At 47.9% G+C, this 248617-nt stretch overlaps 4 protein-coding genes and 4 long non-coding RNA genes across 24 annotated transcripts in view; 2 read left to right on the plus strand and 6 right to left on the minus strand.

Moving 5' to 3' along the window:
• Positions 1–37658: 37658 nt before the first annotated feature.
• Positions 37659–193284, plus strand: RNF216 (ring finger protein 216). Of its 11 annotated transcripts, XR_010412037.1 has the most exons (19): positions 37660–37819; positions 55163–55294; positions 61174–61307; positions 68265–69122; positions 70288–70364; positions 78994–79096; positions 80704–80868; positions 87682–87796; positions 91501–91640; positions 95777–95827; positions 96979–97116; positions 98893–99041; positions 99754–99832; positions 159161–159258; positions 165950–166172; positions 179603–179672; positions 180314–184311; positions 185155–185241; positions 188739–193284. XR_010412037.1 is itself a non-coding variant. In XM_045875869.3 (17 exons), exons 2-17 carry the CDS (start codon positions 55228–55230, stop codon positions 180631–180633), a joined length of 2787 nt encoding a protein of 928 aa, XP_045731825.1. In that variant the 5' UTR covers positions 37660–37819; positions 55163–55227; the 3' UTR covers positions 180634–193284. The 11 variants fall into 11 exon arrangements, 8 of the variants coding, with proteins under 8 accessions (XP_064449406.1, XP_064449405.1, XP_045731825.1 ...); XR_010412038.1 differs by lacking the exons at positions 180314–184311; positions 185155–185241; positions 188739–193284 and adding an exon at positions 178708–178953; XM_045875869.3 differs by having other exon boundaries at positions 180314–193284.
• Positions 47967–48466, minus strand: LOC123844894 (large ribosomal subunit protein eL32-like). Its single transcript, XM_045875875.3, has one exon. It carries the CDS (start codon positions 48411–48413, stop codon positions 48015–48017), a length of 399 nt encoding a protein of 132 aa, XP_045731831.1. The 5' UTR covers positions 48414–48466; the 3' UTR covers positions 47967–48014.
• On the minus strand, positions 109956–120720 carry LOC135364598 (uncharacterized). Of its 2 annotated transcripts, none has more exons than XR_010412043.1 (3): positions 120609–120720; positions 116678–116776; positions 109956–110126 (listed from the first exon to the last, which is right to left on the minus strand). It is a non-coding gene; the product is annotated as an uncharacterized LOC135364598 (long non-coding RNA). The 2 variants fall into 2 exon arrangements; XR_010412044.1 differs by lacking the exon at positions 109956–110126 and adding an exon at positions 115541–115688.
• LOC135364597 (uncharacterized) lies at positions 166064–179596 on the minus strand. 3 transcript variants are annotated; one of them, XR_010412042.1, is made up of 4 exons: positions 179331–179596; positions 171556–171608; positions 170790–171215; positions 166064–166198 (listed from the first exon to the last, which is right to left on the minus strand). It is a non-coding gene; the product is annotated as an uncharacterized LOC135364597 (long non-coding RNA). The 3 variants fall into 3 exon arrangements; XR_010412041.1 differs by having other exon boundaries at positions 171334–171608; XR_010412040.1 differs by having other exon boundaries at positions 170790–171608.
• FSCN1 (fascin actin-bundling protein 1) lies at positions 192382–202225 on the minus strand. Of its 2 annotated transcripts, none has more exons than XM_045875876.3 (5): positions 201264–202225; positions 194731–194887; positions 194512–194633; positions 194140–194307; positions 192382–193751 (listed from the first exon to the last, which is right to left on the minus strand). In XM_045875876.3, the coding sequence occupies exons 1-5, from the start codon at positions 202093–202095 to the stop codon at positions 193549–193551; spliced, it is 1482 nt and encodes a 493-aa protein (XP_045731832.1). In that variant the 5' UTR covers positions 202096–202225; the 3' UTR covers positions 192382–193548. The 2 variants fall into 2 exon arrangements, with proteins under 2 accessions (XP_045731832.1, XP_064449409.1); XM_064593339.1 differs by having other exon boundaries at positions 193458–193782.
• A 9028-nt stretch (positions 202226–211253) lies between these two features.
• Positions 211254–221617, minus strand: LOC123843091 (uncharacterized). Of its 3 annotated transcripts, XR_008506162.2 has the most exons (5): positions 221485–221617; positions 217655–217759; positions 215078–215193; positions 212217–212435; positions 211254–211956 (listed from the first exon to the last, which is right to left on the minus strand). It is a non-coding gene; the product is annotated as an uncharacterized LOC123843091 (long non-coding RNA). The 3 variants fall into 3 exon arrangements; XR_008506161.2 differs by having other exon boundaries at positions 211254–212435; XR_006790512.3 differs by lacking the exon at positions 217655–217759 and having other exon boundaries at positions 211254–212435; positions 221485–221611.
• Positions 221618–228173: 6556 nt separating this feature from the next.
• LOC123844896 (uncharacterized) lies at positions 228174–232180 on the minus strand. The gene is made up of 3 exons (XR_006790861.3): positions 231270–232180; positions 230614–230888; positions 228174–229562 (listed from the first exon to the last, which is right to left on the minus strand). It is a non-coding gene; the product is annotated as an uncharacterized LOC123844896 (long non-coding RNA).
• A 13500-nt stretch (positions 232181–245680) lies between these two features.
• The window catches only part of ACTB (actin beta), a 3449-nt gene continuing 512 nt past the window's right edge, over positions 245681–248617 (plus strand). Inside the window, exons 1-6 of the mRNA XM_045875878.3 lie at positions 245681–245838; positions 246561–246689; positions 246830–247069; positions 247517–247955; positions 248042–248223; positions 248336–248617. The exon at positions 248336–248617 is cut by the window's right edge and continues 512 nt beyond it. Coding sequence (XP_045731834.1) covers positions 246567–246689; positions 246830–247069; positions 247517–247955; positions 248042–248223; positions 248336–248479 — 1128 coding nt within the window. The 5' untranslated portion in view covers positions 245681–245838; positions 246561–246566 and the 3' untranslated portion in view covers positions 248480–248617. The remainder of the gene's footprint in view (positions 245839–246560; positions 246690–246829; positions 247070–247516; positions 247956–248041; positions 248224–248335) is intronic.

A 248617-nucleotide genomic window follows, 5' to 3' on the forward strand; every position in this document is an offset into this window, starting at 1 on the left:
TATACACCCCTAACCCGTCACACAGGCTGCCGCACTTCCAGCGAGCCCGCTGGCCTCCAGCCTGCTCCTGCCGCCAGCCTCCGATGAAGGCTCATCGGAAGCCTCCTCCCTCGTCCCCACTGTAAAACTTTCCCCTTCCCCTGCCTGCCTTTGAGTTTCTGGCAAAACGCAAAGAACAGTGACTGACTCCTTTGGTACAGCAAGCTCTGAATAAATAGCCTTTGCCTGCTCTCATTTGGTTATTTTCAGAGCTATAATTAATTGTCAGTATTTTTCTGTAGATTCTGTTTATCCTGGCCAGCTAGTCTTTTTGTGTGGTATTCCCGTCATCGTTTGCCATTAAACATTTATTATCCAAAATTCATCAAGTGAAGGTAGAGGAATTTAAAGCTTAAGATGTTTTTTATATGCCTGTAGCATTTATACTGCTAAGGTTATTAAAGCTTAATGCTTTGGGATATCCTGTTATAAAATAGTGCCAATAAATTGTACAGGTTTTACAAGGTTGCTGGAATTGTCTATAGAGTTTGAATAACCAAGTATGGTATCGGTCTAAAAGAGATATTCTTTAGGATATACATGTATTGTGTGTGAGAGAGAGGTCAGGGGCAATGAACTTTATCATGTGACTTTTTTAAAAAATCTACTAAAAGGATATAAATTTAAATTTTAACTTAATATATTTGAATAGTAAGCTTCTTATCAATGAATTCATTTTGCATTATTGGGTACAGCCTTTTACTGCTAGATTCAGTTCATGCTCTTTTTTGAAAAAAAAAAAAAAAAAAGTAATCCTATTGTTTTGTAACGTGAGGTTGCTTCTCCTTTTGTATCTATTTCCTGTGTCAGGTTTGGGCATCGGGGATTTGAGTCCTTTGCAGATTCTGCAAAGCTTTATAGCTTTTGTTCTAGAGAAAGTTACCAACAGTAGAAATTATCCTGTTAAAAAACATTTAGAAAGATTCATTTGTGAACCTTCTGAGTGTAGAAACTTTTACAGGATAATTCTCTTGGGATTTCATGTCTTTTACTTTGTTCTTCCTGTTAAACTGATTTTGGTAATCTATATTTTTTCCAAATTGTTCTTTAATTCAGTATTTAAATTTTTTATGAAGTTTTTTTTTTTTATTAAGGCTATTACTTTAAATGTCCAGATCTATTTTTAGAGAGTTTTCCCAGAATTAGTATCTCTTTTGTATTGATTAGCACAACCAGAGATTTATCACTTATTTTTTCCCCCAAAGACTAGGCTTTAGATTTGTTTATGAATTCAATTTTCTTCTTCTCTGGTGAGAGAGAGAATAAGTCTTACGGTTATCTTCTAATACTTTAAATGTCCAGATCTATTTTTAGAGAGTTTTCCCAGAATTGGTATCTCTTTTGTATTGATTAGCCCAACCAGAGATTTATCACTTGTTTATTGCCCCCCCCAAAGACAAGGCTTTAGATTTGTTTATGAATTCAGTTTTTTTTCTTTTCTTCTCTGATGAGAGAGAAAAAGGAAAGTCTTACGGTTATCTTCTAATATTAAGATTACAAGGAAACTACTTTAAAATAAATGGGAGCAGGGGCACCTGGGTGGCTCAATCAGTTCAGCATCTGACTCTTGATTTTGGTTCCAGTCATGATCTCAGAGTCGTGAGATTGAGCCCCACCTGGGACTCTGCACTGAGCACGGAGTCTGCTTGAGATTCTCTCTCTCCCTCTGCCCCACCCTCCCCACCTCAAATAAATAAATAAATAAATAAATAAATAAATAAAATCTTTAACAAAATAAATGGGAGCACTCCATTCAGGAGCATTCCGATGCTAATTACAAAAGAACGAAAAATGGACAGAGCTACATTATTTAGGATGTGGCTAAAACTCCTGTAAATAAAGATGCCAAAACAAGAGTGCCTTAAAAAAATCATAGATGATTTTTTTTTTCCCTCATACGCCCCTCTGGGCAGTTCCAAGGGAGTTAGAAAACTGAGCTCCTTCTAGATTACTCCTCTACCCTCCCAAGATGGCCAACCCCACCTCTGTCCCTCACTCAGCAGTTAGAAGGAAAAGGAAGTGCATAGAATGAGCTTTCTTTTAGGGCACAATCCAAAAGAGGAGGCACAAGTCACTTCTGCACACACCCCATTGGGCAGGTCTCAGTCATATGACCCCTCCTATCTACGGAGAAGACTGGGAAATGAAGTCTTTATTCTGGGAGGGGAATGTTCCCAGCTAAAAATTGAGGGTTTATTACTTTAGGAGCGGAGAACAGATATTGGGAGATAATGAGCAGTCTCTGCCCTAGGAGATAAGAGAGCTTGCAGGATGTCATGGAGAATGCCAGCCAAACGAGTGAGGCAGATGGTGATATTAACCATGAGGCTCCCCCCACCTCATCGAGTTAGACTGTAGATAGTGTTGAATTTTATTTATTTTCTCCATTTCACCAGAGGACAAAATTTAATCTTCTAGGGATGGGATTGGAAATGATAAGCAGTAATAACTAGCCAGATATGCTGGATAGAGCTGGAGACAAGGGGATCTAACTGCTCTGATTATAGATTTTCATGTTTTTCAATTTATTTGAAAAATGTATGGTGTAACAAACCAAACAATACAAATAGAGAAAGCTAACACCCCTGCCCCCGTATTCCCAAATAACAAATGTAAATAGCCTAGTACCTATTCTTCCATATAATTCTGCCTCTGTGTAATCATATAAAATCATACAAAGACCATTCACATTTAATATGGTCATTAATATATTTGGGTTTAAATCTCTCATCTTGCTATTTGGTTTCTGTTTGTCCTATTTGCTTTTTATTCTCCTTTCCATATTTCCTTGCCGTTTTTAGATTGAAAAAAATATATATATTTTTTTTAATGATTCCTGCCTTAGACCATCAGGCTGTTAAAACAGAATACCGTAGACAGGGCAGCTTATAAACAGCAATCATTTCTCACAGTTCTGGAGGCTGGGAAGTCCAAGATCAAGGTGGCAGCAGATTCAGTGTCTAGGGAGGACCTGTTCCCAGGTTTATAGACTCAGGACTTCTCACGGTGTCCTCACGTAGTGGGAAGGGGGAGGGAGCTCTCTGGGGTCTCTTTTATAAAAGACAAATTCCACTGATGAGGGCCCCACCCTCAGGACCTCCCCAAGGCCTCGCCTCCTAATATAATCACATTTGGGGTTAGATTTCAACATAGGAATTTGGGTAATGGGGATGTGGGGGTGGGGGGGACACATATTCAGCCTATAGTATAGAGGCCACTTTCAGGCAACAGGCTTGAGCAACGGAAACCGAGTAAGGCACAAGGGCCCACAGGGGCCACCGGGCTGAATGCAAACAGGCCCATCTCAGGACTCTGAGATCACGACCTGAGCCAAAACCAAGAGTTGGACACTTAACCGACTGCACCACCCAGACGCCCCACAGGCATCATTATCTTAACTATGTCACTAGAACATACTAAACAAATGTGCTGGCCTCAATCCTGGCTCTGCTGTCTGTGGGTGTGTACTTAACCTCTGAGCCAGGTAGAGGCCACTTTCAGGCAACAGGCTCGAGGAACGGAAACACGAGTAAGGCACAAGGGCCCACAGGGGCCACCGGGCTGAATGCAAACAGGCCCATCAGGCGACCCACCTTGAAAGAGCCATAGGCCCACCAATGGGCTACTTACGAGCGGGCACAGGTACCACAAAAGGGAAATTCTGTGTGTGCCCACACCTCCTCACTCCCCTCTTAACTCTAGCCCCCCGTCACGACGTCCTGGCAGACAGCCTCCCCTCTGCTCTCCTGCCCACATTTCCCTTGCAGGGTGTTCAGTAAACTCTTAACTCTTTTGTTCTGCCTCAGGTGAACCCTTCCACCACCCGCACTGCCAGCCCCCACCTGATCATCGCCCCACATATAACAGTTACACTTTATCTCTTCTGTTGGCTCATCAGCTGTAACTCTTTATGTTTTTAGGGGTTGCTTTCGATTCACAGTATGTTTTTTAACTTCTCATGATCTACCTTCCAGTGATATTATAGGACATTCTATCTAGCACTCTCTGGCAATCTGTCCTGAGACCTCTAACCACTTTGGTCTCCCTGGGCTCCTCAACTCAGGGAGTCTACGGGCTTCACCCGGGTTACCCTCTTTGTCCCAAGGATGGGGTAATCATAGGGCTCCCTCATTGATTCCCCACCCTCAGGAAAGACTTCACTGCATCAAATCTCTTTCCAAATATGGAAACTCACCCCCAATGAGAAGGTAGCCCCATGCTTTTGCAAGACAACCGATAACAATCTAACAAACAGCCAATGACAGCACGGTAACACAAAGTAACACAAAGACAATGCTATAAAAAAATCCCAGATTTCAGGAGTTCGTAATTTCTTACCCCTGACTTTAAAAATTCCACCCAGGTGCCCAAATAGATTCTGCCATCCTTCTTTAAAGTCTGCACTATCTTCCATCAAAACTAATGCTTCCTTCAGCATCTCCAAGGTGGATCAATTCTCCCCCAAGGCTATTGTGGTCGCACTTTTCCAAGATCCCAACAAGTCAACTGTATATCTGTAAATACCACAGCAGATTAAGGAGCTCAGAAGTTGCCACCCTATTCTAACAACAAATTAAAAACTGAGCAAACTAAAAAATCAACAGCTCTACTTAGATCCATCAGAGACATGAGGTCACAGGGCAAGCCACTGGCTCCCAAACTAAAGATACAGACAAGCAGGCAGATTCTGAGAATCACAACTTACCAGAGCAGAAACCTCCACATGAACCAGTCCGGGTTAAGAAAACCTGAACTATAGTGGATGAATTGCTGGAGGCTCAGTGTGGACAAGTCCAAGAGTCCAAACCTTGGGAGGGGGGGCACACCTTCGTGACTTTTACCTCAGGAGTTTCACCTGGTGCTCACAGTGAGGAGGGGAGGAAAATGGCCTCACGCTTCCTGCAGGGGGAAGGGAAAGGTAACCATTTTGAAATACACCAGAGCTTTCTGTTCTTCTTAACAAGCCTGCCCTCAGGAGAAACTAGTTGACCAGAGCCTAGCCTACTGGGGTTTTATCAGAGCCTAATTGACTCGAGGAAGGGAAGTACTCAGCTCTGGCCCACTCCAGCTATACTATCCCACCCGGTGGGGGAGGCGGACTAAGCAGCATCTCTGAGGCTCATAGTCCAGATGCACAGGCTGGCTAAAAAACTGAGACCTAATCATTGGACTATAAATGCACCCCCTCCCCAACACCTTCCCACCACATTACTAATGGCCCGTTACAGCAGAGTTTTTGTTTTTTTTTTTTAAGATTTTATTTATTTATTTGAGAGAGAGAGAATGAGAGAGAGAGAACACCTGAGAGGAGATAGGGTTAGAGGACGAAGCAGACTCCCTGCTGAGCAGGAAGCCCGATGCGGGACTCGATCCAGGGACTCCAGGATCATGACCTGAGCCGAAGGCAGTCGCTTAACCAACTGAGCCACCCAGGCACCCTACAGCAGAGTTTTTACCCAGTGCATCACATCTAGCAATCAAGACAAAATTACAAGGCATACTAAAAGGCAAAAAACAGTTTGAAGAGACTGAACAATCATCAGACCACGAATCAGGTATGGCAGAAACGTTGGCTTAGCAGACCAAAAAATTTAAAAAACTGATTAATATGGTAGGGGCTTCAATGGAAAGAGCAAACAATATGTAAGTACAGATGAATAATGTAGGCAGGGTGATGGAAATTCTCAGAAAGAATAAAAAGGAAATACTAGAAACCAAAATCACCACAACTGAAATAAAAAATGTCTTTGATGGGCTTATCAGTAGACTGGACACATCTGAGGACAGAATCCCTGAGCTTGAGGACATCTCAGTAGAAACCTGAAAAAATTTAAAAAGCAAAAAAAAAAAAAAGAATGAAAAACCAGAACAGAATATCCAAGAACTATGTATAGAAAAATGATATATATGTCACAGAAATACCAGTAGGAGAAGAGAGAAAGGAAGAGAAGGAATATTTGAAACAAAAATGAGAATTTCCCAAAATTTATGTTACACACCAAACCTCAGATCCAGAAAGCTCAGAAAACACCAAACAGGATAAATGCCCAAACACACAAAAACAAACAAATAAAAAACAAAAAACTGTCTCTGGCCATATCATATTCAAACTTCAGAAAATAAAGATAAAAAAATCCTGAAAGAATCCAGAGGAAAAAATCAGCTTACCTGTAGAGGAACAAAGATAAGAATTAGTGTGACTTCTCCTCAGAAACCATGCAAGCAAGAAGGATAGAGTAAAATATTTGAAGTGTTTAAAGAAAAACAACCCACCAACTTAGAATCGTGTGACCTGCAAAATTATGCTTCAAAGGTGAAAGAGAAATACTTTCTCAGACAAACAAAACTGATGAATTTGTTGTGAACAGACCCGCCCTGCATGCATATGTCACTGACAATCGCAAATTAACAATGAGGGGCGCCTGGGTGGCTCAGTCGTTAAGCGTCTGCCTTCAGCTCAGGTCATGATCCCAGGGGCCTGGGATCGAGCCCCACATTGGGCTCCCTGCTCCACCGGAACCCTGCTTCTCCCTCTCCCACTCCCCCCGCTTGTGTTCCCTCTCTCGCTGTGTCTCTCTCTGTCAAATAAATAAATATAATTAAAAAAAAAAAAAACGAGATACACAATAATCTCACATCTCTGAGAATGGTCAGAATCCAACACCGAGAACACCAAATGCTGGTAGGATGTGGAACAATAGAAGTCTCGTTCATTGCTGGTGGGAATGCAAAATGGTGCAGCCTCTTTGGAAGGCAGGCAATTTCTTATAAAACTGAAGATAGTCCTACCATATGATCCAGCAATCACGCTTCTTTGCCATCTACCCAATGGAGTTGAAAACTTACGTCCATACAAAAACCTGATTTTTATGGCAGCTTTTATTCATAATTGCCAAAACCTGGAAGCAATCAAGATGTTCTTCTGTAGGCGAATGCATATAGAAGCTGTGGTCCATCCAAACAATGGAAAATTATTCAATGCTAAAAGAGAAATGAGCTATCAGGTCATGAAAAGATATGGAAGGACCTTAAATGCATACTACCAAGTGAAAGAAGCCAATCTGGAAAGGCTGCATATGGTATGATTCCAACTCTATGACATTCTGGAGAAGGTGAAACTATGGAGACAGTAAAAGATCAGCACTCGCTAGGGGTTAGGAGGGAAGGAGGGATGAATAGGTGGAGCACAGGGGGTTTTTAAAGCAGTGAAACAATTCTCTATGATACAACAGTGGTAGATAAATGTCATCATACATTCAATCGAACCCGTAGAACGTATAAGGCCAAGCGTGAACCCTAATGTAAGAAATAGACTTTGGGTGACACTGATGTGTCACTGTGACTTCTTCGACTGTCACGTGTGTAGCACTGTGATAGAGAATGGCGGTAGTCGGGGGGACGACTACTTATAGACTACTACTATATGCATGCGTGGGAACGGGTCATAAATAGGAACTCCCTATGCTTTCCATTCAAGATGCTGTGGGGCGCCTGGGTGGCTCAGTTGGTTAAGCGACTGCCTTCGGCTCAGGTCATGATCCTGGAGTCCCTGGATCGAGTCCCTGGATCGAGTCCCTGGATCGAGTCCCACATCGAGTCCCGCACCGGGCTCCCTGCTCGTCAGGGAGCCTGCTTCTGCCTCTGACCCTCCCCCCTCTCATGTGCTCTCTCTGTCTCAAATAAATAAAATCTTTTAAAAAAAAAAAAAAAGATGCTGTGAACCTAAAACCACTCTTAAAAAATTTTATCAATTAAAAAAAGAGTTGCGGGACGCCTGAGTGGCTTGGTCGGTGAAGTGCCTGCCTTCGGCTCAGGTCACGATCCCAGGGTCCTAGGATCAAGCCCCGTGTCCAGCTCTCTGCTCAGTGGGGAGCCTGCTTCTCCCTCTCCTGCTCCCCCTACTTGTGCTCTCTCTCCCTCTGTGTGTCAAATAAATAAATAAAATCTTTTAAAAAATAATTTTTAAAAAAAGGTTGACTTTGAGAAAAAAAATAACCACAGCACAAGCCCCTCGCCCACACAATCAAGAAAATGCCAGCAAAGTTACTGTCATCCCAGCAGCTTAAAATCTGAGAGCAGGGGCACCTGGGTGGTGCAGTCGGTTGAGTGTCGGACTCTTGATTTCTGCTCAGGTCATGATCTCAGAGTCATGAGATCAGTGGGGAGTCTGCTTGAGATTCTCTCCCTCTCCCTCTGCCCCTCCCCCCTCTAAAATAAATAAACAAATCTTTAAAAAATGAAATAAAAATCAAATCTGACATCCATATCCCCTTTCCTAGGTCAGACAGCGTCCCAAGAGCCTGCCCTGCCATGTCACGCACCAGCACTCCTGATTCACATGAACTGATTCCTTACTGAGCACCAGCTGCTGGACCAACTGTCTCCATGCAGGATTTGTTGGATTCTCACTACAACTCTGTGAGCCAGGTATGGTTAGAATCTCTGATTTACAAATGAGGATCCCGAGGTTTAGAGGGAATGAAATGACTTACATTGCAAACTCACATACTTAGAAGCCTTAAAAATTCAGCCTTTCTGAAAAAAAAAAATAATAATAATAATTCAGCCTTTCTGAATCCAAAGCCAGCACGCTGAAGGATGGTGCTCTATTGTTTACACCTGGATTTTCAGCCTTGACCCAGAGCAGAAGGGGAGGAGAGTAGATAGAGTAGGAGTGAAACAGAAAACTTTCTTGGTTTCTTCTTCATCTAGATACCAATTATCTAGGATTTCTAACCTATAAACTTAAAACTCGTTTGAGGGAAATACCCCTTCGAAAGGTTCATCGTGACCTTATGTGGGAAGCAGCAGGGCTTGGGGGCAACATCCACACATGTCTTTATCAATAATGCTCCTTGAAAAATTAACAAATGTGTATGTAACAGCACCTACTTTCTCCTGCTTAATGTACTTTCCCATATAAGCTAGGCCTTTCCGTCTCTGTTCCGCTTTAACTCATTCTCTGCACCTGAATGACATTGAGTTGCATATGGATTTTATCAAGGAGCACCTGCCTGGTAAAGGCAGGGTGCCTTCAGTTAAATCTGGTGAGTCTCCATCAGAAAGGATAAAGGGGAGATAGCTACCAAAACAGGGATATTTTGCAAAATAATAAGACACTAGTTTATTTTGCACAACTCTACGCAAATAAATTAGAAAACCCGGAACTCTAGGCAAAGAAGAGGAAACCTACAAGAAACTTATAGTTTTTTAGAAAAATGCCATTAATCGAAATTGACCCCATTGGAGACAGAAAGCCTGAATAGATCAATTACCAAAGAAGAAACAGAGGAAAATAATTGAAAAGCACCAGCTCCCCATCATTTATTAATAGAGAAATTATACCAAACCTTTAATTAAAAAATTTTTTCTTTAAGTGGGCTCTAGGCCCAACGTGCGGCTCAAACTCACAACCCCAAGATCAAGAGTCACACTCCACTGACTGAGCCAACCAGGCGCCCCTATACCAAACCTTTAAAGATCACATGATTCCAGTTGTTCTCAACCTTTTCCAGAACATAGAAAAAGTAGGAAAATTTCCAAAATATTTCTATGAAGCAAATATGCCATTTATGCCAAATGTTAACAAAGATTACACACAGAAAGAAACTTTCAGACCAACTTTATTTATGAAATATGCAAAAATCTTAAATAAAATACTAGCAAACAGAATCCTATTTTAAAAATAAGACATTGGGAGCACCTGGCTGGCTCAGTCAGCAGAGCATGTGACTCTTGATCTCCAGGTTGTGAGTTTGAGCCCCACGTTGGGGATAGATTATTTAAAAATAAGATCTTTTTTTTTTTTTAAGATTTTATTTATTTATTTGACAGAGAAAGACACAGCGAGAGAGGGAATGCAAACGGGGAGTGGGAGAGGGAGAAGCAGACTCCCCGCCGAGCAGGGAGCCCGATGCGGGACTCGATCCCGGGACTCCAGGATCATGACCTGAGCCGAAGGCAGTCGCTTAACCAACTGAGCCACCCAGGCGCCCAAAAAATAAGATCTTTAAAGCTTTTATTTATTTATTTGAGAGAGAGACAGAGATAGCGACAGAGAGCAAGAGTGGGGAGCAGAAGAGGGAGAAGCAGGCTCCCCACTAAGCAGGGAGCCCGATGCAGGGCTCGACCCCAGGACCCTGGGTTCATGACCTGAGCCAAAGGCAGATGCTTAACCAACTGAGCCACCCAGGTGCCCCAAAAATAAAAGCTTTAAAAACTAAAATAAAAGCAAGACATTGTATCAAGCAGAGTTTCCAACAGGATTGTAAGGATGGTTCAATGTGGGAAGAGTTGTTAGTATATTATAATAATAGGACCAAGGGGAAAATTTGTATGAAGTAGCATTAGAAGTAGCAGAAGGCATTTTTAAAAAGTTAATACCCGTTCATGATAAAAATGCTATATAAAATAGGAATTAATGAATACTTCCTTAACATGATAAAAATAAAATACTGGAAACTTTCCCACTAAGGTAAGGCCACTTTCCCACTCCTTAACACCATGTTGGAGTTATTCACTGTAATGGAACAAGAAAAAGCAAATTAGAGCAAAGAAAGAGATAAAACTACAATTTCAGATCGTGTGACCATATGGAAAAAAACTACAATATAAGAGCATTTGCGGGGGTGCCCAGGTGGCTTAGTCAGTTAAGTGTCTGCTCAGGTCATGATCCAGGGTCCTGGGATGGAGCTCCATGTTGGGCTTCCTGCTCAGCGGGGAGTCTGATTCTCCCTCTCCTCCCCACTCGTGCTCTCTCTCACTGTCTCTCTCTCTCAAATAAATAAATAAAATCTTTTTTTAAAAAAAGAGCATTTTGGGGTGCCTGGTTGGCTCAGTTGGCTAAGCGACTGCCTTCGGCTCAGGTCATGATCCTGGAGTTCGGATCGAGTCCCGCATTGGGCTCCCTGCTCGGCGGGGACTCTGCTTCTCCCTCTGACCCTTCTCATGTGCTCTCTCTCATTCTCTCTCTCTCAAATAAATAAATAAAATCTTTAAAAAAAATAAATAAATAAAAATAAAAAGGATTTTGTAAAAGAAGCAAGTCTTAAAACCAGCATGCAAAAATCTATATGCAAAAAACATAAGTCATTGAAAAGATATATTGGAAGAAAAAGGTATAATGGAAGAGATGACCCTATTGGTGATAAAAAAAATAAAATAAAATACCTAAGCACAATCTTACAAAGAAATATCTAAAATTCATATAAGAAGCTATAAAAACACTTTTGGAAGGCCAAAGGGGAGCTTGAACAAATGAAAAGTCATGTCACATTCCTGGATAGATCATCACGAAGATGTCAGTCCTCCCTAGGTTAATCTATAAATTTAACAAGATCTCAAAAAAAAGGGGCGCTTGGGTGGCTCAGTAGTTAAGCGTCTGCCTTCGGCTCAGGTCACGATCCCGGGGTCCTGGGATCGAGCCCCGCATCGAGCCCTGCATCGGGCTCCCTGCTCAGCAGGAAGCCTGCTTCTCCCTTTCCCACTCCCCCTGCTTGTATTCCCTCTCTTTCTATGTCTCTCTCTGTCAAATAAATGAATAAAATCTTAAAAAAAAAAAAACCATTAGTTTTCTTCCCCTGGAATTAAAAGCAAGTAGATTATAATTTGGGCAAGAAGAAATAAGAACAGCCTGATAGTGCTTGAAATACAGCCACATTCCAAGATATTAAAAAATATATACAGCCTCTGTCATTAAAATGAGACGCTGGCCTAGTCATAGACAGAAGGGCATGGAAACAGAAGGGAAAATCCAGAAGCAGAACCACTACAGATGCAAAACAAAGTACAAGAGGCAACATTTCCAATCAGTAAGGGGGCTGGGGGGGCTTTTCAACGTGTGATGCTGGAACAGCTGGCTGGCCTAATGGAATTAGATATAATTAGATCCATTCCTCACACCATACACTCAATAGATTTCAAATGAATCAGAGATTTCAACGTCAAACAAAAATAAAACCATATGAGTATTAGAAGAAAACATGAGGAAATTTCTCTGTATCTGGGAATGAAGAAAGCTTCCCTATAAATATGACTCAAAATCCAGACACAATAACGGGAAAGATTAGTAAATTTGACCAAATGAAAATAGAAAATAGGGGTGCCTGGGTGGCTCAGTTGGTTGAGCATCTGCCTTCAGCTCAGGTCATGATCTCAGGGTCCTGGGGTTGAGCCCCCTGTCAGGCTCCCTGCTCAGCAGGGAGTCTGCTTCTCTCTCTGCCTCACCCCTCACCCCTGCTCATGCTCACTTACATGCTTTCTCTCAAAATAAATAAAATCTTTAAAAAAAAAAGAAAATACAAAACATTTACAAAGCTTAAAATACCATGGCCAGAGTAGAAAGGCAAATGATGTACCAGGGAAAATATTTGTGATGTAGGTCATAGACAAAGGGTTGCTCTGCCTAATACGGAAGGAGATCCTAAAAATTAGAGAAAAAAAAGACAAAAACCCTACCTAAACATGGGCACTAGATATGAACAGTTCACAGAAAAAAAAGCAAGTTCCCTTCGACATATGAAAAATCGCTCAACCTCATTCGTTATAAGGGAGATGTGAGGGGAGGCCATCTCTCACCTGTTGGATTGGCACAAATCCATGTCTGCCAACACATTCAAAAAATATTTATTAATCACCTTTGGAAGATATTAGGAGACCAAGTCATTATTTTTAGAATGGGTATATATAGGAGGAGAAATTACCTTGTCATTCCTACATAAATAGTATTCTTTGGTAATCAGATAACTGATAAGGGGTAATCTGTAAATTCAGAACCGATCAGACCATACTACTTATCGTTTTGCAATCCCTAATGAACCCTTAGGCAATGATCACCAACCACTGCTGACATCTTTTTTTAAAAAAAAATGAGAAAGCCAGACGTTCTGTTCATCTATATGGTCATAAGCAACATCAGCTGTGAGTAGTTCTGAAAACAAACCAACCAACCCCCCCAAAAAAAAACCCAAAAAACCTGGCCAAGCCTGTGAATCTAACTACCCACATTACAGGAAAAACAAGGAGCAGCAGAAAAATATGTCGGATGGACCCACGGTGAGACAATCCACAAAATCCAGGCTGTGGGAAATTCCACAGTTTCTTTAACACTTACATTCACTTCTCCATTCCTCTCCTCCTCCGAATTTTTATTATTGCGCTTTTCCTTTCACAGTTTTGTAAACTGAGGCTCAGAGAGCTTCGGCACCGAACACTTGGAGATGTTGGAGAAACAAAAGAATGACTTGGCCCAATCGTACAAGATCAGAAGTGGCAAAGCTAGAATGCGACCCAACCACCTTGTTCTAAAATGCTCCCGCCTGACACACACAGACACACAACCTGACTTATTTCTTGATTCCCCCCCAAAACGGAAGCCACGGAGGCCCCGAGTGCCTGACAGCTACGAGCATTTGACACTGAGCCCACCGTTTACAGGTTGGGCAGTCTCCAGCCTCCTCTGCTGCAGAGCTGCTCCTCATCTTGCCACAGACACCTGCAGGGTGCTTTGCGCCCTCATGGGGGCCCTGAGCTTCGGTAGCCCCATTGTGCACCTGAGTTAAATGGCAGCCCAGAGAGTTTAGTGTTTGGTGAATTAGTGACCAGATGGGGACTAGAACTGTGCTCCCTAACTCCTACTCCAACACTATACCCTCCCCACGGACACCTTTCCCCATGGTCTGGAAGGTTCTGACACCTTCTGGAGCACTCGAGCCTTCTGGGTCCCGCCGCCAGCTAGCATGATACCAGCAGGCCCCTGTGAAATGGCAGTCACCAACTCATACCCCGGCCCTCGCTTTCTGAAGACACCAGCAACCAGGCCATCCATGTTTCCAGCTGTCACCAGGGGACCACCCAGATCAACCAGCAGGTGGGAAATTTCATTGCCTGCAAAACCTCCCACAGAGCTGATTTTCCTTTCTCTCTCTTGGCACCTGAGGCCCCAAGCTTATTTTGTCCCCTGTGACAAAGCAAGCCCTGAGAAAGAGGGTGAAGATGGCCTTGATTACCTCAGCAACAGAACATGCTGTGCATGTGAATCATATAATCCCATCCCCATGGCAACAGAGAATCACAGAATCACGATACTTTGGGGCCCAGTGACAATAACACCCACTTTAGTCCAAACCATTAGATGAAAACAGAAACACAAACAACTCCCCCCCCCCAAAAAAATCATGTCATTTACTGTTCAGATAGCCTTCATATCCTTGTCCTTATTCTTTGTTTGGATTGTTTTTAATGAAGTGTTGATTCAGAGAGGATAAGCCTCTGAGTGTCCATTTTGGCGGCTGATTTGGGGGCTGATTTCAAACCCGAAGCTTTGTCCCGCAGTCTGAGGAACAAAGGAGCGTGGTTTGATTGATGGAGACAGACCAAGTATGCAAGAGAAGAATGAGATATGCTGATACCAAAGACCACAGAGCCGAGGCAAGAATTTCTCATTCATTTGTCTCTTGATGCATCTTCCTATGGGAGATGGGATCATCCCGCCTCCAAGGTTGGCATGCAAGGAATGACCTTCCCTTTTATCAGCTGGAGGCGCAGATGGTAATGGGAAAATACATCTCTGCCGTCAGAACACCTTGGACTCCTGGCCTCACAGCAACTCCCCGGGTCAGGGGATGATTCAGTATGAAATGTAAACGTGGGATCTAGGGAGGTATGACACCTCTTCCAGGTATCTGCTCTGCCTCATCCATGTGTCTGGGCCTCATTCAGCACTCTGGAGCAGGGCAATGTCTCCCAGCCCTCCAGAGGAGCCCACTGTCAGCTGAGATTCACAGAGCAGGGAGCATGGGAGGTTGCCAGTCGAAGGATGAATGCGTCCCCTCCAGGCACACAGGCAGGCGAGTGCCAGGAGGGAGGGACAGGGTCTTATTTGCCGCCGCACCCCCAGTGGTTAGCCCGATTCCTGGCATATATTAGGCGTTGGAAAAATTTTTTTCATGTGGCAGGAGCGTGGGGACAGGTTGGTTTCCAGTCTTCCTGCTCCTAAAGAACTGAACAAAACCAACGAGGATGATGGGGCGGGGGAGGACCCACCAACTCTGCCGCACTAGATCCCCACAAACTTCCGTATTTACATAAAGGAGGACAAACTGCCTAACACCAGAGGGACAGGACTCTGCTTTCAGTCTGGCACACGAGCAGCTTGGAAGGTGCCACCCCATCCTAACAAGTAAAAAGCTGAACAAACTGAAAACAACTTTCCTTAGACCCATGAGGTCGTAGGGTAAGCCACCGCCCCCCAGATCAGACAGACACACAGGCGAATAGAGAAAGAATCAAGCTCACCACAGCAGAAACCCACAAGCAGGGATGTTGGAATTTAAAAGGACAATGATTCATATGCTTAAGGTTTCTAATGGATGAGGTAGACAGCTTGTATTACTCAAGGCAGTGCAGTATTGCTGAATAAAAGACAAGTTATTTTACATTTTTATCTCCTACTGTTAAGGAAGAGGCTGAGCATTTGATAGGCCTCACCAGATTTGGGAGACAACGCACGTCACCCATGAGAATAGTGCTATAATTTGTTTTGTTTTTTAAAGATTTTATTTATTCATTTGAGAGAGAGAATGAGAGACAGAGAGCACGAGAGGGAAGAGGGTCAGAGGGAGAAGCAGACCCCCCGCTGAGCAGGGAGCCCGACGTGGGACTCGATCCCAGGACTCCGGGATCATGACCTGAGCCGAAGGCAGTCGCTTAACCAACTGAGCCACCCAGGCGCCCCTATAATTTGTTTTTTAGGTGACTCAGAAGGCCGACACTTACGAACGCTGCCTGAGTAAGAGAGAGAGCTCCGTCGCAGGTCCAGGCTGGGGTCCAAAGGCCCTACTGCTTGAGCCTTTGACCTATACGACAGGTCCTAGCCCGTGGTGCTCTGTGTACCCATGGTGGGCGCCATGATGCTAGAGATAGCGATGGTATGTGGAGTCTCTGGCAAGCCCCGATGGAAAAGCCGCAAATCAGATACCTAGGGTTCTAGAACAAAGCTCTGCTGCCCTCAGCACATTCATAATTCGAAGGCAGCTCTTTCCATGCTACCAGCTCCGAGCAGAGACTAAGCCCTTGACCATGGGGCATCAAGTGAGTAGAAGACCAGAGCTGCCGATCATGAGTTGTGCATGACCAGACCCACCAAGTAATAAAATTGAGTGGGCACAGCCACTGTCCATTCTGGGATGGAAATGGTATTTTCTAGATTAGGCCTGAGCAGGTTCACAGCGCAAAAATAAGGAAGCCAGACTGACTCCCATGTCCCTACCTTTGTTGCAACAATGCCTGTCGCCCAACTCACATCTATGGCCTATTTGGGGGATCACCTACAACCAGATGATGGAGGGTGAAACGCTAAGCCTGGTTCACTGTTGGTGCCATCTGGAAAAAGGACCACCGCCCCATTGCTGTGTTGTTCAGGGGTGACCCTGGGATCAGGCGGTGACGGGAACTCCTCCAAGTGAGCGGCATTTCGAGCAGTGCATTTGCTGGTAATGGGGTGTGCAAGGAGCAGTAACCTGAGGTTAGCACTTACACGGACCCCTGGGAAATAGCAAGTGGCTTGTCTGGTCAAACAGGAGCCTGAGGGAAGTGAGCTAATTTTATGTTATATGACTATTCCCTTAATTTAAAAAAAAAAAAAAAAAAAAAAAAAGGATGGGTCTGCAAACCAAGAAGGGACTGGGGACCCACTTGGGGGTTTGTGCTTTCTGTCCCAACGGTTTTAGGCTCTGCTGGATTCTAGGTCCTGGGAGCTGGGGAATGGCGATGTTTATAACAGGGTACATAGTGGGGATCCACTTAACCAAAAGATATGTCTGCCACCTGGTCATTTGGGGCTCCGTATGCCAACAGACCACCAGGCAAAGAAAGATCTTCTCCTCTGGCAGGGACACTAGACCCTGATGATCCTAAGAGACACAGTTGCTGATGTGTGTTGGGAGCAGGAAAGAGCGTGTGCGGAACTCCACGGATGCACGGGATCGCCTCTTTGGGTTTCTGCACCTAGTGATAATCAGGAAGCAGTAATAACAAAGGCCCAACAAGGGCGTGGTAACCAGGGGCTCAGACCTCTCAGGAAGGAGCGAAGGAGGGAAGGAGAATTACCCTACCTAGCAATCAACGTCCACCAACAGCCGTGCTGGCTAGAGATGAGGGATGGGGTGGAAGAAGAGCTAGGCCACAAATGTTGGAACACCAATTGCAGTCATAGAGATTGTAGCCTAGCCCAATAATCCCGTGTTAAGCCCCTTTTTTGTTGTTGTTGTTGAGATCATGACCAGCTAGCTACCACTTGGAAGAATGAGTGACAGGATCGAGTGTGAACTGAAGGAGGAGCTGTCTGTACTTCACCGGGGACACATCGGCATCCACTTTTACACTCCAAAGCCTGCGAACCGTAAACAACCTGCAACTCTGCCTCCCAGCCAGGCCGTTCTTCTGGATGCTGGAGGGAGCACGGCCGGACTAGGCACGGCGAAAGCAGAGGTGCTGGAGAGAAAATGCCCCTGGAAGCAGCCAGTGTGCAAAGACAGGCGGTAAGCTGGTGAATAAAAGTCCCAGTCTCTTCATCCTTTGGGTGAGCTAACTTTGAGATGCATTCTGCCTCGTCTCCCGGAAGTCCCTGATGAGATGAAGCTCCAGCTAGCTTGATAACACAGCCTTTAGCTTCCTCTCCTGCCCCACCTCCCCACTCCCCAGTAGGTATTACTGAAGATCACATCCCAGGGGCACCTGGGTGGCTCAGTCGGTTAAGTGTCCGACTCTTGATTTGGGCTGGGGTTGTGATCTCTGGGTCGTAGAATTGAGCCCCGAGTCAGGCTCTGTGCTGGGCGTGGAGCCTGCTTAAGATTTTCTCTGTCCCTCTCCTCTGCCCCTCCCCCATCCAAAAAAAAAGGCACCTTCTCAAAGCAGAAGGGTAGGGAGTGATAGTGGGCCCTTCTAGAAATCTGTGGGGGAGGGAGTCTACGCAGGGTATCCCAATACAGCCTTTCCATTGATGTGAATAGGTCTCCTGAGCGCCATGGGAAAGTAAGGTCAGACGACAGGCAGGCGGGAACAGAGAGGAGCACTGGAAAGGCTGGTGTGGGAAGTGCGACAGAGTGGTGATGGAGGACAAATGAGGACTCGCGGAGTGCCCCTGAGCACACAGCGCAGTGAGAGACCATGAGTCGCAGTTGACCTCCACCCACACTGTTGGGACAGCTCTCTCTGCAGCCACGGGAGAGGTTCCAGGCTTTTCTTAGAGGCTGGATGTGTTCAGTTCGTAGCTGTGCAAAGTCAGGCCGTGCAGCCTCATGATTCCAGAAAACTCCTGGAGTGCAGTGCTCATGGAGACTGAGCCAGCACTCCAGGTTTGAGGAGCAGCTGTGGATGGGGGGGAGGGGGGCAGGAGGTGAAGACAGAGGAGGAAGTTCACAGGGGCAACCAGGGCTTATCCCAGCATATTAGGAACATGGCCTGAAACAGCAGGAATCGTTTAAGACTCCAGAAGAATAGAAGATTCCAAAATACCCACTATCTTGGCCGTGGGCTGCTGGATCCAGCTCACGCCAGCTTGCAGGGGATGGCTTTTACTCTTTTTTTTCTAAGATTTTATTTATTTGTCAGAATGAGAGAGAGAGAAAGAGCACAAGCAGGGGGAGCGGCAGGCAGAGGGAGAAGCTGACTCCCCACTGAGCAAGGAGCTTGACATGGGACTCGATCCCAGGACCCTGGGATCATGACCTGAGCAGAAGGCAGATGCTTAACTGACTGAGCTACCCAGGCATCCCATGGTGTTTACATTTTTAAGAATTTTGCAAGTCAGTCGGCAACAAGTTGGTGGTTGAGATCATCCATGGAGGAAGGATTTACCCATGGAAATCATCAAACAATGCAAGTCATGCCTTTGTTTTTTCCCCTCTGGAGAGCAGGTTGTAAAACATTTCCCAGCAAACCACTGTGCTCTGGTGCAAAGTTGGCCCTGGGGAAAAGAGGAAGTGTGAACGTGTCAGGAAAAGGTCCACAGCTGATCCTAGCTGGAGAAAGTACCTCGTGTCATGTGCCTATCACAGCTGGGGAGAGCCCAGAACACATGGAGGGTGACGACCAGGGGGGGCACACATTTATGCCTGCCGCACACTAGCTCCCATGGTCTAGCCAGCCCTGCCGGAAGAGTTTGAGAGTAAGCATCGAGAAGCAATTAAACACAATGGGGTGTGCCTCCTCTAAGGGAAACCCTAGAGATCCCTGAGAAAAAGGGCATGCATGCATGCTCACAGAACAACTTTTGCTTGCAAAAAAAAAAAAAAAAGTTGCAGCCTTGGGCATTACCAAGCTTGGCCCATCCCTACAACACGAGTCTGCCAGAAAATTTAAGAAATCAGTCCTCTGCTATAGTGTTGATACTGACCCTGAATCTTCTTGGGTCGGATGACTTAATTCTAACTCCATCATTGGCATTGGGACCACAGACTCCCCTTACCCCCACCAATCTTGTTGATTTCATGAGCAATATCCAAGAAGAATCCTCCAACTCTGACCTTGGGGGTGAACACATTTCTCCCTTAATCCTGGGCTGGCATCCCAGCCAACTCATCCTTGGACCACCAAGACAGGCAAGGGATGGTGCTGTCACAGGGAGAGGCATTCAGTCATTCTTCCAGGAATCTGGTTCCAGAGTTCAAGCTCCCCTCCCTGACAACGTTTTTTAACATTCTTTTTTTTTTTAAAGATTTTATTTATTTATTTGAGAGAGAGAGAGAATGAGAGACAGAGAGCATGAGAGGGAGGAGGGTCAGAGGGAGAAGCAGACTCCCTGCCGAGCAGGGAGCCTGATGCGGGACTCGATCCTGGGACTCCAGGATCATGACCTGAGCCGAAGGCAGTCGCTTAACCAACTGAGCCACCCAGGCGCCCCCTGACAACGTTTTTTAAAATGACCGCTGAACAGTGTCACTTCTGTGGCATTCTGCTGGTCTCCAGGCCAGCCCAGATCCAGGGGCAAAATCACACCGCAAATTGCATGGACACGCGATTCATGGGGCGGGGAGGGGGTGGTCGTTATTCTAACAACCTACTACAGTCCTTGGTTTCCATTTCCATAGCTGAGACCACTCTGAGAGAAATTCCCCTGGTTCTAGGACCTTCGATTTGGCTCAGGACCTGGTGTTGTCCTCAACTCCCGCTCTGGCTGAGCAGTCAGCCGGCTGGACCCAGAACTGAATGATGGCCTTTTCCCCAGGTAACTGAAAAAAAAAAAAAACAAAGTTAACTGGAAATAAGTCCTTTTTGCAGTTAAAATTTTACCTTCAGAAAATGTGGTACAGCACGATTTCTCAAACATACTTGCTTCCTAAGCCCTTCACACAAATTTTGAGACCGCAAAGCCCTATCGTGTTTACTGTATTAGGAATTGAAACTGAGAGTTCTTTAAATGTTGACTTATTAATTCACTTAGGAATAACAATGATGAACTCATTACAAAGTAACAAAAAATAATAATGAACTCATTATAGAGTAACATAAATTTTTATTGCTACAGAAGATAACTGTATTTTCCAAAACAACCCCGCTCCCCTAAAAAAGTATTAGTGAGAAGAATGGCATTGTTTTTGCATTTTCTCAAATCTCTTTAATGTCAGATTTCGTAGGAAGAAGCTGTATTCTCATATCTGCTTCTGCATGCAGTCTGTTGCAATATGTTGTTTTAGTTGAAGTGTGTGAAGAAATTATGGCCTTATATATATGTGTGTGTCTGTGTGTGATTGGAGAGGAAAGGAGTATTTTAACAGCTGTGTCAATTGTGTATATTCTTTGGGATCTTACTAAAACTTGACAAGTGGTAGTTTCTTTCTTTTTTTTTTTTTTTTAAGATTTTATTTATTTATTTGCCAGAGAGAGATAGCGAGAGAGGGAACACAAGCAAGGGGAGTGGAAGAGGGAGAAGCAGAGAAGGAACACAAGCAAGGGGAGTGGAAGCAGAGAGCCGGCGTGAGGCTCGATCCCAGGACCCTGGGATCATGACCCGAGCCAAAGGCAGACGCTTAACGACTGAGCCACCCAGGCACACCGACAAGTGGTAGTTTTTGTTTTGTTTTGTTTTGTTATTTATTCATTTGAGACACAGAGATACAGAGAGAGAGAGAGAGAGAGAAAGCATGAGCAGGGAGAGAGGCAGAGGGAGAGGGAGAAGCAGGCTCCCCGCTGAGCCAGGAGCCCGATGTGGGGCTCGATCCCAGGACCCTGAGATCATGACCCGAGCTGAAGGCAGACGTTCAACCATCTGAGCCACCTAGGCGCCCCGACAAGTGGTAGTTTCTTAAAGGTTAATTGCAGATCAGCTGGCTGGCTCAGTCGGTAGAGCATATGACTCTTGTTCTTGGGATCATGAGTTCAAGCCCCATGTTGGGAGTAGAGGTTACTTAAAAAAAAAAAAAAAAAGAAAGGCTAACTGCAACAAGTAATCTAAAACCATATCCACATGCATAAATCTTTTGGTTTATCTCACATTTTGCAATAGATCTTTTACATATGCATGATTTTGTCATATCAGGCTTTGCTCATTTAGAAAATATTTGTTCACTGAGTTATGCAGCTTTTCCAAATGTTGACACATTTCATAAAATATAAGAGAATCACATTCGCTAATATCGCCACCCTCTCATCAAAACATTTTTTAAGTATTGGGAAACTGTCAAGCTCACAGTGGCAGATATAAATGTCCTAAAATTCTAATTTTCTCGTGAAAGCTCAAGCTTTATCGCTGGCAATAAATACATGGTTATTTTCTTTCGTTCATTTTCGAGAAAATGTCTGCCAAGTACTTGAGTCTGAAGAATCATAGTTTGTCAGCCAGTCGTTCTTAAAAGATGGTGTCCCATTAAAAAAAAAAAGGTGACCAGTGCGGCTCGTGACCCAAATGATTGTGCCAAGGCTTTTCCTCAAGACAACCACTGTGTTCTGTGCAAACTTCCCAACTCCCCATTCATGGTATGAAAAAGGCATATGGGGGCGCCTGGGTGGCTCAGATGGTTAAGCGTCTGCCTTCAACTCAGGTCATGATCCCAGGGTCCTGGGATCGAGCCCCACATTGGGCTCCCTGCTCGGTGGGAAGCCTGCTTCTCCCTCTCCCTCTGCCTCTCTCCCTGCTCATGCTTTCCCTCTCTCTCTCTGTATCTCTGTGTCTCAAATGAATAAATAAAATCTTAAAAAAAAAAAAAAAAGACATACGTACTCAAGGGTCCAGATTTAATGAAATCTATACTTTTACTGCTTTTAATAAAGTACATTCTTAAGTGAGACTGGATTTTTTTTTTCCCTTGCAAGCGTGTGGCTGTGAATAATACAGCAACTCTGGCATCGTTTGGTGCCATTGTCTTCATTCGTGCTAAGACGCCCACAGTCTTACCCATCATTGCTTTTGCACCATTAGCAAAAGTGGACAATGATGCCAGGTGTTATGATGAAAGAAGTTTTGACCTCAGAGGCTCCCTGAAGGGGGTCTTGGGAAACCCCGGGGCTCTCCAGACCGCACTTTGGAGAACCAGTCTCCAACAGGGAGAAAGACTTACGCCTGCATAGGAAGGAACCTCACGATTGTAATGTTGAGGGAAAGAGGCCAGGCACAAAAGGGTATGTACGAGGGCGCCTGGGTGGCTCAGTCGTTAAGCGTCTGCCTTCGGCTCAGGTCATGATCCCAGGGTCCTGGGATCGAGTCCCGCATCGGGCTCCCTGCTTGGCAGGAAGCCTGCTTCTCGCTCTCCCTCCCCGCCTGCTTGTGTTCCTTCTCTCACCATCTCTCTCTGTCAAATAAATAAATAAAATCTTTAAAAAAAAAAAAAGAGTATGTACGATATGATTCTGTACATATGTAGGAAATAAAGCTTCCAAAACCCTAGAGAACTTGGTCCATGGCTTTAGACGTCAGGATGACCACTACCCTTTGCAGTGGTAGGTACTGCTGGAAGAGAGCATGACGGGGCTTCTGGAGCGCTGGTCAAGCCCTTTTTCTTGTTTTGGATGCCATGTATAGAAGTGTGTTCACTCTGTGAAAATTCATCAAGCTCATGATGTGTGCACTTTCCTATATGTATATCATCCTCGAATTAAGAGGTGTTTCTAACATGGTTTCCAGCAGTCCCAAGCGTAAAAAGCTCCCCCCAGCCGAAAACCACCACCACCAACAACAACAACAAAAAACCCTGAAAGATGTCCCTAAATGAAAACAAAACAAAACTGTCTCCGGCAGTAATCATGGCCAAATATGTGCAAAATAATGTGTTCATGCAGATATCTTTCACTCCTTAGGTAGCACTTCCTACGTGCCAAATGGGCAGGAGAGAAATGCCCTCTGGAGAGGAAGGACTCTTCTGGACCCTATCTGGAATGTTCACATAATGTTAGGCAGGGACATCTTCTTAACATTAGCATTAGAGCTTTAGTAAGAAAAAATTCAGGACGTTGAAGTATGTCAGCTGCTTTTGTGCACCTTTTCTGAAGGTCCTTCAAGAAAGAGACAAGCTGAAGCTAAAAATGACTCACGCGAGAGCAGACAGGGTGCAGTTCTGGGAAAAGAGGGTTTCTTGCTGGGGGCCTGCTTTCCAAAAAGGGCCAGAGTGCCAAACCAAGGAGAGGAGCAGAGTTGAAGCACCAAATGTACCCCAAGTTCAGGGTAAAGTGTATGGACACAGGAAGGCAAAAGTGAGCCTGGGGGAAGGTTGACTGCCAGGCTCTTCAAAAGCACCTCCTGTTGTGCACCCTCTACCACAGGGGAGCAGCTCACTTGCGGTGAGGGATAGCTGAGGTTCGTGGGGGCAAGCATCTCAACGCAGAAAGCCCCAGCTGAAACTCGTGGCCTTGCCCTCCAGAATGGATGCTTTGATGTACCCCGTCTGTCGAGTTTCCCAGATCAGCACATCCATCCTCTCCCTGGTCGCATGAAGCCCTCAGAGTCTCTCCAAGGAAATGGCCAGTGAGTGACCCCAGCCCCAGGAAGCCCTGAATACCTGACTGACACCTCTGGATGACTGTCCTCTTCGGATCTCAGCCCACTAATGACTCAAGATCTTGTCAGCTCTTTGATTATTTTAGGAAGCTGTTTTATTTACGTGACATCCACATTGTTTATGTTGTCGACAATGGAAGGTTTGCCTCAATGACTTCACTGTTACTAAGTGGACACAGCCGTCCTCCAAGTGGATTTTTTAAAACGGAGTCTGCACGCTTCCACTGGCTCCCAACCCTTCCATGGTGCTCCGTCTGCCCCCCCAGAAGATTCGGATTCCTCAGCCTGGCACCCAAAGTCTTCGGAGATTTGGTTCCAGCCTTTCTCTTCCCTTGCCTCCCACCTCCCGCCTCCTTGTCCGCTCCCTGCTTTACTTTGCCAGCCCCTAGATCCTCTTCTCCCTGTGTTCTTTCTCACCATCAGGACTTTGCTTCTGAGCATCCTTCACATTCTTTCACCCTTCCCTCCCCCAGCCCGAACTCTTCCCCCAATAAATGGCTGCTCATCCTTCCAGAATCTCCCTTGCCCTCTGTAGATGGAGCCTTCCTCTTTACCCCATCCCCCAGGAATGACTGATCATCCCTTTCTCTGTGTCTCTACAGTTCCCTGCTACATTACATATTGATGCAATCTTTTTTTAGTATATGCATCACGATCTTTATTAACAAAGCTTTTCCCATGGGAGTACTTCTCATCGTTTCTTTACTTGATTAGTACTGCTAGTTGCCTATATTGCTGTGCTGGGTCTACCATCACAAGTACACAGACTGGGCAACTTAGACAACAGAAACGTATTTTCTCACAGTTTGGGAAGCTGGGAAGGCCAAGATCAAGGTGTTGGCAGATTTGGTTTCTTCCGAGGCCTCTGTCCTTGGCATGAGATGGCCACCTTCCCTTTGCATCTTCTCTTCACATGGTCTCCCCTCTCTATGTGTCTGTGTCCTGATCTCTTCGGTCATAGTGGATTATAGCCCACTCTAATGACCTCATTTTCACTTAACTACCTCTCTAAAGACCCTATCTCCAAATACAGTCACCTTCTGAAGTCCTAGAAATTAGGACATCAACATATGAATATTTGGGGGACACAACTCAGCCCATAACATCACCCTACTAAGAATTTGACACTAAGCTTATTATCAGAGATGATGTACTTTCTTCTTACCTTTTGAAGTCTAACACAGAACGTCTGTCACCTGTATTAAATTCAAGCCAGAGCATGAAGGAAATCATTTCAGCACTTCTCAGGGGCCTCGCTGGCTCTCAAGGTGAATAGGGCAATGGTGATAACTCTGCAGAGTTTCTCATGGGCAGGTAGAGCACTGGGAAACACAGATGTACAATTGTTCTCTGGAATAGGCAGTTTGGTGTCCTGGGGGGGCAAGCCCCTCACATGGGCATCTTCCTGTCAAGGTACTTTGAGTGCCAGCAAGAAGGCTTTTGTCTTTCAAAGTTCTGTACCCACTTTCTCTTCTGCATACCAATGGCCAATGAGCAAGAAGAGTCCCAGGATCACTGTCAGGATGCCAATCTCCATGGCCTTTCTTTGATGAGATGGTCCCTCCATCTGGTGGTATGTTGTAAAGATTGCTTCTTTGGTTCTCAGTCCTTTTCTTCCCCCTGGTCTTGAGTCCCATGATAGTCACGGGTTTGGATTTCCAGTGGGTGGTCTCTGATGGCTGGATACCAGGGCAATACTGCGGCTAACGTCCCCTGGTGACATCAGCTTATTAGGGGCTTGAGTGTGGCCTGGCATTCTTTCAAGGTGGTGACTGAAAGATAGCTGGCATCGTCTGCCCTGGAGGGGGATACGGGACCAGACCTCACGTACTGGGATCACTTTGATGGATCCGGGGACATGCTCTGCAGCTTTTTTGCTTTTTGGAGCTCAACCAGCAAGTCCTGATCAGATCTTACTTGGGAATCTCTTTGAGACTTTGAGGGTTTACCACTTCTCTATGGATGCTATTTTTGTCAAATTTATTCAACAAATATTTATTGAGTGGCTACAATGCCCTGGGCACTGAGTACTAGAGAAGAGTGGGGAGCAGAGAAGAAAGAAAGAAAGAAAAAAAAGAACCCAGCCCCCCCAGCCCAGCACCTGTCCTCATTCAGTGTGCTACAGCAGAGGAGAGAGCATTAATCAAACAATAACTAATCACTAATCCGTACATAATAGCAAATGGTAAATGAGTTATAAAGGAATGTTTCAAAGGGAAAACGGATCTGTCAGGGAAAATAGCATTTGATCAAATAACTGAATGATGAACAGGCAAGGTGTAGACACTAAATACACCTTTGTAGAGTCTGAATCTTCCTCTAGAAGCTTCCTTCGAAAACGTGGATGTGCAAAGAGATAGAAAAAGAAGCAAGAGCCATGGGGCGTGGGGTGGGGGTTGCAGTAGATAACCTCTGGAAATTAGCAAGCCTTCTGAGTTTTTTTTTTTTTTAAAGATTTTATTTATTTATTCATGAGAGACAGAGAGAGAGAGAGAGAGGCAGAGGGAGAAGCAGGCTCCCAAGGAGCAGGAAGCCCGATGCGGGACTTGATCCCAGGACCCTGAGATCATGACCTGAGCCGAAGGCAGACGCTTAACCATCTGAGCCACCCAGGCGCCCAAGCCTTCTGGGTTTCAGATCAGAATCAGACATTAACAGTCTGAGTGACCTTGGGCATGTCACTGGCCCTCTGTTTCCCCCCATGTATAATACTTTGAGATTAGACTGGCTCCCCGTTTTCCAAAGCAGATTACATATACCACTGGTGCCGGGCAAAATCATTTTAACTGATACATGTTTGCATGTTAATAGATATTTATTTTAATATATATAATATTCATATTTAATATGAATACAAGCAATATAAGTATAACATAAAACCCCTGATTTCAAAAAACATTACTGCTCAGGAGAAGGGTAAAGTAAATAGTGCTAGGACTTCCACTTCCTAAGTTGGTGAGTCATATTTCCACAGCAAACAACTGAAAAATGCCCCTAAAAAGCATATATATATACATGTATACATGTATATATATATGAAATAGCATAAATACATATATACATATATATACATGTATATATATATGAAACAGCAGTTTTCAGACATTGGGCAGCGTGCAGCACAGGACTGGGTACCCAAGAGTAGGATAACAAATGAGCTGAGCCCTATAACCACCCCAGCCTCTGCCTGGAAGCAATTTCCGGACCTGAGAGGCATGAGGAGGAGACATCTAATCAGAATCCAAGAGCCTTATTGAGTGCAGGAGATAGAGATCAGAACTCAGACTCAGGCAGCTAGAAATCATAAGGCATGATTTTAGAAAGGGCATGATTTTAGAAAGGGCAGAATCGTGGAGTTCATATTATATGTGGAAGTAAAAGCACAAAAGATGGAGGGAGAGATGGTAGTATATTCTTGTAAGGGTCTCAGATTAAACATAAAATGGTATAACGTTTGAAGAGGGGTAGTGATAAGGTCATCATGCATGTTATGAGCCTTAGTGAAATCATTAAAATAGTAATATAAGGTAGAATAGCTAATAAGCCAACAGTAGGGAGAAAATGGAAATCTCAAAATTGTTCAATTAAATCCAAAAGAAGGCAGGAAAAAAGAATCAGAGGGTCAAACAGAGAACAAACACAAGACAATCTAGATAGATTTAGACCCAATCACGCCAAGAATTATATTAAATTAAAGCGGTCTGAGCACTTCAATTAAGTGACAGAGATTGTGAGATTGGATAAAAGTGCAAGACCTAACTATATGCTGTCAGTAAACCTATAGTTCTAGTTGGAGGTTTCAAGACTTGACTCTCACTAACTTCAAGAACAAGGGGATGGAAAATCAGTAAGGATGTAGATTTTAACATTGATCTAGTTGACATGCACAGAAGACTCCACTGAAGAGCAGGAGGATACACATTCTTTCCACATGTACATGGAAATTGCACCAAAATTTCCCCAGCCATGTGACGAGTCTTAATGAATTTTTAAAAGTTGGACAGCATACAGAGTATGTTCTCTAGCCACAAAAAAGAATAAATTAGAAATCAATGAGAGGGGCGCCTGGGTGGCTCAGTTGGTTAAGCATCTGACTCTCGATCTCAGCTCAGGCCTTGATCTCAGGGTCCTGAGTTCAAGCCCCGTGTTGGGCTCCACGCTAGGCAGAAAGCCTGCTTAAAAAAAAAAAAAAAATCAATTAGAGAAAGATATCTAGAAAACTCCCCAACTAATAGAAAAATTTTAGGGACGCCTGGGTGGCTCAGTCGTTAAGCGTCTGCCTTCGGCTCAGGTCATGATCCCGGAGTCCTGGGATCGAGCCCCGCATCGGGCTCCCTGCTCGGCGGGAAGCCTGCTTCTCCCTCTCCCACTCCCCCGCTTGTGTTCCCTCTCTCACTGTGTCTCTCTGTCAAATAAATAAAAAATCTTTAAAAAAAAAGAAAAAAAAATTTTAAACACAATCCTAAATAACCCATGAGTCAACAAAGAAATCACAAGGGAAATAAGAAAATGTTTAAATTGAATGGAAATTTAAAACAATATATATCAAAACTAAAAATTCCTTTTTTTTTAAGTAGGCTCCAAGCCCAGTGTGGAGCCCAAATGGGGGTTCAAACTCACAACCCCGAGTTCAAAACCTGAGCTGAGATCAAGTCTGACGCTTAACCACTGAGCCACCCAAGAGCCCCAAAACTAAAAACTTCTGCTCTTTTTTTTTTTAAGATGTTATTTACTTATCTGAGAGAGAGAGAGAGAGGGCATGAGTCGGGGGAGGGGGCTAGGCAGAGGGACAAACAGACTCCCCGTTGAGCAGGGTGCCCAATGCGACGTGGGGCTCGATTCCAGGACCCCGAGATCATGACCTGAGCTGAAGGCAGATGCTTAAACAAACTGAGCCACCCAGACGCCCCTAAAAACTTCTGCTCCTCATAAGACACTATTAAAAAAACAAAAAGGTGGTTCTGCCCCACCCCCGCCAGCGCCTCCTCCTGTTACCCTCCAGGTACCCAGAATCCAGGCACCCCCACACACTCTGTTGCTATGGTGGTCCCTGGGAGCCAGGACAAGAAAGTCAAGTTGAGCAATAACACGCAGAATGGGGGGGATGCCGAGAGCCACTAATGTTACCTATCAGGCTCACCATGTCAGCAGGAACAAGAGAGGCCAGGTGGTGGGGGCCAGAGGTGGTTTTCATGTTTACACAGTTTGGCCAACAGGAGCTTTCCTTTTATTGTCTGGATGCCTGAAGAATTGTTTCTTTTCCTGTGTGTTCTACAAGTTTTGCCTTTCTCATTTAGGCCCTTTATCCATCTGCAGTTGATTCTTGTGTGTATGTGAGGGAGGGATCTGTTTTCTTTCTTTTTTTTCCATATGGATAATCAGTTGTCTCAAGAGCATATATTGATGAGGGCATCCTTTTCCTGCAATGCCATCTGTCCTGTGTTAGGTTTCCACTTATGCGTGGATTTGTTTCTGGGCTCTCTTGACTATTCCACTGGTCCATTCCTCTATTATTGCCACACTGTCTTACTGTGTATTTATAAATCTTGAAATCCAGTGGAGTAAGTCCTCTTACCTTATTCTTCATCAGAAGTGTCTTGACCGGGGCACCTGGGTGGCTCAGTCGTTAAGCGTCTGCCTTCGGCTCAGGTCATGGTCCCAGGGTTCTGGGATCAAGTCGCACATCGGGTTCCCTGCTCGGTGGGAAGCCTGCTTCTCCCTCTCCCACTCCCCCTGCTTGTGTTCCCTCTCTCGCTGTGTCTCTCTCTGTCAAAATAAATAAATAAAATATTTTTTAAAAATTAAAATTAGGGGCGCCTGGGTGGCTCAGTCGTTAAGCATCTGCCTTCGGCTCAGGTCATGATCCCAGGGTCCTGGGATCGAGCCCCGCATCGGGCTCCCTGCTCAGTGGGAAGCCTGCTTCTCCCTCTCTCACTCTCCCTGCTTGTGTTCCCTTTCTCGCTGTGCCTCTCTCTGTCAAATAAATAAATAAATTCTTAAAAAAAAAAAAAAAAGAAGTGTCTTTACCTTCTTTTTTTGCTCTTTGCATTATTGTATAAATTTTGTAATCGGTTTAACCAACTCCTCCAAAATCCTGTAGGGATTTAGTTTGGGATTACACTGTATTTAAAGGTGAATTTTGGGGAAAATTGATCTTTAGAATATTGGGTAATCCTTTTCTTGAACATAGTATGTTCCATTTATTATACCACTAATGATGCTTATAAATACTGTTTATCAGAGTTTTTGGTGCTTGCTTTATGATCTAACATATAATTAGTTTTCATAAATATATATTTGAAAAGAACATCTCTGTGTGCAATATTCTATATATGTTCATTAGGTCAAGCTTGTTAATTGTGTTGCCAAAAAAAGAAAATGAAAAAGCAAGAGAGTGAGAGAAAATATACACAATACTAAGGACTCATATCCAAAATATAAAAAGAACTCTTACAACTCAATTATAAGAAGACAAACAACTCAATTTAAATAATGGGCCAATGGGCATCTGGCTGGCTCAGTCAGTGGAGCATGCAACTCTTGATCTTGTGGTTGTGGGTTCAAGCCTCAGTTGAGTATAGAGATTACTTTAAAATCTTTTTAGGGGGCACCTGGGTGGCTCAGTCAGTTGAGCATCTGACTCTTGATTTTGGCTCAGGGCATGAGATCAAGCCCCATGTGGAGTCTGCTTCAGATCCTCTTTCTCTCTCTCAAATAAATAAATAAATCTTTAAAAAAATACAATCTTTAAAAAAAAAAATACCCCCCCATGCAAAAGCCCAAAAACTTCACAAAAGAAGGTGTAAAATGGCCAGTAAGCACAAGAAAAGATGCACCACACAATTAGCCATGAGGGAAATGCAAATAAAAACCACACCAATACACCATCATATATCCATTACAATGGCTGGAATTAAAGACTGCTGATGAGAATAAGGAGCACCTGGGACTCTCATTCCTTGCCAGTGGAAAAGTAAGATGGTACAACCACTTTGGAAAACAGTTGGACACTTAATACACTACTCAGCAATTCCACACCCAGAGAAATGAAAACACATATCCACCCAAAATCATGTACATTAGTGTTCTTAACAGCTTTATTCAAAATAGCCCCAAACTGGAAACAACTCAATGCCCATCCATGGGCGAGTGAATAAACAAGGCATGCTATATCCATGCAATGGAATTCCATCATCAACAAAAGGAATAAACTACTGACACACATAAACAACATAGAGGAACCTAAAAAGCACATGCTGACATAGCCTTGTCTGATGAAAACTACAAAACATTCCTGAAAGACATAACCAAATGAAAACACATCCCATGTTCATGAACTGGAAGCACTAATGTCCTGAAGATGTCAATATTACCCAAAGAAATTTACAGATTCAATGCAATCTCTATCAAAATCCCAGTAACATTTTTTAAAGAAACAGAAAAACCCATCCTAAAATTCATATGGAATCCCAATTGGACCCTAGATTGCCCAAGCAATTTTGAGAAAGAAAAACAAAGCCCAGAGGAGTCACACTTCCTAATTTCTTTTTTTTTTTTAGTATTTATTTAATTTGAGGGAGAGTGAATGAGAAGAGACAGAGGGAGAAAAAAACTGAAGCAGACTCCACACTGAGCACAGAGACCGATGTGGGGCTTGGCCCCACAACCGCAAGACCATGACCTGAGCTGAAACCAAGAGTCATCTGGTTTCAGATGAGCCATCCAGGCGCCCCCACACTTCCTGATTTCAAAATATACTACAAAACTACAGTACTCAAAACCGTGTGGTCCTGGCGTAAAGACAGACATATAGACCAATGGGATAAAGAGTCCAGAAATAAATTCTCAAATATATGGTCAAATGATTTTTTACAAGGATGTCAAAACCATTTGATGGGGGAAAGGATTCTCTTCAACAAATGGTGCTGGGAAAAATGCATATCTACATGCAAATAAAAAAAATGAATCACCTAATTCCATATATGAAAATGAACTAAAAATGGATCAACCTAAATGTAAGATCTAAAATTATAAAATCAGGAGAAGACATAGAGCAAAAGCTTCATGGTATTGGATTTAGCAGTGATCTCTTGGCTATGACACCAAAGATACAGGCAACAAAAGAAAAAATAGACAAATAGGACTTCATGAAAATTTAAAAATTGTGTGCATCAAAGACAATGCCAACAGGGTAAAAAAAAAGGCAACCCACCGAATGGGAGAAAATATTTGGAAATCATATATCTGAAAAAGGATTAATATTCAGAATATGTAGAGAACTTCTGAAATTCAACAACCAAGAAACAAACAACTCCACACAAAAATGGCCAAAAGATTGAATGGACATTTCTCCAAAGAAAATGTACAAATGGTCAATATGCACATGAAAGAATGCTAAAGATCATTAACCATTAGGGAAATGTAAATCAAAACTACAAAAAGATATCACCTCACACTCATTAAGATGGCTACTATCAAAAACCAGAAAATAATGAGTATGGGCAAGAGTGTGGAGAAATTGGGACCCTTGTACACAGTCTGTGGGATTGTCAAGTGGTGGAAAACAATGTGATGTTTCCTCAAAAATTAAAAATAGAATTACCGCATGATCCAGCAATTCCACTCTGGGTATATGCTCAGAAGAATTGCAAGCAGGGTCTTAAAGAGATCATTGGACACCCATGTCCACAGCAGCATTATTCACAATAGCTAAAACATGAGAACAACCCGAGTGTCCATTGACAGATGAATGAATAAACAAAATGTGGGAATGCACACCAAGGAATATTATTCAGCCTTAAAAGGGAAGGACATTCTGACATGTGCTACAACATGGATGAACCTTAAGAATGTTATGCTGAGGGGGGCGCCTGGGTGGCTCAGTTGGTTAAGCGACTGCCTTCGGCTCAGGTCATGATCCCAGGGTCCTGGGATCGAGCCCCACATTGGGCTCCCTGCTCAGCGGAGAGTCTGCTTCTCCCTCTCCCTCTCCCACTCCCCCTGCTTGTGTTCCTCTCTCGCTGTCTCTCTCTCTGTCAAATAAATAAATAAAATCTTAAAAAAAAAAGATTTAATATTTTGTTATGTGTGTTTCACCACAATAAGAATAATTGAGAAAATAGGGCGCCTGGGTGGCTCAGTTGGTTAAGCGACTGCCTTCGGCTCAGGTCATGATCCTGGAGTCCCTGGATAGAGTCCCACATCGGGCTCCCTGCTCGTCAGGGAGCCTGCTTCTCCCTCTGACCCTCCCCCCTCTCGTGTGCTCTCTCTCTCTCTCTCTCATTCTCTCTGGCTCAAATAAATAAATAAAATCTTTAAAAAAAAAAAAAAAGAAGAATTGAGAAAATAAACATATGTTGAGCAAAAGAAACCAGACTTGAAGGTACATGCTTCATGATCTCATTTATCTGAAACTACAGAAGAAGCAATTCTAATCTAAAGTGACAGAAAGCAGATAAGTGGTTGCCTAGCACCAGAGTTGGAGGTGGTGCCTCGACCACCACAGGTCGAGGAAGGAGCCCCAGAGAATGTTTTGGGGTGATGGGAATGATCTCTATCTTGATGGTGGTGGTGGTTATATGCGTGGGCATATAAATCTGTCAAAACCCAGAAACGTACACTTAAACTGGGTGCATTATATTGCATATAAATCATCCTGCAATAACACAGATTTAAAAAAAAAAAAAAAAAGCAATGCGCTAGAATAGCAGGAAATTACTGCTTCTGAAAGCAGATAGAGTTCAGGAATAATTTCCTCCATGGCCAGACTAGCACAGCCTCATCGAGATAAAACTGACAGCAATACTTAGAGCTCTTGGGAACAAAGTGATGGTGATACACAAATTGTGGAAACAGCGGTCCTCTATGATTATAAATGACCTTAAAGGTGGCTGGCACATTCAACTAATTGTAACCAGAAAATGAAATAAAGGAAGCGGTCTTTCGATAACTCACAGAGGTGTGTGAGTTATACCCCAGCTTTCTGGAATGCTCCGAGCGGTCCTAGGTGTCACACCTTCCGCCGTGACTGCATGGAAGTATAGCCAGGACACACGATACGAATTTCCCTAGATGGAATTCACATGCTTCTTCCCAGGAAACAGCAAAGCGTCGCTTCTTGACAATAGTTTTGTCTGCAGGCAGATATCTTCTGCCCTTTCTGATTGTTGGTGCTGCTTAACATTAAGAGAAGAAAAGAAGTGACCCCATTTTTCCTTAAACTAAAAAACATGGGGCAAAAATCCCTTTACTTCCAACTGATCACAAACTATTCCATCCTTCTCTCTCTCTTTTTTAAATTGAATTAAATTTTTTTACTTTCTTTTTTTTTTAAGTACGCTCTACACCCAACATGGGCTCGAACTCAGGACCCCAAGATTGAGTCACATGCCTTACTGACTAAGCCAGTCAGGTACCCCTAATTTTTTTTAAGTTTTTATTTTAATTCCAATTAAGTTTTTTTACGATTATATTTATTTATTTGCCAGAGAGAGAGAGAGAATGCACAAGCAGGGGGAGCAACAGGTAGAGGCAGAGGGAGAAGCAGGCTCCCTGCTAAGCATCTCAGGACCCTGGGATCGTGACCTGAGCCGAAGGCAGATGTTTCACCGACTGAGCCACCCAGGTGTCCCTAATTCCAGTTCGTTAACATACAGTGTTCTATTAGTTTCAGATTCCCATCCTTGTCTTGAGGAAGCAGATTTTCAGTTCTATGCTTCACTCCTTGATTTTAATTTTTACTTGTAGTTTATTGGTTGGTTTACTCTAATTTTAACTTTTTAAGAATCAACAACTTTGTTGTATTTCAGGGACTCTCTTTTTATGGTCACTTTCTGCTTATTGAAAGTGAGACTTGTTTTCTATTTACAGAGTGAAATAAGGCTTCCTTATTAAAATAAATATATTTTGACGAGAAATGAATCTGTCTAAAGAACAAAATATTACTTATGGGTAATAGGTGGCTTAGGCAAATATTGCAATATTGCTGTACTGCTTATATGTTTGAGGTTTGTTAAAGCCTGTTCCCTTTCCTGCTCTGCTGTTTTGTGGTTCATTGAGAAGGCTGGTGTGCGCTCGTCTGTGGCATCTTGATAAGATGGAGCAGCACCAGGGACACCTGGGTGGCTCAGTCGGTTAAGTGTCTGCCTTTGGCTCAGGTCATGATCCCAGGGTCCTGGGATCGAGCCCCTCATCGGGCTCCCTGCTCCGCGGGAAGCCTGCTTCTCCTTCCCCCACTCCCCCTGCTTGTGTTCCCTCTCTCGCTGTGTCTCTCTCAAATAAATAAATAAAATCTAAAAAAAAAAAAAAAAAAAAAAAAAGATGGAGCGGGGCCAGCAAATCAACAACAACGACGACAATTAACTGAATCTTCAGAAGCATGTATCATCAGTCCATACCACCCTCTTCCCTGTGCCACTTGTCTTTCCTTCTCAGTCATTGAAGATTTTAGGACCCTATTCTGTGCCCCGCCCCCATTTCTGACATCATTCTTGATGGTTTAATATCCTTTTATTTATTTTTTATTCTTTAAAGATTTTATTTATTTATTTGACAGAGAGAGACACAGTGAGAGAGGGAACACAAGCAGGGGGAGCGGGAGAGGAAGAAGCAGGCTCCTCGCCGAGCAGGGAGCCCAATGCGGGGCTCCATCCCAGGACCCTGGGATCATGACCTGAGCCGAAGGCAGGAGCTTAACGACTGAGCCACCCAGGCGCCCCGGTTTGATATCCTTTTAAATAATCTATGCACACCCAGGCCTTAGTTTCTTGATCCCTCCCCTTGGAGGATCTACACCTCCTCTCCACCTCAGTCACGCTCATAGTCACACCGTGGGCTTCATCATTACCAATAAGTGCATCATCTCCAAAATCTGTGTCAAGCATACCCCTCTTTGACCCCCTCCTATCTCTCCAGCTCCTTTCTTCCCCCTGCATCTAAGCAGGTTGCTGGAGAAAGACCCACATCCTTGCTGCCTGGCCTCACTTTAAATTTCTGATCACAGAACTTCACTACTGCATCGGGCTGGTCATTTTGCTCTCTGCTCTCTCCTTCACAAAACTCCCAGATCTTCCTGACCTCACTCTCAGCTAACATCCCTCCTTCTCATTTCCCTGAGGTTCAGTCCCATCGTATTGCATCTCTGAGCAGCATTTGGCAACGCCGATCATTTCCTTCTTGTCGAAATACTTTCTCTCTTTGGCCTCTGAGATACCATACTCTCCTGGTTTTCCTCCTCAGCATCCTTCTCTAGATTCCAAATGTTGAAGTGACCCTGAGTTCTGTCCTCAGCTTTCCTCTCTCCTCTATCTACACTCATTCCCTAGGTGTGAGTGTAGCCAGTCCCGTGGCTTTATACATTATCTCTATCTCCGTGACTCCCACTTTAAATCCCTAGCCTGAGTTATTCTGTCTTTCTGAAGCTGCAGACTCCTATATCCAACTGCCTATTGACGTCTCTACTTGAAGGTCTAGTTGGCAATTTCACGTGTCCAAAACATGTTCACTTTTCCCTACTCAGACCAAACTCTGTCGCTCCCAATATCCCCCCATATTTGTGACTGAAACCACCATTCACCCAGTTGCACATGCCAAAAACCTTGCAGTTACCCTTGACTTCTTTCCCTCTCATCTCACATCCAATCCATCTGCAAATCTCTCTGTTCTATGTAAAAAAAAAAAAAAAAAATCCCTAATCTGATCATTTCTCCCCACTTCCTTCCTGACCATACTAGTTAAAGTCAGCATGGGGTATTATTTAGACTCCTGCAATCTCTTCCTAACTGCTTCTACTCTGAGCTCTCTAGGACCAGAGTCCTCTTTGGAAAAATCAACCCACGCCCCCCACTCCAATTCTCTAGTAGTTTTCCATCACAAAATAAAATCCAGATTCCTTATTAAGACCTCCTTTGATTTGCCATTCCCCACCACTCTCTGTTTCACTCACTGCACTGCAGGCACGCAGGTACTCTAACACACCAGGCATATCCCCTCTGCTTGAAGTGTTCTTCCTCCGGGTGGTCGCCATAGCTCACCTCCTTAAGTCACTCCATCTTCTGCTCAAATGTCTTCTCTTCAGAAGACTCCCTGACCACACTGGCATCCCCATCACTCTCTATCCCTTCTTTGCTTTATTTTTCCTGTGGGTTTTTTTTTCCCCCCCTGAACACTTCCTGCCTCAGCCAGTATTTTAGTTCGTTTGTTGGTGAGTTCGCTAGTTGGTTGTATACTTACCCACTAAAACACAGCTTTGGGAGAACAGGGACCCTCCGTACCGTTGCACCCCCAATTCCTAGAACAGTCCCTGGCACACAGGAAACTCTCCAAAAATACGCGTTGAATGAATGACTTGCCAAAGGCAAGGGGTGCAAATAAGCGCATGTCCAGTAGATTTCCATGGGCACCTGCTCCTCCCCAACATCCCCCCCCCTTTTCATCTCTAGGGAGACGGCAACACTTCCCGGGGTTGGAGGAAGGGCACCTCAGTTTCCTTCGTCCTCCCACCTCGTGGGGGAGTCAAGACTCAGTGGGCGGTGAGCGGACAGAGGTCCCTCTCTATGGTCTTACTCCCCAGGCCCCTCCTCCCTAGCACCCGGCGTGCCTCTATGGTTCTTCCTGTCATTAGTCGGGAGGGGGCGCTGTGCGCAGGCGCGGGGTGAAGCCGCGGCGGGGCCGGAAGGAGTGCGGCGGCGGCCTCGGCGGCGGCGACGACGCTGTCGGCGGCCGCTCCTGGTGACTAAAAGCTGTGGCGACAGAGGCCGCCGAGCCCGCCTGGCGAGCCGGCGAGCTGAGTGGCGAGTAAGTGTCGGCAGCGGGGTGCACCCGACTCCTCGACAGGCCGCGTGAGGCGAGTGGCGTCTCAGCCCGGCGCCTCCATTAAGCCCCGGGGTGGGGGCGGGGGCGGGGGCCACGGCCGTGAGGGGCGGCGGGGCCGCAGAGTCGGGGGCGCGGGCCCGGCCCGGCGGCCGCCCGAACGCGAGCGGGCCCGGGGCCGCGCGGGGCGCCGCGGAACGCCGGGCGGCGGGAGTAGCGGGGCCGGCGGCGAGGCGGGAGCCACAAAGGCGCGGGCGGCCGGCGGACCCTCCCCCGCGCCCGCCACTTCGGGAAGTTTCGCGGGCCCGTCCTTCGGCCTGCTGCGCGAGGGCGAAAGCGCCGAAAGACCGAGTTTCCCCGGCGGCTCCTCGCGGGAGGCGGCGTCGGTGGAGCCGAGCGCGGCCTGGAGCGCGCGGGCGGCGATGCGCTGTGACTCTGAACTCCGGCGCCCCCGGGGGAGGCGCGCCGGGCCTCAGTCCGCAAGCCCTCCCAACTCGGTTCGGGAGAGCGGGCTCCTCGAGAAAGCCGGCGGCTCCCACCCAGCCCTCGTGAGGACGTCCAAGTGCGTCAAAACCCTCTGCAGCGCGGGCAACGCGAACCCGACAGATGTGCCCGGAGCGCCGCGCCGTGAACAAGACTGGCGTTCCCGCGTGGGATGTGGCTGGAGACTGCGTGGAATGATTGTCCCAGAACTCTGGGCCACTTCAGTCCTGTGCGAGACCCCCGCCCCCCCCCCCAGGGTGCCCGCGGGGTCCCACGTAAACCAGCCGGGGGCCTTGCCGAATACGTTGCGATACGGGCCTGGGTACGGCTGGCCCTCGGCCCTTTGCTAATGCAGAAAGAAGATTGATTTGCCCTGCTGGGAGCTGGGACAGGACAGGGAAGATTTTAGGACCGACTTCGATTTTAGCACGCTTCCCTGAAGAAAGACTGCCAAGAAACAGCCTCGCTTTGTTGTGTTTGTCGTATAGGTAATTTTTTGGAGCTGGGGGTAGGGCGTGGTGTGAATCTGAGCAAATAGCTGGAGAACCTGGGGCCGGATTTGAGATCTCCCCCGTAAACCTAAATAGAGGCTAGCGGGCAGCAAGTAAGAAAGAAGCCTTCCAGCCCCTGTGGAGGAAGCCGGTGAAGGAAGTTGAAAGATGAGTCAAGGAGACAAAGTTTATGAAATAGGGCAGGAATAGTGCGCCAGTGTTTGCTAACTCTGACGGCTTCTGTTTAATCAGTGTTCGTTATATTCTAGGCTGTGTTAGGGCCTTTTCAGACCTTATAGCTAATTCTCATAGCTGGCAGTGTTATTTTATCTTCATTGTCAGTAAGACAAAACAGGATGCTCGTAAGTATGTACTGGACACTGTTCTAAGCATTTTTTTATATATTAACTCCTTTAATCTTCAGCGGTGGGGGTTCTGTTGTTATCCTTATTTTAAAAAGGAAGAAAAAAGGTACTGAAAAGTAACTTACGTAGTCACAAAGCTTGTAAGGGTCAGAGCTGGGACTTGAACTCAGTTTGGTTCCATAATTTATGCTCCTAATTATTTTGCTATTCCTGCGAATGATATTTATTCAGAAAGTTCTGGAGTATTTACTTGGTGCCAGGCAGTGTGCGATGTCCTGTGGCTGTGGGAATGAATGAGATGCAGGTGTTACACCCTTAGAACTTGTTTTAGCAGAGGAGATAGCTATTTAACATAGCTTCCTAAGTAACTGTAGATTATTATTGTGCCAAGTACTCTGAAGGATTGAGATACGTTGTGTGAATGAACAGTGGGGATGGTCAGGAAAGGTTTTTCTGAGGTGATATTTAAGATGAGAAACTCAAGGATGAATGGAGTTAATTTGGTCAGAGGCAGTGAAAAATAATCAGCCAGCTAGAGGGAAAAGGAAGAAGCACGGCATGTTCAAGGGACTGAGCCATGGTCCCTGCAGAACTGTGAATGGGGAAGAGGTGTAAGGTGAGGCAGCATTTCACAGGCCATGGGATTTTGGTTCTACCATGATGACATTTTATGATTAAAAAACCAGCATACCTCCATGCAATATGAAAATATGTCAGAGAGTAGACCTGTAGGCACAATGGGGATAGAAGGGGCAGTGTATGATGAGTTCACAGAGGATTCACCTATAAAAAGATCGTTGAAAACACTGATTTTTTTTTTTCCCCTTTCTGGATGAGGATGTGCTTGCTTATTCCAGTTTCTGAACCAATTTTCTCTTGACATTTGAGGAAAATCTTAAGGTTAAATATGTTAAACTCTTTAGCCTATGCAGTGAAGATTTTGAGTTTAATTTTTGGTTTAAAACCTTTCCTATTGTAGGGCACCTCAGTGGCTCAGTCGTTAAGCGTCTGCCTTTGGCTCAGGTCATGATCCTAGGGTCCTGGGATCGAGGCCCACATCGGGCTCCCTGCTCAGCGGGAAGCCTGCTTCTCCCTCTCCCACTTCCCCTGCTTGTGTTCCCTCTCGCTGTCTCTCTCCATCAAATAAATAAATAATTCTTAAAAAAAAAAACCTTACTGTAGAAAGACACTGATAAGAAGATTTTTAGAGCTCTTTTAAACTCTGCTAAAACTCCAGACTAATTGTCCACATAATTCTATCTGTAATTATGGGTGCTATTTTATCTTAGTTCTTTCATTTTGTCTACATATTAAAATATACACGCATTGCATTTTCTTATTCTGAACTCATCACTTGCCTTGTTCTTTCTTAATAATATCGCCATCCTCTAGCCACTGAACATCTAGGTGTCCTCAACATCTAGGTCAGTTTTGACTCCTCCTTCTTGCCTCATGGCTCTTTACATACAAAAATCCCATTGAATCTTACTCTAGTTGGTATCTTATATCTTTTTCCTCTCCCTGCTTACTGTTATCTCTAGTTCATACTTCACTGCCTCTTGTTTCCTGGGTTTCCTGCTACCAGATGTTTTTTACAGTCTTACGCAGTTAGGTTGATTTTCCTAAAGTACAAGCCTCTGTATTCTTCTTACTGGTTAGAAAATAAAATGTGAGCTGTACTTCAGTTACCCATAGATGCATAGAGCAAGCCACCGCCAAACTTAGTAACTTAATATGACAATTTTATTTGTCGACAATTTTATTTGTCGACAATTTTGTGAGTCAGGAGATTGGGAAGGACTAATCTGGGCTATTCTTTCTGATCCACATGTCGCTAGCAGAGATAGTAGCGCTGGAGGTTCCCCTTCCAAAATGCTTTTTCACTCCCATGCCTTGTCAGGGACTGCTGGGAGGGTGGGCTCAGCTACATTTTCTTTCTCCAGGTAGTGTCAGGGCTTTCCATGTGATCTCTCCATCAGGACTCACACTTCTTACTGGTGATTCTGGGTTCCAGGAGCCCTAGGTGGAAGCTGCTCAAAGTTCTTAAAGGCAAAGCTTGGAGCTTGCTAGCACAGCATTCAGTTTAGCTTAAATACAGCTATTTGAGCTAAGCTTCCCTGACTACCTGCCCTCTCCCAACTGGAATAGTGTCTTTATTGTGCTAATTCTTCATATTTTTTAGTATACTTAATTGTGTGCAGAGTTTCTCTCACTGATTGTACTCCCCAAGTTTTTTGAGGCAAGATCCATGTTGGATTTTCTTTGTATGTATTCCTCATGATGCATAACACAACCTTTTTTTTTTTTTTTAAGATTTTATTTGAAAGGGAGAAAGCGAACACAAGCGGGGGGGTGGAGTGGGGGGGGGGGAGGGGAGGAGCAGAGGGACCAGCCGACTCTCCTCTGAGTGCAGAGCCTGATGCAGGGCTTGATCCCAGGACCCCCGGATCATGACCTGAGCCAAACTCAGACGCTCAACGAACTGAGCCACCCACGTACCCCACAACTGTTTTATACCATGTGGCAAGACCACAATAAATATTTGCTTACTCTTTAATATATTTTAATTTTAATATTAAATAGTAATGTAGGGGCGCCTGGGTAACTCAGTCAGTTAAGCGTCTGACTCAATTTCAACTCAGGTCTTGATCTCAGGGTCCTGAGTTTAAGCTCCATGTCGAGCTCCACCCTGGGCATGAAGCCTACTTAAAAAATAATAATAATAATAATAATAATATAAATCCAGTTCAGTATAGAAAAGTCAGAAAATACAACAAAGCAAAAAATATAACTACTTTAAACTTATTACTTAGAAATAACCATTATTAACTTTTTGTTGTGTCGATTTAATATTGATTAAACCTTACTATAGGCTTACAACGAATGGATATCCAAATAATGGTTAAGATGAGGAGCTAGGATTTGAATGAAGAACAATAATCACTTATAGTCACTCAGAAAACCATGCTGGGAAGCGTTGTTGTGGAGTGGTATGATGTGGGCATGTCAGCTTCCAGCCTGTGCCTGGCTCTGCTTTGCCCACCTTTCACTGGAAAAAGAGATTAACTCTTTAAGTTGGAAACATCTTTTATTACTCCAAGACCAGTGTTGCTGAAGTGACAGACACATTTATGGAGATTACTCTGGAAAGCAGGAATACCACAAAACCCCAGGACCATGCAGTATTCTGTTAGGAGCATGTGGAAGGAAAAATGGAGATGTAACACGAATAGAAGGATGAGAAGAAATTTATTTACAACTGAAGAAAATCCTGATAAACTGATTGTTGTCGCTTAAGCCATGGTACCGACTCTGGTTATATGGCTCTGATGAACAGCTCCAGTCTCTGATGGATGAAGATGTTTTTGGAGCCATTCATTCAGCAACTGTGCATGACACCGGACGGAAATACAGCTGTGAATAAGAAACTGTCAGGGGCGTATGGAGAACACAATTCAAATGTGAACTTTCTCATGTGTTGATATATCCATCCAAGGAAGGGAAGGGGATTTAAAAAAGTAATGAGGACAGTTGTAGGAGGTGGAAGAGAGTATAGAATTGTCACCACATTTTTCTTGAAGTTTTTGCAGTGTAGTAGTACTACATACGATTCTCCATGGGGTAAGGAAGCAATAAAATGTATGCTAATTTTTGTTTCTAATTTGGAAGCATTATCTGATATACTGACTATAGAGTATAGTCACAAATGTACATATGATAATTTTTACAATAAAAAGAAGAGGCAAGAACAGTTGTTAGGTAGTATTTCCCATTTCTGGATTCCACGTTTGTTTAGCTATTTTCTTCAGCTGTCTGATGAAGAAGCTACTTCCAGAGGAAAAATGAAGTTTCTTATAGAAGGAAGTAAAGGTTTAACTGTGAATAGTTCTAATAAAACTAGCGAAAAGTAACCTGGAAGAGGAAAATAAAGCCCTCCCCCCACGTTTGGCTGTATTGTCAACTTACTAATAAACACTGTACATCTGTGTACTTTTGATAACAAGCTCCTGTTTTGGTGGCATTTACCATTTACAAAGTGGCTTCTCATATTCCAACACAGCCTTACAAGGTAAGAATAGCAATTTCCATTTCATAGGGAATAACAGTAGTCATAATGTGACACTTGGTGTGTGCTACGCACTATGGTAAATACTTTATATTTAATTCAATTAATTTTAAAACAACTATTCTCATTTTACAAATAAACTAGGTCCGAGAGATTAAGCAATTTACGCAGTCACTGATTCACTAAATGGTGAAACCTGGGTTCATGCTTAGGTAGTTTGATCGGAAGTCCAGATGAGAGGACTAAAGATCAGGAACTTGAATGACCTTTACAGAGAAGCTGGTCAGGAGTAGAAATTCCCTCATCAGGCTCCTTTTCTCACTGAAGCTTGGGGCCATTGTATGTACCACTCACTCATGAGGAATCTTGCTTTTATTTTTTTTATTTTAAAGATTTTATTTATTTGACAGAGAGGCACAGCAAGAGAGGGCACACAAGCAGGGGGAGTGGGAGAGGGAGAAGCAGGCTTCCCGCCGAGCAGGGAGCCCAACGCGGGGCTCGATCCCAGGACCCTGGGACCACGACCTGAGCTGAAGGCAGACGCCTAATGACTGAGCCACCCAGGCGCCCCAGGAATCTTGCTTTTAAAGCACTACTAGTAATCTGTTTTAACTACAGCTTGACATTCTAATAAATTGGGTAGATGTAAAATGAAACACATTTCCCTTTGATTTCCAGTATAAAATTGAAAGAACCTTATTGTGGTAAAAGAAGAAACAAGAAACGTGGCTAGTGGAATTACGTTCAAAATACTTTTTTTTTTTTTAAGATTTTATTTATTTGACAGAGAGAGACACAGCGAGAGAGGGAACACAAGCAGGGGGAGTGGGGGAGGGAGAAGCAGGCTTCCCGCGGAGCAGGGAGCCCGATGCGGGGCTCGATCCTAGGACCCTGGGATCACGACCTGAGCCGAAGGCAGACCCTTAACAACTGAGCCACCCAGGTGCCCCCAAAATACTTTTTAAAAATTGTATTTGAAAGAAAAGTAAAGTTTTTAATACAGTTCAAATTTGACATTAGAGCTCTTTCTACCATGCTATTTATAAATGATGTCATTATTGTTATTTTAAGTGAGATTTGTAATTTTTAAAAAGAGATACCTTTGTCCAGTTGTAGATACCAGAACGTTTTACTGTAAAACTTAGTCTTAATACACAACTTAGTATTCTCTCAGTTTGAAAAATGCTGGTGTTATTTGACTTAAAACTCTTTGTAGACATGATTATATGAGAAGCCAGACTTTGGGGTCTGCTTTCTCTAAAGCATGTAGTTTCTCTCAGGAAGGCAAAGAAAATTGAGATTTTCTTAGAACCAAAAAGGTCGGTTCTTAATTATTTTCATCAAAATAAGTAAAGCAAGAAAATGGTTCAAAAGTCAAAGTACTACTGTTTCACAGAGGCAACCACTTTTTTTCTCTTATAATGGCTTTTGTTCCCCTAACTTTCCCATTTTGAAATAGAGTACACACAAAGAAGGTTGACCCCAAACTAAGTTTAGGCCTGTGCCTAAACTTCATCTAAATGAAGTCATTCAAGGTATATTCTCTTACATTTGGATTCCTTCATTCAACCATTATGTATGGCTTAATAAATTATTATAAGATGCTTGTATCCACCACCCAGTTTAAGAAGTAGACCATCTCGGGGTGCCTGGGTGGCTCAGTTGTTAAGCGTCTGCCTTCGGCTCAGGTCATGATCCCAGGGTCCTGGGATCGAGCCTCACATTGGGCTCCCTGCTCGGCTGGGAGTCTGCTTCTCCCTCTCCCATTCCACCTGCTTGTGTTCCCTCTCTTGCTGTCTCTCTCTCTCTCTGTCAAATAAATAAAATCTTTAAAAAAAAAAAAAAAAAAGAAGTAGACCATCTCCAAGCCCCATCCATGTATCCTATCCTGATCATAACTCATTCCTCCCCCTAAAATTAAGTATTGGTCTGACTTTTATAATCATTTTCTCATATTTCTTTATTGTTTTATCACCCAAGTACATTCCTAGATACTATAATCTCATTTTAAAATTTTGATGTTTTTTTAAAATCTAAGTTTCTTCCATTCCTTTTCTTTTTTCCTTATAATTTATCTGTTGTTGAACCTGAACTATTTGATGTGTAGTTTCCCAGAGCCTAGCTAAGTGTCAGACTTTTAAAAAATTATTCCCATATAGAGACTTTATAAACATTTTTTTCTGATCCTCATTAAATACTAAGGAATAAGATTTTACTGGATGGGACTGAATTTTGGAGTCCCACTGTAACATCTTTAGATCTTTTCACACCCTTGCAAAAGCACTCCCATTGAGAATACATGGTCTGGGTTTCATGCTTATGGTACAATTCAAAAATTTCATTTTTCCTCTAGCGTCTATTCTAAAAATGTGACTGGGTCCAGATCCTTATCCAAACTCTGGTTCCATCTCTTCACAAGACTACAGATAGTGTTCTTTCCTTGGAAGGCACTTATTTCTTGTCTCTACAATGTTAGCAGTGATATTCGAGGTCTAGATCCAGTAATTCATTGAGGATTGCAAAATGATGTTTTAATTGGATTTTTAAAATTAAAATTTAAAATTAATACTGGAATATTTTTATAAAGAAACCGCTTTCTTGTCTACTGTTTGGTTATCCTGTGACATATAGTTCATATAGAAAAGGCAAGAAAGGGGCGCCTGGGTGGCTCAGTCGTTAAGCGTCTAAGTTCGGCTCAGGTCATGATCCCAGGGTCCTGGGATCGAGTCCCGCATCGGGCTCCCTGCTTGGCAGGAAGCCTGCTTCTCCCTCTCCCACTCCCCCTGCTTGTGTTCCTGCTCTTGCTATCTCTCTGTTAAATAAATAAATAAAATCTTTAAAAAAAAAAAAGTAAAGGCAAGAAAGTACCTGATTCTTTGCCTTTATTTTATTATTTATTTATTTATTTATTTATTGAGAGGGAGAGAGAGAGACAATCTTAAGCAGTCTCTACACCCAGCGTGGAGCCTAACGTGGGGCTTGATCTCACGACCCTGAGATCCTGACCTGAGCCGAAATTGAGTCAGACGCTTAACTGACTGAGCCACCCGGGCACCCCTACTTTACCAGTTTTAAAGATAATGTATTGGTTGATACCATCCTTTGAAAATGACCTTTTTAAAAATAATTGTAAGCATTTTCATTTATATGTTTTCTTAAGAGATTCATGCCATATTATTATCTTTCTTGAAACTCAAAATGTCCCATGTTTGGCCAGTGTGAGCCTCTGGGATTTTTTTTTTTTTCCTGAGTTATTCTGACAGAACCCAGTCTTTGGTAAATAGTTTTTTGATTGCGTTGTTGATATCTGATATGACAGGGTGTTGTAGGCTCATTTTGTAAGATTCCTGCTCCAGAATTGGAATTAGTAATTTCTCAAAAAAAGCCCTGGTTTCTTTTGGTGGGAAATAGTATTTAAAGACCATAATCTAGGCAATGCATATGTTCATTGCTACAAGTAATTTGTTTTCAGGCCTTTTTTTTTTTTTTTTTTGGGGTACAGAACGAAAATATTTTATGAGTTCACACTAATAATTGTAATTCAAATTTAGGGCTATTGGGGTTTTTCTTCTGTATTATAAATAAGTTCCTTTTTTTTTTTTTTTTTACACTGAAATTCTTGATTCTCGAGGGCACAGGATTAATAGCATTAGAATAGTCCATAACTGCTAATCTTTTTAACTTGTTACAAAAGTGTCGGGGGGCGCCTGGGTGGCTCAGTTGGTTAAGCAACTGCCTTCGGCTCAGGTCATGATCCCGGAGTCCCGGGATCGAGTCCCACATCAGGCTCCCTGCTCAGCAGGGAGTCTGCTTCTCCCTCTGACCCTCCTCCCTCTCATGCTCTCTGTCTCATTTTCTCTCTCGCAAATAAATAAAATCTTAAAAAAAAAAAAAATGAAAAAAGTGTTGGAATGAAAGTCTCAGAATGTCACAACCATTACGATTACATGACTTTAAAATTTTGCATATGCTTCCCCTTCCCATAATTTTTTATAATTGTACTATATTGCTTAATTTTAGTTCTCATTTAATCTTTGTGCTACAAGTAATTACATATTTAATGTTTACTGCCAGTCTTTGTGTTGGTGTCTTTAGTCATTTTGGTTGCCTGAAGTTTATTTTTCTGTCAAATTCCTCAGGAAGGTCCTGTAGAAACAATCAATAATCCATAAGTTCTTGTATATTGATGAATTTGTGCTCCTTTTCTTTGAAATTATTTTTGCTGGATACAAAATCTCTGGCTCATATTTTTTAAAGTACCCTATACCATTTTCTAATGGCAAAAAGCATCACTATCAAAGTCTGCTAATCTAATTTTCTTTCTTTTCAGTGTCTCAAGCCCAGGTCCTAAAAGGACTTCTTTAAAGTATGTGTGTCTTGGTAGTTGTCATTTTGGGTGGTTTTTGTTTTGTTTTTTGTTTTGTTGTTGTTGTTGTTTAGGTATTTACTACATTCTTTTGAAATGCAGTCTTAACATTTTTATTTTAGGAAAAATTTTTTTCCTTTACAATTTTTAGTATTCTCTACCCTTTCGATTTAGTCAAGAGGTGCTGTTTGTTATGTTGGACAGTCTTTGTCTTGAATATTTGTTCCTTAATCTCTTCAGTTTTCTATTTAAAATTCTCCTCCTTTTACCTTTCAGTTCTCCTAAGCAGTATGTGTTACATTTATTCACATTTGTGTTCCTTCTAATTTAGCCTTCACTCCTGAAACTTTTTTTTTGGTAGTTTTATGGTTTTATTAACACAAATATGATGTGCACAACAAGCTGTCTATTAATTTTCTTCGCTGGGCAGCCTGGCGTTGGGATTGGTGACTCTGATTGCCAGCTGGGCTGCTCTTTCCACAATAGCTTTGCGGTTCTTGGAGGAGACATTGTGAGCAATCTCTGCACAGTAAGATTTGTTGTACAGCAGCACTTCAAGTTCCTTGACGTTGTGGACTAGGAACTTCTGGAAGCCACTGGGCAACATGTGCTTTGTTTTCTTGTTGCTCCTGTAACCAATGTTGGGCATCAAGATCTGGCCCTTGAATCTTCTGCGCACCCTATTGTCAGTGCCTCTGGGTTTCTGCCAGTTGCGCTTAATTTTGACATAGTCTGACTGGTGCCGGATGAACTTCTTGGTCCTCTTTTTAGTGATCTTGGGCTTCACCAGAGGTCTGAGGGCAGCCATGATGCCCAGTAACAGATGGCTGCCACCTCCACAGGCAGCACCGAGGAAGAGAGGGGAAGCTTCTGAAACTTATTTTAATTTTTACTTCTTTCCTGAGATCTGTCATTCTGTTTCTGAGTTTTCTAGTTCTGATTTATATTGTTGTATTATGTCTTGTATTATTTTCTTAGTGTCCTTTAGGTTGTTAAATCTTTCTGGCATGTTTTCATTGTTTGTAGGGATGTTGTTTTGCTGCTGCTTGTTTTTCTTATAACTTTATAAGAGTTTGACATCATTTCTTTTCTTTACTCATTTTTATTTTTCAGCAGAAACTCCGCAAGCCAGAATCTTTGCTCATTTTTAATGACACTGGTTTTCTTGGACTTTTAGAAGGAGGGTAGTTTAGGATAGCTTTTCAAACCTCATAGAACTCCCTTTTTGTGCAGTGTTCAAAATATGACAGCTTGCTTTTTGAGATTTCTGGCTTCGTCCTCTATTGTTATGTAGGCCTGCCTTTTCTTTGTCTTTATTGTCTCTGTCTTCCTCAATTTCATTTTTCCCAGCTTTTCATCTCATGGGGCCCTGTCCTGCAAGGGAGCCCTGCTAGATCAGGTTTGAAACTTTATGGGTCCTAGACTACTTCACTCTCAGATCTTAACTTGAATTCCTTGCACTCCCCCGCTATTGAACTGAGCAAACCCCTTCCTGGTGTTCTTGCAGCTTTCTCAGATTGGCCTGTGTGCTTTTCAGTGAATACCTGTTGGTTGTTTGGGGGTTGTCCTCTTCTCAGGTCTGAATGATTCCCTGTGATTTCTGAGGCAGAAATGGTACTTCAGAGATCTCATGGCTCTTGATGATTTGTCCTTGGGTTCGTATTTGGAAGTTTATAGTGATTCTTAGTTTTTTTTCTAATTTGGAATTTTTTTGTTTTTATTTTTTTTATTTTTTTTTTAAGATTTTGTTTATTTATTTGACAGAGACAACAGCGAGAGAGGGAACACAAGCAGGGGGAGTGGGAGGTGGGAGAGGGAGAAGCAGGTTTCCCACTGAGCAGGGAGCCCAATGCAGGGCTTGATCCCAGGACCCCGGGATCATGACCTGAGCCGAAGGCAGACGCTTAATGACTGAGCCACCCAGGTGCCCCAGGAATTTTTTTGTTTTTAGATGAGAATTTGGGTAGGTTCAAAAACTATGGTGCTGCTGTCTTCCCAGAATTCCCTTGTGGTTTCAGTTTACGTTCCTCTGATGTCTCATAATGTTGGGTACTTTTTCATTTGTTAACTGGCCTTTTGGGTTTCCTCAGGGTACTCAACATTGGGAATTCAAATCTTTTAGCCCATTTTTCCTTGAAGTTGTCTGGTTGGTTCTTGTGTTTTTCAGTTACCATTAAGTGTTCTTTATATTTGTTGGATAGGAGCCCTTTGTTATATGTATTGCAGATTTCTTCTCCCAGTGGCTTGCCTTTTCACTCTTAATTTCTTCTGTGAATAGAAGTTTTTATTTTTGATGTACAATATTTCAATCTTTTCTATTATGGATAGTACTTTTTATATCCTGTTTAATCTATCTTTCCCAACTCCAAGTTTGTGAAGGTATTTTTTTATGGTATCTTCTAGAAACTTTTTTACCTTTCCATTTAAATCAAGAGTTCACCTAAAGTCATTTTTGTCTAAGGCATGAGGAAGAGACCTAGTTCCTCATTCTTCCTGCCCCCCCATACAGCTTTCTAGTACAGCATTATAGAGTAAAAACATGTTTTCCACTGCTTTGCAATGTCACTTTTGTCATAAATCAGACATCCACATGAATGAATATTTCTGGACTCTGTTCCTTTGGTCTGTTTTTCTCTTCTTTTGCCAATACCACATGGTCTTAATTAACTGTAGCTTTGTATTAATAAGACTTACTGATAGTGTAAATCTTCCACCTTTTTTTTTTTCTTTATGAATGCCTTGTTTATTCTTGGCTCTTTACGTTTTCCTGTAGATTTTAGAGTCATCTAGTATATATCCACTTTTTAAAATCCTATTAAGGCTATATTAAATCTGTAGATCAATTTGGGAGGAATTGACATCTTTACAAAATTGAGCTTTCCAGCCCATGAATGTGGTATGTCTCTCCATTCCTTAGTGTTCTTTGGTTTCTCTCAGTGATTTACAGTTTTCTATATAGAGATCTGGCATGTCTTTCATTGCATTTATTCCTTGGTATACGATAGTTTTTGATGCTACTCTAAGGAGTATCCTTTCAAAATACCATTTTCTGATTGTTTCTTATTAGTATAGTGTTCATTTTTGTATATTGGCCATGTATCCAGAGACTTTGTTATTCATTCCACTTATTATAGTGGTATTTCTGTGTACAGTCACGTATACAAATATAACTTTGTCCTGTTACCTTCCAGTATTTTTATCATTTTTTGTTTTTTAAGTAGGCTCCACACCCAGCACAGGGCTTGAACTCAAGACCCCAAGATCAAGAGCTGAGCTGAGATCAAGAGTCAGACACTTAACCGACTGAGACACCCAGGGGCCCCTGTTGTTTTATCTTTTGATAATCCATCTGGAATTGATGTTTAGGTGTGGTATAAGGCATGAATCAAGGCTCATTTTCTTCCCATAGAGATGCCCACTTGGCGCAGCGGTGTTTATTGGAAGACCATTCTTCCCACCGCGTTGCAGTAGCACCTTTGTTTTTATATGGATGACCAAATGTATGTGGATCTGTTTCTGAGCCCTCTGTTCTGTTTCTCTGTCTTTGCATCAATATACAGTCTTACCATCTGCAAATAATGCCAGTTTAATTTCTTCAGCTTGATATTTTATTTCTCTTTATTGCCCCACTCTACTTGATACAACCTCCAGTACAGTGTAGACAAGAAATGGTGAAAACTCTCCATTTCAGGGAGGAAGCTTTTCATTGTTTCACTGTTAGATGTGAGGTTTGCTGTAGTATTTTTGAAATGTCTTTAACTTGATGAAGGAAGTCTTTTCTAATACCTAATAGGCTGAGAGATTCTAATCATGAATAGGTGTTAAATTTTAATGCTTTTTTTGTCCCCCAGTCTACTGCAATGATCATATAGTTTTTTCTTTATTCCAGTTATGTAACTTACTTTGCTTTGGTTATGATTTTTGCCTCTGTGTTCATGATAGATATTGGTCTTTCTTGTGCTGTTCTTAGGAGCTTTTAGTATCAAAATTATACAGGCCTCATAAAATGATTCAGAATAATGTTTGTTCTTTTGCTTTTCTTAGTTTTTGTAATATTAGTTACATTTCTTCCTCAGATACTTAGAAGACTTTACTGGGAAAGGTTTCAGAGCTTTTACAGTATTCTTTGTGGGAAGGTTATTAATTACTGATTCGGTTTCCTTATTTGGTACAGCTCTGTTGAGATTTAAAATTTTCTTTGTTCAGGGGTGCCTGGCTGGCTCAGTCCACAAAGCATGTGACTCTTGATCTCAGGGGGGTGAGTTTGATCTCGGGGGGGTGAGTTTGAGCCCCACAGTGGGTGTAGAGATTACTTAAGTAAATAATTTATAAATAAATAAATGAATGAATAAATATTCTTTGTTCAGCTGTGGTAAGTGGTATCAAGGAGTTTGCCCATTCACAATTTCATATTAATTGGTATAAAATTATTATACTGTTCTTTTTATATTGTAGAATCTGTAGTGGTATCTTCTTTTACATTCCTGATAATGGTTATTTGTGTTTTCTCCTATTTTTCCTTGATGAATTATGATAGAGATTTATCAGTCTTCTTAATCTTTTTAGAGAACTTTTTGTTTGGACTTTTCTCTATATGTTTGTATCTGTTTTGTTAATTTCTGCTGTTATGATTGCCTTCTATTTTTCTGGTTTGATTTACTGTGCTTTTTCTAGCTTCTTGAGATCGAGGCTTTGATCATTGATTTCTTGGTCCTTTTTCTTCTCTAAAATAGCATTTGGATGTATAAATTGCCCTCTAAACACTGCCTTAACTCCAGCCTACGAATTTTGATGTCTTTTGTTTTCATTACCGTTTGGATCATCCAGTCAAAATACAGGAGTTTCTAATTTTCATTGTAATTTCTTCTTTAACCCATGAGTTGTTTAGTTTGCTTAATTTCCAATATTTAGAAATTTCCTAGTTATCTTTCTTTTACTGGCTGTTCTATATGATTTCAAGCCCATGAAATTTGTTGAGACTAACCTTGTGACTCAGGATATAACCCGTTTTATAAATAAATGTTCTCTATATACTTGAAAAGAATGTTCTGCAGTTGTTAGGTAGAGTGGTCTATAAATGTCAATGAGGTCAAGTAGTTTGATAGTGCTGTTCAAGTCGTCTGTCCAGCTATAAAAATATGTGTTACTTGGGTGCCTGGGTGGCTCAGTTGGTTGAGCGACTGCCTTCAGCTCAGGTCATGATCCTGGAGTCCCGGGATCGAGTCCCGCATCGGGCTCCCTGCTCAGCAGGGAGTCTACTTCTCCTTCTGACCCTCCCCCCTCTCATGCTCTCTCTCTATCTCATGCTCTCTCTCAAATAAATAAATAAAATCTTTAAAAAAAAAAATTAAAAAAAAAATTTGTGTTACTTCCTTAAGGTCTGTCAGTTTCAGGTATATGTGTTTTGAAGCTGTAGTATTAGATTCGTACACATTTAGTATTATATCTTCTGTGAGTTGACCCTCTTAACTGGATGAAATCTCCCTACTCGTCTCTAATACTACTTACGTCAATTTTGTCTGATCCTAGTCTATTCATAGAGTTTTTCATGGGTTTTGTTGTACCCCTTCTGCCCTCACCCAAAAAGGAAAAGATTAAATGGTTGAAAAGAGAGCTTCAACATAGAATTGGAGTTTATTTAAAAAATCAGATGGACGTTTTATGACTGAAAAATAAAGTATCTTATGAGTTATTGATGTTCAGTATATTGCTTTCCATCCTTTTACTTTAAAGCTTTCTTTTATACATAAAAGTGTTTATGTAATACAATTTCCAATATGATTATAAGTTGTATGGGATAATGACTTGATGTATGTAAATTGCAAACTGATTACCTCAGGAAGTTTAGTTTAGTTAACATCCATCATCTCATATGGATAACCCCCCAGAAAAAGAGAAAAACTTTTTTTTTTTTCCTTGCAATGAGATCTTTCAGGATTTACTCTCTTAGCAACTTCCAAATACACCTTACAGCAGTGTTAACTACAGTCCTCATGTTGAACCTTATGGCCCCATTACTTAAATATTTTGTAACTGGAAGTTTGTACCTTTTGACCTCCTTTATCCAGTTCTCCTATCTTTGGTAACCACATGTGATTTCACTTTCTACGAGTTTGGGTCTTTGGGAGGTTTGGGGGGTTTTTTTGGATTCCACATGTGAGATCATATCATATTTGTCTTTCTGTCTCATTTCACTTAGTGTATAATGCTTTCAGAGTTCATCCATGTTGTTGCAAATGGCAGGATTTCCCTCTTTTTTTTTTTTTTTTTTTACAGATTAGTAGTATTCTGTTTTCTAGCATTTCTTTTTTTTTTTTTCTTTTTTTAATTTATTTATGAGAGAGAGCGGGGGGAGGAGCAGAGGGAGAGGGACAAGCAAATTCCATGCTCAGTGCAAAGCCCAATGCAGGGCTCAGTCTTAGGACCCTGAGATCATGACCTGAGCTTAAACCAAGAGTCAGACACTTAACTGACTGAACCACCCAGGTGCCCCTCTGTTTTCTTTACCCATTCACTGAATGAACACTTAGGCCGTGTCCACATCTTGGCTATTGTGAATAATGCTGCAGTGAATATGGGGGTGCAGATAGCTCTTTAACATTAGTGATTTCTTTTCCTTCAGATATATACCCAGAAATGGAATTGCTGGATCATATGGTAGTTTTATTTTGAATTTGTTTTGTTTGGTTTCTTTGTTTTTTGTTTTAATATTTTATTTCTTAGCGTGTGTGAGAGAGAGAGAGAGCACAAGTGGGGGAAGGGGTAGAGGCAGAGAGAGAAGCAGACTCCTCAGTGAGCAGGGATCCCGAATCAGGACTCAATCCCAGGACCCTGGGATCATGACCTGAGCCAAAGCAGATGCTTAACCAACTGAGCCACCCAGGTGCCCTATTTTTAATTTTTTGATGCACCCCCATACTAGTTTCGATAAAGGGAATTTACATTCCCTCCAGTAGTGTATGAGGGCTGCCTTTTCTCCATGTCCTTGCCCGCATTTGTTATCTCTCTGTCTTTTTGGTGATAGTCATTCTAACAAGTGGGAGGCCATAGCTCTTGGTTTTGATTTGCATTTCCCTGGTGATTAGTGATATTGAGCACCTTTTCATGTACCTGTAGTCCATATGAATATCTTATTGGAAAAATGTCTATCTAGATCCCTTGCCCATTTTAAAATTGGATCATTTGCTTTTTGGCTATTGAGTTGTAGGAGTTCTTTGTATATTTTGAATTTTAACCCCTTACCAGATATTATGAGTTGCAAGTATTTTCTCCCTTTCCATAGGTTGCTGTAATTGAGTTTTTAAGTGTGTCTTATTTTTATTTATATGTTCCATCTGTTCTTTGATCCTTTATTCCTCTTTTATATGTTCTTTTGCAATAATTGGTTATTTTTTTTTAATTATTCTTCTCCCCACCATCAGCTTTTTAGTTACGCATTCTTTTCTTTTTCCCTTCAGTGGTGTTTTTCACCATAAGCTCAGAATGCCACTTTCACCAAATATATGGGAAGAATTTTGACAATCCCTCATTTTTAATGTTCTTTTTTTTCTTTTTCAGACCCTTTTGAACAGTCACCATGTTTAGATATTAGCAAGCACGTATGTGTATGTGTGCATTTGAAAATGGCAGAGGGAAACAATAATGAAGAAGTCATTCACTTGAACAACTTTCACTGCCACAGGGGACAAGGTAAGTGCTTGTTCTCACTTTCTCCCTTTTATCATTGCTTTTTGTCTTTATGGTACAGTCATAGTTTCTTTGAAATTAACCTATTTTGCACCATGTGGAACCCAGAGACATTTCATTTTTAGACCTCAGAACATCTGGTGTAATGGACTCATCAGACTAGAATTTTGTGTCAAATGGTGACACATAATGGCATGAATGAAGTTGAAGAATCTTTCATCACAGGTGGATTATTAAGCTATTAATGAGCAAACCAAAGTAAGCTGTGAATGTGCAGTCATTGGATCTTAAGAGGTGGGAGTGTGGGAACTGTGGCAGTTCCGTTTTTGAAGGAATGGGGTCTTCAAAGGAGTGCTCCTCCAGGCCTATATGATCTGAAAGTGCTGCTCTCGCATTTTTGCCCCCTCATATTATGCTTAATTTATTTTTTGCCAAAAGATTCTGGTTGCCCTACAGGGAATTTTAGAGCATGTATTCTTTCATTGTACAGTGTTTAAAATTTGGGGAAGTTCATTGATTCAAAAAGGGAAGGGAGCCTGCATTTCTGTAACATTCCTAAATGCATATGAAATTTCCTGTCAAATCCTAATTCACATTTATTAGGCTGAAAGGAGAAAATTCATGCTGCTGAGTAGGAAAAGTATTTTTTGCAAGTATAAATTCCATGGAAGGGGGCACCTGGGTGGCTCAGTCGATTAAGTGTCTGCTCAGGTCATGATCTTAGGGTCCGGGGATCAGGCCCCAGGTCAGGCTCCCTGCTAGGTGAGGAGTCTGCTTCTTTCTCTCCCTCTGTCCCTCCCCCTCCCCACCGTGTGTGTGCATGTGTGTGTGTGTGCACGCGCACACACTCACTCTCAAATAATTTTTTTAAAGAAAATAAATTTCCATGGAAGAAATTGTACCATATTTTTTCCCCATTAATAATATTTTGTGCTTATGAAGATGATTTTTTTCCCAGCAGAGGGTAAATTATATACATTTGACTTTCAGAGAGCATTTAAAGTTGAGCAGATTTTATTAAGCAAATAAATTGAGAAAAATAAAATGTGCAAATTATGAGTGCAAAAGTACTAACTTTTAAAGGATTTTATTAATAGTTTAGTCTAACTTGGTAGTAAGAGAACCATAATTTATTATGATTCAGAAAGTTTTAAATCTTAGCTGTAATTTGTATATGGGATCATTCCAAATTTTTTGAACACGTATATCAAATTAATGTTGTTGTTTTGTAACTGGGTTTTAAATATACTTGAACAGAGTGTCAGAACAGCTAATTCCTTTGGGGAAATTATTCACTTTGGAGGTATATTTTTCTGTTAGAAAAGTTTTGTGTGTTTTGCACCCAGCATGAAGATTTTTTTCAGGCATGCAGAGTTTTGTCTTTATGAGCTATATTAATTTTATTGTGTCAACCCCTATAGGTTTATTTTTAAATTCATCTTTATTGAGGTATAATTTACTTAAATAAATGCACACATTTTAAGCATATAGTTTAGTAAGCTTTGAAAAATGAAAATACCCATATAACCACCCCCTTTACTCATGATGTGGAACATTTCTGTCATCCCAGAAAGGTTCCTTTATGCCCTCTCTGCGATCAGTCCTCACTCTACTCCTGGCCTAAGGAAACCACTGATCTGGTTTTTGTCACTATACAGTTTCATATAAATGGAAGCATACAGTGTATACTCTTTATGCCTGAATTTTTCTGCCCAACATAATGTTTTGAGATTCATCCATGGTTGCATGTATCAATTAAATCCTTTTTAATTGCTGAGTAATATTTAATTGCAAGAATTCCATGCCCAGTAAAAATAGGCTTAAAAATGAAGGTAGGGGCGCCTGGGTGGCTCAGTTGGTTAAGCAACTGCCTTCGGCTCAGGTCATAATCCCAGGGTCCTGGGATCGAGCCCCACATCGGGCTCCCTGCTCTGCGGGGAGCCTGCTTCTCCCTCTCGCACTACCCCTGCTTGTGTTCCCTCTCTCGCTGTGTCTCTCTCTGTCAAATAAATAAAATCTTAAAAAAAAAAAAAAAGGTAAAATAGGGGCGCCTGGGTGGCTCAGTCGTTAAGCGTCTGCCTTCAGCTCAGGTCATGATCCCAGAGTCCTGGGATCAAGCCCCGCATCCGGCTCCCTGCTCAGAGGGAAGCCTGCTTCTCCCTCTCCCACTACCCCTGCTTGTGTTCCCTCTCTCGCTGTGTCTCTGTCAAATAAATAAATAAAACCTTAAAAAAAAAAAAAAAAGGTAAAATAAAGAAAGGTTAAAAGTACAGGAATGAAAAAAGATAGGTTATGCAAATAGCACAAAAAGAGCTGGTATGTCTATGTATTATCAGATAAAATAGATACTTGAGCCAGAAGTATTAATAAATAAAGATAAAGAGTTTATAATGATAAAGGGTCAGTGCACTGGAAAGATAAAACAGTTCTAACCTCTGTACACTCAGTAACATGTTGTCAAAATACACAAAGCAAAAATTGACAGAACTAAAAGGAGAAATGGATAAATCCACAATTATAATGGGGATTTTAACATGTTTCTTTAACTGACAGAGAGCAAGCATTCACAAACATTTGTATGATATAAAACACGATCAACAAATTTGACATAATAGACATAAGTGGAATATTGCACCCAACGTATTTAACAAAATTGGCCATATTTTGAGCCACAAAACAAGTTCCAGGTTTCAGAGGATTGAAATCATATAGGTTATATTCTCTAATCATATTGGAATTAAGTTGTAAATCAATTACAGAAATAGAAAATCCTTATATGTGTGGAACATAGGAATACATTTCAGAATGACTTACGGTTCAAAAAAGAAATCACAGTGGAAATCAAAATATTTTGAATTGCATGATAATCAAAATACAGTCTATTGAAGCTTATGAGATGCATCTAATATGTTTGAAGAAAACTAAGTAATCTAAATGAGGACTTAGCAAATTTTTAAAAGTCAGATAGTCACTGTTTTTGCCTTGGAAGTCTTGTGCTCTCTGTTGGCAGTTACTCAGCTATACCATTATAATGTGAAGGCAGCTATAGTTGGCATATAAATGAGCATGGCTATGTTCCAGTAAGGACATGAAGTCGCAGGTACCATCCCACCCCACCCTGCTGGCGGGAGTGTGTATTAGCACAATTGGGAAAATTGTTTGGCGTTGTCCGCTAAAATTGAACATACGCTTTCCCTATGGTTTAGCACTTCCACTCCTAGAATGTACCCAACTGAAATGAGTATACCAATAGACATTTATAAGAATGTTCGAGACAGAATTAGGGGCACCTAGGTGGCTCAATCAGTTAAGTATGCAACTCTTGATTTTGGCTCAGGTCATGATCTCAAGGTTGTGGGATCAAGTCCGAGTGAGCCTGCTTAACATTCTTTCTCTCCCTCTCCCTCCCTCTCTCTCTCTTAAAAAAAAAGAGTGTTCAAGACAGTGTTATCCAAAATAGCCAAGACTGGAACCAACCCAAATGTCCACTGACAGAAAAATAAATAACTTGCAATATAGTCATATAGTGGATTACGTACAGCAGAGAGCTACAGCACATGCCACAGCATGAATACATGGACCTAGTATTGGCAAGAAAGCCAGAAACGAATGTATACTCAAAAAACAAGCAGAACTAGTCTGTGGAGTTAGGAGACTATTAATGTGCTGGAAATGTATTTACTGACCTTGGTGATGGTCACTCAGGTATGGGCCTTTTGATTAATTCATGGAGTTACACATTTGGTTCATAGACTTTGTTTTACTTTAATTTTTTAAAGGCTAATGTGTTTATACATGGCGTGTTAGGGAATATCTTGTCAACCATTGGGCTTCCGCTGTGAGGCGATAGGTTTCAAGCCAGCTTTTTCATTGGGTCTTCCAAGGTTGTCAGTAAGTGTTCTTTTCTTGGGCCAGTTCTTCCAGAGAGGAATGTACAGTTTCCTGCCTATGGAATCTGAGACTGTCTGCCAGCATTCTGGGAGCTAAGAAGTAGAAGGCAGCCAGAGTCTTGTTCATCATGCTCTTTCACTGGTACCCCTTTCCTCTCTTGACCCTGTGCCTGGTGTCTAGTGCCTCTGCCTCAGTGTCTCTTCATGATGGACCTCCACAGGGTGGGTTTTTTTGGAATGGCTGACTGAGCTTAGCACATTCTCTCCAAAACCTGTGGTAAAATTAGACAAAATTGTCCTGGAGCTCCACTCTGCTTGCTAGGTGGGGTGCTGCCCAAATCATGAATTGCTTAATAAAGCCAATTAGATCTTCCAAAAAGAATTAGAATGGTCAAAAACAACCATTTAACCTGGAAATGACCAAAGGAATATAATGATTGGGAACATTCAGGAAAATCTGGAATTCTGTCACATGAATTAGGCTACCTCTGGTTGGCTGTCCACCCCGCAGGCTGTGGGTTTGAGCCTTCTCCCCTCAAACCATCACTGTTAACCTTTTTTTAATGTTGAGGAAATGATGCTTGATGAAGTTAGGTAATAGCATCATGTGGCTGGCATATCGTGGAGTGGAGACTTGAACCCAGGCAGTCTGACCTTAGATTCAACAAACTGCTGTCACTGGCTCAACACAGCTCTGTTACAGGAATGAAGTGAGATAATTGACTTTAGATTGCTTTTCAAATTGTTGGATGCTGGGCCCCTGGGTGGCTCAGTCGTTAAGCATCTGCCTTCGGCTCAGGTCATGATCCCAGGGTCCTGGGATCGAGTCCCACATTGGGCTCCCTGCTCCGTGGGAAGCCTGCTTCTCCGTCTCCCACTTCCCCTGCTTGTGTTCCCTCTCTCGCTGTGTCTCTCTCTGTCAAATAAATAAATAAAATCTTTAAAAAAAAAAATTGTTGGATGCCATAAAAATAAATGAGGCATTAGTCTTGAAAAAGATACTAGAGCTTTAATGGAGATATTTCAACATTTGTGATTGATGATACCTCTTTTCTCATTGTGGGGTTTTTTCCCCCTAACCTTTTCTCTAGGACTCTTAATGCATTTTCTCTTCATTGCCTGTTTTAACCTTTAACATTCCCATGAGCCAGGCAGAAAAATTTAACAGTTTGTGTTATCCAGTAATTCATATTAGACATGCTCTATTTTCAAACAAATAGAAGGAGTTAGAACCTTTGAACATAATTTCTGTATCCAGATAGTTAGCTTAATTCTAGTTGTACTTAAAAGGATGGGGCACCTGGGTGGCTCAATCAGTTAAGCGTCTGACTCTTGATTTCAGCTCAGGTCATGATCTCAGGGTCCTGAGGTCAAGCCCTATGTTGGGCTCCACGCTCAGTGGGGAATCCGCTTCTCTCCTCCCTCTCCCTCTGCTCTTCCCACTGCTCTAGTGCTTGCTCATGCGTGCACTCTCTCTCTCTCAAATCTTTAAAAAATAAAATAAAATTTAAAAATAAAAGGAAATTAGGAAGGTTCTGTTGTTTACAGTCATAGATGCTAAATGGGTGTTTGAAACACTGAACTATGTGTAAATTATATTTAAAGTTTATAAGGTGAGCAAATTGGTATTTTAAATATTAAATGAAAATTATACTAGTTTTGAGTGAAAGTTTTTTCAGATTAATCAGGAGTAATAGAGATGAAGTGGGAGACCATGATTTCACTTTTTAAAAATTGGCAGTCAAGATTTCACCAACAGATTTCTCAGACCTAGTATAAGAAAAAGTTGATAATGTTGTCAGATTTTCTCTGTTGATTCCCAAAATGTATTATTGGCAAGGCTCACCACAGAAACCTGGCTCTTAATACTTGGGTGCAGGTGCTGCTTGAGATAAGCTAACACACCAGTAGCTTTTCATGCCAAAATTGAATTAAGAGACTGAATGTGAGCATGCTCATCTCCTGGTAACCATGTTCCCTGCCTCCTTTTAGACTGGATCAATCTCAGAGATGGACCCATCACCATATCTGACTCCTCTGATGAGGAAGGGGTTCCTATGCTGGTCACCCCGGCTCCTCAGGAACACGACGAAGAGGACCTGGATGATGATGTCATCCTGACAGAAGTGAGTTTCCTTAAACTTACCATGATGACACATTATTGCAAGTTATTGATCTGATTCTTTGGCCCTGCGGCAGTGGTGGCTGGGGCCTTGTAGGACAGCTGAGAGCGCCATTTCTGTTGCCCTGTAGCACTGTGTGTGTGCTGTGGTCCTGCATCTCAGAACAGCCCCTTTTCTACCCTGACTGATGCCCCTGTAGCTTTAGAAGCCGTATGTTTGGTCTCTTTCTCAACTTCTGCACAATTGCTGTGACTATTCGTGCACTAGTCTGCACTGTTGCAATTACTACAACCTTATTGTGTATCTTAATATCCGGTAGTGCTCATCTCCCCTGTTTACGTTTTTCAGAATCATCCTGGATTTTTTTTTGCTTATATTTTTATATAAATTTTGAGCTCAGCTTTTCTAATTCCAGTAGGTAGATCAATGAATTCAAAACAAATCTTATTGTTAAACTTAACCATTTTTTTTATAATATTGACCCTTTCTATCTTTTGTTCCATTTGGTCTAGCCTTCCTTTATACCCCTCAGCTAGAGCATTTTGAATTTTTCTTACTATAAATGTTAAACATTTTTGTTAAGTTTCTTCCCGTTATTTTATCTTCTCTGTCACTTTTGTAAATGGCATCTTTTCTTCCACTATACCTTTTAACCACTTTTTCTTTTTAATTTAGGAGTCTGTTGGTTTTCAAAATAATTTTATATTAATTTCACCTTATCTTTATCATCTGTAGTTGTTTTTCAGTTGACCCTATGAACCTCTCAAGAGATGGCATCTGATCTACCTGCAAATAATGATACTTGCAGTTTCTTCCTTTCTAGTTTTTATATGTCTTTATCCTGTCTAATTATATTAAATAATGCCTTCTCAAAAATTTTAATAGTAGGGGGTGCCTGGGTGGCTCAGGTGGTTAAGCGTCTGCCTTCGGCTCAGGTCATGATCCCAGGGTCCTGGGATCGAGCCCCGCATCGGGCTCCCTGCTCGGCGGGGAGCCTGCTTCTCCCTCTGCCTCTCCTCTCTTTCTCTCTGTCTCTTATGAACAAATAAATAAAATCTTTAAAAAAAAAATTTTTTAATAGTAGGAATAGGAATGAGAAATACCCACTGGCATAAATGGGAATACAGAATACTTTTAATGTTTCTTCGCTAAGTGAGATGGTGGCTTTTTGCTTGAGATACCCTTTTTTTTTTTTTTAAGATTTTATTTATTTATTAGAGGGCACCAGCGGGGGAGGAGCAGTGGGAGAGGGAGAACCAGACTCCTGCCTGAGCAGGGAACCTGATGTGAGACTCAGTCCTGGGATTCTGTGATCATGACCTGAGCCAAAGACAGACGCTTAACTAACTGAGCCACCCAGGCGCTCCTGCGATACCATTTTTTAAAGTATGTTAAGGAAGTAGCCATCTACTTTAAGTTTTTATTAGTGCATATAGAATTCTATCAAATTCCATTTCAGCATCTGTGGAGATTGTCGTATAATTTTTCTTCTCTCTGTTAATCTCTGGATCGACTCTGTGTGGTAATGGTATTATAATGTAATGGTAATATGCCCTTGGATTCCATTTGCTAAGATACTATTTAGGGTTTTCTCCATAGGTCTCATGAGTGAGATTGGCATATAGTGTATGTGTGTGCCTGTGCTGTCTTTGACAGGGTTTTTATAAACATGATTGATTCTGATTTCATAAAAAGAATTTAGAAGTTTTCTTTCTTCTTTGCTTTAATATTACTATTTTAAATAACATTTGAGTTATGTTCCTTATAGATTTGGTAAAATCTGGCATTTGGGCTGTTGCTTTTCTTGGAGGCCAGTTCTTTGAAACTGTCTCAGCTTCCTCTATGGTAATTAACATGTCTAGATTTTCTGTCACTTTTTTTTTTTTTTTTAAGTAGGCTTTGCACGCAGCATGGAGCCCAACGCAGGGCTCAAACTCAATGACCATGAGATCAGTACCTGAGCCGAAATCAGGAGTCAGACACTTAACTGACTGAGATACCCAGGCGTCCTCTTCTGTCACTTTTTTTTTTTTTTTTAAGATTTATTTATTTTCGTGTAGGGGGGCAGAGGGAGAGAGAGAATCTCAAGCAGACTCTGCACTGAGCATGGAGTCCAATGCAGGGCTCGATCTCACGACCCTAAGATTACAACCTGAACTGAAACCAAGAGTTGGGTGTTTAAGTGACCAAGCCACATCAGGTGCCCCTTCTCTCACTTTAATATCAGTTTGTATTTTTGTTTTGTTTTTGTTTTTTTAAGGATTTTATTTATTTGACAGAGACACAGCGAGAGAGGGAACACAAACGGAGAGAGGGAGAAGCAGGCTTCCTGCTGAGCGGGGAGCCCGATGCGGGGCTCGATCCCAGGACATTGGGATCGTGACCTGAGCCGAGAACTGAGTTCTCAACAACTGAGCCACCCAGGCACCCCTTAATATCAGTTTTGTTCACTGATATTTTCCTACAAAATAATCTCTTTAAGGTTTTTTTTAGTGTATTTAATAAAATTAAATAACCTATTGTCCTCTCTCTGTCCTCTGAGTCTGTGGTTCCTCCATTTTCCTTTTCTATTTTGCGTACTTGTGTTTTATCCCCTTTCCCTGATTTGATGAACTAACATTACCTTCCTTCCTCCCCTCTTCTCCCTCCTTCACCAAAGAAACCGCTTTGAGATTCGTGTTCTAGTGCTACCATTTGTTTTCTTACTAATCAGTTTCTGCTTTTGTCTTGAATGCTTTCCTTCTAGTTTAGCATATTTAACACGCTTCTTTGGCATTTATTTTATGGTCCTTTTACTGACTTGAGTTAGTCATTCTTCATTCTTTTATATTTATTATTTTACTTATTGCCATGTAATGTATCACCTCAAAACTTAATGGCTTAAAACAACTGTAGTCATTTGTTTCTGTGGATCAGGAATTTGAGAAGGGCTCAGCTGGATTGTTCTGGCTTGGGACGTCTTGTGTGGCTGTTGTCAGATGGTGCTGGAGCTGAGGCAGCAGGGGACTGGAGCAGCTGGAAGCCAACAGGCATTGCTTTTATCGGGGCTTCTACATAGGATCTCTCTCCCTTTTTAGAACAACTTTTTTGAGATATAATTCACATACCGTACAGTTTATCCATCTAAAATATACAGTTTGGGGCTCAGTCAGTTAAATATCCAACTCTTGATCTCAGCTCAGGTCTTGATCTCAGGGTCGTGAGTTCAAGCCCACGCTGGGCTGCACATAGGGCGTGGAGCCTACTTAAAAAAAGAAAAGTATATAGATCAGTAGTTTTTCATGTATTTACAGAGTTTTGCAGCCATCAACACAATTTTAGGACGTTTTCATTATCCCAAGAGGAAACCCTATGCCCATTAACAGTGATTGCTAAACGCCCCCACGCCGACACCACCATCCTCTGCACCCCTCCCTAGGCAACCACTAATTTACTTTCTGTCTGTATACATGTTCCTTTCTTATGGACATTTCATATGAAGGGATCATACAATATGTGATTTTATTTGTGACCAGCTTCTTCAACATAATGTCTTCAAGATTCATCTGTGATGTAGCATAAGTAAGTACTTCCTTTTTATTGCCAAATAATATTCCATTGTATGGATGTACCACATGTTGTTTATCCATTCATCAATTGATGGACATGGGATGCTTCCACTTTTTGCTGTTAGGACTAATGCTGCTATGAACATTCATATAGCAGTTTTTGTGTGGACATATGTGTTTTTTTTTCTTGGTTATTGTCTTAGTCCATTCTGGCTACTATAACAAAATACCACTGGGTAGCTTATAAACAACAGAAATTTATTGCTCACAGTTCTGGAGGCTGGGAAGTCCAAGATCAAGACTCCAGCATGGTTGTGTTCTAATGAAGACCCTCTTTCTGGTTCAAAGCTAGCACCTCTCACTGTGTCCTCACATGGTAGAAGAGGCTAGGGATCTCTCTGGAGCCTCTTCTACAAAGGCACTAATCCCATCCATGAGGGTTCATGAGGGTCGGGAAGGCTGACCCGAACATTCAGACCATAGCAGTTATACCCCTAGGAGTGGAATTGCTGGATCATATAGTAACTCTATTTTATTCTACCAGACTGTTTTCCATAGCAGGTGCACTGTCATGCATTCCCACCAGCAGTGAATGAGGGTTCCAGTTTCTCCATATTCTCTCAAACAATTGTTAGTTATATTTTTTTATTAATGCCATCCTTATAGATGTGAAGTGGTATCTCATGGTTTTGAATTGCATTTCCCTATGGCTAATGTTATTTAGCCTCTTTTGATGTGCTTATTGGACATTTGCATATCTTCTTTGGAGAAATGCCTATGCAGATCATGTGCCCATTTTTTTTTTTTTTTAAGATTTTATTTATTTATTTGAGAGAGAGAGAATGAGAGACAGAGAGCATGAGAGGGAGGAGGGTCAGAGGGAGAAGCAGACTCCCCGCCGAGCAGGGAGCCCGATGCGGGACTCGATCCCGGGACTCCAGGATCATGACCTGAGCCGAAGGCAGTCGCTTAACCAACTGAGCCACCCAGGTGCCCCTCATGTGCCCATTTTTAAATAGGATTGTCTTTGTATTATTGAATCTTTGTATATTCGAAGTGACCCTTATCAGATACCTGATTTGCGTATATTTTCTCTCATTCTTTGAATTGTCTTTTCAGTATTTGATGGTGTCCTTTGAAGCATAAAAGGTTGTTTTGTTTTGTTTTGTTTTTTGAAGCATAAAAGTTTTAAACTTTGATGAAATTCAGTTTATTCTTTTGTCAGTTGTTTTTGATGTCAGGTCTAATACATATGATCTGTTTTAAGGGCTTGTTCAGGCTTCCTCACATCACAGAGGCGCCTCAGCATTAATATAAATTAGTACTTTAAACTCTTCCTGGATAAAGACTTTAGAACACTTTAACTCTATTTACCTACCAAATTAAATACTGTTCTTTAAATATATTTTAATTCTGTATACATTTTTTTAAACCCTACACAATCTTTTTTGTTTTATATGATCAGCATCCACTTCACTTCGTCCAAATACTTACCTTTTTGTTGCTCTTCATTCCTTTCTGTGTCTTGCAGATTGTTTTTCTTCTACCTAAAGAACACTCCTTAGGACTTCCTTTACAGTAAATCTGATCTTTTCACTCAGCATAAAATTCTTTGTGGTAGTTATTTTCTTTTAACACTAGGAATGTATTATTCCAGTGTTTTCTGGCTTTTTTGTGTTGAAAAGTCAGTCTTATTTTTGCTTTTGAAGGCAGTATGTGCTTTTAAGAACTTATATTTGATTTCTGAAGTCTTCCTGTGCTATATTTAGATTTCTGTCATTTGGGGTTTTTTAATTCATCCTGCTTAGATCTTCAAAACAAATCAAGCCACTGTCCTTCCTGAATATTTGTATTTTGACTTCAAATATTGCTTCTTATCTCTCTCTTTCAGAACTCCACTTACATAGTTGGTAAAACCTTTTCACTGTAGTCTTTATTTCTACTGTTTTCTTACCTAATTTTCAAGCATTTTGTATCTATTCCTTATTTAGGCTGCTTCCTTTTTTCTTTTTTTTTTTTTAAGATTTTATTTATTTGAGAGAGAGTACACGTGTTAGGGGGAGGGACAGAGGAAGAGGGAGAAGCAGACTCCCCACTGAGCAGGGAGCCTGATGCGGGGCTCCATCCCAGGACCCCGGGATCATGACCTGAGCTGAAAGCTGACACTTAACCGACTGGGCCACCCAGGTGTGTGTGTGCGTGTGTGTGCGTGCGTGTGTGCATGCGCACAGGGGGTGTTTGTACACATGGACTTATGTTTATATAGCCTTCTCTTCTTAGGACCTGGCAGAGATTGCTGGTTCCACAGAAGCCCATTTCAAAGTTTCTGTCCATCCTATGTCACTGACAGCCTGCTCCCCCCCACCTCCGCACACACAGGTGTGTGTTCCCTTATAGTCTAAGCTCCTCAGAAATTCCTGTCAGATGGAGTGGAGGTTCCCCTTGTTCCAAACAGGGTATTGGTCTTGTCCTCCCAGGGCACACCACCGTCTTTGGAAAACTTTCTGCCTTTCTGAAGCTTTCTCTTCCTTATCTGAAGTCTGTAGTTGTACTTCTGTCACTGCATTTATCAGCTCCTCCTCTTATGTGTTGTGATTTGGTATTGCACATGTCTGCTGGTTTCATCAAAGATTTTCAGTTCTGTGCCTCATTCTTCTCCCTGGATCGGGGTGATTTCAGAGGAGAGAAAGGTCAGAGGCATCTGTATTCCGTTACCTTACAGTTGGACGTCCATTTCAATTAAACTACTCTCTTGGGCATAAACTGTAGAATGTCTCTGATTTTTTTCTTTTTATGTTATAAGCAGTGTGGCAGTGAGCATCTGGTATATATGTGCCCTTTAGATACATAAGGGTTTGTAGAATAGATATAAAAAGGTTGTACTGATAGATCCTAAGGATATACATTTTTAATTTAGTCAGTAATGCCAAATTGTTTTCCTAAATTCGCCAGCATGTGAGACTTTTCCCACATCCTTATCAGTGTTTGATATTATCTAACTAAAAACTCTGCCAGTCTTATGGGGGGGGGTGGAGGGTCTTTTTTTAATTTGCATTTTGCTAACTACTAATGAAGCTTAAATTCTTTCCATATTTTTTAACAATCCTCATTCCTCTGCTGTTTTGTCATTCTTTCATTATTTCCTCTACTATGCAGTTATTTTTTAGTGGTCTCAGGTGAGATTATAATTCAAACTATAACTCAGGTTCCAGTCTTTGAATGGCTACTCTGATTCTTACAGTTGTGATCAAATTTCATTATTAAGAGAAATGTTGAGAATAGGTTTTGTTGGGTAGGGTGTTTTGGTTTTTGTTTCTTTCCTGTCCTGTCTCCGAAGCTCAACATAAGTACACAAGGAGACATAGACCTAGGAAAGAAATTGAATTATTATTAAAATTTCATTTTTTCTTAGACAAATAAACCTCAGACATCACGACCCAATCTCATCAAACCAGCTGCCCAGTGGCAAGATCTCAAAAGATTGGGAGAAGAAAGGCCTAAAAAGTCTAGAACAGCCTTTGAATCAGATAAGAACGGCTATTTTTCAGTGTGTAACAGCTCATTGTTTGATTCTGGGGCACAGGATGATTCTGAGGATGACTACGGTGAATTTCTGGATCTTGGGCCTCCTGGAGTTTCTGAATTCATTAAGCCAAGTGGCCAAACAGAAAGAGAACCCAAACCTGGACCAAGTCATAACCAAGCAGCAAATGACATTGTCAACCCGAGATCAGAGCAGAAAATCGTTATCTTGGAAGAAGGTAGCCTTCTTTTACCAGAAGGTGATCCTCTGGACTCTCAGAACCAGTCATCTGAAGATTCAGAGACAGAGCTTTTATCAAACCTTGAAGAATCTACTGCTATCCTAGATGATCAAGCCATCGAAGAAGACTGCTGGTTAGACCATCCTTATTTCCAGTCCCTAAACCAACAGCCCCGTGAGATAACAAACCAGGTTGTTCCTCAGAAGCGGCAGCCTGAAGCAGAACTGGGCCCGTTGTTGTATCAGCATGAACCCCCAGGGCTGGCTTTTCCAAGGCCAGCTTTTCCAAGACCAGAACCCCAGCAGGATGGGATTCCAGGCCCTTCTTCTCCTCAGCCTGCCCATCCTCTAGGAGAGCTTGAAGACCAACAACTAGCAATAGATGATGAAGAGCCAGGGCCAGCCTTTCCACTACAAGGATCTCAGGAGCCCAATTTGGAAAACCTTTGGGGGCAAGAAGCTACTGAGGTAGATCAAGAACTCGTTGCACTTTTAGTGAAAGAAACAGTAAGTTTTATTTTATTTAAGTGAATAATTACAGTAAATGTAGTGAGTTTTCTTTTACTGCAAAATCACAACGGGGGGAGGGGGGCACTTCATTGTCCTAAGGGATCTATAGGTGGATACCAGAAGAAAGACTCTGAAGATAGGAAAATTAAATCAGTATTCCTCATCTACCCTTAACCCCACAGCAAGCCCTCTGGGATTCTAGCTGCAGATCATGGGTACCCTGGTGCTATCATATGAGCAATCCCCCTGGTTTTAAAAAGGTTTTGAGTTAATTCCAATTCAGACCCATAAGGCAGGTTTATAGATTATCTAGAGCTGCACTGTCCAGTGTGGTAGTTTCATGTACCTGTTTAAATGTAAGTGTCTTACAATTAAATAAAATTGATAATTCAATTTCCAGTGGTACTGGTCACATTTAAAGTGCCTGACAGTCACATGGGGCTGAAGAGCTACCATACTGGAAAGCACAGAATAGAATATTTCCATCATTGTATGAAGTTCTTTTGGATATCCCTGATACAGAGTGTGATGCAGGGCTGTGGGTTCTGGCTCAGCTGCTCATTGCCTTTGAGCAGGCTTTTAACCCTTCTTCCCCCGGGTGTTTTCATCTGGCACACTAGCTCATGTGCATCTTAAGAGGTAGTGCTTTACTCCTTTTCGGACTCCTTTTGCCTGGGCAGAGATGTTCAGCGTTAATTGAAAGAGTGAAGAACGGGGAGACGAGCCATGAGAGACTATGGACTCCGAGAAACAAACTGAGGGTTTTAGAGGGGAGGGGGGAGGGGGGCTGGGTTAGCCGGGTGATGGGTATTAAGGAGGGCACGTATTGCATGGAGCACTGGGTTTTATACGAAAACAATGAATCATGGAACACTACCTCAAAAACTAATGATGTACTGTATGGTGATTAACATAACATAATAAAATAAAAGTTAAAAAAAAAAAAAAAAACACGAAGAACAGATATGGAAAGTGGCAGAGGACCAGATAATCTCTAGGGTCCTTTCTAGAGTCCACAGTCTATGCAGACACATACGTCTGCGCACAGACCTGCCTTACAGCCCCTTTCTCGTCTTGAGTCATTTTACTTTTTGCCATCTGGTTTTTATTGCAATTTGAAACCATTCTTGTGGATAAAAATAATGTTTTTATTCCTTTTCAGGAGGCAAGATTTCCAGATGTTGCAAATGGGTATATTGAGGAGATAATTCATTTGAAGAATTACTATGATTTGAATGTGTAAGTACACCACATGCCTTTTGTTTTTCTTATTGTAGTGAAATACACATAATATAAAAATCTACCGTTTTTACCATTTTTAAGTATACAGATCAGTGGCATTAATTATCTCCACATTTTTGCACAACCATCACCACCATCTCCAGAACATTTTCATCTTCCCGAAATGGAACTGTCCCCATTAAACATTAACTCCTCATCTCCTGCCCCTCCACCCCCAGCCCCTGGGACCTACACTTCTACTTTCTGTCTCTCTGAATTTGACTACTCCAGGGACTTCATAATAGTAGAATAACACAGTATTTGTCCTTTTGTGACTGGCTTATTTCACTTAGCATTATGTTTTCTTTAATGATCCTCTTAGAAGAGTTCTAATTTTAGTCATGGACAGACTTTTCTGGGTTTTACTTAATCCTGCATGGTTATGGAATTAAGGTGTTTTGTTAATTCTGAGCATTGATACTGCGTGTTTTGGTCAGGTTGTTTAAAGACATTTTCTTCCCTATATTTGTAACAAAGTGTTCTGCAACCACTCTGCCTGTTTGGAGAAGTGTATGGAAGTGTTTCTTTAGTGTTTATCATAAAAATGATAACTATAATTTTTAAAAAATAAAAGTGTCCCAAAGAAAACAAAGTAAGTCCTTTTCTTTTTACACTCTTTTCCCTCCTAGTCTGCAGAGGTAAAACCGTTGTAAGTTTGTGAGGAACGTAGAATACTGAAACTAATAAAATTTTCAGTTAATTAATACAGATTGCATCCATCAGACAGAAGTAGTAGTATACCTAAACCTCTGTCCTCAAAAGATTATGCCCAGCACTTATAGTACTCAGCCCAGAGTGCAAGTGAGAGCTGTTCCCTGCCACGGCCAAGTGGGAAGAGCCCCATTTCTCAGGTCAGGAGCCAGAGGAGATGCTCTATTCTAATTCGTACAAAGACACTGTTGGTGCCAGTGGCCACCCTGTCTGTCGCCCTCTATCCAGGGACAGCCACTGTGACCCGGTTCTTTTTTAAGATTTATTTTTTTGAGAGTGAGAGATAGTGAGAGAGAGCACAAGCGGGGAGGAGAGGGAGAAGCAGACCCCGCTGAGCAGGGAGTCCAACACGGGGCTCAATCCCAGGACCCCGGGATCATGACCTGAGCTGAAGGCAGACGCTTAAACGACTGAGCCCCCCAGGTGAACCAGAAATGAGTCAAAGTTTCATAATGTGTTTATCTCTTTAGCTTCTTAATCTAGAATAATCCCCCACTTAATTTTTTTTTAAATTTTTCCTCCTAGTATTTTTTAACATAGGTTGAAAGACTGTACAATGAACACCCATATATCCACCACCTGGATTATTATCTGGCATTCTGCTGTAAGACTTTTGTCCTTTTACTTCTTTTTTCTCTTTTTCTAAGTTACTGTGGACTTACAGTTTTTATATAAGTGGTATTTTAAAATGAGTTACAACCTTTTTTGTTTTTGGTACTGAATTATCCTACGTTTGACCAGTAGGAACCTCTTAAGATGCATCTGTATCATTTTGACAGGGCCCAGTTAGTCTGAGCATGTCCTTGCTTTGTAAAATACAGAGTTGCCTGGGCTTACCTTGAATGTTTCTGCCCTAACCCTGGAATGTGGTCATTTCTCCAAGAAACCCAGGTTTTTGCCACTAGCATGTCATCACTTGTCAGCCCTTACAGGAGAGAGACGAAGGAAATACGGGTTTTTTTTAATTACATGTTCATGATTTCCCATTTAAGTTTAACATTAAGGTTTTTTCCCCTCAGTCTTTCTAAATTTTACATTTTTGTGTTCTTCCACTAAAAATGTAGTTTCTAGTAACATTAGTACATTTTTTTATCCTATAATATACATAAAATAAATTGTAGTACCAGTGTTACTATTGAGGACTACTACTGAGTGAAGTAAAAAATGTTTTATAGTTATTTTGTGCTTAATGCATATCTAACTAAGGCAGTACAGTTAGAATATAGACTATCCTAGGCAGTAGATCAAATCACGTTCCTCAGTTCTAGAAATTTGGTAGCCAGTATCTCCTCAAATAATCTTTTCTCTTCCTTTTGCTGTCAGTGCTTCTCCCCCGTCCTCTGTGGCTCTTGACCCCATCTCTTTGTCTCTGTGATACACTCTGGGTGATTGCTTCAATGCAGTCCTCCAGCTCACTAATTTTCTTTTTAGTGGGGTGTAATCTGCCATTAAACTCATCCACAGAGGTGCCTGGGTGGCTCAGTTGTTACGCGTCTGCCTTTGGCTCAGGTCTTGATCCCAGGGTGGGATCAAGCCCCGCATCGGGCTCCCTGCTCAGCAGAAAGCCTGCTTCTCCCTCTCCCACTTCCCCTGCTTGTGTTCCTGTTCTCGTTCGCTCGCTCTCTGTCAAATAAATAAAATCTTAAAAAAAAAAAAAAAAAGCTCATCCACAGTATTTTTAGTTCCATGTCCTATATTCTTCTCATTCTGGCATCCTTATTTTATAATACTCCGGATCATTTTTCTAGTGTCATTTTTTGACTGTATTTTTAATCCATTTAGTTCTCTAAACACAATAAACATAGCTTCTTTGTGTTCTGAGTGTGATCATTCTGACACGTGAAGTCCTTGTGAATCTCATTCTGTTGTTTCTGCTGGCTCTCTTGGTGTCCTGTTTTCCTTGTGCGTTTTGTAAATTTTGACTGTGAGCTCATTTCTTGGGGTTTTGATAGAAATGGTTCCTTCTGGGAGGATTCACTTTTGTCTTTCATCATGTGCCCAGGGGCAGTGTCAGTCTAACACTACTTTATACTTTAGATTGTTGTCTGCAAGGCTTTGGGTCATCAAGATGGTAAGAATTTAGTCCTGGATGAGGACTGGGTATAATCTTCACCAATTCTCACAGGGCGTTTTGTTTTCCTCTCCATCCACTCGTCAGTATTAAAGCATGTTTCTCCTTGTGGTCTGTAAGATTTGTCTGTGTGCCCTATGAAGTAAGAGCTCAAGAAGATGATGATTATCATCATCATTTTCTTTTTGAATATATAAATGACTTGATGAGTGCGCTCAGGAAAATGTCGCTTCTGTTTAGCTTACTTCTCTGGGGTTTCACTTTCACTTAGGTTTGGACTCCTAGGAACTCCTAACTTTAATTTGATTACTTTACAAGTTCTGTTTTAATATCAGCATTTTTTAAGCCTTTTTTCTTGTGGACTGCATACAGAAAAATGCACAAAATAAAGATAGCCAGCATAGTAATTTATCACAAATCAAACATTCATGTAACTACCACCTAGAAATCTTCAAAAAATAGAACATTGCCACCATCTTTAAACACTAAGATTTTGTGAAGATTTCATGTTGTCTCTGTTCTTTTGTGACTGGCTTCTTTCACTCAGCATTATGTTTCTGGGGTTTACCCATGCTTTGTAGTTCATTCATATTCATTGCTATGTGGTATCCCATTTGTATCAAAATACTATAATTTTTCCCTCTACTTTTTTTTTTTTTAATATTTTATTTATTTAGTTGACAGCACAAGCAGGGGGAGCAGCAGGCAGAGGGAGAGGGAGAAGGTATTTACTTGAGAGGGAGCAAGAGCAAAAGAGAACATAGAGGGAGAGGGAGAAGCAAACTCCCTGCAGAGCAGAGAGCCCAACGCAGGGCTCGATTCCAGGACCCTGGGATCATGACCTGAGCCAAAGGCAGACGCTTAACTGACTGAGCCACCCAGGCACCCCTGGCTACTGATATTTTCAAGCAGAAATTTTTTATTTCTGAATTTTTGGTCTTGTTTCTCATCTTTGGGAGGATTGGTCTGCCATTACTAAAAATAAAAGTGCTGCTTTATTGTAAGCTTTCAAAATTTTTGAATATTTAAATTACTTGGTAATTACATTATTTTTAACTAATAAACTTTGTCTTTAGAGCATTTTTAGATTCATAGCAAAATTGAATGGAAATAACTAGTACATTTTTACAATAAAAAGTATCTCCTAGACTTCCCCTCAACTAAAAAACAACTGATTTTATTTTTATGTAACCTTTTAGTTCTTGGAATGCAACACAATTTTTTCAGAGAGTAAATGCATTTCTGGGTATTTTGTTTATGAAATAATGCTAAGCAAAAAATATTTTCCATTTTTTTCCTCAGTTTTATTGAGTTTTCCTCTTCATTAAATACTTTGTTCATAGGGGCGCCTGGGTGGCTCAGTCGTTAAGCGTCTGCCTTGGGCTCAGGTCATGATCCCAGGGTCCTGGGATCGAGTCCCGCATCGGGCTCCCTGCTCAACAGGAAGCCTGGTTCTCCCTCTCTCACTCCCCCTGCTTGTGTTCCTGCTCTCGATATCTCTGTCTCTGTCAAATAAATAAATAAAATCTTTAAAAAAAAAAAAAAAAACAACTTTGTTCATAGTTTTCACCCATGTTCTAATGAACATTATTCTCCATATGGCACTTTCCCTTTTCTTTCTCTATACCTGCTACATGCTAAAACCCTAAAAGTTAAAATTCAGGGTTGGACATTATAAACAAATTCATGGTCATTGAAACTATTTCCAAATAGATTTCCAGTGGAGTTGTACCAGTTTATGTTGGTGTTGGAGATGTACATGAATTGCTTTAGTAATTTCTCAGTGATGATGCATAGTGGTGGTGTTAACTAGGCATAAAGTAGCTTACTATTTTAGTTTATTTCTTTGATAATGGGCTGCATGGCAGTTTTCATGCATTTGTTTGACTAATTGTATTTCTCTCCTTTGTGAATTGTTTGCATCTTTTCTCACTGAATTCTTTTGTTGTTGTTCGTGTTTTCCTGATTAGGAAACACAATACTTGTGTGTTCAGTTTGGAAAATATAAATGATTAAGTATAGACTTAGCCCATGTAGCTAAGAATACTGTAGAATATTCTAAAGAATATAGAATAGTGATTTGAATAGGAAATGCCAAATTTAAGTATTTTTTAATAATTTATGGTAAATACTAAAGTAACCCTTTAGAAATTTAGTATACTTTGTTTCCCTCTCATTCTACAAATGAATGTATTATTTTTCAAGTATTTGCAAGATTAATTTCTGTGAAATACCAGTAAAATGGGATCAAATTGACAGATTCTGTGACAATTTGTTCTCTTACCTCCTGAGTCTCATACGTATCCTTTTTTCTAGGGACTTACTGATTCTGTGCTTTTCACATCACTCGTGCAAATATTCGTTCTTAAACATATAAAAATTCTTGTGAAATCCAAAGAAAGGGGACTGTGCAGTAATTGTATTAAATCTTTTCAAACCTGTAGTCTTCTGAGTTTCCTAACATGACTTTTGTTCCTGGGCTCTTGGGACTAAGGTGTTAATTCCCACAACTAAGCTAAATATTGTTAATGTAGACCCAAAGGGAGACACAAAACAAAGTTGAGCAGGCTGGCATTGTGTGTGGCTGACTCTCGGTTACTTTATGTGCAATCTTTAAATCACCTTTAGACATAACCAGCTGGTCATTTTAGCAAGAGGGATTTATTCACCAGAGAACCTCCTGTGATGGTAATCTCTTTGAGCTGATTACCAAGTCTTTTCACTCACATGTGATGAATCTTAAATTGGATCGAGACAGCAACAACTATCTAAGGAATAAAAGCTTGGAATACTAGCTTGGCTCATTTAGGAGGAGTGCTTTCTTGAGACCCTTCAGCTTGTCAGGTCAGATCAGATGTGAAATAACATACATAGGTGGGCAGATTTGAGTTCTCACAAGCCTCCCACCCCAGGCTGTAAATATTGATGTCTTGGGTTATAGTTCATTTCCACAGAGAAACTTTGTATTTAATTACCTGTGCCACTGAATGTCATTTAACCTCCAGGAAAGTTCTGTTGGCAAGGGTGAAGATATTAAAATAGAAATGACTTTGACAGTTCAAAATGAGAGCCTTTGGGGGTGCCTGGGTGGCTCAGTTGGTTAAGCGACTGCCTTCGGCTCAGGTCATGATCCTGGAGTCCCGGGATCGAGTCCCGCATCGGGCTCCCTGCTTGGTGGGGAGTCTGCTTCTCCCTCTGACCCTCCTCCCTCTCATGCTCTCTGTCTCTCATTCTCTCTCTCTCAAATAAATAAAATCTTAAAAAAAAAAAGAGAGAGCCTTTGGGCGGGGGCGGGGGGGGACGCCTTTTGTTGTCAGTCAGTAGAGGGCTTCCGATTCTTGATATCAGGACTGGGGCCGGGATCATGAGTTTGAGCCACGCGTCAGGTGTACAGATTACTTTAAAAAAAAAAAAAAAAAAGATTGCATCATAAACAGGTTTGACTTAAGATTGAAACATAAATATGTAACAGAATGAGACCCTCTGATTTCTGCCATGTGGAATTCCTTCTCTTGCAATGTTTCGGCATGTGATCTTCTTAATACTGGAAATATAAAATGAATTGGTCAGAGAAGAACCCCTAAAATATGGTTGGTCTTTTGTTTTCTTTTCTAGAAATTACACCTACTATTCAACCTCTGTGTCATATACTGTAATTCTGTATAATGTTCTTTAGAAAATAAAAGAAAATTTTAAAGGATGAGATTTTTAAAAATAGGAGTTGTAATACTTCTTCCAGTACCGTAGCAGATCATCTTCCACGCACCCCACGTGGATACCACTGGCTTCGCTCATGGGTAGCCATTTTTGTCAAAGAAGATTCTTCACTGAGTGACCTTTTTATCTTTCCCCAAGTTCCTGATACCTGGCTGTTTATTGGGTTGTGGTAGCCACACTTATCAGAACATTACAAATAGGCATATTTGAGATTGAGGGGCTTCTCCACATCTGGGTTGTAGTTTGTCTGGATGTGCATGTGAACAGAGTTGTTTAGACTTTGAGGCCTTTCCCCAATGATACTAGATTCTTGGTGGTGGCTAACTCTCAGGTCAGCCTACAAAGAGCTGTATAACCTGCAGAAGGGGTTGCAGATGAAACATGCCCTCCCAGACTCTGTTCCCAGACACACTCCCCCGTGGGTGAGAAGAGGAGCTGGGGGGAAGTGCTTTTTCTCTCCTCTTCCTGCTGGACCTGTCCTACTATTAAAGGCTCCACTGTTGGCACTGGACAGGAGAGACCTGGGAAGAAGAGATTCAAGAATCATGGGGTAGAGTCATCTGAAGAACCTGCAGGAGCAAGGAAAGGGAGAAAGATGGAGAAGGGAATCCCCATGGCCCTGTGAGCCGAGAAGCTTTCCTGCTACTGAAGTGGCTAGTGCTACACGCCCCCCAGGCTGTTCTTATCTGTGGAATCATCCCAAGAGCCCAGCATGTTGCTGTATTTGGTTGTTACAGGGTGAAGAACCTTGCTGGTTAACATTTGTTAAATCTGGACAGTGATACATCAGCATGTGTTATCTTACTCTATATCCTTACCTTTAAATGTATTTCATAATGGTGATAAAAGGACAAGGCTATAGGTTTGGCATGAAGAGAGTCTGTTCTTAGGCAGACATGGTCTGTTCCTTCAGCCTTGCAGCTGGGCAAGCTGAACGTCACTGAAATTCTTCATGGGGACTTGTATTACTAGAGGGTTACAAAAAGTATTAATGAATTAACAGAAGGTCTTTTAATTCCATCCATTTACTTTAGCAAACTGTTTTATGGCTTTTTATTTTTATTTAAATTCAATTAACATATAATGTATTACTGTTTTAGAGGTAGAGGTCAGTGATTCATCAGTCTTAATATAATACCCAGTGCTCATTATATCGCGTGCCCTCCTTAATGTTATCACCCAGTTACCCCAACCCCCACCCCTTTCCGCTCCAGCAACCCTCAGTTTGTTTCCTATTATCAAGAGTTGCTTATGGTTTGTCTCCCTCTCTTTTCATCTTTTTTTCCCCTCTCTTCCCCTATGATCCTCTGTTTTGTTTCTTAAATTCTACATATCAGTGAGATTATATAATTGTCTTTCTCTGATTGACTTACTTCGCTGAGCATAAAATCCTCTAGTTCCATCCACATTGTTGCAAATGGCAAGATTTCTTTCTTTTTTTTTTTTTTTTTTGATGGCTGAGTAGTGTTCCGTGTGTGTGTGTGTGTATCACGTCTTCTTTATCCATTCATCTGTCGATGGACATCTGGGCTCTTTTCATAGTTTGGCTTTGTGGACATTGCTGCTACAAACACTGGGGTGTAGGTGCCCCTTCGGATCACTACATTTGTATCTTTGGAGTAAATATGCAGTAGTGCAATTGCTAGGTTGTAGGGTAGCTCTATTTTCAACTTTTTAAAGAACCTCCATACTGTTTTCCAAGTGGAGCAAACTTCTTAATTGCGAATGTGAATACGTTTCCCCACCCCTTGTTTGTTACAGTTTTCTGACAAACTGTAGATACTCTTCATCTAAATTCTCCAGTTCCATACTGTTCAGTCAGTAAGAATTTGAGTGACTTCATGACATTGATACCTGACAGAAGTGTGCATTTATTAGTATGTTTATTGCTTTTTAAAACTAGAAGCAAAAATAGAAATTAAGTATATCTGTCTTTTATTTGTCTATTTCATTTTTCTGATCTGCAAACAATTTAATAGGCCAGTCATAGTGTATGATGAGGCACATTATTTTTCAAACATTGTATTTAAAAAATGGCAGGTGTGGGATTTGGAAACACTATGAAAATAACATCATTTACTTTTGCAGACTTTGTAATTTTCTTCTGGAAAATCCAGACTATCCAAAGAGAGAAGACAGAATCATTATCAACCCCAGTAGCAGCCTGCTTGCCAGCCAGGATGAGACAAAGGCAAGTGTTGTGCTCTTTGTTTTGCAGTCTACCTAGAAATGCTCTGCTTTTTTCATCTTTGTGGTAAGAAAGTGCTTTGTTGGGACACATTTTTTAAAGACTAGCCAGGAAAATAGGATTTCAGAATATACTTATCCCTTCAGTGGATTTTCCCAACCTGAGTCACTTTGGATTCTGTATTTAACTTTTGTTGTAACTCCATCATCCCTTTCCCACAAAAAGTTAAACCTTCCATATCTTTAGTCTTACAAAGCAAGTTTTTTAAAATGAAACAAGAGGGCGCCTGGGTGGCTCAGTCGTTAAGCGTCTGCCTTCGGCTCAGGTCATGATCCCAGAGTCCTGGGATCGAGCCCCACATCGGGCTCCCTGCTCCGCGGGGGGCCTGCTTCTCCCTCTCCCACTCCCCCTGCTTCTGTTCCTGCTCTCGTTATCTCTCTCTCTGTCAAATAAATAAATAAAATCTTTAAAAAAAATAAATAAATAAAAAATAAATTAAATAAATAAATAAAAAGAAACAAGAATTAGCCAGGATTCTTTGTATCATTTTGTGGGTTTTTTTTGTTTTTGTTTTTCAATATTTTATTATGATAATTTTCAAACATACAGTAAAGCCAAAAGAATTTTACACTGATCACCTATATATCTACCAGCAGTACTATTAAAAGTTAACATTTTATTATATCCACTTTGTCACATATCCATCCCTCTGTCCATCAGTGCATCTCTCTTATATTTCATTTCATTATGATGCATTTCAAAGTAAATCACAAAAACATCAGCACACTGCCCTATACATACATACTTTAGCGTGCATTTCGGCACCTAGAGTTCAATATCTGTTTATAGTTTTTCTTTTGATGTAAGATTTATATACAATGCATATACCTGTATAACCAAATCCTATATTAAAATAAAAAGTTTGATTTTTTTTTTTTTTAAGATTTTATTTATTTGAGGGAGGAAGAGAGAGAGCAAGCACAACTGAGTGGAGAGGCAAGAGGGAGAAGCAGACTCCCCACTGAGCAGTGGACCCCCCCCCCCCCCCCAAGCCCCTGCCGACGCAGAGCTCAATCTCAGAACTCGGGAACCATGACCTGGCCAAAGGCAGATGCTTAACCAACTGAGCCACCCAAGTGCCCCTGATTTTTTTTAAATCTTAATCATCACTTTATTTGTAATCCTACCTAGCATTTAGTTTCTCAAGTGGTGAAGGAAAGTCTAGATCAGAACTACTTCATGGCTGCTCGATCCTTCTACTCCCCACACATTCTTTTGACTATCTCTCTTACGTATTCTGTAGCCAGAGAAATGCTGGTTTTTTCTAAACATTTTGTGGAGAGAAATTGGCTGAAAGATGGGTTTCAAATCCGTAGCTATACTTTTTACTAGTTCTGACTGGCACAACTAGTCTCCAGACTCCAGCTTATTTAACATTTCTGAACCACCAGTTTTTTTCATCTCTGTACAGGACTGGTAACCTCTGTAATCATGTATACAAATGAGATGATTCTATTTTGTAATAAGCAGTCCTTGAAGTGATACCACTTCGTGGGAAATGCACTATCTGGCCTCCTAATGTGCCTCTCTCTCTCTCTCTCTCGTTTCAGTTGCCTAAAATAGACTTTTTTGACTACTCTAAATTGGTTCCTCTTGACCAGCGTTGTTTCATCCAAGCTGCTGACCTCCTGATGGCTGACTTCAAAATGCTCAGCAGTCAGGATATCAAGTGGGCCCTGCATGAACTCAAAGGACACTATGCAATCACCCGAAAGGTGCTCTACTTGGTCTTCCTGGTGGGGTCACACCTCTTGACTACTTCTTCCCATGACTACAGAATGAAGAGTTCAGCTTGCGGAAATTGGGATGGTTTATGATGGCAAAGAGCTAAGGAATTTGTCAGGGTGAAGATAAATAGACAAACGTATTTGCTGATCAGGAGGAACCGAATGAAAAGAAATAATAGATTAGAAGCAGGGAAGTTCTGAGGGCGCCTGCCTGGCTCAGTCAGTAGAGCATGTGACTCTTGAACTCAGAGTTGTGAGTTCAAGCTCCACCTTGGGCATGGAGCCTACTTAAAAAAAAAAAAAAAAAAGTTTCAAAACAGCAGGGAGGTTCTGGTTTGCCCATGGAGGGTAATGAATGTTATTGTAGAGGGCAAAATGACTGGGTGTGAAAGGTGTGTTCTAGCGCCCTTCCTTGCTTTCCTGTCCAGCTGGGGGCAGGTCTCCTGGTGAATGTAGCCTCACCCTGAGTCTAGGCCCCTTCCCCCTTATATGGCCAAGAAGATCGAGGCAGCTGTCAACAAACTCCTCTAATTGTAGGTTAATCTTAGGTAAAATTACTGAGGGGAACACAGAGTTAGTGCTTTCTGTTTCTGAATCTCATTTCTCATGCCAAATAGGGAATGCTGTATTGTCATTGAAAAATGAGGAGCTTCCCCCTCCCCCAAAAAACCAGGGACCGCAACTTAAGGCCCTTCTAGCATCGATGTTCTCCAGGGGTTCCTGACACCTGAGCTCCCGGGGGGCCCAGATGTAAAGGGAAAGGGCAGTAGCACAAGGCAGCTCCTGTAGCCTGGGGGCAGGTTGGTCCCGTTAGCAGCGTCCCTGCCACTGTCCTGGGACCAGTAAAAGGAATTGGCTAGCTGATGCTTCTCCCTGGTCATCCCACAGCCCACTCGTCATTTGGGTGAGAGGTGGTAGGATTTTGTGGCTCACCTCTTACTTATATCTTCTTTACCCCTTCCCTTGTCTTTCTGGTCTGTCCTATTTTTTTATGGTGTCTGCTTGTTTTGGTGAGTAGTTGGAAAATTTACAGCGTTTTGAAATGGGGTTGGGCTGGACTGTTTGAATGAAAGTGCGGTGTTTAAGGGGATGTACTATTTGGCAGAAGCTAAAACCTATTGCATTCAAGTTGGAACTTCTCCCTGCTATATGCAAATGGTGCCCAGGGGTTCTGCCCTCTGGACAGTAATGCTCTTGTGGACTGGGTGTGGGAAACACATCCGGAGATGTGTTCTAATTATGGCCATAGCACATCTTCCCTGTGACACTCCCCATACGTGATGATAGCTTAAGTCTCCTGCTATATATATGTGTGTGTTCACTGGAGACAGTCACATTTCCCTGGATTTTTCTCCCTTTGTATATAAACATCAAACACACATAAAATTAGAGATTGTCCTGTAATGAGCCCCTGCTTACCCATCACTCAGCTTCAGTAACTGTCAGCTCCTTCCTAGTTGTGTTTCATCCCATGTGACCCACTTCCCCCCTCCCTGACTGTTTTGAAGCAAACTCCAAGAATTGTTTCATTTTCTTTAAATCCATGACTATTTCACTGTTTACCTTTAAAAGATAGATTCTTTTTTGAAAAACATAATCAAAATACCATTATCACACCTTAAAAAGTAACATTATTAGATATCCACTCATTTTGTTCAAATTTCTCTGGATATGTCAAAAACCTTTGGTCATATTGAGTTCCAAGTAAAATTCTTTCTTGCAGTTGGTTGATGGGTTACTTAAATCTGTTAATCTCTTAAGTTCTTTCTCCTCCTTCCCACTTTACTTTTTCTTGCTGCTCATTTGTTGAAAAAAATGGGTTTATCTTACAGGTTTTGACAGTCTAGATTTTGCTGATTGTACCCTGCGGCATCATTAACCAGTTCTTTGGTACGCTGTATTTCCTATAAATTCATAGTTAGATCTAGAATCTTGATCAAACTCAGGTTTAATTTCTGTCCCCCCTTGAATTTTGATTCCATTTCTGCCAAATGGGTCTCTGACTTTGAGCCATGTCTTGAACATGGAGAGCTTCAGTTCTCTCGGTGAATAGTGGATGTTTTATGTGGCTAATAGGAGAATTAAGTGGGAAACAGTGTAGAGTAAGCCCGTCACAGTGCTTCATGTGTATCAGGTTTCAGTAATAAGTTCCCTCCCTCTGCACTTCCTTCTCTGTGCGAAGGAACAGTTGCCAAGCCTCTGTATGTAGGAATTTCCCAGTGGCCCTCCTTACAATGTGATCTTAAGAGTCAGTCCTTAGAGTAACGTTACAAGAGCCTTCTCTGATGCAGCCTCCTTAGGTTCACAGTGCTGAATTCACATGGGAGGGGCCTGTGACTCCAGGGCCTGCTCTGGTTTGTTCCCAGCCTGTGGTATGGAGGCCCAGGGTGCAGGAAGACTCTGTCCCCAGTGTGTGTGTGTGGTTGAAGATATTTTAGCTCAACTCTTTATGGACGTATCCTGTGGGTAGGTTTCTTGGAGACCACAGTGCAGCTGCAGTAATGTTTCTTCTGGTTGTTAGCTCTGTAGGGACAAAAGTGCTCTCAAAACTGGATAACTTCTAAACTGGAGGGAACAGATCATCCTTAAAACTCATGGCAGGAGTTACTTGTTAAAATGAATGTTGATTTTTTTTTTTTTAAGATTTTATTTATTTATTTGACAGAGAGAGACACAGCGAGAGAGAGAACACACGGGGGAGGGGGTGGGAGAGGAAGAAGCAGGCCCCCCGCAGAGCGAGGAGCCCGATGCGGGGCCCGATCCCAGGACCCTGGGATCATGACCTGAGCCGAAGGCAGAGGCCCAACGACTGATTTTTATCAAAGTAATTTATGACCATAGCTTTAAAAATCAATTAGTGCTAGAATGCTTATTTGTAATTTTTTAAACCACAGGCTGAAGCCCCCTTCTTCACCCTCTTCCTCTGTTTTCCAGACACAACTCGATTCTTATTTGTTCTTTTTCTTTTCCTAGTACTTACGTCCACATTTATGAACACGTTTATGCTTGATTAGTTTTAGAAATCATCCATACACACTCACCTTTTCGATATACAGTTTTGGTTAAATCTGTTTTTAAAGTTTTTATTATTATGACTGTGGAAAAATGTTCAATGCTGGGGTAAGTAAGGTACTATGATAATGTCTCCTTTCTTGAATTTTCTATTTTTCTTGGAGTTAAAATTGGTTGCCTCCGTCTTTTCATTTGCTTTTTTGTTTTTGTTGCTTTGTTTTTTGATGCTGTGGCTGTCTTTTCATGGCTGACAACTCTAAAACGCTGTTTTAATCACAGTTTGCCTGTTGTCAAACCTGACCATCAATCCTCAGTTCATTTTTTTCCCTTCCTCCTCCATGCCTGTGTATAACTGTCCTCTTGGGAGTTCCCTTTGCCTTTGGACAAAGCTTGATCCTCTGTGTTCTAGATCCTGACAACTTTCTCTGTCTTGGTTTACACACTCACACTTGGCTCATAGTTCCCCTGGGTTGAAAATTATTGCTCCGCCAAGTTTTTCCTCAATAATCCTGCCACAGATAAAACCGTCTCTTTCATTCAGATAGCATGTTGAGTGCCTGCTACGGGCTATGCACAGAGAGAGTCACAGTAAACAGTGGAAGGCTCCTTCCCTTGTGGAGCTTAATACTAGTGGACAGTGTCCTCTATTTTAATCACCCCTTAACTTCTGTTCTCTGACATGTGCTCATTTTGAGGGTCTCCACTCCCCAGCCTCCTCAGATTTCTCCCCTGTGTACTTTAATGATCACCTCTGTCTCCTTACAGGTGACAAGGTCTGCATTTTTGGACCTGATCTCCACCAGCGTCCACAGAGGAGTCTGTGGCCATTCCTCAGCTTTTATTTCATCAGATACCCACTGTAGTATTTCTAGGTCATCCCTTAAAAGTTAAGATATCCTAAGAATCTTAGAGCAGACTGTATCCTTGGTTCTCAGAACCAGTACCTTGAGTGGGGATTTGATTTGTGAATGTGAGCAAGCTGGAGAGAGAAATGCCAGATAAGTGTAAAAGGAAAAATTGTTTACAATATCTGTTGTTCCTGTGTTCCTCCTGGTAGGTTTTTTTGAGTACTTTGTGATAATTATCGGCTAGACCCTGAAGACAGTGGCATCTGTAGAACACAAATTAGCTTCCTTACAAAGAGCTTTCAGTCTATCTGAGAAGATTAAAGGGAAAAAAAGATTAAAACGATGTGATGAGTATTGGAAAAGAACGAATAAAAGTACATGAGAGCACCAGGAAAGAAACGAGGGTGTTATTTGAACAGGATCTTAAGGGAAAGATGTTTTCACTGGAGAAATCTTACGTGCAGAGGCAAAAAAAAAACAACAAGTAACCATGGTGCCTTTGGGTATGTAGGTGTGAATTATAACTAGCAGTTCTTGAAAGGGAAGAACTCTGATTTATAATTGTATTTGGTCTATTTAACTAGATCTTTAGTTAATAAGAAAAGGGATGGTTGTCATAACTACTGAAGTAAGATTTTGCAGGCTCCTTTAGTTTGTCGGCAACATTTGTTTTAAGGTACACTTTTCTTGACAAGGGCCAGTATGGATTTTTTTCCTTCTAACTAGAAATAGTATTTAAATGGGACCAAGGTAATGACCTCATTTCACCTCCAGACAGGAGGGTGGTGTGGTTGAAGACCCAGTGGGCTACCAGTTAACAAGCTCTGAGTTCACATTGCCATTCATTAGTTGCTGATAAATGACATCTACCCTTTAATCACCTCATTTATAAAATTCAGGTTATCATAACTTGTCCTGCCTTTTTTCCTGGGTTTTTGCAAATAGCCCTAATTCAAGGATGAAGTGTTTACCTTCTAGGTAGAACTTGGTAGAAATTAGTGGTCTTGCTGTGGAGTACATACATGTGACTTTAAGATTGGTACCTAAGGTTTGTGGGGAACACCTCGGATAGTCAGAACTCCAGAAAGAAGAAACAAAGCAAGGGAGGATGTTGATCAGGGAGATGGAGAGGTAGTAAGATGACTGCTGTTGGCCAGCTCTTGGTGGGTTTCCCTTAACCGCTCTGTGAGGACAAGGTGATGTCCTTCTCTGTAAGCCTCGCTTCCCTCTGCTATGAAAGAACCCCTTCCTCAGAGAGTTGCTGTGAGAATCCCATGACTGGAGGGGTCACCAGACCCACACAGAGTGCTTCACTCACAGAGGTGTATAAGCACATGGTGATTCCCTTCCTGCTCCCAAACCTGAGAGCTTTGGAAAGGAGGGGATAGAAGGTAGGTAAAGATGGAAAGATGATCTGTCCCTCTTCTGTAGCTAAAATAGTTGTTTTCTCTTTCTTTCATTTTACCAGAGGGACACACAGCTGTTTTCCTAAGATAAATATTCAGAATGTGACTTAACTAGCAACATTCCTGTAACACATAGATATCCCTGTAACCTTTTATTACTCACCAAGAGTATGAAATGCAAACCATGCAGGTTGCCAAGGATACACCCTGGGTTTTGGTCACCTTCTCTGTCTTCCAGAAGCCCATTGTCCAGTGGAGGGGATGACATGAAACAGAATCAAATAAGTGTATCATTACTGTTATCAGCATTTCAAAAGAAAAATGTAAGGTACTTGGAAAGAGTGTAGCGGGTGGACCGAGAGGCTCCAGGAAGGCCTCCCTGAGCAAGAGACATTTAACCACAAACCTGAGTGTTCTTTAAGGAGGAGTTCAGTAAGGGGGGTTTGGGGGTGTTCTTTCCTGGGACGAGGAATACTGTAGAAGAGCCAATTTGGAGGATCGTGAATTCAGCCTGGGAAGCATTGAGTTGCCAGCCTGTTGAGTGAGGCTTGTGAGACATCCAAGTACAAAGAATTCATTTGGGTGCTTAAATGGCCAAAAGAGGTGGGATCGTGAGGGTCATCAGCACATGCAGGGTGACCTCCCCAGCTTGGATGAGGTAGGCACAGGGAGAGCTGAGGCTGCCTGGAGGCCTCCCAGCACGTAAAGACCAAGTGGAGGGAGGGTGGCGAGGAGGAGTGGGCAGAGGAGGTGGGTCGCCAGAAGCGGGGAGCAGTCCGTGTTAGCAGTACTGTCGAGAGACTAGGTGAGATGAGGACCAAAACATAGGGGCGGGAGTTTGCCTCCTGTTACCAAGTAGGTAAGCTACTGGAAAGATGGGCTTCGGTGCCCGATTGGAGGGAGTTGGGAAATGCACGCAAGGTGAGATGAGCAAACGTGGACAGATGGCCCCTTTGATGGTTCAGGCTGGGGTGTGGTGGCTGGTACCTGAAAGGGGAAGGAGGCCAGGGGAGGAGGGATTTTTTTTTTTTTTTTTTTAAGATGGCAAAGACTTGAGCACATTGAAATGTCAATTGGAAAGATTTTTTAAAAGCTGAGGGTACAGAAGAAAAGGGATTATCACTGGCATACAACTTTTGCCCTCCAGTGTGCTGTACAAAGAGGGGACGCAGGTGAAGCTGCAAGGAATATGGGAGTGTTGGTGGAAAGTGGTCCCAGAGGTATGCCATTTAGGGTGTGACTGTAGAGTCTGAGTCGCCAGCCATCTGTTAGGTGACCCACCCTGTACGTAGCCAAGGACAGCTTTGCACACTTGCTGTTTTCTTATGTTGCCCTTTGTCAGTAAGCATTCGGTTCTGCCCTTTCAGCAGTTTATGAAAGTCAGAAAATGAAAATAATTCTGCAGCCTGTTTCTGTTAAGCTATGCAGGGGAGCTGGCTGAAACCGTGAGTCAGAATGAGATTTGGGGTTGCCTGCGTTTCCTGTATTCTTGTGTCCCATTTACAGCAGTAACTTTTCTGTTTCTCAATTTTTAGGCCTTTTCTGATGCCATTAAAAAATGGCAGGAGCTCTCTCCAGAAACCAGCGGAAAAAGAAAAAAGAGAAAAGAAATGAATCAGTATTCTTACATAGACTTCAAGTTTGAACAAGGTAATGGCCAACTTTGAGTTTGCTGACTGTGTGAAGTGGCTGTGCAGAGCCCTCTCCTTCCCATGCAGCTTGTAAAGGCCGCTGTGGCATGGCCACCCTGCCAGGCCAGCCTAAGGACTGGCTGCGTGGCCTGCTCTGGGGACACATTTGTATGTTTAGGAAGTGGCTGTGGTTGTCACCCTCCTCCTTTCTGCCTAGGGTACACCGTGACCGGAACATTGTGTGCAGTGGCAAAGAACTCACGTGGGGAAGTGTTTGGGGACACTCTCAGGCGGGGGTGGGGGTGGGGGGCTGGTCTTGAAGGTTAGACAAGAATTAACTTTATCTCTAGTAAAATTACCTAAGCCAGAGATTGATTGCTTACTGCAGAAGGATCGTTTGTGCACCTGAGAGAGTGGCTTCTGCACAGGAAAGACCAGCAGTTCCTAAACAGCCACTTATGTGCTGAACGTTCTGTTATTGATGACACAACTGCCGAGAGCCCTTCCAGAGACGTTAGTTTGGGTCTAACCCCCACCCCCAGGGTAAATGTGTTGAATTTTACATCACATTTGATCTGGGTTGCTTGTGTTTGAGAAAAGAGCCCCCTGTAACTTTTCCTATAGATTGTCATGAACAGGAATATTTTCCTTTTGTTTTCTCTTATTTGTCTTTCTCTTAAATCTGTACTTAGTTATGTAACTTTATTTCAGGTCTGACTAAATGGAAAATCTAGGAGCTAACCACAGAGTTGGAAGTTTTTGGGGGTTCTCAGCTCCTCAGGATCTAAAAGGAAACCCCTAGGCTCTGATTCCTGAGGTCCCCGAGCTAGTCTGTGGTGCAGTGCTCTCCCGTCATGACATTCTCACAAGTCTGCCAAAGAATGAGAAAGTGGGGGCAGTGTGTAGGTGGTTCTTTATTCAGCTAAATTTATCCAGTCTAGACTCGACATCCCAAATACATAGTCGATCCATATTTGTTTCTGTCAGTGGTAGAGAAAAGAAAGTACCACTTTGCAAGATGGTCCACTCCCTTGTTGGTCAGCTCTATCTTTTAGAAACGTCTTTTATATCAGGTCAAAATGCACCTTCCTGAAATTTCTTGCCATGGGTGTAGTTCTTGTATCTGAAAAGACTTGGAATCTGTCTGTTGCTTCTTTGTCTTTCTGACTGCCCTTCTCTGTGTGTCTCCTCTAGCTTGTAAGAATCTGTTTGAAAGTCTGGGTGGACAGAATACTCCAGATGAGTCTGCTGTGTAGAGACAACACACAGCGTTAATATTTACGGCTAACATATACACTTAACCTTCCTTGACAGCAATTTACAAGTATAGTCTGAGAGTCCTCCATCTATCTGCTCCAGGAATCTTAATTTTTCACCTTTTCTGCCATTTTTCCATCCTAGCACCGCTATTTGGATTATACGTTGCTTGGCTCAAAGAGGGAGTCAGGATTCTCCCTCCACTGTCCTTTTTATGGTTTTATGAGCTGACCAGTAGACAGTCTTCTCATGAAGAGCCTGGGTAGAATCTGGATGTAAACTGAACATCAAAAAATACAACATACTATCTCGCAAAGCTGACCAAGACAAAAGAAGACATAAATTACCAGTATCAGGAGTTTTCACCCTTCATAGGGGATCTCACCATAGACCCTACAAACTGCTAATGCAGAATACCGTGAACAACTTTACACACATAAATCTGACAACTTAAATGAAATGGACCAATTCCTCAAAAAAAACCGACAAAATACCAAGACTTACCCATGTTTAAATAGATAATTTAGATAGCCCTGTAGCTCTCAAGGAAATTGAATTCATAATTTTAAGTCTCCCAGAAAAGAAATCTCCAGCCTCCTTTGGTTTCACTGACAAATTCTTCTAAAAATGTTTAGAAAAATTAACACTAATTCTACATAGTAGCTTCTAGAAAATAAGAGGAGGAAGCACTTTCCAGCTCATTTTATGAAGTCAGTATTAACCCAGATAACAAAAGCAGATAAAGATGGCACAAAAAACTATAGACCAATATACCTCATGAATAGGCATGCAAAATTCGTTAACAAAATAGCAGCAAATAGAAGTTAGCAATATATAAAAAAAATATGTGCCATGATCAAGTCAGGTGTATTCCAGGGGTGCGAGGCTAGTTTAATATTTTGAAGAACAGTCCATATGATCCACCATATTAACAGGTTAAAGAAGGAAAATTACGTGACCATGTTAATTGATGCGGAAAAGGCATTTAACAATATTTAACACCTAGTCATGATTAAAATTCAGAAAATTAGGAACTTGAGAGGAGCTTCTTCAACTTGATAACATCTACAAGAAAACCTAAAGCTAATACTTTATTTAATGGTGAATCCTTTCCCCCTAAATCAGGAATGGGGGAAGGAGGTTTTCTGTTTACTGCTGTTCAACATGAATTGAAAGTTATAGCCAATGAGGAAACTCCAAGGAATCTACTGAAAATACATCTTCTAGAGTCATTGAGTATCATTGCAAGGTATAAGGTCAACCTACAAAAACCGATTATATTTCTATATACTGGCAATGAGCATGTGGAAATCAAAGTATAATACTATTTGTAATTACTCCCCCTCCCATTAAATACTTGGCTTAAATCTAACAAAACATGTATTAAGACTTGTGATAAAAACTAGAAAACACTCAAGAAAGAAACCAAAGGTGGAAGTCAGCGGAGACCTGTTTTGTGATCATTGGCAGGAAGACTCAATGTCGTAAGGATGTCAGTCCTCCCCGAATTGATCTACAGATCCCAGCAAAGCTTTTTGGTAGCCACAGGCAGGTTTATCCTAGAATTTCTATGGAGACGGTACTGAAGTAGCCAGAATAATTGCTGAAGAGAATAAGTGGGAGAAGGATCAGGAACCAGATAGAGTAAATACTGATAAAGCCAGAAGGTGTTATGAAGAAGAGATTTCAGAGAGTGAATAGAAGATCTTGGGTAGAATAAGCAGTTTTCTAGAAAATATAAATTACCAAATCCAAAGAAATAAAAAAGCTGAACAGGCCAATTACATGGTGTGATATTTACCATTCTGTTATCTTTTACTCTAAATGTTACTGTACATTTAGGTACTTAGGTACTACTCTTTCAGCTTTTGTATGTGAAGGGGTTCAGAGTAAAAAGTTTAAAAAACCTTCATCAGACACATGTGCACCTACCAGAACGGCTACAATTACAAGCTGACGGTACAGGTGATGAGGACGTGGTATGACACCCTGCCAGTGGAGGGAGCGTGTAAACTGGCACAACTGCTTTGCAGAACTGGCACGATTTTCTAGAGCTGCAGCCATGCCTCTCTGTGATCCAGCACTTCCTCTCCCTCATGTATGCTCTGCTGAATTGCAGACACATTCAGCAATAGTAACCCACAACTATAAACCCAGCTGTCCTCAGTAGAATGAATAATGATGAAGTGTGGTATATTCACACAGTGCAGTACTGCCAGGAGAGGAGGGACCTTCCATTTGGAGCATAACAAGGAAAATGAAAACATTAAAGTCAAAACATGTGCCTGATAAGTTAGGGAATGGCAAGGGGCTGAAGTTTCCCACATGTAGAGTACGTTACTGGAGTTAGAAACTTACTCTTTGGGGGGGTACGCGGGGGGACTGGGCCACAGGAGCCTGGAAGGGATGCCCTGGATTCCTCACAACAGTTGTCTGCATGGTTTTGCATTGTCACATGTCTTCTAGGTGACATAAAAATAGAAAAGAGGATGTTCTTTCTGGAAAATAAGCGGCGACATTGTAGGTCTTACGACCGGCGTGCCCTTCTTCCAGCTGTGCAGCAAGAGCAGGAGTTCTATGAGCAGAAAATCAAAGAAATGGCAGAGGTAGGAGGATGGGTTTGGGGTGTGTTTCTGGCTTTCTGGTTTGCTCTTAGGACTTAGTATAAAACTATCTTTGAAAATTTACATTTTCTTTGAAGCAGTTGGTTTGAATAAACTAATACACTTATAAAGCTTTCTAAAAAACAACTGGTTTTGGGGCGCCTGGGTGGCTCAGTTGGTTAAGCAACTGCTTTCGGCTCAGGTCATGATCCTGGAGTCCCAGGATCGAGTCCCGCATCGGGCTCCCTGCTTAGCGGGGAGTCTGCTTCTCCCTCTCCCGCTCCCCCCTCTTGTGCTCTTTCTCTCTCTCACTCTCTCTCTCAAATAAATAAATAAAATCTTTAAATAAATAAATAAATAAATAAAAATAAAAAACAACTGGTTTTGTAAGGATATTGACCAAAGTTCAACATTTTACAAACCAGATTTATGTTAGAGAATTTTAATTGGAGCTTAATGAACATACGTATTTCACCTCCCTCAACCTCTAATAACGAAGAACAACCGGAGAGAGATCCGTTAGCCCTTCAGTTCTTCCAAATAAACTGTCAAGTGTGCGAGACAACCTGAATGTTTATGTACTGGTGGTTTACTACATATTTTCTGGACCAGTGGCTCTCAGTTTGACCCATGAACCCCTGAGTTCCCAAGACTCTTCAGGAGGTCAGTGAGGTCAGATCTCTTACCCTGATGATGAGACATTATATTTGCCTGCTTCACTTTGTTGAATTTGTTCTGACAAAACAACAGCAGTGGTACCTCAGCATAAATCAAGTCGGTGGCACCTTTCTTCACCACCACGCACTCACATTTAAGAAAGAAGCCCATGTTATTTAAAAATGCCTTTGATGAGGGGCGCCTGGGCGGCTCAGTTGGGGAAGGTCTGACTCCTGAGTTCAGCTCAGGTCCTGATCTCAGGGTCTTGAGATTGAGCCATGTCCAGCTCTGCACTGGGCCCTCTCCCCCCCCCCCCCCCCCCGCCACATGCATGCGTGTACTCGCTCGCTCATTCTCAAAAAAAATAACTAATAATAAATAATGCCTTCAGTGAAACAGTAAAATTTATTCATTTTATCAAATTTTGACCCTTGAGCACGTTACGTTTTCGCTGCTCTGTGTGACAACATGGGAAGTCCACACTAAGTGCTCTTGCCGCGTCCCGACTGTGATGATGTTCCAAGAAGCACTTGTGCCTTTGAGTTGCAAGCTGCCGAATGAGGCACTTTTCCCCCCCAAAAAACACAATTTTTACTTGAAAAATTGATTACTCAGGAGTAGGCATTGGGCAGACATCATCTCAAAAATCAAATGATTATTTGTGGCCAATGATAAAACTCTAGATCTCAAGCAGAAATTAGAAGTTTTGATCCATCTGTCACAGTTCCTTCTCATCTGTTACATGAAAGCCTGTTGGTGTACCTTGCACTTTAATGGATCTTCCACACATGCGTGATTTTAGCCTCTAAAACACTAATTTGTGAGTTATGTAGGTCTTCCAGATGTTGGCACATGGTACAGTATCAGACCGTCGCAGTCATTAATTTCTCATCAGAAAAGTGTTAAAAAGTGTTGGCGGAATGCTTCTTTGTAGTCCTTATCCTCGTCCATATTGTTCCACGTCTGGCCAGTGGTATCCCCTTCAAATCATTGACTCTGTCCTGGCCTCAGTTGTTCTTGACGACACCCCTTCTTTCTGGCTCACAAGGTGACCGAGGTTCAACCTCTGCTTTTCTTGACCTGGACCTGGAGTCACCCGCCTCTCCAGTGCACCTTATTTTCTTCTAGTGGGAATTCATACTGAGGCTGCTGTTTCAGATTTGGTTTACAGGGTTTTTTTTAAACTTCTTTCATTTTATGTTTGTACTTCTTTCCTCTTACGCTGAAAATCTTGATTCTATGCAGTATTAATATAATGACTTATTTTCTTTATCCTATATTATATACTTAATATTTCCAAAACAACAGTCCATATTATTACCAATAAGGGTGGCTCAGTCGTTGGGCGTCTGCCTTCGGCTCGGGTCACGATCCCAGGGTCCTGGGATCGAGCCCCGCATCGGGCTCCCTGCTCAGCGGGAAGCCTGCTTCTCCCTCTCCCACTCCCCCTGCTTGTGTTACTGCTCTCTCTCTCTCTCTGTCAAATAAATAAATAAAATCTTAAAAAAAAAAAAAAAAGGCTACTGAATACAGTCTTAAGATTTATTGATAATTTTCTTGTCAGGTTATATCAGATTAGGAATATGAAATCAAAATATTAAAAAGTCACTTGGAGGGGCACCTGGGTGGCTCAGTCGTTAAGCGTCTGCCTTCAGCTCAGGTCATGATCCCAGGGTCCTGGGATCGAGCCCCGCATCAGGCTCCCTGCTCAGAGGAGAGCCTGCTTCTCCCTCTCCCACTCCCCCTGCTTGTGATCCTTCTCTCACTGTGTCTCTCTCTGTCAAATAAAATCTTTAAAAAAAAAAAAAAAATCATTTGGAATAAGTCTGTGTGGTTATGCCATTAACCTGATAAACAATGAAGTTTTGATATGATAAATGATAAACAAGTTTACAAATTTTAAGGTATTGGTTTTTTGGGTTTTTTGTTCCAAGATTTATTTATTTGAGAGAGAGAGAATGTGCTGGCAGGGGGAGGGGCCGAGGGAGAGAGAATCTCAAGCAGACTCCCTGCTGAGCATGACTCTGGCTGGATCCCAGGACCCCGAGATCATGACCTAAGCCGAAATCAAGAGCTGGACACCTAACCAACTGAGCCATCCAGGCGTTCCTTGGTTTTGGGTTTTTAATTTTTTTTTAAGTTTATTTAAGTAATCTGTACACCCAGTGTAGGGCTCAAACTCATGACCCCAAGATCAAGAGCCACAGGCTCTTCCGACTGAGCCAGACAGGTGCCTCTCTATATAACCCTTGTTAATAGTCTTGACTGTCTTTCCTTATTTTATGTAAAAGTAAATATATGGGGGGGGGTTGTTGGGGTTTTTTTGGTTTTGCCTATCTTTCTTACCTGAAGCACACTTTTCTGCCCCTTGCTTTTATTTTATTTCTTTTTAAGATTTTATTTATTTATTTGACAGAGCGAGAGAGCACAAGCAGGGGGAACAGTAGAGAGAGAGGGAGAAGCAGGCCCCCCTCCCAAGCAGAGAGCCCGACGCAGGGCTCGATCCCAGGACCCTGGGATCATGACCTGACCGGAAGGCAGACGCCCAACCATCTGAGCCACCCAGGCGCCCCTGCCCCTTGCTTTTAAACTTAGCAGTGCATCCTGATGATCAGTCTTAAGCAAACCAGAGGTTTTTCTTTCCTTGTTAAAACTGCCTAGTGTGCCTTTGCAGTAGCAGTGTTGATTCAGTTACTCTCCTTAATGGACGTCCAAAGTTGTTTCCGTTGTTTTTTGCTATTATAAATAGTGCCATGACATTAAATAACCTTGAGCATACTGTATTTCCTATTTCTGCCCCAGAGTATCTTTTTTTTTTTTAAAGACTTATTTATTTATATGAGAGAGAGCACATGAGAGGGGGGAGGGTCAGAGGGAGAAGCAGACTCCCTGCTGAGCAGGGAGCCCGATGCGGGACTCGATCCTGGGACTCCAGGATCATGACCTGAGCCGAAGGCAGTTGCTTAACCAGCTGAGCCACCCAGGCGCCCTCTGCCCCAGAGTATCTTAAGAATACATTCCTCGATGTGCTTTGGATGAATCAAAGTACCTAAATACTTAGGTACCGTGTTATATAATGCCAAGTTTCTTCCATAGTGGTTGTGTTGGTTTGCATTCTCACCAACAAAAGATGTTGTCAAACTTGGTTTTTACCCATTTGGTTTATTGTGTGCTTATGCTATTCTTTGCTATTCAGAAGTGTTGTTATGTACTCGTCTTTCCCCTTATTCCTTCTACATTTTGAGTCAGATTCAAGAAAGCGTCCCTCATATTTTCTAGTATTTGTTTGGTTTCCTTTTTTTATATTTAACTTTCTTGTGCATTTTAAATTTACTCTGAGGTACCTTTTTAAGCTACTAAACTCTGTAACTGAAGAGATGATTATTCGTAATAGAGTTCTTTTATGTTTATGGAAATAAATGCTAAATGTTTGTGGCATCTTTACTAAATTTGTGTCTGCATGTATTGGTTTTGTTCTTCAGCATGAAGACTTTTTGCTTGCCCTGCAGATGAATGAAGAACAGTATCAGAAGGTAGTTTGAAATCTCACTAATTCATTTATTCTGGGTATTTACGTGACCTGTTTTTCTTTATCAATTCCTGGTGGCAAATTGCTTCCTGTATAACCTCCTGTTGATCTGCTGGGTTTATGGTTCAACCAAGTTACAGTTAGGTGCTTGAACCATGATGGGTACTCCTAATGCCAGACTGGATCAGAACTGAAGCACAGATAATGACAGAGTTGTTTCTCTTAAAAAAAAAAAAAAATTCCTGGAATCCATTGAATAGACTTTTAAAGGAAAATTTAGAATTCTGGTGTCAAAAAGTTGGAAGAGATCTGTCTGACCGCAGGACCAGGTCACTTTTGTCCACTATCTGCTGTCCTCACCTCGTGGCCTTTTCTAGCATAGTGGGAATGGATTGGGGTCTGGGTCTGTCTCTGCCAATGAGAAGAGCAGGTTTCATGGTGTTCAAGTACTGGAGGTTATGCTCTAGCTAGCTTCATGGTCCCGTAAGATACAGTGTGGGCTGAGACACAACCCCCTCACACTCCTGCCCTCTAATAAGAAGAGCAAAATCCAACTTTGGAAGCTTTTTGGAATAACATCTCTCATGCCACTTGTCCCTGACTCTCATAGTCATATTAGCATCTGAGTATAGATGTTATGGTTCTTTTTTTTTTTTTTTTTTTTTTTTTTTTTTTTTTAAAGATTTTATTTATTTATTTGAGACAGAGAGAATGAGATACAGAGAGCATGAGAGGGAGGAGGGTCAGAGGGAGAAGCAGACTCCCTGCCGAGCAGGGAGCCCGATGCGGGACTCGATCCCGGGACTCCAGGATCATGACCTGAGCCGAAGGCAGTCGCTTAACCAACTGAGCCACCCAGGCGCCCCTAGATGTTATGGTTCTGTTGACACCATGGAACTCATGATATGATCACTTTGTACAAAGGGTGACTCTGAAGAATAAAAACCCATGAAAATTCTCACTATCTTTAGTTACATGTTAATATCTGTACTAGCACCTCAGGCTAGATGTACAGAGCAGAAAATAGCTCATCGATGTCTTATGGCTTCTAGAGGTGGCTTTTGACCTCAGCGTGTGTTTGGGAATGGGGGAATATGAAACCTAGCTGCCCCTCTGCTTCAGTGTATAGCATCTCATGTGTCTGACGGCCCGCAGGACGGCCAGCTGATTGAGTGCCGCTGCTGCTATGGGGAGTTTCCATTCGAGGAGCTTACTCAGTGTGCGGATGCTCACTTGTTCTGCAAAGAATGTCTCATCAGATATGCCCAAGAGGCGGTCTTTGGATCTGGAAAGGTGAGAATCATGTAATATTCCCACACGCAGGAAATGTTCACAGAGTATGAGACCCCATTTATAGGCAAGTGTAAGTGCCTCGTCGAATTGCTCTTTCTGGGGTGAGCTGGAACTTTTAAGACATGCTGGTATGTGTGTGATTCCTAGACAGCCCCTGGCTGGTGTGATTGTGTTGGTTGTAAGCAGAGTAGATTCCTTCTTGGGGAATGGCGCTGTTCCTCTGTGCCCCCATGCCTATGCCAGGAGCACCGACGTCTTCACTCATCAGTCCTTTTTGTAATAAAAAATGAAGAGATCCTTGCAGCTGGACAGAGACTGAATGAGAGTGCATTGTTGGGGTTTTTTTAAACAAGATTTTTAAAGGATTTTATAGTTTATTAAAATGAATAACTATTGGGACACCTGGCTGGTTCAGTCAGAAGAGCATGTGACTCTTGATTTGGAGGTCATGAGTTTGAGCCCCATGTTGGGTGTAGAAGTTACTTAAAAATAAATAAGTAAACTTTAAAAAAAGATGAAAAGAACTAGAAGCCTTTAAAAAAAAATGAATAACTTTCCACGATCATATTTCTCTGTGCAAAGTTAGTGTCTGTTGATACCAGCATAACATAATATGAAAAGGAGTTTTGTTTTGTCTTAAGGAACGATTAAAAACCAGAATTACTTTTCTTTTTCCTTTTTTTTTTTTTTTTTTAATTTATTTGACAGAGACACAGCCAGAGAGGGAACACAAGCAGAGGGAGTGGGAGAGGGAGAAGCCAACTCCGGCCGAGCAGGGAGCCCAATGCGGGGCTCAATCCCAGGACCCTGGGATCATGACCTGAGCCGAAGGCAGAGGCTTAACGACTTGAGTCACCCAGGCGCCCCCCAGAATTACTTTTCATAAATGCCTGACCAATAATCAAATCATTCAACATCAGTTAGTCTAAAGTCAGTTGCAGTTTAGTCAAGAACGGAGTAACCGTTACAAGCAGAATGGTGTGGCAGGCAGAATAATGGTCCCCCAGAGATATCCCCATCCTCATCCCAGAACCTGTGGATACGTTACCTTACATGACAGGGGAATTAAGGTTGCTAGTTGGGTGGCCTTGAAATGGGAAGAGTAGCCTGGATTATCCAGATGGGCCCAGTGTAATCACAGGGGTCCTTAAAAACGGATGAGAGAGGCAGAAGAGGAAGTTGGACTGATGTGGCATGAGAAGGACTCTGTGCTGCTGATGCCTTTGAAGATGATGGCCAGGGCCCCCTGGAGCAGCTGTCCCGGAGGCTGTCTTCCTTTCTCTTGGAAGAGTGTTAGTCCCTTGACTCCATCTGAAAGGAGTAAGATCCAGACAGAGGCTTTCCAAACAACCCCCTTGGTTTTAGTCTGTATTCCTGTCAGTCTCCTCTTCTATGACTCACCTCCGCCTTCCCCAAGGTCTAGACCTCCAACCTTTTCAGGGTCCCTGGAGGAAATCAACTCACTTCTCACAAATATCTCCTTTTCAGACACTGCGCCATGACCTTCCTTGTTGCTCTCCACCTTACTTCGGTTTGGACTGATAGAGGCCCTCTGGTGCTATATCAGAGATGGACTTTGGGGGGTTTTATCACGCTTTCCTTGTTTTGAGTGTCGTCACTTTCTTAACCACTGTTTATCCACTTCCCATTGAGGGAGGCTTTGAACCACTGAGGCTTTTGTTTTTCTAAAAATTTGGTTGAAATTTCTTTCTTTCTTTCTTTTATTTAATTTAATTTTTTTTTTTTTTTTTTTGCTTCCTGACCTTATAATTCCAGTCAGAACTCAGCTGCATGGAAGGCAGTTGCACATGTTCATTCCCAACCAGTGAGCTGGAGAAGGTGCTTCCCCAGACCATCCTGTATAAATACTACGAGCGGAAAGCTGAAGAGGAAGTTGCTGCAGCTTACGCCGATGAGCTTGTCAGGTGAGTTCTCAGAGTTGGAGAGTGTCATCGGTCACCTCATTCCCCATTATGAAGATTGCCTGAACACTTTCATCAGATGATGAAAATCTATAACAAAGCTGGATCTTCCAGGGGCGCCTAGGTGGCTCAGTTGGTTAAGCGACTGCCTTCGGCTCAGGTCATGATCCTGGAGTCCTCGGAGTCCCGCATCGGGCTCTGCTCAGCAGGGAGTCTGCTTCTTCTGACCCTCCCCACTCTCATGCTCTCTCTCTCTATCTCATTCTCTCTGTCAAATAAATAAATAAAATCTTTAAAAAAAAAAACAAAAAAACTGGATCTTCCAGGTCTTCTGGCATTTTCTTCTGAGCAGTAGGGAATAATTTTATTAATGGGAAAATCCACATTTCACATTTTTACTCACATTCCTTGGTACCTCTTAATCACTTGGCTTATAGGTACAATCGTTACGCACTGAGTTGGAGGATGGAGGAAAGGTGATACGTGCAAGGAGTTCTCACAAAGGTAGGGGTGTATATTTATTGAGTGGTTTGCACTGAGGCAGGACCCAAAATGGCATCTGCATTTCCTGGTAAGAGCCAGCACAAAGGAGAGCCTCAGTCTTGTTTTAATTAAAAAGGAGATATGGCTGTCCAGCTTAAAATTCCATTATTAGTGTGAACATGGAACCAATTTAATATTCTGAGTAATATTCCTTCTGCTGTTTTGATTGTAGGTGCCCCTCCTGCAGCTTTCCTGCTCTGTTGGACAGTGATGTGAAGAGGTTCAGTTGTCCCAATCCTCGCTGCCGAAAGGTAGGGAAGCAAATTTTTTTCTAGATTCATTTGAATTTTGGTGTTATAGACTACACTGATGGCCGTGTATCTGCCGGTTATCTGTGTGCTGATCTGTGAGAAGGGTTTGTGTGCTCTCCTTTTAATGAAAGCAAATGAAGATCAGTACTTGGTGAATCGTGGTTGACATGGTTGCAAAGATGGGGGTCACCTGTGGAATTCCAGTCATAAAGCTCTAGATTCCTGTTGTAGGCCTTCTTCCTGTGAGGGCAGATGTCGTAATGTAAAATATGAAGGGTTAAAGGCCTAGGTATCATGGTGGCATCTGTGTCGCATCTGGTAGAATATTCACTAACTGTTCTTATAAGAACTGATTGTGTTGGGTGCCAAAGCCATCAAGTCACCTCGGTGCTGAAAATCTTTTTTTTAACTAGACTCCCCTGTGAGCTAAGAATGTCTTAAAATGTGTCAGCTATTTACAAGCCACTTAGAGTTTTTAAGCGTCTAGCATCAACCTAGACAAGTATGTTTTAAGCCATTTTTCTAAAATAGCATGACCAGGGCGCCTGGGTGGCTCAGTTGGTTAAACATCTGCCTTCAGCTCAGGTCATGATCTCAGGGTCCTGGGATTGAGCCCTGCGTCGGGCTCCCTGCTGAGCAGGGAGCCTGCTTCTCCCTCTCCCTCTCCCCCCACCTGCCTATGCTCCCTCCCTCCCTCTCTCAAATAAGTAAAGTCTTTAAAAAGAAATTAAAAATTAAAAAAAATAGCATGACCACAGTTGAACATTATAATACCTCTGCCTTACTGCAGGAGTGGAGAAATGAAAGTAGTCATTGGGAAAGGAGGAAGAAACTAAACTAATGGACTAAATTTTATTCCTTTTGTTTTCAGCATTAACATTTCTTTGTAAAATCTGGGTGTATTTTTAGAATTTATGTGTCCATTTAATAATTTGTCCCCACCCTCAGGCTGTTGCTATAACAATTTTCCCAACAGTCTCTGGCTTTTGGAACTAAGTGGAGCACGTGACTGCCCTGTGTGCTCCCCTTGCACCCAGCACTGGAATGCCTGGGGAGGCAGTAGCCAAGGGAAGGAAAGGTTAGGTGGAGGAGAAATGAAGATGTTGGAGTGTTTTTAGGTCTGAAGATGAGTAGCATCCTGAAGGCTCACCAGCTGGGTGGGGCCAGGCTATGCAGATCTTGAGCATCAGTTTAAGGTGGCAGAGGGGGAACAGCAAGGGGACTGAGATAACAGGGAGATCTTTTCAGCTGTTATAGTCCAGGTCAGAGATGCACATCACTGCCACCTCCTGTGGAATCTCCATGAATTGCTAAGATGGAGCTGGGAACTACCATTTCCTCCAAGAATTCCAAATTAGACTCTACCGATAAGTGTTCATAGACAATTTGGAAGGCAAAAGAGAAGGTGAGGCCATTATTCTCCCAAGACAGTTACAGGCAGTCCTAAGGACACACATGAGTCTGAAACAGTGTCCTGTGAGTGTCTTCAGAACATCAACCTGGGATGTCAGTGAAAGGGTCCCAGTGGCTTTTAAGATCTGAAGCAGAAACATCAAATATTCGGCTTCCTCTCTGTGGAAGGGATATACATGCCTTGTTGAACTTGGAGGTGGCCGTGTAGCTTCTTTTGGTCAATGAAATGTCAGTGTGGATGAGGTCAGTCACTTGCAGAAAAAGTGGTAAAAACATGATTTGGGGTGATGTCAACAAGCAGACAGCCCCAGACCCTCCTTCCCCAGCCCCCTACGGAGACACTGATCAACATTACACAGACCGGTTCCCTTTGTGAGAAATTTAGAAACCAGGTAGGAGGCTCCTGCATTCCAGACAGTGCAAAGCCGGCTGCATTGAAGCCTGTAGGAAAATTCATGGAACTCACTTGCCAGAGACCCTCCCATCTGCACATGCAGGAAACATCTAAATCCTCGCTTCCCCACCCCCACCCCCATCCCCCAGGGGGAGGGAAAGGGAAGACTCGAACATAATCCAGCATTCAGTCTTCTTGGGCAGCTGCCCAAGGGGCTGGCTTTTGTCTTTCCTGACTCTAAGCAGCACCAGGTTGGAGATTGCTGAGAAGAAAGGCAACATTTTATATATTTACTTATTTTTATTTATTTTAAGGAAGCTCTGTGCCCAACATGGGGCTTGAATTTATGACCCAGAGATCCTCAGTTCTACCAACTGAGCTGCCAGGTGCCCCCAAAGGCAACATTTTAAGCTAACATACACTACCATTGCCGTTCCCCTCAGTTTAGTGTGCAAAGAACTGGAGGAAACCCCCAACTCCCAGCTTCTCCCTGGGGAGGGAAAGAGTTGGAACATGTGTCCAGGGTTCTGGCCTTTGGGAGTACTGCCTAAAGGAGTTGGACTGCTCCAGAGAACCTGCAGTACTATAGACAGACACCAGAGGGAGAAAGAGATTATAAGCTCCTAAAAAAAGAAACTTAGCGAGACCTCTGTAATTGAGAATTTACACATGTTAAGTCCAGAGAAGACGCCTCCTAAGTAAAGGCTCCCAGAATCTATAGCTAGGCTGGCTGGTGAAGGTCTTTCCCTGTACAAAGCCATTGTGTAAAAACTGGGAGAGGTGACTGTTTCTTCAAATATGTGGATCCTGCCACAAAGCAACAAGGTGTATAGGAAGGAATACAGTCCAACCAAAGGAACAAAGTAGATCTCCAGAAAGGACACTAAAGAAAAGGAGATATGTATGTGAATTACCTGAAAATTCAAAATAATCATCATAAAGATGTTCAACAAGCTCGGGAAAATGATATGTGAACAAAATGAGAATATCAACAGAGAAAATATGGAGAAGAGTCAAACAAAATTGGAGCTGAAGAATACAATAACTGATGGAAAATTTCACTAGAGGGATTCTTCATCAGGTTTGACCAATCAGAAGAAAGAACCAGTGAACTCAAAGACAGGTCATTTGAAATTATCTAGTCAGAAGAACAGAAAGGAAAAAAAAGAATGAAGAATAAGGAAAGCTTGAGGCACCAATGGGAGGGACACCATCAAGTGAACCAGTGTATGTGCTGTAAGAGTTTCAGGAGGAGAAGAGCGAGAGAGAGACAGAAAGCTTATTTGCAAAAATAATGGCCAAAAACATCTAAAATCTGGGAAAGGAGAATGGGTATCCAGATTCAAGAAGCCAAATAGGCCCCAATTAAAACGAACCAACACAGTATAGGGGAGAGTTAATATTGTCAAAATGTCATACCTATACAATGCCATCTGTAGATTTACTCACAATTCCTATGAAAATACCAACTGCTTTTTTTGAAGAAACAGAAAAAAACAGTCCTAAAATTCATATAGAACTGTGAAGAATCCCAAATAGCCAAAACAATCTTGAGAAAGAAGAACAGAGCTGGAGGCCTTATACTTCCTGGCTTCAAAGCATATTACAGAGTTACAGTAATCAAAACAGTATGGTACTGGCATAAAGACAGACCTACAGACCAGTGGAACCAAACAGAGAGCCCAGAAGGAAGCCCACACCTCTGCAGTCAGGGGCACCAAGATTACACCTTGGGGAAAGGTCGTTCTGCTTGACAAATGGTGCCAGACAAACATGACTGCCTGCAGAAGAATGAAATTGGATGTTATCATACACCACAAAGATCAACTCAGAATGGATTAAAAACTGAAACATAATAGGGCGCCTGGGTGGCTCAGTCTTTAAGCGTCTGCCTTCGGCTCAGGTCATGATCCCAGGGTCCTGGGATCGAGCCCCGCATCAGGCTCCCTGCTTGGCAGGAAGCCTTCTTCTCCCTCTCCCACTCCCCCTGCTTGTGTTCCTGCTCTCGCTATCTCTCTCTCTCTCAAATAAATAAATAAAATCTTTAAAAAAAAAAACAAAAACAAAAAACTGAAACATAACAATCTAAAATTCCTAGAAGAAAACATAGGAAGCTTCCTAACATTGGTCTTTGTAGTGATTTCATGATTGTAACACTAATAGCACGGACAACAAAAACAAAAACAGACGAATGGGACTGCATCAGACTGAAAATCCTTTGCACAGAAAAGGAAACCATCAACAGTGAAAAAGTAGCCTATGGCATGGGAGAAAGTATTTGTAAATTATTTCCCTGGTGGGCGCCTGGGTGGCTCAGTTGGTTAAGCAACTGCCTTCGGCTCAGGTCATGATCCTGGAGTCCCGGGATCGAGTCCCGCATCGGGCTCCCTGCTCGGCGGGGAGCCTGCTTCTCCCTCTGACCCTCCCCCCTCTCATGTACTCTCTCTCATTCTCGCTCTCTCAAATAAATAAAAAATAAAATCTTTAAAAAAAAAATTATTTCTCTGGTAAAGTGTTAATACCAGTAATAAACAGGAAGTCCTATAAGTCAGTAACAGCCAATCAGAAATAAGCCAATTAAAAAATGGGCAAAGGACTGGAATAGACATTTCTTCAAAGAAAACCTACAGTTGGCCAACAGATGCATGAAAAGGTGCTCAGCATCACTTGTCATCAGGGAAATGCAAATCAAAGCCACGGTGAGGTCATTTCACATCTAGGATGCTCACCAACACAAAAAAGGAAAAAAGAAAATAAGTGTTGATAAGGATGTGAAGAAATTGAAACCATTGTTCATTGTTGATGGGAATGTAAAACAGTACATCCCCTATGGAAACTAGTATGGGGACTGTCCTCAAAAAATTGGGACGCCTGGGTGGCTCAGTCGTTAAGCGTCTGCCTTCGGCTCAGGTCATGATCCCAGGGTCCTGGGATCGAGCCCCATTATCAGGCTCCGTGCTCAGCGGGAAGCCTGCTTCTCCCTCTCCCACTCCCGCTGCTTGTGTTCCCTCTCTCACTGTCTCTCTCACTGTCAAATAAATAAATAAAATCTTTAAAAAAGAAAAAGGAGCCGTTAAGCGTCTGCCTTCGGCTCAGGTCATGATCTCAGGGTCCTGGGATCGAGCCCCGCATGGAGTCTGCCGCTCCTGCTCCCTCTGCTAGTCTCTCTCTCTCTCTGTCAAGTAAATAAATAAAATATTAAAAAAAAAAAAGGGGGGGGTGCCTGGGTGGCTCAGCCGTTAAAAAAGAAAAAGGAAACAGGATTTTGAAGAGCTATTTGTACTCTTGTTCATTACATTATTGTTCACAATAGCCAAGATATAAAAGCAACCTAAATGTCTAACCATGGATGAATGGCTAAAGGAAGTGTCTTTCTATACAACGGAACATTAGTCAGGATTTGAAAAGAAAGAAATCTTGTCATGCTACAACATGGGTGAACCTTGAGAAGTTATGCTAGTGAGATAAGCCTATCACAAAAAGACATTCTGTGTGATTCCACTTACTGCAGGTATGTAGTCACTTACAGAAACAGAAAATAGAATGGTGGTTGCCAGGGGTTAGGGGAGGCGGAAACAGGGAGCTGTTCCGCATGCAGTGGGTGTGAAATTTCAGGCACCCAAGATGCAGAAGTTCTCAAGACGTGCTGTACAATAGTGCATATATAGTTAGCAATATTGTACCGTACACTTTAAGATTTGTTCATGGGGTAGATTTTATATAACGTATTTTTTTTTAACACAAAAAGAGAGCTAATGGTTCATTATCTCTTTTCCTTCTGCCAAGATGGACATGTAGAAATAAGTCTCTGTTTTGAGCTACTGAAGTTTGAGTTTGTTCCAATAGCATAACCTAGCATGTCCTGACTGATATCATGAGAACCAAAATGGATGATGGTGGTGGAAAAAAGGAACAGATTTGAAAGATAATGGGGAGATAGGATTAGAAGGAGATACTCTGACTGTAGGGGTGGGGAAAAGTCCAGATGACTCACTTCTCTGGTTTGGGCCACTAAGTGGGTGATGATACTATTCACATAAAATTGCAAGTAGAATAGAAAAACTGGGTGGCTCAGTTAGTTAAGCGTCCAACACTTGATTTTGGCTCAGGTCGTGATCTTGAGGTCATGAGATTCTGTGCCCTATTGGGCCCCACACTGGGCCTGGAGCCTGCTTAGGATTCTCTCCCTCTCCCCTCCCCCTCTTAAAAAAAAAAAAGATTCCAGGAGAGAAGGTCAATCGATTCTGTTTTAAACAGGTAGAACTTTGAGGATGGAGGTGTTCAGTATGTGTATGTTTTGCTAATGCCTGGCACATAGTAGGTCTCAGTAATTACTTAGAAAGTGACTAGGGTTAGGAACATGAGGGGAGATCTAGGCTAGAGGAAAATTTTGTAGTCAGAAGTAAGAAGCATTGAAAGGAGGGAGCCCTGGGGACAGGGAACACAGATGGGAGCACAGAAAGCCTGCAGCAGGGCATCTAGGAAGTAGGTCACAGGAGTTAGAGAATGCTGATAGCATTTTGATTTAGAATCTCATCAAATTCATAGATGAGTTTGCGGAGATTAATATCAATGAAGTGAGTCCTGATAAGTTCAAAGTATATATTTCCATTTATTTCAGATCTTTTTGTGTCCCTTAGTAACGTTTTCCAGTAAAGAGAATGCATCATAAGGCATTCTCAATGATCGTATGCTTCAGAACTTGACCCTCCCTGCAGATGAGAGCATCCACATTCTGGACGCTTTCCACCATTAGGGTAAGGTCTTCAGAGTTTGGCCCACCGTGGAAAATAAAGTGAAAACTGTCTCTTGGGAACCTGAGGCAGGGACAGCAGGTTCGGAAGTTCCCGCCCTGTTCTTCACAGGGAAGGGAGAGCTAACTTAGACTTAGGTCTAAGCTGGTCCCTCCTTATTAGGCACTATGGTGAGTCACCACTAGGTGGCACTGATACTCCGTGAGGAACGGTTTTCTCTTGAGCATTTCAGAAGTATGTCAGTCAGCAAGACAGTGTCTCCTAAACAGAATTCTTGTAGGCTTAGTACCAAAGCAAACCACTATGTGCATTCAGAATTGAGTACCCGAGATGTCAGTGTTTTTAGAACCTGTGCTTTTACCTTTTCCACTTAAACAAATTTTCCTTATGACATCGTTTCTTTTCAGCTAGATGGCTAAACCCAACCGTTAATCCTTGAGGATTACTAATGTTTAAGAAATAAGCCACAAACTAATTTTTGGCCCGTGTGAGACTAAAGGCATCTGCTTCCTCATTGCAGTGTCTTTGCCAGTAACCTAAACTCCACTTAGATTTCCGGGAACTTGTCACTCTGAGATGAGGCACTTATATTAATATATTATCTAGAGGCAGGCTTGAATGCCTGGAATCATTCCTCTAAAATCCCTGAAGAGAATAAGATACTGTATCTTTGATGAAATGGGGAGAGAGTCTTTGTTTCGTTGATATGACGGAATGCTTTTGTCAAGGCCCTCAGCGCCCTGTGTGTTTGCAGATAAAGGATTGATCAGTTTGTTTTCAGCATGGTGCTTTTAGGAATGAATTGGATGTGTTTGGTGTGGGACTGCAGAGTGTTAGATAAAAGGAGATTTGTAAGCGATGCTTCTGGAATATTTATCCTGAGGGTCAGAATTTCCCTGTTGAGTCTTTCTCTACTTTTCTAGGATCATAGCTTTGCTCCATCAATTCAGAGGTTTTTACGTAGAGCTTTCCAGAAAGGCAGCCAGAGCTACAAGTTCGAGGTTTAAGACTATTCATGAAGTAAGCGCTAACGGAGGGAGACCCATCAGGTGGTGAGACTTTAGTCCGAAGAACTGTGAAGGACACCTGGCTTGGTGTTCCTTAGTGAAACCAAGGGGGTGAGTGTGGCTGGACGTCTTTTCCCGGTGTCTCTTGTACTTGTTTTGCTGTGTCTTTCTCACCTTTCTTTCCTGTGTTTCTCATTTCTTTTCCCTACTCCTCTTTTTCTACCATTTCCAGGCCCCATCCTATCCTTTGTAGCATTCAGTGTTACTGACTCCACAGCAGTGAAATATAACCAGAATTCACATCTGCAGTGAACCAGTTTGTTGCTAAAAAACAGGCATCTGCAGCCGCCTGCCGTAGCTGGACGGCCGCGTGAAGAGAATGTAAATGAGCCTGGACCAGCTGTCAGTGCCAGGGCGGCTCCAGCTGTGACAGTGGACGCTTGGCACTTACTAGCAGCACTATCATTTGAGGCCCAGCCCGTCAGCTGACTCCTGTGCTGAGCACAGGCGTTTACATTTATCTAGATCTGAATGAAGCTTGATCCTCTTGTTCCCCACTATCAGGGAGGATCTTTATTCAGGAAGTTATGTTGACAAGAACTGAATGTTTGGGTAACAAAGGGATTTTTTTAAGTCCCAGAACGAGCACTCATTCCCTGGCGTGGAAGTCCGTGCTTCATAATGCAAGTCCACAAAAGAGGTGGGGTGGGGTGGGAATTCCCTCCCGGGGATTTGGCCTGCCCCTGCTCACAAGGTGAGTCACTTCCTTCAGAGCCGGAGGGTTCTGGAGGGTTCTGGCGGAATAGCTTAAGACCTCAGGCTGTGTGGTATGCAGGCGTGTTGGGTAGGTGCCATTCAGGGCTCTCAGCTCCTGGCATTCCCCCCAACCACCTTAAAAAGTGGCCTCTGAGGTGTGGAGTGGAGTGACAGTATTTACCCAGTGGTGAGAACCCAGAGGGAGGCCTCCACGCCACAGACACAGTCCCAGAGGAGATCCCAAGCAGCACTGCTGTGAGCCGCCCTCCCCTCAGTCTCGGGGTAGAGCTGGCATTGTGGCAATGAGGTTTCAGGATCTAACTCTGTTTTTAACTTAATATTTTAGTCATTTTCCAGTTTTTAAAATTCCTCATAGCAAACAGCATAGTGAATGTGTTCATCATAGGCTTCTGATCCTTGAAAGATTTTGGTTGATAATTACACTTCATTACTTATCACTTCACACACTAATATATGATTAGAGAACCTGGAGGCGGGGGGAGAAGTGTGGGGGGGTATGTTCCCAAGAAGAATAAAAACAACAAAAGGCAGATATTGCTTACCTCTTTTCCTATCCTGCCTTCCTAGTAAAAGTCCTGTAAATACCGTATCTGCTGTTGTTTGCAGCACTTAATTTGAAAGGGAGCTAGATATCTACCCAAGGGGAAGAAAGGTAAAATATATACATGGGGGGTCGCCTGGCAGGCTCAGTCAGTAGAACTTGCAACTCTTGATCTTGGGGTCTTAAGTTAAAGCCCCACGTTGGATGTAGAAGTTGCTCGAAAATAAAAAATCTTTAGAAGTACATACGTACACGGTGCCTGGGTGGCTCACTTGGTTAAGCGTCTGCCTTGGGCTCAGATCATGATCCCTGGGATTATGTCCTGCATCAGGCTCCCTGCTCTGCTTCTCCCTCTGCACCTCTTCCCACTCATTCTCTCAATCCCTCTCTCTCTCAAATAAAAAAAAAATCTTTATATATACACACACGTATACATACGAATACAGGCACAGGTTAAACAACAAAGCGAATATGAATAAAACAGTTATTTTTGTTTCCCCGTAGTCCTACAGGAGTAGTTTCTATTCCTATATTGCATCTTTTCTGTCCCTTGATCCTGGGCACTGAGTAGTGAAAACGGATGCAGGCCTGGCAGTGCTGCGGGGCGGCCCCCCCAGCGGACAGGGGAGTGCACCTCAGAGCCCAGGCGTGCCAGACAGGCTGAGCTGTTGGCTGGACTTGGGTATTCGCCTGTCCTTGACACCCCGCCCCCCGCCCCCCGCCAAGGTGGGTGTTACTCTGCCTTGCCCCCAGAGAACATTCCGGTGCTTCCTTTCTCACCCAGGGAAGCTGCTCTAGAAGGTTAAAATGTTGCTTTGTGTTCCACTTGTGCTGGGCTTCGTTAGTAGGTTCTGAGTTTGGGGGGTTCCCTTGAAGACCGCTGCGTGAGAAGCCCTTGCCGACCTGCCGCCCCGGAGCCAGCCCTGGAGCCAGCCCTGGGCTGGGCGCCGCCGGGCGACAGGGAGCGAGGTGCCTGTGGCCGCGCTTGTGCTGCAGCTCGGAACACAGTCTGGTGGCGTGGTGAATGAAGACAAGGGATTTCGACGTTCAGCCGGCTCAGGCTTCCGTTCCAGCTCTGCCCCTTCTTACCTTTGTGACTGAGGGTAAATACATCCCCTCCCTGAGCCACAGTTTTTAAATCTGTAAAATGAGAACAGTGGCACCTACCTCGCAGACCTCTGGTGAAACGTCAGTGACGTGTGGGTCGTGTCTCATAAAGCGGGGGCGGAGGCGCAGACAGCCTGATGTAGGGAAGCGCCGGTGCCTGGCACGTCTCAGGTCAGGAAACAGTAGCTGCCGCACAGGGAAGGCGCAGACTGATGCCAACGGTGGCTGCAGGTGGGGAGTTCCTAGAAAGGAGGAACTTCTCCCAGATGTCTAAAGTCTCCCACAGGAGTGTGGAATTCCCCTAAGGTGGGCAGATGTAAAGTCCCATCAGGGACCTAAAGAGGACTCTCCCAGACCTTAGCTTTTCAAATCGTGGACTCAGAAAACTCTTCTTACTAGCATGCCACAGTGGAAAGGGGATGGATTTTTTTAAGCTAAATTTTGTGCTGATACATTCTGTAAGAAATGACTGCTGACACTTTAGCCCACATTGTTCAAGTTCAGAGAAGGACCCGGGCTACCCTGGGGAGAGCTGTGTCCTAATGAAGGCTACCTGTGCCCTGCGAGTCTCAGTTGCTTGGTCCACAGCACTGCTGTGTCCCTCCTTTTGGATGTCTTACTGGTTTTTTTTTTTTTATCCCTTTCTGAAAGGTCTGGCATCTCAGGGAGTATTTCAAGAGATGAGTGTAGGAAGGACCTAGAAAAATGATTGTTTGTTTTACTAGAGGACTCAGAATTAGGGACAAAGTGAAAATGGCCGTGCTTTGTCTCCATGACTCATGGGTTATGTTTTTTGTCTTCTTAGGAAGGTGCCGATCTTTGAGTCTTGACCACAGCACCCACCCCCAGTGCAGCAGGGCAGGCCTGGAGGCCGGGACTGCTCACCTTTCACTGTCCTTGTAGTGAAAGGACATACCTCCTTGTCTCTCTTTTGTTTGGGTTTCTACTAAGATACGTTGTCTACAGTATGTATAGAGACTGTGAATTTTTAACAGACTTGGATGGGCACATTATTAAAATTGAAACTCGACCCTTTCTCATGGTTTTTGTGGCCACCCTGCGCCATTGCTTATCAGACTCACCACAGCCTAGCCCTGTTCACAAACCATACGAGGATCATAAGCTTTGAGTGCCTATCTTTCTGGAAACCACATATTACTTGTTTAGTGCCTTCATATGTTTTGTTAAAATAACTTAATTTTTGTGTGTGTGCCTGTGGCCTCATCGAAGGAGAGATGCATTTTGATTCAAAGTCTTTAGAAATCTCACGTTGAAAATCCCTCCAGAATTGACATCTACAAAATACCTTTATAGTCATTTGCCGCCTTCTTGTCTATTCACTAATTAATTGTGTGACCAGGTGTCAGCATTTTGATTTAATTCGTTTTACTGGTTCTCATTGTAGTGTCCTTGGAGGAGCGTGTGCATGCATCACACGGGCATGTGTGTGCATCGTGTGTGTGTGTGTGTGTTTTACATGTGTGTGTTGGAGCGCAGAACCTTCGTGTCCCCTCTTTGCGTTCTCAGCACAGAGCACTGCAGGGCTTCCACCCTTGCAGGTAGAAGAGAAATTGTTGCTATGGTAATAACACAGGCATGAAAACACCCCATCTCCCTGTGGGTGTCTGTGTCAGGGAGGAGGAATGTGGGCAAGGGAAACAGGAGCAAAAAGGAATGCTTGTCTGTGGAGCCATCGCAGGGTGGAATTTCTCATTTGTACTGTTGGATTCAAGGTCATTTTCCCATTGCTGTGGTGCCTGAGCAACGTAAATGCCGTTTTACCGCTCAGTGTCCTCCCTGACTTTGAGACAAACATACAGAGAATGAGGACTTCTCTAGTCCCCAGAGGCTGCATGGCCCTCTCCCAGACCACGATTAGAAATGCATGTCTGTATCTGTGGGCCAGTTTACAGTCCTAAGTGGGATTAACTGCCCAGACCCAGAAGCCATTGCCCTTTGTCTCCATGGTAACAGGCTCAGTAGCCAGCCCTGCCATCTCTTGAAACCTAATGGCATCTGTGTGCTCTGTATCTGCACCACATACCAGTGCTCCTTGAGAAAACGGGCTCAGAATGACCTTGGTGACTAGGATCAGCACTGACAAAGTCCAGTCTGCCGAGGTCAGGGTAAGAAGCACAGCCACAGTTCTTGTGCTGTTCTATCAGAAAGAGCAGAGGCAGTTAGGATCCTGTGAGGTGGGGGTTTGGCACCTTAAACAGGCAGATGTTGAGGGGCCTGCCAGTGGACCTCTTACCAGTAGCCTCTTTAGGGACTTTCTGCTCCTTGTCTGCTCAGTCACAGCTAACAGGGGACATCAGGAGTCAAATCCAGGGCTGCCTTGCTTGGTATTATGTGGTTTTAGGTGTGATTTGGGTATGGTTGGATGGTTTTAAGAGTCCTTATCTTTTAGAGATACAAACTGAAATGCTTAAAAATGAAATGATACATCATCTGGGATTTGTTTTAAAAATACACTGGGCAAGAGAGGATGGGAGAGTAGATGGGGTACAAAAAGGTAATTAGCCCTGAGTTGATAATTATTAAACCTGAGGGATGGGTAGGTGGGGACCCATCACTCATGTTTATTGCCTACTTTTTTGTATATTTAAAAAGTTAATTTTTAAAACACCATATTGAAAAAACATAGTTTCACTTGAGTTTTCTATTATCTGTGTTCTTTCCTACTTTGTTGCTTTGAGGGCATCTCACTTTTGGGACCTGCAGTGACCCATACTCAGATGTCCAATTCTGTGGCATGGTCACTTTTTTAAGAGATGAGGGAAATTTGTTACATAATAGGAAAATGTCAGCAGCTCTTCGTGGGAGGATACAAGGGCTGGTCATCTTGGGGGAGGGAAGGTTTTGTGGCTGGGGGGCGGTTCTCGACTTGTACAAGATTCTTCTGTAGGAGTGGTTTTGACTTGGTGTTTCCAGCTTCCCTGAGTAAAAAGACTTCAGCTACCCAGAAGGAATCCAAGATGGATCCCTAGACCGCAATGTAACCAGTGAAACAGGTTCTGGGAACCTGGGGCCCTGTGATGAGGGCCTACGCCGAAGCCCTGCTAGAGGCTTTTGGACAGCTCTGGATAGGCTCCTTTTCTCTGGAGTGACTTCCAGCATATGGTGCCTCTTCAAGGCCAGAGAAGAGACCAGATGGCCTTTCACGTGTCCTTCCAGTCCAAAGTCCCTGGTTTCCAATACTGAAGGTTTTCAAAATGGTGTTGGTATTTGCTCTCCGAAGAGAAATAGGCTAAGAGTTTCTCAGATCAAATCCCTGTGGCCTCATAAAAGCACTTCAATTTTATTTTCCATCAGAAATTTGTATGAGAAAGGGTTTTAAGTTTCAAAAGTTCCCTATGCCTACGAAGCTGATTGAGATTCTAGCCCAAAGAGAGTGATGTGGACCACAGTTTTTTCTTCCCTTGTTCTGACTGTAGTTTGTCCTTTCCCCATCCTGACCTCCTTCGGTGAGATTTTGCTACTCCAACTGTATCTCCAGTTGCCACATTCCTCTTAGTGCCCAGGCCCTCTCACCTCCCATAAAAGCCACCTCCTCTTCTCTCCCAAGGCCCGCGCCCGCTCTCACCTCCCCTTAGCTCGCCCAGCATGGGTCTTCTCTCCAGGTGGACCCCGTGCCCCTGAGCCCTGTCACCAAGGCCCTGTCTGCTGTGCAGTGCTTCCTTCTCCCCTGCCTTCTTCCTCTAGACTCACTCCTTCCTAAAACTTTTGCCTTGCTGTCTTAGCTGCTCCCTCAGCATAGGCTTGTGCCAACACAGGCTGGTTGGCCTTGATTGGAACTTGGTCATTCGCTCAGCAGATTTTTATTGAGTATTGCTATGCCTGAAGATACAAAATAGGCAGCGACAGCCCTACCCTGAGATCTGGATCAAGGGAGGCCAACTCCTTGTGCAGACAGCTAAATGGACGGTGATGGGAACTGCTGGAGGGAGCCAGAGGGAGGGGACAGTCCTTCGATTGGGCGCAGTCCGGAAACACTTCATGAAAGAGCTGGATCTTGACCTGACAGAGTCCTAACGGCACCTGATGGGTGCAGGTAGACCGCTATTCCTGGCCAGGAAGTGACGCAGAGAGAGCTGTTCAGGGGTCAGCGGTAGACCTGTGTGACGGAACAGGAGGAAAGTGGACTAGGAGGATGGATGGACTTTGGTTCGAAAAGGACACCCCAGGGAGCTGTTGCAAGCCCGATGTAGGGATGGTGTGATCAAAGTGCTGGTGGGAGGGTGGATCTTGTAGAGCCACAAAAGAGGGCATGGGGGGGGTGGCAGCTGGAACATCTGGTTGTTTCTGGTGACCTAGTGACCCGAGACCTGGGGATGCACAGTGCTCTTGTGGTCCTTGGTTAACAAAACCTCCAGTCCCAAAACCCATTCGTGCAGTGCTGTGGACCTTTGCTAGCATTCTTTTAGCCTTCTCCAGAAGGCCTCGGTGGGAGTGAATTGGCCTGGAGAAACACCAGTCTGAGGGCTGACTGGGGGGCCGGAGGGGGGTGGTGGCAACAGTTGAGAGCAACGGTAGAGGCAGCCAGTTCAAGGTTGGCAGTGGATCCGGGGAATATGTGTACAAGCCGCCGGCTGTCCCTGGAGCACACCCCCCTGCCGGAAGAGAGGGGTGGTCGAGGGGATGCTGTGGTAGGGGGTTCTGCAGTGCTGGCTGCAGGAAAACTGCTGGACATTTGGCCCCGCATTTAGTGGCTGCTACTTTGCTCCAGTTCCATGGCCAGCGTGTTTTTTTAGTCCTTGGATGCTTTAAATACGGAAAAAACCATGTAAGCATCACAAGTTTTCCCCCACCCATTTAAAAAAAGCTTGTTTTCCAGCTGAAAGCATGTTGGATAAGCTTAATTTCTCTCACTCAGATAAGCTTAATTTCCCTAACTCCGATGTGCATACAGAGAATTGCCTAATTTTCCTTTTGCAACATGTTTTCCCAGCTGCTGGGAGGCCGGTTTTTGTTTTTTTTTTTTCTCTGAGCCTCCTGACAGAAATGCAAACAATTTAAGGCCCTCTGGTACCAACTGCTGTTTATTACCCCAGGGACTTGGATATTGGTATGTTTTCCCAGGAATGTATTTATCTGGAGTCAGTGGCTACTCCCCCATCCCTCTGAGCCATTCGGGAGACAGGGATCAGGCTGGGCTGGGCTGGGCTGGGCTGGGCTTCAGCAACAGCTGCAGCCCCTCCTCTGAGCAAGGTCACCTCCCTGCCCAGCTCCAGTCCCACAGCCTCGTTGTGCTAGGAAATGAAGCCGTTCCTTGCATGTGATCTGATTGGAATCGTGTTTTCTGGAGCACCTCTCTTAGATCTTTCAGCAGAACACAGACAGCCTTTTTATACCTTGTTTTGTCAAAAGTGCATTTCCACCAGAATAAGGCTTGACGCTGTTCATAAGTAAACACATCCCTTTGCAGGCGAGGCAAGGAAGAAATGCATCTGGGAGCAGTTGGGCTGGGTCTGCTTTTCCCCTGCTGAATGCCTGGCGTGCACTGTCCATCCAAGGGTGGCTGAGAGGAGAACGCTTTATTCTGTTGCTGCCAAAACCACAACAAATGACAACTTTCCGTTCTGTCATCTCTCTCAGCTTCACTGCTGGGCAGGCAATTCATTTTTCTACCATAAAAGGGCAACGAAGCCTGTGTAGAGCCGGGGTGCCTTCTGCACTGCAGTGAGAAAGTAGAAGACAGCCGGGGAGAGAGCGTGGCGGGGCTTCTGCCAAGCACACCTCCTGCTTAGGCCAGGCTGCAGGGTGGTGGCAGCAGTCGAGAGCAGGGAGTTGGAGGCGTGCCATCTGATTGGGCACGGTGAGGTCAGATCAGGCATGGGTATCCTTGGCATCTCATGCTCATCTAGGGGGACACATGAATGTGTGGTTCAAACCCTGTTCAGAGGAACTGCACCAAGCCTGCCCGGGTGGCTCTATAATACTGGCATCAGGTTTTCTTGATTTGTAATTGCAGGTACTGGGTTTATAAGGGGTACCTGGGAGATCGTATAGCCCTGACACCCTCATTGTACAGTTAAGGGGAAGAGGTTAAATGCAAGGTTTACGTAGCTTGAGGAATCCTCCAACTTCTGTCTTCCAGTTATACGTGGACTCTGGATTGTGGGATAGTTCTCTAATCTGTATATGTCCTCAGTTGTCCAGTAGTATACAGTTTGCCTCCGTTAATGGTGGGCCATAGGGACCCGGACTAATAGAAATACAGTTCTTAACTGGTGGCTTCATGTGTCAGCCAGGGCCTTCCAGAAAGTGTCTATTCTTTGTAATGTTGTTAGCTGTAAAATTCATGGACCCTTTAGGTGATTGTAAATAAATGCCATTCAAAATCAGTACAGGGGTAGGTAGAAAGCAAACATTTAGCTATTTTGACAACATCAGAGTGGCTGCAGAATTCCCCCCCAACCCACCCATACAGCCTGGTGAAGAAACCAGAATACCAGGTCAGCATCCATTGAGCAGGAGCCCCACACCACAACATGGCCACCGGCGCAGACCTCTGCCCTGGGCCTCCGCCTTCTCTTGGAGTGCCACTGCTCTGGAGAGAGCAGGTTCTCAGATTGAGCCGAGAACTGTGCTTTTTGCCTGACTCCCTTCTAGGTTTTCCTGTAAAGAACTAAGATTTGTCATTTACACTTACCTTAACTCTTTTGTTTTTAGGATTTTATTTATTCCTTTGAGAGAGCACACGCAGGAGCGGCAGAGGGAGAGGGACAAGCAGACTCCCCACTGAGTGTGGAGCCCTACGCAGGGCTCTTTCCCAGGACCCTGAGATCATAACCTGTGCCCAAGTCAGACACTTAACTGACTGAGCCACCCAGGCGCCCCTAAACTTACCTTAACTCTTAACTGCACATCTGACTTCATAGCAGATGCTGGAAATGAACCAAGCACATTCTTCAGGGAATGAAAACCATGTCCAAGAATCTTGCTGATCTGGAAATTTGGGAGGAAAGCAAGGATTTTCAAGTTTAAACTTTATTACCTCAATAGTGCTGGTGGTCAGAATGGATTCTCAGCTCATTGGCTCAGAATCAAAAGTTAACTCAGAAGTCATTCCTGGAAGAGAATATCACTGAGTAGAGATGGCAGAAAACAAGCTCAGTATGAATGATTCAGTATCACATTCCTAGACCTTGTTGGAAACTGTAAGATGAGCTTAAATCTTACCATTCCAGCCAATAAAAGCAATTGGGTAGGCCGTGGTAAAATGGAGCATTTACACAATTCTTTTTTAGCATGACCTGTCTAAATTCTTTTTTTCTCAATAGCATAAAACTGAGTATCTTAATCTGTTAGAGAGCTAATTGGTATATTTTTCCCTGGTACTTCTCAAGATCTTCACTACCCTTGGAATAAACAGAATAACACCCAAAAGAATTTGTCTCCACTGCCTGTTTCACAGTCTTTCCTTGTAGAAACCTTTGAAGCCTTTGTTTTGTTGTCAGTAGCAGCAAGAGAATTCCGTCTTACAGAACACTTACTCTTATTAAGTGTAATTTTTATAAGGCTAATTTCTCAAGCAAGTAGCATTTCCTTCTTGGATAGAGCCTCTCCGTCCCCATCCATCACTGTCTACACATGCTTGGGCGTCCTGGCCATGTGGTGACCAGCTCAGAGACATCAGCCTGCTCACTTCCTAATTTGGTCACAGTATGCTTCAGGCAGCCTTGCCAAACTTAGAAAAACACAAACACAGGGAGTAGCTTTGATATAGCAAAGGGGGATTTCCTCTTATCAAAAGACCTACAGTTTGCCTCTTGCTTCCTCTAAAAAGAGGAAGTGACACTTTGAGAGGTTATAGCTCACCCTGAAGTTCCCTCTTTAAGCCTCCTCCTCCATGCTGGCCTCTTCCCAGCCAGTTCCTGCTCTTCCTTTCCTCAGCCTTCTTAATGCTTCTCAGAATTTGCAGAGTTTAATTTTATTCTTAGAGAATTTTAAGGAGTAAGAAATTTTCTTCTTTTTTTTTTAAGATTTTATTTATTTGCGAGAGAGAGAATGAGAGAGAGCGTGAGAGGGGGGAGGGTCAGAGGGAGCAGCAGACTCCCCGCCGAGCAGGGAGCCCGATGCGGGACTCGATCCCGGGACTCCAGGATCAAGACCTGAGCCGAAGGCAGTCGCTTAACCGACTGAGCCACCCAGGCGCCCCAGGAGTAAGGAATTTTCCACTTGAATGTCCATCAGTGGGAAACGGGTTAAATACGTTTTGGTGCAGCCATACAGTGGCATACACCAGAGGATGGCGGGCTTTTTCTAGAAAGGGCAAGATAGCAGACAGTTTAGGCTTTTCCAGCTACATAGCCTGTGTCGCAGCTACTCCGTCTTGCCTTCGTAGTGCGCAAGGAACCCTAGACGGTGCGCGAACGAGTGAATGTGGCTGTGGTCCAGTAAGATTATGTTTATAAAAACAGGCAGCAGGCCAGATTGGGACCATGAGCTCCAGTCAGTCAACCTCTGGCATATACAGTAAGATTTAAAAGGATGACATGGGCCCAGTAGTGTCAACACGGAGCTGCCCCCAGATGTTAAGTGAAAAAAGCCAGGTGTAGAGCAGGGTGGTGGGTATGGTGTGTTTATATTTGGGTCTCAGACGAGTGGAGGGAGGTGTGCTGACGGGTACGGAAAATCCGTGTGGAAGGGCAGTTTCTTGCACTGGTACCCAGGAGTTGCTTCAGGGGTTCATCAACCCAGTCAACTCCGAAATTTTAAAGCAAAAAGATTTTGTTGTGTTGGTGTTAAGGGAACTTGAAAAGAAAGGTAGAAATGTGATTTTTAAACTGTGCTTATGTATTTTCAAGCCCATAGCCATTTCTCCTGGATCGTTGTGGGGGCTGACTTCACCTCCCTCAAAAAGAGTGCGTGGCCTCAGATTATAGGTGAGGGGCTGGGGTTTCAGGGCAAGCGGAAAGAGCTGGAACTCGGCAGCTCTGCCTTTCTTCTCACTGGGCTTCTGCAGAAGCCCCGGCGTCGACAGCACGTGCCCAGGAGCTGGCGGAGAGAACGCAGCCAGTGGGAAAACCATGGCCCCAAGGTCAGCCCCGGGGGGGGGGGGGGTCAGTACAGCTTGCATTAGTTACCATTCAAGACTGCTTCCAGCTGCTTCCATTTCCCACCGAGACTGACTCACGAGGAAGAACGGGTTCTGATTCACCTAAGCATTACGATGACCAGTTTTAAAACTGTCTGCCCTTGGTTGTGAAACTAGCAGATGAAGTTGTTACTTTCCTAGTATGTAAAACAGCTCACTTTGGGTATGTGAGGGACAAATAAAAGGTTTAGTAGCGAATGCTTCTCTATTTAAAAACAAAGACAGTGAAGATAGGAGCAGCTCAGGAGTCAAGGATGGCGGTCAGCCTTGTTATGTGGCCCTTCCCCCACCTACCAGGCAAATATTTCTCAAATAGCTGTTTTCATCCTTTCCCATGCATAATTTGCAGGCTTGTGTGTGGTCATTCCGCTCTTCTACAAAGCTCTTTGCAGGCATGTCGGACATTGTACCTTTTGAAATCGCCCTTGGAGCCAATGTGTTGTGGGGCTTTGCAGAGATGCGGAAGCAGTTGTAACAAACAGTCTTGTCTTCCACGAGGGAGGGCCTGGCTGCCAAACCCAGGGCCTGTTCTGCATCACTTGTCTTGACTTTCCTTTAAAAGCATTAAGTGGGAAGGTACCAGTTCTGCTGAACAAGCAGGCATTGCCTTTTATGAGAGAAGTCATTTAAAATATCGAAAATATGTTTGAAAGATACTGGTGTACTTTTCTCTGACCTCAATTTCATACACTAGTAACTCTCCTGTGCCAGAGACTTAGCACGACACACTCCCTGCCAGGTGGCCAGAGACGTGTGTCCACTCCAGAAGAGAGAGCGAGCTTGATCGAGGACACTAGGAATTTGTGCTTTGCCATACGTGTTGCCCTAAAGGGAAGCTGCGCATTTCAAAAAATAGATTTAAATCTCTCTCTTTCTCTCCATCTCTCCCTCCCTCCTCCTTCCCTCTCTCTCTCTCTCACACATACACGCATCCTCTCCTCTTCCCCTACCACCACCACCACCACACCTCCACCCGCCGCCATAGCTATCCCCATTACTGCTTTTAACCTTGAAACCTCTGTTGTACACTTACGCATCCATCCTGTTCCTGCCCTTGCATTATTAATGGGCCTGGAGCAATCCGGCCAAAACGCTGACATTACTAATTACTGCTTATAACCGAGAAGTAAGGAGCAGGGAGTAAAGTGGGTCACAAGACAGTGTCATAACAATAAAATACTGCTGTCGGGCAAAATTGCTTGGTGTCTGTGCTCTGTTGTTCGGGGTGGAGGTGGGCTTTCACCACAGGCTGACCCAGTAGAGACCCTGCTGCCTGGAGGGGAAATAAATGCTCTTCACTTCGGTCACGCCGGGCTCTTGCTTCCTGTGCACAGGGTTAGTGAAGGGGATTTGTTTGCTTTCTATCAGTATTTTAGGTAAAAATATCCAGAATTCTTATTCTAGCCAAACAGCCTTTTGAAAGCAGGCTCTTTGCCCCTGGTGGTGCGAGCCAGAAGGAAATGCAGCAGAGCTGCGGGGAGAGTGCAGAGGGCTGGCTTCGTCCTCTCAGGGCCACGTGCTGTGTGCCCTGTGCTTGCGTCAGCCCTTCACTTCCAGGTCTGAGTCTGTCCGTCTGTTAAGTTCCCTCCAGCCCGACTCCTTGGTGAGTTGGTACACTTCCGTGCATTCTTTTGTGCTGTTAGAAGATGTGAGCTTGGTGGACCAAACACATGCACTTACCTGACTCTCAAAATACTGGGCAGCGGAGCATCATCATCAGGGAAGGGTCCTGAATTTAACTCTGCCCTCAGCTAGCCAAGGCCCTTCCCACCACCTTTCCTCTGTGGAATGAGGATAGCACCAGCCCCGCTTACTTGGAGGGGTTGTTTGTTGCTGGCAGATGTCTGTGGAAGACATGGGTTGACATGCCCGACGGGAGCTGCGGTGGAAATTTCCTCCTCCCGTGGCCTGAGCGGTGTGTTTAAAGGAGAGGAGCATTTCACTGTGCCACAGCCACTGATAAATCTTAGGCCTTTAATGTCACCTGGGAACCTTAGCCAAAACCCGCCTGGCTTCTGAGGAACAGTGACTGTGTCTCCTAGAGGAACAGGAAGTACAAAGGGACTTTAAAGATGTGAGTAGGATAAAGTACAAACTTACCTGGCCCTTCGCATACCACTTTATCGAACTCTGCATATGTAGATTATTTTACTCGTGTACTATCATGGAATTACAGTCCTGAAACTAGATTTCTTATACTGTGGAAATGTTGCTTGTAGAAAGTCCAGGAGGAAAGGAAAAGTACTTTGAAATAATATTTTCTATTTGTTTAAAAGCACGAAAAGTCATTTTGAGAGACCACAGAGCTTAGATTGTTTCTTGAAAACGGTTTCTTGAAAGAGGAATTATTGATCACTTGACAGTAGAACTGAGAGGAGGCAGGTTTCTCAGTGCCCTGCCTCCTGGTCTTGAGATGTTTTGCCTTTCTCTTTTCTTTTCCTTCCCTTTTTTTTTTTTTTTTTTTTTTAATACTACAAATGCACCATAGTTGACAGAGCATTGGGGTGAGTCACAGTTCTCAAAACTGAAAGTAAATCCTGTCGCTTTTCCCCATGTGTCACACACCAACCAGGTGCTTAAAGCGGGTTGTGTGAGAGGGTGGGCATCCCGAGGCGCACTGATGGCCCAGCCCTGCACTGGGAACTTCTTGTCTCCTCGCCTTGCCCTCCTGTTCTTCCACAAAGGATGGAGCCACAACAGAATCCTACATACCCTGAGCTTTTCAGATCCACTTGATGAAAAAGGGCGATTTCCTTTATTCGGTTCTTTGAACTCTTTTTCTCTGTTTCCTCATTTAATCAATGTTCGAGTTCAGAATCTGTTAAATTTTACTTTAAAAAGCACAATGATTTGTATGGTAATGTTAGCCATGGTCATTTTGAGGCCTGTGTCATACTTTAACAAAAACAACCCTTTTTAATAAGAATGTGAAATAGGGGCTCCTGGGTGGCTCAGTCGGTTAAGTGTCTGCCTTCGGCTCAGGTCACGATCTTAGGATCCTGGGATCGAGCCCCATGTTGGGCTCCCTGCTCAGCAGGGAATCTGCTTCTCCCTCTCCCTCTGCCTACCGCTCCCCCTGCTAGTTCTCTCTCTCTCAAATAAATAAAATATTTTTGAAAGGAATGTGAAATAGATAAACTGAGAATTACCCAGTGCTAGAGTCACCCACAAAATTTTACATAACCCATCCGCAAGAAATAAGATTGATCTATAGGTACTGATCAGGAAACCTCTCCAAGAAATGCACTATCAAGTGAAAACAGCAAGGTAAAGTGTGTGCAGTCTGAGTGTTTGGCTCCTTTTGTATAAATGTAGAGAGTTTATCTGTTAAGTATGTGTATTATTTTTTTTTTGGAATGAAACACAAATTGCTAAAGGAAGGCTTAAAACAAGAGGAGTGCACTTTGTCTTCATCTGTGCCTTTTGTGTTTCTTAGTAGCTTGTACATGGGTGTCCTTGCTCTCACCAGTAATCTCTGTATCAACAGAGATTAAAACAAAACACCCAACAACTCCAGGACAGAGAATGGGTTTTAGCCAAACCCTTTCTCCCCCTGACATTCAGTCTGTCTGGAAAGAACCAGTCAGTAGCTCCTGCTTCCATTTCTTTATAGCTTTTGGATATGTGAGTGTCTGGTATTATATACAGTTCTCACCCTACTTCATTTACTGTCTTTTTATAGCTTTTTACGCTCTTCTCTCAATGTAAAATAATTGAAAGACGAATCATTGCTAGAAATGCTTTTCAGTTTTTCAGAGTTCTGTGCTTTTAACAGCAGAATGAGAGCCTGGTGTCCTTGCTGCCCAGCGGTGGGAATCCAGGACTTGAAGCAGGAGTGTCTTCTGTTAAGAATACTCTCGTGACTGTTCCAGGAAAGCTTGGCAGAGCTTCATGCAGTTTCAGTGGTAAAGTTCCATCTTACTCATTTGAACTGCATGGCTCCCTCCGTCTGTTAGACCTAGATTTGTGTCAGGGTCTGTATTTGTAATCATGCAGAAGTGAGATTCACGTAACAGAAACTTTTGATGCAAAAATTTGTGTTGTCAGTTTTCTCAATTAGGGAACAAAATAAACAGAAAACAGAGACTTTGCTGATTGGATGTACCCATTCCTCTGATAATTATTTACTGCTCGAATCACCTCTCTAGTTTCATTTCTAAAAGCTAGTACCCTCTATCAAGCATAAGTAAACTTGTCAGAACAGCTGCTTTTTCCTGCTAGAAAACAGAGGAAACAACAGGATGATGGGATGCTAATTATGGAATGACAGTAAGAATTCTGGGCATAACCTATGTAATCTAGGCAAGTTCTTCATTCTCTTAGTAACTTGGTTTCCTCATCTGTAGAATGGGAATGATGACACCTGCCTGTCTCCCACTGGGTTGTCTGAGGATTGAAGAAAGGGATGTTTGTAAGGTTCTTAGGTGGCACCTTTCATCTTCAGAAATTGGATATCTTCCTTCCAAGACACACAGTAGGTTGGGGTGACCACAGTCTCTTCAGTGGTTGATTATCAAAGAGAAGGTTATCCCTGGAAGATGACAGAAATCGATGTGTTTTAACAAGAAAATAAAATAGGATCCCAGGACAACAGAAGCAAAGAACTTTTCCAAGACCTGGGGGGCGGGGGGGGCGGGGGGTAGCTGCCCTGTCAAGACCCAAAGTGAGGACCAGGGAGAGTTAAAAAACTAAGTGGGGATTATCAATGGGCAAATGATGTGGAGCCTGAAAACAGTGAAGATGTTTATCAAGGCTCATTTTTCTAAAGCTCAGGATGACCAGAGATTCTAAATGCTACGTTCTTCCTGCCATGTTTTTACGTGTACTTCACTGAATTTTTTACATAGTTTTCTACAAGATCAGTACTTAGAACGCATTATAATGCTATGAATGTAAAGAATTCACATTTTGAAAATGTTTTGCCTTTGTCCAAGCCTTCTTAACATACATATTTAATTACAAGGCATAAGGATTAATGGGGCTTTGAATATTTAAAGCTCTTTTCCCAAGATTAATTTGATTTAATTACCCCTGAGCTCAGCATTTGCAGCCTTGGTGACTTGCTGTTGGGATGTGTCTATGAGAGGAGAGGGGCTCAGGCAGGCTTCCCTACCCACCAAGCCCCTTCCTGTTCATTTTCAGCTCATCACTTTGTCCTTTCAGTGGTGGGAAGAAAGGGAAGGGTAGTAGAAGTTGCCTCAACGGAGTTCATCTTATAGCTTGCTGTATTTTCAAAGTAGCAATGTTTAGTGTGCATCCCTTGGCATCCAGGACAATAAAATAACAACAATTTCTACAGCCCTGCTCTTCCAGAGACTTAAAAATCCTCTCTTGAGCCCTGGGTCCTTCAACCCTGCTGGCCGGTGTGAAGAGGAGGAACAGGCACAGGCCCCAGAAGAGCTTGGACCCCAGGCAGGGGCCAGTGGACATCTCCTCTCCTAACATGGATCGCAGTTACCCGTCTAGTTGTGAAGGCAGAGGAGGTCCGAGGGCCTGTGGAGCAAAGAGAAGGAGGCATCTTTGTTCAGAGTGACTGTGTTCTTTCTATCTCAGGCTGCCACCACCAGCAGAGCCACCCTTGTGTCCACCTCTTGGTAGATGACAGTTGTGGGGAGCTTCCCTGGTTCCTGCAGCCCAAGGCCAGTGACTGAAGGCTCACCCTCTTTCTGCTGTGGTCTGGCTCCCTCTAAGAGGCAGAGTGTGGAATGAGCAGCCAGTAACAAAGGTGGCAGGGTTGAGGGGATGCACAGGTGTAGCCTAGCGGAAGCTGGCTTCCTCCAGTGTGCTACTCCCTGGTAGCGGGGCCAGGCATTTGTGCTCAGCCTGAGCAGGTGGACAGGGTATTGAATGATGGCCCTTCCCTGCACAGCCTGAGCCTGGGGTTAGGGAGCATCAGTAGACTGCCCCAGCAGGAATTCACGTTTCCTTCCTGTTGCAGGACAGCAACAGCTGCAACACAAAAAGCTGCAGTTTTGTGCCTTGAGCAGATGCTGTTCGGGAGCCCATTGGAATAGCTGTTAAGATACCAGTAGAGGCTGCCCTGTTCTCCTCTGCTCAGCAGCCAGGGCACAGGCACCCAGGCCTTGAGCAGATCTGAGAACACGACACAACTCCTTTGGGTGATCTTCACTGCCACTGACACGAGCCGGGCTTGCTTTCCAGAAGCCCCAGGGACCTCACACTCCAAGAGTGGTGGCTGGTGCTTCCTGCAGCAGGTCAGGAATAATAAAGACTGGCAATAGTTTGGACATCAGGATGGTTTTCTTTGTTTTTGTTTTTGCTTTTTAATGCACAGGCTCAGCTTAGAAAGCCCAGCTAGTGGAACCCCATGTTCAGCCATCACATATGTGTGAAACACTGGCCAGGCTGAATTGCTTTTCTGCCCCCTTGTTCTTCACACATCACCGTCTGCTTTTATCTAGTCCTTAACTCAGCCACAGCCAGCCTTCTCACTGTATGTAACTTGTCATATCATAATGTTACTATTTTTCCTTAAAAGCTTCCCTGCCCTGACCTGCACCCCATATCCCCCCACAATAACTGTGCAATTCATTGATTATCTGCTATTGTGCTAAGCTCTTTAAAAGCTATCCCCAGGGGGTGCCTGGGTGGCTCAGTTGGTTAAGCGACTGCCTTCGGATCAGGTCATGATCCTGGAGTCCCAGGATCCAGTCCCACATCGGGCTCCCTGCTCAACAGGGAGTCTGCTTCTCCCTCTGACCCTCCCCCTCTCATGTTGTCTCTCTCTCATTCTCTCTCCCAAATAAATAAAATCTTAAAAATAAAATTAAAATAAAATAAATAAAAACTACCCCTAGGCTTTAGAGTAACCCTGAAAGAGGTATCATTACCCCCATTTTACCAGATGGGGACACTGGGGCTTGTGAGGTGACCCGATCAGGTGGGGGCCACTGGCGCAGATGGTGGAAGGATTCACCTGAGGCAGAACAAAAGAGATAAGAGTTTACTGAACACACTGCAAGGGAAATGTGGGCAGGAGAGCAGAAGGGAGGCTGTCTGCCAGGACGTCGTGATGGGGGCCTAGAGTTAAGAGGGGAGTGAGGAGGTGTGGGCACACACACAATTTCCCTTTTGTGGTACCTGTGCCCGCTCGTAAGTAGCCCATTGGTGGGCCTATGGCTCTTTCAAGGTGGGTCGCCTGATGGGCCTGTTTGCATTCAGCCCGGTGGCCCCTGTGGGCCCTTGTGCCTTACTCGTGTTTCCGTTCCTCGAGCCTGTTGCCTGAAAGTGGCCTCTACCTGGCTCAGAGGTTAAGTACACAGACAGCAGAGCCAGGATTGAGGCCAGCACATTTGTTTAGTATGTTCTAGTGACATAGTTAAGATAATGATGCCTGTGGGGCGTCTGGGTGGTGCAGTCGGTTAAGTGTCCAGCTCTTGGTTTTGGCTCAGGTCGTGATCTCAGAGTCCTGAGATCGAGCCCTGAGTCAGGCTCCACGCTCAGCATGGAGTGTTTAAGACTGTCTCTCCCTCTTCCTCTGCCCGTCCCCACATGCATGCACATGCACTCTTTTTTTCTCTCTCTCTCAAGTAAATAAATAAATCTTTAAAAAAAGATCATGGTGCCTGTGGCCAACGTTACTTCTTACAGAGAGCAAGGAGATAACATTGCACCTGCCTTGGTGTGGTGAGGAATGTGGGAGGCACCAGCCATCCCTCTAATCACTGCGTGAGAAGAGCAGCTATCCTTTATGGGGCACACCCAATTTCTCATTTATCTTTATGGGGATCCTGCCAGGTACTTGCTTTCCCCATTTTTATTGATGAGGAAGCAGAGGGGGCGGGACTTGCTCAGCCTCACACAGATCCCTCTGGTCCCTGTCCTCCTCTTCCTACCATGTGATGCTGTAATCTTCAGCTTGTGGTCTCGCATTTGCTTTTTGCCACATGATTGTAATTGTTCCAGAAGTACCATGTCGTGCCGAGCTGCCTTTTTTTTTTTTTTTTTTTTTTTTTTACTTCGCCTGACAGAAGCACCTTCTGCATTCTTAAACAGTTTGTAAACCCGTGTCCAACATATGTGCTTTGGTCGAGTTACATATGCCCCAAGCCGAGCTAGAAAGTGTCTTCTGCTTTTGCTGCTGCAAATAATGCAGTGCATGGCTTTGCACATAAAGCCTGCTCTTTTTTAGAATTACTCCTTAGGATAGGTCCCTAGAGTAGAACTCCTGGGTCCAAGAGAATCCATTTTCTTGAGACTTCCAAAATTCTTTCCAAAAAGGGGTGCACATAGTTCTCTTTCCTCCAGTACGTGCTGCTTATTTTAAAAGGAAAACTGTTGTAGTCTGTTCTTCAGCCCAGAGACTGGCTGCCCTTCCAGGCGGACACTGACAGCTGTGAAGGGCTACTTTGTGAAGTAGCTTTTGAGGTGTTTCCAAAGGATTTCATAACAAAATAGGAATTTTTAGGGGCTCTTGGATGGCTCAGTCGTTAAGCGTCTGCCTTCAGCTCACGTCATGATCCCAGGGTCCTGGGATCCAGCCCCCCATCGGGCTCCCTGCTCAGCGGGAAGCCTGCTTCTCCCTCTCCCACTCCCCCTGCTTGTGTTCCCTCTCGCGCTGTGTCTCTCTCTATCAAATAAATAAATATAATTAAAAAAAAAAAAGTGAGATACACAATGATCTCACATCACTGAGCATGGTCAGAATCCGACACAGGAGTGGAGGGATCTAAGGTGGAGCTGGAAGGACTACCTAGTGGGTGATAGTGTCCTTCAGTGATACAGGGGAGACCGAGAACAGCTTTGTGAGGAGACCAGGGGATCCCGGTTTGTGTTTCAGAAATGTGTAGCCAGGTGGAGCTGTAAACCTGCTGCTTAGGGGAGCCGTCAGAGCCTGGGCCCAATGGGGAGGGACTGATTTTGCCTGGGAGAGTCAGATATCGTGGAGAAGCAGCTCCAGGACTGGACCTAGAAGGCCGCTGTAGGGCTGGGGCAGAGGAGTAGGAGAGGCTCCCAGAAAAGGATGCAGCATATTGAAAGTGTTTCCAAGGGTGGGTGGGGAGATGACGTGGCTGGGAGGAGGACAGTCCCTGTGGGAAGTCCATCCAGGGTGGGAAATGGGTGTGACATGTTCACATTCAGTGTCTCGGAACTTCTGACAGCAGTTTGAAGGAAGGACTGGAGGTGAGAAGAGGTTGGAGGCAGAGAGAGCAGTAAGGGCAGCTTGCAGCATGAAGACAGACCGTGCACCTCGTGCAGCCGCACTGCCGCCCTCATCACGGGCCCATCTGTCACCAGCAGGAAGGCAGACCATGGGCGGACCGGCCTGTGGAGCTGCTGGGGAGCGGCTGGCTCTATCAGAGTGTGATGGGGGCAGGCTCTGGATCCTGTGTGTTGCTCTAGCTGTTCCTGGGCCAGTTATTTTTTGGGTTTTGTTCTTTTTGTTTTGTTTTCTTAAAGTAGGCTCCACGCCCAGCATGGAGCCCAATGTGGGGCTTGAACTCATGACCCTGAGATCAAGACCCGAGCTGAGACCAGGAGTCAGACACTTAATGGACTGAGCCACCCAGGCACCCCCCTGGGCCAGTTTTAAAAGCACTCCTGCGGCTGTTCTCCTAAGATCAGGTGTTTAAAATGCACACACAGAAATACGCTCCTCCTCTCAGTGCTTTGCTTTGCTTTGCTTTGCTTTGCTTTGCTTGCTTTTTAAATTGCATCCTGCAAGAGCACATTCCATTGGCGGGTTCCATGGCAGGAATGTTCTTTCACTTGCTTCATTTCAGTGGATTGATTTTGTGATCCATTGCCACACCTAGAGCTCAGGCCTTGTCAAATGACTGATTATGCGGTGCAGACGTCAGCTCCCGGAAACAGGTGGGGAGGACTGCTGAGGGGCTCCCCGGTCAGCTTTCCCACTGTTGGAAGGCCTCTCCCAACTTCCCCTGGAGTCCTCACAGCCTGACCCTCGGAGATGGGCCAGGCAACAGTGTTCCCTGTGCGGCTCCGTTCTGGGCCTAGTAAGAGATTGGCCCAAAATCCCTAAGTGGTGGCAGAGCAGGCTGTCCATCGGGCGCTGTTGGCGGGCCCGGCCGGAGCAGCTCTGCCCGTGTTGAGACCCTGGCCCCTGTCTCAGTAGCTGTGCGGCCTTCCGCCGCCCACCTCACCCTGTGCTGCAGTCTCCTCATCTGGCAGAACGGGGAGGAGAATAGCATCCTTGGGGGGAGGTCTGTTACCAGGACTGAATGACTTAAGGTAAGAACGTGCTTAGTCCATAAAAGCATTCAGCCGGTACTGGCTGTTGTCACTCGTCCTGCTGCGTATCTAAGCTCCTCCCCTTAGATTTGGCAACCTTACTCAGTGGCTTTTCAATAGCCTATGCTCAGGGCTCCCATACATTTCCTTGTTGCTCTGCTCAGGGCCATTTCCAATCCCTGTGTGGGCAGGGTTATTGGAAAGCAACTGGTAAACAGCCTGTGCCACCCATGTCTCCAGGGCTCACGCTCCACTGTAGCAAGCGGCCTCCTCGGCTGCCTCTGTGGACCTGTCCAGTCCTTTTTTCACTCTCCATGTTCTGTCAGCTCTCGGTTTCCTTCTTTTAAAGTGAGAGAAGCCAGCTCTCACTTGGTGAGCTGGTGTCCAGAAATAGGCTCTGTCACCTTCTGTGTGAGGGGCCTCTCCATCCTGATTGCTGGAGACGCCGTTAGGGCAGGGTGCTCTGCACTGCGCAGTCGTGGCCGCCACAGTGTACATGCTGGAAGCGAGTTGTCGCATTCAGTCCTGTAGCCCTGTTACACCCTTTTATAGATTTGGACACTGAAGCTGGGAGAGATGAGGCACCCACCCACCTGTGGTCACCATTTAGTAAGTGGCCGAGGCAAAGTGCCCAGATCTACCCAGCGTTCCTGACCACAAGTTATGTGGGGAGCCCTGTCACACTCCTCTGTCTGAATCCCACTTGTCTGTGTGACGAGATTACCGGTATGTATGTGGCGAGGCTGTGATGCTGATCAGAGGATTATCTCTGGCAGACCACTGACTGTTAGTTCCCTTCCTGACACTGGTCACAAGCCATTGTTCTGCAGATCCTGTTTGTGAAATGTGGATAAAATATTTACATTGCAGGAGCTCAAATGACATAAAGCTGTGTTGTGTCTCTCTGCACGTGGATACTTTAAGTGAATTGAAAGCCTTGTTGACGGCCCCAACATGGGTAGTAGGTTTCCAAGGGTGATATTATTAGTCTAGTGAGGAGCTAACAGTTACAGCAGGCAGCCAGCAGAGGACCCCAGAGCCTCACAAAAAAAGCCTAGATTCTGGCCCAGGTTGGATGCTTGCCAGTTCCCAAGCCAGCGCCCTTTGGCTCAGTAGGGATGCATTTAGTAGGCAAGCCTGCACTGGAGCGCTCATCTCTGAACTGGGAGGAAACCCCAGCACCTCCAGCATCCAGATAGGAATCAAGCAGAAGGTAGAAATTACAGTAATTATAGAAGAACAGTTGGAGAATCTGGTGACCTGATAGTCATGTGTGATTTTGCTTTGTGTAGTGCGTGAGACTGTGTGCCATTGTATGTAAAGGAGTAACCCACTGACTTCTGCGGGAACCAGGAAGGGAACAGGAAATTAATTGTTCAACTCCTTCACATTCTAGTATCCCCTTGCCCTGATTCTTACTGGGTTTCTGATTCAGTAACCCTAATGGTCTCCGCATGTATGACCCTCCCTCTGGGCAGATTCTTTCCTGGAATGTTCTGAGCAGCTGTCCCAGGACTGTGGACAGTAAATGCTTGTGAGGTAATGACAGACACGCCTAGAATGGAATTAGCTGTTTGGCTCTTAACCCTCAGTATTAGCAATTGAATGGCCAGATTCCAGACTGGTTCTTAGTAATTTCTTTCCACGGATCCTGACTAGGTGCTTAGAACAATGCCTTTATAAGGGCTTGTTATTATTATCATCTACTGAATACTGTATATGGAGCTTTCAATCATGGTCTACATCTTATTTTTCTTTTCTAGGTTTTTTTTTTTTCCCCTTTATGGTAGAAAATTTGGGGAAATGGTAAGAAAGCCAAAAGAATGGTTATATCATTAGCAGTCACGTCCTACAATGGGTACGACTTCTCTCCTGCACACCTTTAGTGAACATTGGAGGCATTGACGCACATACACCAAGTAGAGCACGTAGTATTCGGAGGCAGGGAAAAATGATCAGTAGAAATGTGTGCTCAGCAGTCTCTAAGTAATACGTGCTTGCTCTGAAATGAACACCCTGACAGTTTAGAAATAATACAAAGTAAAATCTTTTTCAGCTTTCCACACCTTGTAAGCTCTGTCAGAGTGCTCTTAAAATGTTGGGTGGGAAGGCTGTACACATTTAGATTCTGTAGTGATATTTTACTTAAATTGGGCCTCTGGTTAGGTTTCTTCTTAAGGTCATTTAACGGGGTGCCTGTGTGGCTCTGTTGGTTAAGCATCTGCCTTTGGCTCAGGTCATGATCCCAGGGTCCTGGGATCGAGTCGCATCGGGCTCCCTGCTCATCGGGAGCCTGCTTCTCCCTCTCCCACTCCCCCTGCTTGTGTTCCCTCCCTCTCTGTGTGTCTCTCTCTGTCAAATAAATAAAATCTTTAAAAAGAAAAAAAGTCATTTAATACAGCTTCATTTGGTTTGTCTTTTAAGAAGCAATAACCCTGGGACACCTGAGTGGCACAGTTGGTTAAGGGTCTGCCTTCGGCTCAGGTCATGATCCCGGAGGCATGGGATCGAGTCCTGCATCAGGCTCCTTGTTCAGCGGGGACAAATAAAATCTTTTGAAAAAAAAAAAAGAAGAAAAAGAGCAAGAAGCAATAACTGCTGCCCACTGGAAATAGGGACCTTGGTGAGATTGCGTCCTGCAGTCTCTGGTCCCCTGGGAGCAGCCCAGCTGGACGCACACCTGGTCCTAGGTCCAAGGTCAGCCTTAAAATCACAGCGTGGGACAATGGCTAGAGGGGAAGCACTTAGAGCCTGAGACCTAAGGAAGGCCGGTGGTTTTTCTGTATGTCATGGTTCTCGTATTGTCCTGTGTGTTTGTGAGTCCTTTATTTTTTTTTCCACTTGTTAGGTCTGAAGTGCTATTCTTCCATAAAAATAAGGTCTTAGATTGGACCAGCTTTTTCCGGCTCAGGGCTACTCTTTCCAGGTGTGCCTCTCCCCCTCCTGTGCCCTCTCAGGGTGTCCCAGGAGCACCACTGAAGCTGTGGGAGCCACAAGCCAGGCCGCCTGCACTGAGCAGTGGGTCTGGAGCATATGGCACCGTTTCTGTCTGCGGGGAGCAGCTCACTGGCTCTGTTGCAGGTCGGCCAGGACAGGGCTTGTCTTGTTTTTTTACACCTGCCGTCAACACTTTCACTGCCAGCTTTGTTTTGTGTTAAAGTTGACATAAACTTCTCAAGTATGGGGCTGGGGAAAAGGGAGTTTCTTTGGAACCAGAACTCGATAGAGGTGGTGCTGTGAGCTTCAGGATCTGTGTGCTTCTGTCTCTCCCCATCCACTGAGACCCAGCCCGGGGAAGTGTCTCTGGAGCAAGAGCCTCACACATGGGCCCATGACAGCCCTGGTGTTTGAGAGGGAGGATGGGAAGTACCCTGTGCAATCGCTAGCTCGTAACAGACACCGAATAAATGGCGCCTCATTCTAAGTGTTCCAGAGCCATTGCTGCTTTCCATGCTGTTATCTTCAAATGAAAAATGAAGCTTTCAGTTAAATTGTGGGATTCTGCCGTGTTACAGCTGAAGCACTAACTGCTTTGCATACACGTTGCTTTAAAGGCTCTCCTCCTCGTGCTCTTACAAGCACAGGAGCGTCAGCACCTCTTTGAACAGTCTTCCCTAGGAGTCCTGGGCCAGCAGATTTTTCTCATAGGCTGTGGTTTCTTAAGGTTGTTTGGGTTTTTTCTCTTTAGCCAGTTGGAAGAGGTTCTTCAGAACCTTCCGTCTTCCTGTTCCACCTGGCGCAGAGTCTCATGCTGGACTGAAGCCCTGGCCTCCTGCACTCCGTCCCCAAGTCTCCTCCCTCCCAGCTGTCCTGTAATGCCAAGTCAGCCTTGCCATTCCTTCACATCACCTCGGGAGAACCTGCAGTGGCTTCTAGAGCTCCAGGCTTCTGACACTTTTTCTAGTCTGGCCCCTTCCTCACTTAGTAGTTAAGGAAAGCTACATGTGATACCTTTTCAAAAGTGGGCTGGGAGTGGTGAGGACGACGGGGGACCGCCTGGCGAGTATAGCATTTCAGTGGATGAATGTTTCCTTGGTGCCCGTAACTGTCCTCAGCTGTATCCAGGCCTGGGCCTGACTCGTGGAGTGCAAACCGAGAAATTGTAGAGTGGACACACACACCAGCCAGATCCAGCTCACAGCCGTGCCTGTGTAGTCCTCACCGACATTATGGACTGGTTTTTAGTTAGCTACCGATACATAAAATCAGATTTTGTGTACAATTCTAGATCTCTGGCTCCTCTTAAATTTAAAACCTTGGGCAAACGCAATCTCACTTTTGTTTGGCAGCTGTCTTCTTGAATATTACAGTCTCCTGAAAGCTAGGGACAGAGTCTTATTCATGGTTTTATTTCCACTTCCTAACACAGTGTTTGGGCTTGCTTGGTAAATATTTGTTGAAATAGATGTAATTATCAGACCTAAATATCGTTAGCTATTTGTTGTTGGTACTGGCAAGAGGATACAGTAAGGTGGATGCAAATTTAGTTCAACATGTATTTTCTGAGTTCTGGAGACCTCTCTTTATGACCTCTTTTTATGCCCAGAAAATATATTCAGAGTCTCATTCCTGTCGAAGTTGGTCAGTAGCATAAACTATCTCTTCACATTGCAAGCACTCCACTCTTATTAGGGGGTAGGGGTGGTTATTCTAAGGCTGGTTGCTTTGCTCCTCTTTTACTGAATATAGCAAACATATCTCTCCAACCTCATCATTTTGTAGGGTAAGAGTATTTGATGTCATTAGTGAAGACAAAAGTAACTGGGGCACCTGGCCAGTTCAGTTGGTAGAGCATCCAGCTCTTGATCTCAGGGTCCTGAGTTTGAGCCCCACATTGGGTGTAGAGATTACTTGTTTAAAATTTTAATTAATTAACTGATATAACTACAAGATTAATGTTCCCCCAAAGTAAACACACATTTAGAGGCAGCTACTTCCAGGAAGCCATGTGTTCATCTGGATTAGAAATGGTGACATTCTTGGTTTTCTGGGACTTAGTCATAGTCTCTACAGCCTGTGTTTCACATCTGTCCCCCCCAAGAATCATCACTTAGAGTCTCCAGCACGTACGTAGATCGGAGGGCAGCGTGAGGGGACCACGACTGCTCTGGAGGCACCACCATCTAGTATTTGATTAACGTCGAAGGCTACTTTATTCATTTGCTAGGGCTGCTATAGCCAAATGTCACAGACTGCGGGGCTTAGACAACAGTAACTTATTTTTTCACATTTCTTAATATATTTTGATTTTTCTGGAGTCTCTAAGTCCAAGATCAAGGCATCAGCAGGTTTGATTTTTTTCTAAGACCTCTCTCCTTGGCTGCAGGTGGCCCCCTTCTCCCTGTGTCCTTCCATGGTCTTTCCATTGTGAACATGCATCTCTGGTGTCTCTGTGTGTGTCCAAATCTCTTCCTCTAAGGACACCAGTCAGATTGGATTAGGGTCTGCCCTAAGTGCTTTTTGTCAACCTAATCACCTCTTTTAAAACCTTATTTCCAAGTAGATACACATTCTGAGGTACTGGGGGTCAGGACTTAAGCATCTGAACTTGCGGAAGGGGGCACAGTTCAGTCCATAACAGCTACAAATAAATGATATGGTTGGTTGGTTGTTTTTTTTACTGGGTCAGATAGTCGGAAGAGCAATAAAAAGCTAGAATGGTTATGATTGGGCTTATAGTTGAGCCAGAGACAAATCAATTAGAGTATTAGCAAATGCATCCCTTGTGTATTTCCAGGCCCAGCCTTCATCCAGGCACATGGAGCAGTTGCTTCTGAGTCTGAGTAGTGCAGAGCTTCGGGAGCCTGGCAAAAGGCACATGGCTTCTAGTGAAGTGTATCCTATTGTCCATCTGTTGTTATTTTGAGCAGTTGCTGTAAGGAAAGAATTAAGGATGAAAATAGATTTTAGCGTGCCAGAGCAGGCTACCCTCTGGCAGCTCTCTGCAGGGCCAGGTACTCACGGGAATCACTGTAAGCCCTATAGGGGAGGGGACGTGGATGGGGTGCAACTGGGGCAGCTCCCACTGTGGACCTTCAGCTCTACCTCCCTGGGCTGGATTCTTGCCCTCCAGGAAAGCTATAGGTGGGCTGCTCATGTGGCCACCACTGCACATTCCCCTAGGTAGGCCCTGTAACAGGAACTGAGAGCCGGGGCTGCGGGTGAATCCTGAAGACAGCTGGGACAAGATGGGAGGGAAGTCACATTTGCAACATGCGGTGTTAGGAGACAAACTCACAATCAATACTTTACTTGCATTTCTGCCTCCAGAGCTCACGTTTAGGTTTTTGAATGTAAAGAAACTAATGAAAAAGTAGGAGTAGGGATTAAGCATGCTTTAGGATCAGAATGGTAGGGATGCAGTATTGATTTCATTTCTCCCTAATCAAACTTCTGTGACAGTTTGAGATACTGGCATCCTTAGGTTTGTTTTATAGCACTCTAGCTAACGGGACCAAAAACGTATACCCAGGAATAAGCAAACAAGACAGTAAAAGATGGTTTGTCTTCATCCGACAGTCGGCTCAGCATTCTCCCGTGGGCCTGAATATCTCCTCTTGGCAGCTTTCCCAGCATGACATGGCATCAGGCAGGCCTGCCTCCCCACATAGCTGGGTCCTTCTTGCATCGGCAGGCAGCCACAGTGCCCAGGCAGGTGTGTGCTCAGTGCAAACAGTTTATATACAGTCCTGAAGCTGTGTCAGCGGCGTTTACAAGAGTGCTTTCCAAAACGCATTGTCCGCCATCTCATTTTCAACAGTATTTGTTAAATTTGATCCTGAGTTTAGTCTTTGCTTTACAAACATGAACAGTTGTAGACTTCACTGCCCAGCCCTTCCTGACACCTCACTCTCTAATACCTTTTTGGTATCTTACTGTTGAATCTGTTGATCACCTTCCACTTGAAGCAAGATGGAGTGATGGTTTCAGGGGCACTGAGTAAAAGAATGGGTAACGAAAGAATAAAGTCAACTTCCCTGTAATTGCCAGTAGCAAAACTTGATCTTCTGAAGAACCCAGATTGTCTGATTTTTTTATTTTTTTTTTTTTTCCTGAATAGAGGTATCAAAAGGATCAGCAAAACCAAAACCTGTGTAAAAAGAGGTCAGGGCGGGGCACCTGGGTGGCTCAGTCGTGAAGCATCTGCCTTCGGCTCAGGTCATAATATCAGGGTCCTGGGATCGAGCCCCACGTCTGGGCTCTCTGCTCCGCGGGAAGCCAGCTTCCCCCCTCCCACTCCCTCTGCTTGTGTTCCCTCTCTCGCGGTCTTTCTCTCTCTGTCAAATAAATAAATAAAATCTTTAAAACAAAACGAAAAAGAGGTCAGGGCTTCTTAAAGGTCACTGTGTATCAGAATCACTGGCTTTTGTGTCAAAATGCAATTCTCTTTGGTAGGTCTAGAGTGGAGCCTGCTGTTCTGCATTTCTGACAAGCTCCCAGGTACGGACAGTGCTGCTTATCTTTTGAGGAGCAAGGGACTAGATAACTGTCCCCTGAGGGGACCATCTGTAGCCACCTGCCTGCCTGAAATGTTCTACAGTGTTCTTTATAGTATGATGTCCCACAGAACTAAAAATCATTGATTAAACCACTCCTCTTTTGAAGGAGAGGACTAGTTTTCAACTGGAGAAAGAGCCATGTGAGCATGTGAGTAGGAATGTAGGAACAGTAGTGTCTGGAGACGTCTGATGGGTGATGTACTAACCAAACAGTGTTGTGCTATTTTCCGTAACAAAAATATGTGAAAGACATTCATACCATAACTGGAGTTGTCAAAGCTTGTGAACTGGGAGAATAAAAGGAATAAGGGATTGGAAGAATAGTGGCTTGCCCATGCTGTTTATCATGAAGTGTCGCTCTACTGAGACCAGTGTCAGTGGCCCTGTTGCTATGCCTTCCAAGCTGGGAATCTCTCCCACACACTGCTTATCATGCCACAGTGTCAAGCTGACATTTTTTCCCTCCTTTCTCTGACCACGCACTCTACTCATATCTCCTGTGCCCAAGAGAGACGTTCCTTTTTGTCGTACTTCAGTAGTAGCAGGAGGGAATGAACGAAAGCCCACCTTTGCTGTTTACTCTGAAGAGGGTTTTTTGATTTGTGGGTGCATTTTACAGGGCGAGAGGGTTGTTTTGTTGTTGTTGTTTTTAATGAGAAGGTGAAAAACTACCAGTGTGGGCAGCAGCTTTCTCTTTGCAAGCCTGCTACATAAATGGCACTTGTGAAATATGGAATCACCCTGACTTCCAGCTAAGGTCAAGGACAGGAAGGTCCTGTCTAGAGGAGGGGGACTGTCGTCTGCAGCACATCAATCAGCAAGCCATGTTACTCTTGGTTTTCTTATCCTGCTTGACAAGAATTAAACAGCCCATCATTATACCTCCTCAGTTGATACCAGAACAGAATTAGTGAATTTTGAGGTGGCCAAGAAGGATCAAAAGTGATTACCTTTTTTTTTTTTTTTTTTAAGTAGTCTTCACACCCCATGTGGAGCCCAACACAGGGCTTGAACTCACGACCCTGAGATAAAGACCCAAGCTGAGATCAGGAGTCGGATGCTTAACTGACTGAACCACCCAGGTGCCCCAAAAGTGATTACACCCTTTAATTTGCTTTACCTTTGTTCTTTCTGGGAAGACAGAGTTCTGTCTCCTCATGATGTAAATTTGAGAGAACTGTGAATTCTTTGGAGGAAAGTCATCCTAAAAACCTTTACAAGTGTGTGATCCCCTTGATTCCCGTCCCTTTTCCAGGAGCTAACTGTGTGGCTGAGGGCACATGAATGGTTTATAAATGGCCTTCCACTCCCTGGGCAGTGAGGAAGACCCTGAACTCAAAAGAAAAGAGCTTTGTGGTCAAATGTAGTCCAAGCAGAGTATTGCCAGGGTTCACAGCTGAAGGATTGGGCCCTCTTATGTGGAGCTATTCCTAATATTTGAAGCCTGAAGAGAGCGTAAGGTTTGATAACATCAAGCACTGCTGACAGCACCCGGCACTCTGCTTCATCCTCAGTGGGCACTTAGTAAATATTGTAAGTGGATGGTGTCATAGAAGGTGCCCTGCAAACCATATGAGCAAAGAAGGAAGAAAAAGAAAAACAGACACACACCCAGATTGCACTACATGCAAGTATAGAAAACAAGCCCCGGGGAACATCAGGCTTGTTGCTGATGTTCTCATCCTTAGAGAGTTGGAAACAGAAATGGTAAAGTAGTCAGAGGTATCTCAGGAAAGTGGAGCCCACTCGGGACATTAGCATTCAGAGGGGCCGCTTCTGAGTGACAGGCATCATCCCCGAGGCCACATATTTTCTCATTTTATCTTTATACTCCTCCAGGGAGATCTGAAGAGTAGGTCTCTGAGAAGAGACCAGGGAGCCTGCCCATAGCATAAATAGCAACAAATTGTCTTAAAGTCTAAAGCCTGGGCTCCTTCTGCTATATTGTGTTGTCTTCATTCCTTTCAGGAGTTGGGACAGCAGGTGGGAAGGCCGGTGATCTTTAAAAATAAAAATGGAAGGCAGTCCAAGGGAACTTTCCAGTTACCAGCCCAGAAGTGCACCTGAAAGCACACTCCAAAGCCATTTACTTAACTTCCTGTGTCTTTTTTTCCTCCAATTCTGTCTACCCAGAGTGGTGAGCTGTAAAATCCTTTCAAAGGAATGTGTTTGTGTGACTTTCTTCAGGCACAGGAACCAAAAGGCAACTAGAGAGATTGCACTGTTCAACAAAGAGTGAGTGGGGGCCACACTCAAGGGAAAGGCCTCTGCCTCCTCATAAAGTCCAGTTCTGAAAGGGGAAATGAACATTATTAGAGAAAGAGCAGGATTGAGGGGTCGGCAGGGAGGGTATCAGGAAGATAGAGAAATGCAGATGCGCAGGACCTGTCCCAGGAGTGCCAGGGAGAAAGCAGCCACTTCAGAGAAAGGATGTGGAACGCTCTCTGTTCACTTTGGTTGTTTCCCACCCTGCCCCCAGCCACTCCTTTAAGAACCTATTCTCCTGTTCCCAAGTTTTCCAGAAGTCACTGTCCAGTCTCGGTGTCAGAAAGGGTCATCACGTAACCCACTTTTAACAACTCGGTGGAGGCTCCGTTCTTCCTATACATCCACTCCCAGGCACGACTGCGTGCCACAAGCCCAACTATACCGGAAAGAGCATATTGATACATTTACCCTGAACAGCTACCTAAGAGTTCCTTGTTTAGTTAGAGCTGAAGTTTGTGGTTCTGGGAAGCTGCTGTTACTAACTTATGGTCTTAGTTTCATGAACGTTGCAGTTCTGACCCATTGATAATTAACAGAATTTGAGCCAGAAATTATCTGAGTGTTTATCTAGTGGTTGGATGGGGCTCAGAGTTAGGTCAGTTACTTGTACCTCTCTTGGTTCCAGGAAGCTCACCATTTGCAAGGGCTTTGGATTCTATCACTCTAGGACTACAAAATGATGCAAATTCTGTCTCGAATTTTACAAGACATCACCAGAGAGAAATGTAGGTAGGATGTGCCTCACTACTCAGGCTAAGAGAAATGGATGTAGAGTTACAAACTAGCCCAAAAGATAGAGCTTATCAATCCCTGGTGCATACCCTTTACCCTCGCTCCCTCTTTCCTTTGTCATCTTTCCATTTTAGAAGCCCAGTCTAGTACCTTAAATTACCCCCTCACTGAGAAGCTTTCCGGTCCTCCCTTTGTCAGCCCTGCATACCACTCCTGCAGCACCCTAGGGCTCTGACCTGTGCATCTGTCCCCACCTGCCTCGGTGATCTCATCCAAACTGTATCTTTAAATGCCTTCCACATGCCAGAGCTGCCCACATCTGGGCTCAGACCATGCCTCCCAAGCAGTTCTCAAAAATCCCCCTCATGATCTCTAAACCTGTCACACTTTCTTCAAGAGTTACTCCATTCTCCTTGAGTCCTGGGGAAAAACATGTCCTCATTTTGGAAAGGTAAGTTACTGACTTTATTTAAGTTAGGATTGTGTTAAGCTGCACTTCCTAACAATCTAGGGTTATTTTGTGGGGCGTTTTAGGTGGGTCAGATAACCTAGCTTATTCTTCCATTTTATCAAATGAGAGAATACAGGTAATTCCAGGCCCCGTTTGATTAACCCCATTAGTAAACACACAGTTACTATCACAGTTCCAGATAGTGCATGTCTGTACTGTCTTTAAGTCTATATTTTCTTGACAGAGGGCTTCATTAAACGTCATAGATCCTGAAAACTAGGATGAACATAATACCTGGGCACCAGATCTAAAAAGACTTGGTAACATGCCTGGGTCTCCCACTGCACTTAACCCCATGGGTTGGGTTTCATGAGAAAGTCTGTTGGTGAGAACTGATTGAATATGTCCCAGCCAAAGAGAAGCTTACCATCTGGTAAATTGAGAAGACATAGGCACCTTTCTCCATGCCATTACTAAAGACTGGTGTTGGTCTGAATGGCACTGTGCCTAGGCTGGAAGATCTACCCTCAGAGAAACCACACAAGGTGAGGGGATTGAGCTAGTACCCCCACAGTCCCCACAGACATGTCCTGTCAAGGTGGAGAGTCTGCCCACAGTGTTGGCCCAGTAGGTGAAGATAATCAGGCAGGGAAAGGTCCATCAAGGTCAAGCCAGAGCAGATTTTACAGTCACCATTTTTGAGAAGAATTTTCCACAGCTGCCTTTTTTCATCTTCGACACTGAACTGGTGGCAGGAGCAAATCTGAAAAGCCTTTGAAACATCCAAAATAGTTAACATTATAGTCTGTGATGCTTTGTCCTCCAAGGTGAACACTAGAGATTTGTCTTTAGATCATTCTATTCTTATTTTGAGACCCAGTTCTAAAATGCTTAGTTATCTGGTTTTCAACCCTTTAACAGATAGATAGGGAGAAAGAGGAAGTGTGTCGAGTAAGCATAGAAAAAGCAGCAAAAAGGGGTCACCTGAAAGCAGGGAAGAAACCAGCCAGCCAAACAGGAAGACTCTAAGGGCCAGGTGGCCTGGGGACGGGACATTCAGGGTAGGGACAGACTGCCCAAACATGTTGGTAGACTCCAGTGGTTTTCCTGGTTACAGCTCAGAGTCGTGGATGTACCACAGGACCATAACTGTGCATAATCAGGAAAAGACTGAATTATGTTCCCTCCACTGTAAGAATTCCATCCCAGATGGTTAAAAAAAAAAATGCAAAGTCCTAATATCTCTAAATCTGTCCAGGAAATACAGAACCATGTGTATCCCAGGATCAGAGATGCCATGAGGTCCTCTCACTTGTTGGGACCCATCTTTCTGAGTATATGCTAATTCTTACTAGTTTGATTTTTTACCATCCAGCGTTTTTTCAGAGCTTTTCAAATTCTAAAACTGAGTCATTTTTAGGCTAAGTCAATGAAATAAGTCCACAAACCTAACCAAAATAGAAGCATTAGTGAAAGATACACCCCAGAATATACCTGTATTTATGTCCTTATGCCCTGTTGGTAGTGCTTTGCCTTTTGATTTGCAAATATGGAAGTTAATTCAGTTATTCGGCACCTGTTTTTGAAGCTAGGGAGGATGAGGGCACTAATAGCCGTTTGAACCCAGGGCCTAGGGGACAATGTGTCTAGTCTGGGGGTGAGGGCTGGAACCAAGTCTACGACTCTGAGTCAGCCACACTCTTTTACAGGGTACGCCATCAGAATCAGCTGTGCAAGACCCCCTTTCTTGTTTTATTTTCTTTTTCATCCCTCAGTCCCTGCTCCTACCCCCATCCCTTAGACACCCACTTTAAGCATTTTGTATACGTCCTCAAATGTGCATATGCCTTGAGAAAATAGTCTGAGCATGTATGATTCTCATTTACACAAATGGTGTGTGCTATAGATCTGTTTCTTTTTTCACTGTATTATGAAAAATATTTTACTGGGGCGCCTGGGTGGCTCAGTCGGTTAAGTATCTGACTTTGGTTCAGGTCATGAAGCCAGGGTCCTGGAATCGAGCCCCACATCAGGGCTCCCTGCATGGTGGGGAGCCTGCTTCTCCCTCTCCCTCTGCTGCTCCCTTGCTTGTGCTCTCTCGCTTTCTCTCTCTCTGTCAAATAAATAAAATTTCTAAATATATATATGTGTGTGTGTATGTATATACATGTATATACACACCTATATATATATATATATATATATAGGTGTGTGTGTGGGTTTTTTTTAAACTATTTTTTAAGCCCAGCTGAAAAAATCTCCCAGCCTGTTACCAGACCAGGCATGCACAGGAATGCCACGGTGGCCTTCATCCCTGCTTCTCAGGCCTGAGTGGCAGGGCTTGGTTTCTCTACTTTGCTGCCTCATAGCACATTCTCAGACGTAGACTAAGATAAAAGCGACACTATGTACAGAAGACCTTTTTTTTCTGAGCAGGCTCTTGGGTAAGGGACATTAATTAGCATTTATTTGCTTTTCCTTTGTGGGAAACCAAATCACTTGAGAGAGCAGTAGTCAGGACTGTCCCCGAGGAAAGCCCAAGGCCTCACAGGGAGGCAGTGCTGTAATCGGGCCGGGGCTTCTCAAAACAGGATCCATTAAGCCTGCTGTAACAGTATCCCAAGGAGTTGGTCTGTATGCAGGTTCCTGGACCCACCCAGGACCACAGTGTCAGGATCTGCATCTTTCCTTAGCAGCCCTGGTGAGTCTTCTGCTCACACAGCTCACGCAGAAAGTGAGTGCCCGGGCCAGGGGTTTGTCTGCCACTACTGGTCCAGGAGCTGAATTTCCTCCCACTGACCCAGACCAGATCCACAGGTTGAGGTTGAGAGAGAAACCAGAGTGCTTAGTTCAGTCACAGAACTATCACACAGACACTCAAGTTGGCCTTCCGGCACATGCCATCTGTCCCCACGTGCACATCTGAGAGGGAGCCCATGGCCAGTTGTTGTCACTGCTGCAGGATGGTGGCTGTGACCAGGCCAGAGATGCTCGAGCTGGCCCATGCCCTTCCCTCTCCCTTGGAGTGTGGTTAAACTGGCACAGTTCCTCAGATTAGTTGGAGCTGCACTTGAGGCTGGAGTGCTCGTCTCTTCGGCCGCACGTCCTGCGTGATTCGCAGTACTGCCCCCTGAGCCCTCCTGCCACTTGCCTGTCTTCCCCAGAACAGGTGCAGCATTTCTCATGTTAATGCTGAGAGCAGGGGTGACTTCTCTCTGGGATCTGGGCTGTGAGGGCCTTTATCTTTGTCTGCTTCCCCTCAACACCCCTGCCCGGTTAGCTAACAACCTGAAAATAGAGATGTGGTCCTGAAGCATATTGTGGGGGATGCGTCTTTTGGTTTTTCCTGAAATCTGGAGCCTGTCCCAGGGCTTGGTGACAGTGGAGTTGGAGCAGGGAAGAACCGGCTTGCTGGCTGCTCCTGCCAGGCCACGATTCCCAGGAGCTCCAGGCAGCCCAGGAGTAGCCCTTGCAGTGAGCAAAGATGAGATGTACTTGGGCTTATTTCTGCCCAAGTCCTAGCAGTGTTTATTTTTGACAGTTTGAAATGATCTATTATTAGATTCACCACTTCCTAATACATTGCTTTGCTATGAGCCCTCATGAAGGCTGTTGTTCTGCAGTGTTCCTCACTAAAAGCATTAGCTCCAGGGTAAACTGGAGGTGGGGCCATTTTTAAATTCCTCACAGTGTTTCCTGGGTGCTCCTATTGAGAAAGAGCCTCTCATCCTTTAAAGAAACTTTGTGGGGGCGCCTAGGTGGCTCAGTCGGTTAAGCGTCTACCTTTGGCTCAGGTCATGATCCAAGGGTCCTGGAATCAAGTCCCACAATCGGGCTTCCTGCTCAGCAAGGAGTCTACTTTTCCCTGTCCTGCTTTCCCTCCCCCCACTCATTCTCGCTCTCACAAATAATTAATAAAAAAAAAAACCTTTTTGGTTCGGGGTGCCTGGGTCACTCAGTTGCGCGTCCAACTCTTGATTTCGGCTTGGATCATGATCTTGGGGTTGTGGAATTGAGCCCCATGTTGGGCTCCCCATGGAGCAGGGAGTCTGCTTAAGATTCTCTTTCTCCCTCTCCCCCTGCTCCTCCCCCCGCAACCCCCATCCCCCACCCCGCACACATGCACTCTTTCTCAAAATAAATGAATCAGTCTTTTTTAAATAATAAACTTTTGGGGGGCGCCTGGGTGGCTTATTCGTTAAGCATCTGCCTTCGGCTCAGGTCGTGATCCCAGGGTCCTGGGATCGAGCCCCGCATCAGGCTCCCTGCTCGGCAGGAAGCCTGCTTCTCCCTCTTCCTCTCCCCCTGCTTGTGTTCCTTCTCTCACTATCTCTCTCTGTCGAATAAATAAATAAAATCTTTAAAAAATAATAATAATAAATTTTGGGGGGGCACCTGGGTGGCTCAGTCTGTTAAGTGTCTGCCTTCAGTTCGGGCCATGATCTCAGGGTCCTGGGATTAAGCCCCAGGTCAGGCTCCCTCCTCATCAGGGAATCTGCTTCTCCCTCTCCCTCTCCCCCCCCCCCCCCGCCCACTCATGAGCTTGCACTCACTCTCTTATTAATCACTCAGATAAATAAATATAATTAAAGAAACTTTTTGGGACGCCTGGGTGGCTCAGTCAGTTAAGCATCTGCCTTCGGCTCAGGTCATGATCCCGGGGTCCTGGAATCAAGTTTTGCATGGGGTCCTTGCTCAGCAGGAAGCCTACTACTCCCTCTGCCTGCCGCTCCCCCTGCTTGTGTGCTCGCTTGCTCACTCGCTCTCTCGCAAATAAAAATATTTTGAAAAATAAAAAGTAAACTTTTTGGTTCATGAATGAATGAATCCTAAGTTAATGGCTTTCAGACTATTTTGAGTGTGACCTACCGTGAACCGTAAAACCAATATGTACGTAAATATACTTGTATATGACCAAAACCAGTAGTTTTACAAAACAGTTACCTGACACGTGGAGTACACTCTAGTATCTTCTTTTCTGTTGTAGTTTGAAAAATAAATGAAAAAATAAACACTGGTTATAATCTACTGAAATGATTTCACAACCCATCAGTGTGTTGCAATTCATAGTATGAACATCATAGTTCTACGTGACTTTGGTTCCACAAACTCGTACTGTTGTGTTGAGCATCTCCTGTGAGCAAGCCCTTTTGGACTGGGCTTAGTCACGACCCCTGCCCTCTTGCTTTTTCAGCCCTCGCAGAGGAAGAGCCCTAGGACAGGATGGCTCAGAGCAGGAGAGCTCTCCATGAGAGGGGTGCCGGCACATAGGGGTTCTTTGGGACTCACCTACTCAGGCCCTTGTAGAGAGAATCCTCTTCAACTCAGCCTCTCTTGACTCCAGGTACACGCCACAGTCCCGTCATCACCTCCCAGGCCTCCCAGGCCCTGGCTGCCCCAATCTCCTTTTACTGGCCTTCCCACCTCACTTCTTGCTGTTCCAGTGGCCTGGAATGCTTTCCCCCACACATCACAAAACTCATTTCCTCACCTTCCTCTAATCTTTTTTAAAATACACCTTCTCAGGGGCGCCTGGGTGGCTCAGTTGGTTAAACGTCTGCCTTCGGCTCAGGTCATGGTCTTAGGGTCCTGGGATCGAGCCCCACATCAGGCTCCCTGCTCCACGGGAAGCCTGCTTCTCCCTCTCCCACCCCCTGCTTGTGTTCCCTCTCTCGCTGTGTCTCTCACTGTCAAATAAATAAATTTTTTTAAATAAATAAATACATCTTCTCAGAGAGGCCTTCCCCAACCACCCACTTTATAATCACGAACGATCTCTGTACCTCAGCACCCCAGAATATTCTTCCTTCCTGTAATTTTCTCCTTAGCACATAAAATCCTGTCTTACATGTATTTTACTTACTTCACGTAAAGTTACCCTCAGTAACTCCCATGAAGGCTGGGGCTGTATTTGCTCATTTTTCTTCCCCAGTGCCCAGAGCAGTAGTCATAGTACCTAGTAGGAACCTCACCTACTTGTCTCCTAATTTCTATATAAATACCCACCCCCTGGCAATGTTCTCGTCCCAGTGATTCTGTTAAATGGGCATTCGAGAGGAACAGTCATCAGTATTTGAATAACTGTAAGGGAATTGGTATTTTTGTTATTCTGGTAAAGGTAAAATTAAACTTACCTTTATTGGGCGCCTGGGTGGCTCAGTTGGTTGAACGACTGCCTTCGGCTCAGGTCATGATCCTGGAGTCCCGGGATCGAGTCCCGCATCGGGCTCCCTGCTCGGCAGGGAGTCTGCTTCTCCCTCTGACCCTCCTCCCTCTCATGCTCTCTGTATCTCATTCTCTCGGTCTCAAATAAATAAATAAAATCTTTAAAAAAAAAAAAAAAAACTTACCTTTATTCCAGGGCGCCTGAGTGGCTCAGTTGTTAAGCGTCTGCCTTCGGCTCAGGTCATGATCCCAGGGTCCTGGGATCGAGCCCTGCATCAGGCTCCCTGCTCCGTAGGGGGCCTGCTTCTCCCACTCCCACTCCCCCCTGCTTGTGTTCCTGCTCTCACTGTCTATCTCTGTCAAATAAATAAAATCTTCAAAAAACAAAAAACTTTATTCCAGGAAGTCTTTACATCCCACTTTATCTCAAAAGTCCTGCTCCCCATAACAGTAAAAAAGCAGGCCACTGGGATCATGATGTAGCTGGTTTTCCCAGTCTGGATTTCTCAAGCATTGCCCTCTCCTAGGCAGGGTGACTCCAGAAGTCTCGGTGCCTTTTTAACTTTCTATCCGTAGGGGGCAGCATTAGCACAGAAACCAAATTCGAAGCCACCCATTCCAATTTGTCACCTAATCCTAATGAAATCTAAAGTAAGGTGGGGTGCCTGGGTGGCTCAGTCGTTAAGCGTCTGCCTTCAGCTCAGGTCATGATCCCAGAGTCCTGGGATCCAGCCCCACATCGGGCTCCCTGCTCCGCAGGAAGCCTGCTTCTCCCTCTCCCACTCCCCCTGCTTGTGTTCCCTCTCTCACTTTGTCTCTCTTTGTCAGATAAATAAAATCTTTAAAAAAATAAATAAAGTAAGGCATACTTGGCTTCTTTCTAATCTGCAGGAGTAAGGTTTAGAGATTTCTTTTTTTCAAAGTCAGCTTCTGTATCTAGAAATGGGAGGGTATGCATCCAAGGCACACATGTTTAAAAATTTAGTTTAGTGTACGTATGTATAACATAAGAACAGTGTGAAATCTTTCCCAGAGAAGTCTTTTCTTCGGTAGGGTTGCTCAGAGGTGTCGCCTGGCCATGCCCAGATTTGAATTTCTGCATTTAGAAATCAAAAGGTTCTTCTGCCTCAGAGGGATGATTTACCTTGAGGGAAAGAGAAATCCCTGCAAGGAGAGCATGACTTCTTGTGGAGATATGATGTAATCAGATAATTACAGGACATCATTAAAAGAATTAATGCTCGCGTTGTGTTTTCTTTAAGAAAAATGGACCCAGGCAGGCTGGACTGTCTTGTTCTAGTGGTTGGGAGGCCTAGGAACTTGTGGTCTGACCTCAGGTGTTAACTGACCTTCTCGAGCCCTGGGTAGGGGAGGGAGAGAGCCAGGCTGATGGATTTTTCAGTTCTGATCTCACCAGCACAAATTAATAGGCACCACTGTTTGGGAAGCACCTCTCGTCCAAAACGAAGAGAGATCCTTTTCCACATACTAAAGTTATAGGTGAAAGCCAACAAAGAACATTGGAATTTAAAGAGATTCAGTGCTTTCTCAAGCACAATCTGCAGGCATTTGGCCATTAACTTCTTGGTAATAACTGGTCTTTATAGTTTTATGTGCACTGGATGGGGGAAGGGAATTAGGAGGGAGCAAAGAAAGGAACCACTGTAAGAAAGACCTAACCCGTGTCCTTAAGGCACAAGCTGTAATGACTTTACCAGAAAGGTGTTTTTGTTTTGTTTTTTAATAATACTGATTTTTTTTTTTAAGTTTTCTTAAATCCAGTTTTTGTTTTTTTTTTTTTAAGTAAGCTCTATACCCAACGTGGGGCTTGAACTCATGACCCCGAGTTCGAGAGCCAGCCAAGCTCCCCCTGAAAGTGTCTTATGTAGAACTTGATTTTCTCATGAACTCGTCATTGTACTTTGCATGATTATAAATATGAAGACATGATAAGGAGGAGATAATGTTCTTTGGGGAAGGGGTTCATTTTACTAAGAGATTTTAAATTCCTTTTTTACATATAAAATGCAGAAGTCCCAGGAGTGAGACTGGGAGGTGTATTTGTAACTCCACATGAAGAGGGATGTGCTTTGTGTTCGCCAGCCTTCATCTCTGAAGTCTTTTATATATTCACCCCCTCGTGTGGGTCAGACCTAGTGCATGGCCCTAGAAATCCAAAGACACCTGAGACATTGTGTGCTAGGCTGTAAGCACCTTGTGATCCAGAATTTTGCTGGTTTATTCACCAGTGCATCCCCATGTGACGCAAAATAGCCGCTCAAAGGGTAACGTTTTTTAAAATAGATTAATTGAAACTTCCATTCCAAGTCTGTCTGTAGTGATCAGCAGAGCATAGTCTTTGCCTCTAAGCAGGGCTTGGCTCCTTGGAGATGTGGTGTAATCAGATAATTACAAGACAGAAGTGCTGTAATAGAGTGGGAGCCAAGTGCTCCAGGAGTCCAGGGAAAGAGTGCCAATCTTGCCCAGGTCATTTGGGTCTCCCAGAGCCCCTAGCGTTTGAAATGAGAACTGATGGGTAGGTGTTGACAGAAGAAAAAGGACATCTAGGCAGAGCGTTGCCAGGTTGAGGGTGTCAAGCGTGTGTCACTGACTGGAGGCCAACCATGCTGGCCCTGGATGCCGGCTCGGGATCAGCCATGAGGCCCCCAGGGGCTGCTTCTCTGAGCTCCTCTCCTGCTCTCCCAGGTGACTCCACCCCCCTGCTTCCACTCTGCCAGATCCCCTTCGGGTTCACACTGGAATGCCACCCCCGTACGAGGCTGTCCTTCATACCAGTGTCAAAGGGCAGCCTCCCTGCCCACACTTATGCCCATAGTGTTCATGGTCTTCCTGCAGAGTGGACCTTTATCTATTTGTCCGTCAGAACGTAGACTCCAAGGGCGCCTGGGTGGCTCAGTTGTTAAGCGACTTCAGCTCAGGTCATGATCCCAGCATTCTGGGATCGAGCCCCACATCGGGCTCCCTACTCCGCAGGAAGCCTGCTTTTCCCTCTCCCATTCCCCCTGCTTGTGTTCCCTCTCTCGCTGTGTCTCTCTCTATCAAATAAATAAATAAAATCTTAAAAAAAAAAAAAAAAAAAAACGTAGACTCCAGGGAGTAGGCCCTCATTTTGTTCACTGATCCTTCGTTGGGAATAGAGCCTGGTCGAAGTGGCAGGCTCTCTCAGGAGGTGTTTGTTGAAGGGAGCGAGGGAGGGAGAGGGAGAGTGTTTCAGCGCAGATATGTCTCACTTACCAGTCTCCGTGGGAGCAGAACTTCACCCAGAGCAGTGATGGTGGGATGAGATGGTCTCAGGCACTGTCATTAGCGGGTCTCTGTACATCATTATCCTGGCCCCATTTGGGGAAGTGAGTGGCAAATATGTACAAATGAGGGCCCAGGGGCTGGGTGACAGAAGAACCAAGTAAGTGATACTTGGTTCTGGTGTGGAACACTCACGTTGAGCCTGTTTGCACATCTAATGGAAATCTAAAAATACACTTCCTCCGGTGCCCCACCAGACATGCAGCTGGCCAAAGGTAGCAGGAAAAGCTACTTCCTCGTATGTGTCCAGTCTAAGATTGCTTGATTAACAGGTTCCTATCATTATCATTAAGAAATGGTATGCTCGGGTTTAATCCTAGCCCATCCTGCCCCTTGCTGGGTCATTCCCAGCTCTCCAGGAAGCACAGGGAAGGAGGCATCCTGCGCAGCTGCAGCTGCTCGTCCACGCCCTCCAAACCCTGACGCTGGGCTCTCCATGGCCTTGCTGCTCTCTCATCTGCTCTCACACAAAATGCCCATTGTAACCTCGGGGCTTGTCTCATAGCCTCGTGCCCTTGGGTTTTCCAGTAAACAATGTCCTGTTCTTGCTAGCAAACACCATGCTGGCAAGCAGTGAGAACACAGTGGAAAGAGCAAGTGGATTTGGAATGAAGCAGAGTCCATAGCTTCGTGGCCTTAAACAAGTTAATTTGCCTCTCTGAGTCTTCCTTTTCTCGTTTACTTTTTAAAAAAAAAAATGGAGGGGTGCCTGGGTGACTCAGTCGTTAAACGTCCGCTCAGGTCATGATCTCAGGGTCGTGAGAGTGAGCCTGGTTGGGATTCTCTCTTTCCCTCTCCCTCTGCGCCCCCCCACCCCTGTCAAAAAATAAAAATAAATTTAAAAAAAAAAGAATGGAGATAATGGTCCAGTACTTCCTTGTCGAGTTGGTGTGAAGATGAAATGAGGATTGTGGGGGCACCTGGGTGGCTCAGTCGTTAAGCGTCTGCCTTCGGCTCAGGTCATGATCCCAGGGTCCTGGGATTGAGCCCCGCATCGGGCTCTCTGCTCCGCGGAAAGCCTGCTTCTCCCTCTCCCACTCCCACTGCTTGTGTTCCCTCTCTCGCTGTATCTCTCTCTGTCAAATAAATTAAAAAAAAATCTTTAAAAAAAAAAAAAAGATGCTCCCCTTCCTGGGGTGCCTGGGTGGCTCAGATGGTTAAGCGTCTGCCTTTGGCTCGGGTCATGATCCCAGGGTCCAGATATCGAGCCGCACATCAGGCTCCTGGCTCGGCAGGGAGTCTGCTTCTCTGTCTCCCTCTGCCTCTCCCACTGTTCATGCTCTCTCTCTCTCTCTGTATCTCTGTGTCTCAAATGAATAAATAAAATCTTTAAAAAAAAAAAGTTGCTCCCCGTCCTGGGAGCAACTTCAACCATTGGTGAAGCGTCTGACTCTTTTTTCCGGCTCAGGTCATGATCTCAGGGTCATGAGATCAAGCCCCATGTTGGGCTGGCTCAGGGCCCAGCACAGAGTTTGCTTAGGATTCTCTCTCTCTCCCTCTCTCTCTGCCCCCCTCCCAAAGTGCATGTTCTCTCTTCTTTCTCTCAAATCTTTTTTTTTTAAGATTTTATTTATTTATTTGAGAGAGAGTATGAGACGGGAGGATTGAAGGGAGAAACAGACTCCCCGCTGAGCAGGGTGCCCGATGCAGGACTCGATTCTGGGTCTCCAGGATCGTGACCCAAGCCGAAGGCATTCGGTTAACCAACTGAGCCACCCGGTGCTCCTAAATCTTTTTTAAAAAGAGAAAAAATAAAATTTGGGGGAGTTGGATGGGGGTGGGCCAAATGGGTGATGGCCATTAAGAAGGGCACTTGTTATGATGAGGCACTGGATATTATATGTAAGTGATGAATCACTAAATTCTGCTCCTGAAACCAGTACTACACTATATGTTAAACTAACTTGAATTTAAATAAAAACTTGGGATAAAATATTTTTTTTAATGATGCTCCCCTACATATAGAAAACATTTCAGTGGGCAGCTCATCTAAAGAGCCAAAACTAAAAATCTGTATGCTTTTCAAAATAAAGTCCCTTTCAGAAGCCATATTAGAAAAGTGGTTCTCTTATTCCTAACAAGAAAAGATAGGCCCATTGCCATTTTCCCCAGTCACAGGCCGGCCTTACCCCTGCCAGGCTCAGTGTTGGCACAGCTTGGTTCAGGAAGTAGGTCATAGCCTTATTGGTGGAGGGCTATGAAGGAAGTCTGGCCAAGAATCAAATCCAGACTCTAGGGCTTGTTCCCCTAGAAGTTATTTATTTGGCCCGAGTTTCAGTGAGGAGATTGCTGTAAGGTCCTACAGTCTATAGTCTCCACCATCAGGAGCCATTCCCTGCCTGTGCAAACAGCATGATCTTTTGAAAATGTAAATCAGAGCATTGCATTTCCCACCCACGCCCTGGCTTTCCAGACTCTTCCTTCCAGCCTCAGTGCCTGCAGCAGGAAGCATCAGGAAGCAGGATTCACTGGCCACTCCAAGCCTTGCCCCTTGAGCTCCAGCCAAACCAACTTCCTCTGTGCTCCTCCAGTGAGACAGGTCTTCTGCTTCAAAGCCCTTACACACCTCCTTCTCTCTGCCTGGAACACTCTTCCCCCCATACCTGGCTAACAGTGCACACCCTTCAGGGCTCTGCTTCCATGTCACAGCCTCAAAAAGGCTTTCTTGGTCTCCAAACTAATATAACTGCTATTTTGCCCTTACAGCACCTAGGGCTATTCCTCTGAAATGTTCTATCACTGTTGCAGCTGTGTGTCCTGTTTGTTTCATATTTCTCTTCTTCACTAAAACATACACTTCAAGGACGTATTGCAGGGAGAAGGGTGCCTGCATGGCTCAGTCAGTTGAGCGTCTGCCTCTTGGTTTTGGCTCAGGTCATGATCTCAGGTCATGGGATCAACCCTGCATTGGGCTCTACACTCAGCACAGATTCTGCTTGTCCCTCTCCCTCTGCTCCTCCCCCACCACCTACTCGCATGATCTCTCCCTCCCTCCCTTCCTCTCTCTCTCTCTCTCAAACAAATAAAATCTTAAAAAAAAAAAAAAAAAAGGTAGTGGGGCGCATGGCTAGCTCATTTGGTAAAGCACGTGACTCTTGATCTCAGGGTCGTGAGTTCGAGCCCTACATTGGGCATAGAGCTTACTTAAAAAGAAAAAGAAGGTAGAAACTCAGTCTAACTTGCTTATTGCTATCCCCAGCATCTCATACAGCATATGACAAGCAATAGGACAATATCAAGAGTGAATAAGGACATCTGGGTGGCTCAGTCAGTTGAGTGTCCCAACTCTTTTGACTCAGGTCATAATCTCAGGGTTGTAAGATCAAGCCCCATGTAATGCTCCATGCTGAGTGCGGAGTCTGCTTGGGATTCTTTCTCTCCCTCTCCTCCTCCCCCACTCATGTATGGGTGTGCTTGCTCGCTCACTCGCTCTTAAATAAGGAAGCTAGTCTAAAATTAAACTTATGTTCACACCTCTGCTTCCCACCCTCACTCAGATCTGCTTCTCCTGCATCACTTGATCCAAGTTCATGTTTCCACCAGCCCAGCGGTGTCATAAGTCAGAACCCCAGAATCACTGCAGGCTTCTCTCACCCTCATCTCTTCCATAGACTGTTCCAGTTGCTGTTCAGCCATCTTCACACCTCTGGTCTAGCTTCTTCCATTCATCAAAGCTTTTGGAAAAACAAGCCCCCGGACAGATTGCTGCCCCGTCTAGGTCTCTTCCGTGATTTTCCAGTATCTAGAGCAGTTAGATACACAGCGTTGTGATTGCTCACTGCATCAGAAGAATTGTGTAGAGCAGAACACCCCCCAGTTTATGTTTATTTATTTATAAAGTATGTGTGATACTGTTGTAACATACATTGCAAAACATGCTTAGATATTAGAAAATTTAAGAGGGTGGGGTAAAATTATACTTTAATTTTATTTAATGATGTGCAATTCTTTTGTGCTCATTAAAATATTAACATTATCATTTCATTGTTGAACTGTTTGGAGATCTGGTTCTGCATTTTAGATACTTGGCTCTGATGGCCGTTGGAGTTGGGGAAGGCACCACCCAGAGAGATCTCAATCCTGATGGGAGGAATACTGTATTGGTTGCCTGGGTGTTCTCATCACTCGTGATACTTGCTTTATTCAGTCTCATGAAGATGCCAACTCCTCAAAGAACTCTTGTCTGACTGAGCTCCTCCCCCTCTTCTTTGCTGTCTTTATGTGTACACAAGCCCACATGTGTGTGCACTATTATACTTAACTCCACTGTGTTCCGTGTGGGTTGCTCACTTATCTCACTTCTTCAAGAGACTGTGTGCACCCTTACCCTGGGAAAAACAGAAGTTCTTGGATTTCCTTAAAGGAAGGAAAAGCCCTGATTCTGCTGAGTTTTAAGTTTGCCCAGTTTTATTAATTCTCAAGGGTTCCAGCATCAGTCTCGTGGTCTTTTTTCCTGTCTTAAAATCTCTTGCTGGACTAAGTTGGTGTCCATGTGTCATTTGGACCTGGAGGTGGGGAAGAAACGGTGACCTTGACAACTGAGAGACATGCATGGTCTGAATGCACATGGCCCTGTGGCTCCTGGAGTTTGCTAAGCATTTCTGAAGTGTCAGGTACCCGGGCCTCATCTTTTGATTTAAGGGGTTTGGGAACTAACAGCCCCACCATTTTTGGAGTGCCTGAGATGGCAAAGCAGAGCACTTGAATTTCAGAGATTGTTTGAATCGGCCACAGCCTCATGCCCCATATCTAGGTCAGCAACTTCTCTACCCTGAAGAGTGGATCTAGAAGTTTCACTGGAGGAATCATTTAAAAATAAGTGAGCAGTTTCTGCTATGTTCCACTGCCTAGACAAGACTGGAAGTCCAGGTAAGATGCAGGGTGCACAGAGAGCCAGGCAACTTCGTAGTAGGCCTGGAGGGGTGGTGAGCAAGGAGGACAAAGCCTGGTGACTTGGGGGACTCTTGGCCTCATCAGATTTTCTTGGGTTCTTTACCAGCAGCAGGAAGCTCAGCTGTGCATAGAAGAGGTGATGACTGGGGCATGTGTTCGCTGGTCTTTGAGGAAGCTGTTTAATGAAGAACTCTCAGCTCTCTGACAGGGTCATCTGAAGCCAGGCTTAATCTCTGCCTTGCCCATAAAACAGTATTTAAGCAGCAGAAAGTGGGTGAAGGGAAGCTATGGAGTGTGTTCTTTATATTGCAAAGCTGAGACCTCAGTGAATAGTCCGAACACCTTGATGCATCTTGAGACTAAAGGGGCAGCATAAAAGTTAACCAGAAATCTCTCTTTTGCCATGAAGAACCCAGACCCACAGCAGTCCTTAATGACTGCATCCCTGTGCTGATTGGATCTGATAGCTGGGATATGCTTGTGCTGGGTGTTTTGAAGTTGCATGCAGAGTGTACTCTGTCTTCCAAAATGGTCCTTAGGACCTTCTCATTAACCTCACTTTGAAGAATGTAATTATCTTTGTGTTTGAAATGTATCAAGAGGGACGCCTGGGTGGCTCAGTTGGTTAAACGACTGCCTTCGGCTCAGGTCATGATCCTGGAGTCCCGGGATCGAGCCCCACATCAGGCTCCCTGCTCAGCGGGAAGCCTGCTTCTCCCTCTGCTTGTGCTCTCTCTCTCTGACAAATAAGTAAATAAAATCTTTAAAAAAAAATTAAAAAAAAAAAAAAAGAAATGTATCAACGTTTCTTCTGCCTAGTGTTGTTTAAGCATCTGTTGAGTCTAAGAACAAAGCCTAGCTATGCTTGAGAGAAATTCACACTGTTTACAAGAGAAGGGTACATTTTATTTATTTATTTTTTTAAAGATTTTTATTTATTTATTTATTTATTTATTTATTTATTTATTTGAGACAGAGAATGAGAGAGAGAGCGCACATGAGAGGGGGGAGGGTCAGAGGCAGAAGCAGACTCCCCGCCGAGCAGGGAGCCCGACGCGGGACTCGATCCAGGGACTCCAGGATCATGACCTGAGCCGAAGGCAGTCGCTTAACCAACTGAGCCACCCAGGCGCCCGAAGGGTACATTTTAAAGAAACAACACAGAAAGCTCCAAATGTTAAATTTACCCAGGTTGCTATTCTCCTGCGATATTTTAATTGTGGGTTTCAGTGTCTAGCTAGTTAATCTGTTCAAAAGACATTTCCGTTTTATTCTCTGGGACTCCTCGGCCCTTCATTGAGAAACACCGTGGCTGAAAATCCACCCCTGGATTTGCCAGAGAACTGCTGTGATTCTGGAAGTGAGTGGTGGCGTCCTCTGACCTCTTGCTCACAACTGACTCCATTTGGCCAGGCTATCTTGCTGGTACAGACTGTGTCTCACTTAGAAAATGGGTTCTTTCTTATGAAGAAGGTCCCATGAATTAATAACTGCATCACCAGGAATGCTAAAAAAGCGGTCTAATGCCATGCATTGTTGTCAAGCTGTTCTTCCTGGTGGGTGGCTAGGTTAGTATTGTTTGAAAGGTTAGGATCCAGATATCAGCTCGTCTATTCTCCAGCTGTTGTTTATCCTCCCTTTTCCCAGAATAGTCAGGCACAGTCTTTTAAAAACAGGTTTGCGGCTGCTTTACATTTTGGTATGTAATAATTAAGTCACTACTGATTTAGCCTCTGTTCACTGGCAAGGAATGTAGGTATGGGACCAAAAAACATCGCATCCCTTGGAAGCAGTGGTGTGTAATATCGAATTTCTAATCGGCTCATCTCTACCCCTACCCACCTCATTCCACTGATTGAAGCCTGTTTACAACATCCACCAAAGGGTTGTTCAGGTTCTCAGCTCCCCAAGCAGTCTGCTTCATTTCTCTATCTTTTTAAATGTTACTTATTTTTTAATTAGGTAGTACATTTATATAGTATAAGATTCAAAAGATGAAAAAAGCCTGCAGTAAGAAGTCTCACCCCTGTCTTCCAGCCACTGGGACAGTCAGCACTACCAATTTCTTAGGTAACCTTTCAGGTTGACTTTATAGGTCACTGTATTCTCCCCACCCCCGCCCCCGCCCCCACTACCACCACCTTTGTTCTGTAGAAATGATAGCATCTATACTGTACATACTATTCTGTGCCTTATTGAGTCATCTCAGCAGAATATGTTAGAGAAAGTTCAATAATAAGTGGCAACTACACCAATGGGAGTGTTTCTAGAATTGACATCAGGACATAATCTAGTATGTCTCCTGGTGACCCCTAACCTGGCCACTCCCAAATGCTAAACATTGATACCCAGGCTCACTGCCAGACATCGCCAGTGGTGTCCCACGGATGGACAAGCCAGACCTTTTCTTTTTTTAAAGATTTTATTTATTTGTTAGAGAGAAAGCACAAGCAGTGGGAGTGGCAGGCAGAGGGAGAAGCAGGCTCCCCGCCGAGCAGGGAGCCCGATGCGGGACTCAATCCCAGGACCCTGGGATCATGACCTGAGCCGAAGGCAGACGCTTAACTGACTGAGCCACCCAGGCATCCCAAGCCAGACCTTTTCCACTGTTGCCAAGCTCCATCTATATCTTGGGTTGCACGAACCAGAAACCAAGAAATCATCCTTGACACCTTCTTGAGTTTCTCTCTAATCAGTGAACTTTCCTTCCTGCCCTCACCTACCTCCCTGGTCTGGGCCTTCTCAGTCTCTGTACTGGGTGACTTTACCAGTTTCCTGACTGTCTTTGGCATGTCCATTCTTTCTTCCTTCCAGGCTGTTGTCCACACACAGTGATCTTTTAAACCACATACCTAATCATGATGTTTCCATGCTTAACACCTCTGGACGCCTTCCTGCCACTCTTAAGACAAAGGCCAGACTGATGGTCAGTCACATCCACATGGCCTGATCCCTGCAGGCTTCACCAGGCCTGTTTTCACTCTCTGCAGTCCAGCATAGGAACCAGCTTCATCTTGCCCAGCTTCATCTGCCAGAGTATTCTCTTTCTTTTCCTCTGTCTGGAATGCTGTTCTCCTTTCACTATCTTTGACTCATCTTTCAGAACTCAGGCTCCAATTCTCAAGCCTTCACTGTTCCCCTCCCGAGACTAGATCAGGTTCCCAGTTAAAGCTGACAACACCCAACTTTTCCTTCATTGTACTTATTAAGGTTGTAATTTCCACGTAATGGAAATTTAACTGGGTTAATGTTTCTTTAAATTTTTTTTTTTTAAAGATTTTATTTATTTATTTGACAGAGGCACAGCAAGAGAGGGAAACAAGTAGGGGGAGTGGGAGAGGGAGAAGCAGGCCTCCTGCCGAGCAGGGAAGTGCCACCTGTGCCACCCAGGCGCCCCTCTTTAAATTCTTTTTATAGGTGTGAAATAGTTCCTGACACATACAAATTTTGGAAAGTAGGAAAGCTTCTAGAATAAAAAGTAATTTTTTTAAATTCATGTTTATAGGGGCGCCTGGGTGGCTCAGTTGGTTAAGCGACTGCCTTCGGCTCAGGTCATGACCCCGGAGTCCCGGGATCGAGTCCCGCATCGGGCTCCCGGCTCAGCGGGTAGTCTGCTTCTCCCTCTGACCCTCCCCCCTCTCATGCTCTCTCTCTCTCATTCTCTCTCTCAAATAAATAAATCTTTAAAAAAAAAATTCATGTTTATAGGGGCACCTGGGTGGCACAGTTGGTTGAGTGTCCGACCCTTGGTTTCAGCTCAGGTCCTGATCTCAGGGTCATGAGATCAAGCCCCATGTCAGGCTTGGCACAGAGTCTGCTTGAGTTTCTCTCTCCCTCTCCCTGTGCTCCTCCTGCTCATGTACTCTCTCTCTCTCTGTCTCTCTCAAATATATAAGTAAATAAATCTTTTTTGAAAATTATGTTTATATATGGGGTTAAGCTGTGGAGGTTGATATCTGTGTTTATGAGTAAGGGATGACTTAGGGGGTTGTCTCTCATAAGGACCCCTAGTAATCCTAATCTAGACCATTCTTGAGTTCAACAGATGTAATCTATGCCTGACCAACAATGGAACACTGGGCTTGGGGATTACAGAAATTAACGAGATCCAAACCCTTGGGTTTTAAAAACCCAAGATCAGGGGCGCCTGGGTAGCTCACTCGGTTAAGCGTCTGTCTTTGGCTTGGATCTCAGAGATCTCAGGGTCCTAGGATCGAGCCCCACATCGGCTCTCTGCTCAGTAGGGAGTTTGCTTCTCCCTCTCTCTCTCCCTCTGTGCTCATTCTCTCTTTCTCTCAAATGGATAAATAAAATCTTTAAAAAAGAAAAAAGAAAAACTCAAGATCACATAAGTCTGTCTTTTGTGTTTTGTGGGTTTTTTTCAGGTGGCTCCTTTTTAGAAGGCCTTTTACCAATTGGGTGATGGGGGCAACACTTTTTTTTCTGCTCTAAGGAGAAGAAAGTTTCCCCATGCTTGCTTCTCATGATTCTTTTCTCTTGAGAGATGTCTTTAGAAATACCCCTGCTAAAAGGGAGAGCCATCATCAGAAAAAACTCAAGCCACATGAAGCTTGTTTTGCATTTCCTGTTTTTGAACAGAAACTTTTTTTTTTTTTAAGATTTTATTTATTTATTTGTATGGTGTCTCCTCACCAGGAACTGTCTTTGTGTGTCTCCTCTATCCCCAGGAAACCTGTAGGAAGTGTCAGGGACTCTGGAAAGAGCACAATGGCCTCACTTGTGAAGAGCTGGCTGAGAAAGATGACATCAAGTACCGAACCTCCATGTGAGTAACCTCATTTCAGGGGCTTGCGACTGGTTCTTAGCTCCCCCGTTAGCCGGCCCTTTGGCCAGGGAGGGCAGTGAGTGTTGTGGGAAGGACAAGCGCTCGGGCCACCCCAGTCGAGAGTAACCTCAGGAAGTGACCCTAACCCCCTCTGTTGGCTGGTCTCTTCAGCCTCGTGGAGCTGGTCCTGGAGTGCGAATTCAGTACATATTAGTCCTCTTCTCCTCGTGATCTGAACGAATAAGCAGATCACACATTTTAACTAGATTAGATTGCACGAATATTGCTTATACCCATGCTTCCTATAGGATACCGGTGGCCTGAGACATTAAGCAGCATTATAGCCTCCAGAATGCAGAATAATGCAGTCAGTAATAATAAGCACCATTACTGTTTAGCATTCCCTGTGTGGCTGAGCACTTTACAAATATTAACTCATTAAATACGTTGGCTTAAATAATACAGAAGCCCATTTCTTTCTCCTGTAATAGCCCAGCCTTACCAGGCAGATCTTTCCCATGAGGTCATTCAGAGACCAGGTTCTTTTATCACATTGCTTCACCATTCCCTAAGGTGGTGTTCTCATCTACATTATGGTGACTGGGTTGTAGCCACATTTACACTCCAGCCCATAGAAAAGGAGAAAGAGAAAAGCTGCCAGCCAGGCAGCTTTTTAAGTTGTAAGGTGTGTGTGTGTTTGTGTCTGTGTCTGTCTTCTACCCTGTTGGTCTAGACTGAGTGTGGCCACAACCTAGCTTCAAGGCAGACACCATATGTAATCTCTAGCCGGGTGATTTTATGTCCAGCTTAAATTCAAAGGGTGAGGAGTACGTTTCATTACTAAGAGAATGAAATGGGAAATGACTATTAGGGGCAGTTAACAGTCTTCCAGTGTCCACCACAAGTAGGTAATATTATCCTCATTTTACAAAACGATACAACAGGCAGAGCCCAAGAAACTTGCACGTGATCCTGCAGGTAGTAAGTGGCATAGCAGGATTTTAAATCTAAGCAAATGGTTTCCTAACTGTTCTTTACCACAAATTTGGTAGGCAGACTAATGACCCCCAAAGATGTCCCTGCCCTAATCTCTGGAACCTGGGAGCCTGTTACCTTATTAAGGCCAAAGGGACTTGAAGTGATGTGATTGAGGTTATGGACCTTGAGGTGGGGAGATGATCCTGGTTTATCCAGGTGAGCCCAGTCTATAATCACATGACTCCTTAAAAGCAGAGAGCCTTTCTCTGGTCAGATAGAGGTGTAGTGATGGACAGACCCTGCTGCTGGCTTTGGAGTTGGAGGAAGAAGGCCTTGAGCCAAGGAATGTGGCCATTTCTAGAAACAGGGGGCAACCTTCAGTTGGCAGCCAGTAAGAAAACAGGGATCTCAGTCCCACAGCCCCAAAGAATTCTGCTGACAGCCCACAAGAGTAGCAAATAGATTCTCTCCCAGAGTAGGTGACATAGCTCAGTGACAGCTTGATTTTTGTCTGATCTGTAAAAGAATGCATTTGTATTACGTTAAGCTAATAAAATTGTGGTCTGTTACAGCAGCAGTAGAAAACTAACGCAAATATGGGGGCCAGAAGTGGGGTGCTCCTGTAACAAATACCTAGAAATGTGGAAGTACGTTTGGAATTGGGCAATGGGTAGAGGCTGAAGCAATTTTGAAAAGCATGGTAGAAAAAAGCCTAGATTGCTATGAACTAGTAGAAATAGGGATTTTAGAAACCTCCCCCTTGAGGACTCAGAAGCAGGTGAGGAGCATTATGGGCAAAGCCAAAATTACCTTGGAGAATACCTGAATCCCCACAAACGGACTGCTCATGGAGCTGTGGCTGTAAAGGTCTGCTGATGAGGACTCAGAAGTAAGCACAGAGCGTGTTCTCGTTTCAGTGGCAGGAAGCTTAGCTGGTTCATCTGCAGTCGTGCAGAAAGCAGAAGGTGTAGATGATGGGTCTGGACATGTAGCTGAGGAAACTTGTGGGCTGAGCGGTGGCGAGAGGAAAGTGAGCGGGAGGAGAGATTGAGGGGCAGGAACAGGATTTGGTTGTTTCTGAAACTCCCATCCTGCCCAGGTGACAGAAGACCCCAAAATTAAGACGTTAGCTGTCAGGAAAAGCATGCTCCTAGAGAGAAGATCAGGATGTGTTCCAGATGTCAAAGTCTTCAGTCACGTAAAGGCTCTCAGGAGGTCAAGGGGGAACCCTTCAGATCCCTTCAGTCAGACCAAGAGAGCCTCTAGGAAGCTCAGGCATCACCCCTCAGCCATCTCAGCAGAAACCCGAAGTAGAGATGGGCTTGTCTAGGAGCCAGCTGTGGATGAGAATGCTCATATCAGCAGAAACCCTGTCAGCTTGGACTGAAAGACGCAGTGTGTGGAAGGAACAAGTCCACCAGATGCCCAGAGTTCTAGAGGAAGCGGGCTGACTAAAATCTACTCTGCTGCAAACACACTACCTTTCTTGAGAAAAGAGAGGCTTACTCAGTAGTGCCATGACCACAGAGGGTTCTCAGATCTGAAATATAAGGGAGTTTGCCCAGCTGGATTTCTAAATTGATTGTAAGTGATGACTCCTTTTTTTCCTTCCATTTTCTCCCTTTTTGGAAAGGAAGTTGTCCCAGAATGGGTCATATCCAGAGTCTTCACCTGTACTTGATTTAGATGGTGAGATTTGGGACTCCGAGTAACACCATGGTATTTGAGACCTTTGGGGTCCTGGGTTGAGGTGACTGTAGGGGTGTAGGGTGGATATGAATCTGGAGGCCGGAGGGCAGACTGTGGTGGGCAGAGGTCCTAATCCCCAGAACCTGTGAATATCTTTACCTGACATGGCGAAGGGACCTTGTAGATGTGATTAAGTTTATGGCAACAGTCGGATGCCATACGTAGTAATCACACATGCCACTCCAACTAGAAAAGTCTAGCGTTGCTTCCTCAAATCTAGGCTTACCCCTATCAGCCAGCCTTTATAATTTAGAGTAGCTACCAGCTGCCCAGTGGCATGGCCTTAAAGTGATGGACATGTCCAAAATTACTCTTTCTTCAAAGTAGTCATCTCGTCAGGCAGTATACTTAGTCTAGCACTTGAGCTATTGCCAAGAACACTCTAAATTTCTCATCTGGAATTGTCTTTCAGCCAGTTTATGAACCATCTCCCAAAAAAATTTGCTCTTGTTACTGTAGACAAGTTACGTCTGGTTTGGATTGGGAGAAGCGGAGGTTTTCTGTTGTTGCCGCCTGAGCCTTTGTTCTGCCCCTAAGAATGATGTCTTACTGATAAAGTCAGTACAGATTGATTGAGTAATGACTATGGATAGCTGTAGTTAAGAACTTTGAACAAATTTTTTAGTCATTCTGTGCCTCAGTTTCTTCATCTGTTAAGTACAGAGCATATTTGTATCTATGTATTATGGAGATGAAATTACCAACATACTTAAAAGTGGTGAGAACAGGGGGCACCTGTTCGTTAAGCGTCTGCCTTCGGCTCAGGTCATGATCCCGGGGTCCTGGGATCGAGCCCCACATCGGGCTCCCTGCTTGGCGGGAAGCCTGCTTCTCCCTCTCCCACTCCCCCTGCTTGTGTTCTCTCTCTCGCTGTGTCTCTTTGTGTCAAATAAATAAATAAAATCTTAAAAAAAAAAAAGTGAGAACAAATACTCTTGGAGCTGTAGGACCTAGGTTGGTTATGTAGGGGAAGGCAGTGAACCTTCCTGTTTGAACACAAGGTCAGGAGACACAGCTGCAGCCCAGGCTTCTCTTCCTGTCTTGCCCAGAAACACATCCTGTAGGGCTGTTTGTTTCCTGCCTAGTTTAGAATCTAGTTCCCAAATCACTCTTCTCCCAAAAGAATCAACTGATTTCTCATCCCGTTTTGCACTTTCATGTTACTGGATAGGTGGTCACCACAGTCTATAAAAGCAGTCTTTTTTTGGTACAGAGTTATTCTGGCCCTACCTAGTATTAGTCTTATGAGCGCAGAAATGAGGACTTGAGTGGATATTCATGCAGCGTTGAACAGCTATATGAACTTTAGAGCAATGTTCAGTGGTGGGCACTCTTTGTGTATTCCTCCATTCATCTAGGAGTGCCTTTTCTCCCATCCCATATCCATTATTACTTTGGTGTCTGACAGCTTGGTGGAACAGAGCAAGCAAATAAATGCACCCTCTTCCCAAGCCTTCAGGAAAGGACTCCGTAACCCTGGATCTTTTTTTTTTTTTTTTTTTTAAGTAGGTGCAGGGCTCAAACTCATGACCATGAAATCAAGACCTGAGCCAAGAGTAAGAATTGGACACTTCACTGACTGAGCCACCCAAGCGCCCCAACCTTGATTCTTTTCATCCACTTCTCTCCCTCACTATAGCCATCGCAGCTACCCAGGGAAAAAGTCAGCCAGCCCCAGGCCCCCAGAGCATGACAGCTTAAAGCCACAGATCAGTCTTTTTTTTTTTTTTTTTTTTTAAAGATTTTATTTACTTATTTGACAGAGCGATAGAGACAGAGCACAAGTAGGCATAGTGGCAGGCAGAGGGAGAGAGAGAAGCAGGCTCTCTGCTGAGCAGGGAGCCGGACGTGGGGTTCAATCCCAGGACCCCAGGATCATGACCTGAGCCGAAGGCAGCCGCTTAACCAACTGAGCCACCCAGGCGCCCCCACACATCAGTCTTGAAGGTGCTCTTACACGGAAAGTTTGTGCTGTAGAAAATTGCAAGTTGTGTCTTGGCCACAGGTTTTCATCTTGGAAACTTTTGCATCAGAACCTTGTAAGTCTTAACAGGGAGCATTGAGAAGGGTCTTCACAGTTGCTGAGTAACTGAAATCATGAACATGTGTGCTATATTATTAAGTTGACAATAACAAATTCACTTTATTTAAACTTTGTCTCCTTGACGATGTTTCCTATTCAGCAAAACTTAGAACTCATTTATTCTTCTGTAACTTGAACTGGGTTTAAATTCTTTTCAAGTCAGAGCCTTCCTGCATTTTGGACCATTCAAAAATTAGACCTAAATGAATACCAGCCAATTTCCTAGTTCATTTTTCTATTTTTAAGTACATAATCTAGCTTCTAAGGAGCAAACTATGACAGTCTTCTAAATATCAGTAATTAAAAACACTTGCGTGACCCTAGACTCACCTGGCTTCCCTTACTTAGAAACCCTGGGAGCTGTGGGAGGAAGAAGGCTGTTTCTCAGTGTGAGGAGAGAGCCTGCAGGTCAGAACTCATCCCCAGGGGTGCCTGGGTGGCTCGGTCATTAAGCGTCTGCCTTCGGCTCAGGTCATGATCCAGGGGTCTTGGGATCGAGCCCCGCATCGGGCTCCCTGCTCCGCGGGAAGCCTGCTTCTCCCTCTCCCACTCCCCCTGCTTGCGTTCCCTCTCTCGCTGTGTCTCTCTCTCTCAAATAAATAAATAAAATCTAAAAAAAAAACAAAACCAAAACAACTCATCCCCAGACTGTTGAGTCTTTACAGGGAAGCACATCCCTGGCCACCACTCTGGGTTCCCACTTGGAAGGAAGAGAAATGCTCAGAGCACTGGGTTAAGTCCCAGTTTCAGGGCTTCTCCACCATTGGGGTCATTCCTGCTTTCCCTAGTCTCCATAGGCATGCTTTTTGACACCTTCGAGGAACTCAACTTAGTAGAGGAAGACGGACACACAAACAGTTATAGTCCAGGGTAGCGAGGGTAATTTTAGAGTTAGGAACAGGGCACTACAGAAGAAACTAATTCAGCAGTGCCAGCTCTTGGTAAAGAGCCAAGATGTGTCATTTTGGCTCTAGTCACCTGCCCCTCCATATCAGTTAAAGTGCTTCTGGAAACAGGTAGCTTTCCTGCAAACTTCCCATTAGCCAGGGCCAACTCCCCCCTCAAGGGCATGCCGATACCCTCAATAAAAGGGAGTGTGGGAATGTGGGATTTTGACATGGAGGTGAGCACTGCCAACAGGAAGAAGGTATAAACTGACTGTTGGATTGTCCCCAACTGTGTCTCCCCACCCCACACTAAGTATTTAAAATCCAAGGTAGGGGGGGCACATGGGTGGCTTAGTTAAGCTTCCAACTCTTGATTTCAGCTTGGGTCATGATCTCAAGGTCGTGAGATTGAACCCCGTGTCGGGCTCCACACTGGACGTGGAGCCTGCCTGGGATTCTCTCTCTCCCTCTCCCCACCCCTCCCTCTCCCCCCACCTCTTAAAAAAAAAAAAAAATGGATAAAATCCAAAGTGTGTTCATAACCAAGGTTTAGGCTTACTGGCTCTTCGTTAGCCAGCCTCGTATATATAAAACATGTTATTAAAGAACACCCTGAGTTTTTTCTCTCCATTTTAAGCCTACAGGGACTCCTATAACAAACAGAATAATCATTTTCTAAATGGTAGGTGTCACGCACTGTGCCGGGGTACTTTCTATCTTACCTGTAATAATCCTCAAAACATGGTGAAGAAATTGGGTTTTCCTAATTTAAAAATGAGGTAACTGAGTCTCCAAGCAGTTGAGTACCTTATTCAGGGTCCTACAACTAATGAACTAAATGAGTTCTCGACTCCAAAGCATAGGTTCTTTTCACTTTTCAGATGTCACCAAAAGGGCTGGGCAGTCACCTGTGGGAAGACGTACTTAGTGCCCAGAGTACTTTTCTCTCCTCGTCCTCTTCCCTGCTGTCTCCATTCATGTGTTCTGTTCTTAGTGAAGAAAAAATGACTGCAGCCCGCATTAGAAAATGCCACAAGTGTGGGACTGGCCTCATCAAATCCGAAGGCTGCAACCGCATGTCTTGCCGCTGTGGTGCCCAAATGTGCTACCTCTGTCGAGTATCTATCAGTGGATATGACCATTTCTGCCAGCATCCTCGCTCGCCGGGAGCCCCTTGCCAGGAGTGTTCAAGATGCTCTCTCTGGACCGACCCCACAGTAAGTGAATGCATGACTGCCTGTTGCTTTGTAGGGGAAAATACTGGTAAGGTAACTCAATGAAAGGGATTTTACATATACATAACACATTGTGACTTATGAAAATACAGGAAATTACATGGACCAGTAACCACAGGAAAAAAATGAGAAAGTAATCAGAAAGCTACTCCTCAGAAAAGCAGCATGCCCAAAAAGTTTATGGGCACATTATTTAGAATAAAACTTTTTTGCCATCTGAAATAAGTCCCAGAGCATAGACAAGGAAAGATAGTTTTACATATGTTTGTATAAAGCCAACATAATGCTCATACCAAAACATGACAGAGATAACCCCCAAAAAAGAAAAATACAGATCCTTCTAACTTAATATAGGTTTTAAATTCTCTAAATAAAATATCAGCAAATAGAAACTATGACCAAGTGATTGGAGCACCTGGGTGGCTCGGTTGAGTGTCTGACTCCTGATTTCAGCTCAGGTCATGATCTCAGGATCATGAGATTGAACCCCGAGTGGGGCTCCATGCTCAGCAGGGAGTCTACTTGGGATTCTCTCTTTCTCTCCCTCCGCGCCTCTCCCCCCTGCTCAATCTCTATCTCTCTCTAAAATAAATAAATAAAATCTAGGGGCTGGCACCTGGGTGGCTAGCTTCTAAGGAGCAAACTATGACATTAAGCGTCTGCCTTCAGCTCGGGTCATGATCCCAGCATCCTGGGATCGAGCCCCGCTTCTGGCTCCCTGCTCAGCGGGGAGACTTCTTCTCCTTCTCCAGCTCCCCCCGCTTGTGTTCTCTCTCTCGCTGTCTCTCTCGGTCAAGTAAATTTAAAAAGTCTTTTAATAAATAAATAATAAAGTAAAATCTAAAAAAAAGAAGAAAGAAAAGAAAAGCTATAACAGGGCACCTGGGTGGCTCGGTTGGGCGGCTGCCTTCGGCTCAGGTCATGATCCTGGAGTCCCGGGATCGAGTCCCACATCAGGCTCCCTGCTCAGCGGGGAGTCTGCTTCTCCCTCTGACCCTCCCCCCTCTCATGTGCTCTCTCTCATTCTCTCTCTCTCTCAAATAAATAAATAAAATCTTTAAAAAAAAAAAAAAAAGAAAGGCTATAACAAGTGAGATTGTTCCAGAAATGCAGGGATGGTTCAATATTAAGAGCTTTATCAGTATAACTCACCATATGATAACTTTAAATGGTAAAAGATGTAATAAAATCAAATATTCTTGATTTTTTTAAAACCCGTATTTCAGAACAGTCCTTATTAGCATGTTTTTAATAGTGAAAGACATAGAAGCATTACCAAAAAATCAAAGACTATCACCACTGTTTCGTTTTGGAACTGCTAGTCAGTTCAGTTAGCTAAGAGAATAGAACATAATTGCCAATGTTAATTAGGTATCCACTGTGTTTCAGACACTGTTCTAAGCACTTTTATATGTAATGAAGAAAGGGAAATCTACCATTTTCAGCCTGAGAAAAGACAGAGTAATCAACTGGAAAGCTATTAGAAGCAGTAGAAAGATGTCTAGATACAAAATAAATATAGAGAATGTCATTCACATTATATAGCAATATAAATAATATATTTTAGAAATTAACAAGAAATATAAAAAACAATGTTGAAGGACATCAAGAGATGTGAACATACAGAGAAATAATGCTTTGTTCTTAAGTTTTAATATAAACTGTATTAATTCTTCTTAAAATAATTTTTAAGTTTGAAACTCTCTGTAAGGAAAGCAGTGCAGTATGTGCCAGGATTTGTTCTACCAAAAAGAATGAGCATAAGTGAAAACCCTGCTAACTTGGAGCAAACAAAAGGCCTGAGAAAGGGCACGAAAGCCCCCTGGAGGCCTGGTGACAGCTTTCCCCAAGGACAAGGAAGATGACCTGATCATGAAGAAGCCTCTTGTCCCTCAGAGGGAAGACTTGGTATTGCAGATACATCACTTCAATCTAAAATCTAGACCTTTGCTGCAATTCCCGTTGAAATTCAATAGGGCTTTTTTTTCCCTTGAAAAATTGCCTCTAATTTTGAAAATGAGACTAATTTTTACTAAGCTACACTAATCAAAACCATGTAGGCTAATAACTAGATCAGAGGGACAAAATGGAGACCAGAAATGAGAATTTAATGTCTGATAAAAATATCATTTTTTTTTTCAAGTTTTTATTTAAGTAATCTCTACACCCAACGTGGGTCTGAAATTCATGACCCCAAGATCAAGAGTTCTGTGCTCTTCTGACTGAGCCAGCCAGGTTCCTCTAAAGATACTTAAAATCACTTGGAGAAATGATAGATTCATCCGTTCTTTTATTTTTAACTATTCAGTGTTGCCAGGACTAGTCTAAGCAGAAAAGCGCTGTCATCATGGAGTTTGCACTCTGAAACAGGTCCTTTGTCTGGTTAGTGTTAGGGAGGAGCAATGAGAGGAGGCTGGCACAGGGGAGGGAAGGAGGCTGCCTTCTGATGGAGTGACCTGGGCGGGCTCTTTGGGAGGCAGCATTTGCAGAGAGGCCTGCCTGAGGAGGAGGAGCAAGGCAGGCCAGGAAACCAAACAAATGCAGCCTGTTCAGGGACCAGAAAGAAGGCTGGTGTGACTTGTAGGTAGTGAGCTAGGGGAGGCAAGTGAGAAAGGGCGGGCCCAGCCAGGCTGTGAGTTGGTGGTAACGGTGGGAGCTATTGCAGGGCTTACCTAGAGGGGTGACTTAGCCGAATTTAAGATTTCAGTTATCACACTGGCTGCCGTGTGGAGAGAGAAACCTTCAGTAGTTCTTTTGGGACACTGGGCTAACCTTTTGGAAATATTTCAAGAAAGCGAAAGAAAATTACTTGTATCATTCCCTAGGAAGGGAAAACCCTTCTAAGTGTTACATCAAGGCCAGACTAAAAATACTTAAATCCTGTTTGGCAAAGGACAGCATAAACAAAGATAAAGGTAAATGAAAAACTGGGGAAATTGTTGTTAACACATACATGATACAGATAAACATTAATATGTAAAGAGTAGTATGATTCATTAAGAAATGAATAAACATCCCTATATTAATAAGAATCAATTTGGCTGTGAATTACAGAAAGCCCCAAAATAGCAGTGGATTAGACAAGATAGAATTTTATTTTTCCTCACATGGTAAGTACAGCATTGAACAGCCCAGCCTGTTCAGATGTGTGAGCATCTCGCATTAGTTTAGTATGGAGCTATAAAAAGTGATGCTAGGGGCACCTGGCTGGCTCAGTCAGTAAGAACATGTTACTTGATCTCTGGGTTGTGAGTTCAAGCCCCACATAGAGTTGGGGGTAGAGTTTACCTTAAAAATTTTTTAAGTGATGCTATATATCTGTATTTTAAAACATGGTGGAAAAAAACATGGAGGGGTGCCTGGGTGGCTCAGTCGGTTAAGCAGTCGACTCTTGATTTTGTCTCAGGTCATGATCTCAGGTTCCTGGGATCGAGCCCCGCGTCGGGCTCCCTGATCGGTAGGAAGCCTGCTTCTCCCTCTCCCCCTCCCTCTGCTTGCATTCCCTCTCTTGCTGTGTCTCTCTCTGTCAAATAAATAAAATCTTTAAAAAAAATAAAAAATAAAACATGTTCCGTGCCAGCACTAAGCCAAAGCATAGGTCGTTAGTCATCAGACTTTACCCCTGGTTTCGAACATCTCCAATATGCCTAACGAGAGGAGGTGTTGGGTAACAGGCCGTCCCCTGGGTGAGAACCACAGCAAACCTCTCCTGGCCTAACGGTAATCCTGGGAGCTCCCAGTTTTGAAAAGCAGTGGGTCCTCAATGGAAACCAGGTGTGTGTGTGTCAGGAACCACCTCCTCACCGGGCAGAAAATTGAGCTGAGGGACCCAGGAATTGCGCTTATTCGGCAGTTCTGCCACCCGCTGAGAGTCTCAGCAAGCCTTCCTCCCTGCCTCCCAGCGCACCCCCAATCACGGAAGGAAAGGGTAGACTTTTTTTTTTTTTTTAAAGATTTTATTTATTTGACAGAGATACAGCGAGAGAGGGAACACAAGCAGGGGGAGTGGGAGAGGGAGAAGCAGGCTTCCCGCTGAGCAGGGAGCCCGATGCGGGGCTCGATCCCAGGACCCTGGGACCATGACCTGAGCCGAAGGCAGACGCCCAACGACTGAGCCACCCAGGCGCCCCGGAAAGGGTAGACTTTGTAAACAGACATGTCATCCTCTGTTGTTGGTTTGGTTCAGTGGACGGAGGTACAGCCTGCAGCAGCAAGTGCTCACCAAGGTAATGCACGCTGCCTTTTTGGACAAACCTTCCCCAGACCTGGCAGTTCTGTTGACTCACTTCCTCAGTGCTGTGCGGCCAACATACCCAGGCCTGAGCATCTCTAGGATTTACATGAGGAAATAGGATTCTTTTTCTTCAGCTGCATCTCCTACAAGGTTCTCCCCTCCCCCTGCCCCGCTCCCCTTCCCACGTTGCCTTCCAGAAACAAAGAGCTGAGTGGAGTTACACACCAGCAGGTGTTCAGCTGCTGGCCTCTCCTCGGTCGGCGCTGTTTTCTTTTCTCTTCCAGCTCATTCTTGTTCCTTCTCCTGCCACCTCCCTTTTCCCTACTACACATGGAATGGGTTAAAAGTTTTTTGTGTTCTGTTACCTTGTTTGGGTGCCGTAGCATGCCACATGCCCCCTTGTTTTCTTGCTGAATTGTCGTCTTCCACCCTGAGAAGCGTTCTGTGTTTGCTCAAAATAAAGTTCAAAAGGAAGGTCAGGCAAATACAAATCCCTCCGATTTCCTCAGGCAGCCACAGCCAGAGATTTGGTTCCAGTTGTCCCATTCCCATCAAATCTGGGATCAGCCCTGTTTCCTTGATTCTCACCAGGAGACTGATTGGATTCCAGGCCAGCATCTGTTGGGGCTTCTGAGAACACAAAGCCATTCAGAAGTTCAGGGAAACAAAGCATGCCCTGTCATCCAAGCCTATTCTCCGGCTTAATTAACCAGCAAGGCCAGGAAGAATCTCTTCGCCCCTTCGTGGTTTGGAAAGAAGTTGAGTTTTATCCCTTAATGACTAGAGATTGCCTGGGAACCCAAACAAAGTCCGTATGAGAACTAAAATGATGAATGTAACTTGCCTTCTCTGTTAATTATCAAAATGAAGCCAAAAACATTCAACCACAAGTCTTAAAAAACAAGATACCTTTTTAAAAGGAAGGAAAAAAAAGAAGCAAACCACAGTTTTCTGATTGGGGAGCAAATGCAAAGCCACATGTTGACACATAAGTGAGCAGACGTTATTTTGCAGGGGGGTGTAGGTATCCTGGTGCTTGACCAGTGATCCAAATCCACTGCAGCCGAATGAGTGGCAGGGGCTAGTAAGGCATAGCTCATCGTTAGACGCTGTGGTCAAAAGAGCAGTCACCTGGCAGTCCAGATTCAAGAAGTGGGGCAGAATTCTTAACAGCATTTTTCTTCCTTAAATACAAAACAAAGTCAGTGTTTATCTTGGGTGTTGGTTACCAGAAACTGCACAGAATTATTTTCCACAACTTCTTTGATTTTTGAATATAAAAGATGGTTTGATTCAAATAAAACCCTAGGGCTTTTACAACCAGTTTACAATTTGATACCATTACCACTTAGCCATTTGGTCAGGAGACTTATTTTCCCAAGCCTACGTTGAATTGAACCTGATATTGACCTGTGCTAATATTTTTAATTCTGTAATAATTCTCTAAGGCAGATGTGTCATCCCACTTCTACAAAATCTGTGGTCCATAAGCGTAGCAGGGGCTCCAGCCGAGGCTGTTTCTCTTGGTGTCTTCAAGCCACCCGCCTGCCTTCTCCCATCTGTGGCTCCAGCACCACCCAGACTAGCCCAGTGCCCAGCATCTCCCTGCGGGGGCCAGTGTACAGATAATACCGCACAATTCTGAGACCCGTGTTTAAGTGGCCAGGGAAAGGAGGGACTGTTGCAGGAATGGAGGGGAGAAGAGCATTTCATAGTGGACCCAGGAGAGGCAGAAGGCCCATGGGAAAGGTAGACCAAAGGTGAAGTCATTAACTGGATCTTGGCTATAGCATTGTTTCCTTAACTTTTTTTTTTTTTTTTTTTTAAAGTAAGCTCTATGCTGGGGCACTTGGATGGCTCAGTCAGTTAAGTGTCTGCCTTCAGCTCCGGTCATGATGGCCAGGGTCCTGGGATCGAGCCCTGTTATCAGGCTCCCTGCTCAGCAGGAAGCCTGCTTCTCTCCCTCTGTCTTCTGCTTTGCCTACTTGTGCATGCACTCTCTCAAATAAATAAAATCTAAAAAAAAAAAAATGATAATAAGCTCTATGCCCCATGTGAGGCTTGGACTCACGACCCTGAGATCAGGAGTCACGTGCTCTACTGACTGAACCAGTCGGGCATCCCTCTCCTTAACTTTTTAAATGTATCTTTTACAAAAGAAACTAAGATGGTGACGTGAGCCCCCTTGTTTGTTGTTCCATCGACCCAGCTTCCTCAGCATCTTATTTCTGGTCACTTTTAAATATCTTCCTTTCTGTTACAACATGGGGGCAGGACCACTTTCCTGATCCACAGATGAGGAAAACGAGATTCAGGTCACTTGGTAAAAGTGGGATGCAAGCCCAGGTCTTGGAGCAGATGTCAGCTCTTTTTACTCCAGAAGCCTCCACACCCTGGAGGTCACAGATTTGGCAGCTCACCAAGTAGGTGCCCACTAGGGTCCCTGAGCCCAGTGAACCAGCTGGGGCTCCATAGAGGGGTAAGACCATTGCTGGACCCTTTCCCCATTGAGCAAGTTGCCGATGTTAGAAGGGGGGGCTGGATCTCCAAATCTTGACAGTGTCCTTGATCAGGTTTAGGTGTCACTGAGGACTTTACCAGGGAGGGTGGGAACATGTAGATATGTGTCGTCTTCGACAAATGCCAGCAGGCCCAGGCCGAGCACTTGACCCTGACAGGAGTCAAAACATGGCCATATTCCATACTGCCTCCAGGTCCTTGTGGGGGAGCTCTAGATGGAAAGGCGTTTGGGTGCTTGGTCTCTCTGACTTGAGGAGATGGCTCCAGAGGCCAGCCAAGAGCCCGGCTGTCTTTGCTCCTCCCCAGCACGTTGTCCAGCCCCCCACTGGGCCATTCCAGACCCCAGCTGCACAGCATGTGCCACTTGGGGCTGTACCTCACCCTCCTCCCCCCAATTTCCTGTTGCAGGGGGACAGCTGGAGCTGGGGGTTAGGGTCTGGTGTTGCTCGGCGATCTGCAGCCGATCTGGGAATAATTTGAAACTAAATCCTCGGCCCTTTGGAAGCCTTTTATGAAATCATTGCAAGTTTATTAACAACAGCTGTGGCCACACATGACCTGGATCCCAGCCCCAACCCCACCCCCAAAATCGCAGGAGGGAAGCAGCAGCTGACTTGGAATCCCCAGTCACCTTTTTAAGGGGAGGAAAGTTAAATGAAGAAAAGTCCCCCATCCTTCCTCCGTAGTCACTGGAGGCTGGACAGCAGGCAAGCAGGAGGCCAGCCATGGTGATCAGAAATGTTGACGAAAACGGGCTCAAAGGGACTTTTCAAAGCTTTGGCAAGAGCAGCCTGGGGCCAAGTGCTCACACATCTATTTTAGGGCCCTTCAGCCTGTGCTGGCAGTTAGTGTCTGATTGGCAGAAACCTCCTCTTTCTCGAACCATTGGCAGCCTCTCCATTTCCTCCTGTCCAGACCCTGCTGCTCAGGCGGAGCTGCGAAGCTTCCTTATTGACGGGCGGGTTCCAGAGTGGAGGTTTGGGTCGGTTTTTCTTAATTAAAACCTCTCTGGCGAACTCTACCTCACTTCCTGCCAGCGACTGCCTTGCTGAGTCTGTTTTGGAGAAGCCCGGCCCCTGCCATCGGCTTCATGCCCTCGCCGTGCTCCCTGCTGCCTCCATGTGAAGCAGGCGTGTCCAGGTCCTCCAAGTCAGGCCCACACTTTGTGTCCTGCTGAGCTCAAAGGAATTCAGAGAGAAGAAATAAAACCTTCTTCCTGTTAAGGTGCAACCCACTCATTTCTTCCTTTAAAGTGTTCTTCCAGGTCTGGGGGGCAGTGAGACTCCACATACCATTCTGCTGTATTCCTTTATCCTCGGCACTGCATTGGGGGAGTACTGGCCCGCTGTGGGTACTGTGCATGTTCCCTTCACAGTCCTCATTGCATCTGGTTGTGGTCTGTGGGCTCCACGCCCAGAGTGGCCATGGGTGGTGATGAAAATGGCTTAGGTGGTTCTCTTGCACCCTAGCCTGGTGTTTCATTTTACTCAGTCTTTTTTTTTTTTTTTTTTTTTAAGATTTTATTTATTTATTTGACAGCACAAGTAGGGAGGAGAGGGAGAAGCAGGCTCCCCGCCGAGCTCGGAGCCTGGCACGGGGCTCAGCCCCAGGACCCTGGGATCATGACCTGAGCTGAAGGCAGACGCTTAACCGACTGAGCCACCCAGGCGCCCCCATTATACTCAGTCTTTTGAGACCTGCCTGTCCTGGGACATCTTGACTGCTGACTGGTGTCTCCTCCCTCCTGTTTCAGCCTAGTCTTGCTTATATGCACATTCCATGGATCTGTGTGGAAATTTTCACCAAGATTGGGAGGGGCCGGAAAGCAGACAGAGAATAGAAGTCATCCAGGCCTACTGGATCCATCTTAAAGCCCATGCCAAAGGCCAGATGGAGGAGTGCGGGGGGGACGCGTCATCCTCAGTGGCCATTCACTAAGGCCTGTTGGGGTGCCCAGTGCAGTGGCTACCAACAGAACCATCTGTTCCTCCCCGGGGGGGAGGGTGTGAAGGGGAGCTTGGGTCGAGGGTCCAGTTTGGTCTCCAACCCTATAGAGGGCAGAGCAGCTAGAGGGGCCCTAACTGCCCAGGCACCCTAGCGGCTGCCAGCCCACAAGGAGCAGCAGGCTCTGCCCTGGTCCCAACTTCACTTCTCACGACTCTGATCTTCAGCATGTAACTGCATCTCAGAGCCTGTTTCCTCGCTGGTAGAATCTCTGTTGGCCCCTTATGATTGGGAGAGACACTTAGTGTGCACATGTGAACTAGAGCAGGACACAGGGAGGTGGGACTTGAGTGTGCAGAGCACAGCCTTCCAGAAGAGAACCTCGGGGGGTTTCTGAGTGAGGTGGGGATACAAACACAACCGATGGGAAGTGGGCCAAAACATTCCCAGGAGTTCTCTCTGGAGAGGAATTACCGGTGACTTTTTTATTTGGGCGGTGTTAAACTTTTTATTTCCCAAATTGCTTTAATGTTATGAGAATCAAAACATTGGTCTTTTGTGGCAGAAAGAGAAAATTCCATGGGACACTGTGATATGCAAGTAAGTTGGTAGCCTCACGAGAAAGCATGTTAGGCAGGGAAATCTAGAAGTGTGTGTTCCCACTCTGGAGATGGACTAAGAGCGGCGGCCCAGTCAGGCAAGGGGAGACCCCGCCACTGTGAGCCAGTAAGTCCTTTTGGGCCTCAGTGGTAGAGCCTGGCCCGCACCTTGGGTTTCTGGCTCAAGAGGCGAGGTTTGTGGGCTCTGGAGCTCCTGACTCTGTCTGGGGGAGAAGGAAAGAGGTGGTGAGAGGGATCTGCTGCTGCCTTTGTCTCAGAGGCCAGTGCCAGGGGAAGCCAGACACTGACGAATGGATCTTTTTTAAGGGATAGTATGTGCACTTCTGGATGAGCTGACCAAGAAAAGAATTCCCTAAAAATTTCCAGGGAAGTGACCCCCTTCTCTGCTGTGTTGGCTCTTTGTCTTCTTGAATGGAGGTGTTTTGATTTGCCCTATTCTCTTGTATTTAGTGGAAAAAGGAGATTCCGGAGTTCTGCCCATCCCAAAGAGAAGGAACCCTCTTGTATTTCAAGGAGGATAAGATGCACTCGTTCTAGAACAAGGCAGGGCCTCTGACAGTGCTCGGGGCAGGGCGGGCGGAGTTCCAGGGGCTTTGTAGTCCCTGCTGCAGAAGCTTCCAGTTCAGAAACCTATGGTTTCTGCGGTTAAGAGCTCCAGCCTTGAGAGTGGAAGGCCTGGGTTTAAACCTCACGGTGTCTCCGTTTCCCTATCTGTAATACGGGGATTCATTAATAGGGCCTAACTAGTGGAGTTGTTACGAAGATCCAGTCTCTGTGAAGTGCTTTTACAACAGGAGCTGGCACATAGTAAGCCCTCAGTAAACATTAACTTCCACTCTTGCTGTCACAAGTGCATGGCACTTTGTGAAAGAGAGATCATTTGCTTCTCACAGTAAACCTGCTGTGAATGGGCTCCAGGTCAGGTTGTGGAAGATAACAGGGTCCTCAAGCCCAGCTCTATGGAGCCCCAGAACTGGAGCTGTTCTCATCGCGCCAGCACCCTGTCCGTTAGGAAGTCAGTGCTGCTTGAAGATAAGACTTGCCGCGGCCGGTCGCTCCATCATGCCTGGATTTCCTGTGGGTGACTCAGCCCCTTCCGGGGGTGCTGGAGGTCAGGTACTTCGGCAACCTGGCCCCTGCACCTGGCTCTCTCATCTGCTTTCCTCCTATTGTTCCCCACTTCCAGCAGCCTAGGTGTGTCCTAGATTTGCAGAGTGCCAAGCCTTTTTCGCAGGTGTCCTGGTTTGCCATGAATGATGACACTTGGGGCACCAAGAATGTTTCCCAAGGGAACTCACCTCCAGAAAGGCCTCGGGAGCCCATCTGTCCCTCAGCCCAAACCCAGAGGGACCAGTCTTCATGTTTTATCTCAAAATCAGCCCTAAAGCTTGCCACATTCACTCTTTTTGTTAACATTTTTTTAAATTATGGTAAAATATGTATAAAATAAGATTTGCCATTTTTAAAGTGTATGATTCAGTCTGCCTTCACTCTTGACTTGAGGAGCTTTAAATGCTTAAGAGAAATTGCTTGGGAAGGAACCCCCGCCCCAGATGAAGTAAGAAATCTTCACCTTAGAGTCTAACGTGTTTGGCTAAAAATGTAATTTAAAAATATATTGAAAAGCATTTTCATTGTTAGTTTCTAAACAGTGTCCTGTGACTCCAACCAGTCGGAGGAAGTTGAAATCTGAACCATCTGATCCTTAATCTAGCTGCAACTGACAATTTACTCAGTGGCCCTAATTAATACAGTCAGGAAGCCCGGCACCTGCCCTATGAAGAAGCCACAGAGGCAAGTGTTGGGGTCATCTCCCAATCTCTGCCACTTTTTCTTGAAGCTTCTCATCTTTCTAAAATCTTTATTTCTGCTGTTTTCCATGACCTTCCTGCCTTTAAATAGTGAGCGCTCTTTGCCAAGTCCTTTACATACTTGAGCTCATTCCAGCCTTACAACAGCCCATTTTACAGATGAGGTATCTTGCGAGACTCAGACATTCAAGTCGCTTAGTGGAAGGTACCACAGAGCCCTTCTCTCCCACCTGACAGTTTTCTGGATCGCTGCTTTTTTTTTTTTTTTTTAAGATTAAAAATCTTTTTTTCCTGGACCTTCCACTGGCACGAAAATGAAGAGGTTTGTCAGGTCCTCCTCTAGATAATTGGTAGAACGCATCTTTACATTCACATGGAGACCTTCACACTGTGCCCACCAAACTGTACTGAGTTATCCGAGCCCTTTGCATCGGTTGGCTTAGTGGTTCCTTCATAGAGAAATCCATTCCCTCCTTTGGAATTTTCACAGAGAGGCTAGATGACTGGGTCTTGGGGTTTTTAATGGAGAATTTGCATGTGTTAACCTGGGAGACAGACATGGTGCCCTCGAGGGTTCTTCTTGGCACTTGGCAGCTCTCTCCTCTTCCTCCTGCTTTGCTCAGAACACCTGGCAGGGTGAGGCTGAGAAAGATTTGTGTGTTAAGGATTTCCAAATGTGTTGCAGCACCTGGGTGGCCGAGTCATTGGGCATCTGCCTTCGGCTCAGGTCATGATCCCAGGGTCCTGGGATCGAGCCCTGCATCAGGCTCCCTGCTCCACGAGAAGCCTGCTTCTCCCCACTCCCCCTGTTTGTGTTCCCTCTCTCGCTGTGTCTCTGTCAAATAAATAAAATCTTAAAAGAAAAAAAATTTTTTTCCAAATGTCAGGAAGGTTGCGGAAAGAATTGAGAGACCATCGAGTTAGTTTAGTTCCGTCATTTGGCGACTGAGGGTGGGAGAACGTGAGCGAATTTAACAGGGCCTCCTGCTATTGCCCACAGAGCCCACAGCCTCCAGCAGCTCTGTCCTAAGATTTTTTTATCTATCAAACAAAGGGAATATGTTACACAAATATTTACATTCCATCAGTATGACTTAGTCTCCTTGTTGATCAGAAGTTTAACCAGTAAACTTAGAACAGTGTCTAGCACTAGCAGGTGTCCGATACGAGCTGATGAAAAGCTATTCCCGACTCGAGTCCTCGAGGTTCGTCATAACTGTATGGTGAAATCCCTGACTGCTGTCTTGGCAGTGACATTAATAATGTGCTAAGTAAACATGCACACTGTCTCCGCTCAGGTGGGACTGCCACGCTCTCCACTATCCAGGGAGGGTGCTCTCTCCAGCTCACATGCTCTTTTCTGTGGTTCTCCATTCACATTTCACAAGTTCCCTGGTGCCATCAGTTGGTCAAAGGCGTCACTGAAACCGTTCCAGCCCAGGACACACCTGGCCACATGGGGAGGCTCCAGTGCCTTGTCTAGGAAACCCCTCCTCGAGTACTGGGACTGCCGCTGTGCACCAGTGCCCTCCTCACACTTCTCCCCAGCTTGACTGCTCTTAACTCCTGGAGAAGCAGCTGGAAGACTCCAGGAAACAAGCCTGCCTGTCGTTCAGTTCAACTCCGCACAGTTGGTGATGTTCCACTCCGTTCATCTCGCTCTTAAACTGCTGTGCCCTTCCTCCCACATGAGGGCCCCCACCCCGACCACCATTCAACTGGCAAGACGCAGCTCCTTCTACAGCCCACCAGCTGTCTAGAAGCTAAAGGCCAGCTTCAGGGCTCAGCTGGCCTGAGTAGACCTTTGTCCACCTGAGGTCAGAGAATCAGTAAGACTCTGTTGGGCTTTGCACAAAAGGGTGTCTGCTCAAGAGTTCATGGACTCTGGATCTGAAACTTCTCTGGCCATCGCTTCTCGGCCTTTTGGCTAAGATCAAGTGTGAGACTTTTCGGGCCCTGCCCACCCCAGACCCACCCCCTTTCCAAACCTTTGGGTTATCAGTCTGCCCACCTGAGCTGCAGAAGGTCCTCTCTCTGCTTGCTTTACAGCTGAGGGAACAAAGCGGGCTCCTGCCCCACAATCCCACTCCTCAGCCACAGCCTTTCAGGTGGGCTTCCTTGGGAGCCTCATCCACCGATGAAGCAAGGAGACCCTCAGGGTCTGGGAATGAGTAGTCTGCTGACTGGCAGCAAGCTGTCCTCCCCTGGGTCCCAGTGCGGGGGCTGTACGCACGGCATGGAGCTGGTTGGAGCAAGCTCACCATCTTGTTGCTCTTCTTCTAGGAAGATGATGAGAAGCTAATTGAGGAGATCCAGAAGGAGGCTGAAGAGGAGCAGAAGAGAAAGACTGGAGGCAAGCACCCCCCCAGCACGGGCCCCATGCTTGGGGCGATCCCTGTTGGGGGGGTGGGGGGGGCCCGGAGCACTCCATGCGGGGGGTGGGCTTCATGGCTGGCCGTCCAGCCCACCGGGGCCGCCCAGGCATCCATCCAGCTCCCAGTGGCAAGAGGCTGTGAAAGCATAGGGGAGTTTCAGTATCCCCTTGATAGTCAGGGGGTCCCAAGGGGTGGGTTTGAGCTTAGGAGGCAGACAGAACCCACACTGGACTAAAAAGACAGTAGGCCCACCCTGGCCTCTCTGAGGTCACAAAGGAATGAAATGGAGTTTCTGAGAGTGGCCCCCAGGCCCTGGCTCTGAAGGAAAGTCTCCCATGGAATCCACCACTCTCCAGGGTGATCACTGAGTTAACACTTAGACAGCTGAGGGGGGTTGGTGCACATGCACACATTCATTGGCCTCTTTGTGGCCTGGCCACCCCTCCTGTGTCCGTAAGTAAGAATGATGCTGAAGGTCAGACATGCCTGGCCTGGTCTCATGCTCTAGGCTCTCAGCTTGGGGCAAGTGGGACTGAGGTCAGGATATGCAGCCTTGGTCCCAACCCACATCAAGCACAGTTGGTTTTGTTTTCTCTACTAAATCCCATGTCCTGTTCAGAGAACACCTTCAAACGCATCGGGCCCCCCTTGGAGAAGCCTCCAGAGAAAGTCCAGAGGATCGAAGCCCTGCCGAGGCCCGTCCCGCAGAACCTGCACCAGCCACAGATCCCCCCCTATGCCTTTGTGCACCCCCCCTTCCCCCTGCCGCCTGTCCGGCCCATGTTCAACAATTTCCCTCTCAACATGGGCCCCGTCCCAGCGCCCTACGTGCCCCCTCTGCCCAATGTGCGCGTCAACTACGACTTCGCTCCCGTCCACGTGCCGCTGGAGCACAACCTGCCTATGCACTTTGGTCCGCAGCCACGGCATCGCTTCTGACAGCTCTGTGTCCTGCCTCCTCCCCAGAGCCCGCCGCTGAGCAGCCCAGCCTGTGCAGGGCCGGGGTTCCATAGATTCCCGCCTCGCCCCCAAGGCCATGCCTTCTGAATGGGGATCGTGCACTTGGCTCTCGATAGGTTGGCGTTTTTCCTGCTCCTTCCTGGGAAGGGCTACTGTCCCTTGAGCGGCCGGCAGGCCAGTGCCCTCAGGTGCCTGTAAAAGGATTGGTCTGACACTTGCTGGACCAGTGATAAGGGCCAGTAGGGCCTCCCTGGAGAGTTCCACTGTCCGAGCAGCAGTGCAGGGACCCTCACCACAAGGTATCCCCTCTCTGTCAGCCCTGTCCCTGCAGACAGTGACGAGGGAAGTGTTTGTGTCCGTCCCCTCCCCTCCCCCTGGCAGACCTCACAAGTCTCTCAGTTAACCACGTAGGCCTTCCTTACCGCAGTATAGTCTGATTGGTGATAAAGCCGAAGTCCCAGTTCGGAGAGAGCTAAGCCATCTGAACCATGTTGTGAAGGCTGAGTTCTCCCCCCACCCCCACCCCAGTGCTGCGGCCCACCCAGAGTGAGTGCACCCTGCTGCTCCAGGTTAGTTGGTCCCAGTGAGGCGGTGGCAGAACCACGTCCCCAGGCCTGGGGGCACCGCTCAGGGTGGGGAGGCTGCAGACTGTATTCTCCAAATCCAGAACCCCAGGCCACCACCACCGTGACTGTTCAGGTCTCTTCTTGTCCTTGGCCCACTCAGATGAGACCACAGAGAGCCATCTCATGCTGTCAGTTCTGTTTTGTAGTTTAAAGAAATATTTGCCATTTACTCACTTTGAACTTGCTGGGTTTTCTGTGGCCTACTAGAGTTTCTCTCGTTCAGTCTCTTTCTTAGAAAGTCAAATCCGTTACCCCACACCAGGCAGCCAATGAGTGCTAGATGGTCCTGAATCTTGCCAAACAAAAGGTCCTTTCGAGGTGGCTGTGACAGGCTTGGTGGCTCTCCCAGGTAGCCCAGTTGTCAGGTAATGAGCAGCTTCTCCCCTAAGGTTTGGTGGTGGCAGTGGGTTTCCACGGGGGGATAAGAGGACCCAGACTACACCCGGCACCCACCCGTGGAGCTGCCCCTGCCCACGGCCAGGTGAGTCTAGCTCCGGGTCGGCATGGGGGTTCCTGCCCCTTCCCACTCACCTTTCCCTGTGCAGCCCCAGCCCACCCGAGGCTCTGCCCCATCGCTAGCCACTCTGCAGAACAGAGGCCTCCATGGGGAGTGACCCTGCCTGGCTGCCCAGTATTGGTCTCTGTCACTGCTGCTGTATCTCTGGTGTCTGTGGAGTTCCCAGAAGTTCCCAGCACCTGTGCACAGACCTCAGAAGGGTGAGCCTAATGACCAACCCCCCATCTCTGGGGACCATGCCCCAGGACCATGCGTTCTTGTGTGCAGGCACCCACTGCCATCAGTTTCTCATGTATTTCAAGGATTAAAATGGGGAGAAATCTGCTAAGTTGCCCATTCTTCCTCCTGCTTTTCCTCCAGGGGAGGGCTTTGCAGAGTCCTCTGGGGGTGCACTGCAGGGCACAGTGACAGGTCTAAGTACCTTTACAGCATGGTCCCCATGCATCCCCAAGGTGAGGAGGGTCTCAGAGCGGTTGAGCTTCCAGCGGATGTCCCACCAAATGGGACACACCAGAACCTCCTGGGCCCCCTGAGCCAGTTCATCCAAGGAGGGAACAAACCAGTTCACCTCTGTTCTGTAGCCAGGGTACAAGGTTCCGTGGGGCGCTTTGGGCAGCCGAAAGGGCAGGCCCCAGGTGGGTGGCATGTGAAGATCCCCTGACACAGGAAAGGAAGAGACCAGAATAATTGGTTTCCCCCAAAGCCAAACTGAGGACTTGCCCTTTGAGATGAATTCTGGCTGTTCTAGCCACACGCAGCTGCTAGGGATCTGAGGACCCCCGGTTTCTGACGATCCTCCCTGCACTGGACTGTGGAGCAGCTCCCAGGCCCACAGCAGCATAGTTGCTGTTTGGGGGAAGGTCGTTGCCACGAGTTCTGACACTAGCATGAGGTCCCACCTGTCTGTGAAGCGACCCTCTAGGTGCCTGTGTCCCAGAGGACCCCAGGCTTCTTGAGAAGCAGACTGCACTAGTGAGAGTTCAGGGGAGAAGGGGCCTTAATCCTCTGACAAACAAGCCAGCAAGTGGCTGCAAGGTATAAGGACAGGAGACCCACAGAGACCAGCCAGTGGCAGGGACAAGGCAGGAATCCCAGAGGCAGCCTGGCATCTTACCCTCTCTGGGCCACAGTGTTTGCTCCCCCAAGCCAGAGACTGCCCAGCAACAGTCCCGTTCTACTTGCCTTAAACTGGAGAGAGGAATCTAGTATTTGCACTTAGCAAAAGATTTTAAAACTTAAAAAAAAAAAAGTGTGCATGACCTGTCACTTTGTATAAAAATAGCAAAAATGATTAGTTTATTAAATTTTTTTCTGTACCTTCTGGTAGTAAAATACTTCAAAATAATTCTGTTTAAACTACTGTGTGTAAAAAGTCTGTATCATATGTAACTTGGACTTTTTGTAAATAAATGTTTGTGCACTATGCTCCTTCCGGTTTTGTCTGTCCACACGGCACTACCGGGCAGGCCCCTCCACCCCCATGAAGTTACAGGGGCTGCGCACACAGGCGATAGATTCCCAGGGAGTGATTGGGCCTACGATGCCACTGCTCCCTGGGAGTGGACGTCAGCTGCCGCTGGAGAGCTGCGAGGAGAAGTGAGACCCCCATCTCCCTTCCCCAGAAGGAAGATCAGGTGATGTCTCATGCTGACCCTGCTTGGGTGGCTACCGAGGCCCACTTGGGCACAAGGGGGTTTTTTGTTGTTTTTGGCACAGAATCCCCTTCCAGAAAGTGCTCAACCCCTCTTCCAGGCCTGGGCAGCAAGCCACCAACTTGCCTGGAGAGCGACCTGCAGAGGCTGGACCAGGCGAAGGTTGGGTGAAATGGGAGGAAGCTCGTGTCCTCCTTTAAGACCAGGAGATCAAGTTCCTGAGAACAGAGTGTCTGACTGGGGCCACCTTCCTCGGGCACAGCCCTCCCCATCAGAATCCCCAGCAGCCCTGCTGTGAGCCAGGCTGGCAGACCCCAGCACCCTTGGGCTCAAACTGCTCAACGTTCTGATAAAACGTGGGCTATCCTGTCCTGCTATTTGCAGCTTTATTGAGTGATGCGTCCCCCCCCCCCTTTTTTTTGTGTGTGCATTTCTGAAAATGTACTGAAATAAATCCAAGACAGAAGTTACCTGCATGGGCGCCTGGGTGGCTCAGATGGTTAAGCGTCTGCCTTCGGCTCAGGTCATGATCTCAGGGTCCTGGGATCGAGCCCCGCATCGGGCTTCCTGCTCCTTGGGAGCCTGCTTCTCCCTCTGCCTCTCTCTCTCTCTCTCTGTCTCTCATGAATAAATAAATAAAGTCTTTAAAAAAAAAAAAAAGTTACCTGCATTCCCAGGGTCGTGAGTTCAAGCCCCATGTTTGGCGTGGAGCCTACTTAAAAAGGTGATTCTGCACCTTTCAAAATGGGACTTTTCTCTCTTTGCAACCAGGAATGCCCCCCTGGGTCTGATTGGTTCTTTTTGTGCCATCCTGATGGACGATAGGGGTGCTTCGCACTTCCTGCCACCCTTCCACACCTTGGTGAGCACCTGCTTGGATGTTTCAAAAGATGTATTTTCCGGGAGCGGAGTTGTGCATAAAGGATGGGGGTGAGGGGCACCTGGGTGGTTCAGCCGTTAAGCATCTGCCTTCAACTCAGGTCGTGATCCCAGGGTCCTGGGATCGAGCCCCACATCGGGCTCCCTGCTCCACGGGAAGCCTGCTTCCTCTCCCTCACCCCCTGCTTGTGTTCCTGCTCTCACTATCTCTGTCACATAAAATCTTAAAAAAAAAAAAAAAAGGATGGGGGTGTGTATTTCTATGTCTTTTGCCAGATTCCTTGACAAAGCAGTGTCAACCCACCCGTCCTGGCCTGTGTTCTTACCCTTCGTTGGCACATCGTTGCCACGGTCCCTCGGCTGTCCTAAGACCCGCCTCCTGGAATCTGACCTCATGGGGACACTTGAATGGACACATCTTCCTTTAGAAGGAACTGCTGTTTAGGTCAGGTGCTTTTGTAATTGCACTGTCCAAACTTATTTTCCATCCTTGAAGTGACATATACGTATACACATTGGCCACTTAACATAGGTTTTAAAAAAAATTTGAAAACACAGAAAAGGATCAAGACAAAAGTGCTTTGTTATCTGAAGGTAGCTACTGATATTTTTTAAGATCTATTTATTGGAGAGCACGCAAGGGGGGGAAGGGGCAGAGAAAGAGAATCTCAAGCTGACTCCGCGTTGATTGCAGGACCTGATGCGGGGCTCAATCTCACGACTCTGAGATCATGACCTGAGGGGAAATCAAGAGTCGCATGCTTACCCCAATGAGCCACTCAGCCGCCCCTACTGATAATATTTTTTTTGATGCATTTCCTTCCAGGTCGTTCTGCTCTGTGATATATATAATGTCTCACAAAACCAGTAAACCAGATGTGCAGGTTTGCATCCTATCATGAGCATTAGCAAGGTATGAGCAAGTGCTTCCAAAATACCGTTTTTAATTAGCCTTCTTTTAGAACCTCTTGCTGCAGGCTTGTAAACCTTCTCTTTGGGCTTCTTGGAATCACGTTTCTGCAGGCTGGTGCACAGCTGCCCCTGTCCAGCCTGCTGTTCTTTGTTCTCATGACCCCCGGGGGACATGGCCCCACCTAAAACCCCATCTGTGGGTCTTCCCTCTCAGGATTAAGTCGGAAGCAACTCCTCTCCTTGCTTCCTCCCCCTTCATCAGCACGTCTTGGCAGGCAGTCCAGAACTGATCATCGCTTAGGCTTGGCTTTGCCCTAGATGATGCCAGTTAAGACCCTCACGAGAGGGGCGTGGAGCCAGCACAGGCTGTCACCAGGGCCACCGGGATCACCGGAACCTGCCTCTTCCCTAAGTGGGGGTGGCGCACTGGGCCCGAGGCCATTCTGTGGGTTCTGCAGGTGCAGCGCTGCAGGGCCCCGGGAAGGTCACTGCAGCCAGCTGCTTGAAGCAAAGTGGGGACAATTACAGCACCGAGAAAGCCGGAAAAGAGCTTGTTGTCGGGTCCCCTTCCCGCTGCCCTTTGGCATCCACTCCCAGAGGCGGGTCCGGCTTCAGACCCAGGCACATCCCCGGATGGCTGCCCCTCACCACTCCGCAGGTCCAGTCCCCCGTCCACCTGCCCTCGTCCGTGGTGCGTCTGGGGCTGTGCCACTGCCCGCTTGCCCCGAACCAAGCACCGGGCGAGTGGCGTTCACAGCCTGGGAGAGGGGGGCAGTGCACCTGGGCCCAGCACATCACAGCAGGGAGACCAGGGCCGCAGCCTTCTCAAGGGGCTCTCAGTCTCTCCTTTCTCTGCCCCAAGTCTGGTTCTCCCTCTCTCTCCTCTTTTGTCAAGATTGAGGCCACTTACCAAAAAATACCCATGATCGAGAACAAGCAGAAAACCGAACTGGAACAGAAGCAAAGCTACAGTATTAAACACAGCGCAGGAAGTGGGGCTCTGAAGTCAGGCGGCCTGGCCCCCTTCCCGGCAGCTCACGTGGAAAAGCACATGAGTTACAAGGGTCACCATGTCCATAGGGTGAACACGTGCTCATAGCTCCAAGGAAGGATGCTCCGCAGGCGGCACACATCTCCGTGACCTGCTGGAGGCCCTGATGGGCTTCGGGGGCCACCCACTGGGGCTCTAGGGAGGCCTGGGCCTGGGGCTCAGAGTGGACGGCCCGCATGGCTCCCCCACGTGGCCACCCTCACGTGCTCAGCCTCGGACCTCTGGCGACTCTTGACGCCTCCCCCACAGACATCTCCTTTCTCTCGCCTCTGATGGGGAACAAAGCCAAAAAGGAAGCCTGGAACATCCTGGAGGCCGGGGGCACTGAAGGACGTGCGGGCACACGGTTCCTGCCCAGCTGTGCTGTTCCCGGCTGTGAGCCTCGGCCCAGTCCTCTGTGCCTGTCCTCCCGAGACACTAGCCATCTCAGGCCCATTCCCTACTGTGGAACAGTCTCCACCAGGCCTGCCTTCCCTGAGGACCAGGAGCACCATTCAGCTCGGCTCTGCGTCTCTGGCACCCGGTCAGGGCCCGGGGTGCTCAGGAAATAGTTGCTGGAAAAGTAAATCTGTGAAATGACACCAGAAATACACCCCTCAGAAGGGGGTCTTTAGGACACTCAGTGAGCTACTGTAGGGGAAGACACAGTGTGACCTACGGTAGCCACACAAATGTCAGCTTCATTGTGTTTGGAATCAGAAAATGTGAGCGAGTGCTTTTCCACCTGCTAGCTGGAGCCTCAGTTTCCCCATCTGTAAAAGGGAAGGGTTGGGCTGGGTAGCCTGAGTGGCAGAAGCCTGGCAGAGACTGGTGGCCTCCCTGCGTGGAGGAGAGAGACCTGAGAACTTGGGGAGGCCAAGGATCCGCAGGGCAAAGGTGCGAAGGATGAAGCAGCCGGACAGGCTGCTCGGGGTCTGCAGACGGGGGCCTTCTGGGGAGGCCCTGGGGCCAGGTGGGGAGCAGCCGGTCACAGCATGGGCCACTGTGGAGCTCCTACAGGCCCACCTGCAGCTGCAGGGACCAGGGACCAGCTCTTGGGGGAGACTTTATCTGGGGCCCTGGGAAATGTGGTGGCTTTCATTTATACCCCCCAAGTCTGCCAGTGGTTCTCTGGGGAAGAAGGAAGCCAAGTGGGCAGGAAGAGGAGGTGGAGAGGCCCCGCCCAGCTTAGGAGCTCCCCGTTAGCACGGACTAACCCGTAGGAGGTGACCCTTGCACTTCTGACCTATGCAGCGCACTTGCTTTCACCTCAGCCTGGCAAGAAGCTTCCAGAACGATTCCATCCAGGAGGGGAAGAACGTGAAGACACACTCATCCAACAGCTGGGCAGGGTGGGGAGGGTCTTTGGGGAGGCGATCTGGCCCCATCTATCAAAATGTCAAGTGACTTAAGAATTGCCCTTCCAGAAATTTCCCCCAGAGCCTTGTAAAGCGTCTCCCGCCCACCGTCGTTCCGTTCAGCAGCATGTGCTGCTCAGAACAAGGGAGAACGGACGTGAGTGTCCGTGACTGGGGCACAAGGTGGACTGGATGGGATGGGACAGGGTAAACCTCGAGAAGCCGGAGCGAGTTCTACCTGCGTCGGTAAGGAAAACACACGTGTGTCGTGACAACTGAAGGGAGGGGGCCGTGGGAGCACACGATCCCGAGTGTGCAAAAAAGCAAAATACAACCCCCGGCTCACTGTTGCTGGAGATGTAAAGAGGTGCAGCCACTATGCAAAACAGTGTATGGAGGTTGCTCGAAAAAACGAAGTTGGAATGACCATATGAAGCAGCAAGGCCACTTTGGGGTGTAAACCCAAAAGAACAGAAAGCAAGGCCTCAGAGATTTGTACCCCTGGTTTGCAGCGGCATGTTCTCAAGCGCCAAAAGCTGGAAGCAAGCCAGCGTCCGTGGGGGGGAGTGGCATGTGCATCCGTCCATCCCGCGGAACACAAGTCAGCCGTGACAAGGAAGAAAACTCCGACCCACGCCACGCCGCAGGTGAACCTCGCAGACACGGGCCCACGTCAGACAAGCCGGTCACAGAAGGACGAGTACTGTGTGCACCACCGGCTCACGTTCCCCCCTCCCTGTGTCCTGGGGTCACCTCCCAAATAGGCCACTTGGCCTTGAATGTGCGTGTCTGCTGCTGGGGGAACCAATCACATGAGGATGAGTTTGCGTGTGCTTGCATAGACGGGTTACGTTTTTATATATAAATCCCAGCTGCACCCAAGCTGGGAGCAACTTACCTAACCTCCCTGAGCCTCAATTCCTGCAGCAGTAAGTGGGGCTGGTAGTCGCAGTCGTGGGCTGGGGCGCCACAACGTAGCACCTTTGCTCCCGGCCCTGGAGGCCGGCAGTCCCAGATCTGGGGGCAGCGGGCGGGGGCCTACCCAGGCCTCTGTCCACAGCCTCCCGCCTTCCCTCTGGGCACATTTGCCTCCTAATCTCTTCTTACCAGGACACTGTCAGATCGGAGTGGGGCTCACCTCAGTGACCTATTTAAATTGTAATCATCTCCTGAAATACCCTGTCTCCGCGCACAATCACGTCAGGAGGTGCTGGGCGGTCCAGCCTCAGCACATGAATCTCAGGGGGACAAAATTCAGCGCATCACAGGGACTGAGTTAACAAGGGGTGAGTACCTGGCACATAGCAAGGGCTGTATATGAATACTTTACATAAAAATAAGATTTTCTGGACGAGTCAAAGACACTGCCAACAGTGTTTAACCCGGGGGGGTGTCGGGAGGGGGCTGGGGCTGGGGCATCCTCTGACACCAGATTCTATGCTTTTATTACCTTAATTCTTAAACTAACAACAATGATAAAGTAGTAACCCTGTCAGAGCACCTGCCAGTGCCTGGCACCAGTTGGAGGTGCCTGGAAGGTGGGTCTTCTCCTCCCATCTGCGGGTCAGGCCTGGGTCCCAGGGAGGGAGGAGAGGAGTGCAGACCCCTCCCCAATGTCTGTTCAGCTTTTGTCTCGATTATTACATCTCCTGGAGGATCAGCCTCCTCCTGGTTAAACCCAGGGGCCCCATGAAGGGGCTTGGGCCTCAGGCCAAATTCTCCACCTGACCCACCCTGCCCCTCCCCTCCCAGGCATGTCTTGGGGAGGGGGGCTTCTCCAGGCTCCCTTCTTTCGCTGTCCCAGGGGTCTCAGAGCCCCTCCTCCAGCTGGACAGTCTTGCCCTAGGAACCATTTGTCCATTGCTCAAATGGGGGAAACTGAGGACAGAGGGTCCCCAGAGAGTCCAGATCCCTCTGCAGCTTCACCTACATTATGCTTCAGTGTGAGGTCATTGGAGGTCACCTGTCATCCCTCCCAGTTCTGGAAGAGGCTGCTCTGACCCTGGAGGAAGTGGGGCCCAGCCAGCTCTGGGGTGTCCTCCACTGAGGTCTCCCCAGAAATAAACAGGGGAGGAGCCTGAACTGGGGAGGGGACCTACTTGGCAGGGGTGTCCCATGGAGACACGCTTGGGAAGCTCAGAGGCCTCCCCCACCAGAGGGACAGCTCCACGGCCCCCCTGCAGGGCTTGGGGTCCCATCCCAAGAAGGGTCCTACAGGGCCACGCCTGCGGGGACCCCAGCAGACAGGAATGGGGAGGCCCCAGGACTGGGGGTGCTGCCCTGGGATGGCCTGTGCATTCTGGATACACCGCTGTTTCCAGCCTGCCTGAAGCCGCTTGGTCTGCAGCCTTCTTGTGCCCCATGCGAGGGAAGAACGCTTGTCTCTCTTTTTTCTTCCTTATAAATTTCGTTGAATATTTTTCCTTCAATTGTGATCTTTGGGGCTCACAATTAACTGTGACGTGTAACTCAGAGCACCACTGCCCCTGCCCAGGCTCACTGGGCATCCACTAGGTCTCAGTTTCCCCATCTGAGCAATGGGAGGCTGGACTCTTGCTCACACTCCATGGCAGGCTTGGAGGGGACCCAGCTTCACAACTGGAGGTGAGGAAGACTTGCCCGCCAGGGTTTGGGCGAATGGAGGGGGTGGGCACCCCTGAGGTGCAGAGGCCAGGCCCCGCTGTGAGCGGTCAGTACTCAGTTCATTGTTACCGGAAGCTGGTGTGTGTGTGTCCATGAGCATGTCTGTGCCTGTGCACCCACATATGTCTCTGTGTGCACAGGACTCTGTTCACATGTGCACACGCCCACTAATGTGCATAAACCCATGTGTCTGCAGGGCCACATATAATGGGCCAGGCCCTTATGAATGGGGAAACTGAGGAAGCTTCTTCTGGCAGGAGCTAGAGCGGCCTATCCCGCTCTGGAATCCAAGCCCCGGCCCCAGAGCCTGTTTTGGACAGATGGACACGAAGGTCTGGAAAGACCCAGAAATGGGGAGCCCTGGAATGCAGGAGGGAGGCTGGTGGTCCCCCAGATGTTCCACATGTGCCCACAGGAGAGTCTACCCCCCTTCTGAAGACGCCCGTTGCCTCCGGGTGGGTCTGGACACAACCAGCCTCACTTGCTCAAACCGAGTCTCCAGCTACCACCCGAGGAGGCTCCGCCTGGCTTCCTCCTGCCGGGCCTTTGCTTACGCTGTTCCCTCTGCCCAGACTGTCCTTCCAGTCCCTTGTACTGCCCTCTTTCCCTAGGTGTGATCATCTCCCCAAATACGCCGTGCGCTAGTCACCCACAGCCCCCAGAACGCGCAGCCCCGTGGCAGGTGCCTTTTTGCGGAACAAATGGAATTCAGAATCTGCGCCTAGCTCGGCCTAGGCTCGGATTCGGCGAGGGGACCCCGGGGTCATTCCAGGGCAGTTCTTTCCAGCTCCGTGGGCGGGGCTCTCCCGGGCATCGCAGGGAACCACCTCACCCCGCAGGATCTCCAACTGCCCGACTGGGCTCCCCCCTCCTCCCCGAACCCCTTGCAGTGTGCCTCCCCCCATCCCCCATGGTCTGGAAGAACTTGGCTCCAGCGGATTCATCTGTTCCTTCCACGTCATTGAGACTTTTCTGGCTTCCAGCCTGGCTTTAACAGGGGTGGGGGACTGGTCGCCAGGACCCCGCTGGGGCCCCAACAGCCCTTTGTGGCGCCATCTGCCCTTGTCAATCTCTAGACTCCCGCCTCCAGGGACCACCAATCACAGCGCAGGCATCCCGGTTTCATCACCAGCAGCCAATCAGCGCTTCCGCTCACCGCTCGGGCCCCAAGGTGGGAGCAAATTCGCTCCAGCCCCCTCCCCCACCGGGCCCCACCCCAGGACCTGGCGCTGCCCCCCTCACGTCCGCATCCATCCTCTGTTGCCCTCAGTCACCGTCTGCTTAGTGGACACCCGTGGGCCGCCGCGCTCCACCCGCGAGGCTGTGCCTTGCTGCTCTGAACCTCGGTCTCCTCCTCTATAAGATGGAACAGCGCTACCCCTTGGGAAGTTCTGGCTTAAGTGAGACCCTGCGGTCCCTGCAGGGCTGGCCACGTGGAGGTCTGCCAGGGGCCGAGAACGCGGGGTGGGTTCAGGGCTGGCAACTTCCTCAGGGTCTTGTCTGCCAGACGGAGAAGCGCCCCCCAGCTCCCGGGGCTGAGCCTGGGGGTCTTGCTTTGATGGAGGCACCCATCCTGGCCCCCAAGCTTAGCCCATCCAGCGGACTCCTTCCAGGATCTGCACCCATCTCTGTGCCGGTCCTCAGAGGGCCCCTCGGACCATGCAATCCCAGCCCCTGGGGGACCTGAGCCTACTGTCTGGGGCCTCTTGCAGTGTGTGAGGAGGGCCCCGTAATTCCAAGTTCTGGTCAAGGTGCATCCGTGGAGGCAGGAGGAAGAAGCTGGATCTGTGGGTTCGTATTACCTTGAGCTCTACCTCCTATGCACACAGTCCTGCAGTTCACATGCCCAGCCTAAGTGCATGCCTGTTGCAGGCTCCAAATATTGGAGGCAGGAGGTTGTGGAACCAGATTCAGCCGCCTCCCTACCCGGAAGCTCTATGTACTTGGGACACTGGTGGCCCCGGGCAGGTCTCGGGTCAGGGTCCACCCCTTGCAGGGCCCTCCTCCACGCCTAGGGATGTCCAGGCTGCTCAGAGCACCCACGGGACCCTGGGCCCACCCCAACCCCACCCACTTTCATCCCCAAGATACACACAGACCAGCTCAGGGCTGCACACTCGCATTATTTTATTTTGCTTTTCCAGTCTGAAGCTACTATCATGGGCATTTAGTTATACAAATGACACTTACAAAAAATAAAAGACCAAGACACCCAGAGTGAGATGCATGGCAGAGATGAACTGGTGGGGGAGAGGGGGGCTGGCAGGGGCAGGGCTGGGAGCCAGGGGCCTGGGGGCTCCCCATGGGGCTCCCGGTGGAGGGCGATGCCCAGCTTCATCCCACCCCGAGACCCGAGGAGTCCAGTCGGACAGGGAGCACCGATCACACCGGGGGCTCTGGCTGAGGCGGTGAGGGGCTCAGCACCAACCAGATGGGGACATAGGCCTGGGCAGGCAGGAGGGAGGGGGCCAGCGAGGTCCCCCAAGGAGGTAGGGGCAGGTTCCAGATTCAGGGAAGCACCCTGCACCCCCCACAGCTAGCAGACAAGGAGGGCACCAACGCCCAGAGATGCTGTTTCGAGATTCCCCCACAATACCCCTTGAAGATCACTCGTGGCTACTACCACCAAGCTTGCCTGGGTGCCTGCAGCGATAATGCTCCATTTAAAAAAAAAAAAAAAATACTGATTTGGTCATTTTCTGCTTCCAGTCAGGCCAGGGTGAAAAGAAGAGAGACAGCAGGGCCCCAGCCCAGGGCGGGTGTGCAGTGGGCAGGCCCGCTTGGTGCAGGGGGGCAAGCAGCCGGTACATGCTGGTATTGCCCCCTCCCCCTCTCGCGGCCTTCCCCGACGCAGGGGTGGTGCACCGACCGGGGGGGGCCCCGATAGGCTGGGGGCAGGCACCCAGTTCCGGGGAAGTGGGGGGCAGAGGCTCTCGGGAGGGGGCAGGAGATTCCAGTTACCCCACCAGGCCCAGGGGCTCGGGAAGGCCTCCCAGCCCTCCCCCACCCCCACTCTCTTCGGCCACTTTGGGGAAATAAGGCTCAGAGTCGTCTGAGGTCAGAAGAAAGGGGTGCCAGCCTCGCCCACGGCAGAGAAGAGAGGACAGAAGGATCTGAGATCCCGCCAAGGACCAGGCACGGGGCAAGAGGTGGGGGCACCGTTTTCTCTGGGTTTCCAGTTTGAAAGGCAAGGGGCTCGCCACCACGCTGGAGCCCACCTGGAGAAGAGAGTTATTAGCAGAAGGGTCTGGGCAGGGCGGGGACGGGGCGCTGGCGGCTAGTACTCCCAGAGAGTGGCTGGCTCGATGGTCTCGGCGCAGGCCTTCAGGACGCCTGCGTGGTCCCCCTTCAGGTAGCGCCCGCCCACCTTGATGGCCACCTTGTTGTAGTCACAGAATTCGAAGAAGAAGTCCACGGGGGTGTCACTGCTGCTGGTGACCGAAGAGTCGCTGCCCACTGTCCAGTACTTGCCTGTGGAGTCTGGGGGCGGTGAGACCCATCAGGCCCCAGCCTGCAATCACGGCTTCTGGAGTCGGGGTGGTTTCTGTGGGATGCCCACCCAAGCCTCCCACCCCTGCTGGACGGGGGTCCGCGCCCCTTCCCCCCACCCAGACTTTAAGTCCCACAACTCAGGTGTGGGACACCTTCCCTGCCCACCCTCCCTTTCCAGAATCTGGTCTCCCTCTCTGCTCTGCTCCTCCTTCTATAGCTTGGGGGTCCTCCCTCCTACACAAAGAGGGAAAGGGGCCTGCTGGCCACAGGATGTCTGTCCCCAGAGCCAAGTCACAGGGCGGCCAGGCTGAGCCCCGAAGTAGGACAAGAGCTTCAATCCCTGTGGCCCCCTGGAGCTGCCCCCCTCAGAACCCACCTTTGATGTTGTAGGCACCGTCACTGAACTCCAGCTGGAAGACGTCATAGCTAGAGCGGTTTGCATCCAGGGTGCCCGTGACCTTGCGGCAGCCGATGAAGCCGTGCTCCCCGCGGAACACGATGATGGGACGGTTGATGAGCTTCATGAGGAAGAGCTCCGAGTCCCCTGTCCCAGGAAAGGGGAGGGGCGGTGAGTCTCACAGGGTGGGGCTGGGATGATCAGGGCGTGGCTCAGAGCGAGCGAGCCGGGAGTCTGGGGTCCCCCAGCATGTCATCCCTGGGATGGCAAGGGGGGGATGTCGGTGAGTGACTATGAGGCGGGCAGACCCTCCAGAGAACCCGGCAGTGGGGTGCGCCCACGGGTGGCTACCTGCTGTCTCTACCGAGGCAGCCAACTGCCCGTTCTTCTTGGCCGTCACAAACTTGCCATTGGACGCACGCAGTGTGATCCGCCGATCACGCCACTCGATGTCGAAATAGCAGCTGACGTTCCTGGGGGTGTCAGGAAGGGTCAGGCGGGGCTGCCCCAGGTCCCCAGGCCCCGACCCCCGGGAAAGGCCAGCCTGGGGCGCAGCGGCGGGGCACTCACTTGGTGGAGGCAGTGGACTGCACGCCCCCAGTGGCTGTCAGCGTCCAGTACTTTCCCGTGTGAGTGCGGAAGGCGCACTTTTTGGTGTCGCGGTCGATCTCCAGCTGGAAAGTCTCCTGGTCGGTCTCCTCGTCCTGATTGGCTGACAGGTCCATACCTGCGGGGAGAGCTTCCGACTGGCACAGGGACCCCCACACCCTGAGTTGGGGCCGACCCACAGCCCTGCCCTCACACACCACTGCCAAGACCCCTCAGCCTCCACATCAGGGAGTAGGAGCCCAGACCCCAGGCAGGGCCAGGCAAGGACCAAGGCTGGCTCCGTCCGCCCTCACATCATTTTCTCGGATGCTAGAATACCTCCCAACAAACCATCTGCACAAAGACATTCTAGAACAAATCAGGAGAATCTTAACATGGACCAGGATTAAATATTAAGGATTAATTATTGTTAATCATATTGTAGTTATGTAAGAAAATGGCCTCATTTTTCAGATACCAACAAACATCTCGAGACGAAATGCCTCGATGTCGGGGATTTGCTTGAAACACAATCAAAAACAATGAATATAAGACAGATGGAGCTAGACTGCAGAATATCGCATTTGGGGGAAATCAAGAGATTATATCCATCCTGTTCCTGTATGTGTGTAAAAATTAAGAGTAAAATACAGGGGCGCCTGGGTGGCTCGGTCATTGAGCGTCTGCCTTCGGCTCAGGTCGTGATCCCAGGGTCCAGGGATCGAGCCCCTCATCGGGCTCCCCGCTCAGCGGGAACCTGCTTCTCCGTCTCCCACTCCCCCTGCTTGTGTTCCCTCTCTCGCTGTGTCTCTCTCTATCAAATAAATAAATAAAATCTTAAAAAAAAAAAAAGAGTAAAATATAATAGCATACGTTCATTTCAGAAAATTTACAAAACTCATAAATGCATAAAAATGGAGTCACACGGGGCACCTGGGTGGCTCAATTGGTTAAGCGCCCGACTCTTGATTTCGGCTCAGATCATGATCTGAGTCGTGCGACAGAGCGCCGAGTCTCCGCGCTGAGCTTGGAGCCTGCTTGAGAGTCTCTCTCCCTCTCCCTCTGCCCCTCCCCGCCTGTGCTCTCTGCGGGGGATGGGGGGGCAGGGAGAGTCACACATACCCCCACGCCCACTGCACCCCAGAACACACGGCAAACGGCGGTGAACACACCCTCCTCGCCTTTTCCCCAGTGCAAACACGCATTTTCTCTACCTCAAAGTGCATGCACGCCGCAGATCACGACTTACAGATGATCTAAGCAACATGCTCACACACGTTTCCCTGTCCCTAAATCATCTGATGTGACCAGAGGGGGCTTCCATGCTCCCACACGCTGCTGCCCAGCAGCTGATCTCTGGGGCCCCATCTGCGTTGCCTCTTCCAGCTAACAACCTGGAAGTAGGATATTTGGTTCCAACAGAACAAATTCACATTCCCCAAGTGCCTGGGTTCTAAGAACCGAAACAGCAGGGACACCTGCCCACTCTGCTGGCCGCCCAGACTCGGGGCTTGAAAGTGTGTCACCGTTCGGGTCTGGACACCTTTAGAAGACGGGACCACAGTGGGGGGTGGCAGGTGGCCCTTCCGATGAGCAGATGGAGGCTGGTGGATGGGGGAGCCCTGGTTCCCCACCCGAGACCCACCCATAGTTCTCCACCACCAAGCTGAGGGCCCGATCAGCACCAGGGGGTGGGGACCTTCACCTCCACTTCACGAAGGAGAATGAAGCAGAGGTGGTATGTCCTTCCCAAGGTCACCCAGAGAGAAAGTGATGAGTGCTGGTGAGCCTCAGGAGGGGAAGTGGGCAGACTCAGGCCTCCTCCCATGCTCTCTCTATGGACTGGCGGACCCGGGGCCCTGAACAGCTAGCTCCTCTCAGAACCCCTTGGGCTCAAGCCTCCAGGCCCACTGGGCCCCCTTAGCCCTGATGTCAAGGATCTGCTGACTACTGGGAGGCAGGTAGTGAGTCAGACCCACCATCACACCCCCAGTAAAGATGAGGGTCAACAGAGACTGGGCCCCCGGGTAGCCAAGCCACCAAGAATGGAACCATCATAAAAGGCCACTCTGGGGAGCACAAGCTTTTGAGGCCAGAGTCCCCAAAAGCTGGCAGACATGCCCCACTGTATGAGCTAGCCCACCCCAGCCCCATGGCATCACCTGCCCAATGTGCGGTGTGCTGGCTGACTGGAAGGAGGGCAGAGACAAGAGGAAAGGCCCCTCCGGGCACACTCTGGCAGCAGACAGGACAGAGGGGGATCTCCAGAGAAAGGGGCAAAAGAGCAGGAAAGGAACCTGGATTAGAAGTCCAATCTCTAGCCAGAGGTAAGCACGAAGTCAGGAGGCTCCTTCTCGGAGACTCAGCCAGGAGTAGCCCCATGCTCCCACGGAATCCACACTGACCTGCTCTTCCCACAGGGGAACAGAGGGAGGCCACGCCCAGGGCCCCACAGCCGTGGCCCTCTGCTCGGCTGCTCAGACCCCATCGGCTGCTCGTGTCCAGTCCTGGACATGGTCTGATGAGAAGGCCTGGGCCATCCAGGGAGCCACCCAAAGTGGGGGCCAGGCACCCTCGGCGAGCCTTCCCCTCACTCAGCTCGCATGCCTGTCTATCAAAAGGGTCTCTCCATTCTGCCAGGAGGTTGGAAGGATTCAGGGCCCTGGTGTCAAGCTGACACCAGGTCTTCCGACCCCAACAGGAAGGGGTATGGGGGGGTGTCTCCCCAACATCCAGCAGAGCCCCTCCTGGCTCCAAGGCCCTGCCCAGGCAGGAAAGGCCCCACTTGGCCTTGGAGTCTCTAATTAGAGCTGGGTTACTATGGGAACAGGCTTTTCTTTGGGATTTTTCTTTTCATCAACTGCAGCAGCCGCACTGAGTCACAGGCCCACAGGAACCCCGGGGAGGCAGATGCGGGGCTGGAAGAAGCTCATCTCCTGCCTCCCCCCACCCCCGCTTCCCCCCGCCCTGCCTGTCCCTCTGCCTCATAGCTTTTCCTGTCGCCAGCCTCTGAGCCATTCCCTATGGTGGCTCAGAGAGGGCACTCCATCCCCCTCAGCCTTAGCAGTTTCCAAATTGCCCCGGTTGGTCCAAAAGAGGCACTCCCCAACACCCCATTCAGTTTAGGGGAAGGGGCCTGGAAGCTTCTGTGGCCTCCCCTCCCCTCCGCCCTCTTTCCACTACGTGACCACCTCAGATCCTTCCCCCATCCCTGCACAAGAATTAGGGCGTGAATTACCGCAAATGCCCTGCCTCTTCAGGAGAGCTCTTACACATCCTGCAAAGCCCAGCCTGACCAGCCCTTTTCTCAGCCAGCCGGCCAGCCTGGCCTCTGAGTGCCTCTGAGTGGCTGGAACAGGGCGCTTCCTGAGCATGGAGCCCCAGGGCACAGCTGGCCAGGCACATGGAGGCTGAGAGACCAAGTGGGAAATGCGGACCCAGCATGGCCAGAGTCCAGAACAGGCGAGACTTCCAAGGAGCAAGGCGGGGGAGGGACACACCCCACCTGGCTGGGAAGTGCTGCTCACCCAGCCACCCTGCCATCCTTCATCCCTGCCCAAGCCAGGCCCTCACCAGTGACGTGCTCACATGGATTCCACCTGCCTGTCACATCAGTCCTCAGGCACCAGGACCCCACGCCCTGGTGGCAGAGATGGCCCCCTTCCCAGAAACAAAGCCTGGCTCAAAGAATTAGCCCAGGGCGTCCCGGGGCCGGCCCTTTACAGATGGGGAAACTGAGGCCAGAGAGCAGGTTGCAGCGTCAGCAGGGAACACCCCACCCCCACCAGGCAGGCCTGTGCAAGCCTGTGGGCATGATTCACATTCCCCCCCGCCCCCCGCCAGCTAAGCCCAGGATCCTCCTCCTTCCTGGCTGGCTTTTCCCAACATGTGTCAGAAGCATAGACACCACCTCCTTTGCCACGCAGGCCCGTCCAAAATGGCCTCTGAGACACGCCCCCAACCCCATAGCGGCTGCAGGTCCTCTGGTCTTCCATCCCACCAGGAAGCCCTGGGGTCAGCTAACCTGAGAACAAGATGAGGACCCCAAGATCCGAGGCCCAAAGAGCCCCAATCTCAGCCCCCAAAGGCCCCTCCCCCAGTTCTTTGTACCTTTAAACTCAGAGATGAGCCAACACTTCTCCTGGCCCAATTTCGGGCTCCCCCTGCCCCATCAGCCTGAATCACACCGTGACACTTCCAGCAAGTGCTAATAAAGAGGAGACGGCATCTGCCCAGACTCGCTCGGCTCTTCCTGGCCTCAAGGGCTGGGGCCAGGTCCACCCGCTCCTCCTCGTCTTCCCCAAGGAAGACACTGGATGCAGCCCAGCAGGCACGCAGCATGCCTGCATGGGTGAGTGCCCATCATGGGTCTGGTGGCCCCACTGGCGGTTCCAGTCCCACCTACCAACCTCACAAGCTCCTTCTCAGCCATGCTGGGCTTTCTGCTCCTCCCTGCCTCAGGGCCTTTGCACAAGCTGTGCCTGTTTTGCCTGTAACACTATTCCACAGGCCTGATACATGCTATCTTGTATTCATCTTTCAGGTCAGCTCCAGTGTCCTCTTCAGAAGTGTCTCCCCCACCCCACAGTCTAATCTGAGATCCTGATGTACTTTCTGGACCCCCAGGCCTTTGCTTGACACCTCTGGGATGCTGATCATGTCCCAAGAACATCAGCTACAACAGAGAACGGTCCAGGCACATATACTCATTCGTTCACCAATGAACATGTCTCACCTGGTAGGGGCTCAACGTTTGCTAAACAGGTGAGGAGTCCCGCCCCACCAACGCGGGGGGGGGGGGGGGGGCGGGCGCTGTGCCCTGGAGGCTGGGAGGCATGGGGGCGGGGGGAGGGGGTGTCAGAAAAGAGCCTATTCTGTAGTAAAACAGACCCAGTTCTGCATGTTGCTTTCTTGCTGTGTGACCTTGGGCAAATGGCTTCACCTCTCTGGGCCAAAAGGCTCATCTGTACAACTGAAATAATACTGCCCAAATCAATCAGCAAACTCAGGCACAAAACAGCCGTTACCCCACCGGACCTCCACCCCCAGTGCCATGGGGCTGCAAGCCCCTCTCCACAGTCCCCGCCCACAATCAGGAGGGTAGCCATCAGGATGAAGGCAGGGAAGTCCACTCCACCAGGAGGACGGCACTGATTGAGCTCCCACCAAGCCATCTCCAGACTCTGGGGCTCAACTTCCCACTCAGCAGAGCAAGACCCCCACAGGTCCCTCCAGTGGGGCCTCCGGCTGCAAAGAATCAACTGTCTTCCTTGCCAAAGGAGGGACGAGGGCGCCAGAAGGAAGAGAAACCGCCCAGGGGGAGAATCTAAGAAGGGAAAGAGGGGGGGGCTCACTTCTGGCGCGCAGGCCGGTAGGAAATGGCCAGGCCAGCAGGAGGCCCGGGAAAGGACGAAGCGAGCTGCAGTCAATTGTTCCAGGCGGGACACTTGGGGTTGGGTTCACTCGAGGGTAGGGGCTTCCCGAGGGAGGCGGGCCGGGGTCTCTCGGCCCACGCTAAGTCCGCCTTCCCCACGCCCGCAGAGCAGAGCGCACCAGACCCGAGACGTGCGGCGGGAGCTGGGCGGGGTTCCTGGCAGGGCGCCCTCCGCGCCACGCCGTCCCGGGACCCGGCCGCGAGGACGGGGAGGCTGCCTCCAGGAGAAGCTCCGGACCGGGGCACTAGGCCGGGGACAGCGCGGGGGGTCCTCAACAGAGGGGACTGCAGAAAACCGATCCCCTCCCCCGCCCCTCCGCATCTGGTTTTCCCATCTGCAAAGACCAAGCAGGACAAAGGGGGCGAGGGAGGGCCCTCCGGAGGAGCCCGCCCCCCTGCTCACAAAGGCCGCGGCCTCGAGCAAGGGGCAGACGCGGGAGGAGGGGCTGGGGGGGAAGGGCAGACACACGGGAAGCACCCCCCAGCAGAGGCCGACCCCTCGGGGCTGCAAGTGGAGGTGAAGAAAGGCCCGGAGGGCTGGAAGGTGGAAGCGCACCCTGCGGAGATCAAAGGCTCCCCCATCCCGCCTGCGCTGCGAAGGCCGTAGGGGGTGGGGGTGCGCCCCGCGGGCACAGCGACCCTCGCCTCCGCCCGTGAGCTGCAGGCCCGCCGACGAGGGAGGGGCACGAGGAAAGGGGGGAGGGGCGTTCCCCCCAACCCGGGGCTGCGCCGGGCGATCCGCGGGCTCGGCGCGCGTGAGGAGTCCTAGGCGGGGGGTTCGGAGGGTGGCACATAGGGCGGCACCTACGCGGGGCCGAGGGAGCCGCAACCCCAACGCGGGGTGGGGGCGTGCAGCGGCGCCCCCGGATGGGCAAGGCCCCACCCCTCGCCCCCTCCTCCGGGCCCAAGCGCACGTCCGGCGTCGAGGCGGGGTGGCCGGCGCGCCTAGCGGGGGCGCACCCGGCGTCGCTAAGTATTGTAGCAGCGCCGCGGGCGAGAAAGGGCGGGAGGCTGGAGGTGCGGGGGTGGCGTGCGCTTTGTGCACCGACCGCGAGAGGAGGGGGGCGGCGTCCCCACTCACCCTGACGCGTGGACACGTTCCTCTCGTTGGCCGCCTGCAGCACGACCTGGGCGCAGCTCTGTTCCAGGGCGAAGAGCTCGTCCTTGCCCACCTTGGTGGCCTTGCCCGCCTTGAGCGTGCCGCTGGGCCCCGACGGCGCCAGGTAGCGGCCCTCGCAGTCGCGGAAGGCCACCTTGCCGGAGCGGAACTCGAGCGTGTAGCCGGTGGCGGGCTCGGGGCGCGCCACCAGGCGCCCGTCGTGGCGCAGGAAGCGGTGGTCGGCGGTCTGCACGCTGTAGCGCTGGTCCTGGAAGGCCAGCGTGATGAGCGAGTCGACGCCCCAGGGCACGTCGCGGTCCACCGCGATCTCGTCCGCCGGCCGCGCGCTCAGGTGCGCGTAGCGCTTGCGGGTCAGGCTGTAGATGTTGACCTGCGGGTGCATGGCGATGTGCACGCTCCACTTCTCGGCCGGCGACACGCTCTGCGCGAAGCACGACAGGCGGTCCTCCGTGCCGCCGAAGTAACGCCGGTGCACCTCGGACTGCAGCGACCAGCGGCCGTCGTCGTGCGCCACGATGAGAAAGCGGCAGTCGGCGCCGGGCACCTCGCGCTCGCAGGTCACGTTGCCGTCCTTGTCCGCCGCCAGGTAGCGGCCCAGGTGGCTGCGCAGGCACACGGCCGCGCTGCCCGCCTCGTCGGGCGGCTGCTCCAGCGTCCAGATCTGCTTCTTCTTCAGGCTGCTGGCCGACGCGTTCACCTTGAACCCGAACGCCTCGGCCGTCAGGTACTTGTTGCCGCAGTTGATGAGGCCGAACTGGATCTGCACGGCCTCGGCAGTGCCGTTGGCGGTCATGGTGGCGGCGGGCGGGAGGGCCCCGGAGCGGCCCGGGAGGTCGGTGGCGGGTCCCCGCGGCGGCGCCCTGCTCCTTTGTTCGCGACCGCGGCCCGGCGCGCACCCTCCGCAGCGCTCCACAAAGCCGGCCCGCGGCGCGCGAGCCCCTTTCTAGGCGGGGTGACGTCAGCGCCGCGAGGCCCCGCCCCCGCCCCGCCCCGGGGCTCGGCGGGGGAGGGGGCGCAGGGAGCGCGCCGCGCGGGGACCCGAGGGGCGCGGGGTGGCGGCGCCGCTCTGCACGTGCCCGGTTCTGCACGGCCGGCCTCTGCAGAGCCCCCGCCTCGCGCCGCCGCCCCCTGCCCCCCAGTGCCAGGCCCCCCCCCCCCCCGCAGCGCCGCGGCCTGAGGATCCACCCGGAGCTCGGGACCCGTCGGAGGCCCCCCATCCTAAGCTGGCGGGGAGGAAGGGTTTGAGGTTGTGACGGAGACCGCAAAGGCCCCAGAACGCATTAGTACTGGGTGGAGGCGGTCCGGAGGCTGCTCGGAGGAGGTGGCCTTAGAGCAGGGTTTTAAAGGGGAGAGGGCGCACTCACCCACCGCGCAGGGGCAGGTGAGCCAAAGAGGGGTGGGGGGCGGGCCAGGAGCTGGGGGAGGGGCCTGCAGACCCCAACTCCCCCAACTCAGGCCTTTCAAGACACTTCCACGAAGGCCGCCCAGACCCCGCCCTGTGGCCCAAGCACCCAGCCCTGCTGGCCCAAAATAGTTCTTCCAGGTAGTGGCAGAGACAAGTGACTGCTGTTCCCATTCTGGGGATCAGGGTTCTGGTCTTCCAGGCACTGGGGTGGGCTGGTCACAGGTGGGGCCACTCCTGGCCCCACAGGCAAGGGCAGGGTCGGGGTCGGGGCTCCAGGACCAGTGTGCCCTTCACTTTATACCCCCAGGCTCCCACTGCATAGGTGGCTGAGCTGGTAGAAGCCCTCCTCCTTCAGGACCCCCAACTGTCTACCGTCCTCCCGCAAAGGGGACACTCCCTGCAGATGTCACCCCCCTCCCACCTCCTCCCCCTTCTAGGAACACTTCCCTTTTCTAAGGCCAGGACTTTTGCTGGGACATTCCCCACATGCCAAGCAAGCCCCGTGGAATGCCAACATGACCACAAGCTGCCCACAAGGTCTCGGGGCCAAAGGCAAAGAGCACTGAACTCGCTCCCCAACTGGTTGGTCTGGGCCTTGTCTTCTCCCAGGCAAACCCCTCCAGGGATTTTTTTTATCTTCCAGGGGAAAATGGTGTCATCTTCTCACCACTGTGGCTCTAATGTGTTTACTGGCAGGGCCTGGAACTCCAGGCAGGCAGTGGCCATAGCTTCCCCTCCCACAAAACCCATCCCTCAAGAGCCGGAACATCAAAAGTTTCTCATTTTGAGGTTATCTATTAGGCTTGAAACCCAGGATCTCACTGGCTGTGTGACTTTCGGCAAGTTGCTTAACCTCTCTGAGCCTCAGTTTCCGTTTTGTAGAAGAGATACAAATCCCCCATCTCAGGATGGTCTGAGAGTCCCTGGGGGCATGGAGCTCAGACACTGTCCCTGTCCACCCTCAGGACCCATTCCAGTCCCCAGGAAGCCGTGCATCTAATTAGAAAGACCCCAAACCTCTGGCCAACTTCCAAGGCTCAGAGGAGAGGCGGATGAATAGCTCTAGGCATTTCCAGAAGGTTGTGTGGTGGCGGCTTCGTGCTGGCAGCAGGACTGGAGCATGCTGAGACCCGCCTACTGGGATCAGGGCTGGGCGGCCCCTCCCTCCGGTCTGCAGTTCCCTGCTCTGGCCCCGAGGCCCCCTCCTACAGCTTTGCAGCCTGGAGGCCAGGAAGGGGACTGGGGTTGGGGGCTCCTGCCTGTCAATCAGACCAGAGGTGGGAGCGGGTCCAGTCCTTCCCAGGTGATGCTTTGAGGGGTAGAAAGACGGGCGAGTCCAGATGGGTTTGGCGGCAGTCTGGGTTCAAATGCACGTCTCTGGCTCTCCGCTTTGCCCTCTCTAAAAGGGGCGTGGTGACAGCACCTGGCTTGGCCTAGTAGCCAGAGGACAGTAGAAGCTCAAGTTGATGACTCTGCACATCAGGTGCCTAGGAGACAGTGCCTGGCATGTGGTCAGTGCTCAGCAAACGCCGGCTGTTTTATTATTCACTAACAACATTGACAGGAGGGTCCTGGGGACACAGATGGGTCTCCTCTGGCCCCCAGGGTCCCCAGGGATCCCCAGGACGCTAGTCGTGTGGTCAAGCAAAGGCGGTGTCTGTGGGAAGCTTTAGGATCCGTCAGCCAGGAACTCTGGAGCCTTGTGCCTATTTGTTGAGTAAATTAAAATCGAATGGTGCAAAGGGCAGAGGTGGGAGGAGGAGGAGGAAGGAGCCCTGGGACCTGCCCGTAGGACAAGGACAGTCCCAGTGAACAAAATCGAGCCGGCAGGTTGCAGGACAGCAGCTGAGTCCTGGGACTCAGCGAGGTCAGCTGGGTCAGTATGTGAAGCATTGAGGTGAATTTCAACGGACGTGGAACTAAATTACTAGTATTTAAGGGTTTTTTTTTTCTGAATAGACGATAGGTTCACATGGCCCAGACATTCAAAAATGTAAAGGAGATGGGGCGCCTGGGTGGCTCAGTCGGTTAAGCGTCTGCCTTCGGCTCAGGTCATGATCCCGGGGTCCTGGGATTGAGCCCCACATCGGGCTCTCTGCTCGGCAGGAAGCCTGCTTCTCCCTCTCCCACTCCCCCTACTGTGTTCCCTCTCTAGCTGTGTCTCTGTCAAATAAATAAATAAAATCTTTAAAAAAAAAAAAAAAGTAAAGGAGCCTTTGTCCCCCTGCCCGCCCTGCCCCATTCCCACCCCACGGGCTCCGTAAGTGTAGTTAGATTTGTTTCTTGTGTTTTCTCGTCTTCACACAAACACGAGCAAACTTGGGTTTGTATTCTTCTCACCATTATTTTCAACCCTTTTATCACTTGGTGTATCTTTTTTTTTTAAGTAGCCTCTACACCCAGTGTGGGGCTCGAACTCATGACCTTGAGATCAAGAGTCACGTGCCTTTGTGACTGAGCCAGCCAGGCGCCCGGAAGCCTCTTGGTTTTAAAACATATATATGATTATAATTAATTACTGTTGGGAAGCCAATACAAGAACAAAAATCTCAGGCAAGTTTAGCAAAAGAGCATTTTCACAAGTCACCCACTGCTCTGCACCCACGCCGTGTGCCCTCCACCGGCCTTCCCCACGTCTCGGTTACACTGGGCACCTCTATGTCCAGCACGGTCACACGGTGCTGTTGGCAGACCCCACCTCGGGTCCCTCTGGGGAAGGACAGGAACACGGTCGCTGTGTCCGCGGGCCCCATGGGAGCCCAGGCACCACCTGAGCGGCCCTGAAGGAGAGCGTGGCAGGAACCAGAACTGAGCGGCTCCTGGGCTGACCACCCTGTGTCTTGTGCCTGATCGGGGGAGGGAAATGAGGCCACTGGGAAGGGCTGCTCAGCTGGCCCCAAACCAAGTTCCCCAGGTGAGGATCCTGAGCCACGGAGACCCAGACCCCTTCTGCCCAGCCCAGCAGCCTCGGGGGGAATCCCTGAGCCCACCCCTGATGAGCAGGAGCTTTATGAGACGAAATCCCAACGTGCACCTGGCACAGAAGTCAAGGAGTGGACACTGGAGTCCCTTGGGTCCTGGATATGATGCATCTTGCCGTGGGACCCTCGGTGAATTACTTCCCTCTGGTGCCTCGGTTTCCTTGCCTGTCAGATGGGAATAATAGCACCTGTAGAGTTTCTCAGGAAAACAGAGGTAGATACAATCCCGGCACAATGTTCCATAAAAACAGCAACAAAATGCCTTCACCTTCACTCCCGGAAGTCGGCGGGTGCGCTATACTCTGTTTTTTACGCATGTGTGAAGTTTTTCATAACAATAATAAAACCTGGCAGACATTATAAAGCCCTCTTTTCACCTGTGCCGTAGCTCTGTGTGAGAGTGCTGCCCGTGATGTTCCGACCTCTGCCCACCAGACCGACCTCTCTATGATGATTCAGAAATGTATTAAGTAGATAGAGGTGGACATGATAGATAGGTAGACAGATGCTAGATGGATGGAGGGATGGATGGCTGGATAGACAGACAGATGGTAGGTTGATAGATGATAGACGGATAGATAAATGGATGGATGGATGGATGATGGATGGATGGATGGATGGATGGAGAGATGATAGGTAGGTAGAAAGATGGATAGATAGGTAGATAGATGTTGGATGAATGGATGAATAGATAGATTAGATAGAAAATAGGTTGATAGATGATAGATGGAAAGATAGATGGATGGATAGACAGATAATAGATAATGGATGGATGGATGGATGGATGGATGGATGGATGGAGAGATGATAGGTAGGTAGAAAGATAGATGGATAGATAGGTAGATAGATGTTGGATGAATGGATGAATAGATAGATTAGATAGAAAATAGGTTGATAGATGATAGATGAATGGATGAATAGATAGATTAGATAGAAAATAGGTTGATAGATGGAAAGATGGATGGATAGACAGATAATAGATAATGGATGGATGGATAGTGGATGGATAGATTGATAGATGATAGGTAGATAGAAAGATGGGTGATAGATGGATAGATAGGTAAATAGATGGATGGGTAGATAGGTTGATAGATGGATAGGAGATAGTGATAGATATTTAGATACAGAAATGCATAGCTTTATTTCTGAGGGTCTTGTTTATATATTTGGCTTAGCTTCAGCTTCTTTCTCTGCATCTCGCTTCCATCCTTTGGCGACTCTTCCCAATGAACCACCCCCCCGCCCAGTCACCAGGGCTGCTTGCACCCCTCCCTGCACCAGGGCATGTAGGGAGTCATAAAATTCCTACCGGGCTGATGCTTCCAGCTCAATCCTGGGCAATGACTGCCTGGACCAGCCTCGGGCTCACCTCTACCCCTCCCTGAGCTGAGCCATGCTATCCAGGGCTCCTACACCCCGGGCTCCCTAGGGGTCCTCCTGGCAGGAATCTTCCCCAGCCTGAGAGCTGGGTGCAAGCTGGACCGGCCCCTGGGGACCCTCTCGCTGGGCTCTGCCCTCGCGGGGCACAGAGTCCATCTGGTGGGGGAGGCAGGCATTCATTCTCATAAGAGCTCCAGGCATTGTGCTGAGAGCTTTATCTGCTTTAACGTTCCAACAAGCTGGGTGTCTTCCCCATTTTCCAGATGAGGTGAAGGAACTCACCCCACAGAAGGAGGATTGGTGGTTGCAGGGGGATGAGGAGGGACTACTTGATGGGTACAGGGTTCCTTTTGGGGTGAGAGAAATGCTCTGGAGGTAGGGACAGGTGCTGGTGAATGTAGTTAATACTACAGAAGTATATACTTTATCTTTTTTTAAAAAAAGATTTTATTTATTTATTTGACAGAGAGCGAGAGAGCACAAGCAGGAGGAACGGCAGGCAGAGGGCGAGGGAGAAGCAGGCCCCCCGCTGAGTAGGGAGCCCAAAGCGGGGCTAGCGGGGCTTGATCCCAGGACCCCGGGACAATGACCTGAGCCGAAGGCAGGTGCTTAACCGACTGAGCCACCCCGGCGCCCCAGGAGTATATACTTTAAAAGAGTAAGTTGCATGCTATGCAAATTTTACCTCAATTTTAAAAATCCATCAACCTCAGGGGAAAAACAAAGAACACAACCAAATTACGTAGTTAGGTGTGATAGTCTGAGGACCCGAACCCCAGCCCCAGACTGTTGACTTGCAGCTCACAGCACAGACAGCTCCTCCCGGCTACTCCCTCCAGAGCAGCTGCTCCCCCTCCCTCCCTGGGGGGCGGGGTCACACCCCTCCCTCCCAGGCAGCTGCAGCCTCCCCAGCCTCCCAACCTCCTCACACCTTCCCCGCAGGGCTCCCCCTTCACACCCGGCTTGGCAGCCCCACACCACACCCAGTGAGACGCTGGAGACCTCACACCCTCCCTGCCCAGGGCTCTGCCAGCTTCTCTGGACTATCACCCAGAGACCAGCGCTTGGGGCCCCCGGGGTGGCCCTGGGCTCATCACAGCCCCCTCTACGAAAGGACAGGGGCATGAGGTTGTCCTGGGAGCTCCGAGCCAGCAGCTCAGAGCTGTGTGATGGGGACTGGGCTTCCCATCCCTCAGAAGGAGGGGAGTGTGGCCCAGGCATGCCCGAGGGGCCAGAAGTTCTGTCCACGTCAGCCCACCATAAATGACCTGCCTGGAGGCGGGAGCCTGTGAATGGCTTCCGTTGTTCTGCTGTCCCCGGGGGCCCCCTCGAGGCAGCCTGCTATGTGCGGCCTGCGTCCCTCCAGGGCGCCCTGCAAGGGGGAGGGACTCCAGGACCGCTGTGCCATCCGAGGCCGCAGGCTGCACCCTAGCACTGTGGGGACAGAGCCGAGGAGGGCACAGGAGGCCATCGCCCCTGCACCCCGTCTCTGCAAACATCCCCTGCCAATCTCGGGCCGTTGCGTCTTCCGGTTACAAACAGGGCCCCCGAGACCTGGACTGATCGGAAAGGCCCTAGTCCAGCTTGAAGGAGGGATGTGCCGTTTTCAGGGTCCCAGGATGCCGCACCTGTCAGGGGGGCAGATCCTGGTCTGGCCCTGAGGCCCAAGCGTGTTTTGCAAAGTGAGGCTGCGGCAGCAGGTGCCTGGCAAGAGCCTGGCTAATTAAGAGGGCGTTAGCACCCCGGGCAGAGCCCCGCTCCTGCCAAGACGTCCTTGCCAGGAGCCGGACCAGATTCCTTGGCCATGGAGAGGCCCCTGGCTGGTGGCAAGCCTCGGCCTGCTCGCATGGGCCACCACCCCACTCCTGCTCCGAAGGGCCTGCGCCCTTCAGGGCTCCCCCCGCCCCCCACCCGTGCTGCGAACCCTCAGGGGGACAGGCCTGTCTCTGGCCTCAGCTATATCTACCAAACGGAGGGGCCATCCACTGTTGCTGGAACCCGCGCAGAATCCATCTCGGTCAGCTGCGAGGAACAAGGGGTCTGCTCGGCCCCGGTTCAGCGAGGCCTGAGCGCTGTTCTGATCAACTCCTGATGCTCGGGGCGGGGGCGCAGGGGGGTGGATAGTAACAAGCATGTCTCCCTAGCACAGCTTGCCCGCAAGGCGTCCACCGGGGCAGGCGGAGTGGCTTCCGAAAAGGCAAGTGTGATGGTGCCCCTTTCAGCTTAAACCTCCCCCGTGGCTCCCCAGTGCCCGGCGCCCAGTGTCAGGGTCCCTAATGGTCTGGCCTCTGTCCACCTGCCCTGCCTCCCCTCCGGTTCGCTCTCCTCCACTCACTCACACCCTCCACACAGGGCTGCAGCTTCCCTCGACCTGTGCAGATGGCCCTGAGCAACGTGGGTCTGAAGTGTGTGCATTTGGTAAATGTCTTTTCTCTTCCTTATGATTTATTTTTTAAAGATTTTATTTCTTTATGTGACAGAGAGAGAACACACGAGCAGGGGGGAGCGGGCCTGGGATCATGACCTGAGCCGAAGGCAGACGCTTAACCGACCGAGCCACCCAGGCACCCCTCTTTTCTTTTTTTAAGCCTGCCAGGCACCCCCAGACAAAATATGTGTTAATGGACTGTTCACGCTGTTGGGCTTCCAGTCAACAGTAGGCTATTAGGAGTTACGTTTTTGGAGAGCCAGAAATTATATGCAGACTTTCAACTGCACAGTGGTCAGTGCCCCCAACCCCCATGTTGTTCAAGGGTCAGCTGTACTCGCCTCCTGCCAAAAGCCCTCACGCATCCTAAAGACCCAGTTCAAAAATAAAAATAGAGACCCTCCCTCGCCTTACCTGCTGCCCAGGCCTTTCTTGGCTCAATCCTCCCTGGCCTGTAGACCTTCCAGACTCCAGACTGCAGACCCCAACACTTCCATCAGCGGGCACGTGACCCCCCCCCAGAACCCGCACTCTGGCTGCTTCCCAGAGAGAACCTGGGGGTGGGGTCCTGGACACAACAGCCCCTGATGTCTGAAATGCTCCTGTGGGGGAGGGGCAATCTTTCACCACCTGCCTGGCTCTGGGGTCCTGAGCTGGTACAGTCAGTCCTCCACGCCCCCCCAGTGCATGCCCAGGACACTGGACAAGGGTCCAGGCATCAGTGGGGGTGCTCAGATTCAGATGGGGCCGAGGGCAGCTTTGTGGCATGAACAAGAGGTACATCTGCAGGGTAGTCCCTGGTGAACAAAGCAAGGTCCTCACCGGGCTGGGAACAGGAGTTGCGGGCCACGGATGCAGGCCATTTGTGGGTCTCCCTCAAGTGCAGCCCAAGTGCCTGTGTATGAGAACTGACTTCTGCAGGCCCCACCCTTGCCACATGGCCACGTGTCCCTTCAGAAAGCCCACCCGCCCTCCTCAGCCTCGGGGTCTTCTTCTAGGACTTCCATGTACAGTTGCACAGGTTGTACCCTACACAAGAGCTGCATGGGGATGAGAGCCAGCTCAAGTCCCCCTATACAAGCCCTGCACCCTCACCTGGGGGCTATGTCAGCCTGGAAGAAAAAGGACTTTTATTTTGGCCCAAAGTCACAGCCCCCAGCTAGGGCACTTTTCATCCACCCAGAGGAGCACAATTTTCTAATTCATGCAAAGGCTCTGAACAGGCCAGCAGGATGCTGTCCTCACCCTTCTTTCCCTAGGCCATTCCTGGACCCCTTCAGAAATACCCTCTTTCAGCCATGATACCATCAATGCATAAGAAAGAAAACCCCAGGGGCGCCTGGGTGGCTCAGTCATTAAGCCTCTGCCTTCCGCTGAGGTCATGATCCCAGGGTCCTGGGATCAAACCCTGCATCTGGCTCCCTGCTCAGCAGGAAGCCTGTTTCTCCCTCTCCCACTCCCACTGCTTGTGTTCCCTCTCTCACTGTCTCTTTCTGTCAAACAAATAAATAAAAAAAAAAATTTTTTTTTGAGAGAGAGAGAATGAGAGACAGAGAGCATGAGAGGGGGGAGGGTCAGAGGGAGAAGCAGACTCCCTGCCGAGCAGGGAGCCCGATGCGGGACTCGATCCCGGGACTCCAGGATCATGACCTGAGCCGAAGGCAGTCGCTTAACCAACTGAGCCACCCAGGCGCCCCTAAAAAATTTTTTTAAAAAAAGGAAAAGAAAACCCCAGGGGCACCTGGGTGGCTCAGATGGTTAACCGTCTGCCTTCAGCTCAGGTCATGATCTCCAAGTCCTGGATTCGAGCCCCACGTCAGGCTTCCAGCTCCGCAGGGAGTCTGCTTCTCCCTCTCCCGCTGCCTCTCCCCATGTTTGTTCTCTCTCTGTCTCTCTCTCTCTCAAATGAATAAATAAAATCTTAAAAAAAAAGAAAGAAAGAAAACCCTGACTCAGCTGGCCAAACAACAAAGCCATTAGTTAACGGCAAGAAATAAGAAGTCCCGAAGAGGGGAGTTTCCAGGGCTGGTTAATTATGGTAATAGCTGGGAAAGGACCCTGAAACTTCCCCCACTCCTCACTCTGCCATTCTTGAGTCAGCTTTGCCATCAGGCTGAGCCCCACAGAGTAAAAAAGTGGCTGCCAGGGCTCCAGACATCACATCATCTTCCTAACATTATCTAAACTAGGCTTTTGACAACTGAAGAACCCCTTCTCGGTATCATGTTTGTTTGGTTTTTTTTTTTTTGAAGATTTTGTTTATTTATTTGACAGAGAGAGACATAGCGAGAGAGGGAACACAAGCAGGGGGAGTGGGAGAGGGAGAAGCAGGCTTCCCCGCGGAGCAGGGAGCCCGATGTGGGGCTCAATCCCAGGACCCTGGGATCACGACCTGAGCTGAAGGCAGACGCTTAACGACTGAGCCACCCAGGCGCCCCTCAGTATCATGTTTTTAAACACCTAAGGCAAAATACATAAGATTACAAAGGAAATCAATTACATTAAAATTCTCAACATATTGTTTAAATGTGATATGCTAATATATGTGCTTCTTAATGATACACTAAATAATAATATCTGGTGGTGGATTTAAGAACTACCATGACTTGAGTCTAAATGATATTCTGAAATTTCCACAATAAATGTAACATGGGCTGAAGCCATCCGTGACACTGTTGGTGACCAAGGCCTAGGCCCTGGATGGTTTTTTGCTCACTTACATAAAGGAGGGAAATGCCAAACTCAGTGACAATCAGCACGTGATTATTTCACACCCAGGTTCACAGACTCCAGACTCCCCGATTCCAGCAGCTCTTTGTGGAGGGCTGTTTTTGTACATCGAAGAAACACTGGGGCGCCTGGCTGGTTGGGTTGGTAGAGCACGTGACTCTCAATCTCAGGGTCGTGAGTTCAAGCCCCAGGTTGGGCATGGAGCCTACCTAAAAAAAAGAGAGAGAGAGAGAGACACTTTCCCAACCCCTCCAGCATATCTTCCCTGACTTCTCTTGGCCAAACTTGCAAAACGCGCCCGTCTCTGAAACCATGCCCCCTAGAATGACCTTATGATCCAGCAATTTGTCCCTGGCTCTAAACCAATAAGTTGAAAGCAGGGACTTAGTATTTGTGTGGCCATGTTCACAGCAATGTGACTCCCACTAGCCAAAAGGTGGGAGCAACCCCAGGGTCCATCGATGGATGATGGACAAACAGAATGTGGTCCATCCATAAACAGAATATTATTCAGCCTTCAAAAGGAAGGAATACAACATGGACGAGCCTCCAGTTCACTATGTGAAGTGGGCCAGACAACAAAGGACAAATACCAGAGAGGAATGAAGTCCCTGGAGGAGTCACATTCCTAGGGACGGGAGTTGAATGGTGGCTGAGCCTGACTCCACCACTTACCGCTGCGCCCAGTAAATGAGACAGGACCGTTCTGGGGGAAGACAGGAACACAGACCACTGGAGAGGACTAGGGAGCCCAGGCCATGTGGAAAGGGGGCAGTGCTGCCTCCCCCACGGGGCGGTGGGGGAATGTTCTGGAAAAGGGGATGCATCCACTGGAGCCAGCATAGGAGCCGGAGTTGAGGGGGCCAGCTGCAGTTAGATCTGGGGTGCAAGGGAGGGGAGACAGGGTTGCAGAGGCCAGACCTGCAGGCCTGTGCTCAGGGGTTTATCCTGAGGGCACTGGGGAGCCATGGGAGGCTTGAGCAGGAGTGTCCCCTGCAGGAACATGGTTGGGAGGAGCCAGCCTGGGGCTGAGGCTGGGGAAGGAAACACAGCCCGCCCGCAGCCCCGTAGGAGGGAACTCTCCACAACAGGGGTAGAGGCCCGGATTCCGAGGGCCTCAAGGACCAGCCGAGCAAAACCCAGAAGATGTGCCCAGAAAGCAGTTTCTGTTCTGGGGACAGAACTGACACCATGAGAGGGGTTGGCAGTGGGGAGCATGAGCAGGGCCTCAAGCCTGCCCGGGTCATGGCCAGTGGTAACCTTGAACAGCTTCCCTCCTCCAGACCCAGCCCCCGGGACAGAGCGGGGCCCCTCTGTCCCTTCCTCTCCTGCTGTCCTGGGCCTCCAAGCTCCCTCTCACCCCACACCCCAGGGTCTGATGGAGGAGGAAGGCAGCTGATGGGAAGATGGGGGTGCAGAGGCTGGGAAGTGCCCACAGAGCCCCCTTCCCTCCCCCAGCTCCCCCAGCCTGGTGGGGGCTCATGGCGGGAGCAGAGGGCAGCAGAGTCCCCAGCCCGGTGTCTGTTCTAGTCGTGGGGTTGTTGATAAAAGCAACACAAGCAAAATCCCGGTAGAGGAGTGTCTTCGAGGACCACACAGCAGTTTTGGGGACGATGCTGGAGATTCTCACCACTCAGGAGGCCTGCTCAGGGGCGCCTCTGGGGTTCCTAGGGACAGATACCCCTCCCCGCCATCCTCTGTGCCATCAGCCCCTGGTTGAAAGGTCTCTGTCCGGCCTCAGCAGGGCCTCTGCAGGGACAGTGGTGTTCAGAGAGGTGTGCTGACTTGCCCGGGGAGGCCCAGCTAGGCAGGGCCAGGCCCCAGACCTGGGCTCCGGGAGGAGCTCTCACTCTCTTGCTCCCAGTGCCTTGGTTTCCCCTCCGTTGCTGGGTGAGTGAGGCCGCAGGGGCTCCCCTCCTGCTCCTTGTTTGAGTTTCCTGGCGCTGCTGAAACAAAAGTACCACAAGCCATGTGGCTTAAGACAACAGGAATTTTCCTTATGGTTCTAGAGGCCAGAAGCCAGAAATCGGACTGCGCTCACTCCAGATGCTCTAGAGGAGGATCCTTCCCGCTTCTTCCCGCCTCTGGTGGCCACAAACCGTCCTGGGCTTGTGGCCGCGTGGCTCCATCTCTCCCCTATCCTCACATGGCCTCCATCCTCATGTCCCTCTGTGCCCAAATCCCCCTCTCCTTTCCCCTACAAAGACACCGCCATCCGTGGGATTTAGGGCTGCCCATAATCCAGGACCTCGTGCGAGATCCCTAACTAGCAACATCTGCAAAGACCTTATTTCCAAATGAGGTCACATTCTGAGGTTCCAGGTGGATACAAATCTTGGGGGGCAGCCACAGTTCAACCCCATAGAGCCCAGATGGGGGCCTTGCCCAGCTCAGGCCCTCCTTCCCCTCTGCAGCCCCTGGGAACCCCGGGCATCATTTCTGTCATTTGTGAGCTCCCCGAGGCAAGGACCCAGCTGTTGTGGTGGCCACTGGGTCCCCTTGTCCCATCTAGGGTCTGGATTAGTAAATTCCCCGTGAGTGTGCCGTCACGCAATCAACACAGATGACTCTTGCAGACAAGAAAGAGCCCTTGCGGGGGGAAGCCTGGGTGGCTCAGTCGTTAAGCGTCTGCCTTCGGCTCAGGTCACCATCCCAGGGTCCTGGGATCGAGCCCCGATGGTCCTGGGATCGAGCCCCACATCGGGCTCCCTGCTCTGCTGGAAGCCTGCTTCTCCCTCTCCCACCCTCCCTGCTTGTGGTCCCTCTCTCGCTGTCTCTCTCTCTGTCAAATAAATAAATAAAAGCTTTTTTTAAAAAAAAGAAAGAGCCCTTGACATGTGACCCCATTTACCTGAAGTTCAAGAACAGTCACAGCTAGTCTGGGGTGACAGCAAGCAGAGGTGCTAACGTGGTGGGGCTCCCGGGGCCTCGGGGGCTGGAAATGTTCTGTACCAGCCACAGATGTAACTTGAATTGTTCCAGCAGCCACATTAAAAAAGAAAAATTAAGTGAAATCAGTGTTTAATAATATACTTTATTTCACCCATTAATATGCCTCAAATATGATCATTTCAACATATAACCAATATAAAAATTATTGAGAAATTTTAGGTTCCTTCGCCCCCCCCCCCCGAACGAAGCCATCCAGCTCCCCTCCCCTCGGCCCGAGTGCTCCCCACCACAGGGGCCGGAGTCCTGGCCTAGACACACGTCTCAGCACACACGGAGTAGTAAAGAAGGTCTGTGTACTTCAGGCACTGGAGGCCTCGGTTAAAAAAAAAAAAAGGCTAACTAAAACCAAAAGAAAACATTCTTCTTGAGTGACTGAGTCCCAGAGCCAAGGCAGGGCCTCAGCACCTCCCTTTCTCAAAGGCGCAGGGTGATGGGGACCAGAAGCCCTGCACGCTAGGGGGGCGCGGGGTGGGGGCGAAGCAGCCCTCGCCTGGAAACCAGACAGGAGGCTGGGATTCCGTCGGTCCATCCATCCGTCCGCCCGACGTGGCTCTTATCTCTTGCTGCAGGAGGCAGCCCATTGTCTGGGGAGGAAGCTAAGAGGATAGGAGACCTCCGGGCGCCCCCCTCCCTGCTCTGCCCTTTCCAGGCCAGTGGCGGCCTAAGCCCTGGTCCTGGAACCACATTCCCTCCCCCCACCAACTCTACCTGCAGGTGTGCTGGGGGGGGGGGGCGGATAGGGCATCTTGTTAAAGCGAAAGGAAGTGTGTTGGTTATAAATTGCATACGTGCCATGAGTTCTCAAAATAAAGCAAGAAACAGAAGAGACCCCTTCCTCTTCTCTTTGCCCCCTTCTCCTTTCCTTTCCCTTCTGGAACAACTGAGTCCTAAAGCCATTCGCCGGGGCCGTTAGCTGGGGCAGAGCAAGGTGGGCATCCACACATGGCAGGGGCAATGTGCTCTGAGCAGGGGTCGGGGCCCAGAGGCCGGCAGGTGGAGAGTGCCTCCCTGGGGGGTGCGCAGGAGTGGGGCCTCAGTGGAGGGGGAGAGCATCTCCAGGCAGCGGAGGTGAGGGGTGTCCCAGCCCACGTGGGGTGAGGGGGCAGTGGAGGCAGGGTGGCTGAGCAGGGGAGGGGGACCCCTGCAAGGCGGGGTGCATCTGGGGGCTGAGCAAAGAAACAGGCACATTAGGATAACAGCAGCCAGGTTCTCCCTGGCAGAGAAGGTGAGCTATGAACACAGAAAGGGAGGAAAGCGCAGTGAACCCCGAGATGCATCAGTGTGAACTCAGGAACTGCAGTATCGATCAACAGGCACAGGAATTGCTGTGTGTGAGTGCGCTCTACGTGCATGAACACACACACATTTCCCAGCTCATCCCCAGAGGGCCTGGAAGCAGCCACACCTCGTGCCTACATCCCTATTCTCTGCAACAGGGACCGGGGGCCCCTGGGAGAAATATCTGATCGCGGTTGGGACATCTTGTGTGCAAACCAGTGAGGACCTATATTCCCCAAAGACGTACAAGGGGGTCAGCAAGCACATGGAAAGATGCCCCCTATCATCAGCTATCGGGAACTGCCAATCAAAACCACAGTGAGACTCCACCCACGATCACACCCACTAGGGTGACCGTGGTAACAAAATAAGAAGGGAAATAAGTATTGCCGAGGACGTGGGGAGCTTGCGGCCTCCTAGGCTGCTGGGGGGAAGGTAAAAGGGCGCAGACATTGCAGACCAGCCGGGCGGCAGAATGACCACGGGACCCAGCAACATCACTCCTAGCTATGCGCGTGGAGGCGCTGAAAACAGGTGTGCAAACAAAAACTCACACACAGATGGTCATAGCAGCGCTGATATTCACAACGGCCAAGAGGTGGAAACAATCCAAGGGTGGATCACAGGAGGAAAGGACAAACAAAATGGGGCGTATGCACACACTGGAATAGTATTCAGCCATAAAGAGGGATGAAGTCCTGATCGGGGCTACGGTGTGGACGGACCGTGGGAACATCATGCCCGGTGAAAGAAGCCACGCACGCAAGGCCACCTATTGTAGGATTCCATTCGAACGACATCTCCAGAATAAATCCGCAGAGACAGAAAGCTGATGAGCGGTTTCCAGGGACAGAGGGTTAGTGGGGAGCAGGGAGTGACTGCATAACAGGCGTGGGGCTCCTTTTGGGGTGATGAGAATGGTCTGGAACCAGAGAGAAGTGCTGTCTGCACAACACTGGGAATGCGCTAAATGCCACTGAGTTGTGTGCACTTTGGGTTAACTTTATGCAATGGGAATTTCTCTCAATTAAAAAAAAAAGGATGCAGGGATGGTACTCGAATAAACACGGAAACTGTGAATACACACAACATGGTGGGGGAGTCTCAACAGAATGAGGCTGAGGAAAGAAGTCAGACCAAAAAAGTGTGTGTGGTTAAATAAGGGGCGCCTGGGTGGCTCAGTAGGTTAAGCACCTACCTACGGCTCAGGTCATGAGTTCAGGGTCCTGGGATCAAGCCCCACATCGAGCCCCACATCGGGCTCCCTGCTCAGCGGGGAGTCTGCTTTCCCTGTGTGCTCTCTCTGAAATAAATAAAATCTTTAAAAATAATAATAAAATTGCTTTAAAATTTTAGAAAATGTCACCTGATCTGTAGCGACAGAGAGCAGATCAGCAGTCACCTGAGGACGCGGGTGGGGTGGGGAGGGATGGATTACAAAGGCACACCGGGGGGCGCCTGGGTGGCTCAGTCCTTAAGCATCTGCCTTCCGCTCAGGTCATGATCCCAGTCCTGGGATCGAGCCCCGCATCGGGCTCCCTGCTCGGCGGGAAGCCTGCTTCTCCCTCTCCCACTCCCCCTGCTTGTGTTCCCTCTCTCACTGTGTCTCTGTCAAAATAAATAAATAAAATCTTTTAAAAAACAAACAAACAGGGGCGCCTGGGTGGCTCAGTTGTTTAAGCGACTGCCTTCGGCTCAGGTCATGATCCTGGAGTCCCGGGATCGAGTCCCGCATCGGGCTCCCTGCTCAGCAGGGAGTCTGCTTCTCCCTCTGACCCTCCTCCCTCTCATGCTCTCTGTCTCTCATTCTCTCTCTTGCAAATAAATAAAAATCTTAAAAAAACAAACAAACAAACAAAGGCACACCGGAAAACGTTAGGAGTGATGAATATGTTTGTTACCCTAACTGTGTGGATGGCTTCCGAGGTGTATGCATGTCAAAACATGTCAAATCCTATACTTCAAATATGTGCGGTTGATTGCATGTCAATCAGACCTCAATAAAGCTGTAAAAAAATTCTTAAAAAGTGCGACATGTCAAAAGGACACAGGTGCCACACAGAAGGCATGCCCAAATCTGAGACAATTTTAGCATCCAAAAAAAATTATAATAACGGATTACAACCCACTGAATACAATAGGAAAATGTGATTCTATAGAGATATAAATACACACATAAATTGAAAGTTTGAGAAGGAATGTAGTATCTTTTTTTTTTTTAAAGATTTTATTTATTTATTTGAGAGAGAGAGAACACATGAGAGGGGATAGGGTCAGAGGATGAAGCAGACTCCCTGCCGAGCAGGGAGCCCGACGCGGGACTCGATCCAGGGACTCCAGGATCATGACCTGAGCCGAAGGCAGTCGCCCAACCGACTGAGCCACCCAGGCGCCCGAAGGAATGTAGTATCTTATAAAATAGCACATCCCCAAAAGATTGATTATTCACCAAGAAAAGAAGAGCAACTTTCTCTAGAGAAGACCTGGCAGACACTCCTTTAATCGAATCATCAGAATGAGCAATATCAGGAGGGGACAAGCTGAGAACACAGCATCACCTCTGTGATATTCCCACCAAAGAGGCAAAGTCGGAAAGAAAACAAGAAAGTCAGATAAACCCAAAGCACTCCTGGACTGTAACTGCTCTGTAGCCTTTTCAAGTGTCAAGGTCATGAAAGGCAAGGATGGGTTGAAGAAGGGGTCCAGATGCGAGCCAACTAAAGAGACTGACAGCTGAAAGTGACAGACACATGGCTTGGATTTATGTTTTTGGGGGGTTTTTTTGCTATAAAGGACATTTTGGGGATATATTTGAAATGGGTCTGAGGATTAGCGGACAGTCATGTGTCCTTACATAGTAACATAGTAACATATTAACTTCCTGGCTTGGGTGACTTTAATATGACTACTTACACAGAAGAACAAACCTGGGAATATAAGGGGAGAGGGGGCATCAGGTTGGCAACTGATTCTCCAATTGTTTCAAGAAAGAAAAAAATCATTTTGTATTATACTTAAAACTTTGTGTGCTTGTTTCAAAAATTTTCTTAAAGATTTTGTTTTATTTATTTATTTGAGAGAGAGCACAAGAGGGGGGAGGGTCAGAGGGAGAAGCAGACTCCACGATGAGCAGGTACCCCCAATGCTGGACTTGATCCTGGGACTCCAGGATCATGACCTGAGCCGAAGGCAGACGCTTAACCAATTGAGCCACCCAGGCGCCCACTTGCTTCAAAATTTAAAAAGAAATTTAAAAAGATGTTTTGGGTCGCAGAGGCTCTTTGGGAAACCGTGGCAGGAAGGTTTGGATTCCTACGTTTGGGAGGGAGAATGGAAAGGCCCCAGTGAGCAGCCAGGGAGGTGCGGACAGCAGGAGGCTTCTGCCAGGGCCACTGACTGGTTGGGAGACAGGTAAAGGGAAGCCCTGGCCACTGAGGACACAGGTGAAAGACTCACACCTGGAGATATGCCACATGCATCAAGCTTGACCCCCAGGAGTCCTGGCCAGTGTCCCTCGCACCTGCCCACCCTCTCCCTGAGCTTCATAAGTACCATCCACGGGGCACCTGGGCGGCTTAGTCGGTTGAGCTGCTGACTCTTGGTTTCGGCTCAGGTCATGATCTCCGGGGTCCAGCTCCGTGCTCAGCCGGGAGTCTGCTTTTGGATTCTCTCTCCCTCTCCCTGCCCGCACTGAACAGGTCCACCCTACTCTAAGGATGTTTTGTGGACTTTGGCCCCTTCACAGGGTCTTCATGGTACCCAAAGACACTCCACGTCTAGTCTCTACTGTGTGCCCGGCACTAGGTAGGTCTCATCTAATCCTCACAGCTGTTATTATCCCATTTCACAGGTGAGGAAAGAAAAGCTCAAGGAGGCCAAACTTGCCTGGGAGGGGGAGGTGGGAACAAAGTCTGCCCAGGCTCTCTAAATACCACTGCCAAATTTTCTTACTGAAATTCCCTCCTCCAGCCCGCAGACTGGGTGCTTGCCTGGGGACACCCTTCTCTCAGCCTGACCACCCCTCCCTGGTTTAGCTGATGGTCTCAGGTGTATTTGGGGAGAAAGTGGAGGAGCGTGGGGCACGGATGATTACACTACCCACACGCTTCTCCTCTTTTTCCCCACTCCTCATTATTAGTAATGGGCTACCCTTGACTGCTGTGTGACTTGGGACAGATTACCTACCCTCTCTGAGCCTCAGTTTGCTCATCTGTAAGAGCTTCATAATCAAATAACTAATGTCCACCCACCATCCACCTCCAGCACTCCTGGCAGGAAGGGGAAATGGAGGAGTTGGGGGTAACTTGGGGGGTCAGTCCCAGGGAGCTAATAGAGCCCCGGGGGCGGGGTCTAGGTAGGGAGACACTGACGGGGACCCCAAGGCCTCAGTCCGTGCATTTGGTTCTCACAACAACCACGACCGCAGCTACTATTACAACCGCCACGTCGGGGAGGCCGTGACTCAGCCGCGCCGCCGGGTCGGGGCCGGGAGGAGCAGGTCCCCAGGTTCGGCGGTGTCTGAGCGCCTGGAGGCCCGGAGGCGGGGGGGGAGGGGGGCTCCGCATTGTGCGGTTGAGGGGGCGTGGCCTCGCGGAGGGGGACCAATCCGGGGAGGCCCCGGCTCTGGGAAGCCAATGGGGCGGTTGTGGGCGGGGAGAGGGTGAGGGCGCCGCACTGGGGCCCGGGGGGCCGGGGGGCCTGGAACCAAGCAGCGGGGATCCGAGTGAGCAGGGGTCCCGCCCGCGACCGGAGAAGCCTGCAAATTGTGGGCTCGGCTGGGAAGGGGGCAACCCCTGCTCCGCGGTGCTTCCGGCACCCCCCGCGTCCCGGGCCCGGCGCCCTGCGGGACCCCCTGCCGCGAGCCCCCGCCCCCGCTTCCTGCCGGCTGGGCCCGCCGAGGGCGCCGCGGGGGGCGAGGGGGGCGTGGAGGCTCCGGGCCCGGAGCCCGACTGGCTTCCTGCAGGGCGGGGTTTCCCCCATCTCCAAGGGAGGCACCTTCCCCAAAGTCGCGCGTTCCACCCTCCACACCTCTGCCGCTGCGCTGCTCCCCCGCCTCCCGCGCCGGCCGGCCCCCCGGCCGGTCCTCGGACTGCCTGGACGACTTCCTTGTCAGGTAGTCCTTCCCCATCCGCCGTGCTCTCCTCTCCGGGGCTCCTGCCCAGCACCCAACCCTTCCCTCCTTTTGGCTGGTTTGCTTTCCACGTTTCACTCTTCCCGTCAACTCCTGAGCCTGGGGGTCACCCCGGTTCCTCCTCCCTGCCCCCCTCCCCTCCAGCCGGACGACCGTCAGTGCTCCAGGGGTGCGCATGTGACCGAAATTGCCCAATCAGGAACAACCTCAGGGCTGTCGCTTAGCCTGCTGGCTCAGGACAGAGCTGTCTGCCCCAGGTCAGTGTGGCCTGTGGTTATGCCACCCGATCCTGTAGCAGGCATTTGGCCACCTTGTAGACAGAGCTGGCCTATGGAAAACACAAAGCCAAGAAAGGCACAGAAAAATTGAGCCAGAACCCTGATCATACCATACCTGAAGTCTCATTATCTCTGGACAGTTACGGAAGCCAAAATTCATTGCTCTAGGCAAGATTCAATGGTGTTTTCCATTTTTTGCAACGTGAAGGTATTCATTGACAATGTTTGCACCATTCTCACATCAATCCTGGGAAGATACTCTCATTATATAGCTGGGGAAACTGAGCTCATTGGAGCTAATTTCCTCAGTTTACTCAGCAAGGCAGTGGCAAAATTGGGACCAGAATCCTGACTCTATCGGATGCTGTACTGATTAGACCAGGATGGGTAAATACACAACGTACAGCCTATTTTTACTTTTGCACTCATGACAGACATTACCAATCAACTGCCAAACTATTTCCTGCTGAATCCACAAAAAGTCTCTTGACTCTCCCATTATCTTTTTTTTTTTTTTTAAGATTTTATTTATTTGACGGGGCAAAAAGAGGAGGGAGAAGCAGACTCCTCGCTCAGCCGAGGACCCTATGCAGGACTCAGTCCCAGGACCCTGGGATCAGGACCTGAGCAGAAGACAGACGCTCAACCAACTAAGCCACCCAGGCGCCTGACTCTCCCATTATCTTGAGAGACCAGACCTTGTTTCCCAGCTCCTGACCACCAAGAGCTTATCAGATCTCCCCCACTGGCTCAGTTCATTTGAATTGAATGCATTCAGTGGAATCAAGGGCAAAGGGGATTCCGAAAGTCTCAAATCTGGGGGCCTCTGCAGAACGGCAGCCCCCCCCTCCCCCGCCTTGCCCTTTGCCCAACTGGGAACATAGAGGCACAGAGAGGGGCTAAGTTTTCCTGGAATCACACAGTACCTGAGGGCCGAGCTGGGGACTGTCACTGTTCCAGGTGCTTCTGAACCCAGTGTTAATTACTACCTTTCTGAGGTCCCTGAGACAGTTGGTCCAGAACAGGGCAACAGTAGGGGTGGAGATGAAGTGAAGTGGGGATCTTGGGTCCATCTTGGAGGTAAAATCAGTCTTGGAGGGTGGAGACTGTTGGAGCAGGAAGATGTGGTCCAAGTTCCTTGGCTAAGGAGGCTGAGGCCAGAAAGGATGAGAGGTATTCCCGCCTTTGCCATGTGTCACGGCCTGGACAAGCACCCACGTCTCCTGTGTCAGGAAAAGTCACCCAAAACCAGGAAATAAGGCCCAGAGAGGGACTGCCTTGTGTAACGTGTGCACCTACAGATGACTTAACTCTCTAGGAAACTTCTGTTTGCCTTGCTATTTATTTTTAAGGGCTCAGACTTGATGAAGTTATAGACTACCCTGTGGATTTGTGTCTGATAGAAAAGATAACACCCAAAGTTGCTGTTTTGGTTTTTGTTTTAAGATTTTATTTATTTGAGAGAGAGAGCACAAGCTGGGGGGCAGAGGAAGAGGGAGAAGCAGACTCTGCTGAGCAGGGAGCCCAACGTGGGGCTCGATCCCAGGGCCCTGAGATCATGACCTGAGCGGAAGGCAGACGCTTAACCGACTAAGCCACCCAGGCGTCCCCTATGCTGTACTTTTCATCTCTGTGACTTACTTATAACTGAAAGTTTGTATCTCTTAATCCCTTCACCTATTTTCACCCATTGCGCCCCTCCACCTCCCCTCTGGTAATCACCAGTTTGTTCTCTGTATTTAGGAGTCTATTTGTTTTCTTGTTTGTTCATGTGTTTGTTTTCTAAATTCCACATGTAAGTGAAATTATATGCTATTTGTCGTTCAAAGGTTACTCTTGATTGCCCCAAAGGACATTAGTCAGGTTTTGTTTTATTTTTTATTGAATTTAGGAATCTTACCCCAGCATTTTTTATTTTTTTATTTTTTTTTTAAAATATTTTATTTATTTATTTGACAGACAGAGACACAGTGAGAGAGGGAACACAAGCAGGGGGAGCAGGAGAGGGAGAAGCAGACTTCCCGCCGAGCAGGACTTCCCGCCGAGCAGCCCCAATGCGGGGCTCGGTCCCAGGACCCCGGGATCATGACCTGAGCCGAAGGCAGACGCTTAACAACTGAGCCACCCAGGTGCCCCTCCCAGCATTTTAAAACTAATTATATAAATGCCAATTTCCCAGGAGGGTGGGAAAGAGGGAAAAATATAGTTCCTCAAATGCTCTTTGCATCAGTTGACCATCTTGGTGCTACCTCATTAATTAATGAGTTGAATTACATCTTTGACAAATGCTCCTTGTCTAACTGTATGAGAGTCATGATTTTAGCTTTTTCTTTTTTAAGATTTTTTTTAGTGTAATCTACACTGCCAACATGGGGCTCATACTCGCAACCCCAATATCAAGAGTCCCATGCTCTACCGAGTGAACGAGCCAGATGTCCCAACTTCAGCTTTTTGGAAATGATACTTTGACACCTATCTCCCAGCCCAGGGCCCTTCCTCCTTGATCAGGTCTGGACTGGAAGGGGATCAAGACCTGGGTCTCGGGGTGCCTGGGTGGCTCAGGCGTTAAGCATCTGCCTTCGGCTCAGGTCATGATCCCAGGGTCCTGGGATCGAGCCCCGCATCAGGCTCCCTGCTCAGCAGGAAGCCTGCTTCTCCCTCTCCCACTCCCCCTGCTTGTATTCCCTCTCTGGCTGTGTCTCTCTCTGTCAAATAAATAAATAAAATCTTAAAAAAAAAAAAAAAAATGACCTGGGCCTCTCTGGATATTCCCCCCTCCCGCCTACTGCTCCCAGGTCAGAGTCACCGCCCAGCCCATTCTGACCCATGGAACTTGGAGGTCCAGCTGCCATTAGCTGGCAGGTTCAGGCTGAGGCCCCCAGTTTCGTCTCAGGGGCCATGGGGAGCTATGTTATTTGGGAGAAAACAGGCAGGTCCATTGTATCCTCAAGGGCCCAGCACAGCCCATGGTGGCCTCCATATTTGTCAGTGTCCCTGAAACCACTCTGGGACAAAGCGTGGCCAGTCCCAAGCTGGGCAGTGCTACCTAGGCAGTCACAGCCCCACACACCTGCCAAACGCCACCCTCTTACCCACCTGAGTGACCGACTTCACTTGGGACCAGTTCTACTTCCCAGTCTAGAATGCCCTCTCCGCTCTCCTCCAAATTCTACCCACTTTTAAAGCCTGGCTTAACCCTCCCTGCTCTGAGAAGCACCCCATCCAGTTCTCTGTCCTCTAACCCAGCCAGGACATGGTCCTCAGGCCCCTGCTCTGGACCCGCAACTCGGAGGGATGCTGGGGTCCCTGGGCCTCAGGCTAGGACAGATAAGGCTAGTTCAGTTGTACTTTGACCACATAAATATATAATGACTGGCGGTTATTAAACCTGTATTGACTCATTATGCGTTTTTTGAACGCAGTATTTTTTTTTTTTCTTTTTTGTGCGTAAAGGGCTTCTAAATAGGTTTGAGGCAAAGTCTTCCGGAGAGGCCCCTACTCCTGACTCCTGTACGGGTCCAGCCCCGCCCAGCTTGGCGAAGCAGGCGCGTCTCTAGCGCCACCTGGTGGCCGTCAGGAGCCCTGCAGCCCCATCCGGAGGTAGAGATGGCGCAGGGTCCCTGAGCGCTGCGCAGTTTTGGGTGGGGTCCCCTCCTCTCCCGCGCCTAGGAGGAAGCAAGCTGTGTCTTTTGTCTTGGTAGTCGTGGACAGCTTCCCTACGGAGGCACGTTGGAGCTGGGCCATGCAGACAGTTATTCGCATTCCCAGTCGAGCTGCCCCTGGGTGCAAGGGCCAGGGTGGCTCTTGCGGTGAATTAGGTGAATTAGGTGGGCAGCGCGCAGCTTGCCGCTGACTCCAGCAAGCCGCATTCTGGGGGTCCTTATACCCATTGTATTCATTGGAAAACAGAGGCTCGGTTCTTAGAATATTGGTGCCGCTGCCCTGGTCCACTCAAGCCTGCCCCGGCCCGGGTGTATATGGGGACGTTGCACGTGCGCGCGCGCGTACACACGCGCGCACACACGCACGCCCAGTGTGCCACCGGGGAATTTATGATCATCCTTGAAAGCCTGTTTATTGAACAATTCCCTTTATTTAGAGGAAGGGAGTTAGTCCCCGAGAGAGCCTGACCCGGCTGAGCCAGCAGGGAGTTCAGACCGGGCCACCTCTGTCCACCCAGACCCCTTCCAAAGGCCTGGGTCCCGGTACTAGAAACAGCCAGCCCCCACCCCACGCCAGTTCCTTCCAGTTGGCCCCACCGCCAGCCGAGGCCAAGCTCAGGGATGGAGGTGCCAGGAGGGTGGGAGAAATGCCCGTCCTCCTGCCCCCTCCCCAGGTCGGGTTTCCAGCTCCCTACTTCTTCCCTAAATCCTCAGGCCACTTCCCACCACCAGCCCCGCCCGGGGATGGGGCCGGAGGCAGCCCGGAGCCGGTGGGCGGAGGACTCCGGAGCGGTTGTGCTCCGCGGCCCGCGGGAGCTTGGGGGTGGGGCCTCTGCGCGGGCAACGCCCCTCCCCAGCCCCTTTGGAGCTTCCCTCCCAGCCGCCCCCAGCTCCCGGGAATTCCGCTGAGTCACTTCGAGGCTTCAGCGGCAGCCCCGGAGGGGACAGTGTCACTCGATTCCCTAGGCAGCGGTCCTGCGCGCACCTGAAGACCCGGCCGGAGTCTTGTCTAAAGGCCTCATCGTTGCCACGAGGCCAACCCTACCTCGTCCCCTGCCGTTCTCCCCCATCCACCCTAGTGGCCACGCAGGCTCCTGCCTCAGGGCCTTTGCACTAGCTTGTGCCCTCTGACTGGCTCGCTCCTCCCTGGGCACCTGTAGCCTGCACATCCTTCCCACGGTCACTGCCAAGGCATCTGCTCCCGCGGGAATGTGTCAGAGAAGAGCAAGGGGGCAGCTGCCCGCCTGACCCGCAGATGTTCGGGTGGGCAGTTAGATCGGAAAAGAGGCAAACTGCAAACCGGGGCGCCACGTGCGGCGCGTGGTGCAGGTGGACAGGTGTGTGCGCCCGGTCTAAGTGACCGTGACTGTATACGAGGCTGCCCGTTTGCAGCGCGGGCACAGGCGCGCTGAGCTGGCATCCCGCGAATTCCCCGCCAGCCCCGATGCCGGTCTCGCAGCCATTGTCTCCGGGCTCCAAGCCCACCCTTCACTGCGAGGCTCCGGCTGGGGGCTGCAAACTACGATTCCCAGAATCCCTGGTCGCCCCCGGAATTCCTGCTAGGTTCGGCCAATAGGAGGCGCCGGGACTCTTAACCTTTTGGGTGCCGGGGATCTTGCGGTCGCCTTTAGCATCTAAGGGCGGCATAGGGACCCCTTCTCAGAATCATGCTTTTTCAAAAATGTTGAAGCCCTTAAGCTGTGTTTTTATTGCATCCTGCCTTTTTAAAACTGTGGTAAAATAGCATAACATGTCCCATCTTAAACAATTTTAACTGGGGAGTTTGGTCGTAAGTATTCACCCTGTTGTGAAACAGCACTCCAGAACGTTCTCTTTTTGCAAATCTGAAACTCTGTATCCTTTAAATTCTCCTTTCCCCTAACCCCCCTGGTAATCACCCTTGTACTTTCTGTTTCCGAGTAACTTGAGATATGCCATGCCAGCGTAATTCGTACAGTATTTGTCCTTTAGTGGCTGGCTTACTCCTCAAGGCCCATCCATGTCCTAGCACTTGTCACAATCCCCTTCCCTTTAAAAGTGGAGTTATGGGGCGCCTGGGTGGCTCGGGTCGGTTAAGCGTCTGCCTTCGGCTCAGGTCATGATCCTGGAGTCCTGGGATCGAGCCCCACATCGGGCTCCCTGCTCAGCAGGGAGTCTGCCCTCCCTCTCCCTCTGCCTGCCACGCCCCCTGCTTGTGCTCTCTGCCTCTCTCTGTCAAATACGTAAATAAAATTTTTTTTAAAAAGTGGAATTATATCTCATTGTATGTACCTGTTGTTTATCCATTCGTCATGGACAGACACTTGGTCAGAATGATGCACTTTTTTTAAAATGATTTATTTATTTATTTTAGAGAGAGTGAGAGCACAAGTGGGAGAGGCAGAGGGAGAGAGAGTCTCAAGCAGATTCCCCGCTGAGCATGGAGCCCGACTCCACTCCAGGACCCTGAGATCACGACCTGAGCCAAAACCAAGAGTCAGAGGCTTAACCGACTGTGCCCCGCCCCCCAGGCGCCCCCGGAGTGATGCTTTTAAATTCATAAAATAAAATGCATAGAATTACAAAGGAAACTTTGTGATTACAGCTGTCAGCAAGTTGAAAGTACAAATGTGTGGCCCGGTAACCGATACATGCGTTTCTTTATTCATGCACTAAATAACATCTCCCAAGCCTAGAAATTCTAAACTGTGGGGGCTCCGGTCGGGTCTCTATCCACCAGATCTTGCGTTTTCCCATTATATCGTCCAAGCGATGCTGTAGGGGAGCCCAGCTACTTCAGTCCTAAGAACACCGTGATCAGGCTCCATCAAAAACTCCTGCAGGTTGGTACTTTGCAGGAATAGCTCCATCTCTGTGTCATCTCTGTGTCCCACCTGGCCTCTGATGCTTAAGAGTCTCCACTCAGCCTCTGCCATTCGGGGTTCCATCAGCCCCCTGAGATCAGGAGGCCATGCCAGTGGAATACCACCCCCTGCTGCCCGCCCACAGGGGTTACCTGCACAGGGATGAGGACACTGCCCCTCCAAAGGTGTGCAGGTTACCTATAAGTCACTCCCGTGGGCCTCTTCCTACCACTTATCCCGGGAAAGTTCTGGCCTATCTGCCTCACTGAGTATAGGCCACGGATGGGTTGGTTGAAACTTCAGTCTACAAGCCTGGCAAACTGTTGGAGGCCCTTCCAGCCGCACCAGCTGACCCCTTACACTCTGACTCTCTGGCCACCGTTCATACCCATAAACCCAGCCCCACCCCATGCTGTGTCGTAGTCCACCCTGTTGGGCCTCACACCCCAGAGCCCTTCTCCACCCAGAGCCCCTACCTTCCTATTGATGGAAATTAGCAACATCTGGGGACACCTGCTGGGCCCCTCAGTCGGTTAAGATCCGCCTCAGGCTCAGGTCATGATCCCAGGGTGCTGGGATCAAGCCTCACGTCCCGCTCCTTGCTCAGCGGGGAGCCTGCTTCTCCCTCTGCTGCTCCCCCTGCTTGTTCTCTCTCTCTCTGACAAATAAATAAAATCTTAAAAAAAAAAAAAAAAAAGGAAATTAGCAACATTTGTCTTTCATTTGGAGTATAAGCTATTTTCTCCAGGGTCAACCTTGACTTCAGAGCGCCTGGGGCAGGCTAAAATCTGATCTTCATTCCAAGGTGGTGGTGGGGGAGTCTGCAAGAGACGAGGGGGTTACGGGGTCTTCAGCAGGGAAGGTTAGATTCTTCAACCAGCCCCAGAAGCTGTAGCGCCCGGACTCTGAGCTCCAAGTGCATTCACCCAGATGTTCAGACTCAGAGTGCCCAGCCCCTCAGTGCAATCGTGTGCATGAGAGAGGGGGTGCCTGTGTGCCCTCTAGGCCTCAGATGTCTCCTCTAAAAAAGGAGGAGAGAAATGTCTCCCCCAGTAGGGTCTCTGGGAGACTGCAGCCAGACCTCTTGGTGGGTGGGTGATGGCTGGGTCCTGGGGCTGCTAAGGACGCTCCTCTTGCTTGATGCTTTCCCACGGCCTCCTCTTGTCCAGCAAGGCCTGGGGTGAGGCAGAGCCTGAGGAGGTGAGGGAGGGTTGAAAATGAGGTGCTATGGGGGGGGATACCTATGGTGGGCTGGGTCGCATGGGGAGAATCCCGTCACTCCCTGACGCTTGGACACACAGAGCCACCTAGCCCGGGAGGAGAATGTCCCCGCTAGAGGGCACCCGAGAGGTGTGTCTTCCAGCCAGTCCTGCCTCAGTCCTGCCCCAAGGCCCTGTCAGCGCCCCCGCCTTCCTCACTCCTAGGCCTCCCCTTCACTTGAGCTTCAAACCCTCTACCAAGGGCTCTGTTGTCCCCTGGCCACACAATCTCTCTCTCTGTCAGGCTCTCTTGCTCACACTCCCGTCAGACCCTGCCCTTCTCAGCAGGGTCACCTTGGCCTAGTCATGTAAACTTGCTGCCTTTGGGGATCTCCATCCCCCAGGAGGGTCATGGGAGGCTTTCACCAGAGAGCCCAGATGCAGTGCCCACGTATGGGAGTTCAAATGTAGTGGGAGGAAAAGCAGGCTACAGTCCTTTTGCTTTCTCTTTTCTCTTCCCTCTCCCTTCCCGGATGCCCTTTCTTAACCCCTCCTCCCTTCCTCCCTACACCCTCCTCCCTTCCTTCCTGCTGACCTGGGTTGCCCACAGCCCTCTGAGGCTCTCTGGGCTCTGTGTCCCCAACACGGCTGACCAACTGGCTGGCACCCACCATCCCTGTGTGTCCTTGCCACCCACAGAGGCTTCCTAAAGATCCAGCCACCTGGAATCCAAGGCCAGATGACCTGCCGGCGTGTGTCCTGCTGGGACGCTGGCCCTGAGCCTCACCTAGAGTGACCCTGGCCTTGGGGACAGGACAGTCAGGACAGGACGGGACAGGCAGGGCATGGGGCTGGCTGGCCCCATTTGTCAGAAACACAAGCCTTCCCAGCCAGGCCAGCCTAGGCCATTGGCCTAATGGAGCTGTGGGCTAAAGACCTTCCCACCCTGGCCCCCCACCCTAGCAAGTCCTCCCTTCTCCCAGGGGGCGCTGAGGAAAAGGGGAAGCCCCATACAGACCCCTTTGTCGAGCACCTACAACATACCTCGGGCTCATACTCAGCACTTTGCATACATCACTGCATATAATTCTCAATAAACTTTCCCCAAAGGGATTATTGATTGCCCCATTGTACCGAAGAAGTAACTGAGGGTCAGAGAGGCTGACCACGATGTCCGATTCCACGCCATTGTGCTTTTTTCCCCCTTTCATTGTGAAAAGTTTGTGCAGTATTTCAAATACACGGAAAAGGACAGAGAGGACAACAACGTACTCCCAGACCTGGTCATCATCTTTCCGTGTTTCCTTCAGCTTTGTTTTCTGAAAGAAATATAGGAGATCAGAATCAGTGGACACTCACCTTTCCATGGGTCTCCCTGCGCCCCCTCCCACCTCTACAACTGAAGCTGTAACAATGACTCCCTCCCATGTTCCTATGGCCTGTGTACCTTTGTGGACAATCCTAAACAATGTATGGGAGTGTCCTGTGTGTGCATTCCTTTTTTTTTTTTTTTTTAACAATTCTGGATTGGGGTATAATTTCCCTATAGTCGAGGTCACCAACTTGACTGTGCAGCCAAAGGGCCACCACCCTGGATGGCTCAGGGAGCACGTCCATTCCAGGAAGGCTTCTGTCCCTGCCTCCCAGCCACTCGGGACCTGCCCCCACCTTTGGACAGCCACCATCCTGACTGCCCTCACCTCGAGTTAGCTTTGCCTGTACATGGAGCCGGAAGCAGACAGCTCGAGGGGTGCCCCTGGGGTTCATGCACCGCCAGCCACTGTAGCGCGGGCGAGCTGGTCCTTCCTTTGCACTGCATTCCGTCCCATACCCGTGACCGATCCCTGCTCCAGGGACGCCGGCAGGGTGGTTTCGCCCGGAGGCTCTCACACTGCACAGATGGCCCCTGGCTGAGATTTATCTGGGCGGCAGCCCGGGCCGCCCTCGCTGGCGCCGACCCGCAGCTCCGGGATGAAAGCGCCAGCCGGGGACGCCCCCTGGCCAAGCCCCCAGCCGCTGAGCCGAAGCGTTTCGAAAGGCCCAGGCCGCACCTCGGGCCCCCTCCCCGGGCCCCTCGGAAAACGGGAAGTTCGGGGAGGAAGCTGCCGCGCGCAGCCCGGCGGCCCGCGGGCCGGATGACTAAGTTTGGCTGCGCGACCTGCGGCCGCTTGCCTTTTATGGCGGCCCCGTGGGCAGCGGACGTGGCCGGGCCCGGCGGAGACCGCGGGCAGCGCCTGGGGGGGGAGCCGCGCGGGGGCCGCCCGCGCCCCGCAGCTGGCCTGGCCCAGCCCTCCCCCGAACTTAGGCGGCGGGAAACTGAGGCCGGGAGAGGGGCGGAGCCCTGCCCAGGTCACATCGCACGGCGGGTGGAGCCAGATGACACCCGAGGGCCCTGCTCCCCGGCCCAGGGCCAGGACGGGGATGACTCACCCTTGGGGGGGGGGGCTGCGCTGCATTTATTGAGCACCCACTGTTTGTCTCGGCATCCACTGCCTCTCAGCCTCAACGCAGCCCTGTGGGCTCCCCGCGGAGGGGCCAGGGCGGTGCGGGCGGGAAGCACCCGCGCCCCCAGCCCTCAGCGGGTTCCGGCTCTAACCCCGCGCCGGGCCGGCTGGGTGCTGTACTTGACATTTGCACAAACTCCGGAGAGGGAAAGCAGATGGGGAAACTGAGGCAGGGCGCCCCAAAGTCACACACTAGCCAAGTGACAAGTATGCCTGGGAGGGAGTGCCCAATCTCTACAGGTATTAAAATGCACTCCACAGTCCCCACGAAGTATGATTCGTAAGCATACTCGCGGAGCTGAGTTAAGGTGTGACCCTCGGACACGCTGGTGGTTCCTGATGTTCCCAGATGCCCAGCCCCGCGCTCCCCGGACCCGCTTGGCTGTGGGCCTCAGACTGTTCAAACACAGAGTGGGGACAAAGTGCACGGCCTCGGACGGGTCCGGAGGAGGGCAGCGCGGTCGGGATGGTGGTCTGGGGGACGCCCGGGGCAGGGGAGCGGGCATTTATAGAACCTCCCCGATCCGGGACCCCCACCCCCACCCGCCCCGGCCGCCGACGGCTCCCTGGGGGCAGGAGGACTTGGGGGGGCGGCCCAGGCATAGCTCCGCGGCCGGGCGTGTGAGCCCAACGCCCCCTCCCCGGGCGCTCCCAAACCTCGCCTTTTATGGAGAGGAAGTTGGGCCAAGTGGGCCGGGCCGGCCGGGGAGGGGGGAGGCGGGGAGGGGGCCCCGCGGGGAGCTCCGGCCCGGCCCGGCCGGTGCTGGACGCGCTCTGGGAGCGCCGGGCTTATCTGCCGGCCGAGACTCGGTCCTGGGGCTGGGGAGGCGCAGAGCCGCGGCCACGTGAGCCTGAGCCGCGCGGGCCTGGTAGCGCCAGATAATAGCACCCCACCCCACCCCACCGCTCAGCGCCCCGAGCCCTGGGCAGAGGCGGCGCCCGGACCCCCGAGGCTGGGCCGCCGGCCTTGGGCTCTACCGCCCCAGGCTGGAAGGCTTGTCTGGGGCATGGGGTCAGACCACGCTCACCTGGGGGCGGGGGAAGGGGGGGCAGGCAGTTACCTACATGGGGTGTCCAGATGGGCCCTCCACCCTCTGATGTGCTTAGATCTAGACCCTTCCCGGCTCCCTCCCCCAACCTGGGAGTGTCTGGGCCTCTGTCTTGCAGTCCACTGTCTGGACCCAGATTCTGAGCAGAGAAAATCCTCCTCTACCCTCAGCGGTCACCTCCTCCAGCCCTGGCCACTTGGCAGGACAGCGTTGATGCGCCCTGGGATTCTGAGAACTCAGCATTCCACCTCATCCGGTGGTCCCGAGTCCCCCTGGGGCCCTGGAACGCCTGTCTGAGGCCACTGGGCTCCATAATGGGGATGAGCACACTGAGGCCCAGAGAGGGCAGGGCATGGCCCAGGGTGCTGCAAAGGTTCTGCTTTTCAGCCCTGGGCCACGTGAACCCCCACCATAGGACCCTGGACACTGGGAACACCGGCCCAGGTATACCCAAAGGGGTCCCCACGAGTGGCCTGTGACAGACTGTGATTCTCCTGAGGCCCCCAGAAATTCCCAGGCCTCGAAGAGAGTTGCCAAGGCCTAAGGAGCTGAGTGTCAGATGGCAGGGCAGCTCTGGGGCCTGAGGACTCTGGTCCAGCTTCTCTGCAAGGCTCAGACCCCTGCACGGTCACTCCCGCCTCTGGGGGCCTGCCAGACCTGGCCATGAGTCCTGGCTCAGCCCTTCCCAAGTGTGGGTGCTGCTAAAGATCCCTAGGCCTGAGTTTCCTCTAGAACAGGTACCTGCCCCTGGCCCCCAGGCCTAGGGTGATGGTTCCGGCAGGTGAGGGGGCTGCTTACAGATGCTGACCTGGAAGACCCATGCCACACCCAGCACGCCCTCTGGGAAAGGCAGCTGTCAGGATTGAGCCTAGATAACGTCTCTAAGTGGCCCCAGGAGGCCAGGGAGAGGCCAGGCACAAGCCTTTGCCCTTTGCCCTCCGCCCTTTGCTCAGGCGGCCCCTGGGAGTAGGCAAGAGGCAAGGCCAGGAAGCTCAATCCATCAGCTGATCGGTGGACACCCTTCTCCTCCTCCCTACAGCCTCCTGCTCCTTCCCCAGAGCAGACCGTGGGCAGGTGCCCTAGAGAGGCCACTGGCCCCAAGTTCTTCCCTGGGAACATAAATGAACGTTTTCCAGCCTGGCACCTCCATGGAGCACTTTTCTTTTAAAGGTTTTTTTTTTTTTTTTTAATTTTTGTAATCTCTGCACCCAATGTGGGGCTTGAACTCACAACTCTGAGATCAAGAGTCCCATTCTCTACCAACTGAGCCAGCCAGGCCCCACGTGGCACTTTTCTGACCCCTCAACACACACTCTGGCTCCATTCTTTGGAAGCCCCATGAAATTTTCACCCCTATTTTATTTTATTTTATTTTATTTTATTTTTTAGAATAGGTCAATTGTATTTTATTTTAAAGATTTTATTCATCTATTTGAGAGACAGAGAGAGCACGAGTGTGCATGATAGGGGAGAGGGGTAAAGGGAGAGGGAGAAGCAGAGGGGCTCAATCCCAGGACCCTGAGATCATGACCTGAGCCGAAGGCAGACGCTTAATGACTGAGCTATCCAGGCGCCCCTCACCCCTATTTTAAAAGTGAGATCGGGGCGCCTGGGTGGCTCAGTCGTTGGGCGTCTGCCTTCGACTCGGGTTGTGATCCCGGCGTCCTGGGATTGAGCCCCACATCAGGCTCTCTGCTCTGCGGGGAAGCCTGCTTCTACCTCTCTCACTCCCCCTGCTTGTGTTCCCTCTCTCGCTGTGTCTCTCTCTGTCAAATAAATAAATAAAATCTTTTTTTTTTAAGATTTATTTATTTATTTGAGAGAGAGCACATGAGAGAGGGGAGGGTCAGAGGGAGAAGCAGACTCCCTGCCGAGCAGGGAGCCCGATGCGGGACTCGATCCAGGGACTCCAGGATCATGACCTGAGCCGAAGGCAGTCGCTTAACCAACTGAGCCACCCAGGCGCCCTAAATAAATAAAATCTTAAAAAAAAAAAAAAAAAGTGAGATCAAGGTCCTTCCAGGTAAAGTGACTTGCCCAGGATCATGGAGAAGGCAGCCATGACCCAGCTCACCATCCTTCCCTCCTGGGTGTGACCTTGGGCACTCACTGCTCTGGGTCTCACCTGGATTTAGGCGACCACCAAGGCCCCTTCCTCCTGAAGCAGTGGACAGGAGTGAGCAGGACAGGGCCTGGCTCCTGGGGGCTGGTGAAAAGCATCTGGATGGGAAGGAACAGTCAGCCGCAGCTAGGGGCTCACCACCTCACCTAACCCAGGTGATCACCTCATCCAGGTGAGCAAGGCCCTGTGCCAAAGGGAGGGGGCTGTGCCTACGGCGGGCAGGTCCCCAACCTCGACTGTGGGTTTTGATGCCAACAGCTGTAAGGAGGGGTGCCTGGGTGGCGTCCGACTCTTGGTTTGGGCTCAGGTAGTAATCTCAGGGTCATAAGATCGAGCACAGGGTCTGCTTGAGATTCTCTCTCTTCCTCTGCCCCTCTCCCACTCAAATAAATAAATCTTTAAAACAACAACAATAACACTATAATGAAAGCTGGCCTGCCCACCTCTTGGGGTTGCCACGGGGACAAAAGCAAAATGTAGGGCATCAGAAAAGTGAACAAACAGGTTATCATTGTCATTGCCATTATTTTTTTTTTAATTTTTTTTTAATTTATTCGAGACACAGAGATAGAGAGAGAGAGAGAGAGAGAGAGAGAGAGAAAGCATGAGCAGGGAGAGAGGCAGAGGGAGAGGAAGAAGCAGGCTCCTCGCTGAGCCAGGAGCCCTATGTGGGGCTCGATCCCAGGACCCTGGGATCATGACCTGAGCTGAAGGCAGATGCTTAACCATCTGAGCCACCCAGGCGCCCCTGTCATTGCTATTATTGTAATTGTTCTTATAACCCTAGTATTTCTAGTCCCAGTGTCTACTCAGCCGGGCGCAGAGAGAAATCTGGCATCTGAGGCTACAGAGTTTGTGTTGGAGTCCTCCTGGGCCCTTTCTTTATGTGGAACTTTCTGCTGAAGCATCACACTTGGCCCTGCCCCTCTCCTGCTCCTACACCCTCTATAGCCCCCATCACCCTTGCAGGACAAAGTCCCGGCTCCCGAGTTTAGGCTACTTCTCTGTGAAGATGCCTGCCCTGGGCCTTCTGGGCGTCAGCGGAGTTCCAACGCTGCACTTTGCTGTGTGGTTCTGCAGCAGGCTGACCTTCTCTGGGCCAGGGCTGAGGCTGGTGAGGTGAGGAAGGGACCTCTGACCGGCTAGAGGGGGAGGAACAGGGCATAGAGAGGCAGGCAGTGCCATGTGGGCTCCCCCAACCCCATCCACTCAGTTGGGCTCTTTTTCAGCTGGGGGCCTCCTGGTACTCGACTGGGTGTTGTCTAGAATGGAAACGGTGTTGAGCCCAAGTCTCCCCACTGAGGCTTCTATGGACTCATTTTCCAAAGCTCCCAGGCCACATCAGATGTCTTCAGCTCTCCCAACGTACCCTTCTATCACGACCTCGGGGACGCCTGGGTGGCTCAGTCGGTTAAGCGTCTGCCTTCGGCTCAGGTCATGATCCCAGGGTCTTGGGATCGAGTCCCGCATCGGGCTCCCTGCTCCGCGGGGAGCCTGCTTCTCCCTCTGCCTCTGCCTCTCTCTCTCTCTATCTCATGAATAAATAAATAAAATCTTAAAAAAAAAAAAAAAAAGACCTCCCTAACTTGTCTCCTATTCAAACTTCAAAGCCCAGCCAAAAAAGACCCCTCCACTGGAAAGCCTTGCCAGACCTTCAGCTTGGATTGCCCGTCCTCCTGGTCAGCCTCTCATAGAGTCAGGATATCAGGTGTCTCCCCTGGGGACCTCTGGAGCACAAGGCTGGAGTCTGACCTATGAGTGTTATCAGAGGCTGGGTGAGTCAGCTACAGCCCAGAGACCTGAGGACTTCCGGTGACACCCCTACTCCCCTCCTGCCAACATCCTCTGGAAGGTGTGAGCCCTCGGGTGGCCAGCCCCTTCCTCCCTAGGCCTATTCCTCATCAGCTTTGGCAGTCCGGGGGACACCACACCCTCCTGGAACAAGATGCTCACACCCTCAAGAGACAACACATCCATTCTTGCCACCTCTGTCCCTTCTGTAGAGAACTGGTTTGATCTATCCTTCCTTCCTTCCTTCCTTCCATCTGCAGATGGAAGCTGAAAACTTCACTAACCATACACATGAGCTGGGGATCTTGCAGTGACCGAAACAGATACGGTCCCTGCCTATGGAGGGAGCATGGGGGAAAAAGCAAACCTGTAATCACCCAGATACACTTAATTATCAGCTATGATGAGCATGACAAAGAAACACAGGAGGTGTAAGAGCCCTGCCCTTGCCTATGGATCAGGGAGGACTTCCTGGAAGAGATGACATTTATACTGAGCCTTAAAGGATAAGCAGAATGTAAAGGATGTGCCTGGGGAGCAGGGTCCATTATAGACAGCCAGAATGGCCTGTTCAAAGGCCCTGAGGCAGGCAGGAGTTTGGTGCTCTGAGGACAAGAGGCCAGCTTGTCTGGCGTGTGAGATGAGGCCGGCGGAGGTGGGCCACATTCCCAAACTAGCTACACTCTTGGGAAAGTGCACACATCCTTAGTGTGCTGCATGAATTGCCCCAGACCGAATACTTACGCCTAGCACCCAGACCAAGAGACATTTTCAACTCCCAGAGGCTCTTCATGCCCTTTTCAGTCACTACTCCCCACAGGGCAGCCACCATCCTGACTCCAGCACAGACTCCCGCCCTTGTTCGTAAGCTCCGTGAACGCTGAATCACACGGCATCTACTCCTGTGTCTGGCTTCTTGCATCCGACACGGTGTTCTTGAGACTCCCGTTGCGGAGCACGCCGGGGTAGTTTATCCCCGCGCACGAATGCGCCACACCTTGTTTATCTGTTCTATTGCTCCTGTGCATTCGGGGTGTTAATAAATATACATTACGTGACTGTATATTATATGTGAATATGCACGAACATTTCTGCTCATGTTTTCTGGTGGACACGTGGACTCATTTTTCTTGGATAAATACCTAGGAGGGGAATGGCTGGGTCATATTTTCAGGGCATTATGAACAATTTCCAAGGTGGTTGTGGACATGCTAGCCCCGTGAGCTGCAAGCTTCAAGCAGCCGCTCGTCCCCAGCAACACCTGGTATGCCACGGGGGGGCTGAGGCTGTGATCAGAGAGGTTTTAATTTGCATTTCCCATTGACCCATGATGTTGAGCATCTTTTTTTTTTTTTTAAGCCCAGTGTGGAGCCCAACGTGGGGCTCGAACTCACGGCCCCGAGATCATGACCTGAGCCGAAACCAAGAGTTGGATGCTTAACCGACTGAGCCACCCACTCAGGCGCCCTGAGCATCTTTTTTATCTTTATCGGTGATTTGGAGATTTGGGTAGCCTCTTGTTTCAAGTCTTTTGCTCACCCCCCTCCCCTTTCCCTTACCCCTCCTTGCCCAAATTTCATTCCAGTATTCTCTGGTGGAAAAACAATCCAGAAAGACCTGAGGGAGAAGGCAGACATCACTGGCTCTCTCCTTCCCACCACCCACCCCTGAAGGGCCCTGTTCTGTGTGTGACAAGCATGGGGACCAGTGAGAGGCATTGATTTGTCTTGTGAGCTCACACCCATTACACACACGCTGGGGAGGGGGTGGCAGGCAGAAGGGGCTTTTCCCAGCACTCCCCTCCTCTGCCTCCTGGAGCTGGCCCAGCGGGGAACCAACCCAGAGCTGCCTGCGAGGCTGGTGAGCCCCTCCCCTCCTGGCCCCTGCAAGCCTGGAATGAAGAAGAGGTGTTGTAGCCTTCCTGCTGCAGGGACACAGTGTGCCTGGCCCAAGGTCACCAGCACGTGGCCACCCTGTACTTGCTCTGGGGAGGCCCAGCGTTCCAGTTCATTCTCCTGTTCTCTCCCTACGACTCTGCAACTCTGTAGGTGAGCAACTCATCCAAGGCCACTGACACACAATGGGCTTAGCCGTGTCCCCAACGGGGGAGACGACGGAGATGGACACTTAGAACTTTCCATCTGCTTCTGCAGTCTGGCTGCCCGCTGGGTGCTGCGCACCATGATGCCCTAGCCTGCAGAGAGGGGGGCCTCAGGGCAAGTAGGGGGCTGCCAGGGGAGGGCCCCACTCCCTCCTGAGCCGGACCCTTTGAGGGACCTGAAGTCCATGTGATCTGAGAGGGACGAGGAATGAGGCTGTGGGCAGGACTGGGTTTGGCCAGGTGGGGAGGGCCAGGCCAGAGCATGCAGCCTCCATCCCGGGGGTGGGGGGACAGGCCCCACCTGGCCTCGGGAGCTGTCCACGCAGCTAGGGACTGCTCAGGTCACCATAGAGGTGTCATCCCTTTGGCCGCGGGGAGCAGAGTCCTGCATCCTTTCAGACAGACCCACTTGGCCCTCCCAGTGGCACACAAAGTGCAAACCTCCAGCCTTCCAGGCCTGGGCTCTGGCTTGCCACACAGGCTGTGTGACTCTGGGCAAGTCTTTGCCCATCTCTGGGCCTTGGTTTCCCTTTTGTTAAGGAGGTGGGTGGTGGCCAGCTTTGAGGGGGTCTGCGACAAGCTGCTGAAAGGCCCACCCAGACAGTGCCATCCATACATGGTCTTACAGACCCCAGCGGACTCAGAGATGCTGAGTCACCTTCCAAGGACATCCAATGGGTGAGTGACAGAATCTTAGCACGGACCTCAGTGTGGTTCGAAGAAGGAAAGACTGGGGTCCCCAAAAGACACTGTACTGAGCTGACTATTCTGTGGGGCCTCATGGAGGGGGGAAGGCTGCTACGTTCCTTCCTGGGGTACCCCACCTGCTCTGGGGCTCTCTCCACCCTGGCCTCACTAGGAGGGCCCAGCATGTGGCCTTCCAGCCCTGGGCGCAGCGGGCTTATCCCTCAGTCTTACCTGGGCCTGGACGGACCCTGCAACTTCCTCACTACATGTCCTGGGTCACAGCTGTGAGCACATCTGGGTGCCACCTCCCCACACACTGTCATCAAGGATGCTAGGGGTCTCAGCCACCTAGGTGAAGTCATTAGACAGCCAAGATGATTCCCTGGGGACCCTGGAAATGAGGGGAAGGAGAGCCCTGGCTGTGGCCACTGGCCCCCAACAGAGGCCAATCCTCTGGGGAAACCCCTTCTCTGCCTGATCCATCAAGCCGAAGCCCACGACTTCTGTCCCTTCTCTGGGCTAGCCCAGGACCAACCTCATCCAGTCAGGACCATGTCCCCAGCGGACAGGGCAGGCCAGCAGGTCCCCCGGTGTCCCCAGTAGCTGGCACAGGGCCAGGCACGGGGAGACATCCGGAAGGCCAGCCACAGAGCAGGCTCAGGTTGCTGGCCAGCCCAGCAGCAGCGGAGATTTCTGGCTGGGCAGGGCCTGGTGACGCAGCTATGTGGCCATGGCCGATCGGGTTTCCACTTGGACAGGCCCCAGGCCCCGCGGCTGGAGGAGCGGCGCCAGCTGAGGAGTGCCCCGCGTGGAGTGCCGTGTGTGTGCCCCACGGCCACGCAGGGAGGCTGAGCCCGCCACGGAGCCCGGCTCTGTCACTGCCCACTGGCGGCGTGGCCGTCCTGTCATGGTGCGCCGTTAACTGCAAGACCAAGTCCTGTGGGTCGCTGGTCTCAGTTTGTGAGTCTGAGAAATGGGGAGATTCCGGCTGAGCTGGCAGGGGCGAGGTGAGATTTCTGGGTGGTGACGCAGGCCCGGCTCTGGTCAGAGCAGGCCCTCAGGGACTCTCAGGGACTGGGGAGGCCAGGCTTAGCCGTGAGGTGAGTGAGCCTGGCCTCTGAGTCAACGGGCCCCACCCGCCTGCACTTTCCAACACCTCCTTCCCCCTTTTACGTTCCCCTTTCACTTCCTCGGGCCCTCCAGGAGGGGCGCCCCTCCTTCCCTCCCTCCCTCCACTCCTCCAGCGCCTCAGGCATTCTAGGCCCCTGGGCCAGGCAGAAGAGTAGCAGGGAGAAGGCCACCCAGCCGGGAAGGGGTTGAGCCTCCACACTGACCAGATCTCTGGGGGCTCTGGCCCCGGAGCTGGGACTTCAGTCCCCACGTCACTGACCGCTCCCAGCACCCTGCGTGCCAGATGGCACCCCCCCTTTTTTTTCACAGCCCAGGGACAGAGGCCTAAGGGGCAAGGTGTGTGTGGTACCTCCCGTCCCTGCCATTCCCCTCTGGGTGTGTTTGCCCACACGCCAGGGGGCCCGGGCAGGTTGCCTCCAGAATCCCACCTGGCCTTGAAGTTGCAGCTGACCCCACCCTGCTTGATCGGACCTGTGTTGCCTGGCTTCTCAGGCCCTGGTCTGCAGGTCACCAGCTGCCCCGGGAGAGCAGTGGGGATGAGTGGGCTTTAAGACCCTCCCAGGACAACTGCGGGGGAGGCCGGGACGCCCCAGCCTCCCCACACCCCCCAGTTGGGAGGTGTCTTCAGGTCCCAGGGCCCGGCTCCCTGTCACACTCAGGGTCTGTCTGGGTCGCCTGGGGTTCTCCTCTGGGGACTGGGGACAGCAAGCCCTCCCAGCAGCTGGTCTGGGGCAAGAAGAACGGGCTCAGCTGGTGCGTGTAGAAGAGGGGGGAGCCCAGGGAACCTTGTTTTTTATTTCTGAAAATTCAATCAAGTTCAAGTGAGCAAGGCTGGGAACTTCCCAGGAGGGCCCGGCCTTTCTCAGAGCGCCCTGGGGCACAGGAAGAGAGACGGGGTAGTTTTTAAGGATTTTTAAAAACTCTCCCAAGAAGTATTAGAAGTTCCCAGTTTCTCCAGGGCGGGGATCCCCCATTGGGGGGATGACTTTCGGAGAGCAGGGTAGCCTGAGGCCGGCTGAGGCCCTGGGAGACTCTGGCCAGAGGCCAGGCCTGGGTGGGGACGGAGGCCCTGGTTGCTGCCCAGCCCAGCCTTCCTGCCTCCGGGGCCCCCTTCCGCTGGCTGCTCACCTCCTCAGGGTGCGGTGGGGGGCTCCCTGACTACCCTTTAAGAAGCTCCCTCCTTCCTGAGGAAACCTACTGCTTTCCTTCGTAGGTGGCACAGCGGAGGAGTTCTCTTTTGCTCTCTCATTTGAGGTCTGTCTCCGGGATCACACCTGCTTTCTGCAGGGTGTTGCTCAAAACAGTGCCTGGTGCTGTTCCACTCTGGAAGCATGCCTGGCTGGTTGGTGCTGGCGTGTCGGATGCAAGGGCAGTTGTGATCCTGGAGGTTTGGCTCCTGGCTGTGCCCTTGCTGTGTGATCCCCGCTGGGTTGTTTCCCCTGGGCAGGAAAGCTACTGTCCTACGGTCTTATGGTAGCAGAAGGAGGAAATCATGCAGGCTTCCTGGAGGGGGCATCCCAAAGAGCCGGCCCGGAGGCGTAGGAAAAGTTGAGCAGGGGGCACAGGAAACCCAAGCCCAGTCCCTTAGGAATGCTGAGGTCCAGAATCTCCTTTTTTTGAGACTATCCTAGGAACAGGGGAGGAGGGCAGTGCAAAAAGGTGACAGGAGACTGCAGGCTTGGGGCCTCAGGACCCACTGCTGTGTGACCAAAGGCTGGTGGCTACTCTCTCTGGCCCCCAGGAGATAAGCACTGAGGAGGGAAGTGGGACCCGAGAACTCAGACTTTGGAACAGCCTTTGGACCCAGTCCCTGGGAGCACTCCAGGGGGCATTTTACCAGGGAGGGGCAGTGTGAGGCTCCCTGGGGCACCGCGCCTAGTGTCCCTCACGCTGGACTCCAGTCCTGCCTCAGTGTCCTCATCTGTAAAGGGGACATGTGTTTGCTACAGGGTTCCATGCCCTCATTCCTCAGTTAGCCCTCACCGAGCACCTGCTGTGTGCAGCCTTTCCACCCTCCTGGAGCCAAGAGTCCAGAAGCCACACATCAGTTTCTTCCTCTGCGAAGTGGAGCTTGGGGTCCTCACCGGGCAGCGCAGCTGTGGGGCTCAAGTACCCAGGGCCAGGTGGCTGGGTAGCTGTTTCTCTAGAGAGGGCCAGGGAGTGGTCCTTTGGGAGGACTCTAAGTGTCCCCTGCTTGGACGCCTTGCAGGGTGGGGGAACCGCAAGAGGAAAAAAGCACCAGAAAGCAGGTGAAGTCCCCACTGGCTGAGCCAGGCTAAGGCTGGGGGGCTGTATGCCGGCCCCAGTGACAGCTCGGAAATCTCCCTGCAAGGGCAAAGTTCCCAAGCGCAGAACCTGTTCACTTCCTCTCCAGCACTCTCCTCCCCCTTCCTCTGGCAGGCCCCACTTCCTCTTTTTCTCTTCCCCTCCCCCCAGGCCTGCAGCCCAGCCCCCATCCCAGGCCTCTCTCTTCCCAGTGTCCCTTCAGAGGCCTGAGGATACCCAAGGAGTCACTTGTCCATTCACCAGCACAGGGCCCCAGGGAGGGTGCGGTGGGAGGAGGTGGATGCCAGGGCTCACAGTCTGGAGGGGGACGCCGAGCCGTGAAAGGCCGGCCGAGTGCAGTGGTCCTAAGTGGGAGGGCGGCGGTCTAGGCTGCAGATGCCAAAGGGCTCCCCCACCCCCAACAGGGGCCTTCCGGGACAGGCCTTGAAGGATGCCTGGGAGAGCAGCAGGAGGGCTGTGGCAGACCAGACGCAGGGCCACGCGTGTTCCAGTCTGAGGTCTCGCTGGGCGGGTGCTCCTGCACCTCGGCCCATCCCTGGTGGAGAAGAGGTGAGGTGGCAGCACAGGTCCTGCTTGGGGAGCAGGTCGGCTCTCCACCCCACGTAGCTGCCTGGAACTGTCCTAGGGCCTCCCGTCCCTGGCCCTGCAGCCCTAGTCCCAGCCTGCCCAGCACTCCTCCAGGCTCAGTGAACAGCCCCAAGCAGCCCTCACCAGCAGGCAGAAAGACGGTCGCTCCCCAGCCCCTGAACTGCAGGGCAGGCAGGCCCCAGGGCAGCTCGCTGGCCAGATGCCCACGACTGAGAGATACAAGGCCAGGGCCAGGGCAGTTCCCGGGGAGGCAGGGAGTGGACGGGCTGGGAACATTCCCGCAAGCCCAGAGCGGTGATCAGTGATCGGAGAGCTGCATGCAGTGCTCTGGGGATGCTCGCTTGTGTCTCAGCCTGAGGGTTCTGTTGTGTGCTGGGGGATGGTCACCCTTCCCACCCAGCTGTGGCCCCTGCAACTCCGGAGTGCCCTGCTACCAGCCACCCATGGTGGGCAGGACCAGACTGGACATCCATATATGGACTACAGGGTCACTGGTTTCAACACACAGCTTGTGAGCACCTACTATATGCAGCAAAGCCCTGGGCAGGCCTGGGGTGCCCAGAGATAGACCAGTGGCTGCAGGCCAGTGCCCCTACCTAGACCACCCTTTCCATCTTCTGTGTGAAAATTCAGCTTCCTGTCACCACCTCCCAGAAGGTGCACGGTCTTCTAGGCTGAGCCAGACGTCCTTCTGGGGTCCCCCAAGCCCTGGGCTTCTGTCTGCCACACACTATCATCGTTGGCCACCATCTGGGTACAGGATCTGCCTGCCAGACTGGCAGCTCTCAGAGCAGGGAACCACCCAGAACACTCCCGGGCACCCAGATCTTGCCCAATGTTTGGTGGAGGGACCCAGGGCAGGAAAGGGTGACAAGGAGAGGGTCTCCTCTGGGGGCAGCAGGTCTTCAACTACTGTCCCTGCCATCCCGCCGCCCTTGAGCTAACTCATCTCTGGGGCATTAAGGGTCCTTGGCAGGCTCCAGATGGTCCAGGACAGAAGTTCAGCTGTGGCTGCCCATGACAGACAGACGATGGATGGTGGGCCCCAGAGCTGCGCTGAGCAGCCCTGCCTGCCTTCGCCCAGCAGCTGCCTGGGTCATGGGCTAACGGCTCGGCTGGGTGTGACCAGGCAGCTCCTGGAGGCAGCCTGGCTCCACGGGAACAGTTTCTCTGTTCTACAGAGCCCACCTCTGGCCAGGCCTGCAGCAGGGGGAGGCTTGGGGCCCTCTTCACAGGGAATTTCCAGCCTCTTGCTCTGGATGCCTGTCCTGTCTCTGGGGCCCGAGAACCCCGTTAAGTGGCCACAAGCCCCCTGGCTCCCTCACACCACACCATACCCTTCTGCCCCAGGTGTCTGAGTAGTAATGCCCCTCAGTTAGCAAGCTGAGCACCCCCAGCCAGAGGCCCCTCCACCTCCCCAATCCAGGCTTTCTGGGCAGTGGAGTTAATGTGGACCAATGCTTCCCCTGCAACTGCTCCTTAAGCATGCACCCACAGAAACCGGGGACCCTCACATCCGTGCTGACCCTTGCCCACCGGGGCGCTCACTGCTCATGTGATGCCCACACCCGGAGGGTCCTGGGGTGGAGAACACGAGAGGGGCCGGATCAGGCATTGCCCAGCGGGGCGGCGGCCCACGGACCCAGCACCTAAGGGCGGCCAACGCCAAAACTCTCTCCCTCCTCCTCTTCCTCAATCTCGCTCTCGCTCTCTCCCAGCCCGGCTCGTTCTCTCTCTCTCTCTCTCTTATTTTTTTTTTTTGCAAAAGGAGGGGAGAGGGGGTAAAAAAATGCTGCACTGTGCTGCGAGGCCGGTGAGTGAGCGGCGCGGGGCCAATCAGCGCGCGCCGTTCCGAAAGTTGCCTTTTATGGCTCGAGCGGCCGCGGCGGCGCCCTATAAAACCCGGCGGCGCGACGCGCAGCCACCGCCGAGACCGCGTCCACCCCGCGAGCACAGGCCCCTCGCCCTCGCCGCTCCGCCGCTGCCACCGCCGGTTTACACCTCCCCCAGGTAGGCTCCCGGCCCGGGGCGCGCTGCAGCACCGCGCCGCCGCCGCTTCCTCCGGCCCCGCGCCGGGAGAGAGCCGCCGGCTGTACGGGCGGTGGGGCTGGCGCTCCCCTCCTCGCTCGGGCGGGACTGCGCTCGCCCCGCGCGCCCCCGGCGTGCTGCATGCAATCCGGGCCGAGGCGGCCGCGGGCCTTTGTCCGAGCGGGCGGGCTCGCTCGGGCGGCCGGGTGGCGGGGCGGGTGGGCGCGGCGGGTGCGCCGGCCGGCCGGGTGGGGGCTGGGGACGCGGCTGCGCGTGCGCGTGCGCGTGCGCGCTCGGGCCGGGAGCCGCGGCCGGGGCGAGGGCGGTGCGGCCGGCCGGAAGGGGTGGGGTCGCCGCGGCGCGAGGGCGCCTGCGCGCACTTCCTCCCCGCGCCGCCGGCTCCCGCGGGCGTGGCCGCCGCCCGCCAGCCCGGCCGGCGCTTTTTTTGAACAGGACGGGGGCGGAGCCAGCCGCGGGTGGGGAGGGGGCGGGGGCCTGGCTTCCTGCCGCGCGCCGCGGCGCCGCCTCCGATGAGCGTTTGCCTTTTATGGTAATAACGCTGCCGGCCCGGCCGCCTTTGTCCCCAATGTGGGCGTGCGCCGGCGCCCCCTGGCGGCGCGAGGCCGCGGCGCGCCGGAAGTGGGCTGGGCGGGGGCGGCCCCACCCGACCCCCGGCTCAAGGCCCGGCTCGCCTCGCCTCGCAGTTCGCCATGGATGACGATATCGCTGCGCTCGTGGTCGACAACGGCTCCGGCATGTGCAAAGCCGGCTTCGCGGGCGACGACGCCCCCCGGGCCGTCTTCCCCTCCATCGTGGGGCGCCCCCGGCACCAGGTAGGGCGCCGGTCTGACCTGGGGTGGGCGGGGTAGATGGGGCGTCTCCTCGCGGGGGGGGGGGGCTGGCCTTTGGCCTTCGGGGTGGCGGTCCGCGGCCCCGGGCCGGTGCTCAGGGCGCCTCGCCCCTCCCTCCGCAGGGCGTGATGGTGGGCATGGGCCAGAAGGACTCCTACGTGGGTGACGAGGCCCAGAGCAAGCGGGGCATCCTGACCCTCAAGTACCCTATCGAGCACGGTATCGTCACCAACTGGGACGACATGGAGAAGATCTGGCACCACACCTTCTACAACGAGCTGCGCGTGGCCCCCGAGGAGCACCCCGTGCTGCTGACCGAGGCCCCCCTGAACCCCAAGGCCAACCGTGAGAAGATGACCCAGGTCAGTGGCCCCGCTGGCCTTTTTTGGGCGGCCACCCCATCCTTTCTTGCTCTTCCGTGCCACGCCCTGTCTCACGTGTTCTTTCTTCTGCCATTCTCCTAGGACTTTCTTCTCTGACCTGAGTCTCCTTTGGAACTCTGCAGGTTCTATTTGCTTTTTCCCAGACGGAATCTTTCTGGTGTTTGCCTTTCTGATTAGGTGTTTGAGGTTATAAAGTGCTGTGGGTTGTAGGTACTAACACTGGCTCGTGTGACCAAGCCGATGAGGCTGGTGTCGAGTGGCCTTGGAGTGTGTATTCAGTAGGTGCACAATAGGTCTGAAGTGAATCCCCCTCCCGGGATCCCCGGCACATTTAGCTGTGTTCCTTGCACTTTTCTGCATGTCCCCAGTCTGGCCTGATCCTCTCTGGTGGTTTCCCCAAGCGTGACCTGGCTCTTCTCCCTACAGATCATGTTCGAGACCTTCAACACCCCGGCCATGTACGTGGCCATCCAGGCTGTGCTGTCCCTGTACGCTTCTGGCCGCACCACTGGCATCGTGATGGACTCCGGGGACGGGGTCACCCACACTGTGCCCATCTACGAGGGTTACGCCCTGCCCCATGCCATCCTGCGTCTGGACCTGGCTGGCCGGGACCTGACGGACTACCTCATGAAGATCCTCACGGAGCGTGGCTACAGCTTCACCACCACCGCCGAGCGGGAAATCGTGCGTGACATCAAGGAGAAGCTGTGTTATGTGGCCCTGGACTTCGAGCAGGAGATGGCCACGGCGGCCTCCTCCTCCTCCCTGGAGAAGAGCTACGAGCTGCCCGACGGGCAGGTCATCACCATCGGCAACGAGCGGTTCCGCTGCCCGGAGGCGCTCTTCCAGCCTTCCTTCCTGGGTAAGTGAGCCCGCCTGCCTTCCCCTGCCGCGGGGGGTCACCCTGTGGCCACTCCCGGAAGCCAAGTCTTGCTTGTTTCCTCTTAGGCATGGAATCCTGTGGCATCCACGAAACTACCTTCAACTCCATCATGAAGTGTGATGTCGACATCCGCAAGGACCTCTACGCCAACACGGTGCTGTCCGGTGGGACCACCATGTACCCCGGCATTGCCGACAGGATGCAGAAGGAGATCACAGCCCTGGCGCCCAGCACAATGAAGATCAAGGTGGGGGGCACTTGGCCGGCCTGGGCGCGTTGGGTGGCTCCTGTGGGCGTGCCCCTCCTTCAGGGCTGCAGGGTCCAGGATCTTCATGCTAACTGTCTCCTTCCTCCTCCAGATCATCGCCCCCCCTGAGCGCAAGTACTCTGTGTGGATTGGAGGCTCCATCCTGGCCTCGCTGTCCACCTTCCAGCAGATGTGGATCAGCAAGCAGGAGTACGACGAGTCCGGCCCCTCCATCGTCCACCGCAAATGCTTCTAGGCGGACTGTTACTTCAGTTGCGTTACACCCTTTCTTGACAAACCTAACTTGCGCAGAAAACGAGATGAGATTGGCATGGCTTTATTTGGTTTTTTAATTGTTTTTTTTGTTTTTGGATTTTTTTCTTTTTCTTTTTTT

Source organism: Mirounga angustirostris, unplaced genomic scaffold, assembly GCF_029215605.1.
Source record: "Mirounga angustirostris isolate CCGP_5_RB_7025 unplaced genomic scaffold, mMirAng1.0.hap1 SCAF_5, whole genome shotgun sequence".
Classification (NCBI taxonomy): Eukaryota; Metazoa; Chordata; class Mammalia; order Carnivora; family Phocidae; genus Mirounga; species Mirounga angustirostris.

Bases quoted from the DNA above. Each gene is read 5' to 3' on its own strand.
- LOC123844894 (XM_045875875.3), bottom strand. From the start codon at position 48,413: ATGGCTGCCCTCAGACCTCTGGTGAAGCCCAAGATCACTAAAAAGAGG.
- RNF216 (XM_045875869.3), top strand. From the start codon at position 55,228: ATGGCAGAGGGAAACAATAATGAAGAAGTCATTCACTTGAACAACTTT. The intron at 61,308-68,264 runs GTGAGTTTCCTT...ATTTTTTCTTAG, and splicing joins ATGATGTCATCCTGACAGAA to ACAAATAAACCTCAGACATC. The intron at 179,673-180,313 runs GCAAGCACCCCC...TGTCCTGTTCAG, and splicing joins GCAGAAGAGAAAGACTGGAG to AGAACACCTTCAAACGCATC.
- FSCN1 (XM_045875876.3), bottom strand. From the start codon at position 202,095: ATGACCGCCAACGGCACTGCCGAGGCCGTGCAGATCCAGTTCGGCCTC. The intron at 194,634-194,730 runs GTGAGTGCCCCG...TGACACCCCCAG, and splicing joins CAGTCCACTGCCTCCACCAA to GAACGTCAGCTGCTATTTCG. The intron at 193,752-194,139 runs GTGGGTTCTGAG...CACCGCCCCCAG, and splicing joins CGGTGCCTACAACATCAAAG to ACTCCACAGGCAAGTACTGG.